The sequence below is a fragment of the Phasianus colchicus genome, chromosome 12 (genome assembly GCF_987193195.1).
Source record: "Phasianus colchicus chromosome 12, bPhaCol1.hap1.1, whole genome shotgun sequence".
Classification (NCBI taxonomy): domain Eukaryota; kingdom Metazoa; phylum Chordata; class Aves; order Galliformes; family Phasianidae; genus Phasianus; species Phasianus colchicus.
Genome location: NC_143447.1, coordinates 19,141,322 through 19,429,679, shown reverse-complemented (window position 1 = coordinate 19,429,679; position 288,358 = coordinate 19,141,322). Strand labels below are relative to the sequence as shown.

The 288,358-nt window shown below is 44.0% G+C and overlaps 5 protein-coding genes and 1 long non-coding RNA gene across 18 annotated transcripts in view; 2 read left to right on the top strand and 4 right to left on the bottom strand.

Annotated features, from left to right (window-relative positions):
- The window catches only part of MAP2K5 (mitogen-activated protein kinase kinase 5), a 111,254-nt gene extending 58,314 nt beyond the window's left edge, over positions 1-52,940 (bottom strand). For 2 of the 4 annotated variants that reach the window (XM_031587880.2, XM_090149179.1), the window contains exons 1-13: positions 52,657-52,940; positions 48,373-48,421; positions 43,740-43,807; positions 39,515-39,584; positions 36,383-36,423; positions 35,614-35,681; positions 33,165-33,213; positions 28,517-28,581; positions 15,642-15,681; positions 10,908-10,976; positions 10,736-10,817; positions 7,369-7,430; positions 1,934-1,982 (exon numbers count right to left, since the gene is read on the bottom strand). In XM_031587880.2, the coding sequence (XP_031443740.2) occupies positions 1,934-1,982; positions 7,369-7,430; positions 10,736-10,817; positions 10,908-10,976; positions 15,642-15,681; positions 28,517-28,581; positions 33,165-33,213; positions 35,614-35,681; positions 36,383-36,423; positions 39,515-39,584; positions 43,740-43,807; positions 48,373-48,421; positions 52,657-52,794 (850 nt within the window). In that variant the 5' untranslated portion in view covers positions 52,795-52,940. The remainder of the gene's footprint in view (positions 1-1,933; positions 1,983-7,368; positions 7,431-10,735; positions 10,818-10,907; positions 10,977-15,641; positions 15,682-28,516; positions 28,582-33,164; positions 33,214-35,613; positions 35,682-36,382; positions 36,424-39,514; positions 39,585-43,739; positions 43,808-48,372; positions 48,422-52,656) is intronic. The other 2 variants (XM_090149180.1, XM_031587879.2) reach the window with 2 other exon arrangements.
- An 8,398-nt stretch (positions 52,941-61,338) lies between these two features.
- C12H15orf61 (chromosome 12 C15orf61 homolog) lies at positions 61,339-64,387 on the bottom strand. The gene is made up of 2 exons (XM_031587878.2): positions 63,308-64,387; positions 61,339-62,018 (listed from the first exon to the last, which is right to left on the bottom strand). Exons 1-2 carry the CDS (start codon positions 63,636-63,638, stop codon positions 61,891-61,893), a joined length of 459 nt encoding a protein of 152 aa, XP_031443738.2. The 5' UTR covers positions 63,639-64,387; the 3' UTR covers positions 61,339-61,890.
- Positions 64,388-65,468: 1,081 nt separating this feature from the next.
- Positions 65,469-125,826, bottom strand: IQCH (IQ motif containing H). 6 transcript variants are annotated; one of them, XM_031587871.2, is made up of 21 exons: positions 125,700-125,826; positions 125,246-125,368; positions 124,822-124,919; positions 124,375-124,489; positions 119,867-119,989; positions 113,107-113,218; positions 112,277-112,363; positions 111,160-111,371; positions 109,371-109,889; positions 108,664-108,730; positions 104,526-104,609; positions 102,368-102,543; positions 98,498-98,770; positions 96,461-96,652; positions 85,761-85,881; positions 84,165-84,451; positions 74,609-74,776; positions 71,624-71,749; positions 70,157-70,218; positions 68,790-68,898; positions 65,470-67,530 (listed from the first exon to the last, which is right to left on the bottom strand). In XM_031587871.2, exons 1-21 carry the CDS (start codon positions 125,751-125,753, stop codon positions 67,429-67,431), a joined length of 3,210 nt encoding a protein of 1,069 aa, XP_031443731.2. In that variant the 5' UTR covers positions 125,754-125,826; the 3' UTR covers positions 65,470-67,428. The 6 variants fall into 6 exon arrangements, with proteins under 6 accessions (XP_090005302.1, XP_090005303.1, XP_090005304.1 ...); XM_031587872.2 differs by having other exon boundaries at positions 112,277-112,360; XM_031587870.2 differs by having other exon boundaries at positions 65,472-67,530; positions 112,277-112,402.
- AAGAB (alpha and gamma adaptin binding protein) lies at positions 114,037-145,059 on the top strand. 3 transcript variants are annotated; one of them, XM_031587877.2, is made up of 10 exons: positions 114,037-114,125; positions 132,173-132,363; positions 133,237-133,333; positions 133,848-133,937; positions 135,974-136,057; positions 139,886-139,968; positions 140,510-140,600; positions 141,377-141,481; positions 141,996-142,045; positions 142,571-145,059. In XM_031587877.2, exons 3-10 carry the CDS (start codon positions 133,300-133,302, stop codon positions 142,646-142,648), a joined length of 615 nt encoding a protein of 204 aa, XP_031443737.2. In that variant the 5' UTR covers positions 114,037-114,125; positions 132,173-132,363; positions 133,237-133,299; the 3' UTR covers positions 142,649-145,059. The 3 variants fall into 3 exon arrangements, with proteins under 3 accessions (XP_031443737.2, XP_031443735.2, XP_031443734.2); XM_031587875.2 differs by lacking the exon at positions 114,037-114,125 and adding an exon at positions 125,828-125,843; XM_031587874.2 differs by lacking the exon at positions 114,037-114,125 and adding an exon at positions 126,004-126,108.
- Positions 145,060-146,361: 1,302 nt separating this feature from the next.
- Positions 146,362-212,099, bottom strand: SMAD3 (SMAD family member 3). 3 transcript variants are annotated; one of them, XM_031587873.2, is made up of 9 exons: positions 211,374-212,099; positions 165,232-165,425; positions 164,246-164,380; positions 163,550-163,624; positions 161,705-161,755; positions 157,201-157,413; positions 155,819-155,956; positions 153,692-153,836; positions 146,362-150,700 (listed from the first exon to the last, which is right to left on the bottom strand). In XM_031587873.2, exons 1-9 carry the CDS (start codon positions 211,577-211,579, stop codon positions 150,577-150,579), a joined length of 1,281 nt encoding a protein of 426 aa, XP_031443733.1. In that variant the 5' UTR covers positions 211,580-212,099; the 3' UTR covers positions 146,362-150,576. The 3 variants fall into 3 exon arrangements, with proteins under 3 accessions (XP_031443733.1, XP_090005309.1, XP_090005308.1); XM_090149183.1 differs by lacking the exon at positions 211,374-212,099 and adding an exon at positions 209,124-211,366; XM_090149182.1 differs by lacking the exon at positions 211,374-212,099 and adding an exon at positions 172,491-174,268.
- A 47,310-nt stretch (positions 212,100-259,409) lies between these two features.
- LOC116225580 (uncharacterized) lies at positions 259,410-262,235 on the top strand. Its single transcript, XR_004166116.1, has 3 exons — positions 259,410-260,167; positions 260,710-260,826; positions 262,080-262,235. It is a non-coding gene; the product is annotated as an uncharacterized LOC116225580 (long non-coding RNA).
- The last annotated feature ends 26,123 nt before the right edge of the window (positions 262,236-288,358 follow it).

Genomic DNA, 288,358 nt, shown 5'->3' with positions numbered 1-288,358 from the left:
CCATCCTGGGATTCTGGACCTGTTACCCCACCTGAGCATCCTGCCCAGCCTGCCTGATACGTGACAGCAAGGAAGACTGAGTTCCATTTTTCCCTGTTTGCCTCTGATGCGTTAAAACCAGTAAAGAGCTGGAGCAGATTACCATGACAAACTGGTGTTTCCCTTGCGCTGCATTACATGCAGTGACTCTCTGGTAAGGCAGGAAAGCACACGTATGCATGTGTGCATTGAAACAGGCCCCTGGATAAACACTGTTGGACACTTCTGTGCATTCTGCATATTGTTCTCACCTCGGTGAACCCAGAAACAGACCAAGGCCAGAAAAATCTCAATTGTGATGGAAGAGCCATTTCTGCACTTTTCTTCAGACCACAGCGAGGATCATACGTAAGTTATTAAAAACTCAGAGCTGCTCTCTAGCAAGGCAATGAAAGCCACACACAGAAGGGAAAACTTGAGGAGCAAAAGTCAGGCTCAAGCTCTAAACTTACAACAGAAACATTACAGTGATAGTATTTCTGCTTGACCACAATGCTCCTCCAAATCATACTCCGCAGGTGGCCATAGCCATTAATGAAAAAGATTCAAGCAAAAGGAAAAAAAACCTAAACTCTAACCAGCTTTTCCTTTTCAGGTGCTGTAAAAGTGTGGCAAAGGACTGTGCTGCCCAGCCTGTGTGATACCCATCCACGGATGTTCCAGCTCCCTTTTCTGTTCTTCTCATTCTGACATTTGCTGTGGCATCTAGAATGGATGTCCCCTTGCCTGGAGTAGATGGAGCTGTTAAGCCAGTGTTTGGCAACAGGCAGGCTAATAGATCCAATGTTTAAACCAGCACCAGAAACTGCCTGCACCCAGCTGGCCACGGTCTCTGGGTTATTTCTGTTCTTTTAATCCAGGGACAGCCTAAGGTTAAATACAGGAGCAGCCAAAGCTTTGAGGTGGGGCAGAAACTCAATGCCTGGTGGTAATTAGGGTTTCCTATTAACTTCTTCTCAGGCACTGCAGAACTGGACACCCCCAGAGGAAACTGTCTTCCTCACCTATTTGGTTCCCAATCTGAACTGTTCTGCTTGTCTCCCTGCTTTACACTTCTCCTTCAATCACAACTGATGTCGGTTACTGCACGCTCCAACTGTGCACATGGGCTGAGAGAGCAGATGGGTTAAATTAAACAGTATTGTTAGTGACATTAGGAGCTGGAGCTGTTACTTTCAGACACTTTAGAAACATTATAAATGTAATGAGTTTCTCTTTTCCTTTTTTATTTGGGGACAAGAGTGGGGGGAAAAAGGGCTTCTTTGTTCTTTAAACAGCATTTTGCACTCTTTTTAGAGCACACATTTAAAAAAAAAACTCAATTTCAGCCCCATATATTATTTTTATAAATAAAATCAAGAGCAAGAAATAAATTTGGTTGTAAAAGGAATACAAGTTAGCTTCAGGAGCAGAACAGGCATCAAATGGCTGTTATGCCCAAGCAGGATTCTGTAATTATACACGACCACTGCAGGGGACAAACAGGTGACAATCTTAGAGGTGTGACACCCCATCAATACTGGTGGATGCCACGCAAGATTTCTGAAGCACAGAAGAAGAAAACTCAACACCCATCTTCTAGTTTCACAAGTCAAACATTTGGTGATCACTGGTGATTTTGAGAATTCCATTTGGCACCTGTCTGTAACCACAAGCATTTCAGTCTCCACAACATTCATTTCTCCCCTTAGGCTACTGAGAAGATGAAGGAAAATGAAGGAGAGCAGTGGTAAAAATATTCAATCAGTGAATCTGCAAGGCTAATGAATAAGATTCACTCTGTGTAGCCCCACTGCCATCAGATCAGATGTTAGTTTGGTCCGCTGCTTCTGTGGAAAGTGCTGTTAAAACAGGAGGGTGTTTCACCAAAAAACAGAAAATATCTGTTACTCACCTCTGTGCAAAATCTTTAGACTCCATAAATACGTAAGGCCTTTCACGACCTGAATTCAAGAAAAAGCAACAACACATATTAGAGACTTTTCCCCAACCTTCCACATTGTTTAATGCAAATGTTGAACATTTCTTCTTCAACTACACAAACCATCTTCTTTTTCTTACCATTCACTGGACCAAACACGAGCCTCACTGCACCCCACAGCCCCAGAGAACACAAGTGGGCCCCTGAAGGGAGAGGAGCAGCACAGTGCTCGGCTCTCCTCCCTTCCATCAGTGGAGCCGTTAGAATGAAACGTGAAAAGCTGTTTCTCCATTTCCACATCGGAGCATCAGGAGATGTGTTTTAATGGACATCTGTACTACGAAATGTTTCCCAAAACAACCACCCATGGCATTTCCATGGGCAGAACGTACCCATAGGCTGGGTACTGCAGGGTGCCCTCTCCGCAGGCTTTATTTCTGTCATGTCATAGAATTAGAAGATGTCACTAACTCCCGAACTTTAACACAATTTTGTTTCTCAGATTTCCGTTTTCCAGCAGCCCTGAGGATTCACCAGATCCAACCAACAATTCCTGCTTGCCTTTGCTTTTTACCCGCAGCACCTCTGCCCTGCCAACCAGCCCCTGCCACAGAGCAAACCCTTCCCACAAAGTTCCTATCCATGAAATGACATTCCATTCATTCTCCCAAGATGCTCCTCTTCATGCACCTCCACAGCAATAAAGCATTTCTGACACGTGTGAAGTCGCAGGAGTTCTTTCAGACCAAACAACCGCATTCTTTTTGCTGCCCAAGCAGGTTGAAATGAAATCATTTCTGTTAGAGTGATCAAGCAGAAGCGCAGCAGATATCATACAGTGTGAGAGCAGAGAGCACAGCAGTTTTCAGCCTTCCTATTGGATTAAAAACTTGTTTTAAAATTCATTCTGTAACCAAAAACTGAATCAATCCTGCAAGCCAAATAATGATCCTGGATCTCTGGCAAAAAGCTCTAGATGGCAATTCCTCAGCACTGTGCTCACGCCATTCGGCTATCTCGTGGCCTCAGATGGTAATTACCTGCAACAAAAGGCCTCAGTCCAATCCTGCATGCCCTGCGGTGTGGCCTTGCTCACTTTATCCTTTCAAAAAGCAGAACGGGGGAATTCTACTCACACAGCTTTTTGACATAAGGAGGAAAAAAGCACCGATGCAAAAAGGGTGTGCAACATTTCAGGTTTCCTCCAAAGGTGAAAGAGATTTTAAGTACATCAAGCTTCTCTGATTATTAAACATATGTTTAGACTATTTAACATCCCTGGAATAATCATAAAATTATTTAAAGTATGTATTCATAGAAAAAAGGGAAATATTCTGGAGGGGATGGGGAAATCAACAGCTGTGAGTTATTATACATCTCTGTAATGGAACATGCACTGAATAAGCAGTTATAAAGACACTACTAAACAAACTCACATTCAGACCCTCTCAATGCTGTGCAGAGGAATGAAAAGAGGGTTTTTTTCCTTCAAGTGAGGCTGCAAACACACACAGAAAAACCCCAAACGGGCCCTACTGCAAAGCACCGTTATTCACCCAACTTATGGCTGCCCATGCAAGGGAAGGGCTCTACATATCAAACATAATTCTAAAATGGTGCTGGAATCGAGTATCTTTTGATAGAACATCCAGCAGGAATTATTGGTATTCAGCAAAGTGGGTTTTACAACAATGAGTTGACAAAGCCTTGACACAAAAAGTACTTCCACCTGCTGTCAATCACTCACTCTCGTGACAGTTCAAGTGCACATCCTTTCAGGGAGAACTTCAATCAACATTAGCACTCAAAATACAGTGCACAATGTCACTGCTTCAGAAATTGAAGTGAAAATAAATGCATGAAGTGGCAAGCAAAGGTAGAAGAGATTTTACTGTTGGCACACCCAAATAAATACACGACACAAAAACAGGAGCCTGCACATTGCTTTGGGATTCCCAAGATATGCTTTTCCCATTTAAAAAACAAACAAACAAAAAAAGCCAACCAGCCCTCTGTGCAAATAAGGAGCACAAAAAGACAGATTTCCCCTGCATGCTGACACTGCCTCACTGAGACAGGCAGGATGGAGTCGGTGATGGAGTCAGACTGCTCTCCAGCATCCTGGGGAGCTGGGTCTGTTCTGCCCCTGTTGCTGTGCTATCCTGCCTCTGTAAACACAGAGCATCACCCCAAGCTCCAGCAATGCTTCCTCTATCCAGGCTCTCCTTGCATTATTTCCAGCATTCTGGCTGTCAGCTTCAGTACTCTCCCCCCAAAATAATAATTGAGAGAAGAGTATCACACTCGACAATAAATTCCTTCTGCTTCAGCCTGAAAGCTGACTGTCCACCACAATTAACATGATCACTTCTGCTGTGTGAATCAGATAACAAGAATGGGAAGCAGGCTGTGCTGTACCCACTGCATGTATGCTACATGGCACGTTCGTGTCCTCTAACAGACACCTGCGATGCACAGCACAAGTACTTACAGCAGCACTGCACAGAAATGAGGAGAAAGAAGGAACTGAACACTCCCTGGGCTATGGGAAGTTGGGGCTGTCACAGAAGGGATGTGTCCTGCTCAGCCCCAGCCTGTGCAGATCAGGAAGGACAGCAGAACAACCTTGGATAGGGCTCAGGATTCAGCTCAGGGGCACGGTGCTGGCTTTGCTGTGTTGAGCAGACATGGATCTCATCCTGGACCAGCTCGGTTCTGTGAGCAGGACAACTACTTTTAGGAGTGTCAGCCCAGTGCTTTTCATGGAGATTAAATTTATGTACCGAGAAAGGAAGCGGGAAAACTAACAAATCAGATAGGGGAATGCTGAGGCACTGCTACATGTCCTCTCACTGCTTTCCTTTGGAAATGGCTTAGCTTAGAAACTTCTACAAGTATAACAAAAAGGTACTCTAATTAACAGATGTGCAGGTCACACATATTATTAAGCAGCTCCAACAGACTAATGCACTGTGTGTGTCTCAGGAGAATGAAAGACAAATGACTCTGCGTACGTGGTGCAAAGAAAGGAAAAAGAAAATGCACAGACTGAAAGAAAAATAACGCAGAAGCTCCAGATTCTGTCCACAGAACCAAGCTCTAGCTTTTGTTTGACATTCTTGCCACCAGTATGTGAGCAGAAATCCTTTAGGCTCTGGGTAATCTTGACAACCTGTTCGGGGTGGGGATTGTGGTACACACACACTATGCTTGGCAAAAGGTGCCACAACCCAGGCGCCGGGCTGCTGGGCTCTGCTGAAATGTCAGGCACCAAGATGAAGGGCACTCATTTGTGACAACTTAACGGCGCCGTTCCCGCTGCTCCTGATAAATGATGGAGCAAACAACAGCTCTCAGTGCCTCCTTCCAACAAGTCTACTATGCCAATTGAGCAAGAATTCAGCACCAGAGCAGAGGGAGCTGCCAGTGCTGGTTCAGCCTCAGCGCACACCTTCTGTTACTGGGAAGCAGGAGGAAGGGGCGAGCTCCTCTTTGGAAGCACCTGCTCCTTTGTTCACCTCTTTGCTGACCCTCTGCACCACAGCAGCCACGGTATAGATTGCTAAAGCAGCAAATGAAATCGCTATGTAAAAAGCCAAGCATCAGCTCTCTGCCTGTGCTAGGGAGCCATGCTCACCAGCTACCTGGTTTGTAAAGAGATGACCCTGCAGCTGAACATGTAGGTACACACACACACACACACACACACACACACACACACACAGTGTATTTACTGAAGACATAAAAGATGGGGCTGAAGCACCACTGCTATGGAAAAGTGAAGAACAGGAAGAGGACATCTGCAGAGCACCAGGCTGGGTGGGCTGGAGATGGGAGGGAGACAAAAATAATTAAAGAAATGATAAAGTACGTTAGCGTGGATGTATTAATTACACAGTATGAAGTGAGATAAGGAAAAGGATTTGAATAAATGCTCGAAGGCCCATCCAGCATTATTACACCATAATACACATGCTGCTCGGCATCAGCAATACGATACCATGAGCAACTCACCATACATTGCTCCATGGGGAAGAAAAGATGAAACGTTTTTACTCTGAACTAAAGGTGAAAAGCATTCAAATTCCATAAGAAACTGCTAGGCAATATAATGAGCAGATTTGAAGCTACTTAGAGGAAGCAGCATCAGAGAAGGATGTTCATCACTCTGGGCAGGCCACACAAATTAAGAGAAAGTAGAGCTGTGAATTACAATGAACAGAGACTAAATAGCTGCCTGTGTTGGATTAAAGGATTTAAATTGTCAGCTTGATGTATAATGAATGTGAAAACCCAGCACTTAATTAAATGGCACACGATAGAATAACTTTGTTATGCTTTAAACTGCTTAAGTTATCAAAGTATTCCTTATATTTAGCAATTGTTTAGCAGCATCTCTCCCTTGTGAAATCCACTAAGACAGTGGTCAATTACAGACTGTTCAGCCTTGGTTAAAAAAAAAAAAAAACACTTTTTTTTTTTCCTTTCTCTTTTTTTTGTTTCATAATCTGCATTTTCAGTCACGGCTGGTGAATTTCTAGCAACACAAAATAACAGGATGCTACTGAGACACAACCGTGGCATACCAGGTGGTGCAAGGAGCCCACCATCAGCCCCTTGCTACCAAACAGGGGTTGATGGACCCAGGCACCTCCTTGCTCATCTGAAAACGGCAGCAGGCTGATCCCAGAGCAGCTCCCTGCTGCCTTATTGCCAAGACAGAAAGAAGACAGAAAATGCGTTCTACCATTGCGCCCTGGTATCAGGAACTGGTGCCATTTTTCAACCCCAAATCAGTTTCCAACCAAATCTCATTGCGTTACTTGGTGCAGAGTGAGGATGGACAGAATGGAAATGGCACACACAGTCTGCAGAAGTGGCCAACGAGGGATCGATGCGAGGCTGAGGACAGGGCTGCAGAATTGATTGAAGCCACACAGCATAGGAAGACACACAAAGGTAAATTAAAGGAGGATAAGAGGACTGCTCCATCCCAGATATCAAGAAGCACAGCCACACAGATCTCCAGTAAAACGTGTTTTTTTCTCATCCCATTTGATTTATCACATCCTCTTACATTCCCTGTGCCTTCGGCAACATGAGCTCTGGACACACAATGGGATGGAAATTTCCTTCACTCCTCTTTGGCCCAGTAAAACCTTTACAGCTGCAAATGGGCTCCATCTGTGTGTGCCTATGATCGGAACTCCAGAGGCAGCAGAGCCCTCTGCCCTCAGACATGGGTAGCAGGAGTGACAAAGAGGATGGATCCTCCCTTCACATGGGGGCAATGAGGATGAGGCTTAAGGAGATAACTCAGTGTTCCCAAGGTGAATGGTGCACTCACATCAGGCTGTGTTACACACCCAACCAAAACCAGGCAGAGAAATAAACAAAGAAATACTTACAGCTACTGCTATTCTTCCCAGTACGTGCTCTGGAATTTTTCTATAAACATCCAAAGAACCCCCTGCAGGGACAAACAAAATCTGCTTAGGTAACACAAAATGAAATACTGCCCTAGATTTGAAGTCACAAGGGCTTTCTATGCCTTGGTTATTAATAAAAACACCATCAGTGATATAACAATAATTGTGTCAGAAATAACTGACCTTACCAAACTTTGAATAATCACGTGAAACAGCGTTCGGTTCTCTTTTCATCCACGTTACTTACTTTTTGTACGTAGCATTAATGCTGACACCTTTTGGAAAACCTCCCAGCCAGAGAGGACACAATACTGAAACTGGAGAACTCAAAACCTCTGTGTAGGTTCTCAGGGACTGACAAAGCCATGGTAACAAGCCAAAGTGGATTTCAAAGCCAGAAGTATTCTGCCTGCCTCCAAAACCTGGTGCCAGCATAATGCAGTGCAAAGCTTAAACCCATACTTAAAGTCAGCTTCTTTGTGTGATGATCAGAGCAGCGAGTTGGGCTGAGCCTTCCAAACTGCATCTGCACTGATATCTAAAACAAGAGGAACTCCTGGGCAAGCAAATAAGTTTTGTCAGAAAGCTCCAGTATGGGACACAATTTCTTACTTGGCACAGAAACATCCATCAGCATCAGACAGTTATGGAGAAAGCAAGAAATCTAAGTCATGGTCCTAAAGACATCCCCCAAAACTAAGGACTGTTTCCCTCATCTTCCACATAAAGACCAAACTAGCATTAAAAATGTCTCTGGGATGAAACACAAATTCTTGGCTAAGGGAGCAAATCTAAAATTGAGAATTAAAAAAATCCAAGTAGAATAGGGAGGAAAAAAAAAAAAAAGGACAAAAGGACAAGCAAATTACAGGCAGAATGTATTACACTTCGCTTGCAAGAATGCATAGGCTTATTCCAGGCTAAAGGTTCTCAGAAGTGCTTAGCACTGATCCAACTGCTCTCACTGTACCCTATGGATTGCACTGATGTCACCAATGGGAAAAGAGTTGGGCCAGGACTCAGCAGTTAGGAAAGCTACACCTTGCACTTTGCTTATGGTTCCGTTTCTAGAAGTTAAATCCATTCATTCTTAAACACTGCAACATAAAGAAGTCACAAGGTCTTTATTCCAGCCTTTAGTCTTAACACTTTCTTATTCTAATGATCTTTTTTCCCTTTTTACAAGTAAATGTAGATAGTATAAACGGAATTAAGAGGCAGCAGCACCACACAGCTGCTGTTGATGATGAGAGCCAAACAGAAGGCCATGCTCAGCATTAACAGCAACCACCTGACCTTATGACTTATCCTTCTGTTCTGGATTAAAAGACCTGCTCTCATACACCAAGCTGCTAAATGCTGCTGTTACGGGTGTTGCTAAGGGTGGTGCAATATGACAAGTTTGCAAACAGTTGGGGAAATGTGCCACTTCTTTATGGAGAAAAAAATAACTGATAGTGAATAAACACCGTGGACCAAATTTCCAAACCCAAATCTTTGCACAGGTGCAGTCTGATAGCCTGCAAGTCCCACTGCTTCCATGGGGAGTTTAGCAGGTGCTCAGCACTTTAAAGGTAAAGAGGCAATGGCACAGGTAAAAGACAATGGTGCATTTCAGCACCTTCATTTACAAGAACATCAGCTCTATTGCAGACAGGAAGATCAGAAAGCCTCATTTCACATCTCCGCTGATCTTTACCATGCAGGTGGAAGGGGAATCCAGGTCAGTTCAGCCTCTTGTCTTCACCTGCATCCTCACCCATCCCAATCGAAGGCTTGGGAAAGGAAAATAATTGGCAAGGTCCCTTTATTTGCATTTTGTTCTTCCTTTAAATGATTGCTGCTGCTTTCTGCCAGAAGGGGTGCACAACATGAGGCAGATCAGAGGTCATCTCCAGTATAATTCCAAATAATTTCTGCGTGGTCAGTAAACACCGCCATCGTGCAACATCACAAGGGATGCATGCCCTAAAGGCTTAAATATTTCCAAACAAGAATTCGGAACTGCAAGCATTTATGTCCATCATATTTAAGAGTCTCTGAATTAGCAGCACACACGCTCCAGGCAGACACATGCTTTGGCACGAGCAGCTGCTTTCTTCCTGCGTGTGATACTGCGTGCAAATCTTGCAGTTGCAAGAACAGAAAAGAGAAATGGTGAATGGTCACAGAGAACACCCACAGATTTGATTTGTAGGCTTTGGTGGATAAATATAATACTTTTTCATCAAGCCTTGCAAATAGGGAAAATCTAAGAGAACAGAATGTTTGCAAAGGGGACACAAGACCCACTGGAACAGAGGTTGTAAGTGCAAAGAGGGAAATAACAGTAGTAAGAGATCATTTTAACAGGAAGGAAACAAAATGCAGCATAAAACCCTACAGGGCCTTATCTGAGTTCCCCATCAGAAAGACAGAAACTGCTCAACAGTGCTTAATGGCACACATTTGGCTTGGGAATTTTTTTTTTCCTGTCAGACAGCTCTTCCTCTGTAGTAAATCATGGGCGAGATCCTCACTTCTTCATATACTGCTTAACCAAACCTTTGTGCACAGCCTGGGTAGGGCAGCAAACGCCGGCTGAGGGGGAAGGCCTGGAATAACACACACAGGAACACACAGCTGGGAGCAAAGCAGTGCTGCTGCACCACACACCAGGGCTGTGTCTGCCACGAGACGCTCTCAGGATTGGTACACAGAGGGCAGCAATGATTGCAAGCTGCCGTCAGCTGCGTGCTTCTACCTTTGGTGCAAGAATGCAACGTTCCAAAGCACATCTCCACAAGGATGCAGGGGCAAACTGCAGGGAAGGGGATGGGAGAGATGAGAGCACGCTCAGAAACAAACTTGGTGCAGCGCTGCTAAACAGCTGCGTTGGAAAATAATTCCTTGCTTTGCAATTAAGAACCGATTTCCACTGAAAACACACAGGACATTGGGTTAATAGATTTCTTTAAAAGAAAATCTGTTTTGGCTATCAAAACACTAAAAGTGAGGAACAGCTGTTTCGTCAGTGAGGACAGATTGTATGGAAGACTCAAATATCAAACCACAAATTAAGCCAGCATTTATTTCTCTTCTATTTACATTTTCAATAAAAGTAAGTGAAATTGCATTGAGGAAAATGCAGCACAGCACAGAACATAACACAAACCCCACACTAACCCGTTTAAAACAAAACTACCTGCAAAGTTCTCGATATTTTACTTGATATTTCAAAGTCATAACACTGCATCTTGCTCCATATTGGGAAAGAACATCTATCTTTACATGGTTTTTCATGTTTATATGCTTAGCAATTAGAAGCACACTAAATATATTTTAAAAAACCAACAAAACAACTCACCATCCATGAACTCTGTACACAAAGAGATTCTGTTTTCTACAAAAAAAGCCCCATAAAATCCTATGATATATGACGAGTCGCACTGGAAAAAGAAAGGCAAAAAGAAGCTTGTAACGTTTTCTGTAGGACGATGATAAGCAAGAGTAATTAAAATGAGTAAAAAAATCTGTACCTTATAGAGAATCTCCAACTCTGACATGATCTGTTTCTGGAGCTCTAGAGTTATATCCAAGGGTATGACCTAAAACACAAACATCAGACACACATTTAGCTCTGCCATGGAAGCGAAGGACTCGACACAAAAACAGAAGATGTGTATTAATGTGAGCAAAGGAATGGGAGCAATTGGTGGAAGGACTGCTTTAACAGTCACGGGCAACAAAAGGAAATGAAAGGACAGAAGTATTTGCTTTGAGAAGTTGGTTGCAAATAAACCAAGCTATGCAACCAATCTGATTCATGAAAAGTGGGGAGATTTGTGGGTTATTCATCTGACCAAGAGACGACCCAGGATTTGAAGTCGAGCCCAACACGCAATGAAAACAGCAGCTATGGTGGGTCTGTGGTCTGTGAACAGAGCCTGCAACTGACCCCTCCTGCTACAAACACATTTAAAAGTAAATTCTGGAACGCTGTGACCTTGATGAAGGTGCTGATTTTAAGCAAGGGCCAAACAGGCACTGCAGTATCAAAGGCAGATCTGAATATCTCAACAGTGCCCTACAGGGGTGTCCAGAGCCACCTCCTGCAGCCACTCTTACAGTTCCAGCTTTGCATTCACCCCTCTTTCTAACATAAATTTTCATCATTGTATATTCATTCTTTTTTTTATGAAACGTTAAAAAAAATTAAATATACAGAATAAATGCAGATGGCAGCAGATGGCACAGATGCTTCCAGGTAAGCATCACTAAAGCATTCCTCAAAATGACTACAAACAGCCCAGCTAAGCAGATCAAAGCAGCCATTCACTGCCAGGGTCATCTGCTCCCCCCATCCATGCCCTCACTTCTCATTGCTTCCAGGCTGACAGCAGGACCTTCCCAAACATGCTCACTGCAGAGCAACGATAACCCATAAACCATAACTCTGTTATGACCTCATTTCTTGAATCCTTTCACCGGAATTTTTAAGAGAACAGTAAATATTAAAAATAAGACCACAAAACTTTCTTCCACCTTCTCCAGAAGCCATCAGAGAAGACCAGTCCACCCTTGGCAGTACTGAGGAGCTGACTTTTAAAACCAATCTATTCCATGATTACAGGAGACTTGCAGACTTACTTCTCGAGTGCTACTATATAAATCAAAAGGACTCTGAATGCATTCAGCCTGGCTCGGTCTCCTACCATAGGATATTTCACAGCTACATATATTAAGCTCAAGGAAAACAAATTCAGTCCACTTGCAGAATTAACAGAGCAGGCTGCACATACTGCTGACAAAACCAAATGCGTGGAGAGCATTTCCAAGCACATCTTACAGTATTCTGTCTAACAAAAAAAACCCAATATCCTTCTATCAGGAGTTTGCTTTAGGGTTATTTATACAAGCTGTCACTAAACTAAATTGTAAGTGTAATACAGGGCTGCCGAGGAATGTTTAGCACACTTGTCTAGATCAATAATCATTTGCCAACAATATTCGCTTACATTTTTCCGGCGTGAAAAACCTAAAATAATTTGCTGGTATACCACCAGTTTTACTGAATACTAACAGAATTTAATCTGTCAACTGTATAAAACCAAATTTTATCTCACTGAATTCCACTCAGTGAGAGCTTTCCCAGGCTCATTCACCACCCCACATGACGACCGGTTAGCGTCATCAGCCTCAAACACATCACTGGGATGCAGCAAACCAAGACCTGGCATGAAGGAAGGTCTCTGGCTGATTGCATTAATCATAATTACACCCAGAACCTGCGCTCTAATAGTGATGCTAATTCGGAGGAGTGGAGCTCCCAGCTTATGGTGATGATACCAGAGAGTAGAGCCCTCCAGAAGCCCAGTCTGGAGGTGAACATCCCTGCAGAGTACACTGGGGAGTCCACTGCCTCCCCTTCTCCATGCAATTACATGTAAGTGTTTTATTCCACCCAAACACACGTGGTTTGCATGACTCACAAAAGCAGAGACATCCACCTGATGGTCAGAGGAATCTTAACTTATTTGCAGCACTGAAATGGGGGCAGAAAGAGGAAAAAAGTCCATGTAGCACTGCTTTAATCTACACTTGCAATCTTCACTGCCATTCTCTTTCTGCATCATTTCCGAGCACGTCTAGAAAATGAGAAAAGACTCCTCAAACCCACAACTACCGAGATAGAAGCCATAAATACGGATTTGGTTGCAACTCCCACCATCATAGCACAGGTAAGCAAATGAGATGCAATGCTAAGCAAGTCTCTAAAACAGCACCTTCAGAAATAACCCTTCAGCAAAAAAAGTGGTTTTCTCTGGATTACTGAGAGCAGAGGAGTGAAGCTGAGCTCAGACAGAACCCCTCGCTGCAGGAGGAGCTGGGCTGGATGGGCCCTAAGATGAGGGAACCCAGCACAGCCCCCATTCCAAGTGAAAAGGGTTAACTCCTGCAGGAGGAATACCTGAACATGTTTCCTCTGCTCTCCACTACACCTTCAGGACAAATAAGGATGAGTTGTCAAGTTAAATACGAGCAGTCAAGTGACTGAATTATAATTTACTCTGTGCTCAATTTAAATTAGTGTGAGGCTATTAAAATATACAGTATAAATACGGCAATTCATCACAAGCTGTCATGGATGACTTCATCTATTTGCTGGAGTGGCATACGTTCCACTAAAGGGAACGAGAGCAAAATCACAGGTCAAATAAAGCTGCTATTCTGTTTTAATTCACTTATTTAATCTGTGGCGACATAATTGTCTTTTACAGTATGTACAACTCCAAGGAAACTTGGGAGTATTGTAGTCAGTATACAAATGATTAATCAAATGGTCCATTTAAATGCTAGCTTAAGAGCAGGAGAAGCTAAAAGCAGTTGAAGATCAGCAATCAGCCCATGCACACCACATTTCTCCTTTGGATTTTTCCTCCTCACTAAGAAAAGGTTATGTTTGAAAATCTATGAAGTCTTTTGCACATTGCCTACCTGTAAAGGATATACAAACTACATAATGACAAAGATAGTGTTGGTCTATGATATAGATATTAGCATGATTTTGATCTATAATATAGATTTTAGCATCACTTCGTTTGCCTGTCCAATATATTTGCAAGATTAACCAACAGCTGACAGCATTTTGATCAACAGGTCTCCAGGCTGATGGCATGTCCTATCAGGTCTGTGCTGATCCTGGCACAGCTCTCCTCTTGTTGTTGCTGGCTGTGCTGAGCCATGGATGCAGTCACTAAGTTTATTAATAGAGCAAACCAGCACGATCACTGCCATAGCAGGTTTCCTGACCTGCAGCCCGCGAGCATCTTATTTTAACTATGAGAATACACACACGCTGCTGCAGTATCATCTCAAAAACACAACTGACAGTGATAGAACCACCACAGGCAGTACCTGCACGCAGAATTCCACTTCCCAAATCTTCACAATGCTAATTAACCAGGAGGACCAACCCAACCCTTGGACTCGAAGGGAAACAAGAAGGTGAAATTGCGGGGGAAAGGCTTTTTTTTTTTTTGCCACAGGGAGGTGATTTCAATTAACCTTGCAAAGGTTGAACTCATTTCCCCTCCTGCCGGCACCATTTTGCTCCCGTTCCTCCACCTCCCTGCAGCTGCCTCCAGGGCAGCCCCAGCACAGCCCACAGTGGGCAGTGGGGGCACAGGGGGACAGCAGGGAAGCACAGCATCCAGGGGGAGAGCTTCCTCAGTTCTGCACTGGAATTTGCAATAAGAGTATCGCTGACAGTTGGATTTTCTGCACTTTTGTGCTTATTGCCATTGGGAGAACTGATAACAGATATCACTTGGAAAGACTTTTTCAAGTGATTTTTTACATTCCATGCAACCAGAAGTTATGTCAATTGCAATACCTGTATTTTCAACATGCAGAGAATGAGTTCAGACCTGGTGTAAGTGCTTGCTTTTACTGAACTCATGGCAAAGTTGAAAGCATTTCTTCCAGCACAGCAAAGGGCCTGATGTGATCCTCAAGAAAAAAGCAGCACCCAGGACTGACAGGACCTCCACAAGGGCTGACATCAATACTTTTTCTATAGCTTAATTGCATTAACAGTTCAACTCTAAGTCATGCAGAGGTTGGCAAACTGCAGTTGTTGTAGCATTACTGGTTTGCCACAGCTTTAACTGAACTTCAGAGAGCTCTGCTACTCACCTGACCAAACAATACCACCACAGCACACAGCTTTGCTGCTAAGAGCACAACAGGACAAATAGCTATAGGTAAATACACACATCCAGCTGTATAATAGGAACCGCAGGGGAGAGGAAGAACGTGACAATAAGTAAACCTGCTAAAGGCACAGAATCTCCCAGGAACACAGAGCACAATCCTTAAGAAAACAGACATTCTCTTCATTTAAAAACACCCCTGGGGACACCGTGGCATTAGCAGAGCTGCAGTGCTGACACTCAGTGACCTCTGCAGCCCCTTCTGTTACACCTGAGGTGAGCAGATCCCTCCTAGCTGTGCCCACACCTCATGCAGCCCTGGGCTGGGGGTACCCATGCAGTGCCAGGGCAGCTCTGCAGCCCCCTCAGGGTGAGAGTGGGACCACAGGAACTCTGTGCCCATCAGGATTGCTGTACTGCAACCTGCCTGCATAAACAATGGGGACTTGAATGCCACGAAGCAAACTGAGTGCTAAGGATCAGAGGGAAGGGATGGAAACCCAGGTCAAGAAAGAATGGAGTGAAAGAGAGAGAGAGAAAATTACGGTAATATCTTACCTTTACTGCCAGGATTTTTCCACTAGGGACGTGGTATGCCCTGCGTGAGGGAAAAAATTAAATAACTCAAGATGACATAAAATTCTTTTCATACATACGTGCAACATGTATACGCTAATTTCACAGAAAAACGACTAGGAGCCAATACTTTTCACTCTAAACCAATTCCCATAAAGCATTTCTCAAGACAGACAGTGATGAACACAATTGCTCTGCGGAACATACCTACAATGAAAGTGCTGAGTAGTTGTGTTTTGTTTGATATCTGCACGCTTTATATACAATCTGTACGTTGCAGACTCTGGCACAGCGTAACGGAAAGCTGGAATTGTGAATTTATTCACTTTCTCATTTTCTCTGAATGACCAACTGCAATATTGAGTTATTCAGACCCGTAACAACCAGCAGGGCTGGCTGCACACAGTGCTGAGGGCCTTTCCAGGGTTCAGACAGAGAGATGCACAGCTGCATCACCACACCGATGCGAAGTGTCCAACTCTTTACCAAAACCTAAAGACCTGCAGAGGATATGTGTGAAATGAACTTTCCATGTTCAGTTATTAGCAGTAGTGACTCACGTATTCCTAACCTAAGAGAAAGGTACAAGAAACAAAAAAAAAGTCTACTGAAAATCCAATGGAACTTTGCAGACAAGGAGAACTAATGAAGCTTCTCCCCATCACTGGCTTTCTTATCTCAGACCATTTGCACGGTGCCCTCAATCTGTGTCTTATCTGTGGCACTAACATGGAAAAATGACAAAATTTGAGCACTATGTCCCTCTAGCAATGATTACTGAGGAAAGAGCCTCACAGCCTTTTTCTACATACAAAGTCATACGTGGTACAGAGCACTGGGTCTCATTTATGACCCAGAGCGCTTCCAGAATTACCATTAATAGCTCAGAAACTTCTGAAAACTTCACCTGTGATTGGGAACTCCTGGATAAGCACTGATGGAACCGAGTGCCATCAGCTTGTAGGAACACACGTGGTTTATAAAGAGCATCAGAAATCAGCGTTACCAAATGTCAGCTTAAGCACAAACAGCAAAACCCCGGGCGGAGCTCTGAGAGCGGCGGCTGAGCGCATAATCGATGCATCACGGGGAGGAAACGAGCTCTGCTGCGACGACGGAGGAATCGACAGCAGCAAAACATGACGGACTTCAGATCAGCAGAAATGATAAGAAAATGAACAGGTTGAGATAGAGTGCTCAGCGTCTGTTGGCTTCATACGCGCTGCGCCGGGCAGTTTGGCAACTTAATTAGCTTGTCAAGAAAGCCGATCTTTTTTCCATAAGAGAGATCTCCTGTTTCCAAGTGAATTAAAAGGGAAGACTTGATTATTTAATTATGATGCACGCTAATTCATCCGTGGAAGTTTGGGTTAAATTTCCAGCAGAGGGCAGATACCTGGTTTGGTTTACAGAGCATTGACAGTACCAATTTAACATTTAATTATCACTGAGAATTGGATCACAAAGGAGATGCCATGCCCATGGGTACAGCGTGTCCGTTGGCTCTGCGAATGGCGTGCTACCTGGGAGGAAGGGAATTTGTTTACTCTGGGCTGATATGGCATCTCAATTGTCCTGACCTTCCCCAACACAATAACTGCAAAGTGATTAATGGAGTCTGAATGGGAGCTTTGGTTACACCAAAAGACAACCGTACACCTCTGTAGTGTTTTAATTAACAGCTAGCACTTCAAATTAGTCTGTAGTTGCTGCAGTAATTACCTGTTCCAATGAGTGTGTAGGGAAAACGCTTTTGTTAGATATTATGTAGAACCGTAAGTTGGAATTGATCATTTTGGTTATAGTTGGAACAGCTGAAACCTGAAGACTGAGCACTCATGTGGCTTCAGAAGGATAAAATATAAAATCCCTCAGAATAATGCACACAGCATGAAGAGAACCATACTTTTTTGTGCACACTGGGCCCATCAAAAGTCCTACAGATGTCTATTGTCTAATAAATTAACGTTCATACTCTATAAATAACATGAAGTCCCATCTCAAGGGTCAACTCTGCCTGATTTCAGTGTCACCTCCAGAGGTAAGTAAACAAGCTCGTCATTGTAGAGCCAGATCATTAGACAAAGCAAACCAGCACAATGCAGAGGTTTCCCAGCAGTGCTGCACATCTCAGTGAACACACTTGAAATCTTCAGGATGGAAGGCAAATGATGTCACCTAACAAGCAGCTACAACAACTCCACTCGCTAGGAATGAGCAGTGCCTAACAGCCAAGAGAAGTGGGAGATAGAGACGAGGGAAAACAGTTGCTAAATTGTTGCTGAATTACTTCAAGGCAAAAATGAAGAGCAGACATAAAATGCATTGAATGCTTTGCAAACTATTGGTTCCTCATGTTTGGAAGTATGTTTCAGTCGGTGTCCATTACAGAACTGGGACAAAAACTGCATGTGATTGAGGAAACCGAGTTAGTATTGCCAAGTGAGAGAAGGGATGGGCAACATGGTGGAAAGGAGGAAATGCAGCTGCATCCCTATATATGTTAGGAGGAGCTGGTGCAGCGACTAAGCTGTGAGATTGCTGTTTCACTAAGAGTGAATTTTTCAAAACTCAGCCCAATAATTTCAGGTTGGATATTAGGGAAAGTGTCTTCTTAAAAAAAGTGGTTGGGCACTGGCACAGGCTGCCCAGGGAGGGGGGGGTCACCATCCCTGGAGGTGATCCGGAATTGTGGGGATGTGGCACTGAGGGTCAGTGGACACAGTGGGGTGGGATGGGGTTGAACTTGAGGATCTTTTCCAACCTTCATGATTCTACGAGTCCAATTCCTTCAAAATTCCCTCCTGCTCCATTACAACAACATCTCCTAAGCAAGACTGGCACAGCTGTACCAAACATTTTACTAACCATGAATGTTAACTGCATCCCTCAGCATTCAAAGCCTTGTAAGGACTCATGCAAGCTGAGTCCTTTAGCACAACTTGGTCTCCACTACTCCAAAAAAATGAAGAGTTGCCCTCAGGGAGCTCAGCCGTAGGGGAAAAGTTGTGGGGAAAGGAGAGAGATGGTGTGAGCACCCACAAACTCCTCTTGAGCCAGCAAAACCCTTCAGAAAAAAGAAACTTGTGATGTTCTGCATGGTACAGCCCGTGCATCCCCCGTGCTCCATAAAACAAAAATCAATGCTGTGCAAAACTAGAGTAGGGCTTTGGGGGAACTGCCAGCTCCCCTGCATCTCTCCCCTCCTTGGAAGGAGGATTTCTGTAGGAAAGCAAATTAAAAAATGAAAGCGTCAGGAGCAGCTGCTGTTTTTAAAGAAGAAAGGGGGAAAAAAACAGGAGTAGCTGAATTTCATATTGCTTGCTTTGTTCTTCCTGAAATATATGGCAAAGAAAGCCAAAGGAGATCGTAAGATGCTTTGGCTCCATCTTCTTTATGAAATAAATCACAGCCTCTCCTCACGTTAACGCTGAAAGATTCACACACCAAATAGAGATAGCCTATAAAAGCGCTGCAGAAACTCACTACACTTCAAAAGTAAAACAAACCCACCAAACAGAACATGCACGGGCTTCTTTATGAATGGCAAACAAAAACCAGCACCCCACAAACCTCCTAAGACAAACAATGTGCCATTCTTCCCACAAGGAGTTTTACCTAAAAGCTGCATTCCTTGCTGTGACTGTGGCAGGATTTCTCTCAGGGCAAAGAACTGACTTCAGCTTTCAGCACTGCACGCACTCGAGACAAACAGCAATTTTCAATTTGCTTTCTCACTTTGAATTGCAAAGCATTCGCCCACATCTGTGTGACATCAGGACAGCCACCTCGGAAGCGCAGACTGATGACACAAAGATCCTTCAGCTCCTTCCATCAGCTTGTCCTAAAACATGCATTTTTTCCCAACTTCACTCATGCAGTGTTATCTAGAAACTCAGAACAAATACAGCCTCTCCCTAGAAGCAAAAATGGTACTAATTATTGCATCGTGATGCAAAACAGCACTGCAGAAGCCCTCAGCAGCCCACCACTCAGCCCTGCTCTCCCCATCTGCTCATGTGGCCACCAGGATATATTTTCCTATTTTTCTCCCCAGTAGCCACGGAAGCAATCTCTAATCAATAAGATACTCCTTACCAAGACCAAATGATTCAAGGGGAAGCCATGACCTGTCTGCTACGCCAATGAGTCAGTCCCTTCCCTTCCTAGAAATATAACTAACATCAGCAAATATGACAAAATGATGTACTGACAGCACTGCCATGTTAGTGATGTGAGGGCAGGAAGCTGGGAAGCAGCGCTCCCCTCCAGTCAAAGCACAAAGAAACTTATAGCTCATGCCACAACATAGAGCTGCTCTTGTCCTACTGCCCCACAAAAACCAGCAGTGTGCCCCTTACCATCCTGCTACACACTGCTTTCACGTGCACACTGCTTCCTGCAGAAGTGCTGGGTGCTGCACGCTGCCTGTGCTGATGTCTTGAGGATGGAGATGTCCTGCCTTTCTCATGCCTTGCTCTGTTGTCTTCGGGACAAAGCCTCAGGCATTCTCACCCAGAAATGACCACGCAGAGAGAAGCCCTTATTTGAGCTAAAAAGTTAACATAGAAAGTGATGGCTGTTGACAAGCAGCACCTTCAGATGTAGGGAGGCAGACCAATGCTCTCCTGCCCTGTGAGAAATAACCTAGAGCAAAATCCCTGTGTCAGAGTCACACGAGATGAATGCGCTTCTCTAAGTGTTATGTGCTGCAGAATGACATGCCAGCCACCAGCTGCAAACTATACGCAGCAAATCACCCACAGATTTGGTTTACTGTTAATTTTTCCTTTTTTCCCCTCCATTTTCCTAGCATTGTCACTGTCTGTAGTGCTCCTGGTCAGGCCCTGGCAGACTAATGATGGGATTGTCACGTACTCAATGGCCATCTAAAGAAACAGATTCAAATTGTTTCTAGGAAATAAACACTCTGACAGTTGTTGCCTTCTGCAATAGACAAACACATTAGCCTGACTCTCTGGCTGTTAAAACAGGAAATCCAAAGTGCACAACAGTTGTAAAAAGGAGCTTTTATGGGGACTGTGCTAGTACGAACAGCAATCTATGCCAACCTCCCCTATATCTAAAATCCCATTACAGATGCTTGAGCACTGATTGCAAAATGATTTGTTGTTAAACCAGAAAACAAATCAAAAATACTTGCATCTAAATTCTGAACTTTTAAAAAGAGCAAAATTGGCACTAACAGCTGCAGGAAGAAAATGCAGAAAGCAGCAATATGTCTCACTTAACCCATCTCTGTGGGAAAGAGAAGGCATTTGAATCCAAGCTGGAGAGCAGCAGAATGAATCCCTCACCTCTCACTCACAACCTCCTATTATCTCCATCTGTTACCACTTCTACCCACCTACCTTCTCCATTGCAACCACTCAGGCTCATCAGCACAGTGTGAACCCAGTGCAGTTTTTGGGAGGCATCTGAAGCAACAGAGAGGGCCAGAAAGTACATCACATCCTATGGTGATGGTAACTGAGGTGTCTGCCTTCCACCTACAGCTGGATGATCCGCATCACCAAATCATGTGTTCATGATGTACTCACAGCAAAACAACCGTTAAGGAAACACAAAGCAGATCAGCAATGACTACTGCTGGAGGACAGAACTGTGCTAAGAAGCAAAAGTTTTCCAGGTATGTCCAGAGAGCTGCAGATTTCCCATTCCTGGAGATGTTTGAGGTTAGGATGGATGGGGCCCTGGGCAACCCCACCTGGTGTCTGATGTAGCAGTTGGCAGCTGTGCCCACAGCAGGGGGTTGGAACTCAATGATCTTTGAGGTCCCTTCCAGCCCAAGCCCTTCTATGACTCTGATTCATTGTAACACCTGAAACAGCTTTTTCTTCTAATCACAGTTCACTTTCAGGTAGGAAGGTTGCATGGAAGTTTTAGTTAAGACAACAGACAACATTTCCAGGAAATTGCTGCAATTCCATTCTGCTCTTTAGGATCCAGAGCAATTGAGTGTGGAACAAAGTATCCAGAAAAAACACCATCACCACAATTCACAGCATCACAAAAAGACCCCAAGCAGGGGCTACAGCCCAGGACCAGGTTGCTATTTTTAACCAAGAAACAGCTGATGTTGCCTAAATGAAGGCTAGCTGCAATGAGAATTGCACTGCACTCACCCAGTGCCTCCTGCAGCACCGCTGAGAGCAAACTTTGGGGTTTCTCTTTGCCTTCTCTTGCAAGCTATGGACACACAATGCAAACAAACCGGCTTTAATTTAAGAATCATCCAGTTTCTAATTAAACAGCCATAGGCAGCTGGCTGGATACATTTTAATCAGTTTCAATAACCTATTGATTGCATACTGAAGCTTAAAAAATTAAAAGTAAAAAGATGATCAGGGAATTGTCCCATCTCAGAACAACAGTAGAACCCTCTGTAAATAACTCCTCTTTTAACCATCAGCTAAATGAACACTTCAATACCGCAGCACAAAGTCTTCTGCAAAATTACTTTAACTAACAAGCAGAAATTTATCAGCTTCAGCCAAAATCAATGCTGAAATCAATTTGAACACTGGTTGTGTCTAAAGGGGCTCATTGGCAATTTAGGGAAATTACACCATGTAAATGCCTGTGCTTTAATTGAACAGTTTCATCAACTAGGCTGTGATTGCTGTCCATTCATTTATTTACTTTCACTGCAGCTACCATTCTGCAAAGGAATGGTTTTTGTCAGACTTGAAGGAGGCACTTTATCTTCATTTTATGCACTTTCGTGCATAACAGATTTTATGAGGCAGGCAAGCGGTGGCTGGGGTCAGGAGGAACAAGTGCCCAGCAATCACTGGTCAGTCTTGTTTAAACTGCAGTGACAATACGCAGAAATGTCACAGAGTATTTCTAATTCAGCCCAGCTATGATCACCACAATGCTAAAAATAAAACAAAATAACCACAAGGAGAAGAAAATGAATGCAATCTGAAGAAGGAGCGAAATGAAAATGCCTCCGTAGCCGTAGCACAGGACTGCAGGGAGCTGCGAGGTGCAGACAGATGCGCAGCACAAATGAGGACGTTTTACCTTTTCATCCTTCCCCTTGCAGAGCAGCTCAGCAGCACTGTGCAGGGCAGTGCTGGTGGCACACAGCCAGAGCCCAATGCTTTGGACACAGTTGCAGAGCTGGGTTTGGTCACTGCTCTGCTACCTGGGAAAACGTCAGCTTGAGTCTCTGCTCACCTTGCTGGACAATGAGACAGGTCTCCTCTGCAAACAGCCCTCAAGAATCTGAGAATTAAAGTATCTTAAGATGGGGCAAAGGGCGAGAGGGAATGGCCTCAAGCTGTGCCAGGGGAGATTCAGGTTGGATATCAAGAAAAACAACTTCTCTGAAAGAGTGGTCAGGTGCTGCAATGCGCTGCCCAGGGAGGTGGTGGAGGTGTTCAAGGAACATTCAGATGTTGTACTGAAGGACATGGCTTAGTGGGAAACATTGGTGATGGGAGGACGGTTGGGCTGGATGATCCCAGAGGTCTTTTCCAACCTTGGTGATTCTATGATTGTATGATGCCATTACAGCACTGGGGATTCCAACAGAAAGCCAGAAGTTAATGGAAGCTGAGAAGAACAAAGGGGAGCTACAAGAAGACAAGGGCTCTGCTGAGGTTTGAGCACTGCAGTTAGCTTTTGGCAGGAGCTCCTTCACGGCAGCCTTGTGCACTGGAAGCCCTGGGACAAGCCAGCAAACCTCACAGTGCCAAAGCTCCTCAAGACAACAGTAAATCCCAGCCATCCCAGCACACAGAGCTGCTCCTCACTAACGGCTCTGCCGTGCTCACGCAGCACCGCTTGCAGGCTGTCGGGCAGAAGATCCACATCCCAGCTGTCTCGCCACTCGCAATCTTTAACGTGCTAATGGGGCACCCCGAGGTTGGCTGAGATAGAATGAAGACACAGGCATATGTTGGAATGCACAACTCAACCTAGCAGCAGTAGTGCTCAAGTAAATGGCTCGAACAAATTAAGTTCCCCATTTATCTGCACTTTCCCTGGCTATGCCACTCATTTAGGTGGCACAACAGCAGCAGCCGCTTCTCCTCCAATCACTCAGCTTAAAGTGAAGCGTCTGGTTTAAGAGCATTCTGCTAAGATGAGAACTCATTCTCTCCTCTCCTTCCCTCTCTTCCAGATTCTAGATAACCTCAAATTAATTACAGCATCATTGGGACTTTATGTTTATTACAGTACAAGAGCTTGCTGCTCTTTAAGACTCCTCTAACAGAATCCAGAATACTTACATACCATACTTACATACTATACACAAGACGTCCTTAAAAAGCAATCCCAGGTGCACAAACCTACACTATTGTCTAAGAATATCTTCTTTCTCATTCACTACAATTACAAAGCAAACACTAGAAAATGAGATAAGAAAAATATTCCTCTTGCTTATTTATAAACGAAGCAAAGAGTGATGCTTTGGATCTGCCATGTTAGAGACTTCCAACTGTAACTATCTGCTCATGATCTACTGCCTAACACTTAGATGCAAAACAGACAAAATCATGTATTTTTTCTTCTAAACAATCTGACGTTGCCCATGCATCACATCAGAAACCTTATCTCATTGAAGTAAAGGAACAGTCTTAAAAAAAAAAAAAAAAAAAGGAGTCTCTCAGAGCTCTGCAGCCAAGGATGGATCTGAAGGATGCTGCTGAGAAGTAAAGACTTCAAATGCCTTTTGGTATGCGAGTTAATTATTTTCTCTAAAGAAGCAATTTAATACCCCAAGTGCACTAGTATGGGTGTTCTGCTGTGAAGCAGCCCAGACCATACATTCTCCATCCTACCAATTTCTAGCAATTAGTTGATAAAGAATTGGAAGGTCTGCTGCAAAGCTGTCAGGTTGTGTGGGCACGGTGTAACCATCGCAGGGAACCACAGCACCAGACACAGCACAAACACTGGAAATCCCACTGCAAATAAACTCCAATCATGGGAGGCAGAAGAGAAAGGTTCTGGGGTGCTTCCTGCCTTTGCTGTGGCAGATTTCACCACTTTCTTGATAGGGTACGTGCTTCCACTGCACACCAGTGGAAGAATTCCTGCTTTTTGATTGTGTATTCAAAGACAATATATATTTGAATATATAGCCTTGGATCTGCTGCACGTTCACACATTCCTGAACATGCAAACAAACAAAAAGAATAATTAAACGACTTTGCCATATCTAACACTGCAGCTGTTGGATATTAGGAACAATTTACTCTCTGCAAGAGCGGTGCTGCACTGCACAGCAGCACAGGGAGCGGGGGGGTCACCATCCCTGGGGGTGTTTGGAACTGCAGGGATGTGGCACTGAGGAACGTGAACTGAAGCCATGGTGGGGTGGGGTTGGGGACCTCACAGGGCTTTTCCAACCTTCATGATTCCACGATTTTATAATCATTCTTCAATTACGAAAATACTGTATCAAAATCTAGGGGAAAAACAGGAGGTCAAAGAACTATAAAAATCCCTTCTCTTTTTAGAAAAGGAAAAACATTTAGATTCAGCAAGTTCTCACTAGAAATATTGCTATAAAGTATTGATTTTTTACCAGACTCAATTGACTGAAAAGTTGTTTGTATAGCAATATCGGCCAAGCCAATATACTGGAACAATTTTGCTACACACAGTAATCAAGTGTATTTCTAAAGTATAATTATACTGTCATAAAAATGAAGCTAAGACACCTCTTCTCCAAGCAATAAAACAGTTGCAGCTGTAAAGAACCCAAACAAATGAAGCAAATTTTCTAACTAAACATAGCGTCTTCCAAAGAGAACAAAAATACCTCTCTGCTCCCCACTTAAGCCAAGGTTGGCATGAAAAGTGATCAATACTTCAATCTCAATAAACTATTTCAATAGTAGTTAATTCATGTGGAAAGAGGGGCAGAAAATTTTTGCTCAGCGACCTGCGACACGCTATCTTGTTTGCTGAATGCTGATAATATATCATTGCCATAATGGATATGACTTAGTATAAAGAGCTGGGGAGAAAGAAAGGGGAGAAAGAAAAAGATGCTACATGCACACAGTCATTCTTTAGATCCCAATCAATACTACACACAGCCTCTTCTGAAACAAACCGACAGCAAGGAACGCTGGAAGAGGAAAACAGCCAAACGTTTGCAATTAATTTTATTTGACAAATGTTCATTGATTTAGTGGAATAAAATCTATGTGGGCTGCTCTCTATGACCAGTGCAATCCAGGTACCTGTAAGTATTCCATTTTGCAATTCCTTACTGGCTTGTGCAGCACGGCTGCTCCTCCAGCCAGGGGATTGGGCTCCCCACACCAAGGGGGGATTGCTATGGTGGGAGAAGGTCTACCTGCTTTTTCACAAAGCACAGGGAATGGCAGCTCCTTGCAGCAATGGCAACAGGCAGCTCTTCTGGGATGTAAGAGTCACCTGGTGCAACTCTTCAATCCAGCACAACAGGAAACAAATGTGGGAAGGCTTGAGAGGAACACAAAGCTTTGGAGCAGCACAGCTTGGGGAGGAAATAGGAGAATATAAATATTTCATAGTATTTGCATTGCAAAGAAAAGTCAGACTTCAGGAACGTGCAAATGACTCGCACAAAAATGGTGCCCATTCCCTGGAGCCGTGAAGAATGGTATCTACACTGGAGAGAACACTGCAAAGTCACTGCAATCACCAGTTTAAAATGTGAACGCAGTAAAAAGAGAAAGACTGAATCAATTCCCTGGTGGGGAAGAGGTCTCATGTTTTTACAGGTCTGATTTTTGACTTTCCCAAATTGCAACCAACACTCAAAAAACTTAAGGAAGTAAATCACGGCAGCAGCCCAAACAATCCTGCATTCCTTCCTGTGCTATTATCCTCTGCAACTCCAATGCTCTCGCCTCTGGTGCTTCCCCACTGCTGCAGACTGTTACTAGAAGAGTCAGTGAATGAGGAAACCATTTGTGTAAGAACACGAAACAAAGAGCTGGCAGGTAACTATCCTGCCCTTCTGAAATACAAAGCCTACAGGTGCACGTTTGGCTTTATACAGCATTTTAACCAAACTTCTCATATGAATTTTACAAAAGGTGGAGTACATACAGTGCACGTGACAGAGTTATAGAGGAAGAGGTATTTTTATGTCAATTTCTGCACCCAAAGGCACTGTGCTGCCTGGCAGGCTGTTACACACAGCAAGGAGGGAGCAGAGCTGCTCCGTGGGAGCAGGGCACACTACACTGACTGAGAGATGCCAAGTTCAGGAGATCTGAATGCAAAAAGAGCAGCAAAGCACACATTCACTTGCCTTACTTTACATTCCTTAGACTCTGGCCACCATCAGACGCAGGACAAAGGAGATTTTTGGTACAAGCTGGTAGGGCCATCCTTATGCTGTTCAGTGTTTCACATTGCTAACTCCTATTTCAGTTAAGTAGCTAAAGAAAGTCATGCCAAATTTAGCAACGATAATATAAGAGGGGTCCCCCCTTTGTGGGCTATTTCTTTTCCCTACATGGGAACACAGCCCCCCTGGACCACACTTCTCTCACTCCCATCCACAGCTGGAGCTGCAGCAGTGTATGGGAATGGGGAGGAACCTTCCCCAAGCCAGAAAACATCAAGGCATCACAGGCTGAGCTGTGCAGTTGATGCTCTCTCTCACAATCACAGAATCATATAGAATGTGCCAAGTTGGAAGGGACCCACACAGATCACCGAGTCCAACTCCGAATGTTACTATAAAGAAAAGAACCCTGTTTGTGCTAGTTGCTTGATCTAGGAATATCTTTCCCCAAGAGAAGGTGAATGAGCTTCATTCCATCTGCAAGGCTAACCTAATTTCTGAAGAGTCCATTCAAACACAACTGCTGTCCCTTTGAGGTTAACCAAGTCCACTCCTGCTAGAACTTCTGCAGGAAGAACTAGGCGGGTTGTTCATTACGCTGGCAGCCCATCACAAATTAAGCTAAATGCACCGTAGCTTTTAAAACATTTTTTAGAAAATGTTAATATCAAAGTTCGAATGTATAAGGTATAAACAAAATCCTAATGGGATGCTGGGTTACTGTATATGGTAAATAGCTCTCCGGAGGAAACCTTTATTACTCCCTCAGGGCTTTCATACAAAGTATGGATTTCTTAATTCCTAGCGGAATATTTTTCATACACCACTGCAGACTATTAAGTACCAGATATTACATTATGTAGTTTAAACTTTGCACTATGCATGAGAAAGACTTTCCTGTCGAGAAAACTATCTCTCTGCTATTATAATCTTTACAATATTAAAATTAATATTGGCTGCAGGGTATAAGCTTCACCACCAAAATTTGGGGGAGTTGATCATTTAATGTATTCATCAGCCTGCGTGTGAAGCTTCTCATAGGGGAAAGAAGTCACTGCAACAGCGAGAGGGGTATTTACTAATTTAGAACTGCCGGAAAGAGGCACAGCCATAGTGTTACCATGTCCCACTGGTGTCACTCAGCACCAGGCTGCACAGGGTGTGGTGAGCCAGCAAGAGTAATGGCACTGCAAACACCAAAGGCAATTCATTATGCTTCAGGACATTTCAAGTTCCACTTGTGAACCATTAACTTGTTACCCAGGGGGGATTCCAAGCTAAGCATTATAAAGATTATAAAAATGCACCAGCCCTCACGGCGCCCAAAAGCAGATACCTTGTAAATATGTAAAGAGAATTCTTAAGAAGTTTATATTAAGAATTTCTTTTATAGCCTTTTCTGCATAGCTGTAACGGCCCACCTACATCTCACTGCATATATGACTGGGGGGGGGGGGGGGGGAGGGAGAAAAAAAGAGAAGCACTTACATGTTATTTTCAAAAATGTGAAATGAAATTGAACACTCACTTGTAGACCGTGCCTCCATTGCCATGACCGAGGATGTCTCGATACCGTATGTCTTGTTCATTCATCTCCACAAGAAAGAAAGAAAAACAAAAGAGATGTCATGCTGTGGATGGAAATGTCAAGGAAAAGCAACTCTAGGCCATAAACAACAAGCAGTCTGGGTCATTTCAAGTTCAGCTGCAAGAACGAGAAGATCAATACAACATTTGCTGTCCAATTTATAAAAGACGATACCAAGGGACAAAGTGATGGAAAGTTTAATGACAATTTGTTTGCCTGGGTCATTTCATTAAAGTTTGATAAAAGGTGTCAAAATGGAATGATATAATATAGCTGAAGAGGGTCAGGTCACAGATAACTGATAGGAAAAGGGTCTCCAGAACAGCACATAACCAAAGCCAAAGTTGGAGGTGAATGGAAACAATCCAACAGAAAAACTGTCATCTTAAGCATGGCTAGAAAAGTTCCTGATTGATTCTGGAATCAGCTTAATTGATGCTAAGTGAAGGACAGTTCTGCCAGCAGGATTACTTCGCAGTGCTTAATTTTCATACACAACTAACTCACCTAACTAAAGCAAATATGAAGAAGCAAGAATAGTCTGTAAATGCTATCCAATAAAAAGCAGTTTTCCTTGAGATACAAAACAAACCACTTGCTTTGGTCTCCGCTCACTGGGATACCTTGCCAGATATGGCAGCACCCTCAATTCTTCAAGCAATAGCCAGGTATAAGCACCACACACTGGAAATGCTGGAATTTGTGACTTTTCTGCTATGAATTTTCACAAAAGTTTACCACCACCACCCTGATGGTTGAGCAACTCAAATGAAGAACTAAGTTCAATACACAAATGCAGCTATACTGATTCTCAGGCTAAGTCACCTAACAAAACAATCACTGGAGATGTTTTTTGTAATGCCCATGCCTACTAAAAAGAGACCTTCAAAGCAGAATAAGTTCTGTGCTATATGCATTTTCTAATCCAAAAGATCTCCTCTATAGCCTTTTCTCTGCAGATAACTGGGCAATTCCCATTTCTAAATGGTATTTCCCTTGCAATCTGTGACCAAATCATTAATTTGTGTAAGTCATGTATTTCTCAGGATACCAAGTTTAATGTTCACCACAAGTTGGCAAAGGCTTCCAACAGAAAACCCCATGATACAACTTCCATATGATGTGAGTGAGATAAGAGGAACTTTGCCCTGGCTTCAGCTGGAACAAATAAGTGGTGTCAATGAGCTGAAATGCCCCAGTCGGTACTCAGCACATCTTAGCAGTAGAAATGGAATATTTAGTTGATTTAAAATAGCCTTATTACCTTATACCTTGTAAGGACAGTCCTTATAGCCTGTCCTTATACCTTATAAGGACAGGAAAGCTGAACTCCAAAACTTGTGTTCTGTTCTTTCAGTACCTGAGTAGAGCCTGCTTGTTTCCCACAAGAAACACTTCCTGCAATGCATTTCGTCCAGTGAGGCAAAATCTCTGAGTTCTGAGAGAATGAGAAATACCTCCAAGTAAACCCTGCATTATTACCTATCTGTAGTTCAACCTGGGCCAGGTACCTTCAAATGGTATGAACGTGCCCACTGAAATGCCAAGGTTAAGGCACTTCATAAAGCAGTAATTCATGAATGGAGTTTAAAATAAGTGAAGAATACATACCAGGGTCCTATGCTTTAAAAGTAACTTCTCTCAGGCTGCCAAACCCATTAATTTAAAGCACGTTTGGTGTTTAAGGCTTTCTTTAATCCTCCACTCTTGGAGGTAGCAACAAACACGTTTCTCCGATATTCGCAACAAAGTTCTCACAAATAAAACTCTTAGGAGAAATCAAACGAATCCACCACACTAAGAGCACGCTTGGATCTTTGCTTCTTGGGGGAAAAAGAAGTTTTTTTTTTGTAGCTACGCAAGTTTTAAGCAATAAATTGAGCAGAACGAGAGACATAAAGTGCGTTCTCGTTTCTCCTCCTCCTTCTGAGTGGGAAGAAAGTGCATCTCCTTCTGGGGCTCTGCACAAAGAGCCGGGCAATGGGGAAGGTGCCGTGAGCCCCGCCAGCAAAAGGAGCAGAGAGAAACTGTGATTTACTGGCTCAAATAAAGGTGCCAAAAACGTGCTGTGATTTATTTATTTGACTGGGAAAACTGGATTCTCAATCACAAAATGATAACATAACAGCAATGAACTCGACGGCGTGGGCTGGAATATTAAAGCTGCAAAATCAAGTTTGATTGGATGCCAATATTAATGGAATTAATGGAAAAGCAAACCAGACTCCAATTACGGATCAGCAACAAAACGCCCCTCGTTTATGCCTGATGTTTTTGAAAGAAATCAGCATCTGTCTCTTGTAAATCATTAAAAGCAAAATGCTCAATTAATCCTTATTTTATTTGTAGAGGCCGACAGAGGCAAAGTCCTGTAGCCATACCTTTGCTTTAGGAATCGAAGCAATAATGGTTTCAGAAAGCAGTCACACTCTATGAGCAGACAATTGAAGAGATTTAGTAAATCCCACTTTATAGAGCAGAGACTAATCGGAAAACACGAGCCAGTCAAATGTTTCTTATGAACTGTTGACACTATATCAATGCTGAATCAATTGGTGGCATTTACTCTGAGTGACAGAAAAGAAATAAATATTTATATCACATCACCTATATCAATGAACCTGGGCAGAAAGCTATTTCTAACCTGTCAATATTTGATTATCTTGAAGAATCATGTCCCCTTCTTTTAATGATTAATATGAATTCCTTATTAAACCTAAATGGAAACTACGAGAGGGATATCATTATGAATGCCCGAAAGCAGAAGCTGACAAAAAATAATAAAAAATAACAGCCCAACCCATATTTAAGTAACGATAAGTGTGATGCAATCACCCAAAGGAGGAAAAGTTAAGATTATAACTAGAAACCTATTCCCACTTACAGATCTGTGACCAAATTATTCAGAACATAATGCATTCTCTCTTGACAGACTGTGTGCACCTCTGCAGAGCAGGCTAAATAAAAGATTAAAACTTACTCTGAATTTTCTTTGGGTTTAAGTAACTCCTTATGTAAGATTTTTGGTTCTTTTCTGTCTTTCTCAAATCCTACTGCACAGGAAAGAAATCTGTAGCAGTCTATTGCAGGGCACACAGTGTGCTCATCTCTGTTGCTCAGAATGAGTTAAATGCCAAATTCAGCTTATGGACACAATCACAAGAAAATAGCTTTTACTCATATTCAGTATTTCTACTTCAGAATAGTATTCCAAGACAGGAGGTACAATATTGGAGTAATCATCACATTCCATTTTAAAAGCTCAGAAGTATGCTGGCTTTTACATCACTTTAAGTTAGCCACAGAATTATGTTCTTTAGCTATAGTTTTGGAACATTAATAAGTCTACCCAGTAAAAAAATCTGTGAATATTAAACCACATGTGCAGACATAAGGAACGCTGACAGGCTTGAAAATGCACTCCCAAGCTGTACTCAAAGGATGCAGCACCAAACAGGCAAGGTTGCAATTCGGGGCTGTTAGACTCACATTTTAAAGGGGCACTCTCATCTATTAGACCATAATGTTACAGGTGATACTGAAGGACAAGCGTGAAGACCAGCCTTTATCTTCTTGACACGCTCAACTACAACTACTTGATTCATGAAATGCCAATGAGGCTTGGAGAGGTCATTGTGTGAAGGCACTGAATACGCATCTGAGATAATTAAGATTTCAGCCTTCGAAACATGGAGGGGAAGTGAACAGCAGTTAAGAAAATCAATAAGAGTCTTTTATTTGCAGTGACACAGATGTCTCAGTCAATAGAGCCTAATAGGCAAGCTTGATCGCAACGGACAGGTGCCTGCCTCCAAGGCTATCAAAGGGCTTTTGCTATGACAAACATTAAAATATATTTATGTTGCTACTGAAGAATCTGGGATTCTTCTAAGGTACTTTAATTTAATGGTGTATATTTAAAGTCACTGCACTATGTGAGCCTGTCCAGGTGCTCGGTTCAAAATGAGTAAGAAATGATGCTCCGTTTGCTCAAGACATTCCCCTGCCCATCAGCTTTTACATTAAACCTTTCACTTCTGGCTGCCAGCACCTGAATGCCTGGAGCACGATGAGAAAGTAACAAGGCAGCATTCTACAGCTTCGGTTTTGTTGTCGTTCTGAGGCTTGTGTGCTTGTTTGCTGCTTTTAAAGGAGCTGCAGGATAAAAGGACTGCAAATAGGGCAGAACAGCTTCCTTGCAAGAACCCATATTTAAGTATCTACTGCCCTAAAAATACGAAGGTCACTCCAGCAGTTGACTTAGTTATTCAAAATTGATTAACTTTCTTCCCTGAAATTGTGGCAGCAGTGCAACATGTGTGAGGTACTTCAATCTATTCAGAGCTAAATCTGATTAGCACATTTTGAGAAATGGGAAGCAAATTGCTATGCCAATCAAAGTAAACTAGGACACATAACTCATTCATATCAAGAAAGTTTTCATGGTCTCTCCAGCTCTGTATTAAAAGAATGCATTACAACCAAGTGAGCAGTAAGCATCCCTCCATCTATATGTGAGGTGCCAGTCACCATGGCATTAGCAGCAACAAGATGTGCTTGCAGCCAAGATCCAGCACACTGCACCTACCTGCCCGTTAGCAAGTATCTTCTTCAGCTCTGCAGAGGACTTTTTTAAGCTTAAAAAAAAAAAAAAAGCAGCAATTAATTTTAATGATTGTGTCATTTCACTCCACAAAATGAAGGAAAACCACACTGAAAAGAAGGCATCAGCTTCAGCCCACTGTTACACAATCTGAGCAGATTTAACTAGCAGTGCTGAGTGGTGCTGTTCATTTAGAAATGGAAAAGCATTAATAGTTGAGAGAATCAATATATTTTTCACCTTAATAAACAAGTGCTTTTAGATATGTGGCAATAGTGTCCTTTGAGATAGAACCCACTGTTTGTCAGCTCAAAAAAAAAAAAAAAGGAAAAAAGGAAGAACTGCTCACAAACCAGATGTTTCAAAAACAACAGCAAACACAGGGTTCACCCCTGGCCTCCAGGTGCCCTACCTTGTTTCAGAACCTCACTAATTTCTATAACATTTCAGCAGAAGGGATGATGCCAGTCCCTAAAGGAAGGGGGTCAGTCCCCACTGCTGTGTGCATCCAGTCCAGCTCTCATGGCTGCTGCAGACCCCTTTATTTTTCAGGGGAAGCTGCCCCAGCATCAGCTTTAAATTAGGCAAAATGATCTCTATTTATTTTCTAGTGAGAGACCTCTAACAAACCCCATGGAAACGTGCCACGCTGGTGGCTGTGAAAATTAGCCACAGCTTCAGATGACTTCTGCCCACCCCAAAACACCGCTTCTCTGCTTCTATCTGCATTCCTTGTGCATTCCACACACCAAGCTGCCTGCGAGCAGCACCTCTGCAAAATTTCTCTCAAAGAGGCATTCTGCTCTTATTACCCAAGTATATATAAAAAAAAGTACAAAATAATATATTCTTGAAAGGCACACACACATGTCTTGATCACAGATCATTATTAACAAGAACACTGAAAACACAGATTTCGTATTTGGTGGCTTTGTTCTTTAATAGGCCTCTTGTTCCCACGACTACTTTAAAGAAAAATTAAGTTTCCCAAGGAAACATAAGTTGATCTTGTCATCTTTCATGACTAACAATTTGTGAACATGAAACAAAGAGAGACTTTCAATTACTTCAAAAACAAAACTCATAGTGCAGAAGGTTTGAGAAAAGGAATGGCAATTAACCACCAAATAAGGTGACAAGAACCTTCTAGAAGCCTCGTTTTCAATGCACTTTAAGAACAAGCTCAAAGTACAGGAAGGGCTGAAAGCAAAAGCACAGCAGTGACAGAACGCAGCTTTATTTAGTGCAGCAGTACGACGGATTGGGACAAGGACTGCAGCTCAGAAAGATGCTCCTATAGACATTATTTGTTTCCTTGGGAAGCCACGGATGGCATCTAAGCCACCAACCAGCACCAGGGCTGGTCGGAGTGGTCCTTGACAAGGCCACGTGCCATGTCCCAGCCCCAGCATGGCCCCATCACTGCACCCCATCACTGCTGGGACCAGCACCTCCCAGCCCAGCAGTGGGACTGTGTCTGGGCTCCTTCCTCTTGGTCACTTATTTCCAAAATAGTCTCAGAGATAAAAGCTGTGCTGAAGCTCAGCTCAGTGCAACAGCACACGGCATATGCTTATTAGAATCAAAGAATAATTTAGGTTGGAAGGGACCTCTGGAGGTTTCTATTCCCGTGTTTCAAATATGCTCTTATGTGAAGAAGATAGAGGAAGAAGATTTTTCTTATTTCCTTTTAAGAATACATTTTGTGCGTGTGTGTGTGTGTTTTTTTTAATTATATGTGTGTGTATAAATATAAAATTATATATCATAAAAATCAATATTGAGTATAACACCTTCCTGTAACAATTCATGTAATAAAAGTGAGTTCATGCTCCAGTGTTTAAAGACAGACCCATGGAAAGGAGAAAGCATTTTCTTGCATTTTAAGACCTTAATATGGATTTTGAAACCAGGGCTCAAATAAATAAAGGAAAAAAAGAGAGAGAGACTTGAAAGCTTTGCTGAAGCTGCATGTCACAGGGCACCTGAGCTGTTTGGGTTCTCACAAAAGCTGACCCCACAATTACAAACATACCAAACAAGGTATCAAATTTGAAAACCAAACAATCCTAATGAGATAAGCAACGAAGACCTGAACATACAGACTTTGCTATGCATAGTGACAGCTGCATCAGTTAAAGTAGCTCACCCATAAACAGTATCTCAGCACTTCATATAAAGGACAAAGCCACCTGAAACACCCAGCACAGTATTTCTTTGGTGGAAAACCTTCCTAACAACCAGCAATGTGAGCCCAGCAAGGTCCATGAGTCACAGTTAATTCTGCCCCCTCCCCGCCGTGCTTCGGTGTGCCCAGCTGTCACACTGAGACACTTACTCAACACCAAGCCTATGGCTGGTGAGTGCTGTGCATAGGTTCCATTTTGTTTCGAGAACAGAAAACAAAACACATGCTCCCATTCTTGACTCTTACCTATTGCTTGGGAGAGAATCCGAGACTGCAGAACTGCTATTATTAGCAGACCCTGCTCGTGTATTTACCTGCAGGCAGGGAAAGAATCTTTATCAGTCGTTTGTGTTCAGAGGACACTATTCTAATTAACCTGTAATTTGCCATGAATTTCTCATTTCACTGCGAAGGTTAATTAGCTTGTTGCTAGGCATGCCGATGGTTGAGGTCGTGCCTGTATGTAGGTTAGCAGGCTATACAACCCACGGACTACAAAACACAATCCTTCTCTCTTACACACTTAGTTAGACAAAACAGAAAGAGATGGGAGCCCACCATTTATTCTTAAAATCTGAACGATCCATCAATATGTTGGCAGTGCTCTGCATTTCAGGAGCAGTCAGTGTGGACCTGAATGAACCAAACAACCCCAAAGATGGCCCTGCAGTGGGCCCCATATTCAGCTATATCACTGAGAACAAATGAGCGTGCTATTTTTGCTTCCAACCCTTTGAACTAGCAGCAGACATCAGTTAATAAACTGAATATTAAAATTTAAGAACCTTACAAACAGTGCTTTAAAAAAAAAAAAAAGCAGCAATTCCATCTTTATTAAAACTGTATATATAGACACCACAGCCAACACCCAGCAGATGAATCGCTCTCCCACACTCACACAAAAAATCTGCTTGTCAGAGCTCAAGAAAGTGCAGTTTTATTTGACATTTCAATAAGTGGAACACAGCATTACAAATCCATCTAACTTTACTGAAACAATTATTGAAATTCGTACCTTCAGGCCATGTATGTTCCGTTTCCCAGGAGGCTTGCAGGCTGAAACAGTAATTGACTAAATTGTAGAACACATCAGGGCCATTTACAAATTTGCTCAAAATGAATCTTTTAAAAAGAAATGAGGGTGACACCAAAATTAGCAGAGAGAAATGATTGAAAAGTGCCTCCCAAGACCCAGAGTGGGAATTACGAACCAGGATTTTTAACTTGCAGGAGTGAGCATTTATAAATGCTAAGAGCTTTCTGACACCATGTAATATAAATTCTAATTTCTGCTTAAAACACATCAAAATTCAGAGAACCGTTGGATTAAATTATCAAATTCTTTTTGTAATTCAAATTAAAATCAATATCTTATGTCATTATATTTCTATGCGCTGTATTTGTCTGACATTTAACAGAAATATTTGCAAGACGTGTTTTAAAGGAACCGAGCTGCCACGTGTCATAAATTAGCCGTGTTGTCAAACACAGCTTGTTCTAAATGTGGAAAAAACACATCAGGGCAACAGCAGCGAGCCTCAAGAAACCAAATAGTGGATACAAGCTGTACAAAATGCCACTTTTGGCTACAGATGTACAAATGTGGCACCTCACTGTGACATCTGGGCTCAGAGAGGAGCAGGCTGCTCGAGGAGAAGGCATTTCCTTGAGTCTCCGGAACGGCACGCTGCCTCGTTTCCCTTTTCAGTGGATGTGCTTTTGTCAAACGTTAAAGCCATGAAGGCTCCTAGCTACATGTTACAGACAGTTCCCATTTCCAAACTACAGTGCCCTACAAATGGCATGTTAAAGGGCCTGTCACTTTTGATTGATTGTCTGAGGAGGGATGGATTTGATTTTTCTCTTTCTCCGATGCAGATGCATTTCACTTCCATTTTTGACAGCAGGAAACAGAACTATTTATTAGTCAGAAGGACACAGATGATAGTTATTAAACACATCAGTTAGGGCCAAGCTGGGCCACGTGCCTTTCAATGACATTAGGAATTACCACGTGTGCCTTAGAGAAGGAAAACAGTATGCAACTGTGGGCAGAAAAAAACCTCAAACAACAATCAGGAAACAAGAAGCTATTCTAAAACACACAGAAGGATATTGTAATATTTTTCCCCCATGAGATGAAAATCAACATCTTGAACTAAATTTTAGGAAGCTGGTATTTTTCTGACTTACATTTGAATTATATATGTCATATATACTATTATATGAACACATACATACAGAGTCTATATCAATTCCATGGAACACAAAGTCAGAGTATGTATATATGTCTGTATGTTGTATGTACACACACATATATATATGTATGTATATAACATAGTCAACATTTGTGTGTGCATGCACATATATATATATATATATACAGATATATATATAAACTGTTTCATCAACAGTTATGTTTTTGAGAGGTTTAAATGCACATAACATGATGTTTACCTTTAAATATAATTTAAATATGCAAAATAAACTAAATAACAGTTTTCCTTCCTGAAAGACCTTAGAACTATTAACTGAGAAGAGCACAGCCCAGATAAGACGGAACAGCAGGTGGGCTGTGGCTGATGGCTGACTGTGGGGTTTTTGGAGCTCTTGGAGGTTTCCCCACAAGTCAGAGGAAGGCTGAAAGGGCAGAGAGGGCTTGGGAAGAAAGCTCTTAAAAAGGGAGAGCCTTCAGTTACAAGCAGAAAGGCTGCGTGTCAATGATGAGGCGTCAAGGTGAAGCAGCAACTCTGCTCTGAAGCAATTTAGAGGAGTAATGGCAAGCCATCTGCAGGGAGATGTGCGTGGTTGAGCCAATGGTGGCTAAGGGCCATCATCAGCACGCCAATGAATGCTGGATCTGCACAGTCAAAGATCATCACCTCTGGATGGAAAGCAAACAAAAAAGGAGCCAGCAGAAGGAACAGGAATCCATTGGGCTGCTTTTTCAGGAACAACCCAATTACCCCCAAAGGAGAACGTAAAAGGTTAAGCCTGATTTGTAACCTCAGAAAGGCCCCTTTTCACACACAGCCATGCCAGCTACTGAGCTTCTCCTGGCAAAATATTCTTAAGGAGGTACTCAATTGCTCTGCATTAAGGGGCACCCCTCAGCCAGACCCTGTGATCCTGAGCTGTACCCCTTCTGCATTCCCCTTGCATCCAGACCTCTTTTAGCTCGGAAGCCCAGCCTCCTTTGGAGACCTTATTAGCACGTGCTTGAGAAGAGTGTTGGTTAATTGCCCAATTCAAACTTCAGAGAGTTGTAAGTAATGGAAGTCTAGAATGTTTAATTGGGAAACTCATGGTATGATTATTTGTATAATATCAGTTAAGTGAGAGTAGTTTAATTTTTAATTATTTCAATTAATTTATTGCTGGGAGATTTACTTGGAGAATTTAAAGCTTATCTGTTTCATCAATTAAGAGCCAGATTCAAAGACTGGATACTGAGAGAATCTGAATGAATCCGTGGAATTATGTAATGGATTCATCTCTTTTTTTTAAACCATTACTTGAGTTCAGAGAGCGCGGCACGTTCCCAAAAACCTGGCCAGCTGCCTACGGATTTTTGTTCAGGACGGAGTGACCTATTTTTCAATGGCCTCAGCCTGCATAATTGATTGCACCTTTCTCTGTTCTGGAGAATTATTAAAGCACTTGTGATCGCGATGATACCGCACTAACTGCCCAAATCTCAAACGTCACACACGGAGCTTCTGTGATAGACAGGATCCCATTTAACAGTGACACGTCACATTCCCCAAGTCTGTTAGGATGATTAATCATGTTAAAATATATAGCAAAATCATAAAAAAAAAAATCCAATCTTTCTAAGCACCCAAAAATTAAATTATTCATCTGCTTTGGTTTGAATACAAGCAGAACTATCGTCAATGAGTTTCTTAAATGTACATAAATATGTACTATGCAAACTGAATCTTGTTAGTCTAATTTACTCCAGTAAATTAGCTATTTTATATGCAATAAATGTAGTTTTCACTACACTCCCCACAATAATGAATTCTTGTATCCAAATTAAGAGGTAAACATCATGTTATGTGCATTTAAACCTCTCGAAAACATAACTGTTGATGAAACAGTTTACTGATATAATCATTGTTGATTAGAATTTGTTAAGCATTACCTCTTGGATATATCTGGAGAGGCTCTATTAACTGTCCATTTACTTGCTGTTCCATTACAGTGGAGTAATACTGCAAAGAGATTAAAAAAAGAGATTACTCAGTAATGTACGAACAGTAGTAAGTGCACTTATGGATTGTTTAATTCACTGTACATTTTTTTACTGCCATTATAGATATCAGCCTCTGCAATGCTTCCTCACCACTTGTAGTGCTCACACAGTGAAGTGGAATGAAAGGAACACAACCAAAGGGTGGCAACAAGCAGCATAGGAATCTGCTCCTCATTCAACGATGTGAATCTCAGGCTCACCTGAAACCTGGGCACACTGCAGCAGACTGAGCAAATGCAACATTGACAGCAAACACAGCAGCTGCCATGCCTGGAGAAGTTGGGAAAACTAGTCAAACGAGGAAATAAATATAGTCCAAGGGAAAGAAAAAAGTGACATTAAGGAAACTCCAAGGGAGAAAAGAATCTGCAAAGATATCCAAGAATTTGCAGAGCTGAAGCATGGCCAGGGCAACTGGGGCCACATGCCACATAGGCAGAGAAGTCATGCAGTCCCTTGCTGTTTTCATTTAATGCACAGTAGGGTGTGGAAAAACCACAGCAGCCATCAGGAGACCTTGGACTACTGCACTTGTGTTCTACTGGGACCACTGGGAGCAATCTGCAGGGAAAGCACATTGCTAAAGAAAAGCTGAGCATGGACAAGATGAAAACATCAATATTTAGGAAAATAGAAAACACCTAATGTGGCATGAGGATGAACAGTGGCATTAAGCAATGAGATGAATATTTGGATTGAATAAAACCTTTATTAGCCAACCTTCCTCAAGGAGCAGTGAGCACCCACCAAACAGAACACAGAACCGTGTGACCAGTGACAAAGCAAAGTGGCCCCGGGGGCAGCAGACAGACCTTTCCCCAGGCACTGCCTGTAAATCACACATCTCTCACCACGATGTGTTAAATATCAAGAGCACATCACAAAGCACATTTCTTCAGCAATCCCCGTGCATCTTTGAAGCAAACATGCTGGCGGTGGTCCAGATCTCCATGGCATAAATCAGCACAGCTCCACTGACTTTCATGCTAATTCTCACCAGCTGAGTGTGGTCTAAGACTTCAGAATGTCACTGTTACCACTTCTGGTGATACTATTACTCAAATTGGCAAGACTGGATGTCAACAGGAAAAAAAATTCTAAGTCTGGATGAAAAAGGAGTATTTTGCTCACACCAATGATTTCCCACAGCGCAAGCATTCTTTACTTATACAACTTAAAAAATGCAAGAAGTTGACTAGCTGCTGAACGCTACAGAATGTTTCACTCTTTGATAATGGGATTAAAAAATGTGAACTACACTAAGTAGATTTTTAGATGGGCACCACGGTCAATTTGTGTGCAGAAGCTCATTCTGTTTCTTTACAATACAAAGACCGTGACCTGCTGCGACAGACCAACAGCTTCACAGAAATAAACATTTCAGTACTTCTCTTTTCTCTTTTTTTTTTTTTCTTTTTTATTAATTCATGCTAAGAAACAGGAAGAAATTTCCTCTTGTAAAAAAGAAATCGTTCCGAAGCAAATTGCTGAGGGCATGAGTATCCGTCCAGCCCCACCTCCTGTGTGTACATTTAGCACAACGCCTGCTGCTTAAAGCATTTCCCTCATTAAAGTCTCACCACAAGATTACTGAGGAGGGTATCTTGCTCATAGTAGTATGTAAACATATAAATCCACATCTTAAACAACCCCACGATGCATGCTTTCACTTTGTTTATACAGAGCAAAGCTATTCATTACAGAAGCCCATTGCTTTGAAATAATCGGTGGGGTTTTTCTGAGAGTCAGGACTACCTGCAGCCCTATTTTGTATTGTGGGTGGCCACGAATAACAAGCCAGACCCACTCCCATGCCCTCATTCCCATTTATAAAAAGACATCGCCTGAACCTAATAGTTATGTTACCTGAACCCAATAGTTAGGCCATAACTGCTCAAGAAAACACAAAGTTGGTTCTTTTTGCTGTTTGTTTTTTAACTACTACTTTCCTGGTGTCAACTCTGTGACCTCGAGACATATACATACAGTATAAACAGATATTACATACTCTCCAGAATAATAAATTAAAATGAACATACACAGAACTACATTTCTTACCAAAAAAAAAAAAAAAAGGGAGAGAGGAAAGCGTGGCCCTCTCCATTACTCAACCTGTGATGACAAGTAAATGAAATATCAATCATGTAAGCTGTCAACCTTTTGGGACAGCAATAACTGTTAACAAGTAGTCTGGAAAAATTGTCTGAAAATGACTTGTCCTCCACATATGAGCATTTGAGGTTTCCGTGGAAAATTAAGATGCCAGTGGCTATTTGGAACATTGTTCAGGTATTCTTTTTAATGGAAAATTTGCCAGTTATTGATCCAGAGCATGTACCCCTTGCTTTCAGAAAGCTGCAAGCAACTTTCCAATCAGAGGCTGTCAAAAAAATTACTGCCTTTTTATAGCGATACAAGACAACAGCTAAAGTGCAACCCCAGCACTGCTCAATGCCTGTCTTTAATTAACTGCAACGTGCAACAGAAAAATAGTTGTGTTCACCATTCCACAACATTTGCATGGGCACAGTGCAAAGTATTTCTGTGTACTCTGAAGTAATTCCAGAACTGTCCAAAAGCATTCCTGCTGTCAAATGCTAGAACCAAAAACCTGAAGATGAAGGGTTGGGCATGGCTCAGAACAGCTCTCCCAACAATAACGTCACGTCTGCAAGGAGCAGATCTGTAATCTCAGAGAATTATGCATTCATTCCTAATCTGAAAGAAAACCTCCCACTGCAAAGCAGCAATGAAGTGGCCAACTAGTTCAAAACGAACATTCCCAGAAAAGGAAAGCAGCTGAAATGGAACGGAGTCATTTAAAGACATCCTGTAATTTTCAGGGGAAAGCAGAGTTGAGCAATGATAACTACAGATGTACTGAAACTTCACCAGTAAGCTTGGAAGCACAGGAAAGAGGTGACCTTACAAAGGTGTGATTAACTGCAAGGCTGTGCCAAGACGGTGTGAGTTTTCCAGTTTAACGGCAAAGCAACAGACACTGTGAGGAGCAGTGATAAATGCAAAGAATTCCACTGGAGAAGCATTGCCAGTGATCTACTTGTATCAAACAATACCAAACCCTACAAACAAGCATAAAATCCCTTTCCTTTCTTTCCCAAAGCTGTTTTAGCGCTCTTCACTACCTGACCAGTAATGCAATGGTCCCACCTCTTCTGCAAAGAAAAATCACATGAAAGGTTCCAGAGCTCAACCCAGGGATGCTGCCCCTCTCCCACCCCAGGACAAAGTTGGGGCAATGCCCCAAATCCCTCTGATCAGAGCCCTCCAACAGAGCTGCAGTCACGCTCCAACCAAAGCAGCCACGGCTGGCACTGATGTGTTCGATGTTAGCGCCGTTCACGTAATCACAAGTGCACTTTGCAATGAACTGCCATTCCATTTGACTTAGAAAAGATCCATTTGTTATTTATTTGTTATTTTCTTGCAATCCATTTCATTTCAAAGAAAAGGTTAAATGATTTTTTTTTCACTTCCATCTGCAACTTGAAACATACATCTAAGCTATATTGAAATTACAGTTTCAATAAGTAACCAAATGCTTTATTTCTGTAGTCTGATTTTATATTTATAGGTATCTTGACAGATTTTACATATATCTATGTGCATAAAGACACAGACCTGCACATTTCTCATACTAAAAAACAGAAAATGTGTCTTTAAATCCTCTATGAATACTGAGCCTGCAGCTACAATGAAACTCTTCTGTTAGGAGGGGTGAAACAGTCTCCAGATGAAAGTAGATTTTGAAAAATTTTTAGAGCCCAGGGGTTCATTTTTAATGAGCCGTTACTTTAAGTACTGCATAAAAAATACAAGAAATTGATAGTCCATTTAGCCTGCACTATACCTAATGCAAAAGTCATTAAGATGCATTATTCTTAATGTTTATGATATGATCAGTAAGTGTACAAGTCTTTTTTTAAAAAGTCAAGCATGACCATATATCTCACGTGATAGAGTTTTTAAACACCTACGCTTAACATTACACTGTGAATGCTGCAGCTCACATTAATGATTTGATACGTGCAAAAACACATGAACAGAAGCTGACAAACATGGAAAGCATCAGCATTTATCATACTGTACCTACATAGGACAGCATGGCCTTCATTTCTTCATCACTTCTGACAGTAATCCGATCTCCGTCCTCATCTTCATCTAACAAAGAAATGCATTACATCATGAGCAATGGAATAAGGAGATCTACGCCTTTAAATCCAAGGTGGTTGGGTGTTTTTTGCCTGGACACTTTCAAGTCAATGAAAATAAGGCTATATAAGCCCACCTCACAGGTAACTCAGGGAATAATAACACATGGTGATTTCAAATATTAATTAACAAAGACAACAATTACATATAAAAGGGAAGCACAAATGAAACACTCAAAACTTCGCTTCCAAGAATTATTCTATCGCCAGAACCTCTCCAGAAGCTGAGAACCCCATACCAAAACCCTTCCAGTGGTTATTCCAACCCAGCAAACACAAAGCAAGGTTTTTTCATGTGTTTTGATCCTCCCAGACAGAGTCAACTTCGGGCAGAAGTTAATTTATTATTATTATGTTGAAACTTATAGTGATCTGTTTTACTTCCAGAGAAGCCCTCTGCTTTCACTGCTGTCCTCACCAACCTCAGCCCGCCTGGCTGATGCCAAGGTCCTCCCACCCACATTAGCTTCATGACATAGAGACATTGACTTAAACTGTAGCTTAGAAGTGGGCACAGATCTACACATTTATAGAGGGAAATGCAATTACAGGAGGACAGCAGCATGCCAACAAGCAAAAACAGCTGGTGTTTTTGTCCACGGGGCAACCACAGCTGTGTGCTGAGAGCCCTGGACACAGGGACAAGGCACTTCTGGCCTTGAGGCCCTGCTATAAGGACAGAATCAGAGCAAAGGTTGGAGAGTCTCCAACAGAGCAAAGTGTTTAGAAAGTGTAGTAAATATGAAGGTGTAGAAGACGAAGAGCCATCCCAAAGACATACGGCATGATCCAACAGGTGCAGATGCAAGAGGGGGATAAATCCCCCCACCAGCACCAGCTGGAACAGCAGGGTGCTCCCACACTGTGCTTGCTGCATCAACCAGCCCTGTCCTCTCCTCCAGCCCCAGAGAACTGCTCAGTTTGCACACGCTCAGCACCAGGAGAGCTGCACAAGGCACCGGCAGTGAGCACAGACCCCTCCCTTCCGAACCCATAACAAGACGTTCATTTCTTTTTATTGCTCCAGCTTTGGGGAGAAGGGAGGGCTTAATGATCTGTCTCCAAATTTTGCTGCAATCTAAATATCTGCCTTAGATACTTAAAAAAAAAAACAAACAACAAAGCCTGTTGGTGTACACCCCCATTTTACATTTATTTTTGGACCGTGAGCCTTTTTGGTCAGAAAGCATCTGTTGTAATGAACCTCAGACCTACTGAACACTGAAAGGTGAGGATACAGAGTGAATGCAATTATTCCTGTTTGGCAGGGGGTTGGACTCCATGATCACTTGAAGTCCCTTCCAATTGCTGCGATTCTGTGATATGGATTTGGGTCTGGAGCAGATAATGCTCCTGCTCACTCTGGGACACAAGCAGAGGCTGAAGTCTGTCTGCAGCTCTGCTACATGTGCTACCTGCAAACAGCCCTCACACCAGCACACGAAAGGTGATTCTGTTCCCCTGGATGAGCTCACTCCTGCATGAGAATCTGGGAACAGACCTAAATCAACTTCTAAAGATTTCCCTGAAAAAAAGAGTTTGTTCATTCTGGCTCTGAAAACCAAGCAGCTCATTCTGAGGATGCAGAGAAGAGCAAAAACATTGCAGAAGAGATAATACAAAAGACAAATAAGAGAGAGAAAAAAAAAGTAGCATAAAAACCCCTTAGAATTGCACTTTAAAAACGTACCAGGAAAGAGCTATGGGCCACTGGAACATGAAAGCTGGATGAAGAACTAGATGGCACAGCCGTGTCCTACAAGAGCCTTGTGGAAGTTTAACTGATGGATTGCCAGCTTGCTACAACTACTTGCTGAGGTTACCAGCCTGCAGCGAGTCATGACTGATGAAAAGATTAAGAAGAGTTAGCGAGTTGAAACGCAATGCTTCCTCGCCTGGAAACATCTTAGGCAGAGAGGAGGAGGAGCTGCAGAACTGCTCGCTGGCCAAAACCCAAGGCACAGCCGTGCTGCAGGAGCAGAACTGAAGGAGCTGCTGTACAGTGAGCGCAGCCAGAGCTGTGCATCAACAAAGAGGGATTGGAGTGAAAAACAGAAGAGGAAAACATATGTCAGAGACAGAGATAAAACCTCTAGACAGGCTTGGTTTGAGGGGACAAACTGAGCTGGGACCACTGAAATGAAAAAATAAAAGCTGGAGAACTCCTAGAGCCCGACTGCAAAGCATTTCTAAACATCACATATTATTCCTTTCAAATGATAAGAAATTAACTGCAGAGTTCCCCGAGTTACAAAAGTCCTGGTAACACTGCAAAGAGAATAAACTCAATTTAAAATGTGTTGATGAAAAAGCAGGAACTGTAACCTGGCATTACAAAAGCAAACTCTAAAGCAGTCAGGCAACGCATGAAAAGAGCAAAACCAGCTCAGAACATATTTCTCTTTTCTGTGCAGAATCCCTTGCTGTCCTACCATAGCAGGCACAGCCCCAAACTAACCAGACAGAATGCACGGGTTCACAAAGATTTCCAGGCTTCTCTACTTGCCTAGAGCACAACAATGCGATTTTCCAGCACATTAGGGAAGCAAAAGTAGAACCAAAAAATCCTACGTACTGGCTGGATTTTGCTAATGTCACTTAAAATGGAGGAAGAAATCCTAGCAAGATACCAAATAGCATGCAGCAGATGGTAAACAAATATTATGAAGCAATCTTCACAAAATCTGCAGCGTGTCACAAATACACAAAATGGCAGAGTTTGGATAAAAGGATCATAACAGGCCATATGTTGTTAGTGATTTTATTTGTAGCAATGTGTGATACGGTGGTGAAATCCACATAAAGGTCCAATAGCAGGAGAAGCACAGCCCCAGGTACGAGCCGCAATGGGCGATGCACTGTAGATAACAATAACCAAACAAACAGCTGAGGAGGCTACACGAGATGGCAATTATCCACATCTGAAGAAGCAATGAAGCAGGTGAGAACAAAGCTTGAGCTGGAAAAATCCAGGCATCCGATATGGATAAAGTAACCAGAAAAATCAGGCATCAATATACATAACATATTTTAGATGCCAGTTAAATGGCAGGGGAAATGGTTTTGTGCAGATGTAAATGACAGACTAGAGACATGAACTGAAAGCACAGAAGCAGATGTTGGAAGACATGATGAAATAAGTTATTTCCAGGAAAGTTCTACACATGGTACCATTAATATGGGCTACTGCCCTGATGGCACTGGCTGCTATTGTTGCATGAAGTTCAAAGAGAGCTAATGGGTGATGGGGGAGGGATGTTCAGAAAAATAATAAAATAACAAATCATATTAAGAAAAAAATTAAAAAGGCAAGGTCAGGAGACATTGACAGTTTCCATTCTTAGGTCTCTGGTATTTTAGAAGGGCAAAACACAAATGTGAAACGAAGAATGGAGAGCGCTAAGCAGTACTTGAAGGCTCATAGAACAATTTGCTTTGATTATCCACACTCAGAATTCACCTTAAGGCCCTGAAAAAGGGAGAACAAGAATGCCAGGCCCTATGCTGGCCTATCTGCCTCCAACATCAGCATTGCTACCTGACTCTCCTTGGCACCTCATTGCTCTTCAGACAGGACAATCCCCTGGGGGGTCCATTCAAAAATAAGAAGAGTGCTGAGAGCAGAGCTGAAATGGTGCTGGTTGAGTATGTCGGCGCTGGACTAAATCCACACTAACACAGTCACCAAAAGCAATCCCAGCTCAGCAAAAGCACGACACAACCCCATACACGAGGAGTAAGCGCTGGCAGGGACAACCCAACCTGCAGCTTGCCCCAAGCCCATACACAAGCTGTTCTTCTCAATCACACCCACAGGGCCTTCCACAAGTTATTACCTCTCCCAGGTCTGAGCAGGCAGCACATCCTGCAGCTCTCATACCTCCTTCAGGAGTTGAAGCTCAGTATCAGGGACACCATCAGCAGGCAATGGTGGCAATGGGTTGATGGTTGGACCTGATGATCTTACAGGTCTTCTCCAACCTTACTCATTCTATTCTATCCATCCACACCTCCTACTCTTGCACACAAGGGAGGTAACAGGGAGATGGCATATAAAGCCTGTGCCCAGCAGAAGGAAAAACGAAGCAATTCCCCATTACTAGCAGTAACTGGAGGTGCAAATACAGCCATGCTGCCATACTGGGTAATAAAACTCTATGTTGTACCATATTTCTGTAAAAACTACCACTCCTTTGATTTCTTCCACGAGAGGATAAAATTTGCAACTCATACCTACAGGTACTTTATACTTCTCATTTAATTCAAGCAATATAATTGCAGTGAGGAATAAGAGCAAGGGAAGGTCATGCTGGTAATTAAAGCTGTATTGTGGAAATATGCTCACTCAAGTTGTGATTAAATAATAAAATATTACTTAGTCAAGTATCATCATTAAACTTGCATTACTGCATAAATATTTAACTGTAACATATAATGAACATAAACATTATTTATTTAAAAAATGACAATCCTATAAATGCAACCAAGAAGCCCGTTTATACAAGTCATACTTACACTCAAACGCTGTTGTCGTTGCATCTGGCAGAACTTGACCGATGACATCCTAAAATGTAAAGAAGAATTAGCTACGTAGCAAAGGGGAAATGCTTGAGACAACTCAGAGTAAATCATTCTAATTGCTCCCCAGCTGCAGGCAGGAGACTTGAAGTCCTGCGCCTCATCGCCGCCCCAAAATCACCAACTTATCAGTGCACACCACAAATCAGTGCAAATCACTGCTCTCTCCTCCTTCCTCTCCACGTTACCTCCAGGAATACCTTTTTCTTCTTAAATAACTCAATCATAACCGCAAACAAACCAGTTGTCATCCGCTGCTGCAGTTCAACGGATCAATTTTTACCCGTGGGTTATGGAAAAATGTACATCTAACTCATGGATGTCATAAAAAGAGAGGTTTATGAATAGCTTTTAAAGCGAGAAAGCAGTTTTTCTGTCTCAGTCCTCCTGCACTGCCCTGAGTGCTGGAAGGAGAGCCCTCCACACACTCTGACCCTGCAGGGCGACCTCACTGCACACCTCACCTCCCCGAACCACAGCTCAGAAACATGGGGCAGCATCCACAGCCCTGCTTTGGACCAAACACAAACCTTTCCTCTACAGCTAAATCTGCACATGGATAACAGCTTCCCCCCCCACACTCCCCCCTTTCTTTTTTCCTTCCCCGAAGTCTTTACCCCCAGCACTCACTCAGAATTCAGTGAAAACATTCTGCTGGGATTTAAGTCATCCCAGCCTCCCAGTGCATGTGCCGTTGTCAGCTCGGCGCGGCTGCAATATGTCATGTCGGGGCATGGCAGAAATGCACAGCATGGTTTTCTCCTTCCTGCTGCCTGATTTCTCATGTCAGGCAGTCTCTCTGCTGACAGTGTCACAAAGTGATTAGAAATTAATGCACAGCAATATTTATTGCGGTACGTGCACTGTGAGCATCTCGGGGTGCTAAGCACTCCCCGTAACAAAGCCTTAGCAATCACTGTCCTGTCACTTCTGTTTTCTCCATATCCTTCATCTGAGTGCAGGAAATTAAACATTCTGTGCAATGTTAAAGAGACACAATTAATATAATGAGAAGCAACAAAGATTTCCACAGAGCTAACTGAAGCAAATAATATTTCTCAAAACTTTCTCCTGTCTCTCCAGTTCAGATGCTAAAATAAATGAACTGTCATTTAAACTATTAATTTGATGCAAAAAGACAAAAGCTGTGCAATACAGCTTACCTAATGATTCCAACCATAGAGACTGTAAATCCACCTGACCACAGCAAGACCCCAAATGCTTCCATATTAACCCAAATCTTTCTGGCTAAGTGGGTGGACAGCTCTGTAGATACTCGGTCAAAAGCCAGATGAGCTGTAGCCTTTGTCCTTAACAAGAAATTAGAGAAGACTGTGCTGTTAACTAATTACTTCTAAATCTATTTAGTTAAACACTGAAAATTCCTCGGCAAACACTCTTTAATTGCATTAGGCTTAAGCCACTTGTAAAACATCAGCGTGGGAGCACACGGAGACGTGCATTACATGGAGGTAAAATTGGGTATGAGAAAAGCAGCCCGTCTGGGGACGTTTGCAGACTGAGAGGTGTGTAAATACAGGACGGGGAGGGATGTGGGAAGGCCCCCGAGGTCTGCCAGGAGAGCTCTGCAACTCCCACAGCTGTGATGGCACTGCGACAGCAACGGTAAATTCTTTGATAATATCCTTTTTTTTTCATTCAGGACTTCTTTAAAACGAGTAACAACAGCGTACCACTCAAGAGCTGTTCACAGCCTTCTACCAACAGTCAAAAAGACCCCACCAACAAGCACACAGCTTTGCTCTGGGCAATTGTCAGCATTTCTGTGAAATCAGTGCACTGAAGAAAACCCATCCGAGCAGTGTGTGCAGTGAGCTCCCTCAGCTGCTGCTCAGGACCTCCACACCTCAGACCTCACAGTGACCCAGGCTTAAAGGATTACTCTAAATTTCTACAGACTGTGTGCAGTGGTTTTCTACGATCACAACAGAGATCACAGGGAATAAAATACTGTGGCTCATAAGCAATTACTTCAATAGGATCATATCTGATAGCTTCTGTTCCACCCTACAAAATGAAAAGCCTCCAACAATGAGGGAAATATCAGGGAAAGGGCAGCCAAAAGGAATTCCGTCAAATCCGCCCTCTAGCAGAACTGTGGAGCACTTATCTCGGGTGAGCAGAAAGTGCAAAAGCACAGCCTTCAAGAACAGCACAAACATTGAGACTATGGGCACTATTCTCTGATCAGTTAGAGCTCATCTCATCTCACTATGACACCATGAAGTTATCCTGAATTAACACCAAGCACTTAAATGCTCTGCTGACGGCTCGGGCAAATGAATCCAGACAGCCTGATGAGAAAAATAAGCTCACTGTAATTCATTTAGTAGTGTCTTTAAAATAAATCTGTTTACTGGTAACTCACAGGTCTGCAAAGCTGATACACACCGAACATATTTAAAGTGACATTACAGAACGGTTCTTAGCACCCACTTCAGGAAAGTAACCAAGCAAATGCCCAACCTGAATACAGCAGCAGTGGCACCGCTAGGCACAGTGCTGCTGCACCCAGGCCAGGGAGCAGCACCCACCTGCAGCTATTAGGCGTGCATACAGGCTGCACGCTTTACTATCAGACTCGGGAGATACAGAGAGCAGTGGGACCTGATCAGAGCATTGCTATTCCATAATTTACTTTAATAGGGATCATCTCAATTCTCCACACTGTCCTTAATTGACCCTCCATAAGCCCTCAGTGATTGCCTGTAAGGGGAAATCACAACAAAGGCAGGACAACAAAAGGTTTGTCCCACTTTGGCTCTCCTCACTGACATCTGATGGCAATGCATCATCATCACCTGCAGACACACTGGGACTCAACAGTGTTGCGTGTCCCCTACTTCCAGCAGGATGTCACCACTCCCCATGGTGCCCAGCTCTGACCACTCAGAATCACCAACACCAAAGAACCTGATGCATAAATCCGTCCCCTCCCCTTTCCTTGGGACATTTCAAACCAGAACAACTCAATAGCTGTAAAATGTGGAAGCTCAACCTGCTCAGAAGCAGAGAAACAGATCTGCAAGACATCCAATAGATCTTCTAGCTGGATGCAAGCAAACATCTAAGATGAGCACCAGAATCGTGTGTGCAGAGGGGAAGCATCAGAAGCCACCTGTTTGCATGACTTCAGCAACAGTGCAGAACGAGACCAGCAATGCATTCATCATGTGCACCTGCAGTTTTTGGCTTCAGAGAGTGGATACCTGTGTAACTGAGGCTTGCTGACCCCGGGAACTGCCGTCAGCAGGAGGAAGAATGCTCTGCATGACCCCTGGAACGGCAGAGTCCCTCAGCATTGATTTGTCATACACGTTCAGTGACAGATCCCCTATGTAAACTGCTTCTCCAAATACATTAGCAGTGAAAGAAGTCCTCTCTGACCAGGGATGCACCAAGCTGAAGAGCTGCTGACACACCGTCCCTGACCTGCCCATTTTCCACAACACCACTCTCAGAAAGCATCACCTCCACGTGGCCACAGACTGCTGCCAGCGTGGATGGCTCCAGGGGCAACTCCAGGTCTGTGCATCCATCGATTGCAGTGCTCAGTTGCATTTCAGGTGTTGAGGACTCTGCTGGGCTCCTTCAGGTCACTCAGTGTCCTCACCAGACACGGCAAACGCTAAGGGCTACAATGGCAACTACAGAGCCTCATGCGTAAGACACAGGTCAAGCACCAAGTCACAGTTATAATGCCTGAACACCTCTCTAGCTTCACAATTCCCAAAGAAATCACAGAATCACTGGGTTGGAAAGGACCTCCAAGATCACCAACCCCAACCCATCCCCACCACGCCCAGTAAGCACATCCCCAGTCAGGGGCTCTGGTTCCTGCTGCTCCAGCAGCAGCAGCGCTTGCTGTCATCCCACTGGATGAGAAGCTCCAGTGTTATGCCCACGTACCTCCAGCTGCTTTGGTACCAAAGTGACACAACTGAGACTAAAAAACAAAACAGTTTCACTGAGCCGTGCCCACCACACCTGCAGTAGGGGCAGAGCGGTCACGAGTTTCAGCAACTCCAGAGAACAGAAAGAGCCTGCAAAGAGCTCCAGGGCAGCTCAGGGTTGAGGATTCAGCCAGCCCAGAGAGCAGCGAGCAATGCCATCACCAAACCCGGCTCGATTTGGTGATTATTTCCCCGTTTCTGTGGGCGGGAGGCGGCTGGCAGCCCACCCTCAGCGGCACCCACTCACCAGCACGTCCCTGAAGAGAAGCTGGGGCGCCGAGTGCACGGTCCAGTCCACGGCCCCGCCGTCGGGGATTTTGATGCGGATCACCAGCACCTGGTGGCTCTCCATGGCGCGGGAGGGGCCGCAGAGCAGCCAGAGCATCCCCGCCCCGCCGGGCTCACATGCTGCGGGGCCGCGGGCCGGGGGCTGCCCTGCGGGGCCGGGGATGCACCGCCTCCGCCCCTCCACGCCCGCAGGAAGGACTCGCGGTCGCCCCGCTGCCCCGGAACCAAAACGGAGGAGCGGGGAGGAGGGAAACGAGAAAAAAAAAAAAGGGGAGGAAGGAGGGGAGGCGGCGCCATGTTGTGGGAGGTGCCATGTTGCAGGAGGCGGCGCCATGTTGAGGGGCGGCGCCATGTTGCAGGAGGCGGCGCCATGTTGAGGGGCGGCGTCTCCTCTCCGAGCGTTTTTGTCCCTACGTTATGCTGTTTTGAAGAGGAAAAGCGTTGCTGAAACGGCGCTTCAGATTAGCGGTTCTGCGTTAAATATATAAAAAAGTGTGGAATACGCCTGGTACAGCCAGGCAGTCAGAGTGACGGAGCCGCCCCATGTGGTGGATCTCCCATAAAACCTCCCAGTGCTGATTTTCCCTCATGGTTTCAGCGCAGTGCTGTCCCGGCAGCCTCAGACCCGCAGCCCCAAACCGCAGCACGCTTTTCCTGCTTGGTTCAGTGGGAGAAGAGCATTAACCTGTGCATTTTATCACCATCTTGCACGTTATCTCACCTGACAAACTGAAGTGTTTGGCTCACGTTACCAAATGAGAGGAGTAAAAAAAAATGTATCTTCTGTTTGATTTAACTCCTGAAACACCTTCAGGCTTCCTCACGTTAGAGGAAGCTTTACAAAAAGAAAACATAATCCTTCAGCAGACATTCGCACAGATGAATTCTCTCTCTGCTCAGTTACTCTGTAATTTAGTTCTGACACTGGAAATTAATAGAGCCCAGCTCCCAAACACCTGAGGAATCCGGGCTGCCCGTGCAGAATTCCTTCTGTTCAGAAGAGCCTTTTATTCACAGCCCCTCTATGCCTTTCAATCACATTCATTTCAATCAGATTCATTTCCTATAACATTTTAAAGAATAGGATACAGACTCAAAGAATTTCTATAGAACCACAATGTTTCGAAAATGTCTTCTTCATCTACAAGACTTCAGGGAAAGCCAACTTAATTTGCCGAATTTGCATAAATATCAAGTGGTGTTTCTAGGGCTGATCATAACCTTACATCCCCATACTGATTTGTTGATGCAGTTGTAACCAAACTTCACTCTTTTTGTATCTTATCAAGAGCATCAAGCATGTGTTTGAGGATACGGGATTGTTTTTGACACATCTGCCTTTAAAACCTTTCATCAGAAATTTTCATTCTAACTGCGCTGAAACAAATATTTAAACTTTGTCACTTTCCAGAATTTGTGGTATAAAAACAGAAATCTATGTGTTTTCTCAGTGCTGGGGGAATATTCTGTTAAGATACATTGAAAACTGATTCTTAAAATTCCCTGTTTGCCCAAAGAATTTCTTTAAAACTTTCTGGCACAAAAAGTTCAAGAATTCCAGAAAGCCACAGGAAAATGAAATAACAAAGCAGTCTGGCTTTCTCCACTGAATCCAGATGACATGCTGTCAGCGAGAAATATGCATGGATTTCCTATTTATAATTACGTATTGGAAGTTACTGTCTACCCACAATGACATAACACTCAAAATCTGCAAAGGAGCAATATATCAGGTCTTTAATTACAGGAGGATCACAAAGCCCAGGACTTCTATAAATTCCATGCTTATTTGTGCAGGGGAAGCATCCTCCATCAGTGCCACAGCCTCCCAGGCTGGCGGTGTGCTACAGGCACAGGAGCAATCATCTCAGAGCAGTCTGCTGCTGCTCTCTGCTGCTTTCCATTGCCGGTGGAAAGGACAGCAGAGACAGAGGAGATGGCCACATGAAGAAAATACATCCTTGTTTTCAGGGAAAAGCAAAATGCTGACACAGAAGAATACTAAAATTGCTAGCACTGCTGTGCTGCAGGATCTCAGAGAAGCATCAGTGAGCGGTATGGAAATAATGCTGTGCCCCACTGATTCCCTGCAATGTGGTTATCACGGTAACTTGCAAAGCCCTCAAGAAGTAGGGCGATAAGTTATTACTTGTTTCCCTAATTCCCACTGCAAAGGAAGTTATCTAACACACTCATTTTCCATCTTTTCCCTACCACAGACACAACATAATGAAGTTTCAAGTCCTACTACCAAAACTCCATAGAAAAAAGAGGAGGGAAAGAGCTGACTCTGCTGGCCCAACTCTTGCATTCTTGCTGTTCAAGGAGCTGTGTCTAGCAGGTTTTCTCTTCCTGTTTTCCTCACCATTGTTTTAGGGATGGATGAGCTTTATCTCTGGAGTGAATCAGGCCAATGCAGACATAACACACAGTGCTCAGAGCTCACCCGGTCCTCCCTACACTGCACTTCCTTGCCTACACACTGCATGCTGGTTTTGCACTGACCCTTACAATGCTCCCATTGCAGATCTTCAGTGAAGATGAAAGCAGGTGGATTATGCCACTTGCAATGTACTGTATGTATGAGGCTGCATGAGGAGCTGAAATACATTAGAACAAGGATTAGAATCCCCAAATAATTCCTGCTAGTCCTGTGCGTGACCACTGGGGAGAAAGAAACGAGGCTCAGGAAGGAAGCAGAGCACGAGGCAGAGCCAGGAAGTCCTGTGTGCTCATTAGAGCTCCCACAGAGCATCGGGGAAATTCTAACTTCGGCACTGCTAAGATTTCCTGCACCAGTTTCTACATAGCTATTAGGCATAAGACAGCACAAACCCTTCATTTCCTAAAGAGAATGGCACCTGGTCAGTGGTTTAGTAATTTGCTTTCTTCCTTTTTTTTTTCTTCTTAAATTCTTAAAAGATTAATACATAACTTTCTGTCGGTAAACATACCACAGTGAAATTCACTCTTTCCTTCCCACATCTTCAGATTGCCAGTGAGTGCAGCAAACGTAATTCCCTTAGGCTTATGAAAAAAGTAGGTCAAGTGTCCAGCCTTTCTAAACACGTCTTTCTTCTCTAAAAATGCATCTCCCGGGAGAGAATCACCCAAGTGTACCAGCTTGATAACTACAAGTATAAATGGAGATCCCTTAAAGCCTGGTCTCCAAAGTTGCACAAAAGCAGCTGCCTTCCTTCCAGGCCCCCTCAGTGCCCTTTACATTCATTTTGCAAGGGCTTAAACAGGCAGAAACCCACTGCACACTGCAGACACAAAGCAGTGTGGCTAAGAGGCAAATGGCTGCTTGTAAACCAAAAATCAGGATGTTAATTCATCTTATGTCCAACTCAGTGAGAGCAGAATCTGGCCTCAAACAGATCTTTTAAAACTCTCTCATCATAAATTCCTCGAGTTGAAAAAGAAACCCAAATCCATGAACTTGATACTTAGAGCACTTGCTCAAAATTATAAACATATTTTAAAATAAAGAACACAGACAGTTTATGCAGAATAAAACTAATATTGTTTAAGGGCTACATATGATGCACAATTACTGAAAAATTACAGTGCAAACCAGACCAGTTGGAGTGAGTCAAAGTGGCTGTGTATCATTAAGGATGTTGCCGTACCCACCAACCCAGCTTCAGGGTCTGCATAATTGTTTCTGTCAACCTATAAATTCTTGAGTAACAACAAAATTATTGTGATTTTTCTTGCTAAATAATTCATACATCACAAAGCATATCTATAACCAGGCCCATGAATCACCAAGCATAGAACAATCATACGTAATGGCATTCCTTCCTCTAAGAAATAGATCTGACTTTGTAATATATATTTCTAATTTTGCTTAAAATTTTCAAGTGTCCTTTAGAAGCTGTCTGCTTTGAAACTTGTATTTTAAAATGGAAAGTTTTCTTGATCAGACTTTTTGTCTGAAGGACTGTAAAATATGGTTCAGAGCAGTTATAATTCTATTAGGATTATAAAACCACTGACGAGTACAAGGCTTATAAACTGTGCTTCACACGACACCATTGCTATTAAAATCTAAGCCACACACAATCTACCTTACCAAGCAAGTAGCAACTATAACACATCCAAAGTAGCTAAAGTACAACACAAAGTACTGCATCATTTCAAAGCTCGGTGGCTTCAACTATTTTTTAAATGCTGAATTGATATATATGTGGGTTTCCTATCAAACTGCCTCGCTGAAGCTGCTAATGATGTGGATGGGTTCTGACTTGAACTCAGACAAAAATCACCACCTCTTACAGTGTGGCAGAATGCACCCACTATGTGGACTTCATTTCTTTCCAAAATGATATTGCAGTGCCTTTAGTAGAATATTATGATGTATTAGCATAAATAATTAAGGTTAAACTACAGTCATCTAAGAGTCATAAATATTTGGAGTAATAAATATGAGCTTTATTGCAGCTGCGTTTATTCACTTACTAATTCACAAAGGTCAATAATTTACAATGACTTTCCTAATCATTAATGCATATTTTGGTGTTCTGCTGCACACATGCTTTATTTAAAAGACTTAATTGCAAGTGCAGTAATATCATCTTATTCTTTTCTAGAAATAGAAAAAAATCTTTTAAATAAACTTGGAATATATTAGTGACAATTTTTATTTTAAATCCCCCTTTCTACATCTCCTAAGTGCCACTTTTGCTTTGGCACATTTAAGCTGAAAGAGTAACCCAGCAGTGCATACATGACACTCACTTCTGTAACTATGTATTTCCCAGAAAAAAAATCAAGGCAACTTACTTTTCTGTAGTGAACATGATTAAGGAGTTACAGAAAAAGCCAATTTAATTTGAATGGCCAAAGTAAATAATACATGAAGCAGAATCTCTTTGTTTCTGGCAAAGCTGGTTTAACTCAGAAGCCCAAAGAGCATTCAACCACTAAGAAATACCCAAGTTTCATTCAATAATATCAAGGAGATCTACAGTTATGGTTTGCAAAGAGATTTTGACGGTAACGATCTTTATATTGGTGTTACATTCTCAAAGGTTACTATTTAGTCCATTAAACTTTTTTTTTTTTTAAACTACAGGATGATTCCAATAAATCCTATTTCATCAATTTTAAATTCCCATAAACTGTAAGGACTGTGGCAAAATGCTGTAGCACTTCTCTTTTGAGTGTGGGAAGAATGAACTCTAGATTCCTGTTCTTCTGTTCCACAAAGCATTAGCAGTGGAAGAAACCTCAGTAGGTTTGAGAATACTTAAAAGTCAACAGTTCCAGGCTGAGGCGAGCAGCTTCTCAGAACCCACCAAATTCTGCAGGAAGAGCAAGGACATACATACAAAAACAAAGCCATAAACCCAAAGGATTCTGACCCGATGCTGCTATGCTCTCAGGATTACACCATTCAGCCACAAGGCAAGCTGTGGATGGATGCACGTTCTGCTCAGCTGGATGAGAGCTCCAGGTGGCTTCAGGTTCCTTGAAAGACTGGGAGAAGAACTGCAGGGAAAGACGGGCAATTCAGAGGAAGGGGACACACCACTTATTTTCGAAACAATGTCAGAGAATCGACAACAACTGGGAACATCACTCTTTGGTGCAGACGTATCTAAGTTTAGCATCAATTCAGAGTGGAAAACAGCTAGGAACTTCAAGCTGAAATTGTGTCCACTGGAAGGTTATCAAGCAAAGAAGGGATGCCATTATACATAACTAATGATATTTAAGCACAGTGAACTGCCTAAAACTAGGTTTGCATTAGTAGTCAGAAAACATTGTTAAAAAAACATGAAAACACATCTTATTCCACTTCGGAGAAGCGATATCAGAAAACAGTATTTCCTGGGGTACTATCATTAGTGCTACACAGTCTCTAGTGAAACATTTGTCAAACATACAAAAAGGTATAAAAGTGAAATATAGTAATTAAGACCTGGGCTTTATTGATTGTGTGGTTTAAGTAATTTTTCACTACAAACATAAGATTTAATAAGTATAAGTAGTTAAAGATCCTGAGTTGGCCGTAGTCATTAGCATGTAATTGAACTGGTAAAAAAGATCAGTTAAACCTATGTTGATTACCACCTTATCTTTGAAAGGCAATTAAGGACCTCAATCATTGCAACAAGATTTGATTGTGCAGCCTTTATTGGACATTGATCTTTCAGCAAAGCGCAGTTACATTTTCCATTAATTTACAGTAGCACAGTTTAACTTGGATACCTGAAACCATTGACCTAGGTAAGATGTAATGCTAAGCGCTCGTTTAGGTTAAGATGCCCCCAGTAGTCATTACAGTTTAAAAGGACTGCTACAAGAAGCAGCTACCTGATCCACTGGGCTTAGAGTAAGGTTTCATTTATCTGAAGTAGTAGTTAAGCGCGGTGAAACAAAGCTCCCTGCCTTTTTCTGTCATCTCTCACTCATTTAAACATCATCCTTGAATACAGCAGAGATAATTAAGGCAAGAGTTACAAGATAAACTACACTTTGTTTCAAATGGAAGTGGAGCAGATCAAATTCACATAAAGTCATAAGGGTCACTTTGTAATTCAATCATCGACACAAAAAAAATCGTCTGAAGTGTATGTTGCACACATAACATATGCATAATATAATACACTGGAAAAGAAGCCCGTTAAGTCAAACAAGAAGCAAACTAGCCTGGACAGGAGGAATTCACAAAGCCTGGTTTCCTACAAGTTGGTCTCTTGAAGCCTTGTGGTTATGAGACAACACCAATGGGTCTCAGAGTCAAGAGAGAGCAGTTAGGCGTAACATGCACAAATCAATCAGCCTCTGAACAAACTGCTCATCTTTAAAGCCCACTTCAAGGACACTCCTGGACTTCTCCACAAGAGGAGGCCCTGTTCCTCTCATCCAGGATTGTCCCTATAGGAGCCGACAGCTACGAGGAGCTCCTGGCAATGAGGGTCAGAAAGATGAAAGAGAAAGGGCTCAGCTGAGTGCTGAGCCATCACAGCACTGCTAACACGTGTGTCCTTGCTTGCCATTCCTGTGCTCCCCAGAGACTCGCGGAGATTTTAGACAAGATGGTACCAGGCCACTGACATTTCTGCCTTGCATTCAGGTCAGAGCTCAAGATAAGTAACAACAAAAGATACTAAGAAGCAGCCACTTATAGCAAAAAGAGACCATAAGGCAGACGGTGCCTTTTACCTTTGGTTGAAGCCAGGGAAGTAGATATATATTCGTATTTGACAGCGATTTTGTAATTTAGTGACTTCTGTTATCCCTTCTAGCATATTTGCCATTTCATGTACTGCAGCAAGTCACACACAGCCTCAGCGAAACGAATGAACGATGCTATATTTGCACTCTGCCCTCAGACATCTTCTAGTTCATCCTTTAGCACGATCAGCTTCATAAGAGCAAGAGGTCTATTGATTTTCATGTAATACAAGAAAATATTACATTTGCTTAATTGTTACACAGTGAGATCATTGAACAAGAAATCAAGTCTCTATTTAATGCTGCAAGCAGCACAGAATTGCAGTAATCAATAGGGTAGTTTGTCAAAGACGTTCTCTAAGGAGACTTGCCCATCACTGTATGGACAAGGAGTCACGTTGCCTGCAGTTATTGAAAAACAGGTAAGCAAAGTCAGCAGTACACATTATCAGAAATCAAACAAGCTGCAGTGAGTGGAGGTGCAACTCCAATAAAGAGCTGTATTTATAGTCTGGTAATTAAAAACCATTTTATCAACCTCGTGTTGAGACTAAACCTTTACAGCAGGATATTGACAAGATCCGCAGCAATGAATGAGCAGTATTTGACTCTAAACTTATGAGCTGCAGTTATTTAACTTTCTCCAATACAGTGAGAAGCAGTTCTAGAATAACACTAACAGTCATTTTTACTATTAATGAGGTTTCTTATCATACTGTTTCTTCATCACTGAGACCCATTAAACTCATGTCAAGAGTATTCACCAAGATAAAATACAACAGTGTGAGTGCTTTTCTGATTAAAGCATTACTTAGCGTTGCTTTTAGAAAACTGTACTGCTTCATTAAGTGGGGAACAGTTCCATTATCCGGAATTAAGTAAAAAAGTATTTAAATTACATTATATTGTAGCTATAGCTCGGCGATAATTTATTTAGGAATAGTGATTACCCTCCAAAAGCATCATGGACTCATTTTACATTTATCTTCCTATTATGAAAACTGGAATCATCGACTTCCATCACTGGACTCAGGATTTGGAATAGACAGCATTACCTGCTGGCATTAAAATTATGCACCAGTAATATAACTGTACAGGCACTTCTCTTAACTTTTAATCCATCAATTCCATGCTTTCCAGTCTCCAAATAATTCCCTGTAAGCTTTTTTTTTTTTTTTTGGTCCATGTTTCCAGCTGAATTTAAGTCTTCCCACCTTCATCTTTGCCTGTTTTCACCTACAGCTCGGGAGATCATTCGCCTTGGACAGTAATGAGGGTTGTATTCTTTTCATTCTTCTACATCAATTAAAAATACCAGCGATTTGTACAGATTTAGTCCCTAGCACTATCTTACATTACTTTAGCTTTATTACTTGCCTATAAACCAACCAAAAGACAAGAAATACAATGCATGTACCTGGAATTGAAATATTATAAAATAAAAACCAAAACCAACCATGAAGCATATATTAAATACTTTATTTAAATACCACTTAAAGAAATGTGATACATACAGCCTTTTTTTTTCCCCCAACTTCTCACAGGTATTTTTTCTAGAAAGCCTTCTGGTACTGCTAGCAGTCAGTGCCATGGATTCATCCAAACCCTCTCACAACTGTAACCACTAATACATCCAACTAGTTGAGATTTAAGCAGTTCAGTGCTTTCAGGGACAGCCTGAGAAGTCTCAAGAATTCACAGTTCACATTGGTAGATGTACCTTTTTAAATTATTAGAAGCTTCTTGAACAGTTCCAGTCACTGATTTACATACATTCTAACACCCTCAGAGATATTAGTTCTTGTCCCAAAGCTTTTTCAACTTTACTGTCCTCTCCAAAAACAAACCTATTGCCAAAAAATTCCAGGAAGCTTCCTGAAGACACAGTGTTACACCATATAAAAACACAGAGCTAGGTTCAGTTCTCTTTAGGCACCGGGAGCAGATACTTGGTAGCAGCTGTAACATGGAAACCCACCAACTGACATTACTTGAGGGCACCATTTCAGTACATTGCGCCTTCATCTTCTTTATTTAGAAAATAAATAGTAACTGGGCCATGACTGGTGTGAACAGTCTCTGTGACACTGACAAAGAACCAGGAGCCAATTCCATAGAGTAAGGTTGGGATGCCTATGAAAAGACAAAAACACGTTACATACAAAGACAGCAAGCCAGGAAAAGCAAGTCTGATGATTAACAGTAAAGAATTCAGATATTAAATAGAGGAAAAGCATTCCTGTAAAGCAGTGCTAATAATATTCTGCCCTTACTGAAACGCTTACAAGAGGCGTTGGTGCACACTATGCTCCTTGTGCCTGAAAGAAACAAGACTCAGAAAGCAGCTTAAGAAAAGCAGTACACAACAGAAGAAAATGGGATGGAAGCAGTGAAATGTGATGTCTACAAAGTCTGCTTTCTTCCGGTTTAAAGAAAAATCCAAATACACGCCCACAAAGACACCCACCCAGACACCAGCTGAGTCTCGCTAGGTGCGAGGGAAGCAGGAAGAACTGGCGCTGACTGAACAGATCAAGAGAAGTTGCTTGGGGGAAAAATGAACTCAGTGGTCACAACTACAAACAGCGCCATCGTTTTTAACACTGTTGAATGACCACCTGCTACAGACAGTATTTCACCTAATACAGGATAAAAAAAATGGAGATGGATTTGGGTCTCCAATTCAGTAAGACAGAGCACTGAATTCAATGTACTCTGAGTTACCTAAATGTTTCAACTAGATTCTCAATAGCGATGGGCTGACATTTCAGCATGGCACACGCACAGCAGCTGCAAGAGAGAAAGGTCTGATAAAATCAGATGAAAAGTTATTACAGGGAAAAAAAGATCTCAGTAGCTATTTTCTCACTACGTGTGGTAAGAAGGGGAGAAGATAAGGAGCAAGAAGTTACTGAGGGCATGCAAAGTGAAGAACTTCTCTTTAAATTAAATATAAAAACAAGGAATGGATGGAGATAGTTATTTAAAAGCTGGCAGTGTTGCATTCGTAGACAATACTCATATCCGTAGATTTCAAAACATACAGAAAACACTTTAAAATACACGTTTTGAAAGACGTGGCGGTACCGACTGCGCTGTTTATTGATAAGCACGGAGCAGCCCGCACGGCAAGCAGCAGCCATCAGCTCGGTCCTTCCTCACAAGCGAACCGCCGCGCTTCAACCGCAGCGCCCGCTCAGACGGCGGCGATTCGCGGCGGCTTTCCGGGATATTTCCGGCGGGACCCCAGAGCGACAAGCGCGGCCCCGCGGGGTGCAGCGCCCGCCCCGCAGCGCGCACAGCGCGTCGGGCAGCGCCGGGAGCCGCCACGGAGCGGGGCGGCAGCGCCGGGTCACCGCCGGAGGGCGCGACCCCGGGGGGGTGGGGGGGAAGGGCGGCGGGGCCGGGCGCCGCGCACTCACCGACGTTGAGCGCCTTCAGGGCGGTGAAGGCGGCGTTCTGCAGCGCCAGGTCCTGCGGGGCGGCGCGGGAGCAGTGGTACTTGACGAAGGGGAAGCAGCCGGTGCGCAGGACGTGGTAGTTGGCGCCGTCCACGCGCCAGTTGAAGTGCGAGAGGCCGAACTGGTCGTTGCGCACCGCGCTGTACTTAACGCAGTACGACGTCCAGTGGGGCAGGCCGCGCTGCCGCAGGTGCTGGCTCAGCACCTCCGAGGCGTCGGGGCGGGCCGACGGCACTCTCCCCCACAGCAGCAGCCCCACCACCGCCTCGTGCAGCCGCCTCAGCGCCTGCATCCCGCGGGCCGCCCCGCCCCCTCCAGAGGACGCGGCCGGCGCGCGTGCGCGAGACGGGCGCGCTTCCCGCGCATGTGCCGGCAGCGCGCGGCGATCCGACCTTTGGGCGGGAAAAGGCGCTGAGGGGCGGCGTCAGACACGCGGTGTCCCTTTGTACGAATACCTCAATAAAAGCCGCGGTTTGAACCGCCAGCCGTTCTGCTTGAGGAAAATTGTCCAGAAGAGCGACAGATTTTTTCTTTTAATAATTACAGGCAATACCTCACACTCAGCAGTCTTAAATCGTTGAGCTGTTCGTGAGTTACTACCAACAACGCGCCCTGTTTATTTACTGCAATGCACTACGTGTCTGTGGGACCAGTAATTATCAATCATCAAACTCACCTCCCATAATTAATAGAGCATAGAGCTTCCTTTGGGATCTATCCTTATTAGCAGGAGCAGAGGCTGAGGATGGGAGAGGTGGGAGCTGAGGTGAAGGGCAGAGCTGTGTTACAGTGAGAGGGACCTCAGGCTTCCCAGTGAGCAGGCACTGCCTGTCCAGCCAGCGTACTTCATCACAGTTACATGGAGTTATTTCAAGATACTTTGCTGTTAAAAATAAACAAAGGGAGAATTCTTCACCTCCAGCAGCAGAACGTCTTGCTGGTTGAGCGAACATGGCTGTATCCTCGCTGAGACGACGCGCCCTGCAGATGGGGTGAAGGACCACCTGCGTCTTCCAGTGCACAGCAAAACATTGCCTGCCTGACACTGCTCAAGAATCAGGACCAGAATGACCATTTCTTAAAGGTGAAGATGGAACTAGTACGGAGCATGCTGTCGAAAGACTGCTATTAACATTTAGATTCACAATTAAGGTCTCTGTGCGTGTTGGATTCTGCTGTAGTCAGGCAGTTCTGGTAGTGCCATTTTTACATCTTACATTTCCAGGGATTTGTTACTTTTTAGGTACAAATTCTCCTAAATTTACTTTTTAAAGACCAGATTTTTTAAAGGAAATGGGGCGTTAGGAAAGATCTCCCATCTGTTGTATTCCTCTGCTGTTGAGGTGCACTCTCCAGCTTCAGATGTTTGTGTAGTCAATGCAAAGAAGCAGAGCTTTTACAGCAAGGAGTATTCCCAAGCAAACTACAGATTAGCCCACAGCAGCTGAGCTATCATTAACGTCAAAGCCAACAGCAAAAGCTACAGGAACACACAGTGGCCATGACATGCACTGTTTCAATGTCTTAAGATCTGAGGAACGCCCTACAGGCCAGGAACAACAGCTCTGTGCATGGAGGTGACAGGACTTCACACAGACGTGGGACAGTCAGGTTGGTGCTTTGTGCATTTTGCATACTGGTGGGGAGAGAGCATAGGCTACAGTCTGTCAGTTCTTGCACAACCATGATTAACACAGATGTAATTTTAAAAAGCCGTTGAGATTCATGAAATGCTATCAACTGAATGCATGTCTTCATCTGCAGCCCTCGCCCATTGAAAGCATGATACCTTTATTTTAATTGTCTGTCTTCTGCAGCTGATGCCCAGCCCCAATGCCCCTCCTGTTCTTCCACAGGCATTCCTCCGCACCTTGCAGCTGGGGAACCAGCCTGGGCTTTTGCTGTCATTAGCTGCAGAATTCTTTGGCAATTGCTGATGAGCAGCTATGCCTGGGTCATCTTTTATCTCTTGATTCCCACATTTCCCACTTGCTGTGTTTCTTCCTAGTCTAGATCCTATTTTAAATATTGCTAAAATTCCTGCTATGGTTCAAGAATTCTGTCATTCCTTTAGGGCATGGGAATAAATATTTCCATAGTCAGGAGAACAATAGCTATATTTCTGACTTCTTTTTGGAGAATGATAATTTCAGTTTATAGCTGTTGTATTAAAAAAAATAACAAAACACTTTTGGCACCAGCAGCATGGGAGTTGAATGTGAGAGACTGTGAATCCATCCATCCATCAGCTCAACACTCAGAAGTGTTAATAGTAATTAAAAACTTTTTTCCTCGAAATACATTTCACACTTTACACATACTGAGAAATCTCTCTCACCACGGGAACTTTCAGATCACTTGTCCTCTGCAAAAACAGGTACAGTTGTCTTTTGTCAGAATAGAACAAAGACATAAGGAAGTGCAGATTTCATTTACTCCTAGGACACTGAAGTCTACTAAGTGCCAGTGAACTAATGAGCCTCTAAGACCTTATGTTGTTCTGGCTTGGATCAAAGCTTAATTTTCCTTAACCCTTAAGAAACTAGCTGACTCCTAGGCTGATACTGATGTGTTCTTCTATACCTCCTACCCCAGGTTTCTGCTTTTTTCTTTCTTTTTTTTTTTAATTGACCAAACTGGGACATTAATAGAGCTTGGAGATCAAGCTCTAGGTGAAAAATCCTTGAAGGGTAGCTTGGCACTAAAACAGAATGCAGTGAGAAGAAGGTAAGAAATGCATATTAGTCTGTAGCTTGTCGAAGAAGATCACAGAACAAAAACAGCTCATCTTGTTGGAAGAACAAATGAGAAATTATACTATGTTTTCTTAGCAAATTATTTCTCGGCAAGTGAGAGATCTCTGCTATACCTTTCACAGCCCAAAAGACCTATGTTGTTTTCATTACTAACCATGAAAACTTCTAGGAAGTATGTTCACTGGCTAAATTTCACATTACAAAAATCTGTGTAAAATTTATGTGGAAAAAAAACAAGACAACATTGAGATGATATCAAAAAAGGTACAAGAACAAACAAGAATTAAACAAAAATATGCTTAGATTTTTAGTTGAAACCCATCTGCAAGGAGTTACTTCTGTGACTAAGGAAGAAGAGAAAAACATTAACACAGAAGGCTGTGTGTGAAACTGATAGGTCAAAGACTCAGAGGCACTGGAAAAAGTAGATGCTGATCTCTCATTGCTTGCTCACATTAATAATTTGTCTTAAAACTGATTTTGCCTGAGGTTTTTGGGTAGTAAGTCCATTTTGCCATGCATAATACAATAATAAGCATCCAAGGGAGAAAGATGAGCTCTTCTACAGTATAATTTAGAATGTGTTTTCTTTTGGGATAAGGTTACGGATCTGATGGACAAAGGTACAAATGTAGCAGTTGTTCTCAATGTAAAACACACAATAATTCTGACGAACAAGTCAGCAGTATCTGAAATGCAGAATATATCTGATGAAGAGGTCTGCAAAAGTCACAGCATACTGGGAATTATAGTACAAACGTGATTCTCAGAATCTAATGTTGCACCAATGTTATTACTATTATTTTTCATAATTTGAAACTGAGCATAAAATAACTGCTGCAAAAGCTTGTAGATAATAAAATACAGGAATGATAGCAATAAAGACGTTCAGTTCTAAAGAGGAACCTGAGATGCTGGACTTCTGGATAAGAAAGCAATGAAGTGAATTATTTACATGTAGAAGAACCCAGGACTTACTCCTCTGTTGGAAGCCTTTATTTTAGTAGACAGTAGGTTCATGAGGTCTGGGTACACCACTTCTATGGGAACGTTAGCAAAGCAAATCTCACTTAGGATTTTTGATTCTAGGAACAGAAAGGTTTGTTCCACAGAAACATGTTAGGGATGTTTACTATGATACTCTGTTTTTGAATAGTTTATTTTGTGAAATAAGGGCTATTTCTGTAATTACTGTATTCAAAAATCATGGATACTTATTGTCCCAGGTTATATTCACATGCCAGTGCAGAAGGAAAACCAAACGTGTTCTTACAGATGAGAAAGCATTTCCAGAAGCATAAAGAACACTTAAACATCTTCTGTTAACTATTCTTTCAGAGCATCTGCTTTTGAAGGATGCTCTTCTTCCAATTTCAGTTTGTTTTCTGCTGTAACTCCTAGAATTGCTTCAATATCCTGAATTGCCATCTGTAACAGATTCAAAGAATATAAGTTATTTAATGGACATTATAATGAAATCTAGCAGCCAAAATGCACAGCTGGTTGCACTTGCTTCCAAAAGGTAAAAAGTGTTCCACAGGAGAGGATGCAGCAAGTAAATTTACTCTTACTTTGAGTCTGCTACAATAATACAAAGTAGTACAAAACTTTGAGAAATAAAAATATATTTCCTTGCACTTTGTATTTCTAATCAGCTAACAGGTGCCTTATTTCACAGATGTAAATCATTGTTAATTCACTGTGAAGATTTCCTTGTGATATTTTTCTTCAGTGGTTACTTTTGGCTCCCTCAGATTGAAAAAAAAGAAGTATATTTTGTTTTTCTGTAACAGGATGAAATTTAATTATATCTTCTCTAAAACTCTCATTTCACAGTCTGCTTATCAGAGGAAAATACTGTCAGAGGTAACACTAGAAACAGTCTGACAAATTATGTGATGTGACTTCAGTGTGAATCCACAACACGGTGCTCCCCTCCAGCTTTCTACAAAATGCTTACAGACAAAATCTCAGAAACTTTGTGAAGTTAAAGGTCATATAGTTTAGCAAAAGAACTGCCTCTGGAAATCTCTTTTTGGCAACCAGGTTGTCACAAAGGAGCTTCAGAGGCACTCCTGGGGGAACATTCCCAGCGTGACAAGCCTCAGCACTTTGTCCTGCCTCCACGGGCAGCTCCTGAGCGCATCCTCTGGCACACAGGGGTGGGCACTGTGGGCAGACTGAAAGAGCAGAGAAACACGGGGAACAAAACTGATGGCAAAAATTAATGGAACCAAAGTTGAAGGATGTGAAGTAACCAACTGAGTGCTCTGAGTCTGCCTGCTTAAATCAGAGTTAATAATCTAAGGAGCTATTAAAAATGAGAAGCTTGTTTCTAATTTAAAATTCCTACTTTGATGATGTTTCCTTAAGATAAAATAGACAATTGAGACAGAACTGTCTGAAGCAGCGCCAATAACTCCTTTGCTTCTTACAAGGGAAAATCAGGAGCACTGCATTGTAAATGACTTCAAGCTGGAGTATGTCTCTTCTCAAAGAAAAAGTTTCAAACTTAAATTTAACTAACAGGTTCCTTGGGAGACTTACTGTATTGACCTAGACACTGTAAAATACATACTGCGAGCAATAAGAAAGGAATGGTTTAGCACTTGTTTATGATACAGCATGAGGTATTTTCAGCCCTTGTGCAGAAATTAACCAGGATCGTTAGTTAATTAACACCTCACCTTAAAATTGGTCTCGCCTTGCATATTAGGTGCTGATATTTCTTGATGGATGATGAAGAGATTGCGAGCAAAGGTCATGAGGACCCCCTGGAGATCCTCTCCGATTGTTCTGTTAATGATATCCAAACAAATGAGTTTACCAATGATTCCCTTCACATGCTTAAAAACAATCGCCCTCTCATTTGTGCCTGTCTGGTGATGGAATTTAATGAGGATTTTCAATCTCACAAGGTGGCAATCTTCAGGGAGATATGAAAGATGAGGCTCCATTTTAACTTGTCAACAGAAAGGATTTGTGTAATAAATAATTTTTATTAATCAACGGCAGAAGTAAGCAGAAAGGTTTCAGTTATTCCAAGTAAAAGACAGTCATTGAGTTAGGAGCGAGACATCAGAACACTTTAAATACCTGGATTAGTTTTGAAGAACTGTTAAATCTGCCTGCAATTTGTGACAGACATCTAATAGGAATTTCAGCAGTGTCAGCATTTCTTAGATTGCTGTATCCTTCTTAGAAGTATAAACATTACCTTGTGAGGGTTTGGTTTCTCAGTGCTACAGACAGACTCTCGGTACACACTGTCAGGGAATAGGATATCGTTCTGAGGAACAGTGTCCCTCATTTGCTCACTGGAACTGACAATAGATCTCCAGTGTTGCAAAATGGATTATACAGATGCTTTAAGTATGTTGGTGATGTCCTATCACATTATATCCTTGAAAATTCCACATTAAGATAATGAAATTGCACTGGAAAGCTAGTGGAAGACTATCTAGGATCAGAAAATATGGCAAATATATGACGGCGTTCTTACTAATTTATTATTACAACTGGCAACCCAAGCTGGCGATCCCAGAGGTGGTGGTGTTTCTTACCAAGGGGAGCAACTTCTGAAGTATTATCCTAAAGGAGTCAGAAAGAGTGTAGGTAGGATGCAGTATCTCTAACATACAGGCTCTATTTTCCAAGGCACACAGCTAATAATTAAAGTGAAATCCCATTGGTGGGGACAACCTCAACAACCTCCAGCAGCTCGCAGACTCCTAAAAGAACAGTTTACCAGTGATCTCGTCTTCAGTTTCTCCACATTTATCTTGCATAACTCCCATACTTGCTATCTACCTGTCTCTGCACTCATTCTGTTTTAGCCTCAAGGAAAATTAATCCAATGAAAGACAGCTTTCAGCTGAGTTATTGAGCCAAATCAACTCCCAGAGGTGTGAAAGTACCGAAGTCTCTACACTTGTTTGTTTTCTGCACGACTTTTGTTAGAACCCATGCCAGCACACACTGTGGTGCCACTCTTTTCAGATCAGCTGTGTTCCCAGCTGCTTATCAGTCTGCACAACTGACAGTGTTTACTTACATCATTCCCAATCTGTATCGCTTCTGATCATCATACAATATGAAAACAGTTCCCTGTTTTTCCTGTGAAATAGAAAGACAAATCTGCTTTAATTATTTCTAACATAGTGATAATTATGACAAATACATTGGACAGTAAGTAAATCATCATATCTAAGAAAGAGTAGTTTGGAATTGTCTGCAATGGATTACTGCTCAGTTAAGTAGATTAATGCTCTAATTATTGTGGAGAATACAATGTATTAACTTCATCTAAAAAGAATACACACATCAAAGTCCATTCAGTAGGAAAATACTTCTGTTCTAGTGCAACAAGAGATGGTCATAAGAACCTTATATAACAACTGTGTAAAGAGACAATTTTTATTATCAAGAGACAAGTTAACCTCTAAAAGCTTTATCCTTGCTTTAATTTAGACAGTGAAAAAGTTTAGATTTTCCTGTTCTTAAATTTTGTTCTGATAAACACAGGGCATGAACTTTCATTAACCTCTGCTGTGTTCATCATGGGCCTGATGCTCACAAGTGCACTGGCAACAGTTATCACATGGCACTGTGAGAGTGCTCATGAACAGGTGCCATTCCTGGGGAGAATTTATACCAAGGAAACATAATAAACTCTGTGTTTCCCAATGAAACCCTGTGCCCTAGGATCTGAAATCTCTTGCCTGCTCTTCTGTCCCACCTAACACCTTCTATATTCCTTAAATTTTATTATTTTCCTTGTATAATTCTGTTCATAAGCCTTAAGCACTTCCCTTCCTAGCAAAGACTGCATTTTCATTTCTTCATGCCTCTCCTGTTCTCCCTTGTCACCTGACCTTTTTGCCTCTGAAGGTGTATTTTATAGTATGGGTACACATACATGTGAAATGGCCTTGTTAGGCCAAGTGCTGTTGTGAAAACTCTGTGCTAGTGTTGTCCTAAGCCCAAGCACAGCCCCTGGCTGACGGCTATAATCCTTTTTGCCCACATTCTGTCAAATAAACCAGCCAGGAGAGCGTCTCTCTGTAGTCTCCAGGAGAGCAGTGTCTCACTCCCTGGTGTGTAATTTAAACATGTGGTAACACACTTCATCCTTGGCTGCTTCCAGGCAGACTCCAAAGCAACAGACATCTCAGTACTGTGGTTTTTCAAGACTCATATCCCAGATGAAGTAAGCTACCAGGTGTCGGGTGTAATACTAGAGTAATTTTTGCAGGAACAGGTGAAGACTTTCACTCAACTTAAAGTTCATTAATTAGCATCGTGATAGCAATTTAAAATAAAATTAATGGTGATGTATTCTTATAGGTCCTCTTCAACATAACTCCAGTCTAAACACACAGCAAGGAGCTGGCTCCAGCAGAACTCAATATTATGCTCAACCATATACTTCAACTTTACCTTTTTCCACATGGTTTCACAATATGAGAAGTTAGATACAAAAATTATACAGAATGAATATCATGATTTGTAGTCTTCATACCTGGAGGTCAAATCCAATACCATGAGCTTTACACATCTGGAGGAGAACACTGTAGTAGATGACTGAAAGACTGGAGTGCCTCAGCTGACTGCTTGCTACTGCACAGCGGCTGCTTCCTGGAGAAGGCTGGAGAAAACAATAGAAGTTTCCCTGTTTTCATGCCATTTTATATCAGAAACTAAGATGTTTCTATCTAAATAAAGGGTTTTTTTTTCCCCTCAGTTTCACCAGTGTAAGCATGAACTAAGGCCACTGATTCCTTCTGGAGGAATTTGTAACAACGTCTATTGCAGATAGGCATTTCCATGCAGTGAAATTAAATCCTCACCTTACACTGTACACAAACCTGTATATCACAGAAGTAAACTACAGAATTAGAGAATTAGTGACATTTCAAGTGCTGACTTCATGACTAAGCATGTGATCTTTTTCCTGTAAGTGTTTGCCCAAGCTCAGTGACTCCATGGAGCTATTCAGCTGGTACCAGTGGGTGTGTGCTATGGGTGAAAGTCAGTACAGCATTTGAGTTCGAGCTCAATCAGTGCTTAAGCCTGGAGAACAGAAATGTTGCATTGCATAGAATTTGATAGAGATGTTCTCCTAAACTAGGGAAGGCTTTTCTGTAGTGTTCTTTTGAATACTGGACTCTGTTCGGAGTGAGGATGCTGCACATTGAAGCGTGTAATTTACAGTATTTTCTCCAAAATAATATTTGTTTTGACAGTGACTCATTTAAGTTGACATAGTTGAAATCCTTATATAATACATCTCTGCCTGAAAATTAATCATGTTTATAATATTCTGAGAATTAATAACACCCATTGCTCAAGTCATTAACTTAAAAAAGGAGCTTCCAAAATCTGTTCTCTGCAGTAGGGGACCACAAATAAATGAATGCTTGATAAAATAATCCAAGTAGCAGTTTAACAAGCGTAAACTTGAATGTGGCTGCAATAACACAGAACTATTGTTTAAGGGTTGGCATCAGGTTGATGAGGTGCTTATTTCAGCTACAAAGCATGCATACACATGCATAATGAACTGCAGTATGAATTATTAATGTGTTGCTTATTTAGCCTCATCTGTCTAGAAGATAATGTATCCTAACTATAATGAGTGATTGGTTTTGTACATAATTACAGTAGCAGCAGTATCTAGGAAATTTGTTCTTTCAAAGAAGGATTTCTAAAAATAATATCATGACACAAACTGAGTTGCTGCTCCATTTTATCAAAATCAAACCTACTAGGATTGAGAATATATAATAAATTAAAAGGGACAGAATCATTATTAACATCATAATTTCACACAAAGTGTTTTACTTAATCATTCATTACAGATCATGTGCTGTAAAAGCATTTGTCTCTTTGTTTGTTTGTTTTTCCCTAAAGATGCTTTTCAGAGAGAGCACTTTTTTATAGTTAACTCTTAAGGAGATAAAAACCTCAGAAGGAGGAAGAAAAATAAAGAATACGGTGACGATTTATGTTAATTCTGACAGAATTTTAATTAAAAAAAGTTGCTACTTGATTACTTTTCATTTCTAAAACTTGTACTACTGGGACCAATCATATCTAATTTACTTCTCTCCAACTAGAAGTGGTTACTTGACAAGAACCAATAGATCAAGAGCTCATTAACCTCTGAATTACAGATCCATGACATCTTTGGATGGTGCTACATTCCTCCTCTTTGTCAGAAAAAGAGGAGTTTTGACTCTTCAGTCAAAATATGTAAAAGCAGCATCTGTCTTTCTTACACATACCTGCATACACTTTTTAATCTCTGACTTTCCTAAAGGTCTTTCTGCCCTTTTAGAGGGACAGTCTCGATGTTGAGAAGTCTTATTAAGTAAGTCCTCCACCAATAAACATTTTAATCTAACAGGTCACCATAATAGAAGATAGTTGTGTTAGCCACGAAAGCACCCATGGTAGGTTGCTAAGGGTTCAAAGTAATATACAAATATCTTCTGTAAACTCACATCCCTGTACAGCACTGATGTGGACACAACTTAGACTACTCAGAGAGATTAAAGTGAGACTGACAGGAAGCAGCAAGTGCCACGTCACAGCATTCCAGTTCCTACCTTGGAAATGCCTGGCTACCACAACAAAACCTACAACCCCCAACACCTGGGCATTGTGTGCATCACAGCATGTAGCACTGAGTGTGGATGAGTCTCACCTGGCAATGAAGAGCAGTAAGATCAAGCAGGGGAGAATGCAGGACTCGAATGTCCTGCTTTGTCCTGTGAACTGCTTCCTTCTGCCCCTTAGGCTTTGTAACTGGTCCAGAGAGAGCAAGGAAAGGGGAATACAACTGCATGCTCCTGCTTAAGGAGCTCAGGATGCTAAGAGCTCTTCCTGTTCAGATGGCTGTGTCCGTAATTAATACTGAATAGCTAGGTGGCTCCAGTGCTGTGCAGAACTTAACCAAGGTTCTGAGAACCAACATTTGGGTTTAACATAAGTGTGAGCTCAGAGGGATTTACACATCTGGATCCTTCCATGGATGTAGCCCTGACTGTTGCACACTTAGCTTTGTGCATGAAAGTACAAAGCTGGGGTAGAACTTCAGTGCTGAATTCTGATTCCAAATCACAGTGCGTGAGCTGAAGGCTCGGATTTCCTCTTGACTGCTTTTTAGTCTCTCCTATAGAGCAGTGCTTTTAGCTCCTCCCTTTTTCTTGCAACTTAGAAACCACTTGTTTTTTTACAACTTGAAAGATATTTATTTAGAAGCTAGTTGCTATCACAATCAATGTTATTGAGTGCAAAGGATAAATAATCAACTACCCATAGGCATTCAGAACCTTTATTTTAATTTCTAATGCAACAGTATCCCATTTATTTTATTAGCATTCTAAAACCTAAAAGCAGCAGTTCTACTATTCAGCTCCTTCAGAGCAGTGATCTAGAGCAGATTTTTAACTTTTCAGTAACTTATATTAATAACTTTATTTGTGAACAAATCGCTGCTTACTGTTTTTGTCTCCTTGAGCTGAGTGCATTGGCTTTTCATTTGCCTCAAACCAAGAGGTACTGCAGAAAGGCCAGAGCAACAATCCAGGTTTCCATCTGACACATACAGTGTGAGCTGAGTCAAGGCCAGCTGGTCACTATAGCAAAGGTCAAGGTCTGTTGCCCATACCTGATCAAACACAAACAGGTGCATTTAAAAAGAACAAGAAAGGTGAGATTCAGCAATTGTCATCTATTCCTACATACATGTTGAAAATGTATACTTAAGGTTCCCTTGTGCTATTGCATTACTGGCCCCAGTAAAACAGTCAGAACTCCCAAGAAACTTCAAAAATAATTTCTTGGTGAGAATTGAAAGGTTAAGGGGAAGTCAGATACCTGTGCTACCAAGGTTTTAGCAAGGATTAGTAGAAGTAAATAGATCAACTCAACAGCTGTGAAACATGCATCACATTAAATAGGTAATTATCTAAATACTAAGTATCGCACCTGAATTTTTAACTGAAGAATAATTAAGGTTAAACGAAGTCAAACAAATAGGTATTTTTAGATAGAAAAAAGGAAGTTCTAAAAGGTAAAGTTTAACAGAGTAAAAGAAGTAGAGAAGAGTGGAATCTGTGTGCAGGAGTACCTCAAACACAGGCACATCCATCCTGCCTGATTACACATTATTGCACCCTGCAAAGAGGTTGTGGAGTCTCCTCCTTGGAGATCTTCCCAGGTGGCCTGGACATGGGCACCCTGCTGTGGGTGCAGGACTTGGAGCAGATGCACCCAGAAGTGCCCCTGGCCTCAAGCATGCTGTGGTTTGGCAGGCTGCACCAGCCTGTGAGATCCTGTACTAACAGAGGTCAATTCTCAGTGCAAGAACCTGCAATATCAGCAACACGGCATTGGTATGAGTCTCACTGGCCACGAAGAAGCCCCTTGCCAACTGGGTAGCATCTGCTCCCGCTTGGGTTTATCGGAGCCTGTGGTAGCACAGATAGGTAGGAGAGAAGCCCAACCCACCTACATGCAGGTCACATTCGCAGGCAATGGCAGAAATCTCACAGAACCCCCAAGAGGATTTCAAAGTGTTAGAGCCTATGGAAGCCTGCAAGATTAGTGGGGAGTAGGAGAATGGAGCACCACAAATTCTTTCTGTGACTCTCCTCTGCCCCAACAACCTGAGCATGGCTTTACTCATGAGTTTTTCCCTTTTAAAAAATGCTCGTGCCTACTATGCCAATGAGAAATGTTAATGCACACAAATATCTGCCCTACAGTGGACCCTTTTAAAACAAATCTAGCAGTGAATGACTTGAATAAGCCTCTGAATGTTAAATGGCATCATTATAAGGATATTAAGAGGTCAGGCAGTCAAGGCCTCTTGGTAAACTGAAGTTAATTTCTGAATCATATTCACATAGTAATGCCCTTTTTATAATGGTGAATAAATCACATCAGTAACAGTTGTTAATAACTAACTGCCAAGTATCTGGTGCTGTATTAAATATCCTATTTGTCAACTTAAATATTTCCTGCTGCACGGTATAAAATGCAAATCGGATGCTAATAGCTGGCTTTACTTAGTAAAAGGGGAATGTTCACCAATTACAGTGCTTAATTTTCTTCAATAATTTATTCTTTATCATCACTTCTGCAAGACAGGAAGGAACTTTCCTATCAATTTCTACTTTTCCAGTATGTGCTAACATTTTCAATGAGCTAACATTTTCAATAAGTAGTAATTATAAACTATGCATACAGTAAACATGTTACATTCATTTCCATAAATATTATCAACAGATCAGTAGTAGCAAACATGCTTTGAACCTTGTTTGAGTTGGGTTTTGGATTCTTGGTTAAAGTTCTGCCCCCAGAAGAGTTGGCTAGGCTATGTGAGGAGAGCAGGGCTTATTGCTCTCCAAGGGTTACTCATCAGCACAGAAAAATGAACTAGCCACTCTGAATCCAGACCTGATATCACACCTGTGCTTCCCAAGCTCAAAGTCAATGGCAGCACTATCTGGAACCTTTGCTTACGCACAAGCAGAAAGGCAGAAGGCAAATTAGACTGAAGGCGGACCATAAAGCAGCTGAGATAGAAAAGCACAGAAGCAAAGATGTAGTGCAACTGTAGCACATCTGCATGAGTGAGAACAAAGCTTGTGTTATGACAATGCATAGAGAATGGGCTGGGCATTTAACAGCAGATAAAGCAAACATAAGCAGTCATTGTCACAGAACAAATTCATTACGTCCTGGCAGATTCAGACAAACCACACAGAACATGGGATAGCTTGTATGTTCTGCAGAAGTTACTCAACAAATCTTATGTTGTCACTAACATGGACATCAAGTACCTGGACGTGGACATCTCAGCCTTATACCCTTGCCTGCAAAACTAATGGCTCTCATTAACAGAGTGGTCTGGCAGCCCTAATGTGAATGAAATAGGGGAAGATGCCCTTTCCTCCCCTCCCCACACCTGATTCTCTCCTTCAACACTGTACAGGAGGACAGCTACTAATAGCTACTTCAGCATCCAACCCAAGCCCTTCTATAGATATATGATCAGTCATAGCAGGTGCATTTTACAATGATATCACTGCATGTTTTGCTTTCTTAAAAACAAGGGTAGATCTCCAGAGCCCTGACCATGATGGGAAGGAAGACAAACATGGCTACAACCCACCTGTCCACCTCCTTTTATTCTGGGCCTGAGCCTGAGGCTGAACCACCCCTAATGCAAGTTAAAGCAGCCAAATGGTCATTAACGCATGCCAGCTGGGATCACCCCCAAGGATTCTTTTGTTGGCTCAGGAGTATTGCAGAACACAGTATTGTAGCCATGGCCCTTTCTGTCCTGGATATGTCCCAGATCATCTCTAATACAGAGAGAAAGAAAAGAGGATCAGATGGCATGAGATTCCAGCTTTTTCCTAGCAGGGGATTCCCTTTTGCCACAGAAATCCAGAAGTACCTTCAAACTCCCTTTGTACAAAAACACGAGACACAGGGCCTGGGCAACTTCATGTTCACAAGACTAGAACAAGATAATTTTTTTTCAATGTTATTAGTTCAGATGCAAGCCAGATCATTAGTTAGCTGATCAAATTCTTCAATGGAATGATTTCTAAGTCTCTCTCCAGTTCGTGAAGGTCATAAGTGCTCTTTGCAAAATTACAGCAGTTAAAAACAGGCAGTGTCTCTGGTGGTCTCAAGCAAGGATGGAAGAGCTGAGTCTGGCTGGTGGAGCTGTGTGAAGACAAGAGCTATACAGCTGCTTTACAGTGCTCTTATTCTGGAACTGGCAGTGGACATCTGTTTGCTGGCTCTATCAGTCTGGCATCTTTCACCAATAATAGATCAATATATGTTCCCAAATGGAAAGAGGTAGCTCATTATTATCATACTAAGCACATGTTGGCCATATTGAAGTTAGCAGGTGTCCCTTGAGTGTAATGACCTAAAATGAATTGTAATAAACAAAGAAAAAAAGCACCAGAATCCTCTATATCCGTGTCTAAAGGATTCTAATTAGGTAGACTCCATAGTTGATGACTTCTCATTTTCTATGAAGAAGTTACCAGCCTCATGCCAAAATCACATATAGCCACTGCTTCACAAGTGCTCTTTGGCATGCAGAACATTAACCAAAATCAGTACAGCCAGAGCTGCCATCAGCAGCAGATGTGGAGACGAACCGAGGAAAACCTCTCATGTAGGGATGGGGTAGAGAGATGCTGTGAAACAAGCAGGATGAGACATTGCTATCTGTAACAGACAACTGAAAAATCTGCTAATAGGGACGTGCAAAAAACAACAAAAACAATTCCTTAGAAACATCAGCATCTCCCTCTTTGTGGCATGTAGCTTTCAAAGCAGTCCAACAGCTCCACAGAGCTAGCGCAGGCAGAACAGACAGCAGAAGTGCTTTGGGCTGCTCTCTGAGCAGAGCAGGCAGAAAGTTCATTTAGGTTCCACTCTAATACCACCTACCGCATTTCAGCACCATTTTCTTCAAAGTCACACAAAGCAAGTGCCAGAAGTGTCTAGAACGCCTTGAAAATCTGAGCTGGAGGTTTGTTGCCTGTTGGATTATTGTTGTTTTATGTTATGAATCTATCTCTGTAGTTTAGAAAGTGATGTCTGTGAGGTCAGGCAGTTAATAACCAGCTGAGTTATCATCTCCTCCAGGAAATCAGAAGCCATTAGTAGAAGGCCCGTGTAAGGGTCAAGTGTAAGTAAAGCTAAAACAGTGATGCTGTCTTATAGCTTAACAAATATCTAATACTATCCTCCTTGTTTCAGGATATACACAATAAGGGCATCCTTATAAGGCTGCACGGCAAGTTAGCACAGCTTACACAGCATTAACTTGAGATCTGGGGACTTTTGGGACACCTATGTGTTCAGAAGTCAAACTGAAGCAGAGCTCGCTTGTGAAATCCAGAAGAGGTATTTGATTTTTCAAACAAATGAGAGTTCAGAGGTAACCAGATTTGTGTTTTTATACTGACTTATGATCATAAAGAAAAAGTAGAGGGCACGGGTTAAGATTTTAGATCTCAAAAGTGGCTTTAGATAAATCCATGTTAAAAAGAGCAGTTTAAAGCACATCCTGCACATCCTACAGGACTTACTGGCTGTTCTTCCAGGTCCGGAGCTGCTCCGTTATGCAGACAAGTCACAGTGATAGTGTAATTCTTTACAACCACCATAAAAATGCTTTGGCTTTAAAACATGAACTTGAGAAAGAAAGGAAACATAAATTCTTAAACAGTTGCTAAATTATAGCTTTTCTTTATCCAGTATAATTGTTTTTATCTGCATCGAGTATCGATGTCTGCGTTATGGTAAAGAGCACACCTGCTATTTTTAAAGAAGTGGTTGAATGACACTGTAAAAATGTCAATTAGTAAAATATTAACTCTACTGGGGTATTGAAAATAGAGCTCCTTTAGTGACTGTCATAACACAGCACGATTGCTCAGACAGCAGCGGTGGCGGGCAGGAGCCGGGGCGGCCGCCATCTGGTGGCTGCTGCCGGCATGCAGTGGTGCTGCCGGAGAACTTCAGCTCTTGGGCCCGAGCACCAAACTGTGCCTAAACGCTGCCCTGCTCAAGACTGGAAGGCGGTTAAGGAGAAAACCGCAGCTCTTGTTTGAAAATAACACCGCTGAATTCTGTGAAGAAAAACAAACAAACAAACTACGGGAGTAATTTTAGGATGCGTGTGTGAATATACAGAAGAATGCATCCCTCAAAGCATTAATTAAACGCTAGCGCCAGAGCTGACTGATGAGCCACAGAGAGCACATCTCATCTCTAACAGAATCCCATGAGATCTTCTTCCGCACAGTTTGCTGGAGTTACTTCCACTTCGTAGAGTCCTTTCAAGACTTCTGTGGGCATTTGGGACAGTGCTATCCCTTTGCTCCTTAATAAGCAACCTAACTCGGGGCTCTTTTGCTATTGCTGCAAAAGGTACGGAGCTGTCTAATCCATCAGACCACTACAAAAGGTGACTCAAAACCAAGCTTCTCCAAATTATCTGACCACACATCTATGGATGTAAGTTTGTGCATTCCAGCAGCCCTGCTCAATGAAACAAACTTATTCAGGTGCAGCTCTGTGACAAGCTGGGAGCAGAAAAGCTTCTAGTCAATACTACACAGGACTTTACTTCAAAGGGTCAAGGCCGTGCTCCTGAAGATCAGTCAGAATGCAGGGGGAGGTAGAAGTGACTTGATCCACATCACACACTTCATGTTTCTCCTCAGACCCTGGAAATGCCACAGATCCACGTCCCTTCCCGTGGGGAACACAGCGATATAACAACGTGTAGAAGGAAACAACACATCAAGGGAATGTGCTAGCTAACAGTCGCAATGTTTTAAAATGTTATAAGCAATGCCTTGTTGCTCATATCAAATTTATGCTACATGGCATTTAGATTTTTAAAGACTTCCAGAGTGAAGAGCCTGAAATTGAAATACATGCCAATCTGTCTTCTGCTCCAGAGTCCCCTTTGTGGGAGCATGCAGGGTGAGCATGTGTGAGGCCAGGTACTGCAGCATGCAGCTCCTCAGTCTGCAAAGGCAGAAAGATGATCTCACTTATTTGGCCCTTCACGTTCCTTAAAGAGTTGTATTTATGTGGCATGTAACTTTACAAAGGATTCAGGGATTTTTGAGTATTTAAATACTCAGACTATACCGGTAACAGATGTTCAATGATATATTTAAATTTTAGCTTTACTGAAAATATCATGTATCAGTTGATATTTTCCATAAAATATAACTTTGAAAGAACGCCTGAGTATACTACACTTCCAGGAAATGTATCTGAGCCTTTCAGCTACTGCATTAAAATGGGCACTTCTGGAATTAGTGAGCAAATGTTCTGGGAGTCTAATAGGATTTCTTGTTTGCCAAAAAAAAATAGTGCTTTCAGGAGCACAATCTTTTGTGTAATCTCTCTCTCACAAGACAGATGGCATCATTAATTGCCTCTGTAACTAGTTAAATTTAAAAACCTGTGCTTAAATAATGTTAAAGTTGTGGTACATGCTGACAAACAGGAAATATTAAGGTAGAATCAATCAGAAACAAGGGAAGAAAGCCAAGGCAGAACAGAAAGGAATAGTAGAAGACCACAATAAACATTGATTGATTTAAAACGTCCTTGTTCATGCCAGGAAATGCCACAACTTTAGTGATTTAGGAAGCATTTCTGCATTTTGGTGAACTCCTAACTTGAGCAAAGCAATTGGCAAAACTCCCACTGACTTCAGTGGGTGAGGATGTCACCTCTTGATCTCTATAAAGCAACTTTACAAGGAAGTTATTTGATATGGCTCACCCACAGTTCTAATTACAATGCCTATGCAAATACATTTTGGCATTCAAACTTTACTGCAATCTGTATTTAAGATTTCTCTGTTTCTCTGGCTTACCACAGTCACCCTATAGCAGAATCATTTACCAAAAGCCCCATTTTAAGCCTCCTCCGTGCTTAAAATGGAATACAATTATCACAGCACTGCCAAAGAGCCAGCTTTTGCCAGTGGATACCATATGCTAACTCTTGGGTTTTAAATACAAGCCCTGTGTTTAAAGCCTTTTCTCGTACCATACAAGCCGTGATTTTCAGGCATCCAGGAGAAACAGACACCCAGATAGATTTGAGTGCATACAGACACACCATCTTCTGAAAGTCCAGCCATGCAGCATTGCTTATCCCATGAAGAAGAGACATGTTTCCTTTTACAGTTAAACAGTTTCTCTAACAGTAAAGGCCGTAACTGAAGATTGTAGAAGACAACAAACTTGCTCAGATAAGTAGGTGAGTGCACAAACAGTATCAGAAGACCTAAAAACCAAGGAGATGCTTTGGGAATAAAATAAGTAATTGAGACTTGATGCAGAGATCTTAAATTCACATCCACGTGCAAATACCCATTTTGAATTTATAAGCACCACTATCCATCACTAACAGGAAACATTTTACTTTAAAATATCTCGCTTTCTTTAGTCTTCAAGCACAAGACCACTACCCAAATAGTGAAAGCTCAGCCTCCTCACCCAAATCTTCCTTTACTTTTAGTCTGGAATTATGCTTTACATTTGTACATCTGTCTTAACATTCAACCCTTTTGGCCAGTACCAACCAAATTTGCAAGAAAGTAATAATTTCAGATATATTAATCTCCCATGAGATTCCTAAAATAGGTAGCTGGATAGGGGAAAAAAACCTTTCTGGTGAGCTTGCAATGGGAAAGGCTGTGGGGTGACTTCTGCTGGAGAACATACGGGAACTTAATGTAAGGTATGAATCTATGGGAAACCTGGCTTCACTGTTCTTAAGTTCATTCTGCTAAAAAATAAAACCATTTGAAGTATTCAAAAATGCCCTTTATTTGCTTTTCCCATCATCTGACTTGTGAAAGAACTTGATAGATCACATTATGACAAGGAAATTTGGCCTCATAAATCAAACAAATGCCAGGTTACTGTAACATAGAAACGTGCAAGATGAATATTTGGTACAAACTGTGATCAAAACTGATCATCAGCATTCATGCCAGAGGTTACATTACAGTCAGACTAGATGATCTTAGTGGTGTTTTCCAATCATAATAATTCTACAGTTATTTCTTTAAATCCATTCTCTTACATATTTGTTCCTTGGCATTGAAAGCAGAGTGTGCTGGGACAGTGGCCACCACTCCTCTGCTTCCCTGCCATGCACTGCAGGCAGCAGCAGATTCTGGAGTCAATACCCTTCTCCTGTCTTGATTTATTACATTATTTTTTATCTTGTCAAAAGTTCTGATTCAGCTGACTGTGGTTTTACTGACGGGCTTGTAAATACCGGCAGGAAGTATTAGGGTCACTTGAATGGTTCTGATTCTGCCATTTAAAAGACCCCATTACTCATCCACACAGAACACTCCTGGGCAGGATTCCATGGCAGCATTAATTTAATCCCTTCCATTTTGCTTAGTTATGTCTGTTGTAAGTCACATAGTTCACCACTCCAAAACTACACTGCTTTCCTAGTAGCATTTACCTTTCTAGGAAATTTGAGGTGCTAACCTTGAAATATCATAATTTAAAATGCTATATTGTATAGTCCAGACCCCTCAAAACCCATCTCTTCCCACATCAGTGCAATATGTGTCCATGGTGTGAAGCTTTCAGTTTGGGAGAAACCATGCTGTCAGACACTACTAGAAAACTGAATTTCCTGTTGTGTCACACAGTACCTGGATTTGCTGATCTTCTACAAAAACATTCTGAAATACTCTAAAGCAAACAAATTACTGACTGCACGCACATTTGCGCTGCAACAGAAAGTGGTGTGTGGCCTCAGGCTGGAATGACATCTCACACTGCTGTGCTGAGGACTCCTATACTATGCATACAAAGGCTTCACAGCTTCACAAGGGTGAAGATAAAACCTTTCAGAGCCTGTGCAGCACGGGTAGAAGCCCTGCCACCACCATCCTATTTGCCAGAAAGAACCGTCAATATAATTTCTTCTTTAGATTCATCCTCAAATTGTATCTGTATTCTTACAGAGACACAGTCTTATTCAAAATCAATTCAAAAACAATCCCTACAATTATTCTTTTGCAGAGCAAAATACAAGAGATTTGGAACATTTTGAAACTAAAATACTCTGTGTGTTCTTAGCCATGAATCATCAGCTTAGTGCAGGATGACGTTATTTTTGGAGAAAGCGCTCACTGGAAGGAAAAAGTATAAATATTATTTTCTTCTCATCCAGCTTTGCAAGAAGCCCTTCAGGCTTTGTCGGGTTGTTTCTTGTCGAGCAAAACATTTAAAAGGTTCCTCAGGTCCAACGGGCAGAGCAGGTCTAAATTTTTATGTTACTGTTAAAATAACCACCGGCTCTACTTACCTCCACGTGCCTCACTGCTCAGAAATAAAGCGTTCAGAAGGGCAAAGTTTTTTCTGGATAACAGTTTGGAGTCAAGTAGGAAAGCAGGCATTTCCCCATCTCAGAGGGACATTATGACGCATTGCATCCAATCCACTCACCTGCTGTTCCATTGTTTGTGGATGAATGAAGGTCACAAAATCCACTGAGAAGTAACCAAGCACTCCTTTCGATTTACAGGCTTCTCCAATTTTTAAGCAGAGTGAATTAAGAACTGCTGGATCAACAGAACTTTGTGGAATGGTAGTGCCAGATGATCGCAGAGGTCCGTCAGCATGGAGCTGGTCTCCTGACGACACGACTTTTATCTCGCCCGTTGGCTCTATCAGCATATCCACTGTAAGGTTTGTGACATTTTCTGAGAGCGGGAAGGCTTCTATCACACCACCTAGCAAGAAATGAATTAGCAGTTAAGCTAGTAATCAAATTCACATGTGATGCTCTTCAGAGTGCACAGAATGAAACCATCCAGCTCCTATTGTGCTCAGACATTGCAGAGAAGACTGCTATGGAGATACAGCAAGTAAATAAATGCAGTAGGAGCAGCATAGTAGGACCCATGAATCTCTTAGAAGAGGAAGATCTCCTGTACATTCTCCATGAACGGTTCAACCAGTGGCTTTTGATCTGCAGATCCTTTGCAAGCAGTTCCAAAATTGAACTATATCACATATTTGACAGGAAGAATATGCTCTTGGGCAATATGAATGACCTTTGGGCTGTCTGACAGCACAGCCAGAAGAGCAGTGAAATGACATTATTGGGACCTTTGGTGAGCGGTATCTCCTGCTAGGGAGTAATCTTGGAGATTGCCATTCATACAGTGGTCTGAGATGCATCGTCTGCCTTTCAGTATTTATCCACATAGAACATAGAAAAGCTGACAACTTCTAGCATGGCTGTCTGTAGGAAAATCACAAGCGTTTTGGCTTGGTGTTCTGGATTTGCCATTACTGAATGCAGGGCCTCAAACTTAGGATGAACTCATATGTAACAAAAACTGCTTTTATGTTAATTGACACCGTTTTCCCCCCAAATATGTTCAAAGCTTTTCCTCACTTTTGTCTCTTCCACAAAGGGATGTACAAAACTGTATTCACAGTATACAGAACAGTGGCATATCAGAGCAGAATTATCATGGAAAGTTATCACCCTAAACACAAACACTGCACTTCTTCAGTCTAAAATTTGGCATAAAAATACAGGGGCAAAACCACGTTAACAGAGGATACTAACATATCTCCTACATGCTGATTTGCAGAGTCCAAGTGATAGTTTTGTTTGCACTGCCTGTAATGGACAAACCTGGGATCCCTTCTGAGTTCCTCATCAGTTGGATACTGCAAAGGTGCCATGACAGAGTTAACACAGGAAGCGCTGATGAGGTCTCAGCACCACACAAATGAGACTTTCAGCTCTCAGACTGGAACTAACCCAGGATTAAGAAGCTGATTCTTATTGAGTCAGAATTGTGTGAGAAAGGTAAGCCAGGATTAAAACAGGTTAACTTCTTCAATGAGATGTACGACTGATAGAATAGTCGCCTACAATTCATTCGCAAATGAACGTTTGAAGCGTAATGGAGAAATAAAAGGAGATAAATATTTAAATGGGCCCAAGATTAACAAGAATATGGCATACAATATGGTATAATTACTCCTTATAACACTTAACAGCGGCTTTGCAGTCTTATTTACCTTGACTAAGAAATGTTTGGAGGAATTTTTCCCATGTAGGGAATCGTTTCTCATTGACTGGCTGTACGTGCTGTGCTAAAAGGCCCGGCAGCTCCTGGGAGATCTTCACCAAAGCTGGCTCCTGCAGAAACAAATTAAATAGAACCACAAGCAATTTTACTACAGAAATGAAAACTGCTTGTGGGGTGATTAAAAACCAGGCCTCCAACAGGCAAAAAAAAAAAAAAAAAAAAAAAAAAATGTGGTTACTGTTTACCCACAGTCAGGAATCCTTTTTTTAATTTTTCTGCTTACTACTCTTCCCTCCTATTGCAAATTGTTCTTCTCTGAAAGACAGTTCCACCCCCCGCCTTCAGCATAGCATCTATTTCATTATAATTTATATCAATAATTTGATCTGGCAACTGAAAATGCTAAGCACTTCGTAACTGCTTAGTGATCAATACCAGCAGTCAATAACTTCTACACTGTTTATATTTCGAAACTGAGCATACTGAAATAGTCACATACACCAGACATACTGTTACTGGCTCTATTTATGTTTAAGCTGTTATATAAGTGCAAACACCCTCTAGTTACAACAAATAAATAAATGAGGGAATAATCAAACACAAGTTTTTAAAATGTTTCATTTTCCAGCTTGTAACAAATTCAGAAGTGTATTTGTGCCTTTATCTACGGTAGAATTTGATCAATCATGTTCTAGATGATAAACTAGCTTTTTCCTTGTATCAAGTTCTTCACTGTGTTACCACACAAACAAACCAACCCCATTAAATACAGAAACTAACTGCATTGCTTTTACTGCTCAAAACCATCCCAGAAGTACACAAGCATATAAAGTGCAAGGACCCTGACTCTATTGCTTCGGGCTCCTTTCCTTGCTGCCTCATAAGCATTCTCCTGCTTCCCTTGGGTCTCTTTGCTTCTATTTTACATCCTCTCTCTCTGGCATCCTGTGCTTCAGAAGATGACCAACTCTTCCTCTGATCTTGGCACCGTCCTAAGCCACAATCATGCTATCAGGAGCTCTGGAGGAACATGATAAAACCTTATGGCTAACACTTAGGAACTGCAAAAAAGGAAACGTTCTCTTTTTACATATCAGTGAATTTAAAGAGATCGGCTTTGTCATGAAACACATGATGTAATGCAACCAAAAATACAAATTGATAATAATCTTGCTGCAATTTATCTAACAGAATGAGGAGGATGTGCCAATAATGAAGGTACAGATTCCACATATAGCAGACTTAGATACATCTTGGTCCTGGGCACAGCCTGCCTGTGAGACTTTGGAAGGTGACTTTCTCATGGGCTGTCCAGCCATAAAAGGGGGGTGGGGCTCCTATGTCCTCAATGAGGAACTGATGGTGATCATTGTGGTCTCCTATCATACACTACAGACAAAGAAAGTGATTGACTTTAAATACCTTGGAGAGAAATGTTAATAAATAGCTTAAGTCAGTATACCAATATACTAAGCATATACAGGTTTATAACAAAGACAAAGGACCACATAACGAGCAAGAACCAAGTTCAAAATTTACCCCGATTCAGGTCTCACACCTATAGTTTCCTTACAAAAACAAATCCGTAACAAGAAATTAAGGGGTCTGATACCTCAACTGACTGAAGCAACAGAAAAGTGAACAAGTATCAGTTGGCCTTGTCTTGTTTTGTATTCATGTTGAAATATTGCTAAGGCAAGAAGTCGCAAGATCAGGTGGTTTGTTGCACAATGAAAATAAAAACAGCTTTGAAGAGAGGATCTGAGCCATGATGAATGACATGGAGCTGCTGACCTACACATCAGTTTGCACCTGTCAGTGCATTCAGCAATACCTCTGTCACACTGAGCCTCATCCCTAAGCCCTAATGCCTTTGGGTATTGTGCAATGAACTTTACTGGTTCATAAATGGAGGCTGCTGGCAAGACAGAGACCATTTACTTCACCTGTACATACAGGAACATCATATGCCACTACTGTCTGTCCACATGATGGACCTCAGAAAAAACTCCTGTAGTCCTTCCTCACCAGCCTCAGTGCTTCTTGCGTCAGTGAGGTCAATTAGCACCGAAGGGGTCACCAGCTGAGGATGAGCTCAGAGCCTGGCAGGGCCATGTGGGTGCCCATGGCCCCAGCTCAGCAGCACCCTGCAGCTGCAAGCTCCATTTGGACAAGCTGACTGCAAAATGTGCACGCATCCAAACCAGCCACCTTACTGTTTTTTTTTTGTTTTGTTTTTTTTTTTAAACAGAAATAACTAAACCAAGGAAATCTGAGAAATGTTCTGGCAAGATCAAACCCATTGTAGCAGTGCTTTTAACAAGGCATGCCTGGATAATCAAGGTATTCACAGAAGGGAGGCAGGCAGCCGCTTCATAAGGATCAGCACCTGGAGTTCCAGCTGAAGGTTTTTTTTTTTGCAATGGTAAGCTCTAAAAAGGCAATAATCCTGATTATAGGGAGTTTTAGTAGGCAAACGCCAGCCCAGATCCAACATTCCCTCACGAAGGCAAACCTTTTAAAAGGATCAGCGCTCTGTAGGCTAATTTCATTTAAATGGGACGATATCTCCAGCAGAGCTTACTGATGTTTTATTTCTTGATGTGGCCCCAAACAATTCAGAATCATAGGCTGAATGTAAACAGGGAGCGTTTGTTTGAATCTTTCAGCTGATGTTTCTTAGCACCAGCAAAATACAAGCAGCCCAATACTGTTTGCGTTGTTTGGAAACCTTTAAATCTGTCCATATGTTTTGCACCTTTTTATAATGATGAGTAAGCATGAAAAATTGACACCTTTTTCCCTCTAAACACAAAATAATTTCTCACCCTTCTGCATGCTGAATTTTAAAAGGCTTTTTTAGAGTAGCAGTTGCAAGAAAAAAATAGGACCAAATGTGGCATATGTTGAAGGCACTGATTGGAAATCTTCTTGAGAAAGATCAGTCAACAAAGAAAAGCCTGTTGAGAAGATAAGTAAATAAACAGAAAGAAGAAATAAAGTTAGACCTAGGAAGAAAGACCTAGGGACATAAAGAGGCTGCCGAGCAGAATGCATGAGAAAAACCTGGGGCTTTTTAGCTAAAAATCAGATGGAAAGGAAATTATTTAGACCTTGCAAGCAAATAGAGTGAAGAAAGTGACTCCAAATAAGTAAAGCTGACTGGGCCAAAGAAGAACAAAATAACATCCTCAGCAATACAAAGTACCCGTTCTTTGTTGAAGTCAATGAAGCTATGGCAATTTATGCCACTCCAACGGCGCTATGACAATTCACACCATTTATACAGCATATCCTTTATATTGTGATCAGTGGGGCTATGATAACTTATTCCAGCTGCCTTGATGTGAACTGCTGCAGCCCAGCTTATCCTTATGATCTCAGCAACACCAGCAAACATGGCAAAATTAAAAGGTCTGGTAGCTGCTTTTGAACTGCAGTCCAAATACATGTAATTATTTTCTGTTTTGCAAACTGAACCAAAATGACATTTCCTCTAATTCGTACAGGTACCTGCTGACCAGAACCACAATCTGCCCTGCTGAACAAAACTATTTGAAATGCTTATCACAACTGAAACGTTTTCAGATGTGACATACCGACTACCCCGCCTACTTAAAAGTTTGCAACCTGATTTAATGCCCGAGCGTTTAATTCTAAACTGCAAATTTTAAAATTAAAAAGTGCCATTTTTGCCTTCCATGAGCTGGAAAAGTACGTTCTGATAGAAGGTAACATCATGTAAAACAGCCATCATTACCAAGTAACACAAATGTTTTTCGTATGTAAAATTGCTTTGTAAAATATTTGCTCCATCTGCTGAAAGTAGCAAAGACAATTTTCCCTGATAGCTAATGGCCCATTTCAGCTGTATGGCAAGCGATTCGCCGTGGCTGCGACTTGCATTAAGTAGAATGGCGAAAACAGCGCACAGAATTCTCCACTTATGCAGTATTATCTACTCACTGCTTCCTGAGAGCCCGTCCCTCATTACCACGGCCTTCGCTTTGGATCAGCACACAGGACTAGGGTTGCTTTGACTCAAGAGGCTTTTTGTCAAACCGAGGCACATATGCTACGCTTCAATCTAAAAGCACAAAACAGCCACTTTCCTTGACGACGAGAACAAGAAGGTTAGTTCTCTTTCAACTTTCCAGCACTTAAACTGCTGTTCCTTTTTTCACACCACATGGGGCCATGGTTTTCTCTTCTGGCTCATGCTGTCACTCTGCACGCTGAGGATTTCAATATATAAAGATCAAGCACTTCTTTTAATTCTAAATTCAGTTACACACGCGCGCACACAAAGCAACAAACGCTGGCCGAGTCCAAAACACCCCTCCCAATTGCTTCGGGTTCATTGTATACTCTGCTACTTACCATACCTCTATTGAAAAGCACATGTTTACATTGTGCCCCGAACTACTTCAACATCTGCTAACAGACCAATAAAAGATAAATAAACCAGGATTGTTTAGAAGGAGAGATCCTTTCTATTTCCTCTGAACGCTCCCGAACTGGCAGCAGCAATATGCTGTCGAGATCCCCTTTTGTAGATGTCATCTCAGAGAACAATGTATGCAGGGAAATCAAAGACAAAACCACCGCAGCAAGAAGGATCCTGAAAGCTCCGTCAAACAATTCTGTGGCTTTACACACAGCACGTTAATTGGAGATGAAGACAATTTCATTAAATAATCTTTCTTCCTACTCCAAAAAATACCCTATGTGCACTGTATTTTATGCGTAAAGGTATCTTTGGCAAGAAAGTGGCCTCCATTTTTCAAGGCTCCCCACCTGTACCTTCAGAGTGAGGAAAACGTGACACAATTTTCCTACCTTCCTAAAAGCCATTAAAAATAATGGTTACGTCAATGTCTCATGTTTATGTCAGACACAGTATTTGTAAAATCGGGAGCCTGGGTTGATTCCCCTCATCCCACGTAACGAGATAACCAATCCTTGGGTGCATCTTTTCCAAATTTTAATCAATCTCTGAAAATACACCATCAATTCAGATACCCTCAAATTAATAAAATTTTCCTAATTAGTTTCTTTTTGCATGTTTCAAACTCCAAAAATTTTGCTCACTTTGTTTTTTTTTTGCCCTCATTTCTGGCTCTTTTCTCCAAAGAAAGGATTCCAATGAATTCCAAACAATGCCATTTCAGAAAGAAAAAACGGCACCGTACGGATAATCCACAGTCACTCGCCAGGAATGTTATCTAAATTGCTGAGCTGTAACGCAGGAATTGTCAGACAAAACCTGCACTGCATTTTGCAAACAACACACACTTAAACTTTCTTAGAGCTGCCTATGTGCTCCTTTTTGGATTTTAGCAAAATAAACATTTTTAAAATAATCCAAGCAGGCATTTTATTGCGTGAGAGAACATTAACGGATTTCAGACTTCTTTAGTGCTCTTGCTTTATCCTCTCCCTTCTACACTGTTATTGCTAAAAACTGGCAGTTAAATTCAATTGATTCAAAATATTCGGGATCCATATGGCCTCAAACCCTGGAGCTGAAGTTCTGATATTGCCTCACTGCTGTTTTCCAGCATTTGCCTCTACTCTAGTCCCCAGATGGTGGAAGTAACATTTAAACCTCCTTTCCTCTGCCTTGTACAATAGACCTTGGCACCATTTCAACTGTTTACTCCGGTAATTAACAGCACTGATACCACAACAATTACAACTCCTACAATCTTAACACAATAATGCTATGAATTAGTGAGAGCTAATGGCTGGAAGGTATAGTGGTTCCAGACTGCGAGATCTGTGCATTTTTAGAATAAAATAAAAGGTACAAACAGCACGCTTGCGGTAGACAATGATTACCTAGTAATTAGTTTACACAAAGCTTCCTATTTAATGGCAAAACGCTGTAATTAACGCGTGACAGAAAATCAAAGGGTACTTTGTAAGCATATGAAAAATTAACACTGCAGGCCTATAGCTTTATGTACTGATTAGAAGCATATTAAATCAATAGGACATACACACCAACAGCTTGCATATCTGATTATTCCCACTCGCAGGAATGGATGTCGTGGGTTCCATTTAAGCAAGGACTACAATTGTCAGGTCTTGGTTTGCTTAGGATTTAGGAATCACCCAAAACATCGCTTCGGCAGCTACACAGAGATACTAATACACTGAGTAAGAAGAGCACTGCAGATAGCTTAAATATTCACTATCTGCAAACGATTCAGGATACATTGCTGACAGAGCACTATCCATAGCAGGAAACAACCTGCAACTGTTAAGTTTCACCAACAATGAAGTTCTCCTTGAAGTCTTAGGGAATCTTTCTCTTTTTCTACTAAATATCATATTAGACAGAAGAAATTTTAAACGCTCGTCAGAAATCTGCAAATGCATCTTCTGTGTTTCTGCCACAGATCCTGGCCCTCTTCAGGCTGGAAAGATCTGCACACCTACAACTGTGTGCAAACAAGGGCAGCATGGCAGAGCCTTGCTTCAGAGCCCCTCTTCTCCACATGGTTCAAAACCAGTCAGAAATCAGTGTGCTGATGGTGCCATGTTTCTGTGTCTCTTTGACAGTACTATGGGTGGTTTTATTTTGAGCTGCCTATAAGCACACTCTTTACTCTGAATTCTTCCTTCAGTAAAGAAAGAAAATACGGTACATAAGCTTCAGGTTTCTTACAATGAATGCAGCTCATTCAACCAGCTAAAAGCTTCTTCATCCTGATTTCCAGGCAACTGCAAAGTTTATCTAATTACTTGTTACAGGGCATTTGAATGTTGACCAAAACCACTTAAATTTGAAGAAAAGCCCATAATTTCATAGCATGTTAGCTTGGCCTTTGAAACTGTAATTTTTCAGAAGCAATCCACCAGCATCTGAATAGCGCTTCATGCAACTCAGATCAAAAGTTGGATTTTCTAAATTTACTGCCTTTTGAAAAGATTTTGATTTTCTATTATGCATTTTAGTGAATTAACCAAGATACAGTCTATAGGGAAAAGAAACTGTGACAAAATAGGGTGACACAAATGGAGACAACGAGATTCAAACACTCGAACATTTAAAACAGGAGGCTGCCCAAGCACATTAAATAGCTTTTCCTCTTCTACAACAGATACTTAATGGAGACTTTTGAAATGGCTGCGTAGCTACGGCCAATTACAATGGCTCATTCAAGAGATATTTGTTGCCTGGTTTTGTGTTCTATTTTTGTACTTCAGCTCTTCTCCACTTATCCCCACACATCTCTCCTTTTTTTTCAGTCTGATTTTACTTACCTTAGGGTTGCTGCTAGGTAAACTCACAGCACGTTGCTGATGGTGGTTAAATAGGAGATTCAGAGTAATAAAAGTTAATTCTGAAATTAATTTGACTATTGATCTAATCTTGTTGGAAGAACAGAAGAGGTGGTGTTAACAGGAAGGCAATGTCATCCTGCATCCAAAAGGCAAGCGGACTGCAAGTGACTGAGGTTGAGTTAGGAGGCACTGCAGACTTCGACAGCCTGCTGTCTATTCCAAAACAAGACAAACACCTCTAATAACACACGTTGTAAATTATGAGTTAGGCTGTGTGAGGTCAGCTTAGCCTCGAACCTTACCTCTGCCAGCGGCCACAGGTGGGTGCCCAGGTAACAGCATAAAAGCAAAACAGCATATTCATTACCCATATACTCTCCTACCCCCACCATCCAACAACTCACAGTTCAGAACCCCTCTAAGCCAGGTACAGTCAGCAATTTTAATAACCAGTAGTTTTCTCTTTCAATAATTTATACAGTCTCTCAGCAAGGATCCATATAAACATAGGTGAGATTTTCCCCAAATCCTGAAAAAATGTTAACTTTAAAGAAAATGTTCCTGGCTTTGTAGCATGCTTCGGAATACTATCTTCTAGTGAGCATTAGGGTTATCTTCCTGTAGATATTTCAAATGCCCTCATCCAATTGTCCTAAATACCTTCTCTACTGCATTTTCATTATGCTACTAGTAGCAGAACCACTATTTCTGCTATGAATGGACTAACTGAAGCTTGAATTGGTACAGAAAATAGGTTGGAAAATCATGACATAATGGCATAAGAGCATCTACAGCACAGATATCATGTATGCATTTATTAAATGGTTACAAAACTGAATTTATTTGCCTTCTCCAATAATTGTTCACATTGCAAGATACACTCAAACAGATGAGGTTTCTCAGTACTTTCTGACCTTTTTTGGTTGTAACTGGGGTCAGATTCTGATTTTCACACTGACAAATACCTTTTGAAATGGCCCCCAACTGCCAAATGAGCATACATGGTGACAGCAGTTCTCTTGATATTGAATACAGTTCAAATCTGGGCCTCAGGATGACATTTTTGATCAGCTGGCAGACTTATGCCAGCCTTCAGAAAGATGAAGGCCTTACAGAGATGTTCAGCATAGTTTGTGAGTTCTATTCCTTATGCAGCTGCAAAATAATTAATCGCTCGGATAACTCAGCTGTTGCAATACGTTAACAAGGTAAAATACATCAATAATCTTGCCCTGCATTTTTGCTTGCCCAGTGCTGTATTTGAAATGAGGAACCTAAAATCAGTCTCATTTTCAGATGGAATCGATTTTTACACAATTCAAACTCAAAAACTACATTATTTTTTAATACCTTGCCTACGACATACCAATGAGGAAAATTTGGGTATCGTGTCTTAAACTGCTATGCAAATGATGCTATTTGTAAGTATTAACATAATTTAGTGCTTACAGTCATATCCTCATTTCTAATAATTCTACCAGAACGGAGAGTCTTTTCACTGTACTCTTAGCCTGCAGGATAGTCTTTCATCAAAAAGCTGAATTTTTTAATAACCTGCCAGCATATGTTTTGTATGTGGCAGCCTATGCCGATGACACAATGTCTTCATTATCCAAAGAAGCAAGAATACATACTGTAATAGGACGTTAAAGGATGCCTGTGCTCATAAACTAACGCTTTGATGTTTAAACGTGTATCATTACAATGGTATTCCTTAACAAAGGATGATTTTAATCCTCTGCTCTCAATGGCAATACTCAATGGAGACTGCAATTCATTATATATGAGAAAGGTTTCCCATGTTAGAAAAGAGGGCTAATCTCAGAAGGCAGAAACACTTGAACGTACAAGACACTGAAAATTGCAGCAAGTTTCACTCTGCCAAAACTCACTTGAAAACTGGTCTGGACGTATGGAAGCTGACACTAGAAAATTAAATCAAATGCATCATTCCATATATAGTTTCCAACATATGACAAATTATTATGTTTAAGGGCTTCTGAAGGATTGGCTCCCGGCCGCATCAAATCCTAACATAAACAGAGTATGAAAGAGAAAGCAGAGAAGGCTGGCTATCACTACGTCCCTTTATTCAGAGTCACTTAGCCACGGAAGAATTAGGAACGCTAATATAACTCTAGGTAATAACGCTTGCAAAGGGAATTTATATCTGCAAAGAACCAGGCTTTGTGAAACTGCATTTCATCGTGTCTTCTCCCTCCAGTTGTGACGGTGGGAGCAGGATGAGGCCATGATCTGGTAGCTTCATGTTCCAGATTGCTCAGTGCCATACTGTTCTTCCACCAGGGCAGCTCTCCAGGGCTCTGCTTTGTATTGCCTGCCTTGTGCAGAGTGAGGGATCCTCAGCACTTAGGAGAAATGAGCGCTTCAGTTTTACATGATAAGCTCTGTTTTGTTATGTGGAATTATTCGGTCGCTGTCAAATGCAACAGAACTGTAAGCAGCCCAATTTGAAATTTTAATATACAATATAATTCAATCAAAAATTTCAAAACAGTTTTGATTGAATTAAAAAAAAAAAGATCAAGAGAGCTGTAATGAGTAGTTTATGTAAATTAAACAATTCTTTCTGTACACATTCCTTCTGGCTTTAAAACCATTACGTGAGGAATGAATCTGGCACTGCATACAGAAATATTAAATGCTTACTGAAATTAACACGTTTAAATACCAATGAATATTTAAAGTACAAATAGTTCTCCGAATACCAGAACTAATGAACTCTAATTTCAGATCAGTTTTTCTGTGGTTGAGATGCACCATCTTACAACCTCTCTCCAGCATGTGGGTTCTTACCCATCTCGTAGTTCATGAGCTCATGCCATACTGCTTCCCTGTGAAGTATTTATACACTCCCTCTCCTTACCTGAACGCCTGCTGTAATGAAACATGCAGGAGCCTAATGTGCTCTGATACCTTGAGTGTTCTGTTTTATACAGATGAAAATTGCTAACGGGTTTAAAAGTTATCAGTGAGGAAAGATGTACAGAAGTAATAATTCGTAGCAAAACAGAATAAAAGTTACCACTTTGTAGTTTCAAAGTGACTAGTGCTGTTCACCATATTCATTCAATGCTTTTGTTCCAATAATTCCAATCTACCTATGTAGCTGTAAGGCTTCACCACCTATAGAAACTAAATGCTTTGTACTGAACTCATTTCCACAGTTGGATTTCAGACATTTGCTTATATTTGGGGCTGTATCTTTGCTTTAATTTAAATTACTGGTGCCTACTAGTTTGTACAATCTACTCCGAACTCTGCAACATCAGCTCTTGCAAGCATCATGTCTTAGACTAAAGAGTTATGGTGAGGAACAACCCCAGCAGGCTATTAAGAAGCCGGGACACCAATCAAGATTCCTTTCTTACTTACGTGTGCCCACTTCTTACTCCATGTCTCAGGGCTGTGCTTCTGACGTTCCTTTAGAACCCAGTGGTAGCACTCCAAATGCAAGATAATATCACAGAAGGCAGTGCCGTTCCCTCCAGATTCGTCATTCATTTTAAACAGCCAGCGCTGCACTTCCATGTTGTCCACAATCAGCTGGCTGAGAGCACTGACCAGCTGTGGAGCACACAACGACACGAAGAGCTTTTGTACTGTGACAATATCACACTGGTCTTGCTTTAGACTCCCCGTTCCCAAACATTTGGAGATGTATTTCCTAGCTATGGTTTCTGTTTCTTAGAGCTACTCGGATTGCTGTTATTTCAGATACTTAGCAAAAGCTGAATTCTTCTTTGATTAAGAATTTATGGTCTTCGTGCTGTATTGAGCCCACTTGGGCAGAGTACCTGCCAGCAACAGAGCACCTCCTGTAGTTCATGGAGAGAGTATTCTGCAGAGAGATCTGCCTGTCGAGGCTGTTTTGTCACATCAGAACCTCAAGAAATGTCTCTGGCAGGGAATAGCATGGAGCGGGCTGCACTGTTTGCAGAATCAGAGAAACAGTTGTGCCAGATTCCAACACCAGCCGAACATCTGTGAAATTTTCCTGCTGGAGAGTTCATTATATGGCTATAAATATATGAAGCAGCTACAAGGCAGGCTTTATTAAAATGCTAATTATTTATTTGTATATATACACAGATTTAAATGGCTTTAAAATGCCTTCTGCCCAGCTGGTGTAGGATGCAAGTAGCTCCTTTGAAATGGCAGATGCCTTTGAACCCGGTAAGAGTATTACCAGATCTTTTTGATTGGCTAGAAGGTATTTTTCATAGCAATTTTGGGGCCTTCTGTTGTGTGTTTGGGTTTTGAGGTTTTTTTTGTATGTTAGTTTTCAGTGAGCTCAAATACAATTACATGTGTGTTTCAGGTGTCATTATTTGTGGCTTTTGAGAATCCCGTAAATGTGTTTTTCTTGATGACTCCCCTACAGTAATGAAAAGGATCAATAATACTGTAAGGACTGTAGCAATCATAAAGAATTATGTGCTATCTTTAAGTGAAAATTGAATTGTGTTTTAGCATAGTGTCACCTCGCTTTGATTATTTAACCTAAAATATCAATATTTCATACAAGCAAACAGCTGCAGAACTTCCATAACACTGTGCTATGAATCAAAAGTATTAGATTCATGTAAGTTAGTTATTTAACAATAAATCAAACAGTCGTTTTACAGATCATTGATCATATATTTATTTCATCTACTATAAAAGCTGTGATGTATTCGAGTAGCTTAGGCAGTTTTCAGTGTTAAAGGTGATTAATAAAAAGCAAAGGAATGTGAAAAACCTCTCGAAGCAGTAAGAATATCTACTGATTATTTCCCTGGGTTCTATCAACACAACAAAAACGTTTTAAATAGAATCATTACCAATCATACTTAAATACATAATTACTAATTATGAATGTTCAGTGTCAACTGAACACACTACAGAAAACTCTCGTGCTTCGTAATTTCAGTTTGCATTTTGTTCTCTTTCTTGTTATGCTGGCAGGACAGTTGAACCTATCAACGTTAGCTGCAGATATGCTCAGTAAAACCCAAATTGAATGGGCTGACTTCTTAAGTGGAAGAAATTTTCCCTTCATCAAATACTTAGTTTTCCAGAAGCCTCCGTTCTATTTTCAGTCACTGGTAAAACTCCTATTAATTTCATTAGGGCCAAACTTATTCCATGGAGCATCAACACAAGCTGTTTGAAACAACTGAACCAAAAGGCCTTATGTATTCTCAAGAAAGAATGTGAAGATATCAGAACAATTGTACTGCTTCCTGACTAGGACGTGAATTGCATTTACTTGGTTAGATACGGCCAAAAAGAGCCCAATCTCATACGCGATTTAATCAAACCTACTTAGGCTCTAATCAATACAGTCATGGCAATTGTACAAAGCTTGCCTCCTATCAAGTGAAAATAGGCACCTGCACAGTGACACAACCCAGAGCACGTCCTGCTTACCTGTTCGTGGCTGTAGATGTCAGATTCTCCAGGAGGGGTTGGCACACAAGCACTGGCAAAAATTCGTTTACTTCCAGACTTGGTACTATAGAGATGAGCCACTTCTGGCACCGAGCCCAGTATAGGCACATTTAACATGTCAGCCACTGCTAGATCATCTTTGTGGGGAACCCCTCCGACAATGTAGGCATCTCTACTCTGGATAAGGATTTTTATTCTTTGGATTGTCTTGGGACTGTACTTCAGCTGAGTGGCTAGGCACATGTGATGCTTCTGTATAAAGATAACATTATTCTTGTTAAAAGGTGTTCTTTTCAATTCCATGGACCTAATTTATAATGTTACACACAATAAATACATTATTAATAGCAGGCTGGGTTATGACCTATCCTGTAGCTTAGCAGTTTAAATTGATAAAAGCTGTTGGGGTGAGGCTCCATAATCGTGCACATCTTTAGTGTGTTGGAAATGGGCTCACTGGGAATAGAACTAATTACTACACATCTGTATTTATTTGATCCATGCGGAATTATCCTTCTGTCAGTCGGCAGAGAGGCTGGTGGCCTTTGGATAATAGTGATTCATCTCAGCAACACTGCTGGCATCGTTTAACTCTAAAGCGCCTAAAAATCAATACAAAAATGAAGAAAAACCCCTATAGCAGAGAACGTATTTCACCATACAGTTCTGCCGTATTTTAAGCAATTCTCTGAGAATAAAACATTTTGATTTACTAAAGCTTTCACTGATCACATTAAATTACTGGGGATATACGTTCCCATTATACAGTAGTTCTGATAGCTACTGTCAATGCAACCGCAGCACACTCAAAGTGAGAGAAGTATTTTTTGTTGTTTAAAGGCAGAAGAGCTTCAACTTTCGGGGAGGAATTTAAAAAAAAAGAAAAAAGAAAAACTTTTTTACACTGACATTTTACCTAAATGAGGCCCTTGTCAGGAAAGCGTTCCTTGTCAGAACAGCCTTGCAAGGGATTGCCAGGCCTGAGAAACCCAGCTTATGTTCCTTCAAAGAGCCAGCTGTTCTTTTACATGGACTTAGGAAGAAATACTGCTTCCACTACTTGGCTGGGGCTGATGGTGGGAAAGGAGACAGGGGAGCCCTTGGAAACGCACAAGAGGAAAGCTCTTTTGACAATTGCCCAGCACTTTCTTGTACCAAACACACAGCTCCAAGAAATGCCCAAGTCTGTCTGTAAAGGCGCCAGACCTACTGCAAGGAGAGCTGGGATATATCTCCAGAAATGAGAGACTTTCCAAAACTCCAGTAAGAAAAGGGGAGTCACAAGCCTAAGGGCAAGGAGAGAGACCATTAATGCTCTGATTCAGTTTCTTTTCTCTCAAGCACCGCTACAAAAGCATGGAGATGGCCCTTTCTGTCGGTCTGGTGGCAGTTCTGCCGCACAGAGAACAGGATCGATATCCATCCTCGGTCACTTGCTCCCTGGGGCACAAGCAGTGATGTAGGGACGAGATTTGCTTTGTGTCTCTCAATAATGGATTTTACAGTTAATTAAGGAGTGCAGGAAGCAGGCTGTAAAACCTAGTTCATTTCTGTTTTGAGAGCAGTATGGCTGCCATGATACATGGCAGTGTGAGCAAAAGCAGGTAAAAGCAGGAGAGCTGACTAATGCCCAGAATTCCAGCACAATGCTGCATGGAACAATGGTTAGTGGGTTAAGCAAAACATAGCTCTTGGTTCTCAAGCCAAGAGGTTTGTTTTAAACTTCTCAAGCTCCGAGAAGCTGAACTTGGCATCAGCTTCACCAAGATGGCAAAACCACCACTCCCCCCTTTTGAATTTGCTGCTAGCTGAGAAGCAGCAGAGCGTATCACGCTGCTCCTGGCTGCACAGAGTCCCACGAGATCAGTCTAATGGCTAGCATCTGCCCAAGGATGCAGGTGTAGGGACAGCCCTTTCTCCCAGTCTCCTTCCTGGAGACACCAAGGTCACTGAGACCAGTGGGTGACTAGCAGCAGTTACACGTACGGATTCTTCCACACATCAGAAATACATTTCTAGGACACATTAGGCAAGGGATGGAAGAAACATACGCTTGGTGAAAATAAGGTAGTTTGAGGGTTTTGCATATAAAGAGGTGTACTACGCTGAACAGCCATAGGTGTAGCTCAACCTGCAACTGCCTGTTGTTATTGATGGCACTAATTTACTTCTCAGCATTCAGTAACTGGGTGAGGAGCACAATCTGTATCTGTGAAAGAACCACGCAGCCCTTGAAACTATAGCTAGCTCGCTATATCAAAGCATGTAAACATTTCCCAGCAAATCATAGCTGCATAATAACAGAGTTGTTTGCTCTTCATCTGGAAAATAAGTTTGTTTGGGATATTTCAGCAGAAATTTGGAAGAGCAATAGCTATACAGAAGAGATGCATGCTTGAAAATGATCTGCTTTTACATTGGAACTGCTTCAACCTAATCACCGTGACCAAAATTGGTCATTAAACCCATTTTTCATTCCTGTCAGCACATCCGTGTTGAGCAGCACATTGTTTGTCCATAATATGATGTGCTTTAGATGATATTTTTAGCATGTTTCACACTGAAGGTTTTTTTTAAAGTTTCCGCATTTTGTAACTAGTACTGGAAAAATAGCCTGGTGTCCAGAGGGGAAAAAAAAAGAAAGGTACAATAGTCAAAGTGCAATTGAAAGGGAACAAAATATACCACTGGTATTTATCAAGGATTTACCTTCCAAACAATATTACTTTTTGAAGGTGAAGGGTCAAATTCTGGCCCTGCACATTACAGACTGCAGATTACAGCAGCATTCAGATGACAGGTGAGTACAAAGGAAAGCCCAGCTCCGTAGAACACAAAGAGCAGCTTGATGCTTTCCTCCAGCTTCAGAGAAAACAAAACACATTCGTATCTACAGAACATCCTTTAACTGCTGCAAAACCAGCCAGCAGCACTGACTCAGCGCTCCCCTGCTACGCCGTGGAAGTAACAAGCACTTTTTTCCAGGGTGGTTTCAAACTACTTCAACAGAAGTTGGTTCAGACATACACGTGTTATGCTACTACAGAACTACACTGTAGCTTATTTATGTTCTGATTAATCTCAATCTAAATATGGTACAACCAATATTTGTTCAACAAAATAACTAGAAAAGGGTTATTAATATGTATATGTATATTGAAATCTGAAACAGGACTTAGAGCTTAGATATGAGAGATATACATGTATCAGAATTTTATAGATATCAGATGTTAGCAAGGATGCTGTATAATTAATATTTACAATATAAAATTCCTTTCCACTGTAGTGGAGGATCACTGCACTGCAGTGCCATCAGAAATGCTGTATGTAGCACACAGTAGCTAGGTCTGTTCTTGCTTTTTGTTTTTTTTTGCCATGGCCCAGCACATGAATTTAAAAATGGCTTGCCAGATTTGAAAGTAATATCTGCATTATCTAAACAATTCTAAATCCTGTTCTTTCCAAAGTTCTAAACTGGACTTAATTGCAAGAAACGTTACTAGCACATGAATGATTGGATGCTGGGCTACCCAGGAATAAAGTTTGAGTAATAAGAATGGTTTATTGCTCTGATCTGCTTACAGATATAAATCTATCAAGTTCACAGTCCCAAGCATACGGTACGAATGGACAGTGGTCTGCAAATAGCAGATATAGGACGATCTCAACTAAGTCTATAAACTAAACCGGGATATTTATTTCCAGTGCTCTAACTAGTAGTCTAATCAGTAAAGCCCTTAAACTTGCAATAATATTTCACTGATGTGTACCAGAGCGTTACAAGTTATAAAATTTCCAATTTAATTTTACTGCATCCCTCAAGCTGTAGTAATTAGAAGACAAACTCACAGGGAAGCTGTTTATAGCTTCAGGGGTGAGAATTTTGAACCTGTCCTGCAGGTCACTCATGTCCTCAGGGTTCCCAGATCTAACAGCTGCCTGCAGACCCAGGAGTTTATTGTAATACTGCAGTAACTCCTCACTCAGACGAAGGGGGCAGATGTAGATGACGTCCACGTTGGCATCTAAAACAAAGGGGCACAGTGCTCATTACTGGGAGAAAGGTAGACTCTATTCAGAACTGCAATCTGACGATTCCTGATCATTTGCTAACAAACAGCCTCGCTAAAAAAGCGCTGAAAATAAACCCGAGATTTTTAATTCCCCAATCTTTGCGGTTTAACTGCTTTTTCTGCGCTTCAGCATTTCTCTGAAGACAGGTCAGCAACCCAAAGAAATAGCTAGTTTCCAGAATTCAATCTGCAGAACATATTGGGGGCAGAATTTTGAAAGAGTGGCAGGGGGATTTATCTGCACAGCTCACATTAACATCAGTGGGAATTGTGCACCGCTTTAAAAATATATCCCATTAACTTCAGTAAATTATAAAACTGAGCTATTAAGTTTAGAAAGCTGATGAAATCACAATTTCATACGCACGGCCTGTTCCTTTTCTTGTCCTGTCCACACAAAAGCTCACGGTGGGATACCATTAATAACTATTGCTGAGCGTGTGAGTGTGTTGATTAGCTAGTTAAATACCACAGTGCAAAAATCTGCTTTTCTGCATGTAAAACAACCTGATCTGTAAGACACCGACTGCACAGATACTCAGGGGTGAGAAAGAGAAAGTCGCGAACATATGCCATTGTGGAGGAAAATTTTAACTACTATGCTCTTCTAAAATATTAATAGATGACTTAATGGATTAATTGCCTTGTAAAATTAATAGAATATACTGCCAAAAAGCACTCCTAGATTTTGATCCAACTCCTGCATAAATCAGTAGGAACTCTTCCATTGTCTTTGCTGGGCACAGAAACAAGAGCCCTGAAAGTGCCAGGGACAACTGCCACCACGTGGCATCAAACCAGGAGCAATGCAAGGGTTGGAGTAAGCAAACTCTGAACCTTAGGTTGTAAAGGAATACGGTACCCCACTTATTCACTTTGAATTTGGTGAATGACATGCTGCAACACATTTTACTACTCTTTGTGCTGCCCTATAAAGAGATATCCAAGCCTGCTTTGGATGCAGTAGAGCTCCAGAGACAGGTTAGCTAACAGAGGTCACACCAAGCAGAGATCCTCTGGTATTGTAAAGAAAAAACAACAATACCGTGTCAATGCCCTTTTGCTAGACACAGGTAAAGCACTGAGATAGTTAATAATTAGCTAGTTTACATCTCACTCGTGGTCTGTCTTACATTTTACAATGGAAGCAATTTTCCTGTTTGCAGATTTTTAGTTAAGACAGCCCGTATAGCATGTTTACGTTGTACCTCTAACTTACTAACTATCATTTTAGAGGGAAAAAAAAAAATCTATGTTAAAAAATTGAAAAAAATAAAGCTGTACTGTGGAAAAACAATATTAGTGTCTAGATAATATATAAAAGCAATTACATTATTATTTTTGGCAACTGTAAATTTCTGGATCTAATATATTTTTGTTACAAACTTATTAAATGGCATTTATAAAATAATAATGATACTGAAATATATATGAATCAAGTAAAGTATGTCATTCCAGGGAGCCAATGGAGTTGGTCACTGACAAATAATATTCTACATTTGCTTTGCTTAAGAGAGGACTGTCGTTCTAGGGAAAAACTTTTAATGTATGTCCCCTGCCTCATTTGCTAATTAAAAATAAATTGGTTTAAATAAGATCTTGCTCTTTTTTAGCACATCTTTCTCTCCATATGAGCCTGAATGAACTCTAGCAGGATTAGCTACCTAATTTTGTAGAACACTGAGCACTTTTGATTGTTTGTGGTGCTTAGTGTGCCTTGTAGGATGAGGTTGCTTTACCTTGTCACAGTCAGAAAAATCACTATGGTATTCTTACGAATAACTTGGACAGGAGCAAACAGCACAGTTGCTTCTGAGCTTGCATGTTCTCTGTATTTAGTATTAATACAAAAGGAAATTCCTCACCCAACATTCTTTTGCTCACAAGTACGGGCAGATAATCACAGCACACACAGCCAGCAGCTCCTAACGTACCCAGGATGTCGCACAGCCTTCCCAGCTGCAAGTTCTGTTGAAGAGCAAGATCAGGAATATGTTCACGGATGCTCTGGGAATATCCTGGAAAACAAGCACAAAGTCACCCCCACTGGAACATACCAAAAAAAATACACATACACAAAAAAACCCTGACATCCATTTAGGAGAAACCAGCTACTTTAGATTTATATTTTAAAATCTGTAAGTATTTCAAATCTTAAACATGGTATTGCATAAATTACATCACGGTTGGACTGGATGATCTTGGAGGTCTTTTCCAACCTTGGTGATTCCATGATTCCACAATGTAACACCGTGTTTTTACGTGACGAGATTTGAAGTGAATAGCTAAATGCTGCAGACCTATACAGCTTTATCATTTAAACGTGCAGCCACATCTGAGTATTTTGCTCAAGTCTTCTGTGCTGTTGGATTGTTTTTTAAATGCTGAAAACAAAAAAAAATGACACCATCATTAAGCAAGAATCCTGCTAGAGCCGTGCGCTTTGTACTTCACACAGATAAAAGGCAACAAAAACACTTCATTAAGGAGGTGTCTCACTGCTACCTGATCACTTTGTTGCAGAGGAAGAATGAGTGGCAGCCCGTCTGAGCTAGGATTACCTATCTGGAGGTCAGACTTCCAACTGATTGCATATTTGCATTCAAAAGGAGTGCTGCAAATGACATGGCCACTGTGACTATAATCTCTAATCCTGTAATTTAAAAATTAAGTTGATTCTAAATGAATCAGTGTGAACATGCAAACACACAGCCATGCAATACGAGTTGCCGGTTGGAATAGCTGTGATTAAATCAATAAGGACATTCAGCTCAATGCTCAGTGTTTGCCTGATCCTTTAACAAGACCCTTACAGCACTGCTACATATCTGCTCACCATCAGTCATAAAAAGCTTCGCTGGACAAAAATTTGCCAAATATTTCATTGCTTTCACTCTGGAAGGTGGTAATGCTGTTTTTTACTGCAAGGACAATTAATATAAGGAATGAACATTCTAGAGTGAGCTGGCAATGCTGCTTTGCACAAAGCATCAGAGCACCTTGGCACCCCACCAGGGGAGGGTCAGCCTCGCAAAGCACGAACCACGAATTTTCATTTCTCAGTTTGTGTCACCAAAAGGACAAGGAGGGCCTTCCTCCCCTGCACGAGTTTTACGATAGTGTATGGGCGATGATTTCAGTGGCTGCTCCCAATTTACACAGGGCTAAGTTGTAGGGAGAGTTATAGAAGTACTAAAAGAACGGGTGTGGGAATTAATGGCAAGGGGCCTGCTTTCACCTCCCCTCCCAACCCCAGCCATGACCCCACGCCCATAACTGCCATTTTCTTGATAAATCTCACTCGTCTCTGAGTGCCTTTCTTAGCAAAGGATCCACAACACTTTTCAAACTCCACCTTTGAAAAGAGAAGGAGCAGCATGGAGGAGGGGACAATGTGAAGCAGCACAGGGTGATGGCTGAAGGGGAAGGAGGAAAAGGAGAGACCCAGGGCTCAGCCCCACGTGCTTCCAAGAGCAGGTGCAATAAATCGCATTTAACTTTCCTCCCCACGCTCAGGGCACCTGCTGCTCAGCTGAAACTGCTTTAAAAAGCACAATTCCTGGATCACCAAGCTCTGCTGCACGTACTGCAGGCTGTATAAGGTGCTGCTATTTGGGTAGGAAAACCCATCAATCGTTTAAAAATAGTTAAAAGAGGAAAAAGTATTTGAATCCCAAATATTGCAGAGGTGTATTCATCCATTAGAGTGTGGGAGTAAAGCTGATTAGAAGCCTGCAGCTCATTTTTCATCACGCTAGCTGACAAGAGCGCTAACCAATCTTTACACAAGGAAATTGATATTCTGTTTTCAGCTGTACTCAAGTCAGAAGTTTTTGTTTTGGCGAAATAAATGGAAACATTTGTTCCTCACAGCAGTATAATTTAAGCCCTTTGCTGTCCCTGTTCCTGGATTATTTCCAGAAGTGGAAGTCTGACACTGTTCTTAAAATGCAAACTGCTGAGAAATTCAGTAAGGACTCTATCTGTGTCTATTGGAATTCCACTTGCATGAGAAAAAAGATCAGATTCTAACTTGCCCCAAACGCCAAAATTGGGGAGGCGTGTGTAGAGCTTGGGGCTCTTTTTGGTCTACCAGGTTGAAGACAGAAACCATCAACAGCATTTGGTCAAACAGTGCCTCTTGGTGTCTGTCTGTAACTCAGACACCATTTTGTGATTATTCAGATTCAGCATTAGAAGCTAAAAACAACAACAGAGAAAGCCCTGCTGAACTGCCACTCTGTCCTAAACTGAAACAAACGTTACTTGTTTCAATTCCCAGCAGCCTACCAGGCAGCCTTCTGAGTGGGAATGCAAAGAGAAGAATGGCTGCTGAGGGTGTTTGGCACTTCTGCTTCCAAGCAAACATGACAAGATATGGCTGAGCAAAAACATCACTGGAAAAGAGTAGAAAACAAATGACAATGCTGATAGCTGGGCTCAAAATTTTACAGATTTTGAAGAAACGACAAATGTCTCAATTAATTTAGCATAAAGAAGCATGAATCACTTTTTCAAACAATACCTTCAAATCCCTCCATTGGGCAGCCTGATTTTTCCACGCTTTCCTTAAAGAGGTTTCCTAATTTTCTAAGAAAACATCTGCACTCGAGTTACCTTTGCTGCTGAGTTTCTCCTTAAGGGGAAAGTTCCACTTGTGCCCTACTGCAGCAACTCCCACATTGACAGCAGGCTGCAGCACGGAGCACATGATGGAGTCATGGCTGTGCTAAATGGAGTGAGCTTTACCCACATCCCTAGAATTTACTTAAGAGGTTGAAATAATTCCAAAGCTTTCTTAATTCCACTAGCTGATGCAGTTTGGTGTAACGTGGACGCTCTGATTCACGTTTCAGCTGAACCTGTTTTGATTATACTGAGATTCTTTTAATATAACTTTGACAGCATCTGCTGTGCAGCAACTCTGCTACTTCTGAATTCAGGTTCCTAAATTAAGAATTGCTTTTTCCTGTATTAATGCACTCCTTCACGTTTTTACCCAGTTCAGAGCACTGGAATATACAAATTAATTTTAAATGGTCCTGCTCTGAGATAGGACCCGGACATTTCCTGGCATACTCACGTGAGACTTTAAGATGAAGGTGTAATTAAAGACAATTGTTCATCAAATGTATATTTACGTTAAACGCAGTCAGCAGAATCACTGAATTAAAGGCTACCTGGGCTCCAAAAAACAAGAGCTTAACACTTATTTACAGTCTGCATTAATTCCAGCCGTAACCAATTCACTTTACGAAATCCTGAATCTCTCAGGTCAATTAATTTGCAATGTAAATACAAACTATAAATCAAATTACAAGCATTTTGACACGATTCCGTGTTTTAAGAGATTATCGGTGCATTGTAGAAATTCCCAAGAAATCGTATTCTTTAATTTCTAAACACCTACACTTTGCCATTGCTTAGCAGAAAACAGCTTTTAAGCTCCCCAATTCATAAATGTAATTAAATAATTACATTAGTGCTAATTAACATGAAACTGCAGATTATTTAAGCGCAAAAAACACTATTCAACTTCTTAATTATTCTTGTTCACACAGCATTTCCTTTTGCTCAGGCGCCCTAGGTGCAAATAAAGCATCCCATCTGCTTGTAATTAGAACTAAATAATTTCAGAGAATGTAGCTTATCATTTTGACTGCACATTTGATTAAAAACAGTGTACAAGCAATATCCTGGCTTATTGCTGCAACAGCAACAACACGCACAGGCCCGTGTTTTCCTATCATTAAAGGAGACTGGAAACATTATCTGTTATTTCAGGGGGAAAAATACAACTTTTTAGTTCATTTCATACAGATGAAAGCAAATTACAGCAAATCACCTCTCCGCTGAATAGAGGCCCCCACATAATGACTTTATTTGCTTAATCCCCAAATTAAACGCCGTTTCGAGCGAAGGCCCTGTGTTATTACTCTCATCATGTCGAGAACATTTTCCTGCCGAGACCAATTTGAATAAAACAAGGGGCCTTCCTTGAACTCAATCAAGGAGTCATAATGTGGTGGGTAATAGAGGTTGCTGATAGATTTGCAGGCAAAAGTGTTATACCTAATGATGGGATATGGATAATAGTCCTCCTGGAGGTCCTGATGCGATTCCAGTTGGCTGCCAGATGCTAAAAATCAAGAAGAGCATTGATCAGTGACAGGAAGCTGTAGTGGATTCATCTAGTCAAACTTCAGCTGTTTTTCCACTGTACAGTTAAGCCAGGCATAAATTATATTAATTGATTTAATTACATACTTAAAACATCTTCCCCAATTAATTTAATTAGGTGGCTACATGAAGCTACTGGCAGGGGAAGATTAGAGGCTGCTCACTTAATTAACAGAATATGAATGAAAAAAAAAAAAAAAAAGAAAGCAAACATAAATGAAATTGTGAGCACTAATTAAGAGGCTGTCTGCAAACTTAAATACTTTCTGACAAAGTGGTGACAGGAATGTAGACGAGAGAGGGATTTTTTTTCAGCAAATTAAGTGCCACAAGGTATATATAGGGAGCTAAGGTAATGCAGTTAAAACATTGATTTTCTGACAGAACCACTGAAGTCAAAGCGAAGGGACATTTCCAATAGAAACACTGCAACAGATTTTACAGCCACAAAGGCTGAATCGCTGATGAAGGATGAAATATGATGCTCGGACAAGTGTATGGTTAAAGGGGAAAAAAAATGGAAACAGCTTATTGCGATCACTGAAGCAAGAGATGTTTAGAAAAGAAGAGCTGCCGTAACAGCTGGTAGCACCGCACACCTTGGCCCTGATGTAAAAATTCTCCAGGTGTCTCTGACGTGATTCCTTCAGGCTCTTTTTCACACGTGCCATGTGATTGTGCAGGAGCCAAGAAATGGCAATCACACCTGATGCCCACTGCTGCCGCCTGAACCGGACGTAGGCTCTCCTGGCCTGGTAACGTCTCCACGCTGCCTGGATCTTTATAGCCGCCATTTCAGTACCCCCTTGGCCTTTGTATCTTTGGCCAGGTCGATTTAAAATCTTTTCCACAGTCGATCGATTCTTTATCACTGCCAGTATGTCACTTTTGGTGGGATTCTCGTTAAGCACAAAGTCCGATGCCGCTTCCACCAACTTCTGACAGCTTATTGTAGCCAATGGTACGGCGTAGTCCTTGAGCAGCTTCTCCGTGCGTTCCAAAAAATAGACAATGCTCCCCCAGGACAAACAATGACGTTGTTTGAATGCCAGAAAGCCTGGAGCAGTCTGGTCTATAGTGCCGTGGTAAACAGCAATGTTGCAGTCAGGAGATGGATCCTGTAAGGAGAGACGTGGGAGGCATTTGTGGGAGCTGCAGAAAGACAAAAGCCGCAGATTGAGAGTAACTGCCATCGACTGCAAACGTGTGGTCACCTCACACGACTGCATTACCACTTATCACTTGACTGTGGGAACGTATGCATCTGAAATAACGCTCCTTACATTGATTTATACATCACAGCCACAAAGTTTATCCCGTATCTACCATAAAAACCACCGTCACACCAAGACCTCAAGTGTCATGAAAGGGTATCAGCATTTTTATTGAAATACATTAATTGCAAATGGGAACCACGCTTCATTTATCAAATATAAAAATGAAGCTCTGCAGCACTTTACTGGACTACATCGGATGGTAATTGTAGTAGCAATTCTCAACAGTAAATCAGATTACCTCCTCTTATCTCAGGAGAATGGGTAACATTCCAGCCTATGAATTCAGCCAGGGTAAAACTTGAGACAGAGATGTTCTTGCATCTTAACAGAACTGTATTTTATAGCATCTTCAGCCAGAAACTCATTAGTTGAGATTTTCAATCTAGTGCACTATTTTCAAAGTATTTTTAGAGATTATTTTTTTATTTACATTAATAATATTAAGTTGCATTTCTCACGTTTGCTTGCAAATGAAGATCTCCTTAATAGAACAAATGTCAAAAATGCCAGACAGTGCTATGGAACACAATCATTAGGCTTAAAAAGAGAAAATGAAAAAAAAGAAAGAAAAACATTTCTTTTGCATGGGAATCAAGAACAGCCAGCGAACATTAAGAAGTCAAGGTCAAACTCCCCTATAGTTTGCTGTAAATATAAAGAGTAACACTACATTTGCTTAACTGCAGTGAGGTAGATTTAGACGAGACATTAAAAAACTCTTTTATAACAGTAAAGATAGTTAGTTAAGCACTGGAACAGATGGCCTAGGGAGACTGTGGAGCTGCTATCACCGGAAGTTTTCAGAACAGGTTAGGAGAACATCTGTCTGCAGTGTTACAAGCATAGGTAACTCTGCCTGGAGGTCCAGGTAACCTCATAAGATCTTTTCTAGACTGATCTTCTAAATTTCAATAAATGCACAAATTCGAGAAAGTAAAAACTGACAACAGAAGAAGCATTTCCTACTCACTTCAGTATTTGTTATTTACTGGGTCTGGTTCAAACCCTCCTGTACTAATTGAGCAACTCACAGTCACTTCCTAAACCATCTCCGCTGAAGACAATGTCACAACCACGGATAAAGAATTCATTTACCTCACTGTCTAAATACCTGTGTCTGTGCAGCCTGCAGCTCACACTGAAGCTGCTGAGCCGGGTATGAGTGCACTGGCTTTGATTTTCTGGTCGAATCCAGGGAGCAGCTGGGTAGCAATGATGCAGTATTACCTTTGCCAGAGGAGTATGAGCCGCCAGTTGCTTCCATTGAGCTTGGAAAGGTGGAAGTGTCTGTACTCACAGGTTCCACCTTACTACTAATCTCTCCTGTACCAAATACATAAATAATCATGGGTTTCATTGCTAAATAAGTGCAACAATAGCATCAAATTGGTTTTCCACCATTAGGTACTGGCATGCTCTACTTTGCTCCCACATCCAAGTGGGTTGCAATATTCAGGACATACCACCAAAACCCACTTAGGAATGTCACTGGCTAGCCTTAAGCTTAACCATGCTAAAACAAATTTTTGTCATTACAAAAATTGAGATCATATTAAGGAAAACATATCACAGTTTGAATTTATAAAGGCTCCTAATGTGCCTGTATGCAGTATACCCAGGAGCGTAACATCAAAATACTAGCACTTACACTCCATGTTACTCCATGTGGAATTTTAGTTTTTCAACTAGTTGTTTTCACTAGGAAAACTTCCATCTTTATAGGGATGGCTTCTAAGCCCACTCTTCATTTTGCTCATGCTCATTTTCTTATCACTGATGGGTTTGTCATATGCAACAAGTAGCAACAACAGTTCAGAGGACATAGGTCAGAATTCCATCACTCAGAGCACGGTATGAGAAGCCATTCTGACAAAATAGAGACTTGGTCAGATGCCGTAAGGCATGTTTACAGTGATTTACAGTATTGTTGGCTTTAACTCTGATGGTCAGATCTTGGATTCAGGTTCTTAGAATTTGAAACATGAATGTAAGAAAACCTACAAGGATTTTCAGAAATGAGCAGGGGCCAAATCTTCACAGGGCTTAAGAAATTTGATTCCCATTCAATTGAAAGACACAGGATGCTCGTGTGCATCTTTATGCAAATGGTATTTTTAAGAATTTGACTGAGAGCTCATTAGACAGCTGCTTCCTTCAGAGACAAAACAAGGGCCTGAACGCAAAGTTGGAGATGCAACTGCTGGTTGTCATCAATCATCTGTACTCACCTATAGCTGACTTCTTGTGCTGCCTGTGGAATTCATGGAGAGGAGCTGCTTTCGATACAACAGGTGTCTGAAGAGTAACCTTTGCTGCTGGAGGGATAAGCCTTCGTTCAGTTAGGCTCAGAATATCTACAAGAATATGACATCACTGAGCTATTCGTACATGTTCCAGTTATGAAAGAAAAAATTAGAAACCATAAAGAATTAAACAATGGCACAGCCAAGTTCGTTGAATTCCAAAAGTACAAAAGCAGTAGGTAATTTTTTAATAAGGACATTCAAGGAACATAAGCTTTGTCTATGAAAGTTGACAAAGACATGAAACACATTATAGTGATGATTCTGAGAGTTATGTGCTTGTACAATGGCAATTTAATACACAGAATGGATGAGAATTAACTTTTATAAGCCACAATGTAATTATGACTGTGGACTGATTACTAAAATATCCAAGTGCAAGTCTACTGAAAATTAAATGATTAATAACCAGACATTAATCATAACTGTTTATCTTGATCATTTAATTTTGTTACAGAAGAATCCTCCATCATGTGCAGTTCTTTCTATCAGCAAGTCAACTGACTTACAACGTAAGCATCAGCCTTCCTGATTCTCAACATAATGTGTGCTACATGCTAAGTTTAACTACCACACAGAGCGAGTTGTCTGAAGTTAATCTCTACCCTTTGCAATGCTTTTGAAAAAATTCTTACAAGATTAGAGGCGCCAGAAAATTTGATTGCCAGATAGCTGCTGCAAACAGCAAACCACGTGGCTTATGTGGCATCCAGCTGGTGCCTGGCAGCAGTGCCAGGTGGGCTTCTGTGACTCACCTTTCTTCATATCTTCTTCTAACAGGGGTAAGGGAGAGTCCACACGATGAGAGGCAGGCAAAACCCCAAGCTGGCTGGTGGTTTGACCCTTCACTCCCTTCTGACTACGTGTCTGGGAAGACACAGAATCTTTTTTCAGCCAAGTCCTGGATTTGCAAAGACATTTTTCTACTCAACATAATAATAAATATAATTTCTGCTATGAATAAGATCTAATAATGTAACAGTGCAAGCACTGCTTTTACTTCTTATGCTACAGTAATGTTTTCTGTCGTTACCTTAGCAATTTAAAATAAAGTTAATTAAATCCAGTTGCCGTCGTGTGATTTCTGCTATGCTAACATCAGCGTACTAGTTCAAAAAGGGGTCACAAGAAGCTCTCTCAGCTTTAATGCATACATTGTGTTTCCTGGTAGAACAGTCTTTGCAATACAAAATGCATACACCAATATGACACCAGAAAGGAAAGGAAGTACTTTAAAATATGGAAAGAAATTTGTACTGGGATGAATACTAATGGAATTCAAATAGGTGAAACTCTTGAGAAAGCAGGGAACAAGAAGTATCTCTGAGTTCTGAAGTTTCAAGGTTCTTTAACTACAGCAGGGAATGACACAGCCTGAGAATGTGATGCGGAAACATGTGCCATGCTGCCTGTGCTAATGTGGGAATTAAAGCTCCCTTACTTCCCCAAACAACCTGTGCTTGCCAGCAAAAATGGAACCTGCTGGTTCTAAGTGCCAGGAAACCAAGCAGTGACACACATCACTTTGGGGCAGTGATACCACGTGTCTTACTGTTGCAGTCATTAGCACGCATATCGAGCATTGCACAGGGAAAAGAGCATATTGCCACTTTAGTACTACAAATACAAAAACTCTACATTGTCATCTCACACTTTCTTTTTTTCTTGTTCTCCAACATTTTTAGTATCCTCACTTTCTGCCTGGATTGCAAGTTGTTCCCAGCTCCTAAAGAGAAGGAGAGCCAGAGCTTCAGCACACGTAACTTCCAGACAGGTAAGTAACATCACTGAGAACTCTCACTTAAAGACAGTGAATTATTACCAGCAGAAAATGATATTGCTTGCTCTTGTCAGACTGACACTAGAAAATGGAGACAAAGATAAATGTATGGAGACGTGAAGGGTTCACCTGAAATAAATTCAAGAGCTGGCTGCTCCTAAATAGCACTGTGATGTTTGCAGTGTGGGTAGACCCCAAATATCCTGGAACAAAGGGTCCCACCCCCAGGACCCTAAGCTGCAGGCACCTCACTTGGCTTCTGTGTATCAGAACCTGAGCACAGAAGAGCTGCAATGCACTCACGGTGCTATGAGACAACCAGAATCTCAGACGTCTTCCCGTGTGAATAATATCTTCTAGAGAAATGTGTTATGAAGGTTATGATTCAGCAAGTATCTTTTTCTCAAGTCAGCACAAAGCCTGCCCGTTCATCATGGATACTTTTAAAGTACAGTTTTATAGGGCTGGAAGGGAGCACTTCATCTGTACTGCAGAGTAAAGCTTACACTGTAAAATATGCTTGGAGTGTGCTGAAAAACTATGTTTTCATTTCAAGCACTTCTGAGTGTAATTAACCTGGGACATGAGAAAAACAATTCTATTACCCTTTCTAAAGTGTTTTTCTCCTGTGGATAAACCTCTCCCTCTCGATTTTTTCTTTTTGCTTTATTTTAAATGGGGTACTTGTTGTAACACCATAGGGATTTTCTGATTAGTTCTCTATTTGTTTTCTTTCTTTCTTTTTCTTTTCTTTTCTTTTTTTCTTTTTTAACCTAGACAGCAATATTTAACCAGAACAACTGTTTTTGAAAATATATGCATGTCTTTCCCCCAGAAAAGAATATAGTCTATTATTAAATACAAAACTATAGTTTATCAACCAGGAAGATTAGATAAATGAGATTTTCTAAAGTAAGTATTAGAGAACCCCTCAACTTGATAGCAATGGTGGAAAAGGTATGTAACAACAATCAATCATTTCATGATTGTCTGCTCCAAATTGCCATCTGCCTTAGTATTTTTGATTAAGATCCTACTGAGATTTGATGTACACAATTAATAATCCCCACAATGAGAAGGATGAAATAGTAAAATCAAATCAATGGCAGTAAGGCCAGTTTTCAATATGCTCAGAAAACTGGCAGGTAAAAGCTTGGAGAAGGCACATTTATTCCAGTGCAAAAGGGAAGAGGTTTCAGGCTACCCTAAGCACCAAACAGATCAGGTAGATAAGGCTCAGAAGATTTCACATTGGTGGATCCTGATAAAATACACTCCAGGATACTTAAAGAACTCTCTAAAGTAATCTCAGAACTGCTGGTTAATCTCTTGTAGAATGGCAGCTCTGCTAGAAGACCGGAAAAGCACACAGTGCCCAGCTTTAGAAATGGATGTGGGTATGTTGAGGGACTCTGACCCTGTTGTTTTAACCACAATTCTTGGGAAGAAAAATCTTAAACAACTGAATGAGCTAATTACAAATATCTGAAAATAAGCACCTCATTCTGATGGTCAAGCCAAATAATCTTAGTAATACACAATAAATAAATAAACTACTTAATTCTGGTTTCGAATGACCTGCTTTTGGTCCCCTGAGACTAAGAACCAGCACATGGAATTCAGTGCAGAAATAGCCAGTGGTAATAAAGGACTTCATTGTAAGTAAAGGATGCGTTCTCACCAGTGTTAGCAGAGCCATTCTAATGCCAGACAAGTCAAATCTGTAACAGCTCTGTAGAAAATCTAAAATATGAACCATCCTTAAAGCTTGCTGTCTTATTCAAGAAAATTTCTGAGTGGGAAAATCACACAGAAAATCCAGGTTTGTCTTTCTCATTCCAGTTTATGCAGTCCTGTGTTCTTTCTGCCTAATCATTAATACGGTTTCCACGAGATGCAACACTGTGATACCAATAAGTATTTCTCTCACATTTTGTTTATCTAGATAGAATAAACTCCAATTTAAATGGAAGGCCCAACATATAACCTTCAATATGCAGTAAGTGGGCGTCCTCAGCAACAGGTTTTACATATTATTCTTACCTACTTTAAGCTCTTAAACTAATTAGAGATGTCTCTGAATCATTAATTTTCCACTTTATTGGAAAAATCAAGCTTTGCTCCTTTGATGGCCTCCTGCTAGCTCTCCCAGCAATACACCTCCATCAAAATCCTGCCTTAGCAGGTGCAAGAGAGAATAGATGGAGAACTTTGGTGAATCTCACATCTGTTTTTTGAAAAAGGGAACAGAAGCAGCACAGAAGGAAGTAAGAAAGATAATTGCTGGCTTGAACTACAATACATTTTACTTACGGGCAAAGGGCCAGTTTACATCAGGCAGAATATGCAGGACCATCTTATTGGAATTCAGGGGTGGCCCTCCATTCTTGTCCGGAGACAGCTGTAAACCAGCAGCCCATAGCATCACAATCAGGCACTGAGTTTAGTTGAGGAATGCTGATATGTACAGAAGCAGCTTCAGCAGCTTCAGCTGCACCCCTACCTAGCAAAATGACAGTCAATCTCCAATTCCAGATGACAAGAACTGGAGAAAACCTTAAAACAAATGGTGACCTTTCAAAAGATTAATTTGTTTACCAACAAAACATTCTACGTTTGTCATCTGAGATGGAGGTGACCTTCACATTCCCATTTCTAGGTTGAAAGGATTCTGACTTTACTCATCTGTTAAGTTAACTCCATCTCACCACTTATTTCCTTTTTAATTTTAGTGACAAGATGATTTTATTAATCCACTGTGCTGCTTATTATGATTACATACCATAAGACAAATGCAACAAGCTTATTTTGAATTACTGTCATGTAGCATCGATTTGTTTAGGTCTCATTCTGCTACCAATGACAAACCGTGCTCTGACTGTAATTATCACCAGATACACAAGTTTAAAACAATCCGATTTTGAGGACCAAAGACCTGTTCTTGTCCTACAACTTCCAATAATCTGAAAGGAAAAGAAATGCCATGCTCTGCCTTAATTTATAGCTCTGGAAATGAGCAGACCCTCAGTGAGAAGCCTTAGTGATTAGCACAGTGCAAAGAACTGAGGATATAACTAGTGATTGCACTCAAATAAGTTAGCTAAAAAAACAACAACCAACAAAACAGAATCACTGCCATCACCATTACAGCCACACTATGTAAGATGCAACTCATAAAGGCTAGAAATCATCACCATATTAAATTCTAACTCATGAATAAATTAAGAGGTTCCTAAGTTTACAGCATAATATATATTTATATGAAAACAGGGACCAAGAAGTGCCAGTATAATTCTATAAAAGAACAGCAGTCCTATGGAAATGAAACATATAGTTGTGAATCTTTTCTACATTGCAGCAGTTAGCCAGAATTATTTTTGCTGCAGTTCAGATTACTGTTTGTTTTGCTGGGTCCTCACGGGAAGAGTACGTACTTAATTATTGTCTGCTTGTCTTTTCTCATTTGTTATCCATATATAGTCTACAAAATAAAGCGATGCCCAGTCTGACCGTGGTGTTTCCAACAGAATTACATTGCTCATTTGAAGATGACTACAGAAGATGAAGCATTAGTGCTCATCTATCCAAAAAAGTACAGAAGGGCAACAGTAACGGCACAATTAATCTCTTGTAGCTTCTGTCATAATACATCAGCATACAACAAAAGACAAAGAAATTTTTCATGAAAAAAATGAGATCTTAGAAGTTTGAAAATGAAAATAAGTTTTCAAGCTACTCAAACGGCAAGATAGTAAAAAAACCTGGGTGCTTCATGTGGACCTATTCGGTCACAGCAAAGCTGCGTGCCTGCCATTGCACTGCGTGTAAAAATGCTCAGGTCTCCTTGAAAACTCAGATGCTGAGAACTCTTGGAAAAAGAGGTGAATGCAGTTAATGAAGTGATTAGTTTCTCACTCACGTCGCTGGGAGAGTCCTTCTGCCACTGATTTTTTGGGGGGAGATAATCACTGAATTTATGTGCATACGTAGAGCAGGTACACGGGTACACTCACGTGTCTGCACGTGTGTGTGATCCCGTGTGCGTGTGTACAAATATTGCCCTCTAATGGCTGATTAGCAAAAATAAGGTAGGCAGTACCTAACTTCATTCTTCTTGCTGTTTTTTTGCTTCCCAAAACTAAAGGCCATGTAGTTTTAGACCTGCAACTACACACAGATTTATTTCAGTTACCATTGGTGATCTCCAGCTATTGCTGCACTGAGTGCTTGTACACCTCACACTTAACCAAAATGCCTTTCTTCACAATCTAGGTAGTAGACTTTGTGAATCTAATTGCAAAATTGTACCCCCCAGTGAAGGCAGAACATTTCAAAACAAACATTGTGTCATGCAACACAAAAACATTTAAAAGCACCAACTTCAGGAAAGCTGTAGAATTCATGACAGACAGGAAATACCTTGGTTTTTTCATCCAATCTCCCTATCACAAACAGCAACTGTAAATATGTATCAGAGAGTTTGACTAATCTGTACTGTTCGTAATTTCAGTCAACATGAAGAAGTTTTCTTGGATATGTGTCAGTGAGAGCAGTAAAACACATGGCACTCAGCAGCAGTATAACATTCCTCTCTGTGAGGGTTTTAGAGTGATTCTAAAAAGCTATTAGCCATGATGCTTTCCTCTAATTAACTGTCTATCACAGGGTTAGACAAATCACCCTTTAGTCTGGGCAATGGCTTTCAAAAATCATTTTTATAAGTGGCAGCTTACAACTGTGCCATTCACAGATTGTTTCTGGTACCTAAAACCAAACACTCTAGAATCTTATGGCATTGGACTTGCTGCATAATGCTTCCATTATAAAAGTAAATTCTAGGAGAGCACTCTTGTACAAGATTGTTGGGCATGTTCTTTCACGTGGACCACAGTGCTGCACTAAATTTGAGAACATAACTGATTTCTTATGGTATTTAAGAGGAGCAGCGGTTGCAGAACAGAAATTTGGAGGAATCAAAACGTAATGTAGCACAACTTAAACAATGTAAGAGCAGAGAGAAGGGTGATGATGTGCTCACCGGTCAGGGGACTCTTAGGGCCCTTGAGAGGTGTTCTGTACCAAGGGAAACAGCTTTACTGAGCTGAATGAAATGCCGTGCTTCAGAATCCCTCATAGCTCATCTGTGAGCATGCTACATTTATGAATTTGCTCAAGGATCCTGATTCAGTGTAATCTCTATTTTCCTGCTGTAGTGACACTGATTTCTGATGCTGTAGCCCTAGAGCAGAATTCCTTCTTTATTAAAGTTAATTGAAACTAGCATCAAAGCAAAGTACAGGTGTTTTAGGCTCATTCACAACAATCCTACTGGCATTTGAAAACAGGATGTACCCATATCTTGTAAAGAAACAGCCATGGAATAAACAAGCAAAAGTCCACCCTTCCTTGATCTCTGGGTCACAGCCTGAAATCCACAAGCTCTCGTTTGTTTCTCTTCCTAATCTTACCATGATTACTCATCACACACGTTCCCACACACATTTATACTTCTGCTGGACTAAGGTTTTGCTACCCATAACTGTTGTGCTGCATGTTTGTTTTCCCCAGTGTTGTCACTCAGAGTGCTTTGTTACGTATGAATGTCAACAAAGAGAAAACTATGAGGTACTTTCTCTTACAACGTTATGTAGTTTTTTAGTTAGATCTGATCTGTATTAACTTCACTGGTGAACAGCCAACGTGTGCAAGTCCACAGGACAAGAAAAGTTACTTACAGGAGCAGGCTTTTTCTTAGTTATACGTGGCAGCCTGGTCTCATAGCTCTGTTGTTTCAAAACAGCTTTCTTATTGATGTTTTCTGGGTCAAGCATAACCTTCATATCCATTTCTAGCTGCTTCTGAAACACATAATGGAAACACGGAATGTGCATTGTCTTAAAACAATAGGGCATAAGTATTCACAAACAGGGATTGACTAACGTTACAAAATGATACAAGTGTGCAAAACAATGACTAAAAAAAAGCTGTTATCTTACTACCCCCACAGAGCTGGGTGGAAAAGTGCGTGTTGATTTGACAAACAACCTAGGAAGGCATCAAAGCACTATTTGCACATATCCCAAATTTGTTCTATTAATTTCATTGCAGTGTTCAGAAAGTCCCAGATTTGCACATCTTTGAGTAATGTTTTAAGTGCAAAAGACAATCCTGTTTACTGACTTGGTTCACAGGGGTCAGTTCTCGATTCCATTTACCTGTGCTATAACAAATGATTTAATACTTACAAGTTAGGAAACTCGAACAAAGCAAATAACATTTTTAGAAAAAAATCCCAACTTGCTATTATGAATATTAATACAAATGAACCTGTTAGAGAGGAAGAGCTAGAGTCACGTTTTATATTATGCTGACATGGATATTTCTTTCCCTGAATGATGTCTCAGGTAAATCTCAGATTACCTTTCTCATTGATTTTGCATCCCAGCCTTACAAATAACCTGGTGAACTACTCAAGGGTGTGCAAAGTGTGCATCGAACCAGAGATACACAGAGACGTACCCAACACGCAGTCCTGACCTGAAGCACATATCCTATAAAAGCCAGAGGTGCTGTCATATACTTTTCTACTCTAAAAGTGTCTTGAGGTGAAAACAATGCAGTTCATGATAACACGTGCTTTCATTTACATCTGTACTAATTGCAGTCATACCTCCCAACGCTTTTATTGCTTATTGAGCAGTGTCTGCACCCAGCAGGGTTTATTTACTGACCAGTGCCAACAAGGGAAGAGTCCTGAGGTGGCAGGGAGGAACAGGGCACCAGGCATGTCAGCACAGCCACAGTTATTGAGAGCAGCTGGAGCCCTGCCACTGCTGTGCTTGTTTCCCAGGGCATGGATATGGGAATGCAAAAAGCCCTCTTACTGTGTGAAATCCAACTAACGATATTTATAGGTGAGAAGTCTCTGCTGATACTTCTGTTGTGTAATCATAATAAAGGAATTTATGAAAATTGTATTTTCTGACAAACAAAACATGCCATAAGAAGTGCAAGAATTGTTGGAGGTATGTTTGAACTACGAAGGAATTGCATTACTTTGAGTAAACACTAAAACCTGGAGAATTTATTTATCTGCACAATATATTCCTTTATTTTGATGGTAATTACAAGCAGATGTATCAATGAGACACTCCTTCAGATCTGGATTTGTAAGAACAGAAGTTATTATCCAAGCCAATTACTCTTCTACTCACATGGCTGCACAGAGACAGAAAGTTCAATTTGCACCTCATCAGTGATTTTGTGGTATTTATTTTATTACTATAACACTACTGTATGGAAAGGAAACTGCTTGTGCTATTAAACAAGGGTTGGGAAAATCTGAGTATCTCCTCAATTAAAACAGGAGATGATTCACAATGCAAAGTCCCCAGTCAGACAGCGCAGCGATCAGCACTGGAGTGGCAGATTCCACTCAGCGTAACAAGAATGGAGACGCTTAATTTAAAAAACAAAACTCAAAACAACAATAACACACCAATAAAGGTCACTCATAGGCTGGTGTGTATGGCAACGGGCAATTCTACAGCTGCAGGATGGTATCATGGGCCCTTCTGTCTACCTTCCCCAATGTCTTACATTTAAGCTACCTTGAGCCATCTTCATGTTTTATGAAACAGATGAGAACAGCAGTGCAAACCACGTTATTATGCTGATACAGTGCTCTGGGAGAATGAGAATTATTGTGCTTCGTGATTAGCACGGCGTACACAGGAATATACAAAACAAGCTGGTGTGATCAGTACAGTTAAAGATTTGCACCCTGTTATACTTCAACACAGAAAACATTTCGGAGCTGAGGGCATTTAGTTGTGTGGCAAGCCACCAGGTCAAACTCAGTTCTGTTGTGCAGTTACAAGTGGTGCATGGTTTCAGATAGAGTCTAACTTCCTTATGAATGAATTACATTACATTCATCTTTGAAACAATATGTAATACACGTATTAACAGTAACTAAACCACTTTTCAAGTCTATTGGTGGCACTTCCATATTCTAGAGCCTTCTAGAAACAGTGTTTATTTACATCTTCAATTCTATTAGAGATGAGAGAATATTCACTTGGAGTCTTTATAATTACTGCAGAAGAAAGACACCTTTTATGGTTCTCAGGCATCAACATCATCAGAAGAAACCCAATTACAATACATAACGAGCAACAAAACCAGGAGGGACAGTGCTTCACAGCTCCCCTGTGAGCCAGGTTCACCCGGCCTCATCCTGCTGCTGCTCTGACTCAGAAATACCATCCTTGTGACTGAACTATAATTTTAAGCCCATCCTGACACCTGTGGGCAAGCTATTTCACTCACGACAAGTATTCTGTGTCCAAATTGCATCTGTGCTCATGTGACTCCAACATTATTTTATCCTAACTGCCACAAACACAACCTGAGCTCCATTTCTACTCTCACATGACCTACTACAGCTTGCAAAGCACAAAAATATCACTGTGTGAATTATTCACTTCTCTCAGAACCTGTGAGAGTCAAGAAGTTGATTTCTTCAAGCCTACATAACCAGAAATACTGCCTGCAAATGGAGAACTATTTGTTCACAGAGCTTTTATTCTGAGTCGAAAAAACACAAAAGTACACTTAAATAAAACCCAAAAATGTTCATAGTTGCTAGTGAGGCAGAGACAGGAAGTGAGGAACTGCAGGTGGTAATTTCCCAGCTGGATTTCACAACTATTTAATAATGTAAGCTTTTTATGTTGGCATGGCAGACATGTGGAACAGCTGGCAGAACAGCACCATTTGCCCCTTTCCTCATCATGGGAAATGAGGGGTAGCTCGTGTGACACTGGGTGTGCATCTCTGAGCAGATGCACTGGATATAGAAATGAAAAGAGAAAGTCAGGGCAGCATACAGCACGAGCTCCCCTGTAATTTAAGCTCACTGGTGCACACGAAGTTATAAAACCATTGACAATGGGGAGTGTTCAGAGTAGCTGGACTCTGTTGATTTGTTTCAGACATAAGTGTGTTCATACAGGACAGGGTTGGGATATTGGCAAACTGCATTCTGCTCTCAAAACACCACCAAGCACCATTCTTCTCCATTCAAAACTGAGAAAGCCAGGAGTACGTCAGTCAACAAACATCAAAGTTCATGTTCTTTGTCAATTACAAATGAAAATAATTTCAAAACAGTAACAGAAATGTCTTATACAAAGATATAAAATGTATATAAAAAGATTTCCTACTTTCTCAATACGATCTCACAGAATTTCATTTCTATAGTTCTACTGACTAAAGACACTTGAGCAAATTAAATAAAACCCAGAGCTCTAACTGCACTTTTTCATCACTTCAAGAGTAAGTAATATTAAAATATTACTTCATGGTGAGACTTCCTTTATAAAGAAAGGAGTGCCAGGCTGCTCTTTCTGGCCATACAATTCCATGTCACTCCTGGTAACAGTACAACAGAATGCCTCTCCTTAAAGCTCCCACTTACCAAACTTCCCTTGAATTTAAATTGTAATAACCCAAAGTTGTGACAGTGGGTATTTTTTACTCAATTAATTTCATGCATTTGTTCTTAAAATGCATTTGAGGAAACTACCAGAAAACTCACCCGACAAACTCAGACCTTGAAATAAAAATAAAAAGTACTTCAGATGCAAACATTTTCAGAAGGCTTTAAATTAATTACAAGGATTACAGTTTTGGAAGACAGTGAAACGTTGGACTTCAAGGAGAAAACCTGGACTTAACACAGAGGTGACTGCCCCATATAAGAAAGAAAGCTGTTCCCACAGCTCTGCAGATCTCTTACACAAAGCCAAACCAGAGAACCAGTTTTAGTCTCACATAACACAAACTCATGCTATTCCAGGACACAATTCCTTTTATTTCAAAGGCACTGCCTGCAGAATTGCAGCTCTGCATATGGTATTTGCTGGACCAGGACCTTACAACAGAATAAACATCTGGTTTCAGGATTCTTTATCAGCATACACAGGAAATGGATGCACCGCAATGACACTTAAGTCCTTCCTAACCTTGATTTTATCCAGAAGCAGGGTGAAGGCTCTTGCCCCTCAGCTCCCTCATTCTATGACAGCCTGTAACAATTCAGTCACCAGATGCTGTGTTATCAAACCCTGAACTCACGTGGAGCCAGAAAAAAAGGCCATGGGATCAACTGGTACCTACGAGATGCCAGTCCACCCATTTAGTGCAGTCTCTGGGAAACAAGTGATGTGTGATTTCAGACCTGTGAGCCTGGAGAAAGGCGCAGTGCTGCTCTGCTGCATGCCTGGGCAGTCATGGGCTCAACGGGCACCGGTGGTAAAACCAGCTGGTTCTCAGAAGCACCACATTGAAGGCCCCTGAGTTAGACAGAAAAAACAGCGAGGTTTGTAAAACCTACCTTGATATCACCTACTAAATGCACGCTGCTCCCATCTGGCTGCATCTAAAAGACTGCATTCTTGTTTAAACTTATGTTAAGCAAAAAATCACAAGTGCTAACTGTAGGTTGCTGCAGCTACTTAAGACAGCATTAACTTTTGTATTGATTTAACTTACACAAAATGTAACTCAAACAGTAAATGACCCAAAGTAACCTAACTTGGGCCAACGTTCCCATTTGCTTCACAAGATTCTTATGCTGCAGTTTTTCTGTTTGTCTCTACCATGTAGCAGATGATGTTTCACTTACCATTCAGGGGGCTGTTTGGAATGTACTTCTTCATTGTCAGTAGCAGAAATAGTTAACACTTGTCTGCTTACAGCACTTAAATAGTTTTCGGCGTGTTTCTGCCAGAAGGGAAAAAGATTTAAACAATTATAAAAGTATGCAGGATGCATTAACTTAACAAACTAGATCCTCCCTTGACCAAAGAGTTGATAGGCTTTGTGCTTCTGTTGGACTCAATTAGATTTTGGCCAAAGCTAAGAAATGCAAAAGCAATCAATTCTGAGCACTCCAACAAAGGGAAGGCACGGCACTGAACCACAGCGTGTGATCAATCCTATCACTCACTGGCCAGCGAGGAACTGCAGGACAGCCCACACACGGCTGCGTGCTCTGATCGCTGATCTCGAAGGCGGGCTGTCCTCTGGGTCTGCCCTCTATTACTTACTCTCAGCCCAAACTCAGTCCTTTCAATTGCAGTTTCCAGGTCGCTGATATCCTCAGCTTCCACATTCCCTTTCAAGCTGATATTTTTCACCTTGTCTTTAAGCTTGTGCAGATCTTCTCGAACCTAAGAAGCAAAGTCACGACAGAGGTCATTCCCACCCCCAAACCCAGCAGCGTCCAACCCAAAGCAGCGCCTCCTAAACGCAGCAAAGAAATACACCCTTAACTCTGTGCTTTGCCAAGTGAGAGAGAAAGACAACCCCAATACATTTAAAGCCGTTGATCAGGAAGAGAAGAGAAAAATAATAATAATAATAAAATCATTGAAACAACTAATCAACGTCAGTATCCATCAGGACGGCGATGGGTCGGCACCCATCCGCAGCAACACGGCACGGCACGGCACGGCAGAACATGGAATGGAATGGAATGGCACGGCACGGCACGGCACCCACCCGCAGCAGCAGCACGGCTCCCGCCCGCTCTCCGCGCCCCGCAGTGCCGGCCATGCCCGCCGCCCGCTCCCATGGCAACGCGACGCGCGGTCCGGGCCGCACCACCCGCCTCACCGCGGGGGGAGGGCAGGGAGAAGCGGGCAGGTCGGTCTGTCTGTCTGTCGGTCGGTCCGTCGGTCCCGAGCGCGGCCCCGCTCTCCTTCCCCCGGCGGCGACCCGCTCGCCGCGCCCCCCGCCCGCCCCGCAGCGGCTCTCGGCCGCCGTTCCCGCCGCGTCCCCGCCCGCCCCGCGCGATGGTAGCGGCGGGCGGAAGGGGCGCGGCGGGCGGCGGACGCCATGGCGGCGGCGGGGCCGTACGCGCTGCTGAGCAGCTGCGACGGCGGCTTCGCGGCGGAGGAGCTCGTCAGGCGTAAGTGGGAGGCGGGGGGACGCGGGAGGGAGCGGCCGCGGGTCTGTGTCCGCTCCGTGCCCTCGCGGGGCTTCCCCCGTAAGGTGTAAGCGGGTGGCGGGAGGCGGGGATGGGCTGACGTTGCGCTTTGTGCGCCGGTAGCATCGCCGCTACCGGCAGGAGGGAAAACGGAGCGAGGAAGGGCCTCGGCGCCTCGCTGCGGCCCTTTGTGCTTCGTACGGAGCTCCGCCCTGCGCTCCTGGGGCGCGGCTTCCTTCTTTACGGCTTGAGAAAGTAAAATCTGATAGAGAAAACTTGCAAGTTCAGCTGGCGCTAAAATGGGAGAGATTCCAGGAAGAAGCTGCTTGGATCTCGGCGGTTTTGCTGTTACGGCTCTTTAGGGAGCTGTGATGAATCGCTTGATGGCGCGGTCAGAGCTGTAGCTCAGCTGCTTGAATGTGAAATGCCGTCCAGAGACCCCGAGCCGTGGGCACAGGTGAACCTCGTGAGGTTCATCAGATCCGAACACGAGGTTTTGCACCCGGGTTGTAGCAACCCCCAGACTCCATGTAAGTGGGGGTGGCAGCTGGGTGTGAGCCAGCAGGGTGCCCTCACGGCCCCGAAAGCCAACGGGGCTGTGTCACAGACAGCATGGCCAGCAGGTCGGGGAGGTGATCCCGTCCCCCTGCGCTGTGAGGTCTCACTTGGAGCTCCGCATCCAGGTGTGGAGTCTTCGGTACAGGTGAGATGTGGACCTGAAGGGCCACAAAATGATCTGAGGGATTGAGCACCTCCTTATGAGGGCAGGCTGAGAGCTGGGGCTGTGCAGCACGGAGAAGGGAAGGCAGCAGCCTCTCAATAAGCTGATCTAGCTGTACGTGTCCCTGCTCTTTGGACTAGTTGGACTAAGTGACCTTCAGGGGTCCCTTCCCACTCAAACGACTTGTCCACTCCATCTCATTAAGCCACGCTTGCAAACAAGAGTGGCAGCGTGTCTGCAGTCAGAGATTACTCTGTCGAAGTAGCTAGGCTGATATTATTTAAGAATTCCATACTTTTTGTAAAACTTCATTCTCGATTGCTTGTTTGTAAGGAAGGTGTAAGCAAAGTGAAAAGAACTGTTCACAGTTCCTATAGGCTTCCTTTATTTCTTGTGGTGAAATTAAGTAGGTGAAAAAGGAAGGTAAGCCAAAAGCTTGATGGAAATGCCGTCTGGTCTGAGAAAGTCTAAAAGCTTAACTTCCATCAAGTTTTATCTTTTTTCTAAGTAGTATTCATTCAACTCTTTGAAAGGATAGAGAACTGCAGGATGAGGGGAAATGGTTTAAAGTTGAAGGAGGGGAGATTTAGGTTGGATGTCAGGGGGAAATTCTTTACAGAGAGAGTGGTGAGGTGCTGGAACAGCTGCCCAGAGAGGCTGTGGATGCCCCGTCCCTGGAAGTGTTCAAGGCCAGGTTGGATGGGGCCCTGGGCAGCCTGGTCTAGCATTAAATGAGGAGGTTGGTGGCCCTGCATGTGGCAGGGGGCTGGAGATTCATGGTCCTTGAGGTCCCTTCCAACCCTGGCCATTCTGTGATTCTGTGATTTAGGAATGCCTGAGCTTGCACCATTTTCTGGTTTTGAAACAGTCTCGTGGATCCTCTTTGCAGCCTCTTGTTGAGTTGCTTTAAAAGAGATGTTCTTAATGTTTCTGAAATAAAGCATAGTGAGAAGAAACGAGGTGAAGAATCCAAAATGCCTGCTTTGCGTAGCAGGTGTTTCAGAGCCAGGGACATAAGCAAACAGCAGAACTTGTAAGGACGTGTAGATGAGGATCAGGTGGCAGTGGCTGGCTACGGTTGATTGAAAGCTGTTGGTGAGTTGGGACAAAATGCTGCTGCAGTTCTTAGCAGGTGTGCTGTTACAGTGTGCAGCCAGAAACAGCAGCTTAAAGGCATTGCTTGGTAGTGGCTTAGCTTGGTGCTGAGGACAGGAGCCTTATGTTAACACCTCTGAACCAATGTGATGTTTGATACGCAATAATTATGTTGAAATACGCTCTTAAATGCTAGATTGCATGGTAAGATCCATGTAATGGCTGTGGGTTTGGAATCTATAGTACAAAACAAAGAATTTACCTCTTATCACTGCTTTCACCGCTGTGTTCCTGGATTTCCCTGGTAGGCACTTGCTGTGGGCAGACCTGTTCTATATACACAGAGCAGCTGCTTGGAGGCTTCTCTGCTAGGAGTCAGCAAAACCTGCAGTCTGCTGCTGCTTCCCAGTCTAATTGCAAGGCTCTTTACAGTGTGTGTATTTGAGTTCTCTTCAGTTTGGAGGAGCATTTCGTATGTTGTGTTCCACCAGGTGGCTCTCAAGGCCCAGAATGGGAGTGATGTGCACCTACCAGCTGGCAGGATGGGGAGCACTTGGCCATAGCAGAAAACTGAATTGTGCTCCTGCGTGCATTTAATCCAAAGCAAGCTAAGAAGAGCAATCAGTACTTAAATCTCTGGCAAAGGATGAAAAGAGAAATTGCTGTGATTCTGGAAAAAACAAAACTAAGCCAGGGGCTTTAAACACACAATACTAGAAGTACTTAATGTCAGTTGGTTATTAGAGCATGGGGAACACTGCAGCAAGATGTGAGATGATCTGTGTCTGGTTCTTTGTCTCAACTTCTCAGGAAGGTTGTTTCTTATCTCTCATGGTCCTTTTGAAAAAGGAGTTGATAAGTTGGATTTTGCAGTTCTGCATTGTCCTATTCCTTGTAAATTAAGCCACTGCTCAGAAGACAAAGTCTGTATGCAAGCCCATGAAATGAGAAGTGTGAGTCCAGAGCCTGGAGTGACTCACCCTGCCCAGGGAAGCACCTGCTGCTCCAAAGAGCTTTAAACACAAGCATGGGGCACAGCTGTGCTCTGCCTTAATTAATATCAGCAGTTACTGATGGTGGGTTCCAATAAGTAATTTTGGTAAAATGTCCAGCATTAGCTGTTCAAGATCCTCTACAAAATGCTGAGCTTTAGATCATGGCTTTAATGATGCTAAGCCACTTTCTCTGTAGTGCAAACTTTTCCATGCATGTTTTTAGTGCCTCAGTACTGATGCATTTGGAGTCTGCCTGCATTCCTGTTGTCTGAGGAAGCTGTTTGTTCTCCATGGAGCAGTGAGGTGATGGGGAAGCCCCGTGGGCCTGCCTGCACTGCTGCTTATGACTGAGGTGCTTTTCCAGGCCCTTTGGATGACAAAACACTGATGCATGCAATGGCTGGAAAGCCTGAAATGAAAAAGGAGTAACTCAGCAGAGATAAGTTTGACAAGCCACCTCCCTTTGCCATATTTGTTTTCTGGAAGTTTATTCTGTATCCAAATAAAACATAATGGAGCTTGTTTTGATGAATGTTCTCTAAAATTAGATAGGAAACTATTCTGGCTGGATTTACTTTTTTCCATTGAAACACAAGCTGCGTTGGGAACAAACTCCTGGAATCCCAACGTGGCAAATAGAATCTTAGGATTCATTCTAATGTGAATTGTGTCCCTGTGAACTCAGCCTGGGCTGCAAGGTGTAGGATTTGCAATCTCCAAAGCCCCCACAGTAACAGCTCTGCCTGCAGGAGGAGAGGAGAAGCCCCCCCACAACACCCAGCCTGCAATTACCTTCCTGCCACAAGCCAGCAGGCAGCGCTGCAGTAATTGGTTCAGCCCCACAGAACTGGGGGATGTCCTTGCAGGGATGGAGTCCTTGCAGGGAGCTCCTGCACCCTTGGAGCTCAGCATGCACCATCCATTTTTACTGGAAGAGAGTTGTCCCAGGGGTTGGCAAAATCCCTTTGGGTGCAGGACAGCAACCAGAGGCACAGTGGGGGGGAAGAAGACTGCTTCCAGTACAGGAGCAGCAGCACACGATGGGAAGTGGGACATGTCCTAATTCTTCAAGCAGTGCTTTGAGGCCTAAGCTTGTCTACAAGCCCTTTTACAAGAAAAAAAATCACTTACAAAATTGGCATAGAAGCTCTTTCACACCAGTTTTTGATCTATTTTGGATAGCATTCTCCTTTTGTACTCTTAGTTTTGAACACACCCTTTGCCAAAGTTTTACTGCTGATTTTCCAAGTGTCAGCAACTCCCATGGCAGCAAACCATCAGAAACATGGTTGTGCCTGAGGTATCAACCAGGAGGGACTGGTACAGCTAGGATCCTCTCTTCTCAAAATAAGCAAATCAGAGTAAGCAAGTCTTTTTTTTGCTAACCCACTGCTCTTCAGCTGGCAAATTTGTCAGTTTCAGCTGAGTTGAGGAGGAGCTGCCTCCATTGGCCTTAATACCCATCAACAATGAACTCACAGAATGGCCAGGGTTGGAAGGGACATCAAGGATCATGAATCTCCAACCCCCTGCCACATGCAGGGCCACCAACCTCCCCATTTAATACCAGACCAGGCTGCCCAGGGCCCCAAAAACAGAGGCCTAGCAGCAGTTGGCACATAGCAGATACAATCCTGTTTATCACAGATACCAAACTAAGTTACACAGAGCATGGCACTTAATTAGCTCATGTTTCACAGCAGAAACTTGACAAAGTGCTTCTATTGTACTAGAGCATGCACATTGAATCCACATTGGATCTGTGCACTCTGTAAGGCACCATGCCATCGCATGCCACTGAGCTGCTGTGCACCACTTGAGAGTGAATAACGTTGCAGAACAGCAAAATTCTTTCAAAATCACTGATTTTCGTTAGCTGTTTTGAAAGTCTCTTCTGTTTTTATCAGTGAATGTAGGTCTGCAAGCTTGTGCTCTAGAAATACAAAGTTCAGAGTCAGGATCTGTTTGGTGTTAACTCGGCAGTGTTGTCCCTGGCCCCAAGGTGCTGTGGCTGTCTTGTCCAAGAATAGAATGCTGATTGCAGATACTTACTCCAAAAATCTGTCATCCAAATGAAAAAAAAGCTGAACTTTCTTATACTAGAAAGAAGTTAATGTGTAAACTTGGGTTTTTCTGTAAGAAACCTGGACAGATTTCCTCCAAGGCTTGTCATACCAAGATCCCATTTCCCCTCAGATTCCCCACTTCACGCTCCTCCCTGCCACAAATCCACCTGGTGTACAGCTCTCCTTTGTGCTGCCCTGTGTGCCAGAGCTCAGGCACTGCTTAGCCTGCCCAGGCTTGGCAGTTAGCTGCCAAAATAATAATAAAAAAAAACCAATACTGAATCTGTGGCAATCCCAGCAGTGAGCTTCCCTGCCTTTAGCTGCTGAGATACAGATCATTTCAGTTCAGACTGTTTGGGGAGCAGCATGCACTGGCTTCTTCAGGAATTCTCAGTACCTTTAAAGTGCAACCATTAAAAGCTTTGAAAACATTTGTTTTGTTCTTTAAACCTCTGCTCCCCAGCTGACTCAAGTGATTATATGATTTACTTATAAGATATCCATGGCTGTTTATCTGGAACAAGATGTTCTGCCCTTTCCAGCAAGGTACAGATGGGTTGCTCCGCTGCTACCTATAATTCAGCTCCACCAGGTGGCCGTCACACTATGAGAGTGTTCTGCAAAGGTTGCTGCCAGCACACGAGGGGCAGGCAGTGCAGAGATTGCATTACCCAAGCACTGCCCTGGATTTTAATTGTTGAACTCCTACCTGGAATTTAATGGGCATTACAACCGAATTCCAGTAACTTGCTTTATTTTCTCATTAGTTACCTTGAGATTCTGGTCACAGTCAAACAGTTTTTTACATCTGAATGAACATGCAAGGTTTGCTGGAATGAAGTGTAGTTATTTTCTCCATCCATCCTGCTTATGGGTAATAAGTTTGGGGCTAGCACATAAAAAGATGTTCCAGGGAAAAAAAAACAACAGAACTCACCTTACGTTCTTCTGTACCATATTTTTTTTCTGAAAGCTAGAATTCATCTAAGACTCATAAATAATACAATAAAGTAAGAAATTGAGTTTAATTTTTTTTATAAAAACAACTTTTTATTTTGTTGCAACAGGTGAAGATGGCTCTGCATTGGCATTGTACCAAGCTTTTCCAGTTGAATTATTATCTCAGTGCTGGTTGATATCATTTATCTCATTCAATTTCTTTTATGCAGGCATCACAGGAAGAGAGGACCTCAGTGTGGGTGCTACTACAGCTGGAGGAGTGAGCTTTTACCCCTGGACAATAGATAATAAGTATTACTCTGCAGATATCCACCTCTGTGTGGTGCCAAACACAGCTCTGGTTACAGGAGCCATCGCTGAATCTGTGCAGGCATTTGTGGTTTACTTCGACAGCTCCATAGTAAGATTGGATGTTCCTTTATCTGTATGATATAATTGCCTTGTGATAACTACAGTTAGTATTCTCTCAATCTTGTGACCTCCATTCCTTTTAGGCTGTTCTATTAATGGTCAGTAGATCAAAGGCCAGTTATTCCCACTAACAGTGGCAGCAGGAACGTTTCCTTCCCTTCTGCTGTTTTACTCCAGCTGGAAACAAGGCTTTTCAGGATGTAAATAGGCCACTAAGTTAGGCCAATCCTCCTCCAGCCTATGACCTCCAGCTTTACTCTGAACCAGTGATAGTTCAGAAAGGCTGCTTGAAAATAGCCAAAAACAAGGAAGCCAATTCTAAGTCTCAGTGCTGTCATGTTACCTGACATTGTTTCCAAAAAGCTGGTGGTGGTGAAAACAGTGCTTTAGCAAAAGCCTGAAAGATTGAGACAAAAACCAATCTAAATAAGGAATGGTTTTAACTACAGATGGGAGAGGATGCATGCCACACATTCTGCAAAGATACCTAAGGTAGCTCAGCACTAACTCACATTGAACCAGAGCAGAATGTGGTTCATTGGCTGCCATAACATCAGCTTGAGTGCGGAAGCTGGAATAGCTGAACATTAACCCTGAGAGCTGCTAACAATGAAATAGTAGTGATTAACATGAAGCAAAAGTCTTTCCTAATGTAAATTAAGGTTGTGTAATGAACATTAAACATGAAGGGGTGGTCCAAGGAAGTAGGTTTAACTCATCTTTAAAGTAAATCAAGAGTCAGAAGGTTGCTTTTTATAACCAGTTTCCTTATTTTAAGGGAGTACAGTTAATGATTAAAAACAAAATGTAAGAAATGAAGTATTTGAGGATGTATTCCAAAGAACTTATTTTTCCCCTGTAGAAATCTGGGCTCGATAGTGTCTCTGAATGGCTTCCCCTGACAGAAGACTGGCTACCAGAAGTCATGATCCTGGTCTGTAACAGGGTATCTGAACACGGTATGTTACTTTGAGGACCAAAACTGACTTCAGATCAGTAAGCTTGCAGCACCATCATTTCTTAAAATATCTCAGTGAGAGTGGACTTCATATTTGATTGAGAAGAGCTAGGTTGTGCTCACAACTAAAAAGTCTTAAGCTAGAAATTAAAACTGAATCAGAATTTTACAAGCTTGCTTAAAATGAACTTTGCACATCTCATTCCCTGTATACCAGCGTGCAGTGCAATGTAATTTAACAAAGCAGTTTAGCACTTCCATGGAAGTACCTACTGCAAAGCCATTCAATTGCATCTTTTTTTTTTTTTAAAATTAGAGTTCAATTTGAGGCTTTTGGAATCCAACTGGAAGTGGTTGGAGGACCCAAACATCTGCTACACATTTCCTCCTCCCCATTCTCCACGCAATCCAGAACAAGCAAACAACTTGAGGGAATAAAATTTAGCTGGAAGTTCAACTGCTGATATTAATCTCAGACATGTATGCTTAGGAGACATTTTGTTTCCCAATTTCAGGTGTTAACAGACAGAAAGCTCAAGAATGGTGCATCAAGCACGGCTTTGAACTGGTGGAACTGAGCCCTGAGGAGCTACCAGATGAAGATGGTAGGATTGCTACTTGTTTTAATTTCTATGATAAAAACACACCAAAATATCTTCAAAATGATTGCAAGGGGCATTGTGTTGTTTCTGTGCTACATGGTAACAGCATGGAATGCTCCCAGCTGGTGAGGCTCACTCTCAGCTGTGTAAGGTCAGGAGGAAAAGGTGGTTATTTCCTCTAAGACATTCCACTGGTCTCCTCCCATATACAGCTGCTGTTTATGTGGCACCTACATAAATGTATCAGATCCCTTCTCAGACACTAATCCTAGGACTGTATGATACATAAAAAGCATTTGTGCTCCATTTTAAAATCAGTCTCAAAACAAGAACCACATAGATGCCCAAGGGCAGGGAAATTCTTTGTCGTTTTGAATAACACTTAAACTACTGCACATACCAAGAATAGACATTATTCGGTGACATGATGGGCTGAGAAGGGTTTGGGTACTGAAACACATTTTAGAATTGCATTCACTGTTACACAGGAAGTAAGCCAGTTTCAAAATCACTTGCCTGGCCACGTAATTACAACTTGAAAAAACCCATAAAACAGAGTCAGAAGTGTGATGTTCTGCTCTTGAAAAGTGACTGTGCACTTCCTGACAGCCTTATCAGTATCGGCCTTATCTCATCTCAGTGATACACAAGTGTTTACACCTCACCTACAGCTCTGTAGTGGTAAGATAACCGATTCCATTTCCATACAGGAGTGGAATAATCCACTCACATTTTCTCCATTTCAAGTTCAACAAGAACACAGCTATTTTCAGTCTAACATGTTTTGAAAGGAAACATTAATAACATTAAGTTATTTTCCTGCTGAATAATTGTTGTGAAGAACAAGCTATTTACCACTGGAGTAATAAATAATGGGAATAACAACTCAGGAAGTTGATCTTTGAATTGCTAAGATACATTCTCTATCCTGGACTTTTAACATGGTACTTGGTTCACTGTGACTCATGCATCAGAGGAAATACATTGTACTGACTAACATATTTACCCTGTAAACATGCTGTATGAATTACAGAAGATAAAACAGATGCAGTAAATATTCTGAGCCAATATCTGTGTAGGAATTAAGGCATTAATGGCAGCTCACCACAAATGAACACGAGCTCCTGCTATGACTACACTATCATTTGTGTACCGAGGACAGGAACTCTTAGCTGAGACTCTCAGTAATGACCAATATAAAACTAAACAGCACTATCATAGAGGACAGGATTTGATCTAAGGGGTTAGACAGCTTAAAATTAATATCTAGAGGCAGTTTCAGTTCCTACACCTGTCCCTGAGTCACAAGTTTGATTTTTAAGCAATCACATTTTCCTCTCCAAAGGGCTTTTCTTCCTAATTGCTTTGTGAGACTTGCACAAACATGGGAAGCTGACTAAGCTGAGGAAATGGGAAAGCTGACTTTATGTAAAACAGTGTCAGATCTATTCACTGAGTAAGCTGAAGTCCAGATAATGCCTTTCCCCAGTCACCATAAATTTGCAGGATTACTGGAGCACTTTTAATTAGGTGTTATGAAGATAGCTTTAGTACAATCACTTTTTTTTTTTTTATGAAGCAGTGCTCCTTTTCCAGTTGTTATCTGAAGTTCTTTACTTTCTGAAGAAGGAAAAGTCATCCTAGCATCTGTTTATGTTATATAGCATTCTGAAAGATCTTGGGGGTAAAAGAGTTCTTTTGGCAGTAGCTTCAAGTCATTATTTTTTAAATTCCTTGTGTTATTTATCAGTATAGGTTCAATGCTAAATACTTAAAGCTCTACTTAGAATCTAGATCTTTCTACAAAGAGATGAGCACTCACACTTTATAAGAAGTCTACACCAAGAGGTGTGGCATCAGTCTAAATTTGTTTGGCCTTTCATGAAGCAAAGACAAGAAATACATCCTTCCTAATAAGTCATTTACTTCCATTCCTTTCAGATAGGACAGACATTCAGTCACACTTCACCTTATGCTCAAGCATGTGATGGTTTTCGGTCTTACTCTTAGGAATCAAATGTCTTCCTATTTTTATTTAGATGACTTCCCAGAGTCCACAGGAGTGAAACGAATTGTACAGGCCTTGAATGCCAACGTTTGGTCAAATGTGGTCATGAAGAATGGTACGTAATACACATCCTCCCTGCATGAATTCTGAAGGATGCGAACCCTAGAGGGCTCAATATTTTTAGCAGAACTTTAAATGAAGCAGCTACAATGGCACCACATCAGTACACAGGGAGCTAGAGTGCTCTTCCCACGTTTACATGAACAGGAGGCTGCTCAGTTACCACTTTTATTGTCCCTTTGTACACAGAGAATCTTAGAGGCAATTGTTAAGATGTAATCCCATTTCAGTATTTGTTTCCTCTAGATTTGCTCTCAGATGTCTGTTGAAGGATTTAACTATATGAAGTGCACTGCAGGAAGGTCTGTCTTCCCTACAGAAAACCCTACTGCAATAAACTGCAGAACTTTTTGAAAAATAGCACAAAAGCCAGACAGCCTGACTTCCTGCATTATAAGGCAGGGCCACAGTTTTGGAAAAATCACTTAAGGATTAGATGTATTAGGAAAGGAAATGCTGTGGCTAGCCCAGATTTAATATAAGCATAGATACTTCTATTTTCTTGAAAGCTTTCTATTACCTCTCTAATTACACAATCTGTTGCAGGAAATGTAGGAAGATGAAACTCCTTTGCAGTGCTTGGCCTTATACTTTTTCTTTCAAACTCATCTCACTACCACCCTTCTGAGGTCTGCCTGCTCCCTTGGGTACAGTTTTCCACTGCTGTGGTTTCTTCCTTCCTATATCTTTCAACAGTGTGATGATTTTGAGTGCTGAGAGGTTTTCATTAGTTCCTATAACTGCAAGATGTTTAGTGGGATTCAGGGCAAGTAAGAGCTACTAAACTTGGGCCTTCTCAGTATTTCTCATACTATATCAAAATGAGGCTAAGATAAGTTCCAGTTTAATATAACTGTTGTAGAGAGGTATTTATTTGAGATGGCACAAAGTTAGTCTAGCTAGTACAAGAATGGTTTTCTTCATATTTGACAGATGTCACATTATAGAAGAACAGAATTTAGTCACACGTTGAGGGAAATTCCTGCACATCAGTGGTGCATTCTGTAAAGGTCAAACTCTGAAAATCCTGAGTTTTTATCTCCACTGTATAGAAAACACACAGTGCTGATACATGGCACTACAAACCCCTCAGGAAGTGAGCTAAATTTGGAAGCTGTTGCAACCAATGTGTGATTTCAAAGGGAAATGATTGAGCTCATTTTTGCTTAAAATAAAACTTTTTACAACCTGTAATATATCTTTTGTTTTCAGCTTCCTCCTGATTCTGGAAGCTGGCCACTATGTAAATAAGAGCTTAGCTTTTCTGCTGAGTTACCTCTAACTGCTCTCTATTTAGAATTGTGCTTCACACTAAGTCTTTTCATACAAAACCTAAGATATTTGTAGTAGCAAAGGTTTGTTAACGTTGTTGAGTGTCACCATCCAGAAAGCCAACCTTACAGCACTACCTTCCTTGAGCTGCTTATATGAGACTTTAAATTAATAGACTGAAGAGAAGTGACTTCTTTAAACAATAAGCATTAAAGCCATATCATTTTAAAGTAGGCTACCCTAAGCCTGCACACAGTTTTTGTAAAGTTGTGAAGCTGTGTGTGGCTGCACACCTGTTAAGAAAGGTCTTGACCTTCTCAGGTTTTCTCTACCCATTAAGTATGTTCTTGCTTATACTGATTCATAAGGTATTAAATACAATTAACTGTAAACACTTTTGCATCACGTAATAAATAGTACATACTTGGTGGGTACAAAAAGCAGTACAGTCTCTACTAAAAGAAAAACCACCAGTCTTACCTGAAAGGCTCTGAAGACAGTTTGCTTTTTGGTAGGTATGCAGTCATCAGTTCTCCTGTTCTTGGAGCTCTCCTCAACCTAAGAAGGTCACTTTCTTGTGCAGAACAACATAAATATCTCTTCAATTCACAGCTCTCCCACTCCTAAAACCCAAAAGCCAGCGTTCTGTCCTTAGTTGTCCCTACAAGAGGAACTCTGGTTGACTGCAATGAAAGGAACAGAAACAACTTACTGTCTTCTGAGAGGGGTTGCTTGGCTGCTTTCCTGCTTAAATATGTGCTGCAGTGATCCCAAGTGAAGCTAGTTACCCAGGGAGGAGCCAGTTATTAGCCTGGCTTCCTTTACAAAGAATTAACCTGGTGTAGTGGGACCATGTGAACTTAATTGTTTAAACAATTCTGGAGTTTCAACCTTTTAATTCTGTTTTTTGTATCAAAGTCATGGCAGCTTCAGACAGACTAAGGAAGAATGTTAGATAAGGACAGTAAAAAACATTTTGCTGCAAAAGAAGCAATGTGGATTTCCAAGCCCTGCTCAAAGCACAGCTTAATGGGGCTTTGCCATATTGATGACACCTGTGAACCCCCATAGCCTGCATCAGAATGGAGCCATCCACTGTTACAATAATTTGAGTGAGATCATTTTTGGATTTGATTCTGTAAGAACGCTCTGTAAGATGTCACCCACTTCCTGAATTGCACCCAGAAGTTGAAATAACTTCTACATCCATTAAAAAAAGTTTATAGGAAGGTTTCTTTCAAGGGCGTGACTGGAACCAAGAGCTGTGCCTGCCACCTCCCTAACCACGGATCCAGAAACCAACAGCTGCTCTTTGCAGATCCTTTGTAGATGCTGGTATTTTTCAATTAGACAACGTTTTGTAGTTACACAGGCTGAGGTTACCTGTGGCAGTGGTGGGGATGGACTGCAGTCACTTATCTGTATGGGATGAACTCAAATCGTAGGTATGAATGGGGTACACGATTAGGTCACCAAATCCACCCCTCTGCCAGTGTGGGAATGTTCTCTCCCAAGCACATTCTGGGCTGCAGAGGTTGATCTGACTGCAGATGACTCAGAAATTGGCTGAAGATCGATCCTTACTTTTTCCTATAAGACAACTCTTTGCTCAGCTTGCTGAAACTTTGGGAAGCTGCTTTGTTTAGGGTTGCAGATCCCAACCTTTTATCACTCAATTGCCTGTTAATAGAGCTGGCAGACTGACGGGCTTTCATATTTCTTGCAACTGAACATTTTAAGGCGATTCATTCGGCTAGACTGATTCACTTCTCCCCAAACCTCTGGCAAGTGATCTGTAAGGGCAGTAAAACTGTACAGCACGGCGCCAATTGAAACAAATACCTGCAGGGGGGGGAGAGGGGCAGGGGGAGAGGAGGACTGGCACAGGGCACGTGTTAGCCAAAGTGCACAGCGTAGATTATTGAGCAGGAAATGAGGTCTCAGTAATTCTCCAACTGAGACGTGTTTACACATATTCTCGACAGCTGATGGCTTCAGTTACACATTCGGCTCTTTAAGATTTTGTATAAATGGCGAGAAAATTTGGCCCGTGTCTGAAAATTACATCATCTCAACATTTGAATCTAGAGCTTAGTCATTACTATAATATTAATTCAGAACACATTAAAAAAAAAAAAAGTAACATGAATCTTTCTTCTGGCACAGGTCGTTGTTTCCTGGCTGTTTGCAGTGCAATAACTTGACACTGTTTCTTTTTTAGTTGACTAAAATGCTGATATTTTCAGAACAATCTCCCGAGCCCCAACAAAATTGCAGATATTTGCTGTTCGAGGCAAAGCCAGAAGAAAACACGGCTTAGCAAAGCCCACTAACAGCACTTATTGCATGTATACCTATTGCACCTCCACCCATTGCACCTCCACCTATTGCACGTCCATTTCTGTTCAAAGGTAACATTCTAAAAATAGAGTTTAATTTAGAAGTGCTGTGCTGGGTTGGTGTGTCTTCCCCAAGAAATTGCCTGTGTCGGTTGCAGCTGTTTGCTGTAGCGTTCCATCTTCTGTCACACTAAAACCTGTTTTGTTTCCAGACAGGACCCAGGGCTTTGGCCTTCTCAGTACGTTAGCAGGTGCCAACTGTAGCATTGGATCAGAAGAGAACCAAGATACAGAAGTAAACAGTAATTCCTATTTCTTGTTCTTTGCTCACACTTGGTGTAGTGGTGGTGGAGGGGGTCTTTCATCCTTTTCTCCTCTCTCAAAGACTACTGCACAAGCTGTCAGAATGGGTTTTCAGGGAAGTCTCTGATGGCTGAAAACTCATTCAGTGTTGTTCTTGAAAGCCATCCTGAGAGCTGTCCCAGGAGCTGCCACCTCACAGGTGGGGGCTCCCTGTCCTTCAGGATGTTTCCCCATGTTAATGGGATGTCTGGTGGTGTGGTTTCTTGTTCAAATCCAAGAACAGTGTCTTGTGCAAAACAAAAAAATATTACTTGTGAGTCTTATTAAAAAAGTAAATAAACCTACCCTAGCAAAGAGCTGTGCATGGCATTGCAGAAGTGCCTTTTCATCATACCCGTGGTGCGGGTTTTGCAGTAACAGTTTATGATAAAGAGTAAGATTTTAATGTTAAAAAAAGGAAGCACTTGATCTGCTGCTGATGCTTTGCAGGGTGCATCACTGGATACTGTTAATATCTTTTTGTTTCCTGACAGTCCAATCCAGCAGCAGCAGACAGAGAACCCCATTTAGACAACAGGGAGGATGCGGCTAGCACAAACGACCCACAGATCGACAGTGGTGTAGGTAAGCTAGTTCTCTGCTTGGCAGACATGCTGGAGCAGGCACCTCAGGCTGGAACAGGCCCAGAAAGCCACTGGATTTCTCTCAGTGAAAAAGCAGAGCCAAGAGAGGCCAATTGTGTAGCATCAGGGGTTCTCTGTGAGTAAATGGACCCAACTTGAGAAAGGACAGGGCCCCTGCAGGTAAGATCTGCCAGCAGTGCTGCCACTTGGAAAGGTTCAGGTCTGCTTTTCTGAAGTTTCCTCGCCAGTGTATTGTTTATATTCTAAAACATATTTATAAGAACAAATCTTTAAGCTTTCTGGGTGAGAGAAAAATCATTACAATGTGACTTCCCACAGCCTCATTCAGCAGGGTGAGTGCTGGGAGCTGTGGGTGTTCTAAACTTGAGGGCTTTAGATAATTGCAGCATGCCAGGAGGTGGGACTTCATATCACAGGTTGTGTGGGGAGGTCGTCCAAAGGTTGGATGCTGTTAGTTGGGATCTAAACAGTGTCATTACTATTTAATTGAGTCCAGGGCTGTTCCTAAACAGATGATTTTATAATAAGCAAGAAGTCCTAAGGGAACTAAAAATGAACTGAAATGAACGCAAAAGACATGATTGCAATGTAACGTAACAAAATTCATTACCACTGTAATGGTACCATAGGTTGTCTATCTGAACCATCAGTAAATTAAATGGGAGGGCAATACGTTCAGAAAGCACTTTTTTTAACCAGAAGATTGCTGACAACAGAATAACTTACCTAAGCCAAATCTATATGCATCTGTTTTAGATCCTGTGTTAGATACAGATATTCAAGAGCTGGCCAGCCTGACCACGAGAGACGGCGACCTGGAGAACTTTGAAAGGCTGTTTTCAAAGTTGAAAGAAATGAAAGGTACTGTGCTGGAGAGAGAGGTACTGAGCTGTATCACCCATTCGTGTTGCTCAAAGACCTGGAACCCAACGTGGCTGTAGGGAAAGTTGTACAAATTCTTATTCTTCTGCCTGAGGTTCTCACAGGTAGCTGATCTTTTCACTAACTGGCCTTCATCTTTATAATGCTCTTAAAAGAAGTAGATGCAGCTCAGCTGATTGCTATCATGTTGTTTTAGTCCACCACGGATTAACATTATAGTTTTCTATATACAATATCAGACTTTTTTTTTTTTAAGCTCTACAACAGTGTGGCAATCTTGCAGCTTTAAAGGCACAAACGTTTGAAATGAAGTTCACTGTGCTCAGAAGCACTGGCTTTCTGTGGGAATTACAATAGCACTTACTAAATAAGCTTCCTTTTTATAATCCTAAGCAAGTTTCTTGCTAGTCCCCTGAAAACAGCTGCAGGAGGTTATCTGTCTCCCTTCGTGCTCCTAAGTCTTGTTCAACCTAAGTCATGTTCTCTTCCACAGAAAAAGCTGCAACGTTGCCCCATGAACAAAGAAAACTGCATGCAGAAAAGGTGAGGTTTTGAAATTAGCATCAAAATTATTAAAAGTATGTTTTTCCTTTCTGAGCAGCAGTTCCCTCTCTTGTGGTACTGTTCACATCTTAAGGGCAGTGAGAACAAACTGCGCAGTCCTGAGAAGACTGACTCAGATCTCCCAAGAACTGAATAGGAAGCCCAGAATCCAGAACTCCAGAGGAGGCTTTGCCTTCCACAGTTTCTGAAATGAAGACCCTGTGATCACTGAGGCGTAAGCCAGCTCTCACTAAAGTCAGTGGAAAAGCTTTGATCTCAAGGAAGATTTAATTATGATTTAATTAGCCCAAGTTTTCTGTCACTTATGCCTCCAACAAATTCTAAAAGTGTCTGAATTATTGCACCATGGTGTGCCTGAAATTTATGAACGTCAGAGAGGATTATCATGGAGGCCAGGAACATTGCCAGGCTTAGCTGCAACTCTTTGTCTTTATTCACATGGTGAATGCTTTGGTCATAGGAGGGGAATCATTCTTACTTTCGCATTCTTTTTTCTCCTGTTAGGTGGCCAAAGCGTTCTGGATGGCAATTGGAGGAGACAGAGATGAAATTGAAGGTCTTTCCTCAGACGAAGAAAACTGAGGTCTTCTGTAGCTGTAAGCAACAGAGTGATCCTAAGAGTGATCTTTTCCTGCAGTGAGTGTTAATTGCAGAAAGCCCCATTTAGCTTTAGTTGCTCTCTTTGGTTAAAGGATTCACCATATCGTTGTAATGAGTAACACATCCACAACACCTTATGGTTAGAGTGGTTTTGTCTGACTGTTTGTTCTCCCTCAGAGAGTTTTGGATGACAACGTATGCATTTAGAGGAAATAATAGGTTAGTTTACATTTTTCAAATTAACATTTTTATAGGTTTCCTCTTTTGAGTTTAAACAAACAATTTTACTACCAGTTATCTTTCTACATATGGCTGTTGGTTGTTAAACAACTACTTAATTCTAAACTCAACATTTAGATCTAGGTCTGTTTGATGTTTTTGTGTAGCTTTATAGCTGACTTACAAAACAAACCAGATTTCTATGAGGCATGAAGAGAAACTTGGTGTGCTGTACCCTATTTGAGATGCTGTGCCAGGGCTGCAGGGTTAATCCTGCTGAGTGCCAGAGCTATTAAAAATGGCCCATAGGCTTTGATTTCTGTTTGTGTTTGTAAGCATGTGGTCCTTCCCTAAGAGCTCCGGAGCTGTGCCATATTCCCCAGATTTCCATGAGAAAGGAGATTTGGGATTAAATGCAAGACAGACTTCTGCTGCTGTTCCAGGCATGAATTTCCCCACTCAAACCTTCTGCAGTGCATTGCCTCCAACAAGGAGAACACACAGACCTTCATGTGGTGAATTCTGTCCTAAACATTGCATTTCAAACCTCCCCCAGTCACCCGGTGCATTTATTACAGACTTCTGCTCCTGTATGTTAATTAGAACATACCAGAGTACAAGTCTCAAATGGCTGCTTTGTGGTACCAAGGGTTAGAAAAATTCCTTCATCCTCAGCATTAGGATATTGTCGTCTTCTGCACAGTCACAGGGTTTCTGGAGAACGTAGGCACACACAGCACTGGAGCAGCAAGGCATAGTTTGGGGAGGAGAGATGAGAAAAGGTAAATTCCATCCCTTCTGTTGTGCCACAGCCACCTGTCAGCTCCCTGCTGCAGAACCACTCCTGTGGCTATATGAAGGGGAACATGTTCTCCAGGGGTGTTTCCCTACCACTCTGAAAACAGGCAGTGTTAAACAGCCTTACTTTGAAGTTAACTTTTCTAGTGTCTGCTCTTCCAGATCAGTAAATGTAGTGAGTCTTAGGCAGTGGCTTTCCGTAAAATATCTGACAGCTTTAAATTCCAAAGGCACTTTCACAGTGGTTCTTGACATTCACTGCCTGTTCTTTTAAGATTAAGCAGAGCTAAAACAATAGGCTTCTTTGAATACTGTAAATCGTTCCTTGGTAAAAACTGAGGCGTTTTCCATTCTAAGAAACAGAACTGATGCCTTGTGAGTGGTTTGAATAGCATTTCTCACATAAAGACTGAGCAGGAGCTCCACCACAGCAAAATACATTTTAAAGAAGCAGCATTCCTATTGCAGGGACAGCATACAGGCACTGAAGGCACCCAGCAGGGCTGCTCCTTCTGCCCTGAGCAGCACACAGCAGCAGCCAGGCCTTGCTGTGACTCTGCCCTCTCCTCCCATTCGCTCCTGTTTTCTTTTCTCTCAACACAGAGAGCTGCAGTGAGGAAGTGAAGGTTGTTTCTTCCAAGTAGGGAACGGTTTTCTGTTCACTTCTTGGTAGGTAGGGTTGCTTGGTTTTTTTCCCTATTTGTTGTGCAATAGAGATGCATGGCAAAAGTGCGGAGTAAATTAACTGAAGGCAATGAAGAACATAATGCACTTGAATACTTTAGAAAAGCAATTTTTATACCTGTGTTATACATGCGATAGTTTATTTAAACTGAATAGAATGATAAAAGTTTAGATTCTTTTCCTGTTCGTGGGGTAGGAGCAGATAAACTGCCTTATCCCAGCAGTCAGGTACCAGACTGGGTGCACCCAGCCTGCCACACGTACACCTGATAGACAGCAATGAGAGAAAGTGTGTGAAAGCACAGAGCTCGTGTGGACAGCACAAGCAGGATTTAAGCAGAGGAGTGGTGGGGAGGTGTCTGTATTGCTGCTAAGAGTGGAGAAAATTTGTGCACGTTTTCATCTTACTGACATACTACAATGTAAATGTGTCTTGTTAGCAGGTACATTCCATGCTTCAGGAAAGCATTACTCATCAAGGTAGGAAGTGTGACTGAGATACTGGAAAACAGTTTTAATGATCCTTAAAGATTATTTATATTGCATTTTTCAATCCAAGTTTACTTCGCTGGTGGCTTAGGTGTTTTTTATTTCCTAGACAGCCTTCTTTCTTTTTGGCTGCATCATTTCTTTACACAATAGCTGTTACTAAAATGAATAAAAGGGGCATTGGTGGAATTGCAAACCTGAAAGTTGTGGTCTTAGTCCCTCTTTGCGTTCTGCAGCATTGTTTAGCAACAGAAGAATTCCTACCTTGGCTTTACATCCTTGTGTCTGTGTAGGATGCTCCCAGTCACAGCAGTGAGGCCCTGCTGGATGAGCCGGGCTGCTCACCTCCATGCAGTGTTGATACTTGGTTGGTTTCTTTTTTGCTGAGATTTTGAGGTTTCATTTATTATCAAACTTTTATTTTGCTTCAGCTTCCCAATATCAGTGCAAATGAGAAGTCTTTGATTCTGAAATCTGTGATATATTCAGGTGACAGCAGAACTCACAGCTCAGCACTGCTTTACTACCTCGCATTTTGGCAACCCTCAAATAAAACCTGGACAAAACCCTTTTATTACCACATTGTTGGAAAACAGAGTGGAAAAAGTATTCTCGTAAACCCTCTGTTAGGAAAAACAACAAAAAAAAATCTGAATTTCAGTGAAACCCGAGGAGGAACGTTAGGAGTTCACAGACTTAGATCATAGCGTGCCTTGGCTCCATTAGTGATGCTATTTGGAGAATGCCCTCTCTGAAGCCAGCTGAATGCCAGCACATACAGAGCCTTTGTTTCCAGCACAGCACGTGGCATTACTACCTGCCTTCTGCTGAAATTACTGCTTCAGTACTGTGCACTGCACAGGCACTGCTGGGTGCGGCCGTGGTAATAAGAGCAGCAGCCACATCCATGACAGCCCACAGCTGAGCAGGGGGATGTGAAGGACTCTGCCACAGGTACAGCTCAGCTGCTGTTTCAGTTCTGATTATAGCAATTGCTAAAGGTGCTGTCCTTGAGTGGCAAGGAGAGAACACAGATCTCTAAAGGCAAGGGGCAAGAGCCCAAAATACATCTTGGGAGATGAAGGTAGGAAGGCTTTTCATGTAGGAGCACAGTGGAGCCATGCAGCAGCCTATCCAGGGAGGAAAGTGGTGGAATCTGTCCTTGAAATCTTTTTCAGGATTTGTCTGGACAAAATCCCAGCTGACTTCACCTCGTGCTGCAGCAGGCCTGGGCCAAACAAGAGGCTGACAGCCTCCAGCACAGCTCCAGGTTGGCACCCTGAGCAAAGAGTGGACATGTAGCTACGTCTGACTGCTCCAGCAATTCAGCGATTGATCCTTTCAGCCACATTGTTCTGCTTCTACTCACCTTCAAAACCCATCAGTGTTGTGTATTTGCAGGCTGTGCTGGTGCTGCAGTACCTGTGGTTGGAAAACTCCAAATGCCTTCAGTTTGTGTCCCTAAAATTCATTTTACAATATCAGGGTTTGCTCACGAGCCTCGGTTTTCAAATCAAAGTTTATTAAAATGTCAAAAATAGAACTTACAGTTTCACATATGAAATAAGAGGGCATACATAGTACAGGCCTGTAGTAACAAAATAGGCGAATAATGCTCAACAAGCTAAAGCACGTAGGTGACACCACCGCTCGTTAACGTACAATCTCAGGTTAAGAAAACCTAACACTACTGCATACATGCTCATACGTATCTAACAGAGGGGAACAGTTCCATCAAGAGTGAGGGAAGTAGGCTGCCTCCATGGAGAGAAGACCAGATGCACCTCAGCAGCAGTGGTGCAGACTCCTCGGATCCACATATGGGAGGAAACGTAAGGATGAACCAAAGCATTTACAGAACGGTATGCTGTTTTCTTTCTGAAGCATCATAAATCTGAAAAGACTGAAGAACACAACTGAAGGGCCCACTTGGGAACCTGACTCGTTGCTAAAAATTAAAACAACAGCTCAGGTACAGACTCCTGCTGGAGATGTCCTTGTTTTGATTTCCTTGCCAGCGCTTGTTGCTCAGCTCTGAGATGCATCTCTTGTTCTCACGTCAGTAACTGCCTCAGCAGCAGTCACCAGAAAGGGTCACGGGAAAGATTCAATGCTCTGAATCCTGAATTGCCCTTTCTGTTAAAAGTTATGCATTTGATTCATCTGAATATTCAAGAAAGACAACATAAATACAAGCATGTACATAATAAAAAACATATACTGAATTTCTTAACCACATCGCTCCATCAGCTACGATATAGCAACTAATTATTTCTCCTCCTAGCTTCCCAGCTTATTTGTGATATCCCACCCCTCCTACCTATCCGGAGCCCTGGAGGACTAGGAGGGTTCACAGATGCTTTGTGACAGGACTGAAGTCCCTCACTGTGCTGTTCTTCTCACTCCCTGTGCTTTTTCTCCTTAGCAGGCAGCACAAGTTGTGGATGCTAACACCTGCTCCTCAAGCTGGAGTCCTGAGTATTCTTCAACCTGTAAAGTCGTGCACAGTTCAAAGTGTGCCCATCCTGTAGGGGAGGGGAAACAGAGTTGTTTCCCACTGTCTTAAAGGCCACCTCCAGCCCTTCTGTACTGGTGCTTTCAGGAAATTGGACGAATCAGATTTCTCCATCTTTGTGCATATGTGTGCTGATTCTGGCTACTGCACCGAACGGATAGCACTGGATTACTTCTAAGACAAGCTTAACACAAACTACACACTGCACCTCAGTTCAATACATTAATAACTGAAAAAAAAACCCTCCACAGTCACATAAAACCACAGGGCCATCAGTGTCATCTGCAAGCAGTCAGGTCCTTGTGTACATCTACACTGATCAAAAAGAGTCAGAGCTCCTGCTAGTGACTCTGCTAGTAAGGAGAACGCATGAAATGCTGGTGAAACAAGCCAAGACTACCATCAGCAAGGAGTGCCATCTCACTAGGGCAGGCTGCTGGCATACACCCATGCTACATATCAAAGCTACTTTCAGAAAGGTTTAGAAAAGAATGGAAAAGCAACACCAAGCCACGAGTACATGGGGGCACCAACGCTGCCGTGCAGCCCCTTCCCTCCCATGCTGGGATCCAGAGCTCATCTCAGAGTTTGCTTTCGCCCATGCAACTCACTGCTGCTGTGTGAGACAGAGGGATCACAGCCCTTCCTCGCCTGCAGCGTGGCACAGGGCTTCCCAGTTGGCTTTATAAGGTCACATTGGAAGCCATAGGGCTTTTATGCATTAGTGAGGAAGCGAACAGAGGGGAGGAGAGGACGCTACTCCTTTAGAGAAGATAATCTCTCTGTTTTATCTAATTGCATCACTAGGCCAGCTTCGTGCTTTCCATTGGAAGCCATTTACTTAAGGGATGATGAGGTGGGATTAACCGAAGTTTTTATGCATCATCCAAATCCTGTTTCTAAAGAGGCATCTATTAACAGCAGTCAGCAACTCGCTGGCCTTCATCAAACACACAGAGGGAATCCAGGTCCAATTCTTAGTTTGGCTGAGGCGATTCCATGCAACTCTGTACAAAAGCAGGGTTTATTCCAGCTTGTGCCCCAGGTCAGGCTGGGTCCTGCACACACCAGGGGAATGAGCTGCCCGACACCTGAACTTAAGGTGCCGTTTTGGTAGCTGGTGCACAAGACACAACAGAGCCCAGCTTTTTCATTATTATGTAGATAAAGAAAACGGGTAAAAGGCAAACGTGACTTAAAGGGACTTCAGTAGGAAACCTGGGACAATTCTACAGAGCAGATTCTCTCCTCTCTCACTAAAACAGGAAGTCAAATATTTCCACAGAAGTCTGAATAAATTACTGCTTGCAACTGTTAAAAGCTGTACCTGAAAGCACCTGCTTCACCAGCCCACGATGACAGACATCCCTAGCTAAGCAGCTCAAAAACACTACTTTATACAGATGCTCTTATTGCACAAGTCCATGCAATCAGAGATATAACTAAAATCAGACGCACAGCAAAAATGAAAAGTAAAAAAAAGTCCTGGAGAACTTCCAGCGCTATGATACAAACGGTGCTGCACAGGGAAAGCTCACCTGGAATCCTGCCATCTGTACACCACAGCTCATCCTCTGGGTTCAGAAACAAAACTCTCCTCCGGAGCATCCCTTTGTCTGCCTGGTGAAGCTGACCTCTGCTCTGCGTCCACCTCGGGTGCTGCTGATGCCTCAGGTCCAAGCCAAGCGGTGGGGCTGAGGGACAGAGTGGACGAGCACATCCAAAGAGCCTCCCTGCAGCCAGGCGGGCACAAGGCTGATCCTGGAAGTGTTTGAAAGGTATCACAGGGCACAGAACCTGGGGCTGCTCATGTTCGTGTCTGGGAGCACAAAGCTCTGCAGGGCTGAAGCCTTCACACAAACCACTCAGTGTCCATCGCAGCCTGTCCTTCCCAGAGCCACACGTTGTGTAGACGGGGAAAAAATAAAATTCCGTAAGAAATTCTGATTATCATTTTCTCCCCTCCCTCTTCTAATATTTTGGCACAAACGTGTAGGGTATTCGACACAGATGTGAAGAAGCAAATAACTGGATAGCACTGACAAAGTTATGAGACTTATCTGGCAAACTGGGACCATAAAAACAAGTGCTAGGGGTTTTTTTTCCAGTTGTGAAAGTTGTTTGCCACGACAGTTGCTGCAGGGAAAAAATACAGTCCGGAGCATGTATATTTAAAATGAACATTTTACAACACGTTAATACGCTCTCTCCATTCCTCCAGGTGAGAACACATCTCAAAGCATTTTCATCAGATGAAATAAGTTTTTAACCATGTTTTGTTGGTGCATCTGAGATGTCCTTGTTCCCACACAGTCAAATGTGACTGTGGGATAACCTACAGAATTGGGTTTTCTGCAAATGGCAGCAGGAGCCATCGCCACAGCAGACGTGGGCACTGAGTTCACTAAGCCCTACGACTTAAGAAGTGGCAGATACCAATCAACACAATGAGAAAATAGAATACAAACTTTCTTTAGTTAATGCACAGTAATGAAGGCTTAACTTATCCAGCAAGAGCTCCTCACATTCCCAATGTCTGTTCGTGAGCAGCTCTAGTCACAAGTTGCTGCAGCAGTGTCAGAAAGAGCTGTGACTGCGGCCTCTGCTTCATATAAATCCAGACTGAGACAAGCAGGGCACAGTGGCAGCTCGGGCACAAAGCAAGGCGCTGCCTCTCGGTGAGCTGTGCAGCATGGAAGTCTGTTCCTTTCAGGAGCAATACTGGGCGATCAGTCTTTGCATGTGCTTTACGTTCTTTCTTTTCCACCTACTGCTGCAATCCCAAGAAGAACGGGCATGCATCAGGTGGATGGAGACAGCAATGCACGAGCAAGAGTCATCCCAAAGACCCATGGTGTGGTCAGAGATGCTGGGGCTGCATGGGGCGGATGGGACGAGCCACGGCTGGAGGCACAGCACTGAACAAAGTCATCTTTTATCATGATAAACTTCAGCTTCATTCTGACTGCAAGGGCCCACAGCCTTGTAACCAAAGTGCTAACAGTTTCAGTGGAAGTGGCTTCAACGGGTCTTTAAGTTTAAAAAAAGAAAAAATTAAACAAAACCAAGAAAAGCCACTATTTTAACAGATTTGTTTCTCCTTATCACTTCAGTAACTGGGAATCTCTTCTCTATGTGTTTTGCTAAGGGTTCAGCCAATTCCATTCTCCAGTCTTTGCTCCCCCGCCCCCCAGGAGGTGCTTCCTTAGGAGACGCTGGAACAGCGGATGCTCGGGGAGCCCATCTGTGTGAGGACCTTGTCCAGCCACTGCAGAGGGCCGTTGAGGTGCAGCTCAATCCAGCAGGGAGTACTGGTCACCGTCTGCCGCCTGCGAGGAAAAGGAGTTGGGGAGAGAGGGAAAAAACAGAGCATTTAAATGGGACTTGCAAAACTTTACAAATCTGAGAAGGTTTTACAGCTACCAAAGCATTCTTTCCTGCTTAGACAACAGGCTTGCACATGGGGCCAAAGGAATGTCTCTCTCCTCTTTAACACGCTTCTGGCCGATGCTGCCAACTTCCTGAAAGCCCCCATCTTTTCCCTTTACATCCCCTGTTATCCCAGAGGGAAACTCACAACATCATCTATTTGCTACTGAGACTTCTGGAAGAAGGTGCTTATCTAAGCAGTGCTCTCCAATTTTATTCTGCAGACCTTGTCTCTCCTAATTAGTTAGCAACCAAAGTATGTTAGATTCCTGTGCATGAGGCCAGGAGGTTCTCTTCACCCCATCTTTGGGTTCTGGCCGGATGTAGAGGTGACAGAAGTGATCCCCACTCTCCCTGTACACAGAGGGCAGAGAAACAGAAGTATGGCTTTAACTGATGTGTTTTAAAAACCTCAGGAGCTGCTGGCAGTGGGTGAAGAACAGCAGGGGTCAGACTGCCTGCAGGGTCACTGCTCCCTGTGTTTCACTTCCCACTGCCCCCCAGCATCCCCCATCAGCTGCCCTGTAATTCCCCAGGGCCAGAGCCCACGGAGTGCCTCCAGACAGCAGAGCAGGGTGGCAAGGGGAGGACAGGGAGGGATGTGGGACCAAGGCACAGGGCAGGGGCTCTGCCCAGGGACAGCAGGATTCTCGTTCCAGGCAGAGAGGCAGGGACAGCTGCTGTGGAGGAGGAGGATTACGACGAGAGAGAGAAATAGCCTGGAAACAGCCTTGGTTTACACCCTCGTTTCCCACAGAAGCTGTCCTTGGAATCTGCTTGTGAGAGAGACCAAAATCTGTGGGGCCCGGGCAGAAATCGCTGCCGCAATGGGGACTGTGCCCCCCGGGGCTGCCCAGCACTCCCAGCACCATCCCAGTCCCTTTGCAGCAGGACGGGGCACAGGGCTCTGCGTTCGGCTCCGCAAGGCTTTGGCAGAGGGCTGGAGCGCGTCCCAGCGATGCGCTGCGTCCCTTGTCCTTGAGCTGAAAAAGGAAGCGGCTCCCAGAGGCACCGCACCCATTCCCGAGCAGCGCTGGCAGGGATGCAGTGTCCCAGAGTGGCTGTGTGGGCAGGGCTCGGAGCTGATGGGAGCGTGGGCAGTACAGTGCATCTTGGTGAGGGCTGGCACTGCGGGCATCCTGCGGGCTGCTCGGGCAGGGGGATGCAGTAAAGCAGACACACCTCTAAGGCCCCATAAAATCCAGTCTCCCTGAACACAGAGCATTCCCATTTGCTGCCTACAACTAGGTCAACACTGAGCAGTTCAACTACTGTCCAGCAACAATGTGCAGAAACCCAGTGCCCGAGGGGCTGCCGCACTCCTGCCCTCCTGGCACACCTCACTGCCTTCCCACCTGCACGGCTGCATGCTGACTGCAGCCTGCCTAAAGGCGAACTCTCACAGCTGCTCCGAGCTCTTGCTGGACAGAGAACTTCTGTCCTGCACGTGCAATTGGCTTCTCCCTGCTCCCTCCCCAAGCCCCTGGCAGAGCACAGCACCAACACCCCATAGTCAGAGTGCTCCAACAGCAACACAGCCGAACCACAATCACTGGAGCAGTGCTCTGGATGCAGCTCCCACAGCTACCTCGTCCTATACCCATCAGTTCAACTGGTCAGTGTGCTCTGACAAAGGCAAAGAGATGGAGCATTTTGCAGCAAGGAAATGAAGGAGCAGGAGAGCAGCTTCAGCATGAGCGTAGGGTTTCACTGCCTACAACACTCTAATGAGATAGCTGACTTTCCGTAAGTCACGCTCATCTGGATTTCATTAAGAGCTGTGGCTGAGAGCCAGGGCTGAAATGCTCTGGCCCGGGTGCAGGACAATTTCAAAACAAAATGGACTCCAAACATCTGGAGAAATGAAGAAAGTGGGAGCGTACCGTGCAGGACCCAGGCTGCAGCTGAGCCGTGGCACCTCCCCGCCGGCAGGCAGCTGCACGCAGGGCGCGTCGGCACAGCCGTGCTGCTCCGGGAGGCAGAGGCTGCCCTGCACTTCCAGATGAGGCTGACTGAAAGGGTGCACAGTCAAGCAAGCATTTCAAAATCGTATTTGGCTGAAGTCTGTGCCAGCTTTTTCTCTCATAAAATAACATTCATTTTCTGACAGATTTCACCTCCCCTACTTATACTAACACCACTTTTACTCCCTTTGCTTCTCCTAGGGATGTTTGTTTGTCAATGCAGTGGGCAACGGCAACACAAATTACAGAGATCTGTGTCCTCACACCCTGTGCTGTCAGAACAACCACATCATCCATCCCGAACTCCACTGCATCTCATTTTTCACTTCTAATAGTGACCCTGCTTCTCCCATCGCCTCCACTCACCCCGAAGTAACTGCCCTATGACAAGCACTAGGAACGGGATGAGGGGACGTAACAGTAATTTTGTAGCAACTCTTAGCAGTTTTCCAAATGTGAATTTTCATGCCGAGTTGTTTTTACTTGAATCTCATCAGTCCCTGATAAAAGAAAAAACCAAACCTAACCCATATCTGTGAGGAAGCACTCGCACTGATCCTGTCCTGATAACAGCATCATACTACAAATATCAAAAACCTATCAAATACACACCCAAGTTTAAGAAAAAATAGGTACTATTTCCTACTCAGCCATGTAGATGTGTCTGCTGTGCTTCAGGTAAGGCTCCTGGTCTGCACAGCACTGTGACCAAACACACCCGGGTTTCCAATATATCCCATGATGCAGGTTTCACACAAATAGCATGGGAAAAATAAGATATGAGGTCAGCACATTCTTAGTAAATACAAGACATGCATTACCAAAGAGATACAGCATTAAGCCTCCCAGTCACAAGGCTGAATAAGGAAGCTGTGCAGAACGCTGCCAGGCCACACATGAGCACACCACATGTTTCACAAGGCTGACCTGTATTCTGCTCCCCAGCCCTTGACGAAGCTCATCCGAATCGTGCACATCCTGGTCAGCTGGTACACAGCTTCAAAGCCCTGGTTTACAGACTGAGCCAAGAGAGCTGCAAATTCCTGGTTGTTAAAAATCTTCAAGTTGCATCCTGTGCATAAAGAACACGACAAAAACAAGGTGTTAGCTCAGCCATACTAAGGAATCTCTTTCTTTATGAGAATGGAAGGAAACTCAGCTGCTCTCCCATGTCCCCAGACCATGTGACACCACACACAGACTGCTCAATGACAGCACTTCAGGAAGCCTGTTAGGGTTGTCACATTTCCACAGCCCATGGACTGAAAACCACGTTATGGGACAGAAGATCATTCACACAGCAAGCTGCCACCTGCATGACCAGACCTGGGATCCTCACGTGGAACCTCATTTATGCTATTTCTACGATTTCCATTGTGTTGTAATTTAAAAGCCTGCCTGTGACCATAACACTTACTGATAGCAATTGCTACAGAGCCTGAAACAAAGGAATGCATGGGTTAAAAATAGAGACTCATTGGTGTTGGATTTATGTGGTGCCTGTCAGCAGAAGTAATGAAGTTCTGAAGTGAAACAGCTCTGGGCAGCCAGAACCCAGTTACCAGGGTTAAGGAGGCAGGTAGCAGAGCTGTAACCCTCTCTTAAATTTATATCTGATGTGCCAAAGAATTTTCCTTTAAAAGTGAAGTGTTCCCCTCAGTGTCTACTCACAGCTGAAAGAACTGTTCAACTGTTCTGGGTCAGAAAGGTGAAAAACAATCACGTTATCCATGGTTAAAATAAATATATTAATACCTAACTTTTATGCTTGCTTTCTCCCAGATAACCAGAAAAACAAGTTAAACCCTGAAACTTGGCATGGCACTGGTGCTCATTTGGGATTACAAATGGGCCAAGTCTGAAAAACAACCAGTTGGACTGTGATGAATTGTATTTTTCTAAAATCCCTTCTGAGCCTACTCTCTTGGGCTGGACCCACACTGCCATCTGTTCTGGGCCGAAACGCACACAGCAAAGCATAACCACATTCAATGGCTCAGCAGCTGCAAAAAAAAACTGCCCATTTTTGTGGCCATAAGAGAGCCCAGCCCAGGAACCACGGGTCTTGTGGAGTATGAAGGGAGGCAGTGCCGGGCACACTGCAGCCTAAGAGGGGAAAATAAGAAGGGAGAGAGCACAGGAAAAGAGCTACGGCAAGGAAAGGAAACAGTCTGATCAGACTGCAAGCTGCTCAGACCTCAGGAGTGATGTGAACAGGTCTCCCTGTGATCGTGCCTGGGAGGAAGTGGTACAACCCGGCCTCGTCAACAGCGGAATGAAGAAACCGCTTCAAAACCAACAAAAATTTGAAGATGAATCTGAGAAGGCAGCCAGACTGTGGCAATAGCAGGGAGAGCCGGCGTCCAAGAAATGTGCCTGAGATGGATCTACAGCGGAAATGTGGGCTGTTTATGTTTTCAGATGTTGACTCCAGCCCGGGTGGACTCCTGTGATGTGGCTGGAGAATTAAGTCATGTTTGTAGCACTGGCAGCTGCTCCCTAAGCATCTGAGAAAGGAAACCCATTTAGATGGGCCAGGACTTGCAGTGTATGGATCTCTCTTCTAAAAAAAGAGGATCTTTATTCAAGTATTTCTAAATGAAAAAGTTACTATTTAAACTTATACATACTTTCAAATTAAAAAAGTAGATTTTGTAAGCCTGGCTAAATACTCTTCTGAAAAGCATGTACTCACCCTAGCTCATGCATGTATCTAACAAAAATATCTATTTTTCCCACACACACGCAATAATGGCTCCTCTAACATTTCAGCATACCTTAGAAGTGACATTTCTCTAGAATAAAGCTCACAGAAAAAAAGGCTGTACTACAGAGCAGAAACCAGTAACAGTTGAAATCTATTATGGGCTAATCTAAATTGAGAAAAAAATCCTAAATTATCTTCTTTTATGTAAAATTATAAGCAAGACTATTAGATAATTACAGCATCGACTGATAAAACACTGTACTGAATACATGGCAGATTCTGTTGAGAATGTGCAGCACTCTGTGTGTGTTTCTACTCTTTGTGTTTCTACTCGTGTGCATCCTTACCTGGTGGGATCTTGCAGACTGTTGCTGGGTGCCAGCCGTAGCGCTGGTTGCAGTTGGGAGACTGGACAAAAATGGCACTGTCACTAAGGCACTCAGCAAACACCTCGCCACCAATGTAGTACAGCCTCACTCCTCTTCCTGGGAAAAACAGAGCACAGTTTGGGGTTAGTTCAGAACGTCCATCTGCAACACCTGGAAGGTGAGTGGGAAGAGGCACAGCCAACCTGCGCACCTGACGGAGCTCAGAAAGCAGCTGAACCATGAATGATGGGAATGAAAACCAGCTCAGCCCTGTGCTCCAGCCCCATTGGGCTGCACAGCTCACCACCTCCCAGCCTGCCTACTCCAAACAGCAACGGCCCTGATACCTTCTCTACGAATGTACTATTGGTTAACACATGGTTTTCAACCTTTTCCGAATCACCGCAGCTGCATTCAACTACTTGTTTATTTACTTCATTACTGATTTGGAATTAAATTATCCAGTGTTTCCAAATAGCTGCCTTTTCCTTAAGACTGTATTCGTATACAAGGACAAGCACACCCTTTCTATAAGAGTTTACACACATCATTGAAATCTCAGTTAATAAACTCAGGGATTCGTATTTGCTGTGGTCTTACACTGCTACTTGAAAATCCTGCTTTCATTCTTCCATGCTGCACAAGGAGCCTGAATTTAAGGACTGATTTCTGAATCTTGGCTCGTGTTTGCTGTGTGAGTGCTGTGAGTGCTGTTTTCTTTTTATTTATTTTTCAGTGCTACAAATCAGTTTACAAGTAAGGAAAGATCCTCCTGTAAGAACCTCTACTGCCCAGAAAAAGACAGATAGGGGAACAGAGTCAGGACAAAGAGTAGGTTCATTTCTGATGGTATCAGAAGAAAACACGGCAAAGCGTAAACAATTTTGCCTCTTATTAAAAGTGCACAGATCTGGGATATTCTATTCAGCATCAGCTAAACTGAAAACAAAGTCTTACCTTGTAGTATCAAACAAGAAAAGAGAAAACTGAGATGAAAACCAGGTTTCCATTTATAAGAGAACAGTCGGAAAATAAAATTGTGCAGGATGGAAAAGGAATACACAAGATGACCCCTAACATCCACCCAAATGAAGTTCTGAAGACTGTGTGCAAAAATTTAAACTCCATCTCTGTTAAATGCAGTACTGTAGTGTTTCTCAGTGCCTTTTTAATTGTATTTTTATCAAAGAATACAATTAGTGTTCCTTTATGGAGGATTAACCCAAATCACCATGGATACTGCAATCCCACAGTGTCATAAAACGGACAGAGCTGGGTGCCAGTAGGTAACTCAGATCTGCAGGCGGATCCCCGCCTTCTGCCTTGAAAAACACCAAGGAAAATAAGGAGACAGAAGTTACCGATGTGCCGTCTTGTGAGCTCCACTGCTGCATTTCTGTTCACATTAGAGAGCAGACCAAGGCAGAAGCGTTCAGAATTCGACGGGTCAGTGAAACCATCCACGGTCATGGAGGGCTGCGAGGCGTGGAACGTCTCCCCCACGCGCTGGTTGAGTTCATAGTAGGATATGGAGCACCAGAACGCCGGCTCGCAGTAGGTAACGGGCTGCAGATCTGCACACAAATAAAAAGCAAAATGAGTCACAGGCCCTTGGAGAAGGGAGGATGAGGAAAGCGCCTGTTCTGAAATATTGTTCTGCTTCATTCCTTGGGCTCGCTGGAACCACCAAACTTTAATTACTTGACAGATTTTAATGGAGTGCAGCTAGAAGGTTACGTCACCCCTGAAGCTTTTGGCACGTGGAACAATCAAAATAGTCCAAGATGTAAGTCATGGAGTAAGTGGGGCATCACTTCACTATCTTGGAGAAAATCCTAAAAGTGAAGTTAGCTTTTCTATGAAGCATGGGACCACTTCTAGGTAGGTAGTACCCTAAAAACAGAAAAGAAAAGGAGAGGAAAAGAAGAAAGAAAAACTTAGAAAGGCCAGACACAAACCTGCCTTCAGTGCCACTGCTCTCCAGAGTCCTATTGTGCACTTACAGCAAAGCAGCCAGCAAGCCCCACTTCTCTTCTGACTGCTAGGATCTCTGCAGCTCTTTGCAATACAGACAAACTGTATATAACTGCCTTCAAAATAATAAAAAAATTATCTCTTCCAGTCCAACCGATTTCACATTTTGAAAAGAAAAACCATTATCCCCAGCAGTTGATAACGTTTCTTTTACTGGAGTTACAGACTGAGGCAGATTTGGGAAGACAAGTGAAAGGTGGGGCATTCAGATGGCTTGGGGTGATTTAACTGCTCCCACTGAAACCAAGGAGAGTTACGCTTGAAATTTCAGCAGAGGAAGGCCCAAGCCAAATATCCTTGGAAATGCTGCACTAGATGGTGTTCAGTCCCACTGTAAGTCATGGATCTACTGAGCAGGAACTGTGGAAAGCAGCACAAGCTAATTGATAAGTGCTGTATTTCCCAAATTCAATGCAAGAAACAAAAGCAAGAGAAGACTTCTTTCCATCTGGCAGAGTTTGCATGGAGCAAAACCCCAGCCGTTCTCGCAGCTTCCCCATCTGGTGCTCTGGAAGGGCTGTGGTGAGTCTGGGGCTGAAGAGATGGGCTCCATCCCAGCCTGCTCTCACCCAGGAGTGGCTGTGGAGGTTTGAGAGCCATTTCTCATCTGCTACTGCTTTTCTCTGTAAACCTCAGTAAGAGGCTGCAGCAGCCTGGCCTCAGCCATAAGATGTGATGGATTCCTCACTGAAGGACATACAGAAATTTTATTTCCAGCTTATTTGCAGCTTGAGAGACACAAACCAACAAACCGTCTTAAAGAAAAGCTTGTCTCTGAACAAATGCAACTGAGGTTTACTGGTGCTGCTTTCTCCTGTGATTTGTAGTCTTATGTTCTGGCATAAGCTGCTACAGAATTGTGTTAGAACTGTTCTGAGTACTCAATTCCTAGCTTTACTCTTTGGGAAAAAAGTAACAGAATGCAGTTCTGCTAAAACCAAAGAATCTCAAGGGGACACACGGTGGTCAAAATCACGATGCATTACAACCAAGTAAATCCTACTTGAATCATTTCCATACATTTCCAAACCTGACTTCCTACGGCTTTGTTTTCCCAGGTGTCTGCTGAGCACTGCCATGCTGCTCGTACCCATACTGCATTATCTCCATAAGAGCACAGTACTACCTGTCCAGACAATCATAGAATCATAGATGCAGAACTAAAAGCTTGCTAGGTGCTCTGCACACTCTACAACATGCTCTAAGGGTAGTTCTAATCCCAGCTGAGGTCAGTGTGTTTGCTAAACGCTGTTCATCAGAAGTCACTGATTTATGTTATCTAACTGCACTAATTGCAGTTACTCCTAACTCCCTCAGAAGCAACAAGATAAATAAGCGTGCTCACTTCCTTTCCCTCTGCGCTGTCTTTTCACTGCTTGGAGAAATAGTGTTTCAACACAGAGTCACAGAGGCTTATGTTACTGATGGATTTGCCCACAAGGCATGTGCTTATTTCACTTACTGCTTTTGCGTCAAGTCTTTTGCAGAGCAAGCACTGACAATGGATTTCCTGTGCACCAAGGGACTGCCTTGCTCCCAAATAAAATGCGTGCAACCTCAGGCCTGGCCCTCAGCCAGCATAAACTCCCTGACTTCATTCTGAGTGTCCACACAGTGCTGGCAGCTCTGCTTTCACTGGGGCTTTCTGTGTTCTTTCCATTTCCAATTTCAGCAATACAGAAGAGATCACCACAACTTCCAGTTACATCTTCGTTTGACAACTGAAAGTCCAAATCAAAACCAGAATGCTTGCAAAGCCAATGCACAAGCAGAAAGGAGACAAAAAAATCCCCAAATGTTACCATGCAACACCTTGTTTTGTCTGTGGATGAAAAGATGAACTGAAAGTCCTTCGGTTCCATCAGTTACAGCTTGATATCAAAATACACACAATTGCAGCTCAGACTAACCTTGCTCCTATTGTTCTAGCCAGCTTGCCTCATGCTAGTTTATGGTCTTTGTAATTCTCTGGAATATGGCCATGGGACAAAGTCCAAAGTTCAGCTGACACAAAGTAAACTGTCTTAAAAGCTTCAGGCAGTTCTGTTCAAATAAACCGTCACTTTTAATACTGGGACATTATTTCCTTAGCAGTAAAACTTCAAAAATACACATTATATTCTTCAAATTTTACATTTCATTTTCTTAGCAAACACAGAGAGAAATCCCCCTTAAACTTTTGCAGGTGAAAGTGCAGCCCTGAACACTGCAGTGTCCTGCTCATCCACACAACTACACAGCACAGCAAATGCAACACCACTGCAGGCCACCAACCAGCTTCTGTCTGACTGGGGGGAGAATCTGCAAAGCTGAGGGAAAGCTCAGCTCTCCCAGCCCCTCTCTGGCCTGCGGGGCTGAAGGAGCAAAGGGCTGCTGCTGTGAGCAGCTCCTTATCTCAGACATGCCACCTACGGGGCACAGATGATGACAGATTCTTCATTCGCCAGTTGCTGGGAGTTGCTCAGTATGTTCCATTTTATTTATTGTTTTGCAGCTTTCTCGCCACAAAAATTGATTGTAAAACTATAAAAAGAGACAAAAGGTTCCTAAATTTGTGGGACCTTTTGCCTAAGAGCAGTGAGTATTTGGTTTGCAAAACTCAAAGATATCTTTTAATGCTGCTAAGTTCAATGCCCTTCTCATGTCTGCTCCCTAGACTACAAAGAAATTCCTCGTGGTTAACCAGCCTCACCTGCTCCTATTTAGTTCTTTGTCACCAGACTGCACATTAGGAGTCCTGCAGGCCCATCAGCTGAGCAGCATGTGTTAGGAGCACTGTCCTGGTTAGAAAGGATATGTGCTGGGGCCTCTTTCCTAGAAACCACTTTTCTCCTTATGTAAGGCAGATGCCACAGTCAGCTTGCCAGGTTGGTTTTGTTACATGTAATTGGCCTTTTATTTTTAGGTTGACAAAAAATGCTAGAAATTCACATCAGCTCTTCAGCAGCACACTTGAGCATAACAGATTCAGATAGGGAGAAAAAGAAAAAGAAAGAAAGAGTTAGCTGTGTATTCTTCTCTGAGGTTTTAACAGTTAAAATGAGTAAAAGTTTAGTGGCATTGTGGCAATATATTCCATGCTTTCAAATAAATAAATAAATAGAGAAGAGAGAAAAGAAATCCCCTTCAACAGCCCCAAGACATCCACAAGTCAGCCAATGACTGACAAATTTTGGAGCAGAGTCAAAGTACCCTCTGCCAGGATTAAAAGCATATGTAAACTTTATGGCTACGGTTATTCAAGAGTAATCTCAAGTGGCCTGTGTCTGCTGGCTTAATGAACATGCGGAGAAGTGATCCTGCAGCTAGCCAGAGCTATGAGTGTGTTTTATGAGAGACTGTTGAGAGCAATTTCAAATACAGTGAGAGCTCAGACTGATGAAGATCAGACCTTCCGTGCCTGTAGGTATGAAAATGAAGAGCAGAAACTCTGGGAAATAACAGAGGTTCAGAGAGAGCCACAGGACACCTTTAACAGGATCTCAAAGGCAAAGGTCCTGTTCAACAGCTTCCTAGTCCTCCACAAGACAAGCAGAAAGGAAAGATCCCCAGGCTCCTAGAAGCATAAGGCCCACAAAATGCCTGATTCTCAATGATGTCTGTGATATCTGTTCCTCTCCATATGCTGGTGTTCTTGCCCTCTCTCCATTTATTTGAGCTCTCCAACCACACACCAACCTGCCTCCTCCATTTGCTCAGCTATTAGCAGAAAGAAGCACCAACAGTGCTCAAAACCTAATCAGATGCACACAACCTCAAGAAACATCATCATCATTAAAAGGTCATGATCTTGGCTGTAATTACACACGGTTCTCAAGATCACATGCTTACCCAGATTATTGTGTGCCGGAGACATAGGATTTGGTGATAAGTTTGGAGAACCTGAAAATCAAAACATTGTAATTATTAGTATGGCATCTGCACAAAGAAAAACACTTGCACAAAATCTTCTGTGCTGCCCAGGCTTGTTGAGAGGGAAATCCCACTTCTTAGCAAAGTCTCATTTTGTGACGTTAGCACCTTTTCTGATGTTGATTACCACTTAAATGAGCTTCCAAATGCTATTGCTTACTACATCAACTTGCTACAGCTGCAATACTGTTCAAAATCTTCACAGAGTTTAATTCACTTAAACTCTACCCATAAATTTTCAAAACTGCACATGCAGTTGCCTGCTTTACTTTCACACGCAGCTATCAAAACTCCAGGCACCATCATGACAGCTCCACTCAAGCCCAGTTAGTTGGGTATTTACTGTACATCGCTGCTCACTCTTAACAGTGGAAAAGATACCACTTTGTAGATCAGTGAATCTTTCTGGTGTTGGGACAATGGAGTACTGCATCAACCTACGCAGCTCTGACCAAATCACTGTGGCAATTTTACCCCGTCATTCCAACTTTGCCCACAGATTTTGTGCACGTATTTCAGATATCTGCACTTTGATGTCCAGAGCAAGTTCCAGTTTCTGGATGCCACATGGATGCAAGCAGGTGGTGCAGCCCATCCATTCTTCCCTCTCACACTGAGTTCAGCTGGTTTCTTCAAAATTTGTTTTTCTATAACGAATGAACTCCGTGACATCTGAAAGAAGGGATCTAGCATTCGAACACGAACTGAGAGTATTTATAGCATCTTCCAGGCCAATCTACTTTCCCAAAAAACCATACATACATTCCGAATGTCAACCGCATTACCAATGATTATATGCACTGAAATGCATTGTGTCAACAGGCTTATGTTTGATGTAGACAAACAAACCCACACTCCTTTCTGCCATCTGTACAACTGTGGTGCAAGACTGCAAATCAATCATCTCTCTTTTGGAATCCCACGTATGCTCTGTGGCTGAAGACATACCGAGAAGCCAGGATAATTGCATGCAGTATTTGCATTGAGAAAGTTCTGCATGTCCCTTTCTATGCAAGTGCCGTGCATTTGCACATCCTTCTTGTAAGGGATCAGAAAGGCATCAGCCTTTCTAACCAAAGACACATTTTTGCTTCTCAGGCAAAAGTTTTAGGAATTAAGAGTCTGAACCCTGAACAGTTCTTATTTGCAAGCAGTGACACAGCTCAGTCCAACAGGATGCCTTACACAATTACCTGCAAAAAGATGGTGTTTAATTTTAACATGCTGATAAAGGTTACCATGCATACTAAGGCTGCTCAGTCTAAATCTGCTCTAATGCTACTTGTTTTCTTGGCAATGAGTCAGAACCTCACCTTCACTGGGATACATCCATTAAATAATAAGCCCATTTAAAAATAAATCTGCTAGTGGTCATTTCAAATACAGGTAACTGGACATTTCAGTATGAACAGCAGACAGATAAGCAATCAGAAAAATGCCTCTTTAGAAGGTGCCAACTACTTGCACCATATTCCTGTGCATACAGATGCATGAACACAGCAAGCTATTAGTAGGCATGTCTCTGCTTTTTCAGGCTCCTGCTTAGCAATATCTAACGATGGATGTTAGGGAGAACAGGAACATGCTGTACCTTTCAGCAGCTCTAAAACACTCTGTCCTGTGCTTTACGTGAGATGTCAGGCTACATTTGCACTCCTACAGGGATAAAATAGCTCTCACTGCCATCTGATTTTCAGAGCTCCAATAAAAAGCTTTAGAAGTTTAGATATGACCTAGAAAGCCGTAAATGGCAAAAAAAATTACCTGCATCCATGCTGGGGTTCATCTGGTGGTCACTAGTTTCTCCATCCTCACTCAAATAGCCTGGAGGAGGTGTCTCTAGAATTATAAAATGATCAAAGTCACTGCAACTGGATGAAAAGTCTGGAACATTTACTTTGCTATTCACAACAAGCTTTTTTTTGTTTAATTATTTTTCTTCCTCAGACAGTTAAAAGTAAGAGCAGAGCATACTTGTGAATAACAGAGGAGGGAAACAACAAAATCAGGATTTTCAGTTCCATAAAACCTTAAGCCACATAGACAGTTTTCTGTCCAGAGATTGCTCCCTTCCTGGTGTGCAGCTGCAAGGTTTGCCCATACAAATAAGGAGTAAATTGCTTGTAGAAAAGATGCATAAATAGAAAAGCTCAATTCCATCAGAAATTTACACTTTTATTCAAATTAAAATGGCTGAACATCAGTCAAATCTAAGGCAACATTCAGCTTTAGATACCACAATAAACTGAGTATGCACTACTGAAGGGAAAAGGTGAGTTTGAAGAAACTTAAACAGCACTGCTGTTGTCCTACATTTACAGCTATCGTCTGCTTTTGTACGCTTCCCATTCCTTTGCTTCATAGCAATGACAGAAATAAAGACTTGCCACTCATTCAGCACACGCACACTGTGCAGTGTGACCCTTCTCCTTCTGCTCACTAGATGGAGAGAGACCATACCTGGGATGTAGTTGCTCTGCGGCTCAATGCCTGCTGGGAAGTTAGTGTTCTCTGGGATAGAGTGACTGTAATCGTCCAGCGGGGGGAACTCAGCTGGGATCTCCGTGTGCCGAGGCACCAGCACTGGGGGTAACACTGCACAAATGGAAAAGAGAGAGAACAGTTTTAGCAGCTTTAAAATAAAATGACTGAGACCCTGGAAAATGAAGAGTAACCAGTTTGGAGTACCACCCTTACACACACACAACACTAAAGTCGCTAATTAAGGGACACAATTTGATACTTGCTTCTTAAATAACAGCAGCAGTTAAAGATGCTATTCTTAACGCATCTCAGCTGGGGATGGGATGTGTGCTTAGCTGAACACACCTAGGCTGTCTGCCTCTTCTAAGGCAAAGAAACAAGCCTTCTCATTTTAAAAAAAAAAAGTTACATCACATGATTCGAAAATGAAGAAAGTGCACCTAAAATGAAATGGCAAGGTAGGATTAGCATAAACATTCAGCCTGGCTCTGCAGGTTTGTACCAACATGCAGCAGAACTATCTACAGTTTCAGATGAAAGTCTCTCTCAGAGGCAGGAGGAATGCTCAGAACAGGAAGCTCAGATGTGTTGAAAGCTATTCCTAAATCTACTTCAGCTTCACAGTAACACTTTATCCTTAATACCAACAAGACCAGAGTGAGGCATGCCTGGAACACTGCTACAGTCTTCACTTGTATCTACTGCGCGTGTGAGTTGGTTCTGGGCACACAGGGACACATTAGGAAGCTGGTAACAAGGCAGCCTGCTCAACTTGTTTTTCATCGATTTTAAATGATATTTTCCCCCTGAGTGCAGATTCATAAATTATTCTGCTCCACACAGTAACAGACTATCATCAATAATACATACGCTTTGGTTTTAAAACCCTACGCCTGCTGCTTTATTCAATTTTGAAATGCACTTATACATCCCTCAGAAGGGACACACGGGGTCAGCAGTACCTGGGGTCTCCACTCGTTGGTAATGGTAGGGATTCACGCAGACTTCATCCTTCTTCATGTTGAAGGCGTACTCACACATCTCCATGGCCCGCAGCTCATGGTGGCTATGCAGGTCCGGCCACCGCCACAGCCGGCAGTAGATGACATGGGGCAGCCCCTTGCGGTGGGACACCTGCAGCCGGCCATCCAGCGACCTGCAGGACGACGGAGAGGGGAGAGTTACGTGGGCTGGCACTGAAACACGTCACTGACCTCATCCCACCAAGGAAGCCAATGTGAATGCTGCAGGCTCAGCGCACGGCTGGTCACAAGGCTCTGCATCGTGGCACAATCCCCAGAGCCACCCACACCCACTGGGACACCGCTGCAGGATCCTAGCTGCCACGTGAAGCACATCCCTGAAAAATGCAAACATGTCTGTTCCATGTAACAGTCTTGCTTCAGGTTCATTAATTTTCTGAAAAGAGCTTAATTTGGAGGCATGAAGAAAGCTACCCCAGGTTAGAACACATTAATTTAAAGATACTCCTGAAGTGTTTTTGTGTGTCCTAACACAGAGACCATCTGCACAGCTCTCACCAACTTATGCTGTGCATAATTAAGTCTTACAATATGTGCTAACAGAGCCAGACTTTTAACATACACAGAGACATGAATTTCCATCTCCACTCCCTGAAGTCCAGCCCTCTGCTTCTCTTGCTTTTCTTTATGACTGATATGAAACACTCGTGGGCTTTGGTAAAACACAATATGTCTTTTTTATTTTTGGTCAAGGAAAAAGAAAATTCAAATTTCATTTGAAATTATTTCCCTTGGTTCTTTGTGTTGGCAGCCAATCCAGAAAAACCAACCCAACCCAAACCACACAAACAATTATTCAAGCAGTGGTTGTGCTGGTCTTGGCTGCCCTGGGAGACTCTTCCCAAAAACAGAGCTTGGTAACACGCACACCTCTTGGAAACACTGCTGCAACAGCAAGGAAGGAGAAACAGCACAGATCCCAGCTGCACCTGATGTGGGGAGCAGGGAAACACGCTGCAAAGCTGTGCATGGGAAGTATACAGAACAACTATGCCATCACTGAGGGAATTGCTGGTACAGAGCACAAAACACTAAAATCTGCAATTACATCACAGCTCCAAGATATGCACAACATGCACAGCTCTTATTTACTGCACACACACACTTCTTCGTATCGTCTCTGTGTGACACACGGGTCTTCTGCACGTGCAAAACCAGAGCTCTGCTGGGTCCCACCCTTCAGATGGTTCTGAGCCCACCATCAGCTCCATTTCCCATGTGTGCTCTCATGCCAAGCTCCTTCTGAGCTCAGCAAAGAAGAAAGCAGGCTTTCCAGGTGCACAACTCGTAAGGAACTGGTGGGGAAGGTGGGAAAACTGATCTCATGGGTGACACCACGTCACTGTGTGTGCAGCCCCGCAGCCACCAGCAGTTACCTAAGCCAAAACCAGCCTGAAAGCACAGCACAGCTCCCAAGTGTTGCTATCACAGCTTTCCATAAGGAAAAAGAGATGGACTTTATGATCTTATCTAAAAAGACCTTTAAAATGACAGAGCCATATGCTTTGTTTTCAATCACAATAACCTCCCCGTCTCCCCTCTCCCCTGAATAAGGAGATACAGTAAAAGAAATGACATTCCCCCAAAGCCCCGGAGGCCAATTACATTTTTCTGATTGTGAAATCCCTCCTCAGGCTCTCTGCTGAGGGATGTGGGACAAAACAGTGCTGCCTGCATTCACTGGAAAGAACGCAGCCGAGTGTCAGGGTGGTTTATTTCCTCCTGCTGTCCTGCCTCAGCCCTCCAGGTGCATTTTCTCCAAAGTGCCCTGGGGCTGAGATGGGACAGGTTAACACTGCGCTCAGCATTCGATTGCTTCAGCATTTCTCAAGCCCAGAGCTCTCAGAGACGACCCACGCACACGTCTGCCTCTCCCATCTTCATGCAGAACAACCAGATAACAAATGACTCTGTAGTGCACACAACCTTCAGCTCTCCTCGGCCGTGGTCTGATGCACAACCTGGCCCTGAGGGCTGAGCGGAGTGTTTCCCAACACCACCTGAGAGCTCTGCACATCCAGGCTTCATTAAGACTTACAGAATTTAAGAGCCAAAGTTTCCACGAGGCTAGGGATATATTCCTTCCTCCGACCTTTCTTTTAACCAGCCTGTGTTGAGCAGATCCCTACGTACAGCTGACTTTATTATGCCATGCTACCTAACAGGATTTCTTCTCAAAATACCAAAGCTTCTCTGCTCAACAATTCATTGCTGGCTGGATCTCTAAAAGCAGCCCCACTTCTTTTGGGACATTGTCTCTTCCTTCACAGTCAGCTGCAGCTGAACACATCAGCTGTGCCCATGCTGCACTATGGGATTAAATAGCTAAGGCTGTGAAGAGCTCTTATTTTCAGTGTCAGACCTGAGTGGGTGATCCAGCCTCTCACCACGTTCCCAACCAGCACATTTCCTGAGCCTGCAGGATAGAGGGAGAAAATAGTGCAATCCACAGCCTGCAATCATCACTGCCCGCCAGTGTGAGAGCATGCAGGCTATGAGACCCTGCAAGGAAATGCAGAAACAAGGCCAGAACATAGCCAGGCTGTCGAGCTGATCCCAGTTCACAGTGATTTATAACAGAACTAAATTCAGAAACAATTCACACAAAGCCCTGTTGTGAGCAGGCATCCCTCCAGCACCAGGGGTGTCAGCAATGAAGGCTGTGTCTGTGCACCCACAGCCACGCTCAGGTGTGCTTGGTGAGAAGTTGGCCTAACGTGGAGGGCTGTAGCATGGCGTGTTCAAACACAAGCAAGGAGCAGGCAGAGGGGAGGTTACCCCACCATAACAAGCAACAGTGATAAATACCAAGTGAGGAAAGTGCCCACACTCCAGGAGTGCGACCAGGGAATTTCGTTGCTTGCACAACGGCCTGAGGCACGGCCAGAACAGCACTGCAGTACCATGAGAAGCCAACAGAAACCCCTTGGGCCGAACACTTTAGGACTGATCCATCCCTATATGCTGCTACAAGCCACTTGCTAGGGAAGCCAAGCACCCCAAACTGCTGCTCCAAAGCACCCAGATTACTGCAGCTCAGAGAACAACGGCCAGCAGCAGCTCCTGATAGCAAAACCAGAGGAGGGAAGGAAAAGAATGACAAAAACACCAAAGCTTTTTCTTTTTTTTTTTAAACAGTCCACAGTAACTGTTTGAAAAAGAGTGAGGAATAAATAGGAAAGCATTACACTGCAGAACAGGAATTTGATTTCTAGGCCTGATTATGTTGTTTTCTTTTTTTTTAAACTGTGATTGAATTTGTGAGATCCTGAATCAGGAAAGAAAAACAATCACTACCACCACCACCACCACCACCACTTACTTTCTTCGCTGGACATTTGGCAGCTATCTTTCCTTCAGACGGGTAATGAACCTCTTCCCTGAACTCATTCTCCTTTAAAAGTGAAGTGGAAGGCAGTTGTACAAATCAAGCAAAGTGATACGAGCCATAAGATACTGGAGGGATTTCTGTCAAGATTGGAAATTTCCAAATGCACTTCAACAGAGATCCAGTCCCCTGTCTCCCCTTCCCTTGCCATTCACATACACTGTGTATGCAAAAGCCATCAGTTTTATATCACCATCATTAATCTTCCAAGAGAGCAAAACACCTCTGTGCTCACAACATCACCAGCATGTGCAAAACGGCGTTAAGGAAAGAGAAAAACAACCAGGAATAAAAAGTTTCAGTTACGCATTTCCATGGGGTTCTTATTAAAAACCACAAGCAGAAGCTGGTTTTTAAAGCCATGACAAATAAGTCAGCAGTACGCTCTAAAAGGCACCAGGAATTATGGCCACAGGCTGTGAGTTTCTCTCAAGCACAAAACATGATAAGTAGTTCCTTACTGGTCTTGCATCTGGTCTACACCAGGAAAGCAAGCGTTTATTCTTGTAGCAGAATCTGGCTTTTGTGCATACAGCACTGAAATATCCACAGGGCTTCGCTGAAAACTTGGATAAAATCTCAGCTTTCCCTGAATACTGGCCAAATGAAAAACACTGAATAAAAAAATGACCCATGCAGCACATTCGTAATTCAAAAGCTGATCCCTTGCCATCTCTTTCCCCTCAATTTGCTCAGCATCACTGACTTTTCCAATTTCTGGAGCAGTTTTAACAATACTGTCATTCACGCTCTAGAAATAGAAGTTAACTGTGTCCAACTGAGACTTGCAGTGCACCTTATCACACCACCATAGAAGAAACTAGTCATTAATACTTAGCACTTACATTCGTAGAAATTGAGAAGAATTAGCAAACACCCAGCTAGCCTCAACACTTCTCTACGGAAAGGATTTCTCTCTGGTCTCTCTCACCTGGAGTGCTTACTCTTCCCTCCCTTGGACTTGGAAGGAAACACATCTCCTCTACGCCTGTAGATCCATCTCTAGTGAGACGGATGCTCCTGACCCTCGCAGCAGTGGAGCAAAAGGCACAAAGGATGAACCCTCAGTGGTTCAGAGCTGGAAGACCATGCCAAAGCTTTAGGTGAGCACTGCAGGTGTACTTACAGGCAGGCACAGGACCACAGGCAGTGAGCAGCACAGCTCCATGCATCCGCTGCCCATCAGGTCTTGAGCAGAGACCGCCACAGCCTACAGCATCAGGTGGAGGATTTACAGGTAGGCAGTAAATCCCAATTCTTCTGACACTGCATAATTCTTCTACTCTACTTTCATCTGTTCTGGGCTTGCAAAGCAGCTGACAGTACAGAAATGACCAGTACTCCCATGTGTGCTTCCTACCTCCTATTTACAGCTCTCTGTCTGTCCCAGGGCTTTGCAGATTTCCCCTTCCCCCCACCTGAAAGCTGAAGAAATGCAGCACAGAGAGTTGATGTCAGGATCAGATTATGACAGCATGAGTCATTTATTAAGATTCCAGTAATGCTAAGCTCTTTAGCAGGTGCCTTGAGACCATATTTTGCAGAGTCTAATTTCAGATTCAGACATAAGTACGTTTTATTGGTTTACCATAAACTGTCTGCCCATTGTTGCTCCTTCAGAGCCTGCTGCTGGTTCTGCACTGCTCAGCTCTCCCCTCTGAGCTCGGCCACTTCTGCTCTCCGATGGCATGAAGACCAAAGCTCTGTTTCATTTACATTTCTTCAAAGATGCATCTTGTTTTGTCATGCAATATCACGATCCAACTATTTTTCCCTTTGTGCTTCTTAGTAACCTCTCATTTACACCTCTTCTGCTTACTGCACTTATTGGATGCTGGCTATCAAAACCAGCTCTTTTTCTTCTACTTAAGCCATTCTGTAATTACATGCCCCTGCATCTTCCACCTCCTCCTTGTTGTGACCACCAGCAGCTCAGAAGATGGCTCACTCACTGACCCAAGGCTTTGCCACTCACTGCGAGAGGCAAACGGGACAAGCTTTACTTTGCCAAGAATGTAATAATTCACCAATAATAACTACTGCCAACAGAGATTGGTAGAGAGTAAGAGCTGTAAGCAGCATCTGCAGCCACCAGTGTTTCTGAGAGTTTCACATCCAAGCTCCTTACCACCGTATCCTCCTGTGGAACAAATGTGACTTTTGCATAACAATTTTTATAAGCCCTCTAAATTTAAATCTTTTTTTTTTTTTCCTTTTCTTAGCATCCCTGGTTCTTTTATTTATTTCAGCAAAGCTTGCCCAAATCTGTGTCAGACTCATCAAAATTTATTTGTGCTTGAGCCTGGAGTGGCCTGGGGGTGGAAGAAGCATGGACATGGGAAGCTCAGCCTCTCCAAAGGAGCGTGCCTTTTTGGAAACTCATTCATCACACAAGCTTGTCACTGCTTCCCAGAATCCTGTGTCTGACTCCAATCCTGAAATCCAAAAAGCAACACGCTCCTGCCCAGCCCAAGCAGCAGCTTCCTTTCTGTGAGGAGATTCCAGGCATTCTCATGGCACTGTGTTTTTCTATGTTCAGAGGAGTTTCGTAACGTGAAAATGGATGGAAATGCCAAAGAGATCCAGATTATCCTCCATAAGAGAGGGCACATTAAAAACGTAACTCAAGAAAGACTGAATAACTGGCTGGCAGGGTTCTGCCATCAATCTAGAAATCAAAAAAGCTGCTGTAAAACTCAGTTACTGCGTTAACTTTCATGGCAACTCTACTGATTTACATTTAATATTTAGCTTCAAAATACATCTTCCTGATGCTCTAAGGAAAAAAAAAATCTTCATAGCTTCACTGAAGCCAGGAAAGCTTTGCAAATTAGCATCAGCTGTGGATCCAGCCCAACTCAAACCAGAGGAAAAGAACCACGGGACGGATGTGCTTCTTGATAGCCGAAAGCAAAAAGAAAGGAAGGCACTGCACAGAGCTCCGATAGAAGCCTCACACTGAGAACTGCTGCCCCACATATATTGGCTGCTAACAAAAGCAAGAATGATTATCGTCAGGAGTGCTGAGAAGTGACAGTTTTAAGAGCCTGGACTCTCCCTCACAACATATGCAATTGCCAGTGTCATCCACAGGAACTCCACATAAATACCAGGAGTCGGAACTGACTTCTCAGATAAATGTTTGTGCATTCTATCAAGTTGGGTCAAAGCCAACATTTCTTATGGAAACATTTTTGGTGGTCTTGGGCAAGGAACATGTTTACTTTATAGCAGATATAGCTAAAAATGTTGCGTGACAGCCTCCAATTATCTTGTTTGGGATAGTTTGAGGCTACTTGAGGTTCGTTGCTGTTATTTTCTTTATTATATAGTGAAAATGTTGCTGCTTTTCCTGTAATTTAAAAAGCTGCTATTTCAAGATGTGACATCTGTGTTGGTACCTCCCCCACATGGATAACAGGATCCAGGGCGAAGTTATCCAGAGTGCCCATCTCTCATTTTCAAAAGCATCTCAGGTGCCTTTCACACAGACAGATAGCCCTTAGAGCCTCCCATTAATCCTCCTGGCTCTCCGCTATATTGCTTTCTGAGCTGCTTTAACAACTTGGCTCTGTAATTATTTGCACAACCAGTACTAATTAACAGCACACCACAAATAAGGGCCCTGGTCCCACAAACACTCATGCTTCCGCCCCAGCCCCTCCGTGGGGCCATCCTTTGGGATCTGCTGCAAAGCAGAGCTCCACACAGGCTCTGCTGAGGACCTGGTCTTCATTAAACCCGAGCAACTTGAAAAGAAATGCAGATTTTAAAAGACAATGAAAACAACCTTCAGTCTGGGTTACTCCGTCTGCAGCCCGCGCCGTGCTCCCCAGCGATTAGCCACCTCTCTTCTCCAATCTTTCCCAGCCTCCGACCCGCGCTGGCATCCTGCGAGCTGCTAATGAATCAGTTGCAGATGAATCACTTCCCATGTGCAGACGGCGTGTTTCATCACAGAGCAGATTCTCACAGACTTTCCTCTTTGCTCACACAAACCCAGTGACAAAGAGCTGCCTCCGCTATACCCAAACAAGCCTTGAAGTTTCCACGAGATGCTGAGGGAAGGTGTGTGCCGTGTGAGAGGTGAAAAGGGTAGTGGAAGAGGCTGTGTTAATTTTACAACTCTGACTTCCTTAATTATGAGTCACGGCAACGCAGGAGAAATCCAGCTTAAAAAGCAGACTTAAGGAGTGTGATGTCTTAGGGGAAGGCTGCAGATTTAAGATGAGACGCCTCATTAAAAGCCCACAAAAGTTAGCATTTTACAGTCTCTTATGTCTGTAATTACTACTGAAATCAGAGGCTTGTGACTCCGCAAGAGTCCAAATATATGTGGGGGGAACAGCTTTGTGAACTTCTCCCTCTCATAACTGGGTTTTACAGCACAGCTGAGGAGGGCAGGGACAAGAGAAGGAGGTGCTACAGGCTCTGGGGCTGTTAGTTTTATTTGGTGGGATGTTTCGGTACAATAAGAGAAGAGGGTTATTTGTGCCAGAGAGACGGAAAACGCTTCAGCCGAAATGTTTATTTTTTCCCACCAAAAGCACTTACCAGCAAAAAGAGGAAGCTGTGGATGTGGCCTACCTGAGAGCTTCCTTTCTTCTAGTAAATCTGCACATCAGTAACAGCGTTTGCTCAGGCTGCCACTCGCAGCTCAACAACACAGCACTTGTGCCATGCAGCAAGAGAACATCACTACCCCGGCCACCTGAGGCCCACATAACCATCCTGCCCATGGAAACCCAATTCTGTGTCCTCACATTACAGGTTATTATTGTATATGTTTATTAAAAATAATCCTCAAACTTTGTACTTCTTCAGTGCTGCAAGGCACCAGAATTCCTTTGCTCTCCCAACCTGACGTGCACACAGTGCTGCTCCCTCCAGCCAGGACGCACCATTTTCCCATCTGCTTCACTCTCTCTATCTGAAGCAAAGCAGTGCAAGCACAGATGTTTTCCCTCCACTCCTCATCCTGCCTGAAGCAGCACCAGCCCTGCATGGCGATACGGCTGGGAACAGGGATGTATAATTTCAGTGCTTAGCTCTGACTAATGCAGGATGTGTGGGAGCGCAGCAGAGGGGCATGAATAACAGCTCGGCAGAGCACGTCTGTATCGTGCTACGTCAGTCTTATCATCCAAACAGGATCTCCAGCATGTGCGTGCACAGTACCTTTCCTGTAAAGGTTTAGTTGTTACTATTCCTTGCGTGGAAATCCAGCTGGTATGACACAAAAAGGAGCAGGAAAAAGCAAGCAGCCAGAACAGCCGCATTCAACATAAACAAATACCTTATTTTTATGTAAATGTCAGTAGTAATAAAAACTTGAGGCAAGTGATTAAAGAACAGTCCAGGAAAAAAAAACAACAACCAACACAAAAACAAGTCCTCATTCAACCACCACAGCAGACAGAGTGGTTCCTAAATGAGATGTTTTCCAAAAGTTTTCCATGAGGTGTCCATCATGAACTGCTGAAAATACCAACTGCATCAAAACTCACCTTTAGGTAACAGAGAGACATTTCAAGCAGCTTTCCTGTTGTCATCCACCTCCCCTCTCTCTCCAAAATAGAAAGAATATTTAATATTCACGCCCTGGGAACCTTAACTGGATACACACTTAAGTGTGAAGCTTAGAACAGAAACAGCCCTAGAGCTTGCCAAGGAGAGGGAACAAGGAGGGAAGTAGACTCGCAGGTAAATATTAGTTTGTACTTGAAAAAGCCAGAGTACATTCTGAAGCTGCTTTTGATTTTCATGCCAACTCTGTCAGACGCAGGCAGGGCTTGGCCATGCAGGGAATGAGTGCCTGGGGCACAGCAGCTGGCTCACACGGATGGTGACATTATCAGCCAAACTATGGAAACCCTTCAGAAGCAGCCACCCAAGCATTGGCTGGGCTGCTGCACGCACTTTCTACGCTTGCAGAGGGAGCAAAGGAAAGCTCTTGTCCCCTCCCACTCCGGACACCATCCCCCTGAGCTCTCTTCCCTGCCTCAACTTACCTAACACCAACTTCTGTGAGTGCTGAGCAATAATGCCAGACAAAGTCTGGAAGCTCCTTAAACTACTGGAGAAATCACTCCTGGCCTCTGCTGTGACCCAACAGGAGAATCCACAAAAGACATCATTTTCAGTTCCTAAAGTGTTTTCAAAATTACGTGAGATGAGATCCATCTCTGTAGAGCCAAGAGGAGAGTAACACTCACACACTGCTCAGCAGCTCACACCAACACACAGTGCTTCCATGGTCAGTGCAAAGTCCATCCTATGCTCCAAATCAAAGCTTGAGGGAAGCTGGAAAAGTAAGCCATAGTAATTGCTCAGGGGGAAATGCACACAGGAGACCCAGCAACACTGCCCCACCTCTCTGACACAACACAACGAGGCACGTAGAACAGCGGGCAATTTTGGATGGTCTTCTTTTTATGTCTCCTCTGCAGTAGCCTGGTGCACTTGTTGGGTCCCTGGGTCAGAGGTGACTCACAGAGGACCTTCCGCCAGTGAATCATACACACATTTTTAAGCACCCTGCAGGTTTTGTTGGGTAGGAGATGTCTCACGACCTACACCATCCCTAAATACTTCCAGGGCTGCCCAAGGCGGGGGTGTGTGAGGGCATGCAAATCAGCAGTGATCCTCTGCAGCCACCCGAATGGTGCAAAGAGGGACACTGACACAGATCTAACAGCACAGCTCACTGCTATAGCAAGAAGTGACTATGGACATAAGCTACACAAAGATAGGGAAACAATGGAATAAGTCACAAATATTTGATTTCACAAGTTAAGACGGTTTTCTTTCCCTGCCCTTGTGACTAAGCCTTTGGTCCACACACCCACTCCATCCTCAAAAAACAGCTCCGTGAAACAAATGTGATTGCTCTAAAATACACACAGACAATGACTGGGCACACCTCCTCCTCACGGCACTCCGTCTATTTACCAAGAGTCTGCACTGACTGTCTGCCTGGGATGCACCAGGATCCAGCTCCCCCTCCCACCAAAATGTTAAACACTGGCAAGCCCAGCTCCTCTCCATTTGCCTTATCCCATTCCCAAACCTCCATCTCTGCAAACAGCATCGCTCATTCAGACGACCTTTCCGGGATCATTCCTAGGTCATAAAATCATAGAATGGCTGTGCTGGAAGGGCCCTCAGAGCACACCCAGCCCCATCCCCTGCCGTGGGCTGGCTGCCTCCCACCAGATCAGACTGCCCAGGGTCCCATCCAGCCCAGCCCTGCACACCTCCAGGCATGGGCAGCTGCCTGGGCAGCCCATACCAGCACCCCACCACCCTCTGCGTCAAGAATTTCCACCTAACATCTAATCTAAATCTCTAAAATAAATAAATACGTGAAGATCTACCTTTTCTTTTTCCTCTTTGTGATCCATACAACCTGCCTTGTGGTGAATGCTATCTAGTCTCTTTTTCCTCCCTGGCACAACAGTTTTGTATCTTGTTCCTTCAACCCATACAACCCCCCCCCTCCCAAAAAAAAAAAGATTGCTCTGAACCTTCAATCACACTCTTCTCAACCTGTTTGCTATCTCATACAAGGTATTCAGTTTGAACAGCCTACAGCCCTGTCCTCAAGGCACTGCAGCACTTCTTATCTCCCACAGCTGAGTGCTCACTGCAGCTCCCTCCCCAGAGCCAAGCTGTGTGCCCATATTGGGTCCCCACCACACGCTTTCCCTTTGCTCCTCCTTCCTTCCTTCCCTCCCCACCTCACCCCTTCTCTCTGCCTCATCCAGCTTCCAGTTCCAGCCCTGATGGGATGAAAGGATGACCTGTACTGACTCATTTCTTAGGGAAAAATAGTCAAATTGAGTGTGCCACACATTATCAACATGATGCAAGCAGAGAAAAAGGCTTATAGGGAGGGGATGGTGCAAAATATTAAAGTAATTAATACAGTCAACAGTTACAGTTTTCTCTGGATAGTCCCATGAGTACTGCCTCACATCTTTTAGACTGCCAACTATTCAGTGCAGGGATAGTCTGTATTTTTTCCCCCTTCTAAAGTAATAAATGCATTCTTGGCAGCTAAATTATTAATAAGGAACAAATGGTAATTGATTTATAGATGAGCCTGAAAAAGAGGATTTGTCTTCCTTTATTCCAAGCCATTGTGCCCACATGGCTTCATCCTGGTCCTGTCCTGCCAAAATCACAGCCTCCAACACAGCATATCCAGCCCCAAATTATCTGTGTTTGCATGACCTCTTCACCTCTGCCATATCTGACCACTGACCAGATACTGCAAAAGAGAAACAAAGCAGTTATTGTTCTTTCTGTCTCTTTTTCTTCTCAGCCAGCAAGAAACAGCTTAACTGGATTAGGTCTTAAGGTTCTCTTTTTATTCATTCTGTGCTTGTTAAAAAAAAAAAATACTCAAGGAAAAGATGAGTTTCACATTCAGACTTTGAATATGCTGAGCTTGGGGAATTAGCTCTGTGCTGGTGGAAAGTTCCACAGCTCTGGCCCAGCTCTTCACACCAGAAGCATCTGTCCTCCCCCTGAGCACAGCTTTCTCACATTCCAGCTGCAGGGCCTGCAGCAACAGCTCTGCCTGTGCTCTGCTGAAGGAGCTGAGGATGCTGCAGGGCTTTCCCCGCTCCCCCTGGGCTGACCTGTAGGGCAGGCTCGTGGGGCAGCACCTACTTCACAACCTGTGTGCTCACTGTAATTAACAGCACTGCACACATCCTATCGCGTTCACAGTGCAACGCTGGCACGCAGAAATCAGCGGTCAGCTCGCCACAAACTCAGCCTCTCTAAGGCAGGACCCAGAGCTTTGCTGAAAGCAACGCAATGCTCATTTCTAGCAGCACTGTGGAGACAGCACACAGAACGCAGCAGTGCTGCTCCAGTGCTGGCTCAACCCAAACAATGGCAACTCACACACGAGGCAAACCCAGACCTTCAAAGGCATCTAGGCAAATGCACTGTCACTGAATATTCTGTCACAGAAGCAAGAGCCTAAAAATATAACAGGAGCAGATAATGCTCTGCGACAGGCCAGCGCACATCCTGTTGTTACCCTGTAAACACCATGATGTGAATTGGCACCGCTGTACAAGCAATAAGGCAGGAGTGCCATCACCTGCAGCCTCTGACCCAGAGCAGACTGAAAAGAAAATGCAGCACAAGGGGCACAGTCTTGTCCTGGGCCACTCAGCCTCCCCAGCTTTGGGTGAATCAGACCCACATCCTCAAAGACTTCAGATACCTCTTAGACTTCTTACTTAATCTTGCTGATCTTCTTGCTTTTCTATGTAACACAAGCAACAGGTCCCCTCCCGTGGGAGCACATAAGGACACTAGAAACAGCTTCCATACCGCAAGAACGGACATCAGGCTTCACACATAACTGCACCGAATGCCTGGAACAGCCACTAAACCAAAAAGCCATAAACAATCCTGGGGTGTAACAACACGTGTCATTCAGACAGGCTGCCCAGAGCCACGTAAAGGAAAGCAGGTTCCCCAAGCCTGAAGGGCTGGTGGTTACCTCTCGGGAAGGGAATGAACAAAGTCACTCATTTGCACATGGAACAAATCCAGTAAATTCCATTCCAGACCTCTAGATCACTGACTTTGGAAGACACTAATTGTTTTATGGCAGTGCCCACTAATCCCCAATGCATTATCAAGGCTAACAGACAGCTGGAAAAAAAAAAAAAAGAGAAAGTCCCTGACCCCCAAGAGAGCGTGATTTCCATTTACAACAGGTAAATGGAACGGACAAACAGGACAGAGCAGCTGCTGTGTGCCTCAAGTGTGAGAAGAAATTAAAAGCATCTCCACCACATCGCTCTTCCAGCAATTAATCAGATTTTACTTTCAAAACATGTGTGCTCAGGTCCAGGTGGAGAAATCTGGAAAGCATTTAGGTTCTCACTTTTACATTTGGGGGAAGAAGAGACATGCACAGCACTAAAAATATACATTTTTCTCAAAACCAGAGAGCAGTATCAGGAAGAAGAGGCTGCGGGGAAATGTGTGCATCAGCCAATCAAAGAGCACCAGTCCTTTTTGCTTTCCTCCACAGATGACCCTTGATAAATTATCATGTCTCTCTGAGGGATTTTTAAAATCTGGTTTTTATTATTACTCCTATTCTTAAGGAAGATAAGGTTGTCTCTGGTTTCAAAACTCCAACGAGGGCTGCATACTCCCACACAGAAGAATTTTGCGGCTGCAGAAGCTCTGGCTTGCTCGGGCAGCTACTGCTGAGGGATGCAATCAAGCAGCAGCACAGCCAGCTCCAAGAGGCACTAAACCCCCACAGCTTCCTTGGATACATGCTGCAGATCACTGAAAGTCCTAACTCACAAATAACAAAATGACTGCACTTGCTGGCTGTAAAAAACCTCCACGAGGAGCAGGAGAGCTGTGGGCAGGGCAGCACCTGAAACTCAGCAGCACTGCAAGCACAGTTTATGCACGAGTGCCTACATTATTCTGAGGCATTTATTTCTCAAACAATACTGGGCATACCATGCACAAAGGCGGCATTGGCTTTTCCTGAGCTGAATCCCTCAGATGTCAAAAAACATTAAAACAAAAGAAAAGGAACAGGCCAGAGGAGGGTCAGGGCATCCCAGCAGCAGGAATCCTTGCAAGGCCACGGCTGCGGCCGGTGTGTACCTGACTCATAGGCTGAGGTGCATCCGGTGGCTGCATCAGGTGTTGGACTGGTGAAAGCATTCCCTCCTAATGACCTCTTAGTTGTTTTCTGACAGCCACGACACATTCTCCAGGGGTCTGTGAAGCCAGAGCTCTGAAGACATCGTGCCATTCGTCACGAGTAGGCATGGAGCAGGGCAGCCACCTGCTTCCCATCTGCACTGCTGCCATTCTCACCTGCTGATGCCTTTGGAAAGCTTCAAGTATGGCTCTTGGCAAACAGCTCCACCTCACCCAGGCTGCTGCTCCAACACTCCAGCAGGGTCATTTGCCAGACCTCGTGCTTCACCTCCATTAATTTAAATCTGGGCTAAAATCTAAGCATATACTTAAGAAGGCTTTGCAGAAAAGCGATGGATTGAGGAAGCATTTGTATGATTTGCTTAGTTAGGATGCAAGAGACTTGGAAATCTTGAAACACTGCTGTTATCTTAGATAATGAAGTATTGTTCCTTTTTTTTTTAAAAAAAAAAAAAAGCCTGAAATATTTTGTTTTGTGAGCACTCACTACTCCAACTCCAGCAGGCAGTACTAACACACCCATGTACTAACACAACGTGTACTTATTTACAAATAGTACTCACCCCCTTTGTATGCTCCTACCTGAATAAAAGCCAACATATTTAGCATTTTGCTTCCTGCTGCAAAGATCTGACAATTGGAGGCCTTGTCTGCGAGAAAAGGACAAACACTGTGGAATATCATGTCACTTCCTTCTCACTGCTGCAAACCAAGGACAAGCAACCAGCGGGTAAAGGCACTCTCCTTTTACCTAAGCACAATAAAGCCAGCCTTTACTCAAAGTGACTATTCTTTAAAGCTTTATATTTATCACAATTCCTTTAGGAAAAAAAAATAGTTTGAATGCATTTAATTTTACTCTGTGACTGATAATAGCTAAGTGTATTGCATCACCTTCACTAGAACAGTAATTCCTTTTAAGCTGCTTTTTCATAGCTGCCTCAGACATGCCTTAGATAATTTTATTGGCCAACTGAGGACTAATGCAAGACATATTCTATGAATAAATGCATTTCCAGAGCCTCAGACTCAGAAGGTGATTTTGCACATGGCCAATGAGAAGTGCCTGCTTTGAAGTGTTCCTGGAATCAGTTACAGTTGCTTAAACCACTGATCAAATTCTACCAAAAAAGGCTTAGAGAAATGTTACTTCAGACTCAGTTTATCTTTCCTATAAAGCAAACATTAAAAACAGAACTTTCCCGTATGAAATAAGCACTTTCACAGTTTCTGAGTATTTAACAGAGGTGCTTAAAGTCAACGTTTCGTTTTCTTTTTTGGAACGGATGAAAAAAATTCAAGCCCAACTTCACTGAATGGAAAAAGGCAACACCAAACGCCCTTCTGTTAAATATAAATGCTGAAGCTACCCCAGCCTAAGGGACAGACCGCTTCTGTTGCTCAGTGATACAGGTTAACATCACTCCAACCTGCTGTGATCTCTAGAGCATTTCTTAGCCAGCAGCCTCCTGGTTCTTCCTTCATCCAGAATGCTCATTGTGTCTGGGACAAACCCAAAAATGTTGAGCCAGCGAGAGCTCGCTCAGCTTCATGCTGCCCAGCCCATGTGCAGCCAGCACACACACAGGAGATGCTCAGCCCCATGCTGGACTTCTGCACAGCTCAGTCAACATTGATGCAAAGCAAGCCCAGGAAGGCAGAGCCTGGTGTTTCCCAAGGAAGGACACATCCCCACACCAATCCCCAAGCACAAGGTAAGAGGAAATGCAGTGGTAAGAGAAAATGCTCTGTGGGACTTGCTGGGTAATCAGGCCACTTATTCTTAAGCTTCAATAGGATTAATTTGATTGCACACTCCTTTAAAGAATTCTGGCCCAAGTTTTCCAAACCTACCTGAATTCATGCTTGAGCTTGACTAAAAATCAAGTGAAATCTCTGCCCAAAATTCAGCACAGCAGGCTGAAGGAAATGCACAAGGTCACTGCTGTCCTACCATCCTAAAAACGGCCTGCCTGGTATTTTGGGGAAGGAAAAGCAGAACAGAGACCGCTACATAGAAGTGCTTATTACATTTCTTCTGTAAGATTATTTTGTTCTAATTTGTCGCAACACTAAACCACTCTGGCTTGCATTTTACACAGAATGTTTACAACGTGTGGGCAAATTCAGCAATGTATATTTTTTAAACTTGATTGCTTTCCCACACACACAGTGTGAGTTACTCTGTACCTACAGTTCTTTTCACAGTAAAAATGCCAGGACTTTCCATATTCATTACTGCCCAAGAACAGCACCCCTGCTGGTCTTAATGCATGCAAAGCATCACATTAAGCTTCCAGCCTGCTGCAAATCCTACCTGAAAGAGGACAAGCACCTGGAAAAAAAAAAAGCAATGGAAGCAAATAAAGAAAACATCCTGAAGCTCACAGACAGGGCTTATCTGAACGGCCTCGCTTGAGGTCAGTGGACATTTCAAAGAAAGCACACCGTGGTGCTGCCAGCTTGCCCTTGATGGAACATTTTGTTTTACAAGGCTGCTTTACAACAAGGCTGTTTTCTTCTTGTCAGGATCACAGGAATCCTCACGATGCCCTTCCTGAAAAGTGTCAGCAGTGCACAAATGGGCTTCAAGGAGGAGGGGAGATTTAAGGCATCTCCTTAGTGAACGCCCTGGGCCCTTTCCAGTCCTGTGTGAGGGTGGTGTTACTTGCCTGCAATGGCATCACTCCTTGGGCACACGCCTTTGCCTCTCTCATTTTGCAGTGGTTTTCTTAACATTATGCTTTTATAGGAGAGTTTTGCAGCAAGTTTGAGGGAAATGACATCACCAGTCTTCACTTCAATCAGCTTAATACTGAGTGCTGCCTTCAAAGAAGCTTTTAAAAATACATTTTCAGCGGTTATTTAGCATTTAAAAAAAATGCCAGTGCATGCAACCCTATAAAGTCACACAAAGAGCTTCCAATTCAAACATCTGAACGCTGATCCGCATTCATTCTCTGTGCTGCTAATTGACCACAAGCTGATTTCCTTCAGCAGTGTGTTGATCTTAGCACTATGCTTGTCCAGAATTTACCTTCCAGAACACAGCCATCATTAGGCTTCAGAAAACAAATAGCTGTGTTTGTTACTGAACTGAAAAAAGCTCCACTGAATCACTGCTTTGCCTTCTATCACGGACACGAAAGTGACACTCTGACCAGCTAGAAGGTCATCTTTCTCTAAGAAGCTGGTAACAACCATTTGCAGCTCTCGGTAGATTAACTAGGCCAAGAGGGCAAAGCTAAACCCCAAATACTTGGTTGGTAGCCACAGATTCCTATCTCTAGCATGCTCTGGTTTCTCAGTACAGAGCAGTACCAGAAGAGACCGACTGAGACAAAGCAGTGTGTGGGCAGCCAGGAGGGGCTGCGCTCCCAAAGAAGCAGCCTTCCTTCACATGGGGTGTTACTGTTTAAGACAAATGAGGAAAACACTTTTTATTCTCCTCGCTTTTTCTACCAGCAGTTGTTGCCCACGTTTTGTTTCTATTTATGCAGTCAAGTCCTTTCACTCTTAGCCATGCTCTAACTACAGCTACAACCAACACATGGCCTTATGTCACATGCCGGCAGGCAAGCAAGCACAAGACTCTATTTCAAACTGGTACTAATCTCACACAGGATTTGGTGACTTTCCTTTTCCCCCAGGAAGGCATTTCTGCTGACATGGCACACTGGCACATTTCAGCTCTGCACGTGGCACTGCATCTCCCTGTTCACAGCTCTGTTTCGCTCCAGCCAGGTTCTGCATGGCTTTAGCTCCTAATGAAAGCTTTCATGATGTGAAACCTCAGCTCCTCTATCTTGTGTTTTTAGCAAGCTGGGCCTGAAATCTTGATTGGTACAATAACGTGAATTAAAAAGCATGATTCTTGTAATCACATTTCCATTAAAAGTCCTCTTGTTGATGCAGTCCTATCAGGAAGAGCTATCTTTTCTTACCATTATAAATTAATTAACATTTATAACTGATATAAAATTCCAACGGCAGATTGCTTAGCTTTCTCGGAGAATGTTGCTAAGGCCCACTGCAGTAAAACTGAGCTCTTCTTGTGCAATGCCTGATATTCAGCCTTGGTTACATTGCTTGGTTACATGGCTGGATTGCTGTGCTGCCCAGAAGCAGGAGTTACAGAGGACACAAGACACAGCCCTGCAGCGAACATCCTTGCTTCCAATAATCTCCTTTCACTGCCTTCTGCTGTTACGGTGTGCTCCTATCCAAATTTTCCTTTCAGAAAATTTAATGGCAAGTCAGGATACGTATCGATATGAGAGCCTCTGTGCTGTGAGGGGACCCTCCCATGACACAGAGATGCACAAAATAATTGACTGCAATTAACTGAATGAAATCACTGAGAGACCAAATGTTTCACCAATAAAATTTTAAATGATTCCAAAATATAACTCATGGATCACACTTATTTGCTTTAAAATCACATTACCCAAGGGACATGTTTATTTACTGCTCTTTTCCTTCTACTAATCTGCTCACGACTTCTGGCAAGCCAACTTTTGATTGCATTTTCCCTGAAAACTGGCATTAACTTCTTTTAAAAAACACCTCAGTCATTTAGAGACTTCATCATTCTTGTGCAACCCATGAGGTATACAATGCTTTTCTAAACCATAACATCCCTCCTGACACACACTGATCTATGACAACTCCGTATGGCATCATGTGTTGTGCACCAAACAACCCTAGAACAGCTACTTCAGGAACCAGTTTAAGTTCTTGGCTTCCTCACAGAATCACAGAATTGCCAGGGTTGGAAGGGACCTCAAGGATCATGAATCTCCAACCCCCCTGCCACATGCAGGGCCACCACCATTCCACCTAATGCTAGACCAGACTGCCCAGGGCCCCATCCAATCTGGCTTTGAACACCTCCAGGTACGGGGCATCCACAACCTCCCTGGGCAGCTGTTCCAGTACCTCACCACTCTCTCCGTAAAGAATTTCCCCCTGACATCCAACCTATATCTCCCTTCCCTCAGCTTAAAACCATTTCCCCTTGTCCTGCTGTCCTTCCTCGAAGGACCATGCAGTCTATCCCCTTGCTGTGCCCAGCTGAGGCATTTCATTATTCCCCAGGAGGAGGCAGGAACAGAGAATAGGAACAGAGGGACAACTTTCAAGAGTTGAGCTTTACCCCATTCACAGAGCATACTTCAAGAACAACCACTGTCAATTAAGAAACTAGGCTTGCCCACATCTACATCTTCTCTAACCCTAAAAAAGCAAAAGTATGAGAAGAGAAACAATGGAGACAATCATACTGCCTGCAGAGCTCAAAAGCCCCCCAGGAATGGGTATCCAAGCACAGCAGTGCCACTGGTATCTTGATTCCCCTTCCTGACTGTGGTCACACAGCAGGCAGGGGTTACATGAAGCCACACTTCTGCTCACCTACTAATGTGTCTTCTGTCTTCCCTGCAGTGCTGGGGCCAAACCTGCGGATTGTCTTAATTTATTAATAAAAAGATGCTGCAATGCAAGCTTTGTGCTGCACTCTACCTCCAAATGTAAGCATTGCTCACGACGTTAAAATTCTGTAGATGTTGACAAGCGCTACGATTTCCCTTTGTACATCATTACACAACTAAGTGTCTATCATAACATGAAAAAGAAAACTGCATTCCATATGCAATTAAACAACTATATGGTCCCCGTTACCGTGGCATCCAAGTGCCTGCTAACACTTCACATACCTGACGCAGTGCCCCCAAATAATTACTTGCTACAATTCCAAGCAAGGAAACAGAAGCAAAGGGAGACCAACTGATTGAAGTTATGAAGGAAACAGGAACACAAGTCTACCAGCGACCGAAGTCTAACCCTTAACACCATCTGCAAATCATGCATATGCCACAAGGAAAATGAGATTTCTCAGAGCTGACAGCGGTGAGGCAGGACATCCCTCGTGCTAACTTTTAACAGCAGAGAGCAACATTTACTATTTATATTTGCCATTCTAAAACAAGCATTTTCAATGGCTTCCCTACTTGTGGCAGTCCTCATACCTAACCATTTCAGAAAGTGCATGCTTAGAGGGAGGAATGTGACCACGCCATGCTGCTCATTGCCATGCTGCCTCCTCCACATCCCCACAGGGTCAGGAGCATGCAGTCCCAATAAGCAACTCCCCCTCCTCCTCAGAGACTTGGGACTTAATCCAGAGCTCAACCAGGGTTTGTGAACGCAGATGGGTTTTGGAATGGGTCAGTCATGTCTGCGAACATGTTTGCTTAGTATAACTTAATAAAAGAAAAACGTCTTCTCACAGTCCAGGGCTTCCTCTTCATTCCCATGCTGCTTCAGAGTGAGTCCCATGGATTGCCCTTCAGCAGTTGGCCTCTCTGGGTCCCTCATAGGTCACGGTAAGAATGAAATACCAAACCCCCACTGCAAATTGCAATGTTCTTCTGCCATCTGCACTCTGCAGTTTGGTATAATCAAATACATTCGGAATGAGTAAGGAGTGAGTGTATGCAGCGGCAGTCTTTTATTAAGTGGCGGTTATTAAAAAAAATAAAAATAAGATTTGGAGTGTCTGTTGTGGGAATTCCATTTGCTCAGTCTGTGCAGGAGGCCTCTGGAGTTACTCAGAGAAGAGTTTCACTGGAGCTTCTCCAAAAAAGTAAATACAAAACTGAGCGCACGTACCCAGGCTGCAGCCTTCACGCCTCACCGAAAAACCTCCCCCTCGCACTGAGAAACTGCAGCACATCTCCCCCAAGGAATCCCTACAACACACGTGAAGCGCACGCACACTGAAACCACAGGGTCTGACAACCCACCCTGAACGGCACTCCCGAAACTGAGGAGTTCACAGCTCTGCAAAGCATCACTGAAGCAGACAGGACAGGGAAAACCCACTGCTTGCAGCCTTTTCACCCCCAGGCAGTGCCTTGCACAGAGGCTGTTTGCACCGCAATGTGTCACAATCTTCGAATGCAGCACAGCGTAGTGAGGCTCTGCACCTTTTCTCACCATGGTTTTGGGGATCTTCTGGGGACTCCCCTCCTCCAGCTTGGGTTACTCCATTGCCCAAATATGACATCAAGGGTCTGCGGGAGCAGCTACATGCTGCTATACCACATTACTCACCTGCAGATTTCATCCCAGGCCACAAACACTTCTACATCTTCTGGGCTGCTCTGGTTTGGGGGTTTTTTGATCAGTCAAACACATGTGGCCATACACACAACTTGCTAGCTCTTCCCTAAACACGTGTTTGGCTGTGATGCTGTTACTTCTAAGAGCATTACAGTGAGACCACCTCCCTGATGAAACCAGAATTCCCACTGAGAGAGGAGATACAAAAGTAGAGGGTATCCTACCAGACATTTACATCAGACCAATAGCAATCGGCAGAGCCCAGTGCAAGCTGACAGCAAGCCAACATCCACAGGTCTGTGTGGGTCCAGTACAACACAGCCTCAAAGCAAAGATAAAAAGAAAAAGCATACAGTAATAATGCTGAAAGAAACAGGAACAAAGACATGGGGATGCCTTGCTGAGCACCTGGCAAATGGCAGTGAGAAACAGAACAGGGTTGGTTAGCAGGCACTTTGGATGAGGGACCAAGAATGGACAGGGGCATCCAGGGAATATGGAAAGGTGGTAGCAGGGGAATTGCACAGAGCTCCAGAGGTGGACGGAGTGGAGATGATTACCACAGGGATTAAGGGAATGGGACACGAGGCTTTGGGTGCTGATGGCAGATGAGGGGCACACAGACCCCACAGCACAGAGCTGCTGGCATAGACACGCCACCCTACTCAGGGCCAAAAATGAATCAGGCCAAGAACCAAGAGCGACCCCCTACCATGAGTTCAGACAGTTTCATTCGTATTAGAAGGCCCTAAAACTGAAGTTCTGGCCTAAAGTTAACCTCTCCTCTGCAATAAGTTTGTAGCAGCACGCTGAGGAGAAGGGAGCTGGCCTGCATCTGCTGTAAGTTGCCAAGGCACAAGCAAACACTCAGACCTCTGATTAAAAACCTCTCCTGATGCCAAAAGTGAAACAGTTGCAACACCTGTGAAAAAGGCAGCACTAATTAACTCAAGAATTTCCCAGCTTGTTAAGCGTTAATTTCTTGACAACATTTCAAGCGCTGGGCCAAAAAATACCAACATCTGTAACAAAACTCCCAGTGAGCAAGAAGCAATTACAAGTTCCCCACACACAAATGCCTACTCAAGCCAAGATATCAGAAGCAGAACCAGAGAAAAAAGAAAGAGTCAGGGAGATACGCAGTTAGCTACCAGCAGAAAAGTTTAATATTTGTTAACAAGAAGCAGATATCAAGCGAAATGATTTACAAGTTAAAAGGCCAAAAGTTGAGAGGAAGAGATATTAATCCTAAGAGAAAGGCATTCTGCTCATATACCATCTCCGGGGGAAACATTAGCAAAGCGAAACACTAGTATGTTTAAAGAGATTTCTTCTTTCTGATAAATATCATAAATCCACACATTCAATAGCTTGGGTGTATTAAGTTGCAACTTTAAATCCTGTCTTTTTCATGTCGTACAAACTGCACAGAGAACAACTTCGGGTTTAAATAGGGTGCCACTGACCTTCTTCTTCCTGCCCTGTAAAAGGCTCTCTAAAAAATGGATAATATTACAGAGAAACCGTGTTGCAATTCCTAGGCACAGCAGGGTCAGCTGAAGTTCAGTCTTCCCTTTGAACTTCTTTGCCTTTGTGGGCTATAGTCAGATCTTTAGTGTTATTTTAACATGGCTTTTAAAGTTTAATTTCCTTTTTGTGGCTTTGTATGATTAACATTATTGACGTTAGAAGTGATATGCAGCCCCCTTTTCATCTGTCAGAAAGCATGGAAATATTTGTGGATTCCCCCCCCTTCTTCCCCCCGATTAATTAAAAACTTGCCTTCCGTTGCTGCAGCAAAACCAGCAGGAGGAATCCCACTTCCTCCGCTCCAAGCAGAATTTCTGCCCTTCACCTTCCCAGGAAGGGCTGTACAGATTGGCAGAGCAAGAAATCAACACTCAGCTCCATCAAGTGACTGGAATTGATTCTTCTGGGGTCTGAGGCTTAGCGCTGGATGCACAGTAACTTAAAATCCTCTTCTTCAGGTTACTTGATAGAAGCTTTGCACAAGACTCAGTATTACCCCAGCAGCACAGCAGCGACAAACGAGAATACCAAAGATTTGTAATATTCTGCTTTAAATCAACATAATCTCTACAAACCTAAACCACTTCATAGCCTTCTGAAAGCTGCTACAATAACAGAGTTTGTTTGCCTTTTTCCCTAAAGGCAAGGGCCTTTGGAGTCCACATCCCAGCATCTGCTGCCTGCTGTCACTTTGGGGCTGTGACACCAAGCTGATGCAGGCACCTGAGCTGGCACACCTGGGCCTCTGGCTGTGAGCAAAGCCAGAAGGGAGGAATGGAAAAAGGGATGCCCAAGGTCAATCCCCAGGAAGCACCACCGAGGCCCTGCACTGAGATTAACCCCAGCCAGATGCTGAGCTCTGAGCTTTGCTTCTTCAAATAAGCAATAACTGCAAATGATCAATAGGACAATAAAGCGTTGGAAAAACAAACTAGCTCTCACGTGTTCTTTCACATCTAGTCTTATCCTCACTCTGCACTAAAACAACCTGAAAAGACTGTCAGCAAAGTGTGACTACAAGAGGGGCAACAGCACTGACGGAGGTCAAAGATAAATAAGGGTTCTTGGCCAGAGGTACTTGTATAAATCCAGCAATGCAACTTCAGGAGTCCAGTTTACCAGAATCTTTGATTCTAAAATAAAACAAACCTCAAAAATCACGTAAACCCAGCTAAGATCATATAGGTTTGGCTATAGCAGGCAGTGCTTGCCATAAGAAAGCAAAAATGACTCATCTAATGCAGTGCTGAAAAAAAGGCATTGAACAGAAACAAGCCAGCAAGGACAGTTTGCTGACAGTTTTTCTGTGATGACAGGCTTCTAAAAGATATGCCAGTTGCAATAAATTTTTCCAATTTAGCTATCTGGCATTAAGTTGAGGGAGCCAAAAGCTTAAAGATGTCACATAACATAAATGCAACCCTGTCTAATTTTGCAGGTTCTGAAGCAGTGACATCCTGGGCTTGTTTTTTTTTTTTTTTTTTCCTCCACCTCTCCCTTTTTTGATATGCCAAATCCATGACCAGCACAAGGGACTTCTTTGCCCCGCTGTGACTAACATTTATCATTTGTATATAAAGTAGTCATTACTCAACCGAATGCGAATTCAGCAAGTGCTCTTAAAAATCACCCACCCCCCAGCAAGAACCACAAACCAAACAGCCGCCCACACCCCGGCTGGAGCATGCCTCTGCATTCCTGAGCGCTGAATAACAGGAGGCTCTTTGAGCCCGTGCTGCTTTCCTCCTGCTCCTCCGAGCCTTTCCCGTGGTGCTCAATGCTCACTCACTGCTGGAATGACAGCACTGGGATCACCTGTTTTCAGCAAAACTCCTTGCTAAGCGTTGCTTCAAACCGAGATGCTCCTGGTACAGTCTTCTCTATTCTTACTTAAATCAAATCCAGAAAACTGAATTAAAAAGAAAAAAAAAGTATGAACAAGCAAGTCCCTCAGCTGAGCTGTCTCAGCATCACTGATGGTGCGAGCTCAGAGGTGACAGTCACCTGCACACATCCCTCTGACTCAGGTACGAAAGCCAGATGCACAACCAAGCTGGCCAAGCAGGCAGAGGACTCCCCATAACTCTCTCCCTTACTGAGCAGCAAAAAGGGATGCAATCACAGGGCGCTGCAAGCCCCAGGCAGGCTGGCTTCAGTCCCCAGCCAGAAGGAAGGCCAGCACGCCACACCAGGCTCAGGATGAGCCCTCTGGAGCACGCAGGAGCTCTGGCTACCTCACACCACAGATCCCTCTTCTCACGGCCTTGCTGAGGCCTCCCTGCACTGCTGGATATATGCAGCCCCAGGGAACGTGGGCAGCTGCTCAGGGCTAAAAGTGGAGAGGGATCCTGAGAAAGGAACAGCATCTCTGGCTGCACAGCGTGGAAGTCTCGCAGCCTTCAGCAGCTGCAGAAGCAATTTGGGATGGTGGAATCAGGAAAGCAAAGCTCCCCCTCCCCAGGACAGAAATATTTGCAAACCAAGATATCAGGCCACAAATAAATTCTCAACAACATACAAATTGCTCATGTTTAAAAGTACTTCTTTACCAAGCACAAAGCTCAGGGTCAGCTCTCAGCTTGCATTTGCCGTGTTCACTCAGCAGCAGGTGAGCACCTGGCCACAACCCACACTGGGGATGGCAGCAGGAGCCTCGCAGCAATGTCACATATACTCTGCAGTGCTCACCCTCCTCACACCCCAGGGCTGAAGCAGGAAGGTCTGTCAGAGAAGTTCTGCACCACCCAACCAATTCCCAGGTTGGTCCCTGGTCTTGCAGCAGCTGGCTTTGAAGGAAGCTCTGTTGAACTTAAATCCCTTATTTTCCTTTTGACCAGCGTTAATGTAACATTTCCATGCTAGGGAAGAGTCATGCAGTAAAGCATCGTCATGCAAACATTGCTGTACCGCAAGCTGCATGCCTGTATATTTATTAAGCTGGGGAAAGTGTCCAGAGCTCTGGGTTTGCTGCTTCACTCACTGCCTTCATGTTATGCCTTACCTGGATCAGATATTTCTAAGCCTTGGATGCAAAACTGCTAACAAATGAAATGCTAAAAGCAGACTTAGAACTGGAATCACTGAGTAATTTTTTTCATGCAGAAGACAAGTCAGTCATCTCATGCTGAGCGCTGTATCAAGGCACAGAGGCTTTGCCTTCTTTTGCTAAGAGCTTTGCCAAGATCTTTATGGGAAGGACTCCTATGAGACACCACACATCAGCTCTGATCCAAGGCAGGACCCAAGCAGCTGCTCCTCTGACAAACCCTGCATCACATTTAGCACTGTGCTGGCCAGGGATGCTGGATGTTCCTCTTCAAAACCTGTCACCACCGCTCCCAAGGCAGTGAGGAATCACTGAGAGATACAAAGATTCCCCCAGGCTCTTCTGATGGGGGCATCCTACCCATCCTCCTTCCTCTCCTCACCTCCTGTGAGTGTGCTGAATAGCAACAGCTCAGGAAATGGGGGAAAGATATAAAAAAAAAATTATAATAAACTTTGCTCCTCTGAAGCCTCTGAATTTATACCTGTGAAGAATCAGATTCCAGGCGTTGAAATAAAAATTGAGAAAATAAACAAACAAAAACAAACAAAAAAGAACCCACACCAAAATACTACAGTAGTGTAATTGGAAAGAAGAACTCTTGATGGGTTAATTTAATGAAATGATTCCAAGTAAATTCTATTCCATCCTTATTGAGTGAGTAACTAGCATTTATCCCCACATAATGGTATCAACACAATCAATAGCTCTCCAAGTAATGTCAGCTGCTAGCTAATTTACACTTCCATAGTTGCCATCTGCCATTCAACCCATTGTAACACAAGCCATGAGCCCAGGGTCTTAAACTAACGTGGTCAAAACAAAACTACCGAGAGACAGAAATTTTACCCATATTCCCAATGGGCAAAGCAATACATTTAATCCAATTATGGTTTCATCACTCTTAGTTTTTCAAGTTTCATTCACACAGCCAGGAAATTGTGTTACAGTATCTGTTTATTTAAATTCAGCCATCAGTCCTGCATTTCAGAGAGAAATGAAAGACACTCATTGAGATCTTAGGTAAATTAATTAAAACCTGAGACTTCCAAATAGAAAAAGCAAAATGATTCTCATCTGTGTGCTTCCTGTTTCTCAAGCTACCATTTTGTCTAGCCTTTATCAAAAGAAAAACAAATACTTATTATTTCCCTTTAGAGTTGCTGCTGGTGAAGTACAGGACCACGAAAAACTCAGACAGAAACACACTGAACTAACACAACACTTACAGCCAGGTCCAGCACCCAATAGATGTGCATTGACAGAATTTGCTCACTGGGAACTGCTTCACAAAACCACAGTTCCTACAGCAACGGGTGAAAATTCCACATTTGATCAGAGAAGAAGTGATCAAAGATGGAACGAAACACATGACAAATGTTCAGCTCTGAGTCACTACAAACACAATCAGCATGATAATGCTCAACTCTGTGGCCACGATTATACCCAGGATGGAAACAATGGGACATATGGGCAAAAGCAATATTCTTCCTTCTTTAAAACTGTCTATTGTTCAAGAACAAAGCAAACCACATCCAAATACATCTGGCATCAGCGTCTAATATTTTGCAAGCTGATCTTGCTTTCAAAAACCAAAAGGACCTGAACATCTGGGTAGCCCACAAATTTTGCTGCAGAACACGATGAGCCCAGAGAATCACTCGAGGAAGACAACATGCCTGGTGCTGCACACCTAAGCTGCTGGGCAGGCTGGATCCCCAGCATCCTCCTTTTCCTCCATGCTACCAAATTTCTCCAAGGGTGACCGAGACGGTGGCTGGAAATGGCCTGTTCCTACCACAAAGGCAATTCATCCAGTTTGCATCTCATCCCCTGCTTAGATCTGAAGAGTGGCTGGGAAAGAGGGCAGCTGGGAGCTGGCTGAATGCTGCCTTGGAATGCGATGGCAGGCTGCTTTGAAACCACAGCTCTCCCCTGCGGGGAGCAGGCTGCTGGCAGGAGGGGGCTCATGTGCTGTACAGAGCATTAATAGCAAGCAGTGTGCTCCCACAAAGCACTGGTGCTACCACAAGCTACTGCATGCATACAACCAGGAAACCCCGAGCTCCAGAAAATGCCTGAGCTCTTCCTCACTGTGTTATGTCACACCCTGGGTGAGCTCTTACCTTGGGCTGAGGGACCCTGAGCAGTGATGAGACGACCCTACAATTTTCCCAGAAAAATTGTCTACCTAGGAACAGGCCCTCACAGCCCTTCCATCATTAAGAGACAGCACAGGGCCCAGCCAGCAGAAGCTGGGCACCAACTTGTATGTGCTATGTTGAACAGAAATAAAAGGCATGCCAGCAATCCCCTTTCTTCTTGCCTGCATTTGAACGTTCGGTTCCCAGGCTGAAACTCTTGTCCAAGTATTGATTCCAGCTGAAGAAATGAAGTGGAAATTAATCACGTTGCCATTTTAAGCAGCTTTCCTACAGCTTTCCAGGTTTCCCCAGGCATCTCTTTTCCATGTGAAAAAAAAAAAGGGCTGAGGCAAAGCTTGAAGAATTCCTAATTTCTTCATGCTTTCCAGACCTGCTGAAGCCTGGTCAAAGCTACAGGAGGCCCCAAAAGCCCATACGCATCCATGGCACATGCATAGAAACAACTGCAAACATGCACGCAGCAAGCCTCACACTTTCAGGAGGAATCTCAGTCCCTACCTCTTTGCAGAGCCCATTCACACACAGTTAAGAACATCTAGGCAGCCCACATCTAATGGACCTAACACCCTGCCAACACTGCAAACTTGCTGAGCGTGTGCAGTGCTCCAGATGTGGGATTTCTCAGGCAGAGACACATGCAAACAGAAATATGACAGCTTTAAGCTTTCCCTGAAGAGCTTGCATCACAACAATTAAAAATGCAGCTCTGCTTTGGAGGCTGCCCACACAATAAAAAGTACAAGCTTCTAATATTAATCACCTTCTGACAAATTCCATTGAAATTTCTAATAATCCTATCTACTTTAGTTCCCCCAAAGTGTCAAAGTTCACTCTGACCTGGCTTAAAACTAAGACCAGCACGAAGAAAAAACTCCACAAAATGAAAAACATCTTTCTTCTGCACTTCTAACAGTAAAAGCCCTTTTCCCGTTAGCAAATGGATGCCATTGGAAAAGAACCCTCTAGGTTTATGGAAGGTAAAGAAGTAAAGGGCACAGCAAGCTTCTTCTGGACCTCAGACAGCTCAAGTGGTGCTGAGTTACTCATCCTTTTGCCCACAGCTGAACAGTCCAGCAGCCTCAGCAGGTCTCCCGTATTTGCAATAACATCACCCACCAGCCAAGTGCATCTTTCTGACTGTTCCCTGGAATTTCAGTTTTCCAGGCTTAGGGAGCACCAGTCCCAGCTCAATGCGTCTCCTGCAACTCGATGCTCCATTGGTCCTCAGCAGCTTTGGGCTCCCTAAGTTACCCGAAACCATCTGCCATTGCAGCCCCAGCCCAGGCAAGTATTTAAACATCTTTCAGTCCTGTTGCCCAGAGCCCTACAAAGGCACTGCACAGCCCCTGCAGAGCAGTCTCGTGCCAGAGAGAGGCAGATGTCTTCTGCTTCAAATCACATGGCGTGAAGGAAAATGCCTTGCATCTCCTCTGAGCGCGTGCTCCTGGCTGAGCCCTCAAACTAGTTTGCTTTGCTAAGCACTTGTAAAGCATATTTCAAATAATTATAATCTTGAGGTCCTCTGTAACACTACCACAATGTATATTTATTAAGTTAAAAGCACGCGTGCTGCTACCAAACAGTCATTCAACATCCATTACAGCTCGTCCAGGCAAGCCTTATATGCTGCGTAATCATATTTTTCTCCTCAGGGCAGAAATGCTAAGCATAGCTTGGAACAACAAGATACTGTTTTGCCCTGGGCTTACCCATAAAAGAAATACTTGAAGCATTGTATCTGCCTTTCCCAGAGCCCTCCCGATACTGTAAAACGGCACAAGCAATCTAATTAAAAACTAACACAAACTGAAAAGAACACAGAAGATCTTTTTTCAACAGCTCATATTACTTTATAAGGAAAAATCAATAAAACAGGTAAGAAAATAAATAGTGGAATCTCTTTAAATGAAGACAGGATGCCCTTCTAGAAGACGCAGACACACAAGTTACCGATTTCAATGCAGAGGTCACCTCAATGCCCACAAATGTGACTTAAAAGCGCACGACTTCCAGGATATCACAGCGAGTGATCTTGTTGCTGTGAAGACACAGTGCAGCTCTGAGCAGCACAGCGCCCTGCACAAGCAAGCAGCAGCCTCGGGCTGAGATGGCCAGAAATAAGATTATGCCTTTTAAAAAGCAATCTCAATCAGAGGACATGGAGCTGCATGCTCACTCGGTCCCAGAATGCTCTCTTTTGTTTCATATTCACTTGCCAGGGGAGGTCATGTTTCTAGAAACAAGTACCTAAACTCACTATGAGATGTACCTTTTTCTTTAAAAACTCAAAGAATACCACTGAACACATATTTAGTGGGCAGACTGCTGCAGCCACTGCAAGCTAAAAATCACTTCGCAGGCAATCTTCTCCAAAAACGTTTTAATTCTTAAGCAGCAGCAACCTGGCTGTTAAGCAGATCTGCTATGAAAGGTCAAAAGTCAAATTAAAGAAATATTACTGCAGGCAAAGCAGCTCCCTTAGAAACACACACGTCTGACAACACCTCAAGCAATACCACTGCCACGTGCAAGCAGCTGCAGATTTTAGGAAGGGAACTCTGAACTGTTCCACTGACTTTACGAGGCTCAGCCAGGCAAGACTCCTTGGAACACGTCTGCCTTATGCACATGAGAATTAGGTGGGTCTGCTGCTATTCATCCCAGTGCTCACAGGGCAGAAGGGCTTCCTGCTGCTCCACACACACACAGGGCTGCCTGCAGGACGCTCACTGGAGGCCTGAGATCACGGAAAGCTGGATTTGATGAAATCAATTCCTAAAGGAGGGGATGGTGGGAAAAGAAAACAAGCAAATAACAACAACAGCATGCACAGGCCCCAAGACAATTTTATGCTTCAAGAGAAACCTTTCCCTTCACACCCTTCCCCCATATTAAAAATAAAGACAAAAATAAACCACGAAGGGAAGGAAGGAAAAACCTCACCAAATTTGATGTTTGTTTTAGGCCTATTGCAACAACTGCTTTACTTAACTTTCATCTGCCTTTGCGGTGTTTCCTAGCCTCAACTGTAAAAAGCAGAGTATTCTATACACAAACAGCAAAGGGTTTTATACAGCAGGCAGTGTCCTTTGCTGGGAGCAGAAATTAGAGACAGGTGTTGATTGCAAAATGGACAGTAATTGCTGTGCACAGGGAAGCCACAATACCAGAATCCCCAAAGCCACGTTACAGAGAGAGCTGCAAGGCTCTTCCCCCAGGCAGTCACTGGGCCAGCCCATGAGAAAGTCAGTTCTGGTGATGGCTATGGTTCACACACGCTGTAATAAAGACTTCCAGATTTCGTGTCTCACAGCACACTGTTACTCATTATTCACTGAGAGATGACTGAAAGAGAAGGGTAACAGACAAAAGAACAAAAAACTGCGCAGCTCCCATCACAGAAACCTCAGAGTGGGTTTGCATAGCGTCCCTTAGGGGTGCAAGTCAAGGCTGTTCTCCCCCTCTGCCTTTCCAACTGAATAAATGAACAAGTAGAACAGCTTGTGATATTTGCATGACTGGGGACAGATCATCTGAACCGTCTGAGCAGATGAAGTCTAGATAGATTGCAAGTTGTAAAATGCAGTGAGAAAGTCCACTGAAGACCCCTCGCCTTCCTCATTATTGCACTGGAAGTTTCTGCAAGCAGTACGAAATGAATCGGTAACAACAAGCAAACCCTCTAACTTCCACAGTAGGCTCTTTCTTCTTATTTCCAGCTTAGAGATAATCCCGCTTTTATTAGGTGCTGATCTATTGCTTTAAGCACTGCTAGTGCAATGCAGAGGATGAGACCAAATGCCAGAGAAAGAGAGGGTTTAGCTGGAATAATCTCATGAACGGCTTCAAAAAGGCAAACATGGGAAGCACATTAGAGATGCATTTGAACACCATCAACTGATGCTAAGAATTCAGTTAAAATTACAGGAGATTCTTTTTAAGTTAAAGAAGAAAATATAGTAAGATGTATTTCCATTCAGCACACTCAGACTCCATTTCTGTCACTGAGAGAGACATCTTCTGGAATACGTTCACCTCTGACAAAATGCAGTGGTGACCTAGCTCAGTTTCAGTGAGAAAACTCCCATGAAGTTATAATGCTTCACACATCTGCATTATCCGACATACCCAGCGGCCAATTATTGCACACGGCAAGATTAGGCAATTACAAGGTAATGTTGCCTTTTGTATAATTAACTTATCTGTGTGCTAACAAACGCTCAAATTGCAGACAGCCAGACTTGGTTGAGGAATGGAGGAATATTGCGAGTGCTGCTCATTTAGCAGTTGCACAAGGGTCAGACAGACGGCTGCTCACGTTCCGCACGGAGAACGCCAAACCCCTGCAGTCTGGCAACACCCAGCCAGCTCCATACCCACACTTCTTGCAGGAACACCTTGTTCCAGCACACAAACACTTGCAGCTCTCATGAAAAGTGCTGCGCTAAGGATGGCACATGTTCTTCGTTAGGGGACATGACCTCTAACAGGTTGCTTACCTTGCACAATGAGGAATCACTGGTTGTTTTCTTTGAAGGGGACATCAAAAGGAGCAAGTGAGCCTGAATCTCCAGTGCTAGGCACTTCACAGGGACCTTGCAAGGACAGTTACCAAATGGCCAACTGGAAAGGCTTTGCATGGGATGAGATGCCTGGTCATCGAGGAATCACCATATACCCATTTGCTGGCAAAGCCACCAGACTTGCATTGAATAGTCCCCGGTATTGAAAGCAACAAGAAACTACCAGTCACTAGCAGAGGATGCTGAGAAAACAAAACCTTCAGTCGCATTCTTCAAAGTCAAGTGGTTCCCTCAGTGAGTAATATTCCTCCAGTGATTTGGAGGTAACAGGAACTATGCTTGGAGAAGTGGAAATCATAAGCAAAATCATGTCACTGTTGTCGTTATAGGTAGAGATGTGACAGTAAAAAAAGCATGTGGAAACAAGGTAACTTGGGATTGTCATTTTTGTTGAAATGAACTTGGCTCATCAGACTAGCCTAATGAGACACAGAAACACAGCCCATTATGTCTCCTCCGTCCAAATCTGCTCTACCACTTACTGGCACAGTAACAAAATATTTAGGGTTAAAGTGTAAGATAAAAATATATTGTCTAAGCGTGGGGGTTACTGCTATCACAACTTTTGCCAACATAATGCAACTCGCTCTGACCAGCTGGCCTGGATGTGCCTGCCAGCCAGCAACACGCATTCCTCGAGACTTTCTTCAGCCTGCAGAAAACTCTGCTAAAACTTTTTTCTCCCCAAAGAAAACGTACGTTTTCACCCCTGAAATGGTTGCACAATACATACAGTGTCGTTGGTCACCTCTTCCTCAGTCCCCAGGAACTACTGCAATAGATACAAATGTATGCAAACTGTAAAGCTTTCTCTTGCTTACCCCTCTTCAGCCTGCTGTGCCAAGAGGCAACCCCAGAAAACAAAACTCAGTCCCTGTGACAGTAAAGCAAACTACATCTATCAGTTCTTACCAACTATTCCAAGAAACACCTTTGAGCGACAGCTTCGCTTGCTTTAAAAGAAACAAAATCCTGCAAGTCAGCAATAGATTCAGGTCAACATGAGGTGCAATTTCTAACTGACTGAAATAAGTTACCAAATCACTGTTAGAAATGTTATGGCCTATATTTTGAAATAATCCTGGTCATCTAAAAATAATTCTTCAGTGATTTAAATTGTAGCAATACACTGCATGTGCACTTACACTGGAGCAGCCTTCAGACAGTTTTCAACAACAAACAACAACCAAACGAACCTTAGAGAAGTATTCTTCGTAGCTGCACTCAGCACATGGATGTAAACCACAAGTAAGGATGAAATACAACACGATGTGTAAAACTAAGATGCAATTCTTCCCCAGCTATTCTCATAGTGATGTAAACTCAGAGCTGCTCTGCACGTGCAGAAGTGACAGCCCACAAATCAGAGAGAGGAAAACATGACTTACTGAGCTCACAACAAGCATCAAATGCTATCAAACACCTATGCCTGGCCTGTCTTAAGCTTTGTCACATTAAGTAAAACCTTTTGCTCTCATAAGCACAGAACACCCCTCTGTTCCTCTCTACCCCCTCCAAGCAGCCACCCTTCCCTGTGGTTTAGGCTAACACGTACCTCAACCTCTAAACAAACAAAGAAAAGCAAGGCAAGCCCTAAGAAAATGCAAGGCACAAAGGCACAGATCACAAAGGCATACATTAGCAGAGTCCATTAATAAATCATGCAACAGCTTTAGCAGGGCCACACAGCATCACAGGCCCCACACCAGAGGAATTCTGCACCCATGAGCACTCACTGCTCCATCCCCACAGAATTCCCTCTCCCTGCTCTCACACTCTTGAAGGAACTCCAACCTCTGATCAGCATTAGAGCTGGCTGCAAAAGCCTTATCCCACAATTTCATTTACATAAACACATGTATATGAGCCAATCAAGGGTTACTCAGTTTCTGTTCAGACCTTAATAGTGTATTAATATATATATTTTTTAATTTAGTCACAACATTTTCTTTTTTTCTTCCTTCACAAAAAGGTTAACTAAACAGCTAAACACCACTTGCTACCTGAAGTTATTCCACTGGACACAAAGAATTGTTCTAAAACTTTCCCTGCAGTCCTAAACACCCAACTTTTCCTCTCTTCTGCCAAAGTGCACAAAGACTGTCAGGATGCATGTAAATCAATGGCTCTGAGTGCAAGCAGATCCTTCATCTGCTATCAGATAAATTGGAAACATACGATCTCTGAACATTAACACTCAAAACCCAAATTAATAACAGTTATTAGCTCTACCTCCCACCTTTCTTCTTTCTTTTTCTTCTGGAATAGCCAGCCTGCCATTATAGCAGAAACTCTCAAATGCCACCCTAAAAATAGAAAGCATGAAAAGAGGGAAAAAAAAAAAATAATAGAGGGGGGGAAAGAGCAGGAGCTGAGAGAATAAGCAGAGTGAGAAGCTCTGTAACATAAAACTGTCTCCAGCTTCAAAGTCATCAGCCAATCATAATCCAATAAATGCCTGTTGTTTTTTTTTATTCTAAGATCAGAGCACTCAAATGTCTATTTTTACTTCTGTTTAGAAGCAGCTACCTCAACAGGGCTTTCAAACCAGTGGAGCCTGGCATGCAAAGCAGTGACTTACAAAACTCAATTTCAAGCCATAATTTCCATGGCCTATGCTCACTTGTATGTGTTCATTTGTGTCTGCTATAGCAATATTTTACAGCATAGTCTCTGCCAGCAAGGAATGGAGAACTAATGGGGAGGAACACTGGGCACGAGGAGAAAGTGCCTGTAATGAATGGCATAAGCCTGTGCTGCTCCTTCAGTGCACTTGACTGCCTAGCAAAATGGTTCCATCTCAGAAGCTGTAATTCCTGAGCTTCATACCAAAAACGGACAGTCCTGTCTTATTTGGGTCAAACCACCAGCAAGTTTCCACACTTCTTCAGTTCCTCTTCACACTTGCGTCTGTGAGAGCTGCTGAAACGTGCTGCTATCCCAAAAGGCTCCCCCAAATTACACATACACAACACTGTTCTACGAATATAATTCCGAATGCTACATCATGACTGTGTTATGATTTATTAACACTACTCAGGAAGAACAGCTTTTAAACTATTCCTGTTTCCATCCAGAACATGGGGAGATGTTCTCTCAAGAGCAATGTCATTTCAACCCTGCATACGGAGCACTGCAGCCTGCACCCAAGCTGTTGCTTTGCCTCTGCCTCCACGCACCTTAGTGCCAGTCAGCCCAGTCCTCAGGCCATCATTATCCCAATCTGCAAAAGAGAACTGAAATCTTTCTGCTGCAAAGGACTTTGTGGCCTAAGTAATAAAGCAGAGGTCACCAACACCCTCTAGCAAGCACAGGCCCTTCAACAGGCTGTGAAAAGACCATGAGGGAAAAGATGGTTAAAAGGGCTTGATAAGTAGTAAAGATTTTTTTTTAATCTTTAAACGGGAGCTGCTGATAGTCTTTGAGCTTGATGGCTGCCTTTTACACAAAGTAGCTGTTCTAAACACATAAGGACTAACCTGGAGGTTGTTCTGCTCTTCAGAAATCTAAGTAAGCATTACTTCTTGATTCTTAACTTTAGTGAAGGGAGGCATTAAACGCACTGCTTCCCACAGCAAGAATTCAAATCCAACTTGCTTCAATACCCTTGAAAAGAGCATTTATTTCAAACTTGTAAATGATTTAAAAGAAAAAGAGAAAGCTTAATTAATAATGTTGTTTCCAGCCAGATGGCCAGCTATTAGCTTTCAGTCATCTCTTTCAGAACAACTCACCAGAAGTCTTCAGATGCAAAGGAGTTTTAAAGCAAATAGGTGCTCACAATTGCCCGGCACTCAGAGGCTGCCAAACTGCTCAGTGAAAGAGCACAGTTATAGGTACACAAGTGATCCGTTTTTCCAACACGTGCTGCTGCTGCGAGTCGTGGCTTTAAAGGTCTACCAACAACAGCACGATCTCTGCATGAACACATTTCTTTCATTTAGCATTCTGTGTTTGGATGGCATTATGCTCACATATGGTTATATAATATTACTTAAATGAAAACATGAGGCTGTGTGTATAGTGTTTCCCCTGGACTCGTGCTAACACTTTCAGCCTAAGCTCAGAAGCAGACCACTGTGGTATGATGTGCATCGACCAGTCAAAATATTCCATGTGCACAGGAGGTACGGCGCAGTGATGAATAGATAAATATTATGCAAACCCAGTAAAAGCTGACCGCTAAACATCTCCGGAATTCTAATATTCCCACTGACGTAGCACCTACATATTTTCAAAGAAAGCTTCCAAAAAAAACTAGAACTGCCTTCTTAGTGTGAAAAGAGATGCAGAACAGCAACAGAAAGCCTTTTACAGTAGCAAGGTACAGAGTTTTGCAACCCTGTCTAACTGTCAAAACGCTAAGAGCTTTTCCAACTGTTATTACATTCTCTGACATCCTCGTGAGGCAAGCACTGCATTTTCTAGGTAGAGAAGAGTGAGGTACAAGTAGGTTAAGTATTTTGCTTAATGGTACACAGTGGTGTGGAACAAAACGTGATGTTTTCAGTCTTCCCTAACCACAGTGTACGCTCATTAGGCAGTAATGCACAACAGAAAGCCTATCTTAACTCAGTTACAACTGGAAAAAAAACAAAGATGCAACTGCAGCCCTCTATGTGAACTTTCAGCCTTGTGTTCTACCAAACAAATACCACGAGATTTGGGAAGAAGCTTCAGAGATCAGCTGCCTACCTACACACAACTTATTTACAGCATCTAATTCACAGCAATGCTCCCAACAGCTCGCAGACTGCCAGCAGACTTCTACTGGCAAAAGACAGCAGTTAGAATCACATGGCTTTGATGATCAGTGATTATACACTATTTTTTTTTTTTTAATTTACATTTGGTTATTTTGTAAAGCTTGCTTCCAATGCAGTAGTTTCAAATGAGCTTATTTCCACTTTCCATTGCTTTAACTCATCTCTGCAAAGACTGTGCTGGGCACTGGAAAAGGGAAAAAAAGTGACAACACAAGGCAGTTCTGAAAAGAAAGCAGCACTTAAACAGGCAAAAAAAGCAAGCGTGAAGATAGATTCAACTTCATAAAGCTTATGGTCAATAAGTGAGTTAAATTTAGGCCCACAAAGGAGGTATGGAGGAAGATTAGCCAAACTGTATGCACATTTCAGCATGTCAAACCTGTGAAACTCACAATATAATCAATCCGGGCTCCTCAGAGCAGAGCCTTGCATTCAGGTTCCAGGTGAACAGCAGCAGTGATCCCAGGCCTTCCTTCCAACAAGCTGGCCACAGGGGAAGAGAGAAAGGATGGATGTTATCAGCAGACCTTGTGCTCTTCGAAGTTCAAGGCCTGGAATTGTGGTTGGGCTTTATCTAGGGCATGCACAAGGAAACCCCTACTCTTTTTCCTGTCTGTAAGGCTTGTAGCAGGGGAGGTGTGAGGGTGCTGCAAGAGAAACACACTGCAATGGCTTCACCATGGGTACATGAGCTGCCTGAAAACGGAAAAATGGAGAGAAAAAAAACACAATAAAACAAAAAGACAAAGCACTGTGAGCACAGCCAAATCCTTCTTTATTCAGGAGGCAGTGCCAACGCCAGCTCTCATCCAGGGCCATCTCAGCCACAAAATGGAGGCCCTCTGCCAAGACACAATAGTGCCCAGTGGAAAATCGTTACTGAAACACGTGCAAGAACTCCTTCAAAAATGAAATGCTCTGCAGAGAAGTTTCATTTCCACCAAACTTTCAGCTAAATCCTTCCTGATGGATCTCCAGCCCAGGGCTGAAACGCACCAGCTTTGAGCAGCCATCTCACACTGCACCACACACGGTGCCTCGGGCCCAGGCAGGCATCCAGCCCAGCAGAGAAGAACACACAGTGGCTCCAAGAACCATGAATGTAAGGGGAAAACCTTACAACACTCAGCCTATGAACACCTCTGTCCTCCATTTTCAGTCCACTGCTTTCTTGTGCTGGCCTGATTCTGCTTTCACTTGCATGTAAAATCAAGCAAATTTACTGAAATCCACATAATTACACAAATGCAAATAGAGTGGGAAAAGACTTAGGCTCCAGCTGCTTGTCAGCACTGCTTTTGTAATAGAGTGCTTTGTAAACACCAGTATAGTTTTTCAGATACCTTGACACATGTGCTACAGATTGGCCATGCATCTGACTCAAGGGGAACAACAGTTTGTTCACCAAATAGTAAGAAAAGGACATTCCTGTACAATTCCACATGTGTAGAAACCAGAGACTTTGTATCTCTATGAAAACAAAACCCAACATATCTGGTCTTTCTGTGTACAACAAAATTAAAGATGCTTGTAGTTGGCTCTTCTGTCGTCCCACACAACCACCAGTTATGGGGGGAAAGGAAAATCTGGAAAAAGTGTTCTCTAACCACTAAGTAGATACAGTAATAATAAAAGTTGCACAGTCAACACAGACACAAAGATGCAATCGCATGCAGATGCCCAATATTTTTGTGAACATTAACAGCTTTACATCTGGGAAGTGAATCAGACTAAGCAAATTTCTCCTTTCACTCTAAAGAAACTAGAACAGGAAGGACAAAGTTTTTCCTCTTTTATCGTCAGAAAAGAATATCAGTATCAACATCCATCATTCATCTATTGCTGGTTGCAGCCTCACCACAAAGGAGGAAATTTCTGTTCTGACTTCCTTTTCTAAAGAGGTTGTGTTATGGTTAACAAACATCACCAAAACTAAGAAAATCTTCAACCTTTTCTATGACACAACTTGTAAGCAAAAGTTTACTGAAGTTTCCAGATTAGATAACAACAAATTATGCAGTGAGCTAAGCATGATCCACCTAATAATACCCTGAAACTGAAATTCTCCTTCCTGGGAATCTCAAATCTTGGAAGAAGTGAGGGCTCTGGGCAGCCAGCCTGACCCCCTCTTGGCACCTTGTACCCTGCAGCCTTCTCCCCAGGATTTGCAGGCTCACCTTTGGTAAGCTGACACAGCACGTTCCTTTGGATACCCCATGAAGATTCTCCTGGCCACGGGGTCAGGCACACACACAGCCTGGTCACACGACTCCCTGAAACGTGCCACTTTCTGCTGTCATAGCTCAGTGCTGAACAGTAAGTGGGCTGTAGAGGTACCTCTAGGGACAAATACAAGTTATCAAGATCACCTATTCACTTCTCCTAGATTACACAAGTTTTACTGGATTTTAATTATTAAATACGCTTTCTCATGAGGCTCACAAACGTGTTTTATTATTTCTTCCTCTCTCCTTGTAATTCAAAAATTCTGAATAACCTAAAGTCTGCCCATACTACACGCAATCATGTAGGATACTGAAACCTACCTTGCCTCTAAATGAGCAAATCTGGATAACCCACATCAGCACACCTACAACAGTTAATGTTTATGCTACATTTTAGTTGTCAGTGAAGACTTTTTCTTCCGGGGCTCACACAACTCCTCTGTCATTCTCTAAATTTCTGTCTCTAAAATCAGGATATTGTTATTTCTTTCCTGGCTCAGCTCTTCTGAAGATAGGGGCTACTTCCTTATATCACCATTATTACTGAAATCATATCTAAGCTGTCCATTCATGTGTGCTTCTGAACAATCAGACCTTTAATACTGGAAGAGAGATCTGCTCCTCATTCTGCAGCAGCAGCAGCAACCCAACCTCACGCTTGCCTCAGTCCCACCTTCTGACAGGGATGGCAAGGAGATGGAGGAGAAAATGAGGGTCAGGCCTGAAGGGCTACAAAATGGCTTTAAATCAGTATAAACTGCATCTTATTGTCTCTTCAGTGGCAAGCTCAAGAGCCCAGTTATTAACAACTTCCTTGTGTCCGTGTTTGGACTCAAGTCCCATGTAACAAAACATAATTAACAAACATTTACTAAGCACAGTGGAGCTGGCCAACTAGAACCAGGGCATCTGGACAAGAACCTCTGCCCTGTCCCTATTCCCCCCATCCCTGCTACCAACCTGCACTATCAGCTTTGGACTGGAAGAAGCCTTTTGCACAGCACATCAAGGCAAGCAAGGACAAAAGTTAATTAGTACTGGTCATAAGCCTTACTGGAAGAGAGCACTGCAGCCCATCCCTGAAAATTTAATTGCGCTGCATAGAGGAAAAGCTAGAAAAAAACAATCATAATCACAACAATAATAAAAAAACAGAAAGGATAGAAACGGATAATTTGAGAATAAAATCTGATTTCAATTTAATTCAAGCACCGTTTGGCCCTATTTATTTCATAAAGTGCTTCATGCAGGATAATGGCATTGCTGTGCATCTAACAGTGTTAGAAGCTCCTAATAAATTAACAAGTGAAAATTAATGGCTGCTCAGTCCATTAAATCTTGTTAATTTTACTTCTGTTGCAAATTATTAAACTAATATTTATTAGAAGAACTCATTTTAATTGGATCCCTGATGCGATAATCCCATACAGTGTGCATTTCTTGATTTCATCAATTTTTTGCATTTATTTCTCATTATATTTAAATGACTGCAATGTTCAGGGTCTTTTCCTAATACTATAAAAGTTAAGCAACCATCTTAAACATTTTATTTCACAAAGATTCAACACTTACTACACAATATAATGAGAATCTTATGAGTCCTTCCAGAAGCTATTTTAAATATTTCAGTCCCACGAGAAAAGGAAAAAGAAAAAAAGGCAGAGAGATGAACGTGTGAAAACACCTCAACAAATGGTAGAATACATTTTTTTTCTCCCCACTGGCCCATCTGTATCTTACACAAACACTGCCCTGTGGTCGAGAGGAGTTTCAGCACCACTCTGCACCTTTGGTGAGTGGAGGAGGAGGAGGGTACCAAAGGATAAGTGTGACTGCAGGTAGAAATTACACTTGACTGAAGGCTGGGTCCGTGCACTTGCTATATTTTCACTATTAGAGCTGATCTGCAAAGTCACACTAACAGCACAAAAGCCAGCCATGAACAAACCGAGAGACCTGCAGCTACCACCACCACAGCCAAATGAACTCACATGGCAGCAGCGTGGCAGCGACAGCACAAAGGTCAGGGCAGGGCCACAACAACCTGCCCATAAAGCTAGCTCAGTATAGAGGTCAGCAGAGTGGTGTGCCAGTAAAATTACCTGCAGCTGGGAGCCAGCAAACATCGAGGCAGCTAGACTGCACGCATACAGGACTGAGCTGCAACCAATGCCCTGCTGCAAGCCAAGCTCACCTTGAGAGCAGGCAGCCTGAAAGCAGTCTGTGCAATAGTAAAGCAATGTATGCACGTCCCACGTACACTGACAGGCTATACTGAAAATGAGACATCTTAAATTTGACAAAGAAAATACAAATGTGTGCACAAACACACAAAACTGACCGGTCCTTCCCTTGGTGCTGAATCTAGACAGATGCCAGCCTCAAAAAAAGAGTTCACAGTCCTGAGAAGTGCCTCTGCCACTTCCTCTATCTGCAGTTTTCCTATTTTCCTGGTATTAAGGCAGTCCTCAGACCACGGTCAACTCCTGTAAACACTGTGCAGTCAGCATTCAACACAACAATTACGTTCACACTGAAGATCTTTCTAAAATCACTTCTTTATTCTTCCTGGTTTTCCCCACTGAAATCAAATCATTTAAGGAACATTCTGTTCAGTTTTTTTTTTTGTTTTTTTGTTTTTTTTTTTAAACCAAAAGTGCCATATTTCCATTTCATTTGGTACACTTTATCCTTACCAGATGAGTTCCACAAGAAATAACACCCACCTCACTTCAAAAACTGCTTTCTAAATTAAAAAAACACCACTTAAAAGAGGGTATTTCTTACATACAAGAATCCTGGCTCCTATAAAACCACTGGTGATACAGAAAAAATAAATACAGTAATAGGCTTAACAGAAATATATATATATGAAAATACATCACAGAATGTCAAGAGTTTATGTCTTAATGTACAGCACCACTACTGCTCTTGTAAGAAAGCATTCGCTACCTCCTGCCACATATACAAGACTACATATAAAAGACTACATATACCATACAGCTCTCAGAGATTAGTAATTGCTCACCACGTGTTCCTGACTTTCACAGTTCAGCCCCCTATTCAGGCTGTTAAACACTCACAGTTCAGGCTAATGCACTATTTCTGTGAAAAAATGTGCATGGTTTGCCAAGAGCAAGGCATGGCCTCTCTTCAGGTCAGAAATTGTACCACAAACCCACTGCTCTTCACCCAGGCATGAAGTCCACAGGGATGCACTCACGTTCTGCAGGTAGTATCAGCTGTCGGCTTTGCTGCCAGCAAACTCCCAGTTCACCACATCTGGTCTCAGAAGCAGAGAGAGCTATCAAAACTTCAAAACATCTGATAGCAGCTGGAACAAATCTAAGCTTGCTCACAGAGCAAAGCAGAGAGGCCGTAAACTCGAACACCTGGCTGCGCTGGGGTACGTGCTAACAGAACTCCATCCTCAGCCTTGTCCAAAAAGCAGTAAAAATGCCCATCCTGAGAGCTGGGCTTTCAAGATCAACGCAACTACTACAAAGGGTATATTTTAATGGTCAAAAGAATGTGCGTTTTTATCACAGCATGCAGTACTATGAAGAGTTATTTTGCTGCCATGCAGACACAGCTTGCTACACCTCACTAGGTCAGCTCCCAGCACCAAAGCTCAGCACACACAGGTTTACAGACAGCTCCCTTGTGGAGCAGGATGGACTGTGGAGCAGCAGTGCTCCAACACTCAGCCCTCTAACAAACCCTTCTGCCAGGCAATGGCAACATGAAGCAAGCCCATGGTCTGAGGTTTTTCAGGTGGAAATTGCTTCCTGCTGCAGCAGGAAAAAAAAGTGAAAGGGAAAGAATCCTGCCAGCACCTCTGCTAAGATCCGTGAGGGTCTCTCCAGCCTTTTGCTGTATGTCACAGGTCCTTCCAACAGGAACCTGGGGTGGGAGGTGTGTCTGTCAATTCATCTATAAACTATCCATCATATAAACTATCAGGAGATCGCATATTGTGAAACATGCCTATTTCCAGTTCCAAGTTGATTTGTTCCTGACAACAGGAACAAATGCGGTCTCCTAATTCCACAGCCCTGCAACAAAAATTAATGTATTCCTTTTTCTTGTTCTTTCTTAAAATGTGCATTCAGTCCCACCTTGTCGCTACAGGAATTTGAAGCTGCCAGCTCGCCTGCTGCGTAGCCCTTAGTCCCACGAGCAATGTTCCTGCAAAGCTTGAGCACTTTTACATCTGAAACTTGCTCTGTCTCATGGATACAATAGCTAATTTTGGACTTACCCTACTCCTGCTGGGCCAGAGTCATCGCTGGCATGGCTCCGCTGTAATTCAGCCTACTGATGCATTACAGACAATGCACAACATGATCTAATCCTTAATGATGTTTTTTCCCCTTTCGCCTCCCTTCAACATACTTGTTTACCTAAATAGTAAAACAAGATACGTAGTATTATTTTAAAAGAAAATACTAAAACCATACCAGAATTGTCCTGCAAATGCTAATTTGGAGTGACAGGGTGACCAGACCTGCAGATACATTAGGACAACCAGCACAGTCCCGAGGAGAGGACACAGCCCAAAGTCACAGGCCTTGCTCCAGCTTTGCCACCCCTCCCAAACTGCTTGGTGACACTCCCCAGTCTCTGATACCTAAGTATCAACTTCCCACTGCTGCTTCCGAGGGCCCAGAGCAAAGCAACTTAACAACCACCGCTTGCATCTCTGTAATGCCGGTATTAAACAATAACAAATATACACAGGAAGTGTTATGTTAAAAATCTAGCACCAAGACCAAAGGAGCTCGTGTCAGAATATGCTGACACTCCCCCAGCACCAAGGTTTAAGACATACAGGATCTGGGTTCTGTGTTACAAGTGAATATGAAATGTTATAATTTCTGTTCGGATTTCTTTTAGCTGAGCACAGTCCATGAGAAGCAATCGCTTCTGCACAGCAGGTTCTTCCAGGACAATCCCTGGAGGTGATAATATTTATGACTTGTGACATCTGCTTGCATTGTTGCTTATTTTACAGCTTTACAATTATTTTTCTCAACTAAAGCATCCCACTCCACCCATCTCTTTGCTTCCTTTGAATCACAAAATAATACCAAACTCTCCCTCCCTTATGCTAGAACACCTTGTTGCAAGTAAAAGAATCGTCTGCAGACTTCATGCTCTGCTCATCAGCAATGAGGCACAATACCACAGTCACATCAGCAGGGCTGCTCAAATCATTTTCTTCTTCCGAAGAGGTATTTAAGGGAAGTGGTTTAGATAGGGCATTATCTGTGAGGGATGCACATTGCTTACCAAGAATTTTGAAATAAAGGTTTTACTACATTTTTTATCAGGGTCAGCTCTACAACTCAGCTAGAAGAGGAAGCCAGAATAACTCTAACTAATAAAGGTGAGGATCCAGTTCTATTCAGCGTAAAATTTCAGCCACGGTCATTCAGCACCAAAATATCAGAAGACTTCTTTTTTATTGTTGTTGTTGAAAAAACAAAACGACAACAGAAAAAAAAACCACCACCCTACAGTTGCTGGAAGAAAAATTTCAGAGTTCCAAATGCCCACATTTCTAAGCTACTCTCTTCACTTTTTCATGCAACAGATGCTGCTTTGTATTAGCTACTGCATATTAAATCATTCTGACAACCAAGAAAGCATACATTTGTTTGCGCGAGAGAAGAGCATGAATACACACACACACAGCTATCTTCTCACGCAGAAGCACACGATTATGCAGCATTCAAATATTTGGAATGAACTTTGGCCTGTGTTTCAAACAACAACCAAAAAATACTCCTCAAACAACGACCAAGAACAGCCCCAGCAGTCATCTGGCCCCGCTCACTGAAATCAACAAACCCTCAGCAATAAAGCACCGCCTGCGGCCAGCTAGCTGAAAGTTACGTGCAGGATTTTGCTTTGATGGGATACTTACAGACACATCCTACATGATTTATAATGGTCTCGCAGAGCTCAGAACGAAGGCTAAAAATAAAATCTACGTTAACACAAAATTTAGTATGTATATGTATTGGTTATATTCACCCTTTGGCATTCCAAATAACCCCCTTCAGCGATGCCATTTGCGTTCCCAATCTAAAAAGCCATTGGAAAACACACACACAGCAGGGCTCTCAATCACCTCTTCGAGCAATGTCTGTCTAGCTAACATGGAAACAAGCAAGCAACCCAAACAAACCATTTTCCCGATAGTTTATCAAAAATAAACAGATCTTCCCCTAACAACGCCGGAGGACACGCTGAAACTTCTGACCACGGGTACCCCGATAGGCAGAGCTGTTACCCACAGCGCTCCCAACTTTTTTTTTTTAATTATTTTACTTTAAATCTCAGTTGCAGACCTTTTCCCTGCCCTCGTCCCTCACACTTTCCCCTCTCCCGTCATCACACAGCGCTCCCACCCGCCGCCCCTTTCTCCTCCCTGTAACCGCACGGAGGGGCGCAGCGCAGCGCAGCGCCGCCCGCGGGGCGCCCCGTCCTGCCGGCCCGGCGCTACCTGGGGATGGTGATGCACTTGGTGTTGATGTTCTGCGTGGTGATCGCCTTCTCCAGCTCGTCCAGCTGCCCCGTCTTCTTCAGCTTCTTCACCAGGCTCTTCACCGCCTTCTCGCACCATTTCTCCTCCTGCCCGTTCTGCTCCCCTTTCTTCCAGCCCAGGAGCCGCTTGACGATGGGAGGGGTGAAGGGCAGGATGGAGGACATGCTGGCTCTGCCGGCAGCGCCCCGCCGCCCCCTGCTCCGCTCCGCTCCGCGCAGGCCCCGCGGGCAGCACAAAGCCCGGCCCCAGCGGCCTCGCCCGGCCCCGCGCCGCTCTCCGCCGCCTCAGCGCCTCGGGCCCGCGGCACCAAACTTTGCCCGGACTTCGCCGCCTCTCCCCGGCGGCGGCGGCGGCGGCAGCTCCCTCCTCCTCCCCCTCCTGCCCCGCTCTGTGTGCGCGGAGAGGCGCCCACTCCAGCTCATTCCCAGTCTGTCTCTCATGCAAATTGCCTGCTGGCCGCCCCGGCCCGGCTTCCACCCCCTCCTTCCCTCCCAAACACGCTCGCTCACGCCGCCGGGGGAGGGCGGGGAGGCGGCCGGCCCGCCGGGAACTCCGCTCCCCCCTCCCCGCTCGGGGCCGGGGCCCCTCGGCTCTCCTCTCTCAGCCCCGCTACGGCGCCGCGGAACGGCGCCCCCTGAGCAGCGCGCGGCCTCAAAGCCTCAAAGCCCCTCCGAGCGCCTCTCGGCGCGGGGACCCTCAGCCGTGGCTGCGCGGATGCGGCTCCCGCGGCGGCTGTTTTCTGTGGAAAAATAAAGAGAAATAACACAAACAACTGCCACGCATCTTTCCGCCCAGCGTTCCGAACAGCTGAGCACCGCTCATTCAGACTCGGACAATCGGCAGTTTCAACCCCTTCGATTTACTTTTCCCTCATCCTCCCACTCTGCAGACCGGGGACCCGAATAATTTTTGCCCAGTATCATCTCCAGAGTGTCGTTTGAGCCTGTTTACCACCAGACCTGGTCAGAAATTCTCAGACGGAACATTTTTGTCAGAGAACTGCTGTGTGCTCAGGTCTAGGTGCTTTGCAGAGAGGCTCCGGTTTTGACTAACTCGGCACGGCATTCAGGTGAACGTCCAGCTCCTCCCTTTCCACTGCTGGGCAGCAAGGGCTGTCTCGCTGCCCGGCCTCCGGCATTGCCCCTCATGCCGAAAGGGAGCCCATCCGAATACAAACAGTAGCTCCTCAGTGCTCTGATCCTGTGATAAATCGTCCCAGAAAGGTGCTGAGCAGCACACGGCAGCCTGGGGCCACCTGCAGAGCCACCAGGTGCCTCTGCCGTGGCCAATTCGCCTTTCTGCGCTCCAGCTGCGTGCAACAGCCGTCCAGGAACAGGGGGTGAAAGTTTCAGGGGCCTGGCTCCCAAATTCTGAGGTTTTGAGCTGAGAAATGCTTCCCAGCTTCCTCTGTCCTCCCAGACGGGATGATGGGGAGCGGAATTTGGGAAGCCTCCGGGGCTGCTCGGCAGCTCCCAGACACCTCAGCTCTTGCCAACCCACGTTCTCCAATTCCAGGTTCCAGTGCAACCCAGTGGGGAGACTCCTCGAAAGCCGGCATCCAAAACTCCCCGTGCCTGCAGATTCAAAGCAGCCAGCTATATGGAATGCCTTGTGGCAAGTCAGGAACCTATGGGTTCAGACAGCGTCTGAGGCTCAAAGGCAACTGGCCCGACTTTCACAGGGGTTTAAAAACAGACAGTGTGCTTTGTTCCAAACTGACAGTACCAAATTTTGAAATATCAATATTTGGTACAAATTTAATACTCCTTCTCCATCACTATTTTTCCCCCAGTGCTCTCATATTATTCCCAACACACATTCCCTGAGTGTCTTGAATTTTGGAGGCTCACCACTAAAATCTTGGAGCATTGCCGTGACCCAGTTTTTGGCTGCTTCAGTTGAGATGCCTGAAGTACAGAGATGTGGAGCCCCCATGGAGGATCCCAACATCACTTGGGGAAATAGTTCCTCAGCACCTCTAAAACAACGCAACAAAATGTTGACACCACTAACTCTAAAAGCAGGATGCCCAGGTTACTTTCTGACTGTGGCTGGTTTCATTGCTTTGCTGTGCATTTACATTTTTCTGGAAGGACCTAGTTCCCAATAGATGGAGATTAGTTAACAAACTGAGCTTTCATTAATATACGTATTTAAAAAAAATAAAAGTTTTGTCACAAACTTAGAGAATAACCTGAACATGTGAACCAAGTAAAACACAGATGGGGGTATTAAAAAAAGCATTGGAAGTATAAATACTTACTGTGATTTTAGGTGTGGTGAAGCTTAAAGTCATCATTTTCTATTTTCCTACTTCTAGCTCAGCACGTTTTGCAACTGAAAGAAGTCCAGAAGACAGCTGAGCCCGAAGGAGCTGTCGTGTCAATACCATGTCAGGGTAACCTCAGCTCACACTTCTGCTGGGGACCACATCCATTTCTTTCTAGCTGCTTCAGCCAGAAAATCTTTTTGCACATCCAGAAAGCTTGCAGGAACACTCAATTCTCATCTCCACACTCAGACTTCTTGCTGTGACCTCAGTTAAACAGAGCTTCCAGAATTTTCCGTACATATTCATGGGCTAATCTTCATTACAGTCATATTGCAAGTGATCAACAGGGTAAATTTGAATAAGGGGAAGGAGAGGAAGAGCCAAGTGGTTGCTTACACTCGTGCAGTGATTTAGTAGCAAAAGAGTGAATAGAATTACTTACACGCTAAACCAAACTGGGTCTCCTTTGTCTCCATTGTAAACCAGGTGTAGGCAGCTAAATAACTGATGTAAACCCTGGGCTACAGCAGCACTGTGAACACTGGTAAAAAAGAAAAATAAGCAGTTGGTTTCAAGTCGTTGAATTATGTTTTGATATTAGGGAAGTCACATTGAATGGAACAACCTGTGTACTTGCTGAGGTTACCTGTCAGAATAAACCATTCTTTGAAAACAGGGCTTTCTGAACCCCTAGACAGTAATCCTTTCTTTCAGAGAGTTTTGGACACTTTCAGAGTGGAAAAATTAACAGACAGGAAAAGACAGGACCGTCCCAATTTTGCATGGTCTGGATGTGTTCTCTGGTTTACAAAATGTCTGACGTCTTGGAAGCCACCTCTGGGCAGGATACGTTTGCGTTAGTCTTTTTTTTTTTCCCCTTTGCTTTTTAAAAATTACTATCTTTATATGTTTTTGGTGTAGCACAGGTTCTGGGGCTTTACTTGTTGCACTTAACACTAACTGAGAAATAGGGATATTTATAGCCTGTAATAATGTGTGAAAACCCAGCCCAGCGTTCTGTGGTTCATACACTTGAAGAAAAGGAACATGCCCTTAATGACTTTCTTACATTTCTTAACCCTTTACTAATACACAATCATCTTAACTATTACTAAAATAATACTCTCCACATGCCATGCTTGTTAACAGGATTAGTCAGTGAATAGGAACAGGATTTAAATCTGACTTCAACTAAGAGGAAAATGGAGCTTTGAGCAGGAACGCTGTAAAATTAGCAGGAGAAACAAGGTGTCCTTTGAAGCTCGTGCATATTTACCCTTATTAGAAATACTTTTTAACAGTGTCTGAGACTGAAGAGCACAGATGCTATTCCACCTTCCCTTTACAAGCCTTGAACAGCAAGAAGGGGATGAGGGATCTGGAGCAGACAACACCGGTCCCCTCAGTGCTCACCACCACCCCAGCACCTCCTGTGCAGGGACGAGCTGGGACAGGCAGGCTGGAGGTAGCATGGCCACGGCACACCGTTCTCTGGCTATGAGCAGAGCTCGATGCCTGCTGAAACAGCTCCCAGGCTGCCTAAACTTGTAATCGTGGCTAGCTTGTGAATCAGGGAGTGGTTGAGAACCAACTTCCAGTGTACTGCCCCCATCTCTTTCACTCACTCAAACATGAAGTTTAATTCCCTAAGTGGACACTATCAGTTTGTGGAAGGGCATGTTACACTCACCAGCTGAAGGGCAGGGGTCCAACCCATGAAGTTCACGGCAGACAGATTTTATGGAGCAGCTACAAGGGCCATGACTTCAGCTCAATTCGTTCCACAGTATATAGGTAGCAGCCATACTGAAGGGTAGGACAGCCAGCTGAGAAAGTGAGGATATAGTTATGAATTAGGTTATATTCATATGTTGCACTTAAGTGCTACGACACTTAACTTTCAATCTATGTCACATATAGTGTGTTTAAACAAGAGAAAACGTGAGGGCTTGCCTTGGTTAAGGTAATACAAACATATGTAGATCAGCATTTATATGCAAACAAACCTATCTTAATCTCTCAGAACAAACCTACAGGAAAGTAACTTTTGGGGTGAGTCACAAAAATAAGCAAGGTCATTCAAAGTCAGTGTCTTCAGAGTTAGCTTCAGCTCTGTGAAATACAGACCAGACAAATCCTTTCAAGGTACAGCAATTATCCTTCTCTACATACACACATCCAATAAAAAGTTGATTTGTTGAACATTTAAAATAATGCATTATTCACTTGCATGTTCCAAGAGGCTCAGTACAAGTCAGCAACCACCTCTGAGCAAAGGTCTAGTTGAGCCAGAATCCTGTTTCTGTGACCTCTGATCTAAGGAAAATGACATGGCAACAGCATGTCCATGGTGATCTTTCTTCTAACAGATTATCCCAGTTTTTGGCAACAGAGCCACAGGTAGATCAGTCCTCCAAGATCTCTCAAAACCTAATAGCCTCTGTTAGGTCCCCACCTCACAGCGGACAGTGAGCGGAGCCTGAAGATGAACTGAAACCATCCAGTAAAAATCTACTGCCTGTAAGATGTCTCTGTTATTTTCTTTATCAACTGGAAAATACCTTTGCAACGTGGACACGGTCCTGGACAACCTGCTCTGCGTGTCCCTGTTTGTGTAGGGACACGGACCCAGAGATCCCTTCCAGCCTTAGCCATTCTGTGACATTTGGTGACTGTAACAGAGGTTACAGAGAAGAGAAAGGACAGGAGAACATTCTGGGAAATGAGGAGCTGGGACCAACATCCCTGTGCAGCAAGGGAGGACTTGAGGCAAAGCTGTGTAGGTTTATCGCAAGGCTTGGTGGCTCCCCCAGGGAGGCCTCTGCCAGCACACAGCTGCACGGGAAGCTGCCGAGAGCTCTGCTCCAGTAAAGCGGGACGTTCTGGTGATCGGGGACCTTACAAGACTCCTCAGAAACACACGGCTAGCAGAATTTTTAAAGCAGACAGGGTCCAAGTCCTCACAGTGTTTAAAAACCCAAGTCACACTGAAATCAATCTGCGGGAACGTACAAGAGAACGGGTGCCCATGTGAGTAAAAATGCTGTGCTAAGGAGCATAGGCGGGGAGCACAGAAAGGCCCAGTGAGATGTTTCAATTCTGATTTTCCCTGGTCATTGAAGGCTTGGCTTTGAAATCTTAAAATGCCTCCTAGAGTAACCCTCACAAGCTGGAGTCAATGATCCTTGTAGGTCCCTTCCAGCTGCGGATATTCTTGATTCTGTCATTCTCAGCATGGTTTACACATGCCCAGTAAGGGACAGGAGATGTCAGTTAATAATATGGATCATAGTTCTTTGGTTTGTGTTTTCTTTCTCCAGAGACAGATGCTGGGACACTGCAGCGTCTTCTCCTGAGTGGGAGAGGTCCAGGCAAGGAGACAGCAGCTTCCTGAGGCCAAGCTCTTGTCCAAACCACAATCACTTGGATAAAGCCTGATCTAATCTTTACAAATGTGCTAACAGCCTCAAATTAATATGCTTTCAATTAACCAGGCGATAAAACTGTCTGCTAGAATAGACATCCACTCGGCTGTGCAGATATCCTGACAGCACTGAGTGGGGTATTTTCAACACCTGCTGTGCGAGGAGCCAGCACCTGCAAATGCTCAGAACCAGTGAGACTTTGCACACAGCTAGCAAGGCCTCTGTTAGAGGGAAGTAGATCCTTGTGAGTCGTTTCCCTTTCTGGTTGCTGGAGTGATGGGGTTACATAGAAAACAGTGTAAAAAGCACCAGTAAAAAAGCTGCAACCAGAATAAAAGAAAGGTATGGCCCAGGTCCCATAGCGCCAAGCACAGAGACTGGCTACAGGTAACGAGAAACTCCAGCTCCCAGCCGCAAGCATTTTATTTGGGATTCTTTTCCTATGTCCATATACGACTGTCTGTCCCTCCTGAATTCCTTACTGTGTCTACACCCTTTTCTTTGCCAAGGCACATCTGTTAAAGTCTTCATTTTGGCTTTTGAAGTGGGCATTTTGTATCCAGCTCAACTTTAAAAAGATTCTAAGCGGAGGCTAATAACAAGTAAATATAAATATATTATTTTTATGAATAGGCCCCTGTTTTTCACATGTTCCACTTGTAATTGCCCTTTGTCCACAACTGCTGGCATGTCAAATCCTCCATGGGCAGAGCACACTGCTTATACACTTTTCCTTGCTGTGCACAAAGGAAACTATAAAGGAATATTTTAATTTAAAAAGTACATCCATATATAAATATCAGTCATACTGCTGGGGGGGGAGGGAGGGAGCACTATTGTGCAGCAGGCTTGGGGAGCTGAGATCACCCAAGCCAATGTGCTGGAGCTGACCACCTACACTGCAGGAAGACCCCCACCTGGTTCAGACAGCGTAGCTCACACACCATCTGCCTGCTGCAGCGTTTGTGCTGAACCCAGGCAAAGCTGGAGGCCGCTGGTGGCATATATATCCACACATACATCCATTCACACACACATTAGAGAACAAATGCCTTGGATGTCAGCCCTGCCTCACCAAAGTCAAGTGGGAGTTTACTTATTTCAATTACCACAGGGTTTAGCCAGTGGTTTGTATGTGATGGCTCCTCTACATTTAACCAGCAGTTAAGGCTGCTTGCTTTTTCAATTTTGAGGTTTACTTAATTAAGAAGTGCCATTACCCTCTTTTTTGTTTTAATTCTTTTGACCCAAAATGCATTTGAGGCCCCACAGGGAACTATCATTCCCAACCGAATCAAGGATCCTCTTTGAGGCAGCAGCAGAAAGGAGTGGCATAGAGTTATTTGTTCATGAATAACATGTTAATATTTATACGTAGCTTACTTAGATAAGAAAAACAGCTTGCAGATTTATGGAGAAACTTTGTATGGCTATGCTTTGGGGAATAACTTCTTGAGCTCCACGTAGAAACCCAAGCGTTGATTTTGCCTCCTGACAGTTTAATGCGTAACCAGAGAAAGTGTGTTATTCAGGATCAAATAAATAATACATCTCAGACCACTTTATCTGCCTGCTCTTCTCTTCTGCTGGGGATTTCCCTAGCATTTGGAGGGAGAACCGTCACATTAATGTGGGGCTCCTCAAGCACAGCTGAACTGGAGACAGACCACAAGCTGTGCACACATATCAACAAAAGCCTTTGGGTTTAGTTTTCTTTGGTCTCATGGGTGCTCACTGTTGCAAGAAAATGCAGCTTAGCCTTTTTCATAACATTTTCACAAAGCCCAACTCCTACTTTGACAGTACAAATAGCACAGAAGAGGAAGGGAATCATGTTCCTGGTCTGTATGAGAAGGGGTGTTTACTCCTTGTTTATTTGTTCTAGGGGAAATGAGGCACTATGTGTGAGGGCCCTTTGCTGGTGAGTCTGTAACACTCTCAGGGCTCTGCTAAAGCATTGCCAAGTCTGTCAGGAGAGAGGAAAGCAATCCGGGCAAATTGACCTAAATTAAAACTAAACCAAATCAAATTCAGTTTAAGCACACAGCGTAATACTTCACATGGATGCTAAAGACAGAATTACTAACTCAAATATTCTAAACTCCCAAGTCAAGACCCTGACATATCGTGAAATGGGCTTAAAATTACAGCAATTAAATTAGAAGTGCTATTTCTTTTTTTCTGCTTTCTACGCATCTCAAAGCATTTGTGCTTCTTACCTTTTCTCAGCCCACACGAGAGATGAAATGAAATGAGGGCTGAGGATCTGATGCAATTACATGTTTTCAGGAGCTAAGGGCAATGAGAAATGTCACATCTGTGAGGCAGGAGCACTGAAAAGGAAGCCAGAGCCATGGAGCAAGTGTGATTAATTAGAAATTTACCTGAGATACTGAACAACTTAAGGAAACCTCGAATGCTGCTTCATCGTATCACTTTGAGGTCCTTCCTATGCTGTTTATTCTTTTCTCTTTAGAATGAGCTAACCAACAAAATTTGGATCAAGGTTTCAAATCAGAGCTCCAAGCTGCCCATATAAGGCTGCTTGTTGGTTTTGATACAAATGTTGGGGATACATGTGTATGTATTTAGAGGAAAATGCTGCATCACTGAGTATAAGGCTTTTTGTATTGAATCAAAGAGCAATTTTTTTTCAATATTGACAGTCTTCCACCCCCATGGAGTTGGGAGTATCATTGAAAATCACATGCTTCAGCACTCAGAGAGTTCCTGTGAAGATAATGGAGGTTAATGAAAGTTAATACAGCCTTGACAGAGATTTTAAAAGGCATGTGATTTTTATGACCTGACTACTATTTGTTGCCTTTAGAAATCTCTTTCATAGTTTAACTTCAAACAACTTGTCATGAAAATCCCATCCTCTCCTTACCTAGAAGCATTTATGTCTCTTGCAGATAAACTTGTGTCCATTACAAATGTGTCTATTTAAAGTCAGCAAAACGAGTGCTGTGGGTACTGGAGGGGGGAATAAAAAGTAACTAAGTTTAATCTCAGTTACCTAACATTTATTTGATTTAGTCACATGGAACTGGATCTATGCAGCTGATATGGAGCAGCGGTTAAGCTAAACCCTGAATATATATTCCCATGTGATCACCCTCATTATTTCTGCTATCAGGGATGATCTGACAAGTAGTTTTTATTTATAATCAACCATACTTTTTCTTCCCACCTATCCCAAAGGAACCAGAGTTGTTTGCAGCTCCCTATTTAAAGAAAGTAAAGTGTAACTTATGCCTACAGTTCAAAGAAGAAGCTGAAAAAGAGAACTATTTATTTACTTTTGGAGGCCTGATCCAAAAACCCAGTCTGGGCAAGAAATCAAGGGTTGATTTCTGAAAAGCCCTGGGTTCTTCATAGCTCCTATCTGAAGTCCATCTTTTTCTACGTTTCTCATATACTTTCACATAAGACAATGCATATACCTTTCTGTACCATCTGTAATATTGCATAATTTAATTTTATTTTTTGTGGTCTAAGTCTGGATTGCTGTAATCAAACTGCTGAAAGCAAGAGTATTTTTATAGCAAGAAAGTATAGCAAATATCAGTAAGAATATCTTCAGGTGGCAACATTACTTGGAGAAGTGGAGGTCCGTTTGAAATCACCCAGCTCATTTTTGTTGACAAAGCTGAGAGTTTGGCCTTTACTTTGCATTTGCTTAGTGCTCAGTAAGCTGAGTGACTGCGCTAATAGCAATTTGTTTTGATATTCTGGGACCTTTATTTTGTGAAATAGTGGCTTCATTTTATAAAATACGTCTGAGGCAAGAACGGAAACCAGGCAAGTTGCAAAATAATTCTCTGATCAGCCACTCAAAGCCCCATGAGATCTGTTATTCTGACAGCAAATTTCCCCACGAAGCACGCAAAGTCAATTCCCACTTTTGCACTGTCATGTCAAAACTTGCATCCATCACGCTCCCACCGCCTGCTTCAGGCCTTTGCTGGTGTTGGTGCTACCTGAGGTGTGTGAAACAACATTCTTTCTCCTGCTGTTCGAACACAGAGAGGCCTCGAGGAGGGGGAGAAGTTTGGAGTCAGCCACCCAGATGCTGCTGTGGCAATGTGGGAGACTGAGCCTTTTGTCTTTGCTGTCACTGAAGCTAGAGAACAATTTATCTGTACTTGGGCAACATTATGTGTCCTTCCATTGTGTGTGAGCAGTTTTCTTTCTTAAAATGTTACACTTCATGGAGCAGTTAGTCCTGAAAGCTGCAATGTTTGTGGTTTTTTTTCTTCACTATAATTAAATTCTGGAAGAGACCAACTCAACACTTTGTCAGTGGAGAGAATTAGACTTCCTGTTGCTACTTGTATGGCTTGACAGATTATGTACAGTGCTTTGCACAAATACAGTAAGACCTAAATACCTTACCACCTATTCATCTCTATCAGATACAACTCCCTTCTCTGCCTAAATGATTAATATATGTTGCCTGAGTCATTAATGCACTAGAACTGACAGGCTCTGGGCAGTTTAGAGATAAGCTTAGGGAGCAGAAAGTTGACAGCAAGCTGTCTCATTGCCATCCACCCAGTCTACCCAACTGAAAAAAAAAAAAAAAAGACAATTGTTCAAATTACAATGGAGCGAGGACAAAAGCATAAAGCTAATTGAAAGAGACGTGAAAAAAATGCATTATGAATAGACTAGTAAACTTGAATTCTGAAAGGGAAGAAGGGCAGGGCAGAGATGCTACGTGACGTTGGAGGAGAAGAGAAGGGGGGGGGATGAGGGAAGGAAGGGCCCAGGGCTGGCAGGGAGGCATGGGGAGGGCTAAGCAGCACCCAGAGTATGACAGTAACCTGGGGAAGGAATGGAGAAGGATGGTGTTGCAGAGGAGATGAATGAGATCAATGGAGTGAGGCAGGCAAAGGTCCTCAGGGAGCAAAACAGAACAGTATATGTAGAGGACATGGAAAAGAGGTGCTACGTGAAGAGGCCTTGGGGTTTTTTCCAGGAGTACCATATGTAATGGATCTTCTCTGGACTGGGGGAAAGAAGAAAATTGTTTGAGATGGATGTACAGGGGAGCTGGAAACTAAGAGTTCAACAACACAGACCACTCTCGTGATCCTTGTACATAGACAGAAAGGTTGATGGCAGGGCTGCGAGGAAGGGGGCATGGAAAGGTAAAGGTGAGGCTGGATATCTTTGTCTTTAAGAGACTTTACAGCCAGTGCTATGTTAATTTAGTGCAGTGCCAAAGACAATATAAATTGCAGAGCAAATCAGATCTTTAGTGTTCGAGGATGTAGAGGAACAGCAGATTGTATATTTAACAGGAAGTCAAAGAGATCAAAGAGTTTTCAAAATGGTTTTGTTTTTAAATGATGCCCTGGCTTTATTTTGTTAAGATTGAGCTGGGGGCCTCTCTGAAGAGGATAAAAGGAGAACAGAAATGTGTAACAAAAACATTTCCCCTCTCCTTAATAGTCACGGAACTTGACATCCCTGTCAAGCAGTAGCACCATTATTTGTACCCTTGCAAGCAAGGAAGGTATTTTATCCTTGGAAGGAAAGAGAGATGTTATCTTCTAGAAAAGAGGTAAAATTCTGCAGAAGCTCAGTGCTGTTAATAGATTGTTATGACAGTGTGCAATTTCATTTCCAGTGAACAATGCATATCAAAGGCTTGAATGCTACAGCAGTTAACACAGATAAAATAGAAAACAAGCACTGCAGAACTTACACTCTCTGGTAACGTATACTGCCAAACATTCTTTTCATGCCAAGAGTTAAGTTCCATTTTTTACTTTTAGCTGTTTTCTGCTCGATGTGAAGGGCTGGTTTTGTACGAATGGAAGTGGCAAAGTGTAGCCTGTCGTGAATTAAGATAGAATAATGGCATTCAACCCTGGAAAAAGACTTCTCAGAAAGATCTAATATGAAAAGGAGCTTCACACAAGGCTTTTGGAGCAGGCTTTGGATACACATTTTGCAAATAAATTGTGTGCTTCAATCTGGTTTTGTTCGTCAAAACACTGAAATATGTATTTTGTAAATATACAAATATTTATGAAATATTTGTATTTTATTTTTTCCTGAGTTAGTAAGGATTCAAGTGAATACTTCACAAGCATTTGTTTTGCCGGACTTTGAGCTTAATGGGCAGTCAATGCTGTGCTTCAGTTTTACTCTCTTAGTACGTAGGCAGCATTATGAAGTTAAAGTCTTAACTTCCAGCTAAAACAGGATATCAAAAAATTACAAATGAGCGGATACAAGAGGAAGAAGGGGTTCTCCACAGGAGGCACATATGCCCTCTGTGCATCAGAATGAGGAACAAACAAGAGGCTGTTTCCCATTTCTGCAGCCATGGCTGATATTAGCATCGGAGTTGCAGATAAGGCGGTGCCAGTAGGGCCATAAGAAATCCTATAAACATAAATAAATATGGACATGAGTTTCCATAAATACTTGCTTCACACTGAGGCTTGGCATCGAAAACTGTCAGTCCTTCAGAAGTTCTGAAGACATTTCCCTCCGTGTTAGTCCTGAGATTCATGCAGAAATCTACCATTTATAACGTTTCCTTTGGGTTGTTCCAGCATCGAAACAACTTCATATTTCTGAACTGTGACACTATCCTGCCATTAGAGCAGGGGAAAGCTCCACTTCTTAGTTAAACGTATAGTGCACAGAGCACGACATATTAATCATTTATGTATGAATGATGGCTGTCAGGTATCGTAAATACATGAAAATTTACACTTTCCTTCTGCTGCACCCAACATGTGAAGACCTCAGAGTGGTTTTCAAGCCCTGTGGGCTCTCTGTGCACCACATTTACCATCTCAGACCCAGCTTTTCTCTCTTCTCTCACCATCAGTAAGACCTGTAATTCCACCACTACTCCCAGTGTGTCCTTCTTTACTGCTCACTTTCCATTTAACATAACCACTTCAAGGATGCAGGAGGCAGCTACACCTTGGCGTCTCTCCCTGCTGGCAGGGCTCTTTGTCTCCACACCAAATAACACACCTGAGGTCAGCAATCGTAGCGGGATGGGGAATCACACAGTGAAGCTTCACAGCCGTACAGCATGCAGCCCTGCGAGGGGAGGGAGCCTGTGAAACCCCATCTTCCCTTCTCTCGCCGCAGCTGTGGTTGAGTGGATGAGTTTTTGTTCCCTTTTTGGTTCAGGCTCCTGCTTCAGCTTCACTCTCGAGATAAGGCCTCGCTCCAGTGCTCTGCTCTCACCCCACAGAGCTGTGAATCAGGCGGCCGAACCCGCAGGCAGCTGCCTGCTGGGCTTGTGGTCTCCGCTGGCACAACGCGAGGAGCCTTCCTTTCACTAACCCTAACACAAGGCTCCCACTGTTCTCTCTTTGACTGAGCTGCCTTCTGTCCGTCCTTTGGTTTTCAAACACTATTGGTTTGGGGATTCCTCTTGCCTCTAGCAGCAGCCACAGCTAACCTAGGGATCTCCCTCTATCCTCCTTCACTGCCAACTCCATGGATATTTCAGGTTCAGACGCAGACAGCATGCCCAGACGAGAGGGCAGAGCGTGGGGCAGGGAGCCAGCAGGAGAATTTCTCTGCTGCAGGAAAGAGACAGCTCCATCTGATGAGTCAGGGCCCCGCACCTGTGGAGATGGCTGTGCAGAGCACCCATCCCAGCCAAAAAGGGCTTTTGTTTGAGACGAGTGCTCAGTGCTCAGCAAATGTCTTATCTGCCCCGAGATTTGGGAAGTGCAGCTCATTCAGAGCATGCTAAACACAGTAGTGGGAAACAAGGCAATGGTGGAAATCCCGCAGAAGCAGAGATGCTGAAAAGACAAAGCCGCCCTCAGAAAGTTTAACCTTTTTCGTTGTTTTTCTCTGAATAAAGGAAATTTATTTGTTCTCAACAGAGAGAGGAAGAAATTACATTGCCCATAGTAATGCTGCCCCGAAGGAGGAACTAAGCTGGTTTGCTGTGGTGTAACAGAGAGCAGAAAGCTGCTGAGGTGCGGAGGACACGTGCTGCTCACGCTGGGTCTTCTAAAGCTGCATCCACCACAGTAGCCCAGAGAAACACCCAACCACTAATCCAGGCTGACGAGGGTGCAGCCTGACCTCCTGAAGATGTGCAGCACTCAGTGAATTAGTGAGTACTAATTCAATTGGTGTTGAGTTGCTATTAAGGAACAAACCAGTAGATCAGGCCCCTAGGACACCTAGCTCTCTCTATAGGACAACTTGGAGAGGTTCCGAAGCAGCAATCCTTGCTGCCTTGTTGCTTCTGTTCCCTCTTTCTCCCTGCTCTCCCCAGCATGCAGCTAGCTGGGTGGGATTTTCCAGATGCCCATGCAGATGCTTGGCAGCCGTGCTGATGCCTGGGGCTCCCTGAAAGCCAGGGAGATGCTGCACGTCCCACCCTGCACGTCCCACCCTGCACATAATGCACCAACACATGTTGGATTTTCCAGACCTCCTGCAGGGTCTTCAGCAGGGAGGCCTGCGGCTCTTCCAGCCCAGCATCCAAGCCTACAAGACACAGTTTGCAGGGACTGTATGGCTGTGGAGCAGGCAGGCTGAACGAGCCAGGTTGGCACTGCTGTCAGACCTGAGTGAAAAGTCACAAAGGGTGGACGAAGGCTGTGATCAGGCTTGGGGTTTACGCAGGGCAGAAGGAGATGGCAATCAGGTACACTCAGTCGATTATCACTTCTGAAACAGCACCTCGCTCTATCAGTTCCTCCCTTTGTTATCAGAGCAAAACTCACACTTTCCTAGCTGAAAGTTCAGTCGAAACACAAATGTCACTGAAAACCCAGAGAGAGCTTTGCTTTTCGAGTTTCGCTCTCCTGAGCCCGGGGAAGATTATGCAACAGGAACCCTGGGTGAATCATCATCTGGCACTGCAGTAAATTAGGAAATGTTTGCTGCTATGTTGTATGGGCTTCTACCATCTATTTTTTTGTTTGTTTGTTTTCCAGTGGATCTTGGAGTCTTCAAATTTCATAAGGCTGTTGCCCTCGTCTGAGCTAGGAAAAGGTTAGCAGTAGCTGCTGTAACATGGCTCTAGTGAGGAGCTGCTGTAAGGAAGCGATGCTAAAGCAATGACGAATGTCCTTGCTCAGCATTTTTAGGTTGTTTTAGAGTGCTATTTGTTTGGGTTTTTTTTAGATTTCCTGTGAATATTTCTTGCAATTCTTCTCATTGCTTGCTTTGTTTCTCTCCTCTAGCTCTTAACATAGAAACCTATCAGGTAACACAGCACCGAGGGGGTCAAAGAGATGTTCCTCAAATACATGAGAACTCTCAGTCTTCCCTTTCCAAATTTAAGAATCAAAATAATTTTCAGGATGAAACCGAAAGGTTAAGAGAAATAGCAGTATTGTGAGATTCAGAGTAAAACCATGAGAACTGTAAGGGCTACAGGGACACCTATCAGGCACTTGGTTAACACGTGTGATGCCATAAAAACCCTCTCTATAAAGATTGTGAGCCTCGGTTGCAATTTCATTTCTGGTTATTCCTTGTACCATTATATATTTTGGTAGGGAGAAGGTGGGAATTCCTGCAAGCAGCTGAATCTGGATCAGAAATGACATGAATGAGCCCCCTTGTTGATAAACTGAGTGAAGGCATTGCTGAGCCACACGATCTGTTATGCTGCATATACGCTTAAACTCCAGGCAAATAAAAAGGGGCTCAAGCTTGTTAGCTTGCTCTGTTTGGCACTTCATGTTCATTTCTTCCAAACAAGAAAATGTGAACTTATTTTGCTGTGGAAATCAAATAAGGCATCAAAGCCCAATTTTCTAAGGAGAATCTATCAGTCTGTTGAAGCAGACGTTTTTATGACTAGCTGTGTTAACAAATCCAAACTAAGTATCCAATCTGTCAAGGAGAAAAATAAGTTTAGAATGAAAGTAAGTATTGCTCGTTAAATTTTAATGACAAGGCATTTAAAAGAAGAGAACCATCCATTACAACGTTGGTGGAATGGTGCGTTGTCAGATTCTCCGGAGAGGGTTTTTGTCATGAGGTTTAAATATATTATACTAAGGAATGGCTGTTGCTCTCTTCTCTAAACAGAGGACTTTTTAAAGGAAAAGTTTATGAGCAATATATATCCTCTTGTGGAAGTTTCCTTAAGAGTACAGCAATTAAAAACAACGGCTGGACACCAGTGCTCCTTGTCCCAAGAGATGTGAGTGGGGAAAGGTGTGTGCTAATGCCGATTTCACAACAGCGTGGTGCTCACCATTACTTCTATACCCAGAAGAAAGGAAAGGAAGGAGCTAGAGAAGCTCCATATGGGACAGAGCTCCATGCTGGGGGATGCCCAAGCCAATGGGTGCAGCCCTATCTTCAGGCATCTCTGTTGGGCAGCACAAAAGTTTGCAAACTCTTTGATCCAAAGATTACCATCTCTGCAATCTTTAATGTTTTAACACCTTTAATGTCATTGTCTCGTCTCACTTTCTTTGGTTGCAAAACACTATGAGGTCACTGCACTCTTCTTGTGTAAAACACAGCTATTATCGTGGATGCAGTAGCTCTGCCTTAATGAAAAGGGCCACTGAAATATTTGCCACGCTCTCCTCACTTGGGGTGAAGATTTTCACAAAGGCCTTGCCATTGCCTGGCTGGCCTTCAGGTTTTGCTTGCTATTTTGATTTGAATTAAATCAACTGCAACCTTTAGTCTACTTCTGAAGGGAGGTTATTTTGCCACTTTTACAAGAACACTGTTAGCCTTTCCACTGTTTCCTTGAGTAACATCCTCCTTCAGAATAGAAATTCTGAATTTTGGCAAGAGAAGGGGAATTAACCCCTAAAGAACTATTTGGAAAAACCACTCAGGTTTGCCCAAGGGACAAAACTACAAAGAAGTGCAGCTTGGAAGTGCTCAGCTGGATGCTGTTTGCTCATGTTCTTCACGGAGGGCCTGATCCTGCAGAACAAGAGATGTGTGCAGAAGGAGACTGGGGAGAGAGATCAGAAATGGCAAGGAGTAGGAGTTGTGGGAGGAACCAGAGGAGACAGAGACCTAATGACCTGTTTGTGCATCCCACTGTAACCCCACTAACCCATTTATTACAAATTATATAACTGGTTTTCCTCTCAGTTTCCATCAGCATGCAGGCAGGACCCTTTTTAGGGGTGAATTAGGGCTGTGAGGTGATGGAGATATGGCCTAATGGGCTCCAAGGCTCAGACACATCATCTCCAGAACCAGAACTATAACAGTTTTGAACTTGATTTCTTTCTGCCTCAAATGTCACCTATAAACCAAGAATAATACCACCTCCACATCTCACAAGGGAGCAGTGAAAAAATACATTTGCTAATGCTTGTCATCAGTGCCCTAGGAGAGATTGTAAGGAATTGAATAATTCTGTCTTCGTAGCAGGATTTGAATAGCATGCAGTAAATAAGGCATGGGCCACACATTGCACAACAAGGAAGAACAAGAGGTTGAATAATGGTTCACTAAGCAAGTTTGTACATGGAAAGAGACAGGACTCCTACTAGGAAAATTATGTGCAGTCACAGGATAGCAGATAGCATCATAACATGAGGGCACATATATATTCACATATACGCATTGAGCATCCTTTCTTAGTGGCACTACCTACTTTGCAAGCACTTGACTTCGTTATCACTTGAGCACTTGGTTTGGACAAAGTAAGTTTTCCTATGAAAAAAAAACCAACAACAACAAAACAAGAAGTCCAAGAGAATGCAGACACTTGGTGCACAACAAAAAGGGTTAGGGGTCACTTTAGGGTGGAAAAGATTTCTTGCTTTTCAGTCTCTGCCCACTAGTGGTTCCAACCCACACCTCTCTGAACAATTGTCTAGTGAGTTTCCTGCTGTCAGAGCTACCACAGACCCAGCAGAATCTGTTGTTTGTCTGCATTTGTGTCCCCATTGCTGGGACATACATAGACTCATAGCCCCAAAGAGCTTCGGGAACACAGCAGCCTGCTGAAAACCATTCCCTGAACCCCTCCATCATGGCCCCATGGCTGTGGCTTGGGCTTTGCAGCATGGTGCTGTGTTTTGTCTCCCACACCATGGTCTATGTGCTGAGGACAGCAGCTGGTGTGTTGGCTTGTGTGGCATAAGATGAGTAACAGCCGTGCACAGATGGTGAGGATATAGATCTGCACTCAACACAAACAAGTATGGCTTTGGCCATGGTTTCTCCATCAGCAACGCAGCCATACCATTTGGAGTTCACTAACAGCCCATTTGCTTTCTTGTACTTGCTCTGGTCCACCACCTCCATCGACAACAACCTCAACTGTGCTCTTGGCAAATGGCAGATCCCCCACTCACTGCAGCAGTTTGAGAGTGCTGGCTTTATTTTCAACTGGGTTATATAGGCCTTTTATTTTATTTTTTTTCTTCCCCTGTGAGGCTCAGCAAAATAATCATAGCATCATTTAGGGTGGAAAAAACTTTCAAGATAACGAAGCACAAAGATCAAACTGACTTACTGAGTCCTATCACTAAACCGTGTCCCTCAGTGCCACACTGAGGCTAAAAAAAGTATTGGGATATACAATCTTATGCATCAGACCACAACTAGGCTGCTTACGGGCATGCAAGGAGCGTCCTGCTCCATCCCACTGTGAGATTTGGGTCCTTGCCTTTGGAGCTTGGAGTGATAGCACTGTTAGAGCACTGCTCACTGCAGTGAGTTTGTAGCTCCTGTCATTTTGAATAGATTTCAGAGTTACCCGCCAGACCTGGACTTCTAGTCAGCTAAACAAAATGGAGGAATGAAAAATGCTGTAAATTCAAAGTACCTTGTCATGTCTGGCATCGCAAGGGCTGTCTTTGGTTACTGGAAAATGTTTTTCTGCCCTCCTTTTCCTGAATGCGTGTGCAACATTTCCCATCCACTTAGATATGATATTGTTCATTGTGGAAATAAATAATTTGCAAAACAAGTGACCTTAATCTGAGAAGACGCATCAGCCTTGGGTCTATCTCAAGTTCCCCTCCTGTGGCTGCTGCAGTAATCTCCAGCTTACAAAGCTGAAGGCTGCAGGACCCAGGGAGATGCGTGGTCCTTGTGCCTGGCCTCCGTGTGGCTGCAGAGCCGACTTCTCCCTCCTGCATCAGTCTTCAGCAGGACTTTGTCAAGGCTGATGAAACTAAAATTGGACTCAGCAGCCCCACGAGGAGGAGCAGATCATATATCCTCTCCTCTGTTCAACTGAGGGTATCTGGAAACCAGAATCCTTGTCTATTTGGGTGCTGTGGGGATAGCTGAGTGGAAGGGGAGTGTGATAAATGTCTTGGTTTGTGCTGCGACGCTTCCACTGACTCCACCAGGTTTTGGATGAGGTAGGAGTGAGGATAGTGGGAGTCAGCCTTATTAGCCCCAAAAACATCATTATGCTTCCAGTGACTGCCAGTAAATGATAATTTCCTGTCCTCTGCAATTCTGTGTGTGTCTCCTCCGCTGGCGAATCCCATGGGGAAGGGAGTGTCTCCTATTCCATGTTTGCTTAGCGCCTCGTACAATGCAGCTGCCTTCCAGTTGGGGCCACTTGATGCGACCGCAATACAAATAATAAGGACTCTAATAATAAAATGCAGACTTCAATGGGATGTGGGTCAAACTGCTCAGAAGTGTTGGCCTTTCTTGCTGACTTGCTTCCTCCCACTTCCTCGCTTCCTCCTCCGGTAGAAGAATCCTTCTACATCATCAATTCCCAAAGGTGGCTGTCCTCGCTGTTGTTTGGCTCTGCAGGAAGCACCATTGCTTAAGACACTTGGCCTGCAGCAGATTTTTTCCACTGACGTGTTGCAGAAGTTCTCTTCCACACCCTTCACTTCCCAGGAACAGCTGCTGCTCCGATCCTCCCCAGCTTCTCCCCCAGTGCTTTGGGGATGCCGTGGCCGCCAGCTTACCTTTGGGACTGGGACTGCTTTCAATTTTGCTTTTCACAGAGCACTTCATTGACAAAAAGGCTCGTGGCTAAAATACTTCTTTGTTTTGATTGGAATTTTCCAAGTTTTCAGACAAAAACGCACATGAGGGTTTTCGTTTTTCTGTCACTTAAACTACTCCTCTATTGGAAAACCAGAATCTGAGGGAAAATATTGTGAACTAAATATCCGTGAAGTCTTAGTGGAAGACGCAACAATCAAAGAAATCTATGACAATTTTGAACTGAACAACCATTTTTTTTCCAGCAAATATATATAACATTTTCCAACCAGCTTTACCAGTGACCTGTAATTAAAGAGGAGTCCAAGCCACAGAGTTCCGAACCAGACTTTCCCAGAATTTATGGGTGTCCCTGTCTGGGTTTGATTCAGCCCAGTATGAAGCAGGCCAAGTACTGAGCTGAGATCCAGCTCCCGACTGAAGAGAAGGAAAGGAGGGGAAGGGAAGAGAAGAAGTTAAGGAAGGGAAGAGAAGAAGGAAAGAAAGGGAAGAGAAGGAAGAAAATAAGGGAGGGAAAAAGAAGGAAGAAAGGAAGGGAAGGGAAGGGAATGGAGGAAGGAAGGGAAGGGAAGGGAAAGTAAGGGAAGGGAAGGGAAGGGAAGGGAAGGGAAGGGAAGGGAAGGGAAGGGAAGGGAAGGGAAGGGAAGGGAAGGGAAGGGAAGGGAAGGGAAGGGAAGGGAAGGGAAGGGAAGGGAAGGGAAGGGAAGGGAAGGGAAGGGAAGGGAAGGGAAGGGAAGAAGTACAGAGAGAAAACAAAAAGAAGGGACCTGCACATATTTTATTTGAGAAATAGCATTAGTTGCTTTCAAGCCACAATCTGTCAGAAGCCCAAAAAGTTCTCCTCCAAATGGGAACAGAAGAGCTAGTTAGTACTGCTGGGCTGTGTGCAGGGGTCTGGAGAGAGGTCCCAGGTCTCCTTGCATTCAGGGCAGTGAGGGAACACTTGTGACACCCTCAAGGTACGTATTTGCTCGATGGTAAGGGACAGGTTTTCAAGTCAGCTCCATATCGTGGGTGGTGACCTTAGAAAATCTGGCCCCAATAGCTGGTGCCAAGTTCCTGAAACACTGAGCAGTGGCCCCCGGGCGATTTTGAAAACACAGTCACACCTGTCCTCACTTCACATTGCTATCGACTTCAGAAAATCTTAGATTGGCACGATGTCAGCATTGTTTTTAATTCCCTCTGCCAGGTGTTGTTTGTGGAAACACGCTGTTCTTGCCACAGCGCATTATGTCTTAGAACAACTTAATCTCATGTTTTGGACCCAAACCAATGTGCCATTCCTACAGGCTAATAAAAATCACTTATTCTGTTTTACTGTCACAGATATGCTGGGGTGGTTTGAAAGGGATTCCAAGCCTGATGAAGGCAGGCAGGCTACCTGTCTTGCTCCTTATTGAGGCTGGCTGGGGCAGGCTGCCAGCAAGAGCTGCTTCTTAATTGCATCAACACTTATCTTGTTCTGACACCACATGCAAACATTAATGTTTTTCTGCAAATATGACTTTGGAGATTTACTCTGTAGGCTTTCAAAAGATGTAGGTGATTTTCAGTGCAAAAAAAAGAGGTGGATGGACAGGCAAAGTCTTAGGGACACACTAGAGCAGAGACTGGTGTTACTCATTAAGCTAGTGATAGCAATGATCCTGTAGCACCAGACATTATCAAGCATGTGTGGCAAAGGCCAGAAGCCAAAGCAATATACAATTTAAATCTTAGTTATACAAATACATCTCTAATTTGGTCCTCAATCTGCCACTCAATCCACTGAAGCTCCAGCTGCGTTTTGCATAGGGACAGATCAATGATCTAGGATTGATAGTTATGGTTAAAGAATCCAGTGCATTCAGCAGCGTGAAATGAAACTGGATATTGGAAAGTATTCAGGTAGGATGTGCTAAGTCATGAAAGAAGAGGGAATAAGCAGAATGATGAGCACCCCGAGCTGGGCCACCAAGCAGGCATGATCCACACCAGCTAACCATCAACTTCAGTAAACTCTTTCCTTTCTTAAACCCCCTTCAGTAAAGAGCAGAATCAGATTGTATGCCTTTAAGAACGAGGAGGACAAGCTGGGAACCAGGGCTGGGTATGATGCATCTCTGTCAGTGTTACTATGATTTATAATTTAGGTTTCTCTGGCGAAGACATGAGGTGACCACGAAAGTGGACCCTGAAATATCTCTGTCTCTTGTTCAAGGCGTGACATTTAGGATTGCTCCCACTGAAGGAGTCCTTGAATGGAAAACAGCAGCTGGAAGAGTCAGCGTGGGCCATAGGCTGGCTGCCTGCTGTGCTCATCCCCAATCCCATGGGAAATCCTATGGAATTTAATGGGCTGAAGCAATACCTTCCTGAACAATCAAATTGAGTCATGACTCTAAAAAAAACACCCTACAGAGTACGACAGTGATCTTTCTAAAGCTTTCCTTCAAAACTCAGCAGCGGGTTAGTCCTTCTGCATTGTGTTAAACGGATCATTCGAGTGATTCATAAACCAAGACCAGGTCTGCCCTGGAAACCTCACCTCGCACAGCTTTGCTGCTTTGGAGTATGGATTTTCCCCACATGGATGAGCCAGCAAAACCCTTCACGCACTCCTGCAACCAGCTCAAAAAAGCTTTTGCTGCCCTAACTTCACGATACTCATAGATGGAAACCATTTATTTCACCACTACAAGCTCTTCGTATTACTAGGTGGTTTCCTGGTCCTGCATGCTGCAAGCTCAGGTTGAGACCAGATTAAAACAGCAGAAATGGGAAAACAAAACCATCTTCAGTGTAGTCATTTCCCTTCTTCTGTGCTTTGAGACGCACTGGCACATCTGAGTTTTTTTCTTCCTTCTGTTTAAATGGACAAACCTCTCATACCCCACATGCATGCTACACTTGTGGAAATCACAGCTTCCTAATTTTTTCTTAAAATCAAGAGCAAAGCTTCAGGGTCAGAGCAGAACAGAGATGAGCAAGCAGTAGTTGCCCAAACAGCACAGAAAGCAAAGAGATTCAGAAAAGGAATAAGCACATACACAGCATGTATTTGGCATCTGAGTTGCACCTAGGCTGCAAAATGAGTAGAAGTGCTTGAGTGAATCTGGAATGTGCTTGAAGTTATGCTCAGCTTCAAAGCCTCCACTGTTTGGGGCATGAGGACAGTGCAGAACAGCTCACAGTCATGTTGGCCCATTCCTGTACGACACACCACTGTTGGATCTGAGGGAGCAGTTGATCTGCCCATCCTCCTCCTGCATTCCCAGCATCGCACAGACACAGGCTACAGGGCTTACTGGAATCAGCTCACCCAAAAGTTTTTCATTAACATTTTCCCGTGAAAAAAATATACACACCAAGCCACACGAGCATGTGGTTTCAATCCATTAAAACACTGATTCATAAAGCATTTAGCAAACATTCTCCCCTGCATCTGCAAACAATAGCTACTCCCAGACTTTCACTGGTCCATGATTGCTGCTGCTAGAAGTGTTGGCCTCTCCAGAATGAAAAGGTGAAGCTGCTGTTGGAGCAAAAGTCACCATTCCGAGCAGCTTTCATCTCAGAAAGAGTGGTAGTGCACCGGCACAGGCTGTGCAGGGAGGTGGGCACCATCCCTGGAGGTGTTTCAGCACCATGGGGATGTGGCACTGAGGGACACGGCCAGAAGGCACGGTGGGGCAGGTTGGCGATCTCAGAAGTCTGTCGCAACCTGAATGCTCCTGTGGTTCTATGATTGTATGCTTCTATCCCTGAGCAGCTCTGCCTTCCATCCTTGGCACCCCGTGCTGCCCTACACTTGTCCTTGGTGGCTGCGGTGACTCACCGGCAGTGGCTCGCTACCAGGTGAAATACCATCTCCCAATGAACGGCTCACAACAGCTGTTAAAATAACCTCAGACAAACAGAGCTCTGAAAAACACCACTGTCTGGCCCAGGGCTGGCTCCCTGCAAAATGGGGACTTGGGTCACGCTGCTGGTGGCACAAGGACTGGGGCATCCCTGAGCCTGGTGGCATGGGAGCATCCAGCAACAGCCATGCAGATTCCCACAGTAAAACAGATTTCTCTCACTACTCCAAGGAGGTGGAATTACTCACAGGTGGCTCTATTCAAAAATACATATGGGCTGAGGTAGAGAACATATGGTCTGATAGCATATTAATAACAGAGAGCTGAGGTTCCCTGTTACTCACATGGCAGCAAAGCAGATTGAGGGAAAGGCACTGCTCTGAGGAAATGCCTGATGTGGCAGCGTGCACGAATCACCCTAAGCAGGTCACCCTGTTCCTACAGCCTGTCCAATGGCACTGCCCATTGATGGCTGCGTGGATACAGGGCTTCTCCCGTGCTTAGGTGCTGAGTAACGCAGCCACAGAGCTTTTCCCTGGTTCTCCAGTGTTAGAGCACATTTTTGTGGGATGTGTGTGATGAATCTCATTTTATATCCAGAAAAGGACTATTAGTCCTTGTTTTCTGTCCCTAACACCTATGCTTTCTGGCATGGGGATCTGCTGGGCTCAGCCCCACGCCCCCACTCAGCTACATCCCTATGAGGTTTGCTGACCAGTGTGGGCTGCAGCCATGGCAGACAGCTCTGCCTTCCTCACTGCTTTCTGATGGGGATTTGGTATTGAACCCTGCCCCGCTGAGCCCACCAGTTGGGTCAACCCCAGCAGACAGGGCAGGATTTCTGCCCTTTCAGCACAGAGATGCTTCATACAATGCAAGCCCAGGGGTACACTGAGACCAGCAGCATTGCCTGAGTTTTGCTGTTTAAATTGCAAAAAGCACAAACCAGAGACCCTCTAATCAAACTGAACCAGAAAGGAGAGGGCCCACGGCCTGGAACCTGGGACATAAATGGAGGGAGACCCTATTGCACCCTTCTCTTTCTCTCCCAAGGTCTGAGCACGGCACTGCTGCAGCATAAGACCACCAGTGCCCACTGTGGTACAGCATCCCTATGTGGTAACTGGGTTGCCTAAAATGAAAGTCAGACCGAGCTGAGAGACCTCTGTATTATTGGGATGAACCCCAGACAGACCTCAGCTCCCACTTTCTTCCATTCCTTTAGCTCTGTGCTAATAAGACCAGTGTGAGGAACACCCACGTGTGCTCCAGCCCAGCTCCCTGCACCAGGGCTCCAATACCTTTCAAAGAACAGCTCCATTCATTAAAGCCCCAGACCCCTTAATTCCTGTTTCTCCTTCACCAGGAACCTTGCTTTTAGGTTGCAAGGAATGGGCTGGAGGAAAGTGATGGCTGGAGAAGAGCTGAGCTGACAGGTCTGTGACCACATGAACCCAAAGCGGGCAGCCTGCAGCTGCACCGCCCAGCATCCAGGGGTTCAGATCGTGCTGATAGGAATACACACAAAAAAATGTGAAAGAGCAGCTGAGCCCGCAGCAGCCGGGCCGGGGCCGTGCTCGGTATGCGGGCTCTCTCTGGTGGTTGCAGGCGGCAGAGCACAGCATTCACTGCACAGAGCAGAGCGTGCAGCAAACAGCTCACATTACACAGCACCGGGTGCTCAGCCCATAGCACACGTTGCACAGCACACGTTGCTCGGCACAAAGGATGCAGCGCACCACGCGTGGAGCGGAGCACGAAGTGCTCAGCACGGAACACACGGCGCACAGCACAGGGTGTATACAGCACACACTGCACAGAACGCAATGCACGCTGCATAACATCAAATATAGAGCACGTGGTGCATGGTGCACAGCACAAACTATACAGCACACAGCCCTTTGGGGCATGCCCCGGACCCCAACACCATGATATAACATCTCCAGCCTGCTGCACGCACTTCAGTGCCCTTTGCTATGTTCCCCTTTGCAGAAGTCCTGTAAGATTCCAGGCAGCTTCTCCTGCTCCCTGGTTTTCCAGAGGCCCCCACCTCTCCCAGCTCTGGGCAATGTCACTGCTTTTCCAGCACACACAACTGATGTCCCTCAGTGCTGTGGCAACCCCAGCCCAGCAAGAAAAGAGGCTACAGCCCCAGCAAGGCTGAATGACAGGGAAAGGTGTCCATATGCTTCAATGTCGTATTCTCTCCTACTGCATCACATACGCTCGTGCTTTTTGCACCTAATAGCTTTTTCTATCTGAATTGTCCCCTTAAGGGCTTCCATATCGCGTATTTCCTGACTGTTAGAGCTTCTGTTTCTCCATCCTCTGCCCCAGTGCCCAACATTGAGGGGTTTGGGCACCGGGAGCAACTCCATTCCCAGGGACACGGAGTCCTCAGGCCATCTCTGCAGCACCCATTCAAAGCAGAGCTTTACACTTCCCTTGCAAGACAAGACCAGAAGCAACACCAAGGCAATCAGCTGCTCCTTTTGTCACACTCCAGGCCTGTAATCATGCCAACATGAGAGAAGAGGACTCTTTCTGAGGGGGCTTCAGTGCACTGAGCAAACGGGACGAAAGGGGCTGCAGAAAAACGAACAGGAATAGCAACACCTCTTGAGGCTTTGCATCTTGGTCTTTGCACCAGCCCCCCGTGTGCATGGGGCTGCAGCAAGGAGCAGGTGCTGTGTGAGCATTAGGGAACGCTCCCTCGGAGGCTGGGAGCTGCCAAGGCGTGTGCTGATGGGACAGATGTTGTTTCGTTGCTGTCAGCACAGCATCCTGGATGTTTGAAGGGAACATCTGTTTGTTAAGGAAAAGCAACTGTTACTGTTACTTCTCCTTGCCTTGGTTTGGCTGAAGGGCAGAGAAAAAGCTTGAGGTACTCAGGCACCTGCAAGCCCCCTTTTTGGGAACTAGTCTGAGGTGTACAGTCACCTGCCACCCCCTTGGCCAAGCCTCAGTTCCATCCAATATCTGCACACATTTACTTGATCTGGTCTTCAAAATCTCTGTCGGTGGAGGCTGGCTGGAACTGATGCACTATTTGCAGGGTTACTGCTGGAGCCACACAATAGAAATGGGTTTTCCATGGACTTCTGGATGCTATAACTTTCATCCAAGTCAAGTTAAGGGCAGATCTTACAGAAATTGTCCCCAGAGTGTAATTTCTTGCAATAAAGTGGATGATGCCATCCAACAGCAGTTAGCTGGAGCGGGGGTCGTTCTCTTCTCCCAGGTAGCAGCGATAGGATGAGAGGTGATGGCCTCAAGTTGTGCCAGGGGAGGGTCAGGTTTGTTATCAGGAACAGTTTATTCTCAAGAAGGGCTGTAATGCACTGGCACAGCTGCCCAGGGAGTGCTGGGGTCACCATCCCTGAGGGTGTTCCAGAACTGCAGGGATGTGGCACTAAGGGACACAGACATGGTGGGATGGATTGAGGATCTCAGAGTCTTCTCCAACCTGAATGGTTCGATGAATTCCAGCCCAACTGAGAGGATGAATCAGTCTCCCAAAGTTTTACAATACTCTGATGAAAAGCAGAGCTTGCAATAAGCTGACAGTGCATCTTTCAGAAGAGGAGCAGGTTGTGGTAATGTGCTGGTGCGGCGACAGCCTCTGAATCCATACTGCACATGATGGAGTGGGCAATGAGTATCTACTGCAGGCGTGAGAGCACTTATTAGCAGTGCTGCTTTATTAAGTGCTTAACCCGGGGCAGGGCTCATTTGGCTGCAGACATCTGCCAATACCTGAGCCAAGCAGACACACGCAGCTGATCCATGCGTCCCTCCCAGAGACCCCCAGACCCCAGCTTCAGGGCTGCAGAATCACATGGGCTTGGGCAGCACCAGATCAATTCTGAATTATCATCTTATCATCTATTAGCACACTAAATGACTGCCCTGCCCCAGTGCATCTGTATGCCTTACAACGCTGCCCAGCTGCCCCCACACTTTGTTTTCCCTTATCGATTTTCCTCCATAAGCTTTTCCCCTTTGATTGATTCCAGGAGAAAGGTGCAAATGAGGAGTCAAGCATCTTTATGATTTGAGAGCTTATCAAAAGCGCTCACTGCTCTTAACAACCCTTCTCACACCACTGAGTAGGCTCTTAAAGGCTGATAGCTGGGCCAGGAGATGAAGGTTGGCCATCCAGAATAATGAGATACCACTCGTGTTCCATCCTGCTATCAATGGGATCTGAAGGAGGTGATGTCATCTACCTGGACTTCTAGGAAGTCTTTGACATAGTCCCACACCACATCCTTATCTCTAAATTAGAGAGAGAAGGGTTTGAATGGTGGACTGTTAGGTAGATATGCAATTGGTTGGAAGGTCACAGCCAAGAGGTTGCTGTCAATGGCTGACTCAGTGGTCTGCAATAGCTGGGAGTTTGGAACTGGATGATTTTTCACGTCCCTCCCATCCCAAGCCATTCTATGAAGGTGCCTTTTTCGAAGATTTTCTGCCCCTTAGTAACCTTTTTTCTAGCAGTTCCCAGCTCAGGTGGGTGCACAGCATCCAACCCACAGCAGCTCCGCTTGGTGTAAGGCTGGGAGCATTGCTGCTCGGCACTGCTGAAAGGAGAGGGAAAACCTCCACAGCTGTGGATCAGTGCGTGTTGATCCAGTAGCACCTGCACAGAGCACTATTGCTGAGTGCCGTGGTGGGTTTCCAGCTATACTTTGCCAAGAAAATCACATTTTTAAAGGATTTAGTAACAATCGTAGCTAATAATGCACACTTAAATAGAGATGGATGCATAATGCTACTGGAATTTTGACGGAGGCAGAAATCTATCTATGAAATCTCAAAATCAAGACACAAGTATGCAAAGCAGTCGTAAGAGCAGCTTTACAATGGGCCAAGTCATGTTACACACACAGCTTTCAGCACCAAGAGCCCTTCTGCTGCAGCACCGACCCCATTTTCATACCCACAGTGGGGAGAAAGTCGGGAAAAATCCCTCTGGACCTCAAACCCCCCTCCACCAACTGCAAACGAAAAGCTCCCAACCCCCAGACTGCTCCAGATTCAGCTTTAATTGGCGTTATGGCTTCCAAACCCATGCTGATGGTAGGCCACTGGGCACTGTTGGCTTTAGGAAGGAATCCCCAAGGATTCCCCCTTTAAAATAAACCAGACACCGTGACCCACTGTTTCCTCCTCAGCTTCCCAAAATGGGGATCACCAACCTGACATCCCCTCCCACCACATCCCCTTGGGAACTGCAGGAAGGTGGTACCCAGACTGCTGGGATTTTCCTTGGCTTATTAATGTTAAATACACGGATGCTCTTCGCAGTTCCAGCTGGAGTTGGAGACTTTCGGAAGGAATCTGCTGAAAATGAGTTTTATGTACTGACTGGCTGAATGGATAATTAAACAAATAACAAAAGTGAAATGCAATTTTGTTTTACCTCCTGGGAACATTAGTGTTAGTTTATTCTTTTTATCAAAAGACTTAAGGAAAAAAAAAAACAAAAACAACACCCTATGCAATTTAACAATATTGCTTTTGTAAACAATCTGAAAATCCAATAACTGTAAAACTTATGACATGTTATTAAAATGTCTTATTTTTTCTTCTCCCTACAAGTGAAAAAGCAATTCCAATCTCAGATGCTATAATTTAATTATACACGTTAGGTTCTAAAGATACCATAATTCTTAGCACTGAATACGTTCAATTTAATGTCCTTCTGGCACACGTAAAAGCTCAGATGTTGCTGAGCACACGGGTCTGGTCCCACAAAAACCCTTGGCTTGGGAAAGGGGAGGAAAGGTGATGGCCTGACTCATGGGGACTTAGTTGGAAGTAGGCTGGCAAGGGAAAATGGGACATGCCCATTGCCAAGCAGCAACAAGGGATGTACCTGGGCAGTTGCACCACCATGCCTACACTCCCTGCTCCAAAGTGTAGCATTTGGGTGGGGGGCTTCATGGGAACGTGGCCACCTGGCTGCCCCCTCCAGAGTCTTCAGCCCACCTACTGATTAGAACAACATCTAAATGCTCACAAATAAATAAAGTCAAGCTATAGCAAGCTAATAATAAGATACCTTTGGGTGTTCATCATGCTGGATTTCCAGGCAGTTAAATAGCTTAATGCACTTCCCTTTGCCTTGCATATCAATCTCTTGAGCTGACTGAAGATATCTGCCATCCTCCTGCTGCACAGTGCTGTGAGATGCCTCCGTAGCAGTGCCTCTCCCCCCAGGTAGGGGCTGGGATTCGCTGACAGCCGCCGCGCGCGGGTGACGGATGGTGAGGGGTTGTCAGCAGGCGATGATTATCTCTTCGGGTTGTCTGCAAAACAATTAATGGCAATGAAAAGGATTTATTTAATTAATCACCTCCTGCAAACAAATGATTCAGAATGAGATAAATCACGGTGTTGTTTCTAAAAATGGGTTCTGCTGGAAGGCTGCCGGGCATCGATGTGCTGTTGCTGATGGGTGGAAGAGGCAGCATGTAGGCTTCCTCCAAACTTTGGAAACCTCCAAAACCTGAGGCTACCCGACCTTTTGGGGCCATGCCATGGAAGCTTTCAGGTGAAACCATAATCCAATTTTGAAATCTTTCCATCTGACAACACGCTCATATTCCACAACTTCCATTGAACATCTTGGGTTGAGTCCAAGGAATTGAAACCCCAAGGAAAGCAGAACTCCCAAGCCCCACTGGAACAGCAAAGCTTAACCACAGACCTTCTACTCTTCGATAGCTGCTGTGGGGTGCAAACCAGGCAGAATTTGACCTCGGGAGGAAGCAATGGGAAACAGAAAGAGAAAACAGGTAGATGCTACAAATAATAACGAGCAGAAGTTCCCCAACACCTATAAATTACCCCAACCAGAAGAACACAGAAGATGTGTCACAAACAGAGTGCATTTTAAGAATGCTGAAAGTTTCTAAAATTAATTTTCTTCATTTTACTTTATTAAAATTGCTTTCATTTATCTCCCGCGTTAAATATTTTATTTTTCCATATTAATGGCTGCAATTTCTACTGCAGCTTGTTTCTGTCATTAACACTGTACAAACTTAATATCATTAGTAGTTTTTTCCCTTAATTATGTGAGCGGAGAAGAAAAACATCAAAGTTTCCGTGAAATTGGAATAGTATATCTAAATTGCCTCATGTTTATTTTAACATTAACAGTAAATGAAGCTAATGGGCTTTTATATTATTAAAAGCAGCCATTTGTGTCCTGCCTGCTGTAAAATATAGCAAAGCTTTAAAAGATGTTAAATAATTAGTTATTTAATAGGGATGTGCAAAATAGATCAAACAAAAGGCAAACTTCTGGGAGCAGAAGCTTTGGGTCAAACTGGGTCCCCTTTGTGATGTCCAAGAGTTGGGTTTTATCCCACAACAACTCGTTACCTGATTGCTTTAATTTACAGCTGCCCACAGGACTCCGTGTACACAGGAGTGGGCATCCCTTGCATGAGATCCTCTCCTGCTCTGAGCTCTCTTCCCTGCAAGACCCTTGCCAGGTTGCTCCATGGGTTTGCCCATGCCCAATGGATGCCAAGGATAAAAATCCCATAGAACAAAAGCAGCACCCTCATGCTTTGCAGAGAATCCTGTGAATTACCAACTATCTCACCTTGTCACCTTTGCACTCTGATACCCACGCTCCCAATTCCTTGAACCCTGCTCAAACCCAGCCCAAGGTTTTGAAGCTGAGTCACACAGCACTGCTGGGACAAGAGGCTGAGCTGCCCCATCTGGGATTTAGCTGAGGGTCTCAGCTGCAATAGGTTTCTGTGGGGGTATGGTTGCCCAGGGAAGTGGTGGAAGCACCGTCCCTGGAAGCATTCAAGAAGCATGCAGGTGTGGCACTGAGGGACGTGGGCAGTGGGCAGCAAGGTGGGGTTGGGCTTGGTGAACTCAGAGAGCTTTTCCAACCTGAATGGTTCTATACAGTGAACAAAAAGCTTTGGTGGTGACAAAGGCAGCAGGGACCTGGAGAACAAAGCAGGGCACAACAGCAGCCTTGTGCTTATTTATGCCAAAATTCACAGCAATGCAATCACGTTCTCCCTTCCTAGGGAAATACTCAGCATTAAGACAGCAATGAGAGCTGAGTGGTGAGATATGGAACACTCTCCTCCATTATGTATCCAAACTTGCTGGAAAGCTGCTGCCTTTTGGCCACATTGCAGCACTTCCCTTCAGGTAGCACTGCAGAGATGCATGCATTGAGATGGGCTCAATGAGCTTAATGGAAGCATCTGCAATGAGAGCATCACTCTGTTGTGACCCATCAGTGCTATCAAAACCATACATGGAGTTAATACTAATAACAAACAGCTGTGGAGTAAGGAGGATCAATACCAAATGGCAGACTTGCAGCAGGCTTTAGGAGAAAGCTGGGAGAAGAAAGGGGGGGACATGGGGAGGGATGCTCATGAGCGTGGTACTGGGGTGAAAGCAAGCACTGAGATGGGGACAAAGGGAACAGCAGCAGGACATGGACAGCGTGCAACAAACAGGAGCTGGTGGTTTCTTGCTGCTCATCCCACAGCAGATTTCAGGGTTTTTTTTTAGCAGTGTGCTCCCCCAGCACCAGCCTCCAGCGTAAACGTACGCCTTGGCCAGCAAAGAGATGCTATTTCCTGTGCCTCGCAGAAATGGAAACACGTCAGGAGAAAGATCATTCTGCCTTGCTGCAGCATGGGCTGCACATGTAGGGCTGGAAGAAATAAACAAACTGGCCCTGCACTGCAAGCCACAGGAATTCATCATCAGAGGCACAGTGAGGAGGGGAGGAATCGTGGTGTGGTTGTCACTGCTGTCCAGGAGGACTGGTTCCCACCATGGGAGCGTGCACATCCCCCTTAGGGCTTAGGGCTACTCCAAAAAGTAGAGCCCAGAAGCCAAGAGGAATGTGCTGAGGACCTCACTGTAAATATAGGTGACGAATGACAGCAAGTAGTTTTGCTTCAGCCTTTGTGTTAGCCAATGGAAGTGGAAGTATGGGGAGCAAGGAAGAAAATTGCTTAGGGAGGTGTGGGTTTCCCTAACACATCCAGACTACAGATCTGGAGATGGACCCAGGCTCAGACCTTGCAAGCCAGAGAATTACCTGACCCCAGCCCCAGCTCTGCACCCTGCTGGGACCACAGAGGAGTAGAAATGTCCTGATACCAGGTCACACTCGCTAAGGTCCATCTGTCAACCCCACAGACCTCCAGAAGAACACATGCTATGGACAACTAGGGGGACCACTCCCAGCCCTGTGTGCGATGTGGGGAAGTTTCAGTGTTTCTGGACACATTCGCACCCTTCAGGCTCATGGGATGCCCCTCTCCATCCCATTGGAGCCCATTCACTGCCTCCATCGGACATAAGGAACGCACAGCGCCACTGCAGTCCCAACGAGGGGGAATAATTACAGGAAAGTGGCAGCTTTCCTTCTGCTTAACTTGCTTTGGAAGGAACAGTTGGGGGTACTACAGAAACTAATGTAAGGTAATGTAATCATTTACAGAAGATTTGTGGTAAATGAACGCTTGGCTGCTGTCCAGGCGCGCAGCCAGGGCTCATTACAGAGGAGGGGATGGCAGGGAGAGCTTTCAATGGCCACTGTTTGTCTTTCGTTTCAGCTCATGTCTGACCCTCCTGACCTCACCAAAGCCTTCTATTTCCACTGGCCGGCTCTCGGCAGTGCTAAATGCTATTTCCACCTTGGTAAACCCAGGGCCCCTCGCACAGCAACACCGTGGCTTCTCTAAACTCCAATACTTCAGTGAAGAACAGATTTTTTTTTTTTTTTTTTTTTTTTTTTGGATTTTTTTTTTTTTTTCCACATGAAAAAAAGCAGTGCTGGGCCCTGGGATAGGGTAACTTAGCAACTCCACCGCAGGGATTAGGAAAATTGACTCCAGACCAAACTAAAACAGCAGAGTTTCCTGTTTTGAGCCACTCTGTACTATATTAAAATTATTTATGAAAAGGGGAGTGAGGAAGGGAGGATGGGGACTCAGAGCTGCTGTCGGGGGGGAGAAGCACGGATATTTCTGTATCATGCTACCAAGCATGAAGCTGGGGCTCAGCATCCCTATACAGAACCTCCATACGCAGAGAGGACACCCAAAAACTGCCAGCTTTCCCATTGGATTTATTATCTCAAAGGAGATACGCCTCAGAAGTGCGGGAAGAAAACTGGAAAGGCACAGAAAAAGTACCTTGTCAGAGCCTGGTTCTGCTGCCATTCATCTTCTAGTCCTTAAGACATATTAAAATAGATTTAAAAAGATGCTTCAAGTTTTTGCTCTTTAAGGAACACATTAGTGCTACATAGGCTTTTGTTTTAATTAAAATAGGTATTGAAATCCTCCATGAAGCTTCAATGGAATTGTTACAGACTGCAGTTTGCTTGTGTGCAGAGCAGCCCAAATATACTATGGCAGTTATTTTGCAACAAGGCAGGAGTCTTATTAATTTAGCTCAATCAAATCAAAGCCACTTTAATTTACAAAGCAATAAAATCTGCAAGCATCACTTTAGATCAAAGAACTAAAAACAGCCTAAACACAAGCGGAATGTTTATTTTGTACAATGGTCCATAACTGCATTTATGTGATTTAAAAGCTTTTTGAAGCATGTGATGATATTACATGCATATAGAATTGTGTCCTTGTTGTGGATCATTACTCCCCACAGAGACCAAAAAGCATTTGCTATTCAACTCCTACCTAAAATATTTCTCCTTATATATATATTTCCCCCCTTGCTTTAAATGGGATCTGTATGGTAATTTTTTTTTCCAGGGTTGTGATGCAAAATCATTTACTAAAAGGGATGGTAATGACATAGAGCAAAGAAAGCTCTGCCGGTTTTTCATCCCAGGGTGAAAGCGAAGTTTGCAGTGCCCCAGTGCTGGCAGGAATGCTCTATTCTGTGGGTGCCTGCAAGGAGAAATGCAGCACCCAAAAGAGGGCAATCCCCTGCCACTGGATGAGCCCACACACGGCGGAAGCAAAAACCTCAATTTCTTTCTTTAACAGGGAGCAGAGCAGAGCAGCCCTATCCTGCTCAATGACTTTGGGATGCTGCAAGCTTCCCAAATGGAAAATATATCTGATTTAGACAGAAGCTCACCACCAGAAAGTCCAGACAGAGCCCTATACTTCCAGGTTTTAGCTCTGTAAATAATTTGGTCCACCAATGCTTGCTCTACTGTACTTTGGAAAGAATGGAAACTATCTGCACGTTAACAAAGGAATTCAATGGGTTGGAAAGAGGCTGCACTTTGAGCACCGGCTTTGCACCGTGTCTGAGAAATTGCACCAAGCACTGAAAAACAGGAGGCTGGTTCACACCTAACCTAACAAAAGGAATCTCTGTAGAACTGCATCCATCACCCCAGCAAAGGGCCGGATCCTTGTGCCTGCTATGGGAGCGCAGCATCGGAACTGCGTTATGTGTTTTTGTAGACCTGGGATTCTCTCTGCTGCTGTATTTTTTTTTTTTGGATGGTGTCAAAGACTTGGGGCTAAAAACCAAGAATCAAAACCAAACCGATGTTTTCACTTCTTCCCTTTCATTGGCTTCTCACTCTGGCCAAGAGGTGGTGGAAAAAAAAATAAAATCAAATAAAATAAATAACCCTGACAGTGAAATACAGAACCAGCTCTTGGACAAAAACTTAACAGCAAGACAAATCAATTGTAGTCAGGCAGTGGAAAACTCACAAAACTGCCACAGCTTTCTAGGAAAAGAAAACCTCAGGCTCAGCTCAGCCAGGCTGCCCTGTGCCACGGCTGGCGCTGCGTTGCGCACTGCAACTCATTCCATCGCCAGCACGGAGTTGTAATAAAGGCAACGTGCAACTGGAGCTGCATTTTAGCACTGAGACAACGTTGGATGTCCCTATGCCTTGCTGCTGTGCACCCCAACCCCTGCTGGCCACACACCTCTGCAGGACCCGGCTGCCACCTCCCAGCCGTCCCAAAGCATCACGAGCAGTAGGGAAAGCAATGAAACCAAAGGGATTTTTTTAAAAACTTTAGAGTCCCTGTAAATAATACGGAGCATGAGTTACGCCATGAGGGCGATGCTAATTGCTGGCTTCTTCACTTTTTATTGCCGCCGGCACGCTGGGAGCTGTTTTATTGCCCATTTGGCTGTGTAACAGCACTGCTGGGCTACTCTGCCCTCCCTAAATCTGCTGCTGGGGCTCAGCTCCCCAGAGGCTCCTGCAGGTTGTGTGCACCTGGGGTGCATCCCCCACTACTGCCAAGGGCGAGCTGAGCCCTGCTAGGGCCACCACAGCCTATTTCCATACTGCTACCTATAAGCACACTTGCTTGGCTTGAGATGATTTGAGTTAGAAGCAGACACTTAAAAGTCACCTTGCCCAACTCCCCTGCGGCAAACAGGGACAACCACAGCTAGTTCTCTGAGCATTTTTATCCCCGTTATTCTGATGGATCAAAATCAAAGCTGTTTCTCCCTACTGTGCACACTGCCATTACAACACCCTACAGGATTTTGTCCTGCAGGAACTGAGGCAGCGCTCGAGGACCTGTTCAAAGCTGCCCGTGCTCCCGAGCCAGCATCTGTTCAAATCCAAACCTTTCATTCACTGCCCCAACCTGGCTCAGGAGCGAACAAAGCCATCAGCACATCCTTATTCCATTCATCCCAGTACCAACAGCATCCTCACTGCCTGCACACATCTGGTGCATCCATTCCCCTCTACCACGTGCCCGTGTTCACTCAAGTAGCAGCTCTTCTTACTGCAATGGCCAGGATGCAAATGGCACACTGCACAGAAGTACCCGCTCGTTTGCAGCACCCACTCCTCTTCCTGGTCTGCTACCTATTAATAAAAAGCAGAGAATGTTTTTCCTCCCCACTTGTCCTTGAATCAGGCACTTCCCTCGTTGCCGTTTCAGATGCCTTCATAAAGAAGAGGAAACTTCAATGGCAGCAGATGGCAGATAAGTAGGAATGGTAAATAGTTTTAATTACTGCATAATGTAAGTGAGACAATAAAGGGGAGAGAGCGGGAACAAGCTGCTGCCATGGCAGCCCTGGAACTGTTGCGGGACCCAATTTGTCTGGAAGGCAGCATGTGTTGCTCTTAGTCTTAGGAGGGCTTTAAAAGAGAACGCCGAAAAATATTAATTGCATGGCTCATCTGCCCATCCATCTTCACAACCGAGTAACACGCTTCCTTAATTTCAGGGGAATCGTTTTCAAATGGGAATCATGCAAATGAGTATTTTAGCTATTCATTTGTTTTACTGCAAGCGCTTTGTGAGCAAATGGCCTACAGCTTGCAATGAATTAAAAGACACGGGCACTGGAGACCGATTTTTAATACAAAGTCTTGACACAGAGACGACCCCGACCGACAACACAGAAAATGTTGGCATAGCAACTTTGGGCATTTTCATGCAAATTGGCTCCTATATAGATGATACGAATGCAATGTTTTCCTTCAACTAATCATCATAAAATTAGTTTCACTATATTTAAATGCTTCTACTTAATGCATTATATCCATATGCATGAAATTGCCTCAGCTAATGCAGTACATAAAATGCCAAAGATACAATGAATAGCCAAATTGCAAACAGTTATGTTATCTCCCATAAAAACTCCTTTTTTTGTTATTGAACGCAGGGGCCCCAAAGGCATCTATCACAAATTGCTATTAACGCACATCCGCGCGTGTACCCACACACAAAACACCTATATTTAAGTAACGATGAAGTTGTTACACAACCTAAACTCAAGCCAAGCTCTTTGCTCGTTGCCACCTCCATTGGATGGAAGTCCAGATGCGCTCCTGCATGCGCTACGTGGCTCCGTATGGGAGCTAGACCTGATGTCACGTTGTTGCACGCACAGATTGCTAAGCTACAAGGAAATACCATTTTGCATGAGTCTGCCCACGTACCAGGGACCTCATCCCACTGCTTCTTGTAACGCTCTGGTCTGCTGAGAGGAAGGAAAGATTGCTGCCCCTCTGAATTTCCTTGCTTTGGATGGCTTTGTGCCAAACCCAGCTCCTGTTGGTTTTCTGTTTGAAGATTTAATGGTATTGGAAATACTGGAAAATAATGGACTGTAAAATACAAACAGTCCTTGTGAACTTTCTCTTCCACTGGGGGCAAGATACCTCCCGTGCCTCTGCCTGCACACCAAGTTCCCTGAGTGTGCCCTGATTGTCGAACAACTCAGATTGCATTAAAAGCCTCAACCAGCAAATCGCCAAAGTCAACGAAATGGAGTTTTTGGACTTTGAACTCACTCCAATGTCCAGATGCAGTGCTTGTGTATAAGACCTCTCCTGGGCTTGGATGTAAATAACACACTATGGAAGCACGTGGAAGTTGGTGCTGGGTTGCACAAAGCACGACGTGCACTGAGGCCAGTGGCCCAAGAAATTCACATTTGCTTTCCAAGAGCTTTTTGGGGGTCTCCAAACAAGACATGCTTCCCTTTTGGAGGGCTCAATATGCCAGCCCAGCTTCTCAGTGACAGCCAGGACAGGCTGAAAACATATTTTGTCTGTCCAATACACAGGGGACAATAAATCATTAACAAAACATCACACCCTGCTAAATACCATCTGGGGAGTCATATATTTGGAAGCGTTCAGCCATTCATCTCCTCTAGCAAAGGGTTGAAGTGAGATGAATGCTGAAGTTGGACATGGTGGTGCCTGCATCTCTGACTTCCCCGTATGCACGTATGGTCATGGAAGGAAAGAGGGACCGTGAAAGGAAAAAGGGCTCCCTTCACACTTCATTTTTTTATAACACAGTTGGTCAAAAGGGCAATTCTGGGTCCCAAGCAATCAGGAAATGTAACCCACAAGCAGCTAGATGGCTGCTTTTTAACAAACCTCAACTGGTTAACTGACTCATCAGGTCGTAACTCCCAACCCCAGAACTTCCTCGCTGTGCATCTCCAGGGTGGCTAGGTATCACATGCAGATAAAGCACCTTCCCCATCACTCAAGGACTAATTGCAAGATAATTTGATCAAAACATGCCTCTCCTTCCCCCAAGTTAGCTGTATTTCATATTGCTCTAGTAGGAGTAATTTGCCAAGATGAAGCATCGCAACGTCGCCGGAACGGTACAGGTGCAATGAAAGAGAAAACTTCATGCAGCAGCAGGCAGTGCCACCAGAGCTCGGTGAAATATCTGTAATGAGCCATTAATCCAGCAAATGCTGCACTTTGCAGCAAACGTTCAAATTATCCACAAAGAGGCAGTTTTTAAAACTTGTAGGTTAATCATAATTGCTTAATGAATGCTTAATGCAAATGTATTTTAGCCTATTGAGCAGACTGTTTGCTTCGAATATTTGCTGCATAACACACGATTAACCCCAGGGAATTCATTACACCATCATATCTTCAAGGCCAAAAGCATAGGGTAGGATGGCAGCACAGAGAACGAGAGCATTGAGCGCACTTTTTGAGACCAGATAGGCACAGAACCAGGATAATCCTGCAGGTTTTGGCCAGATGGTTGGGGATGGATTGGGAAAAAACATTTCTGGGTACCAAACCACTGTGGTTGCCATCTCTCACATGACAGCACTGAGGAACATGGTTAGAGGGCATGGCAGCGTGACTTGATGGTTGGACTTGATAATCTTCTTAGTGGGCTTTTCCAATCTTAATGATTCTATCATCCTACAACCCACCATCATAGGACTGGGATGAAACTTGAAAACCAGGAATAGAAATGATTTTGAGACAAAGAAAAATCTGCTCAAGAGAAATTCTTTCCGAGGTCCTACAGCCATGGCTATAAACACATCAATCACTTTGTACATACACCCTGATGTAAAACTAACCCAGTTCCCAGAAAAGTAATTGGGGAAATAAGGTACAGGCACCATGAAAGCAGACTCACACTCTCTGCAAATAGCACGTCCACATGTGCCATTCATTATCCACCCAGAAGAGCTCCCAGCCAGAGACTTGCACTCCTTTTCCAGGACTAACTATGGTATTTCACCAGTATTTGGGTTTAAAACTTCAAAGTATCAGCTGCAGAGTGTTATGTCAGCGCGAATTACCTGCTGATGAGCCCAGATTTGCTGGGAGCTCCTCATTCCCACTTTGGGAACCTTGGTGTTTTGGAGGATTTACCCCTTTTCTCCTACATTTTGCACTGCATAGTGCTGTGAGTGAGGGGAAGTTATTTGTTGCCCAGGAACATCCCCACTGACAGCAGTGTCACAGGGGAAATAATCCCAACGTTTGCAGCTCTGCTTTCTACCAGGGCCAACAATTTTTCAAGCTGTTAATTCGCTTCATCTTATGCTTGGCAAGTGCGTGCCTCCCAGATATTGGCAATCATAATTTTTATTACTACTTATTGTAACAGTGAAGTCAGATTTGTCTCCATTTTACCCCAGAGAGTCACGCAGAAGCAAATTAACGTGGTAAGCAAAGCAAGATAGGCTCTATGGAGGTGTCACCTCCTGCACACTGAGCACGGGCAGAACTGGGGACATAGGTGGGAGCCAAGTTCCCATCCAGCATCTAGGGAAGGCAAAGGGATGGCTGCTCAGAGCTGACACAGCACAAATTCCCTTCTCTCTTGCTCACATGGGATCGTGTGTATTTAAAAATAACAAAATTTAGAGCCAAGTTTTGAACATGGGGTATTTCTTTGATTTGATAGAAAACACACTTTGGTCTGGTGACACGCACTGAGGCTTGGCAGGCACAATCCAGTGACACCAAATCTCAGCACAGGTTTGCCTCCATCATGCTCCCCATCAACAATCATGGGTTTGCCCAGCAAACCCTGCCCTGGACATTTCTTAGTGCAGAGAGAAGGAGGCAGCTGTGCTCCCAAAGAGTTGCTATATGCGTTGAAGGAGGTTTCACAGCATTATTTTGTAGCATTTGGGAACATGCCGTTTTCCAGACCCTACTGCACTGCATTGAATGGCAGTGGCCTTGTAACCAGGTAACGTATGGAACACCTTTCTTCTAAGTAGGGAAGAAATGAGTCTTTTAGCAGAATTAGACCAAACAGGGTCACTTTGTGTATTCTCGTATAGACCAGTGCTTTCCCCGAGCTTTTCCAGAGTTTGGCATTGTCACTGTGGAGGAGAATGAGAATCAGAGCCTTTGTGTTGGCCAGGCTCCACCATGAAAGGTGATGTAGAAAAGGACATCTGTGAGAAAATGAAAAACAGGAGTGATTGGGAAGGGTTGGCACTGCCCTGCATGGCACAGCACCACATTGCGTCAGTGATGCTGAGAACTGCCCCAGGGTCACTATAAAACCTGAGGATGGGAGCAATTTCCACCCCTTAACAGTTGGAAATGGGCTGTTTGGCTGTGCTGCCTTGGGAATATAGGGACAACCACTCTTCTCCTGATCCTCTGGCCTGTCTGCATGCTGGTTCTCCCTGTCTACGTGGAAGCAATGAGATGGACCTCAGAGAATGAGCAAAGGGCAGCACGAGGGGCTGCTTCCCACCCACCCTCCCCATAGCGGGGCACCCAATTGCTGCTGGCTACTTCCCAGCTTCAAGACAGGATGGGATGCTTTCCTCCTTGCCAACCTCATTTTTGTTTAGCAGAAATAGGGACAAATAACCCAAGTTCCTCCCTCTGTGCTTGAGGTGGTCCAGCTCAGGTGAGTGCAGAGGGGCAGCTCCCAGAGCGGTCTCTGTCCATTAGTTAAGGCATAATTTGATATCTATTAGCTCATTAATTTTTTTCTTCCATTTCCTCTCTCCCCTCCCCTAGATGGGGAGCGCTAATGCTTATCTTCAGCTAAATAACTCAGGTCATAAAAGGTAATACCATGGGTAGCAGAATGTAAACAAACGCATTCTACCTCAATAAACATGCTAATTTCCAGCTATAATATTCACAAGTAAAATATCCATCACACAGACCCTATTTGGCGAAGGCAGCAGCCCTCATCAGTCAATGAAGTAGGCTCCTGCCAGTTCACCGCGGGAGGCAAATAGTACAACTTAACTCACTTGATGATGCCCTTGGGGGGAAAACATGAGCCTCATAAATGAGTCTGGAAATGTGATAAAAGGATAATCTTGCATAAATGAGTCCATATCATCATTACCTGCACAAACAGAGGAGTGCGGAGATTGTTTGAATGATGCGGCCGCATTTAATATAAATTACGGCGCGGGGTAACCATGCATGGGCAGCACTCGTGGTCCCACTTGTGCTGGAGGGTGCTGAGGTGGTGGAGCTCAGATGCTCCCCTGGTGCCCCTTCATCCCCAGGGATTGAATTCATGGGACCAGAAGCAAATCCGTGCTTCCCCTGCACCGCTCCTGATGTTGTGTTTGTGTTGTGCTCGGACCAGAGCAAAACCAGCTGTCTCCCAAAATGACAGGAACCCAAGAGCACCTTGCTAAGTGGCCATATACCCTTAGAACATAGAACAATACCAAGTGGCCTAAGCAAATACCACAATACGGAGCAGCCTGACACCTCCCTGAGCCCATCGAGGACATCCCAAGGTTGGAACGCTGTTTCTGGGATGCCAGCGAGAAAAACAACGGCACTTCCATTGACCAAACCCACACATTTGCTTGGGATAGGTTTTGCTCTTGCATAGGCCATCAGTACTTCCCCACAGGTTGAGCACGTGCACAGCCACAGGCAGCACAAAAGCTCCTGCTGTGCCTGTGCTCTGTAGGCAGCTCCAAGCAGCTCTCTACTGCCTATACCACACCATGCATGGGGCTGTTTGCAGCTGCAGGATGCAGTTCTCTGGGGTTTGGCTTCTGCAGGATGTATTCTTGTACTGCTCTGCCTCAGTTTACAAAAGAAAGCCAAGATAAAGGCCAAAACCTTGAGCAGGATCAAACCAATTCCGCTCTGCTTTGGGTAAATGAGTGGCAGAACCTGTTCACACTGGTTTGCAGTGACCCACTGCCCCAGATCCTCTCTCAGATGCAAGGCAGCATTCACCTCCTTTGGTTCAGCCTCCTTGTAGCTTCAACACATCTCTCCAAAGAAAATACATCACACCCAGTCTCTGTATCAACAACCATACGGCTGGTTCAAAGAACATTTGAAATACTTGTTGAAAAGGCACAATTAAAAACACAATTCTTAATTATCTGGACTATATATTGATCTTTCTGTTCCATCTGCTGCTAAGTGCTACGCAGTGTAAATGAAAACCGCTGCCCCCATCAGACCTGTCAGAATGCATCAGCCTGGGAAGCACAGGCAGCTGATAGCGCTGGGATGGAGGAGGGAGGTTGGGTTTGCATGCCAAGGAACCTGCTGCAGGCAGAGACACCAAGTGCTATGTCAGGTTGAGGATTCTGACCTTCCCATCCAAGAAACCCACACCTCCAAAATCCCTGTGCTATAGAAGGACAGCTCAGGGGGAGCTGCTTTCAGTGCCAGGTGAAGGTGCTCGTGCACTGCAGGTGAGCACACAGAAACCCACAGCAGCAGAGGCAGCAGTTGCCAAAGGGTTAATTTTTTTGTTAAGTGGTTATTTGTGCTCTTGAAATACCAAAAAAAAAAAAAAAAAAGTCAATAAAACAGAGGAGCAGAGAGGTTAGTTGCAAGGCTTGGCTGCGAAACGCACTGCCTGTGCCAAGGAGTGACACATCGAAGCTGGGGTGCAATTTTGCTCCACATGTTTAAAATACTTTTCTCCATTTTGTAAATCTAGACTGCCCTTTCCTACCTAGAAGCGTTATTTTTTAACACAACTGCACAGCAACAAGAGGATGCTCACTGGGGTCACTTCTAACTGGAGAAAAGGAGGCTTTCCATACCAGTGCTATGAGCAGCAGGGATGCCCTGTCCCATCTCACTTTACTTCAAAGAATTCACAACCCAGCTCTTCCCCTTCCATTGAATGCTGGCAGTTTGCTCCCACTTCTTGAATCCTTTCCTTCTGCAACTTTTAATACACCCATTTTTCACTGCCTACCCCTCCTGATGGCCCTAGATGCTGCTTTACCCAACCAGGGTGCAGCACCCTTTTACAGACCTGCACCTCTGTGTTGTCAGTATGATGGGATGTGGATCAGCAGACACAGGCCTTGCCTGGACCACGCTGTCTGGATCGGGATCCCAACCTGCGCTGTGCCGCCTGGGCCCATCTCTAATTTTATTATTTCCGCTGAAATAAATGATGGACTTAATTGGAATTTCTGATTTGATCTATCTGCTCCCCACGCTGTATAAATATCCCTCAGCATTTATTTTTCCCCTTGCTCGTAGCTCATTATATTTTCCTCCCTTGGGATTCCTTTCTCTTTCAATAGCAATTTCACCCCATCTGTTGGGGAAAGTCCTGGAGGAAATGAAGTTATTTGGGGGCTCTGCTTCCTTCCCTGCTCTGAGGGCACGAGCTCCCCACGAGCACAATGGGACACGGCAGATCCTTGGGGACACTCCCATCCTTGCTCCTCCACATGCCAAAAAATACGCGCAGACGCTATTAATTACCATGTAAATGACTCTGCGCAAAGCCTCAGCCCATCCTTGCCACTCTGGGAAGCTGGCACTCCACAGCTGCATCTCTGAGCTCAATTCCATGCTTTATGTGCTGATCTGAAGGGAGAGGGTTAGCTGGAGCTCTCAGATCCCAACGTGCTCACCTGCTGTGCCTTTGCTGCAGGGACCTCGGGCCGCCCAAATGGTGCTCAGCTCTGCACCCCCGCTATCAAATCCCATTGAATGGGTTCTGTAACTGAATTCTCTGTGTTTTAGGAAGTGGGCATAACAAAGCAGGGTGTGGCAGGGGTACAGGCATATACATACGGATAGATATAGATATTAGATCTTGCTTAAGAAACACATACAGGCTTCAGGATCCACCACCCTTGGCTTTAACTTTTGGAAAGTGTCACCCACATGGCAAGGACCAGGACTGATGCTCTCCATCCCTTCCAAACTGTCTGGATACCTTATGGATCCCTGTGCCCAACCACCCCAATGAGTTCTGGCACTGAGATCTCATAACTGACTTCTCCTGTGCCACCCAGTGCCCCAAACCCTTTGTTTAGGTTGGAACCAATTTGTGCTATCACAATGCTAATTGCCCCAGGCCAACCACCAGCAGCACCCAGAGCCAGCGAGCAGCAGATTTTGGCTGAACACACGTGTAACAGCTCCGGCTGGCCAGCAGAATTGCCTTGAACAAAACTATCCATTACAACCTATCGTGCATGTTTTACAGAGGCAAAATTCCAGCTAACGTAGCAAGAACGGGTCAGGAGACTTTCTCCTTTAGCAAATGCATTAAAATAACAGAGACAAAGCAATTCCAGCAGACCCCTACTTCTCAGCCTTTAATCTCAGCGCACAGCTATCGTGGGGTCCTTACTGGGTGTCTGGTGTTACTGTCATTTTTCTTAATGAAAAATTAGCGAGCATAAGGAATAACTTGTCAAGCTATAGGGGAGCATTTCATGCATGACATATTTTTGCAGACGCTGTAACAGCAAGAGAAGCCAAAACAAATAGCAAGAAGTATTTTCATTGCCTAAAGTTGAATATGATTAGGATAAAGTGCAGCCACATTTCTAGGGGAAATTTATGTGCTGGCAATAATCAGACAATTTCAGCTCTCGGATCACCGCCCCTTTTCCCAATGAAAATCAAATTAATTAGTGCGTTTTCCCCCTAAGAACAATTTTTATGCAAAGCTGAGCCCCAACCCCTTTGCTTGCAGACAAGGTGAGCTCCCTGACAGCAACACTGGACATATCCCCCCTATTCTGGCTGCCCTTCTCCTTTTCCAATGGCTTTTCTTGGAGCCAGACCACATGGTGGTGAACATCAACCCAAAAAGTCTCAGCACAGGACAGCATCAGGAGGGTTCTGCAGGCTGGAGAAGTGAGCAGAAGCAGGAGGGAGTGCAGATGGACAAGGGGAGCCCAGGGCTCATGCCTTGGTGCAGCCATCTGCCTACAGCAATGCTTCCCCAAGGAGAAGGTCTCCGCAGGAGCAAGACATGTGGCCATGATCACTGCTCACACCTCTGCCTTCATGACACTGGTTTGATGCCCGTGCTCTGAAGAGCCCACACGTAAACCACTCCCTAGGTTATTCAAGCTAGGGATCAATTATTGCTATTTGGTGACATGCTGCAGCATCACCAGATTGTTTTTACCATCCTATTACTTCCCTTCTCTGAGCACCAGAGAAAAAGCACAGTGCTCATTGCATTTGCCTGGGCAGCACTTGGGTGGGCCAATTCACAGATGCTTTTTCTCTCTTTTTCTTACTATTATTTCTTCCTAGAATTAAGGCTGGGAAAGACCTCTGAGATCCCCAAGCCCACCATGTCCAATGGCCACGTCCCTCAGTGCCATATCTCCACAGTTGTGGAACACCTCCATAGATGGAGAACCCACCACTGCCTGGGCAGCTGTGTTGGTGCATCACTGCCCTTATGGAGATGAAAGTTTTCCGAATATTCAGCATGAACTCTCTTCCTGCAGTACAAAAGCCAGTTTGTGGACAACCACAGCACAATGCAGCTACTTGAACACGATGCCTGATGCTGCTCGTTGCAAGGGGTGGATGCCTGCACAGTTGTCTCCATCAGTGGTTGCCCCAGCTCCTCTATCCCCCTTTTGAAGGCTGTCACCCCTTCTTGGTGACTTCAACAGCCCCAGTGGTCACTGAGCCACTTTCTGAGCCCAGGATTTCTGCTGGGGCTGAAGGCAGGAGAGCAAAGGCTCGAGATAAAACATCCCAGCAGAAAGATTGATGGTAATTGTGTAAGCTAGCCCTTAGCTCACCCATGATTATAATTACGTTAAATTGCTATTTAATGGTTTTCACATCATCTTAGACAGTAAGTTATTTTTGTAATCTTTATTTAAAATAAACTTTTTTTTTTTTTTGACTCACGGCTGAAACCCTTCTCCCTTTCCTTCCACACTGAGTGTGTTTGGAGATCAGTTTGTTCTCATTACCCAGGACTCCCGTACCACATAGCTATTGCCACAAGATTAGAAAATGAGTAGCTCCCCCAGAAGGGCTTCTTAGTGCACAGTCAGTCTGGTTGGTGTAAAAGGAAGCATAGCTTCCTCCTCATTTGTCCATACAAGCACTAAGGTTTGAAAAGATGACCGAGATCACAGAATCCAACCATTAACCTATCACCACCATGCTTTAGTTTAAAAACAAAACCAATCACAGAGCATTTACGGGTCAAGGAGTTTCACCCACAATTATTAACAAATAAAACCCTTAGATTTAAGTAATAATTAGCTTAAAACAGAAATTGCAAAAGGTCATTTGAGCATCTTTTTCCTGCAGTTCCATAGTAAAGCATCTCCGCAATCAGCATGTGGTACTTGATGAAGGCTGAGCACCTCAAACAACAGTTAAAAACAAGACCCAGGTGTCTGCTTCCTAAATCCTAACGGTGAAACAGTGAATTCAGTGAGCCCTGGGATAGATCATCCCAGTTTCACCCCCAGAACCCCCATGTGCAGAGGGCAGCACCCACGTCCCCCTATGGAGCATGGCAGAGGGCTGCAGGAGGAGGGCACAGGAAGGGTGCCAGGTGGCTGTGGTGGGGTTGGTCAGGAGGAAGTCACCTACTGAAGCACAGTGACCCATCCTGCATTGTCACACGGGGATGGCTGCAGCACTGCACTGGGATAGAAGTGACCTCACGGCGACACGCGGCTGGAGCAGCCAGGCAGCTTCTGCAATTAGCGGCCCCATTCCCAGCCCCAGACAAAGCCGGAGCTCCACGCGCCAGGCAGGCACAATGCAGCAAACCCGGTCACACTCATCACCCTCACTTTGAGGCTGTATCAACAAGGCTGCCGGCCTAATGAGCCGAGCTTCAGCAGAAAATGACCTCATGGGGACGGGACCCCACCGTGAATCCGCTCTTTGTTGCTGCAGGGGCTCAACACACGGCCACAACACACAGCCACGCGGGGTGGAAGCTGCTGGGGTAATCTGCTCAAACAGCTTATCCACCCAGATGGGGAAAAAAAAGCCTTTCCCACTTGCATGGAAACATGTAGGACACACCAACTCTCCCTTTTCAAGCTAATAATTCTTTTTTTTTTTTAATAATAGTTTTATAATAATTATCAGGACCCCTTCCTAACCCAATCACCTAGCATTTCTTTGTGCCCGTTCACCGAGGTCAGGGAAGCAACCCTGAGATACCAAGAGAACACTGAAAAATTATTAGACAGGGAGGAAGAAGGTCCCTACGTGTCTCAAAAAAACTGCTTTCATGTTGGCTATTAGGAACAATTTCCTCTCTGAAAGAGCAGTCATGCAGTGGCACAGGCTACCCAGGGTGGTGGTGTGGTCAGCATCCCAGGAGGTGATCAATGGTGATCATGGAGATGTGGTACTGAGGAACATGGTCAGTGGGCCTAGTGGGATGGCTCGAGGATCTCAGAGGTCTTTTCCAACATTCTGGCCCATAGTATCCCCAATATCACATTGGAACACGCTGTTGGATCCAATGTCCCAACCCCTTTGTGAGCAAACAATACAACGGTGCAGTAAGAGAGGGGAGCAGGGGGCACTGTGGCTCTGCACCAGCCCTGAGCACCAACGGGCATCAGACCCTCCGTGCAATGCTTGGAAATACCACAGCACTCAGCTCTGAGGCACAAGGAGAGCAGGGCCCCTTGGGAACTTGCAGTTCAACAAAAGTTCACCAAAACAGCTAAGTCCCCACGCAATATGCGCTTTGAGTAATTAACATCTGACATAATTGTGCTGGGTTGGAGTGCCCGACCAGCAAACAAAGCCCATGGTTTGCTTGTGCTTTGTATCCACATGGTGCTGGAACATTGTGTGCTGCTGCACCGTGCATCTGGCAGCTGCAAAGCCATCACCGTTCAGACACCTCTTGCAGCCTCCTACCTTTGCACTGTTAAAACCATTTGAATAATGCAAGAGAAGGTTTTAGTCAATGCTTTTGTGTTCAGGTCCAATAAAAACATTGTGGTGGAGCATTTTCCAGAAAATGCAGTCTTCAGTGCAACAAGAAACCTTATCTGCAATCTAGAATGCAGAGGGGAAAAAAAACCCATTGTGACATTGACTTCCCCTTCCATGTGGGATTATTCCCTATGGGCCATTCTACAGGGCTGGTGACAGCAAGCTATGGCACTTGTACTGACTACCTTCCCTTGAGATAAACTACACACCAGCTCTAGCAGATGGGAGTGAAGCAGCATAGAGCATCCTTGGGACCTTCCCATGCTGCATCCCCAGTTGCACTACTCCAGAGGCATGAAAAAACAAGGGAGATCAGGGTGAGAAAAATCAAAGAAAACATTGCAGCTAACACTTGTTGCAGCAAGCTGTGACAAAGCACAGGAAACCTGGGCTGTGTTTTTGAGCAGAAGCCATTTCCCATGCTTTACCACATCCCTAGGAGTGCCTGGCATGAAGGCAGATCCCAGAGGTGGTCTGCATCCATTCCTGCATCAGGAGTTTCATGCACACAGAGCATGATTGCTCCATTTCCTCCAACAAACATTATTCAGCCCAGTGTCAGTACACTAGTTGCTGTGTTTTTCCCTTGCAGTTCCTGCATTCATAATCATCATCAAATAGAAATCCAGGGACAACGTAGGTGCATTTTCCCATGATGGGTGGCTCTCCCTGCCCACCACAGTCAACCCAGCATAGGGTTTCCTTCTGCTGGCCCCTCCTCTGCCCCAGTGTCTACTCTTCACTGCTAGAAACCCCACAAGCTCTGTCTCTTCTCCAGTAGACTTGCTTTAAATCAGGTTAAAAAGCCACTAGAGAGGACTGTACGGACACATGGTCACCAATTGCCCATTTCCTTAAGATAAAGGGTATAAAGGAAAACCCCAATATTTATCTTCCACCTCCCCGTGATCTGCATTGGACCACGTGAGGATGCTGAGAGACATCACTGCTGCCTGTGGGCACAAGCAGGGCTGAGGTGAGAGCATTTGGGGTGAGCACAGCACACTACACAGCACTGGAGATGCTGTAAAGCATTGGCTGGGGGAGGGCTGCTTCCCAAAAGATAAAGAAATAGTAACATGGATCCACTCACATTATCACTAATTACAGGGCTGAGTACAGGGCTCACATCAGCTTCTTCAGCTGGGACTGTGATTACAGCACAAACGTTTGGCTGGAAACATTTCTTTCCAATAACTTTAATTAACTTTAATACTGTGTTACTCTTCCTTTTTTAACATCAGTACCAAGGAGGGGGCTTTCCAACATGCTGGTGGTGATGCCAGTTCACAAAACATCGTGAGAAAGCCAGCCAAATGCCCAAAGGTACCTCTGCCATTTTGGCAACAGAACTTTTCACTGCATGAAATCAAACAGTGAAAAAAGGACACCAGGTCTGGTGCTTAGAATAAACAGAGTATTCCATTAAAAGCTTGAATATTTGTGTAATGAAGCCCCTTCTGTGTTAAGCTGCTTTGTGAGCATGGTGGTGATGCATTGATGGTTGGACTTGATGACCTTAGGTCTTTTCTGACTTTAGCTACTCTATGTTCCTGTGATTCTGTTCTGCTGGATCAGAACCAGCAGAATTCTGAGGCTTTGCCACCTCCTGCTTGGGTGTGAAAGCATTGTGGCTTCAGTTGTAAAGACCCTGAAAGCCCACCCAGCCCCACTCCCTGCCACAGGCTGGTTGCCTCCCACCAGATCAGGGTGCCCAGGGCCCCATCCTGCCAGACCTTGGGCACTCCAGGGAGGGGGCACCCACAGCTTCTTCTTCCAGCATTTCTCCCAAAAAGAAGAATTTTGGTGGTATGCAATGGCAGAGAAACCTGTGTGGGCACCAGGGCTGGAGCCCACCCAATACAGTTCAGGTAGGCAAGCCAAGTAAGAAAACAGCAAAGAAATTAAATCTGAAGCTTTAAAGCCAAAACCGTAAAATAATTTAATATATAGCAACTTAAAAATGATTCAAAGTTCACTGGTTCTCCATCATTGCTTTCCTCACAGAAGTCCCACAGAGCGTGGCAGAAAATGACAGCAAGCAGAGGAACACTGCACTGAGAATTTAATCAAAAATTAATACATTCAGGCAACAGAAAGCCCCATCAGACCCTAATGATGGGGTCCTGGGCTCAACAAAACCCAACCCAGACTCTCCAATAGTACCAGCAACTCAGCACTAGCTTCCATAGCCATTCCCATTGACCTGGGAGCCATCTTCTTTTGCAGGATGCAGCTGTATCATAGCACACATCACCAACATTGGGTACACCAACAGGACCTGAGGTCAGGTGTAAAACCAACACTGCAGTCCGACATGGGATAACCCACCTTTCATCCAGCCCTCTAAGAAAGGAAGACTGGCTTACACCCAGCAACCCGAGATTAAATGTCATTTAATAGTTTGCCTTGTTTTCCTTACTGACAGATATCTGTATTGGTGCCAGGGCATTTTCCATTTCTATTTCAGGGTCACCACGTAACAACCCACTGTTTGATTTTTTTGGGAAACCTGGCAGTTTCGGTGTGAAGGACAGAAGAAATGTTTGCTTGCCGGAGTCTGGTGGGTGACAGTGTGGGCTTTAAGCAGGATAAAAATAGGAACTGGTTACTTTCCAAAGGGAAAAATAAACTGCTAAGTTTCCACTGACTTGGGGTTGCAAAAATGCATCTTGGATTCTGGAGCACTTGGTAAAATATTGTGGTTTCAGCTTGGTAAATAGCAGAGAGCATTAGTTTAGAACTAGCAGTGTAAATACACAGCTTAATGGGATGGGTTGTTCCAGGTTCTTTTTTTCTTTGGTTGCAGGCTCATCAACCTGCTTTAGTTCCAGTATGAGTTGCCTCTCAGTTTTCAGGGCTGGCTGTGCACCTCAGCTGCTCACCTGGCATCCAAAAATGAGCTCAATTGCACCATAGCAAAATAAATTATAGAACTGAGTTGGAAGGGACCATTAAAGGCCATCTGGTCCCACTCTGCTGCAATGAACAGGGACACCCACAGCTCCATCAGGTGCTCAGAGCCCATCCAGCCTGACCTTGGGTGTCTGCAGGAGGTATCCCTTAAAGCACCAATGCAAGCAGAGAGAAAATCCCATCCTGGTCCAACATTGAGTGCATGAACCTGCTGCTCTGCTGGCTCCAGCCCTGCTTTGCCACTAGATGGCACAGGCCATTGAGAAATGCTTTATTTTATCGCCTTAACCCCAACAGAACCTGGAGGAAAAAGGATTTCAAAGCCACACGGAGTCCTGGAAAATTCATTTGGAAGCAGATGCCTGTGCACAGCACACATCCAAGTATCCATCGGAGCAGAGGATGGGGATTCCTCACTGTTCACACCAAGCCAAGCAGTGTTTGCTCACCAAAACAGCATCAAGGTGGCTTAACAGTGCAACACGCACTCAGCTTACAGAAATCAGAGGGCTGAAAGATGGTTAAAAATCACTGCACATCAGCTGCCTGCTCACTGCCCAGCAGCATGCTCTCAGAGACCTCAGCCATCGCAGACAGCCTCCACCCACTGCAGGGTTTGAGGGATATGGGGCTGATGCTACATCAGCACACAAAAGATGCACAGCAGTGCTGATGGTGTGGGGCTGAAGCTTGTAAAAATAACAATGGAGAGAGCAGTTTTCTTTTTCTTATTTTCCACACTGAGCAAAGAAGGATTTGCTGCTACAATGCTGAGCTTGGCAAGTGGAAAAGGAGAAAACTAAAGCTACAAATGCTTCTGGGGGAACAGAGTCTGATTTCTTAATGAACACAAATGCATGCAAAAAGCAAGCCCCAGCAGCAGGAAGGTTTGCCAATCCCTGTGCCAGGCACAGGAGAGCATCCCTGGTCAGCTCTGAGAGCTGCAGGCAATGGGTCCAGGGTCAAGCCTGTGCTTCAGGCTCCTCTGCTCCTTCCACCTCAAGGTTTTCACTTCCTCTCCCCCAGCTGCACTTCAGCTTTTGAGCAAAGCCTTCTGGACAGAAGGAGCTCCCCAGGCCTGGCAGATAGTTATATCTATCTGTATAGTAGCCCAATTGCACTGGCTTAAGCAAAGCATCTCTCCCAGCACGCCCTGCCTCTCAGAAGAACTAGGAGCATCACAGGGTCCTTAGAGTCAGATAAGATCACTGAGATCATCTAGTCCAACCATCCTTTGGATCCTGCCATGGATTCAGCCTTGCATTTAAGAGCTACTTTATGCATATGTATCCATGAATTATTTATGCATAACATTTCAGTGAGCACAAGAATTGGCTCGTTTGAGCTTAGTAAACAAATATTGAGTAATGTGAATTCCTAACAAATCTGCTATTCAGCTCAATTTAAAAATCAGTAAAGCAAGTCATAGTGACACAGCCAACAAAACAACACTGCCCATCAGTGCTGGACTAGAAGTCACTCATCAGGAAATTAATGTAACAAAATCATGCAATAATTCTGGTATGTGCTACAAATCCTCATCCTTTACAAATGGTTTTGGCAATATAGTTTCTTAGAGCAAAGATGTGCAGAAACAAGTCAGGCTCCTGCTCCTACCTGGAGGTGGCAAAGCATCACCCCAACCTCTGCACTGCACACACCATGGGATGGATGGGCAGACAGAGAAACCAGAAACCACCTCTCTAGATGTCCACGCAAATCTGAGGACACCAGCTGCAGGACTGCAGGCACCCAAAGAAAGAGGTGCTCAGATGTCCTGGAAGCCGTAACCAGGAATCCCCAGTGCAAAGCCTCCTTCTTACAAAATAGTTTGGATCAAACATTTCAGGTTACAGATGCATTTGGGGTTGGTTTTGCTTCTTAATAACCCTGCTGCCAATAACATCTACTGCTCCACGAGCCATGTTAGTGGCATTAGTTACAAAAAGAAAATATATGTTCATACATATATACACACACACACACACACACAAAGTGAGCCAGCAGTACAAACCAAAATCTGCCTGGAAAAGCTTTAAAAAAAAAGAACAAAAGTGTTTCACAGGCTGAACCAATTCCACTGGGTCTGCCTTTGGAAAGCTTGCAGCAGGCCCCTGAATGCGCCCAGCATCACCACCACCAGGGCACAATGGGGTGCCATTCTGCAGAAGCCAGAATGAACATGAGATATGGACAAGAGGAGTAGTCACACTATAGGAGTGTGTGATAGACATTCAGACAATGGCAAATTACTTTTATCATGGGCAAAATGGGCTTGAATTGTGAATCCATCTAGCAAACATCTCCATGTGGTACAAGATAAACTCATCCTCTTGCCACAGCAGACAGAGCTCAGCCAACAGCTTCATTTTTGAATTATAAATCATTTTTGTTCAGTTTGAGATCGCTCAGAGGCTGGAGCCCAGTTAACAAATGGGTGTCACTTAAATGAACTACAGCTGTAGAACTAAACGTGCCAGGGAAATCCATGGGTGTATAAGTCTGCACAGGTTTCACAACTCAACACAATGAGAAAACGATGAAGAGCCCAGAATATAGAATGAATACAACTGGAAAAGGCCACTAAGACCATCAAGTCCAACCACCAACCCAACACCACCATGAGCAGCTTATACTGCAGACCTCAGCTCCAATCCAAGCAAAGCCAGGGCAATTCCAGCCAGGGCTGCCCCAATACAAAGAAAACATCCTGATCCTTCAGTACAGAAGAGCCATAAAATGGTCTTTTATCACATTCTTCCACCTAAATCAATGTATCTGGAATAGTTTTAGAGGGCACACACCAACATCTCCAAAGAGGATGAACCAGCAAGAAGGGTTTCATGCGAGGCTCACAAGGAGCTGGGCAGGACATCCTGTGCAACAGCATTTCCCACAGTCAATATTGAGAAATCTTCTTCCAAATGCCCTAAAACCACACAGTTTGCTTTTTCTATAGGGATTCTCAGGGGTAACTGTGGGGCCACAAGGGTCTGCCCTCCCAGCCAGACTTCTGCATCTCCCTAAAGGCTGCTGGGTGCCTTCTGGACAACTCTTCTACAATCCCCTCAACCGCTCATTTTCCAAATCCAGTCCACATAAGGTTGGGTGGAAAAGCTTGAACTGCTCTTTCCTGCAGCCTCCTCCAATGCAACACAGCACCCACGGCTCATAACAACCAGAAGTCCAACTGTGCAAAGACACAGGCAGTGCTGGCACATGGCAGCTCCTTTACCGTCACTCCCAGAATGGGAGAGCCAAGAAATTCCCTCCAACCCCAAACAGAGGTGAACCCACCAGGAGCAGCCCCAGCACCTCACCCACAGCTGAGCTCTAATTGTTTAGAGGCTTAATAAGTTGTAACTTAAAGCTAGTTTACGGGTGTACGCAGCAAAAAAGTCCTGTCGTAAAGAACTTATTACACTTCCTTTGGAAACGATGACAGTCCTCCAGTGAATGTTTTTATTGTTATTCATCATCTTTCGAGAGGGTTAGACAGCTCTGAAATACAGCTTTAATATGAGAGCCAAATGAGAAAGTGCAGATTTAAGGGGAACCTCAGCAGCTCAGGTTTCACTCGGTGCCTGCGGCGCTTACAGCATGTGGTTCTGATCTGCAGCTCGACTTTGTTGTACCCAAACTTCAACTGCATTAAATCCTCTTTGCAGCCACCTCAGAGGGATGGGAAGTGCACCCAACAGCATCACCCTGCACGGTGCCTGGGATCCCTTGGACACAGGAGCTCTTGCTTCTCCAAAAGAGCAGTGCTGCACTGCACAGCTGCCCATGGAGCACTGGGATCCCCGAGGATGTTCCAAAACCATGGGGGTGTGGCATTGAGGAACACGGGCAGCAGGTTATAATTGGGCTTGGTGATCTCAAAAGCCTTTTCCAACCTTAGTTCTATGATCACTTACTGCCCTAAGCCATGGATAGGCAGGAGCACAGTTCCTGTGTTTTGCTTCAATCACAGATCTAATTCCATCACAGAGCTTTACAGCCCCTAGGAACAAACACACAGACACCTACCTGATTGAGGAGCCAGCTTGCTTGCAAGGAGCCCCACAGCAACAGGGTAGCAGGTGCTGCTGTTCTCACTTTGTCCAACAGCAAACTTTGCATCACGCTGCTTGCAGGTGCTGAACCTTTCTCCACCCTGCTTGGGTTTAAACAGCCCTATGAGGGCTGAAATCTGTGCATCAACATAGAGATAATCCCAGCTCCCCTCTCTGCCAAGAGGAGTGAGCAGCCAAGGGTTAATGAAAGTAACTCTCCTCCTCTAAAGAGTGTAGTCACACAAAGCCACTTAGCACAACAGGGCAGGTTGGCAGCATCCCCACTGAGCCCTCAGCTCATCCCTCCATGCTGCAGAACTGCACTGCCTAGCAGCCTGCTCCCTCCCACATCAACCAGAACTAGATGGAGCACTGTTAAATGCAGAGTTGCAAGAAGGGATTTATTTTTCTTGCCAGAAACTGAGTTACAGCCAGATCCCATCCCCAAAGCTGCCTTCCCCCAGTGGCATCACACAGTCCCAGAAGGGTCTCGGTGACAAGCCAGAGCTCCATGGAACCAGAATCCCCCAAATCCCAAAGCAGCCCCGTTGTGGGGATGGAGCCATAGGAGCTCTATGCCATGCACCTCAATGAGCGTGCCAGCTGCCCTGTGGATGCTCTCACTTCTCATGCAATTCCATGTCTTTATTTGCACTGTTTTGTGAAGGAGGCAGAGGGGACTGAAGCACAGGGAAAGCAGAAAGCTCACAGAGCTGGCATATTTGCAGTGAGCAGCACTGTACAACCCTACTGCATGTACACTCCTCAATTAAAAGCTGGCTGTAATATTAGCTGGGGCTGTTGGGAAATGTCTGGAAGCAATGGGCAGCACAGCACAAGGTGTGCATGGGCAGGAGGGAAATCGACCTTTGTTTCCAGGACCTCACCTACACCACTTCCCTGCATGCATATATAATGCATATGTATGCCCTGCAAAGCATTTCCCCTTAACTTGGTGCAAAATCATTGCCGCAGTATTTTCTTTCCCTCCTTAAACAAACAGGGCATCACACACATTTGATTATGGAGACGATCAAACACAGGCTTTGGGGTACTTCCACGTGAGATCAGCAACAGAACAGCTTAAAACCTCACACACATCAGCCATAATAAAAAAAAAAAAAACTATGAAGACAGAACAATGATCCTGCACATGGCACAAACCCAGGCCTTGTCCCCAGCAGACACAGCCCCCAGGAGGAAGGGTTGAGGCCCCCCCACCTGCCCATGCTACTTGCAGAAGCCCCAGTGCCATTCAGGTCAGGCATGGAGGAGAGCACGCTCTGCTCACAGGAGCTGCTGCTATTTGTCTCCCAGGGTTGACTCAGACAAAGGAATAAGACTGAAGAGAGGATTACAGCCAAACCACTCTCTAAACAGCATTTAGAGAAAGATAAGAGCTCAGAAAATAAAAAGGAACCAGAGACACACATTTTCAAACTGCTGCCATATCACAGGTGCAAGACCTACCTTTTCCCATGTGCATCGAAATCCAAACCAACAGTTCTGTGTCATTTTTCCAGACATATCCTAGCTTGGGATATATCCCACCGTCTGGATATTTCGGTTTCATGCAGCAGCTCGGCATCTTCTCCTTTGCTTATCGACACACAGAGGAGCCTGCACCCAAGGGAAGGGCAGCAGCAGGAACACTTCAAGCCACCATCCCCACACACACAGCCTGAGCAGAGACGCTCACCCCAGCCCACCCCACTGCCTGCATCTGCACACTCCCCATTGGGGAACACCTCTGGGTGCAGCTGTGATGCAGGGCAGTACCTGCTGACAGCAGCTGGCTGCGCTCCAGCCTGCAGCACTGGAATGGAGGGAGGACAGACAATGGCAGGAAGTTGTTGATGGCCAACTCGGTACTCGCTAACGACATTCGCTTCCTCTATTTCCCACCTTTCACTACCCACAGCCTCTGTCATGCACAGATATTTTCTGTGTAATTAAAGGACCACAGCACAGCCCTCATGGGATCATTCTGAGCAGCTCCTGGGGTTGAACTGGGACCCTTCCATGGCTGGAGCTGCCCTCCCTGCTAACTAGGAGTCACATCTCTACCCTCTAGTTCAATGTCACTTAGAGATATCAAGAATAGGTTCACAGAGGGCTGGTGATATGTTCAGGGCTCCTCTTGTGAACAGCAGTGTGGCAAAGGCAACGGTGAAAAGAATACAAGAGCCCAAAAAGCAGCATTTCTAGGTATAGTTTTCTTTTGTTTTCATCTCATACACTGCAAGATATGGCATTATCTGTGAGTGGTGAGGTGCTGGAACAGCTGACCAGAGGGGTTGTGGATGCCCCATCCATCCCTGGAGGTGTTCAAGGCCAGGTTGGATGGGGCTCTGGGCAGCCTGGGCTGGTATTAAATGGGGAGGTTGGTGGCCCTGCATGTGGCAGGGGGTTGGAGATTCATCATCCTTGAGGTCCCTTCCAACCCAGGCCATTCTATGATTCTTTAATAGCCTTACGTTGTCCAAGTACTACACAAAACCTGCTTCTAACACTAAGAAACAAGGATGCAAATTGCAATTAAGCTGGAAGTGATTCATCCCACCCAAGGCTGCCGCTTCATCAGGCACTAACAGCTGATGAACATCTGCATGAAGAGCAGCAACTGGTTGGCTGGCTTTTTTCCCTGAAATTTTCCCATACAAGAGAGATCTCCAAAACCTAATGATTCCAATATACCTTCGGGTTATTTTATTACAATCAAAGTGTGAGAGGGTGGAAGCAGGGATGTGCAAATGTGGGCAGAGGAGGACTTTCAACAGCTCCCTGGCATGTGGACCCACCCTTATTTAAGGCAAACTGTTGCTCTCCAGGTGCATCCTGCAGTCACAGAGCAGACTTGACAAGCTTCCCTTTCTCAGGGAAGCTCTCCTGCATCACTCTCAATCCTCCAGCAATACTGGGTAACAATATGAGGTTGAGAACACCACTAAGGAACCACAGAAGTGATAAAGCCACCCTTGGCTGCATGTTTCCCTATTTTGTTTGAAAATTCACAGCCACTACCTACAGTGAAGTAGACGACACCATTTTTCTATCAGGATGCCATCACTACTGAAAAGCTCTGAATAAGAAATTAAAACTGGAACTGCTGCTCTCCTTCTTCACCTACTGTATCATGCCCTTGGACTGCATCTCTTGCAGGATCCAGAGCTTCAAAACCCAGGTTGGAAGGAAAACAATTACGATGGGCTTAATTCATCTCAAGTCTTCTGAGGTCTTTCCAGCTGCTGGAAGACTTGGAACCAGCTTTTGCATATTTTGGATGACCTATTTATCCCACAGTTGGCAGGGCTGGGGAAACGTTTTCCTCACCAGGCAGGTCTGGGTCATGGGGAGTTGGTAGGAAGGAAGGAAGGAGGTGGAAACTTAGCATAAATAACAGCCCTCGCCCCTTCCAGCACCGCCTCATTGATCGTGCCCGTTCCTTGGCTGGGAGGAGGTGGGACATTGGGGTTTGGTTTTGAAAAAAGTAAATCCCTTTTTGAACTGAATTACATAGTCAGAGCCTCAGATCTCTTGCCAGAGGCATGTTCTCGCTGTCAGTTACAGACTTTAAAAATAAATATGCCCCATGGCTGCCAGTAATGGGTCTTCTCTAATTAACCAAGCATTCTGACTGCCTTTGCTCAGTAATGTTGGCCCCTGGTAGCTAATCTATAGGAACTGCTCTCAGTTCCATTGGGCTCAGCTGAACTCTGCTTTGCCCATCCCAAATTCAGCCCCTCCATGAGCATTGCCCTGATTCTACCAGAGAGGGGCTGGGGGGTGAGGAGCTGCCATTAATGTGTTGATTGGGTGGCAATAAGGATACCACCTGAGGTCTGAATTCAGGCATAGAGAGAACCACAGCTCTCACAAGTCTCAGATGTACACAGCCCTACATGCTGGGTGCCTTCAGCATCTCGGGGTCTCTTCCATACTCACATATGTTGTAAGATACCACATGCTCTGTTACTCTTGTAAGGACCCCGAAGATTAATTACTAGGAGCAATTAAGCTTTCCAGACTTCTCCATGTGAGGTGTTTACCAGCCTGGATGGATTTGCTATGGAGCACAGTGGGGAGATGTGGTCACACTGGATCACACCCAACCCACACACCTCTCAACCTCATCCCCAGAGCCATCTCAAAGGACTGCAAGGCAAAAAAAAAAAACCAAATTACCAGCAAATGGAGTTCTCCCTGACCTTTGGACATCAGGGGGAAATTCTTTACGGAGAGAGTGGTGAGGTACTGGAACAGCTGCCCAGGGAGGTTGTGGATGCCCCGTCCCTGGAGGTGTTCAAGGCCAGGTTGGATGGGGCCATGGGCAGTCTGGTCTAGCATTAGGTGGGACGGTTGGTGGCCCTGTGTGTGGCAGGGGGGTTGGAGATTCATGATCCTTGAGGTCCCTTCCAACCCTGGCAATTCTGTGATTCTGTGGTTCTGTGATTCTTCCCTTGAGCCCTGCCTACCATTCCCAAACCTGTCCTGTCCAAGGCTGCAGCAGAAGCCATGGGCACTGCCCTACCCATAGCATCCCTCCACCTATCAGGTTAGCACTGACCAGAGAACAGTAGCAAAGATAAAACTAGTCCCTTCATTGCAGGACAGTGCTGGCTTTCTGCTGCTCTGCATCTTTATTTCAGAGTGATATACAGACACTCAAACTCATCCACTTCACCCATCCTGCTGTCCACACCTGATTTGCTTGTAGACAGAAACAGGGCATCATCCTTCAACATTACTGAAATTGGAGGAGGCATTGGGTTATGCCTCCAACTTCAGCCCTTTCTCAGTTCTTCTCTACTGGAGCCTGGAGATCCAGACTTTCTTTGCTGCTTGATATGTTTTGGCCCCCAGAATTGGTACTGAGGGTTAAAGGAGCTTGTGGAGAGCAGAACCCTGCAGTGCTACTGCTCCTTCCTCTCCAGCACTACCCTGGCCCCATTCCTGCTGGTTTCATATTCTTATTTAACGTGTCTTTTTCTCACTTGAAGCCTTCAAGGCCATGATTTTGGAAAAGGACACTGAATTTCCCTACATGATGGGAAGCTCATCTTCCTCCACCAGTGAGCTCTCCCCCAAGTGCCAAAAGGAGGGTGAATGCATCTTAGGATCTGGAGTACCACAAGACAGCAAAAACTGACAGCAAGAACCACAGACAAGTGAGCACCTCACACCCTAAATAAAGCAAAATGATAACCCCAGAGACAAGAGTGGCCTTATTCCAGCAGTCAGCCTGCCCCCACTCCTTGCCCATACCCCCTAGAGAACACCTTTTGGGGCCTCATACTTGTAGGTGATGATATTTTATATCTCAAAATGAAAAGAGAAAAAACACACCCCGAGGAATGCAGTTTCACTGGCAGTTTCCTGAAACCCGAGCAGAAAGTTTATGAAAACCCTGGGTCATGTTTGGAGTTAGGAAACAGAATGAGCAATCGCTCTCCTTTCCCTCTTACTGTTTGCTGAGCAGCACCACCAATCCCACAGTGTTCCCACTGCCTATTTTCCTCCAGAAGTATCATGGTTCCAAGCCCTGCTCCGCTGGCTTGGACATAAATTGGAAAGAAGGGTCTGAACAAGATCCTTCTTGTAGTTCACACACCCTCATATGAAAAACAAAGGATTAAGAAAGCAATTCGATCCCCACTTCCTACGGCTGAGCTGTCTGGAGCTGCTGTTATACGAGGTCAAAGGAAAAGCAGAAAAAACCCCAAGCTGACTGTCAAAATAGAAAATGAAATGGTGTTTTCCCTAAAAACTAGGAGGTTATGTTGGAAGTTAGCTCCAGAGCCAGCTTGGGCTGTTCTGCTCTGCTTTGTTCTCCTATTACCCTTGGAGGGCACACTGCAAAGCCGCTTTGGGCACACCCATGCCACCAGAAAGAGAAGCAAAGGGAAGGGGCTGCTGCTGAGATTTGGACAATTGCATACTGGGTGTGTGCAGGAGCAAAGCAAGGCTTGGACTCAGAGGCAGCCCACCCCAAACTGCCACAGGGGGCTTAATCCATTCTGCTACGTCCTCTTGGGAAGGTAGCTGAGCTCACGCATCAGACATCCCCCAGCCCTGCCCACTTCTGCTCCCACATCACCACCACACATGCTGCAACAACCTCAGGATGCCACTTTGGGCAGATGTGCATCATCCATGGGGCACCGTGCACACTGCTGAGCATTTCCCCTACAATAGCCCAGCAGCACACAGTATGCTATTTTCACAGCTATAGATGCCATGAAAGATACGGGCTCCAGCAGAACAGCTTCCTACTGCATCTCCCACTGCTGGCAGTGCTGTGCTGCCAAGCATAGAAAAGCACAGAGACCAAATGGTGTTTTCCTCCATTACCTCTCCCACTTGTGCCCAGCAGCAGCTAGGAGAAAGCAGCTTGGAAGTCAGGGCAGGACATTGCACAGAGGCTGAAATTAGTTTGTGAATGCAACTTTATCCCAGTATTTCCCAGTTTTAAGAGCTGGACTTCGCATCCTTCACATTCCTATTAATGTAATTTTTTTGAAAGAGGATTTAAAGTGAAGACATTGGAGGTGGTACAGGAACCAGGCCAGAGGCAGTGCCTGAGCACTGGGACTGGTGGACCTGCAATATTTCACTTTGGGAAGGAATGTCACACTTCTCCTCCAGGCCAGGAGCACTTCATCCTGGAGAAGAATCCGGCCAAGGAGAAAACAGAGCAACTCAGGAAAACTAATCCACTGTTTCTCATTGCTGGTATATCTTCAAGAGCAGCTCATCAGCTCAGTCCAGACCCAGCATGGTCTGAGAAGTGGAACCTGAAATCCATCTCCCCACTAAGTCCTGTGAGGCTCCTGCACCAAACCTCAGCCAGCCTATCCCAGCACAGCAGGAGGGTCCAGGTATCTTTGCTTTTTATCCCATTCCTCCACATATTCATGACCACTCTACATAGAGCTAACAATCTTTAAGGACTCCTATGTTCACTTGGTACACAGCCCATCCTTGTGGTTCCAAAAAAAAGAGTCTGGAAAAAAATATCAAAACACACCCTGGGAAGACTGCACTTGGAGAGCGCTGTGCCACAGCTGTCTCATCCAAAAAACTTAATGATGCTTGTAAGAAAAAGGTATTTTCACCTCCTTTCCCCACAGGCAGACCCATCAGCCCAGCTGCAGAACCTGCTCCTTGGCACATGGCCCACCAGTCCAGGCTCACTATTGCTTTCTTCATTCTTCAAGTTAACCCAAGTACTTCCCACTTTGCCACCTGGCCATGAGAAGAGCCCAGTGCCATGCTTAGATTTCAGAAGACATCAGAAGTTTCCTCCCAGATAAGCCAGCCAGAGCTCAGGGCAGATCTCTCAAATGGCAGAGGAGTGGAGATGTGAAGGCAGAACTTCACCAAGCAGATGGTTACAAGGCAGCCATCTTCCAAGTGAAGCCAAAGTCCCACCACAGCTCCAGCAGCTGCCCATGCAAACAGCCACAGCATCTCTCAGGAGAGCTGGGAAGCTCTAAGAAAGCATTGTGCCCTACCACCCAATGTATAGCTACATTTTGGGATGTGGGACCCAACATGACATGAAAGAAGTGAATTCAACCAGGCACAGCAGCCTTGGCTTGCTGCTTTTAGATAGAGCACAGCTGTCTCCAGGAAACAGAGACAAAGAAAATATCAGCATCTTCAGAAGTGTTCCTGACATTACAATGCATTTCGCTTTTAATTCATTTTTCATCTCAGATTATCAGCTGTCAGAAGTTTTGTCGTCTGAACACGTCCAACCAGCTTTCACTGCATACCTCTACTGAAACCAGCTCTAAATGCCAATGGTAATTATGCACTGAGGGCAGAGGAGATCATTAAAATAAATTACCTGGATTCTGAAGCCTATATACTGCCCTCCTCCACAATTAAAGTAATTTCATATTTCAGCTCACTTTGTCGCCTTGTCGATCTCTCCCCAAGAAGTAAATTAAACCCAGGAATGTATATTAGAAGTCTGTGAAGTTGTGTCTACTAAGTGGGGCTGCAGCACTGGCAGGAGGAGCACACAGGTCACACTCCCTGGGCTGCAGGCCTCCTGGTGCAGCTTGCACAAGTGCTGCTGTACAGTTAGAGCGAGATGAGAATGTCTCTGTATCACACACAACCATATTGATGACCTACCCATGCTGCTGCACTGAATTCATGGCCCATGCAAGCATCATGGGAACCTCCATGCACACAGCATGGCTTTCTGCCCATGCCCAGCCCTTCATCCTGGCCAGGACTGAGAGGTATATAATCATTAAAGTCAGAAAAGACCAGTCAGATCACCAAGCCTAACCCCAACCCACTCCCTCTATGCCCACTGACCATGTCCTTCAGAGCCACACCCCCATATCTCCAAACTACATCCACAGACAGTGACCCCACCACTCCCTGGGCAGCCTTTGCCACGGTAGCACCGCTCATTCTGAGAAGTTGCTCCTAACATGTAACCTGTTCCTTCCTGGCACAACCTGAGCCATCAGCTCTCGCCCTGTCACTGTTACTGGGGAGCAGAGGCTGACCCCCACCTCAGTCTCCTTCCGGGCAGTTGTAGAGAGCAGTGAGGTCTCCCCTGGAGGACCCAGGGACCCTCAAATATGTTGGATGCACACTAGAGCCAATGACAGCTGCATGCACTGGTTATTTGAAGCTCAAAAGAGGATTTGAATGGGGCAATGGATTTTCTGGAGCACTGGGTAGAGTCACATTCCCACTAAAGATATTTGCTTTGTGACCCTGAAGGTGACAAGAGGAGAAGAATCAAACCAGCCCCATCCCATCAGCACACTCGTACAGAGGCATCCAAAGCTTGGATGGAGATCTGGGCCACCAGTCTTCGTCTGACTGCCCAGTGGAAACCTAGAGTAAACATTTGGCATCCAGTCGACCAGCTCATTCATCCCACAACAACACACTGCTTATTGTCCGCTGGACAAGCACTGCTGTGTTTCCTTACCCTGACCTTTCCCTCAGGCCCCGTTCCCCCCAGCAATATCTCATTGCCCTTTATTTGCCACGTTGGTGAGATGCACTGTCATCACATGGCCAAACATCCGACCCCACAGCCCCGTGTGGGCAGTGAGGTGCTGAGACCCTGGGAAAGGAGTGCCCACGGGTCTGAGCATGATCAGCATCCCCGGGCTGGCAACGCATCCACAGCATTTATTGTTCCAGGGCACAAGGGCTCTTTAGGGAGAAAAGTCTCATGAGTGCCTTCGCAGAGATTAGACTCTTTCCCTTCATTGCTGTTATGCTCCGAGATAAAAACTGGCGACAGCAGCTGAGGGAGCGTCTGTCACTGCCTGTGTGTGCTCCTCTGTTTAAGCTGTCCCCAGCAGGGAAAGTGACCCAGGGTTGACAAAAAGGGACATTCTCCACATTGCCGTCTGCCTCCCACCACTATCCCTGACTGAGTAGTCAGGCTGGAGCCACTGGATGCTCCCAGGGCTCAGCCTTCAGCAAGCCCACCCCATTTTGGAAAGCCCCCCCCCCAGCAGTGCAGGAGGAGGGATATTAGGAGCAATTTCTTCTCTGTAAGAGTGTTTGGGCACAGGCAAAGGCTGCACAGGGCAGTGCCAGGGTCACTGTCTCTGCATGTCTTCCAGAACTGTGGGGATGTGGCACAGAAGGTTCAGTGGAAATGGGTTGGTGTTGGACTTGGATTTCAGAGGTCTCTTCCATAATGATTCTATGATGCTATGGGGACACCTGCAGCACCCCCAGGCCTAGAGAGAACTCCCATTACCCAACAACCCAACCCCACCACTCCCCACGCTCCATCTCCAGGTATTTACCATGACCAACTACCCCAGCATGCTTACTGGAGGCACCAAGGGGAAGCACTGTTGGATGAGATGTACAAGAAAGCTGTGATTTGGTTATTTCATTTTGCCAAGAGTTGGACTTGATGACTCTCATGGCCCCATGCCATCTTGGTATATTCTATAATTCTAGGAAGGTGATGGAGCTTAGCAGCCCCAATTCTGTACATCCAAACATTTCTCTTAACTTTGCCACTAGCGTGGTGATGATTTGGGATACATCACCTCACCTGCTTCTGTTGAGTACCACGAGCACATCCTTACCTCATTCATCCAGATCTACTGCAAATTCCCTATTTTTTTGGCTATGACATTGCCTTTTTGCATGCACTACTGAGGAAAGCAAACCACCTCAGAGAGGCTTGCTCCACAGCACAAGATCAGTCCCAAAGCTCCATTGTGACACAGGACACAACATGAGATGCAGAGGAGCACCCAAGGAGAGCAGGGATCTGCAGGAGCCACTGTACAGACAGCCCTGGGCTGCCAGCACCACGCAAGCCGCATCTTGCTGCCACCCACCTCACCTCTAATTTTCTCTTTTCATGGTTTTAAGATTACAAGCAATTACAGTCTAGCCATGCTCACAAACTCACAGGTCTCAGAGGATGAATACACCAAAGACAGTGATGTTACACATAGCACCCGCCAGCTCAAAGCCACAGCACTTCCAGGCAGAGTTCCTGCTTGCCCAGCATCACACCAATGTGGGTTTGGACATCAGGATGAGAAGAACAGCAGAGAAGTGCTATTCCTGCCCCACTTAAGTCACAGCTCTGCCTGCTGATACAGTCTCAGTACAGTAATTACCACTGGCTTTGAAGCCAAACATGTGCAGAGCGCTCTCCCCACACCTCTTTCACCCAAAGGACATCGCCCTCACCCCATACCTGCACTGAACCCTTTGTAGTGCTGCCAGGGCAGCTCTCTGCTGCTCCCAACACTGCTTCTGGAAGAGACAGGAGCTTTATGCAGAAGAGAATGCTAAATTAAAAGACAACACTCTCCTCTGCATAAAGATCCCTAATACAAAAGGTGTCCTGAATTGCAGCTCGCATCATCATGAAAAAGCCTTCTATTAATAATAATTTTGACCCACTTGATGAGGGGACATTAAAGGATTAAGCTCCTGAATGGCTGTGTATTGCACACCTCTCCATGCCCATCCTGTCTCCAAGCTGCCTCCCCAAGAGCACCCCTTGTCCAGCCCCTCCATCCCACCCAGAGCCAAAGGCAGCACGAAGCCCCTTGCTGGACATGAAGGCTTCCTGCTCAACTGCTACAAAACCAAAATAAACTTTCCTAATGTGAGCAATTAATGTTTTGGGAACAACACTGCCCTATCCAAAGCCACCTTCCCTCACTAAGCCCGAAACTTCCTAAGTCAGCTCTAACACATGTCAACTGAGAAAAGCCCCTGGTGTCTGCCATTATTTCAGCCTTAATCACAGAACACTATTAAGTAACACCGCTGCTCCCCTAAAAATCCTGTTGAGTTCTTTATTAGGAAAAGGTTTTGCAGATGGAGCCAAGCAGCCAAACCAAAATATCTTTCTCCCTGTAATTTCAATGAAACATTTTCTCCCTCCCCATAGCTTTGAAATCTGAAGTTGGAGTGGCTGTCACAAATGACAACATGGGACTAATTTTAAGGTCACCAACACACTCAGCTCTCTTTCCACTTTGACACTGCTACCCAAGCTGGACCCACCTCCACCAGCAGCAGAGCAGTTGGAGACCAAACACCACTCCAGCACTGCTTAGAAGTGGAGACAGTTTCCCAGTAGCTTGTTTCCTCAGGACACGCAGCAGTACCTGACAACCCATCTTCTAGAGCATTGCGTTCTTTAGCATTTGTAATCACATCCCTCACTGCTACAGGAACTCCGTGCTTGCTGCAATGATCACTGCACACCTCGGTGACCCAGAGCTGACACTCGGGGCTGATCAAGCCAACATTTCACGATGAAGCTTCGAACTGTCAGGAGACAAGTGCTAATGGATGGATCTCCCTCCCTGCTCCTTGCTGTGTGGGACAGTTTACCCTGATGGGCTTCCTCTGTTTCCATACAAGGAGGTGCTTTTCACTGCCAACAGCTAATTCCTAAGTAAATTCTTTTCAAATGTTAATTACAGTAGAACACGGTTGAATTTTACTGACCCCATCAAATCTGACAGGCAACTTCTCATCTTACCCAGAGCCACTTAAAAGAAAAGTAGAGTACATCTTCAGGCTAAAATATTTGTTAGTCTAAAAGCCTGCAAGCTTCAACCATAACCTTGCAATTTCCCTTGTATGTATTTATGCTGATAACAGGTTCGGGACAGTAATTACTGGGCTTGTAAATACAAGCAAATATCAGGTCTCAGGGCCAAAGGCCAAAACCAAAGCATGTCTGGTGCTCAGGAAGGCTGGTAACTCATTGTAGCTCAATGACACGCAGACAAAAGAGGTTTGACTCCTAGATCAAGGCAAAGTGCGAGACAAGAAGGTGCTTGAAGATCAGGCAGTAAAATTTCAGGAGTGTGATCCTGGAGTTGATCCCTCCCACTTGGCCTCATCTCAGAGCAGCAGAACTACAGGTTCCCATATATCACAATGGGTTACCTACATCCTGCACTGGTAGAGAATGGATCCAGTGGTGCTTCTGACAAGAAAACCCATCAAACAGCCCCAGGAGCAGCCCAGAATCAAAGTACTTCATATTTACAACATCTGGCAGCTGCATGAACTTCCATTTGGGGGGGGACAAAACAGGGGCTTTTGTGTTTGGGGCACTGAAGGGAAGCCCACAGCCATGCTCTCATGGCAAGGAAACCTGGACCCCCGGTGCATTTTTCATGTCTGATAGGGACAAACACAGGAGCTGTTTTTCTGGTACACACTGTGCATCAGTCTGGATTTAAGCAGTGCTGAAGCATTACATAAGCAGCTCCCAAGGGAGGCAGCATGCTCTCAGTGCTGGTTGTATCCGAGCTGCTGGTGAGCATAAGCAAGATCCCAAGAACTGCAGGGATTGGCACCCAAAAACAGCCTACATTTTCCCCAGCAGCCCCAGTCAGGTTACTCCAGGCTGACTCTGGCCCAAGAACAAACATTTCAGAGAGGTTCAGAGCCATCAGTAAGGAGATGTCCCAAACCATTGCACGGAGCTTCTTGACCCAAACAAAGAACAATTCCCCAGCACTGTGCCAAACTCCAACCACGTTCACATGCTGACAGGTCAATTTTACACCAGATTGAAAACCAGCAGCACCATCACCACCCATATACCGGGCTGTGGGGCTGGACAGTCCCCTCACCCCAAACCCAGCTGCAGCCAGAGCCAGGACACGGGGACATCTCCCAGCACCCACACACCAACTCAGTGCTGCACTGGGTGAGAAACCACTGCTCTTCTATGTTCTGTGCCAGACACAGCACAAGCCCCAGCCTGCAGCAAGCTCACAGGAGAGCAGGAATGCAGGGAAAGCACTCATGGTTACTCAGAGCTTGTGGTCAAGGGGTGCTTTCAGCAGGGAGACTTTGCCATCCTGTTCTGTAGTACTGATGCATCTGCTGAACAAACCCAGCCATACCAACAGTATCTGAATGGCAGCTTTGGCCCCAAGTTTTTGGTAAGATTTTCATCGCTTCTGCAGAGCCTCTGCTTTCTCACAGCAAAGATACAGGATGGAACTGACACCAAGCACTTTGCTTTTGGGTACCACTCTGTGAGCATCTGTGCTGTTGGGGTACCCCAGCAGGCTGCAGCAAGAAGCCCATGTCTCATTGGAGTGCACATCAGGGATCCCATCCAGGACAAGGAAACACAAGCAAAACATTTCCAAACTTTCTCACCTCCAGTCTACCATTGCTGTGAACAATCTTCAGTTTTTTAGTGCTTATAGGCTAAAATGGAGCACAGCAACTCTCCCTCTGGGCTGCCAGCTGATATTAACTCACATTTCCCATGGGAAATTCAATCTGCTAAGCCATCACGTCAGTCCCACATTGGGTTTGCACACCATTCGGATGGGATTCTCACCTCTACACCCACCCAGCAGCAGTTGTGCCAACACAAAGCAGAGCACTGTGCTGACCAAACACTCTCAGTTGGGGCTCGTTATAAGTAATGCATTTATCTTGCATGAGTTCATGAAAAAAAATCTTACAAGGGAATCCATAAAAGATGTTTCCTTCCTAGCTCAGAGACATGCTAGGCTCTAAAAGCACCCATAGGGGCGCAGAGTTGTGAACTGCTATCAGATATTGGGGTTACCATCTGAGTCACAGAAGCTGGGATGTTCAGAGCCATTTGTGCCTGCAGAGCAGTCGTGCCATTCAGCTCATGGCTCAGACTGCAAAATTGCAATGAAGGGCCCAAAAGGTCAGAACCACAGCTCAGCACAGGCCAGGTAAGCAATCTCTTAAGCTCTGCTTTGAAAGCCCTGGTGAAATGAGAATGCTCTCCAGTCTCCAAGCCATCTGTATTTGCCTCGTGTGCTAAGCCACCACATCCTGTTTGCAAAGAGGAAGAGCGGAGGATTCCCAGCAATACTACTACTCAGGAGCAAGATCAGAGTGCTGCTCCCCATGTCTGAGCCTTAAAAGCCCCGCGTAATGCTTTAAATAATTGAAGTAGTACCACATTGCATGGAGCAATGGCTGGGAAAAACAGGCCCAACCCGTCCCGTAGCATTTTTCTGCTGGGCACGCCTCTGGAAAATCCCCACACAGTCCCCAGCACAAAGCAAGCTGCTCTCCATCCCCATCCCGCATCCTTGCTGTGGGTGAGGAGAAGAATTACTGCCCAATGGACCACTGAAGATACAGAGGCCAATGCAGTCCACTCCAGAGCACACCCAGCCACCCTTACGGCTCCCCACCCTCCCCATGCATTGAGGAAGGGTTTGAGGATGATCCCACCACAGTGTATTTTGCTCTGTGATTCTCATAGCCATTTCTGTACATTGCATTAGAGCAAAGGGCCTTTGCTATATGCTTACCACGTGAATCACATCAGCAGAGAGCTGGAATGTCCTCTGCATGGATCTCTCTCTAAAAGAGAAAAGTCATCTCAATGGATTCTCAAGACTAAATTGAGGAGGAGACTTTTTTGGGGGAAAAAGACAATATCAGTGAATGGAGACTTCAGAAACTGTGACACCATTTGGTCCTGGACATGGGGTGGAGCTGTGTTGGTTCATATGGAGCATGGCTGGTAACCAGCCTGATAGACAGCCCAGCACAGGAGATGCCCAAGATGGATATCGCATGCGCCAGATACTCAATGCACTGCACATCTCAGGGCTAATCCAAGGCAATGCTCTCATATCAGGCATATATTTATACCTGCAAATCCAGGAGATCAAACCAGCCAACCTGAATGCAGCCATTGTTTTCGGGGATAAATGGACACGGGCAAGGGCAGAAGGAGACTCAGGGTGGTAGTGCTGGCTGACACCAACATGATCACATGGCATCTGCTGCGCTCACACCGAGGAAGATCTGCAATATTTACTGGTCCCTAGGGGCATGGGGAAAGCTAGTTAACTGACCTTGTGAAATCTGCTAATTAATGTTTGTAAAGATCCGGAGATGAGAGTGCCTGTGTCATTATTTTCTAGCACACCCAGTTGCTTATCAGAGATCTGCAGCCCAGGCAGACGCCAGGCTGCATCCTGCTCTTTTCAGCAGGATTTAGCAGCAGCCAGGCAGGGTGGCAGTGCAGGACATGACTCACTGAGCCCTAAGAGGACAAGTTGGGTTTTCAGCCTAGACAGAGAAGATGAAACCAACATTAAAATGCAAGAGACACTCTCTATGAAGAAGGCTGGGACTGCATAGCATCCTAAATACCATCTAAAACCACCAAACCCTTGCACAGTCCTTTTATTCCCAGCCAAGACCAACTCGGCATGGATCAAAAGCAATTCCATGGAGGTGACCACAGTGGCACCCATCACTCCTGGTAGAGGCAGAGACCCAAGCAACTCAACACCAAAGCATTCAACTGACCAAAGCATCCATGCATGTCCCATCCCTGGAGGTGCCCAAGGCCTGGTTGGATGGGCTCTGGGCAGCTTGATCTGATGGGTGAAAATCCAGCAGCAGAAGGTTGGAACTCCACTTCCATCTTTGAGGTCCCTTCCAACCCAACCATTCAATGAGTGGGCAGGGCACAAAGCTCAGCCTTGCCTGGCACTTTCTGAACCACTCACCAAGCCCTTCACTGCCACAGGGTAAAGTCACACATGCTATTGGTGCCCTCTGAGCCATGGTGAGGGCTGTGCACCTTAGGAAGTGATGCACAGCAAGCAGGATGCACACAGCATGCACCACACACAGGCAGCTCTGGGAACAGGGGTTTCTTAATAGCCAATTTCATTTCTTTGCACATGGCTCCCAGTATCCCTCCCTCTGTTTTTGGAAAGGTAGCAGCATCACATTTTCCAGCAGGAAAAGCTTTCTGCATAACAAACGTTTCATTTCAGCAGCATGCTAAATAAGTGCAAGGGGTCACAGGAGCTTTGAGATGACATCAGCCTCTTTACTATTAATCCCATGTTGAATATTATCCAGGAGAGAGTAATTTTTAATGGGGCCCTGGTTCATCTTGTTTAAACTTGCACATACCTGAGCTACTTTTAGTCCTAAACCCACGGAAAAGAAAATAACACAACTTGGCTTTGGTGCAGGCAAGAGAAGTGCTAATTCCACCTTCTTTTATCTCTGCATTTACTCAGTAGTAGAGAGTCAATACAAGAAAATGGAGATTGCTACATTAAGGCACACCTAATAATACTATACTATTCTTAATGCCAATTAACTCTGGGGCCTTTCAACATTGCAATCACTCTGAGCGCACTTGAGATAATCGAGCTGATAGGGAAGAGAAAAAATGGAAAGCATGGGGTGATCAGCAGTGGTTGATGAGGCTGAGCTTCGGGGGAGGAAGGAAAACAGTGATCCCAGACAAAGGTCCTGCTGTGAATGGGGAATGTGGGTCTCTTGGTGCTTTATCAATAGCTCAGAAGTTGGACATTCCCATGCCATTAAATATTACATTTTCTATTTGCAAGCAGTAAGGGCTGAGCAGGGAAAAAGAAATTTAGAAACTCCGTTTCTGCATTAAGTTTTTGGCTTATCTGAGCTTTAAACACAGGTGTAAGGGAATGGAGCAGCTGGGTTAGGCTTGCCCAGAGAGCCAGGGTGAGGGGCAGCCCATGCATCTGCATGGCTCAGGGCTTTGCAGCTCCCAGGTGAACAGGAATTGCCAGAGGAAATGCAGCCAGTGATGTGAGCAAAGGACCCAAAGAAAGCTATTGAGGGAGGGTTTCTCTTGCTGGGATGCGAGTTCAAGAGGTTTATATCTAACTTACTGGTAGCACACAGACAACTCTTACAGTGCCCCCAAGAAAAACCTACAGAAAATGCAGCATTAAACTAAGACATAAAGGATGCTGTGTGAACACCTCTGCCAGCAAAGCCTCCAATGAGACCGAGTGCCCCAACCCTCTCAATGCAGAGATGCCAACATGCAATAGACAGTTGGACACCCAGAAGTCACTGCCACTTGAGTGGAGCATGGAGCTGTATCCATCACCCATCCCCATAGAGCTTGGGAGGCCCAAAGCCAGCAGAAACCTATGGTCAAACAGGAAACCCACAGCTGATGGGCAAGCAGCAGGAGCTCAAGAGCAAGCTTTGAGCTTTCATCCTCTGAATTAAGTCATCAGGTTGGTTATTTCTGGGATGGAAGGTATGATCTTCCTTTCTAAATATACATATGGAAGGATGCCAAGGGTATGGGGAATGTGGGCCTCCAAAACTAACAGGCAACTCTGCTTTCAGGAGAGAAGAAGCCCTCCAAAACCTCCAAGCTCTTTGAAAGGTCTTTTTTTCAATGGCATGGATGGGAGCCTTGGTAGGCTCTGCAGACCAGGAGAGCCTGCACTTCTGATGCAAACTGAAAACCAACAGAGCTTCCAAACGTGTGCAAGCAGAGCAGCCCTGCAGATCAAACAAGCCACAGCACTCTGCACCAGGCTCCCATCCTGTGAGCAGGATGGTGCCCAGGGGCAAAGCAAGCACAGTGCTGGCGATACTCCGCATTTGGAGTGCTCAGGCATCCTGCTGGATTCATCTGGCCTGTTTTAAACCTGTTTAAAGGAAGACCACAATATTTTACATTGTCACCAGCCTCCCCAGGGCTCAGAACCTGTTGGGCAGGTGCTTCAGGCAGCAACAAAAGCCTACAATACTTGGATGGAGGCTGGAGTGATGCACTGGGAGCAGCTACAGGCACCCACAGCACATCGCCCGTGACCTGGGCATCACAGAAAGACCCACATAGCACAGCCCCAACCATTTCCCATCAGTCCCAAAGATGGGCAGCAGAGCATTCCAGACCTCATCAAGGAGCTGGTCCTTCACATTCAGTTCAAGGTGGGCCAGGGGAATGGGAAGCTGCTTACAGAGCACTTTGAGAAATGGTTCACATGGTAAGTGAGATTTCAACTCTAAAAAGCCATTGATACATCATCTTTCACCCTAAAATTGATACACAACTTGTAAATATTGAATAGTCCAAAATTTGTCATTGGGGATCAAAAAGCATTTAGAAGAAGGGAGAAAATAATCCTAAATTGGCACTTACAGGGAAGATTTTTTTCAAAATACAAATGCGACTGGACAAACTTGTGCTAAGTGCTCTATTTCTCACCTGCACTGCTCTTTCTGTGGCACAGAGCAGGGAAACCAGACTTCAGGCAGTTCTGGAGCCATTGGATGGTTTGAGCACAGTATATGGGGTGAACATGGTGCGTGCACCCAGAGCAGCCACCAAACCCTAGTTCTGTGATTTGGGCCAGTTCTGAGTGCAATGACATCCCAGCAGACAGCTCCATGGCTCCCACTGCACTGGTGGGAGGGGGTTTAGGTAGAGCACAGCTCACCCAGCAGAGGGTGAGACCAAGGCTCTTCCCTACAGCCTCCCCCCCACCAACCAGCAGCAGCTTTATGTAGCACCAGGACCCAAACCAGATCCCTCTGCTGCTAAACTGAAAGAGTAAAAACCCTCCACAGCTGGTTTCCAGTCAACTTTTGCCTTTCCTATCAGGCTGGATCTAATTAAGAGAGGAACAGCATCACCAGAAAGGCTAAAATTAAACTGCCTCTTCACTTAGCAGAGCAGGGCTGGCAGAAAGGCAGGACCTCATGAGTGCCTTCAGCTCAGTTCCCCAGAAAAGGAGCTCCCCAGCCCCTAGCTGCTGATTGAAATCAGACTTCCAGCAACAAAATGACTTTATGAAACATACATGAGCAGGGATGGGCTGACCGGCATCATCCTAAAATCAGAGCTGCTCCTTATCCAAGGGCTGCAGGGAGGACCAGGTCACTGCTGTGCTGGTGCTCCAGCAGCCTGGGCTTCTGTTGGGTTTGCAGAAGGGCCAACCCCCACCCATATTAACCCCTTCTGCCTCACCTGGGGCATGCTCTCCTGCTAAAATTATCAAGATTTTACCCCAAAAGACCCTAACCATTACAAGATGAAGAGGTTTAATTACAGGCTATTCAGAGCAACACCAAACACAGCTCAGCTGAGTCCATCTCCAAGCGTGCATATGCTCATAAAGATCAAAAGGTTGGAGATGCTGCTCAGATCAGGAAACCAGGTATTCTGATGCAAATGGATCCAGCTCCATCACCCAGAGCAAGGCTCAGCCAGAAATACAGCTTCCACAGAGCAGGAGCCCTGGCAGCAGCCTGTCTTTCCTGCTTCTAATGAGATCTGAACTGCTCTGAAAGAGATTCTCTGAGGATGCTACAGAAGACCTAGCTTTGGATTTCACTCTTCCCAACAGCAAGGCATCTGGTGCTACTGGATGAGAGGGGAGGACAGCCACATCACTGACCCCTCCCAAGGATGAGAGTCACCTCCAGGTGACTCTCCCACCTTCACTGGTTACCCCATCTCTGAAGGCACCCAAGGCCAGGCTGGATGTGGCCCTGGGCAGCCTCAACTAGTGGTTGGCAATCACACCCATGGCAGAGGCTTGAAAGAAAATGGTGTTTAAGGCCCCCTCCAACATAAGTCATTCTATGTTTCTGTGATCGGGATAAAAAGGACACCAACAGAACCGCGTGGGGATCAGAAGTCAAAGCGCCATCCTCATTTGATACTCCCTCACAAAGAAGCCTGAAGTGGGATTAGGGACCTCAGCCCCCAGGTTCCCAGTTACCTAGCTGGGATGTGGCTGACTCCAGGTTTCCCACTGCAAATAAACAGTCACAAAGAAACTTCTGCTCAAAGCTCAAGAATAAGCGACTTCAATGAGGAACACAATCATTTTCCACTAAATAAATATCCCAAATAACTGCAAGAGTTATTAAAAAAACAGACCCAAAAAGCAGTAAGAAGAGGCCTGTGCTCTGCTAGAGGGGTGTTAAATTATCCCAATTACATGCACTGCAATATTACATACTTAGCTCTGTAGCAAGCACTAAAATCTTGGCATCACTTTTAGCCAAAGGCAGTTGCTTATCAAATGCAGAATGCAGTGCCAAAGAAAAATGATAACTATTTCCTAATGCATTAGAGGACTCCTGCACTGGATGCAGAGCTTTATTACTAGACAAACACATTGGGATTGTGTGGCTTTCAAAGTGGTCTGAGCCACTTCTGCCATAGGAAGGATGTAACAAGAGTTGGGCACCTCCAACCCACAGCCAAACCCTGAGCACAGCTCTCCCACATGAGCACCATTCCCATCCATAAGACAGGGAATCACACCCAACACCCCACCTGAGCAACACTACATCCTTGCTGGATGCACATTTTGCATTCATCCTCCTTGGGGAGCCAGCACTGCTGCAGTATGGAGACTGCTCTAAGAGTTCATGTTTAGGAGATTGCTCTAAATTACACAGGCATGCTCATGTTTAGGTTCCCAGCCTCTTCCAGTCTGCTTTAGAAATCCTGCCACAACACTGCAGCCTCCCCAACGCTCCAGCAGCTCCACAGCCAAACCCTGCTGGAACCTGGATGAGAAGAGCCTGCACAACTGGGAAAAATAACAGGGGGGAGGCAGAAAGCGAGCTGAACTTTCTTTAACCTCAGAAACAGTGCAAAGGGATTTCTTATTTTCCTCCCTCTGGTTTGTCCATCCCTAATTAGTATCTCAGAAAGCCATGCTGGTATTTCACAACCCCTCTCGCACAGCCAGGACTGCTTGGTGTTGCAGAAATCTACGGTTCCTCGCAACGCTCCTCCCAGGCCAGACCACAGGGTGCTCCAGGGGCTGCACTGCTCGACATGAAAGCTCTGTTTGGTCCACAGAATCCTAAAAAGACAACTGCAGGAGTCAGAGTGCCCTGGCCTGGAGCCAGCACTGGGGTGTGCTGGGTCACACTGGCCATAGAGCTGCAAAGACTCCATCCCAGGGTTGGTCCACAAAAGAGATAGAGCACAACACCCACAGCCTGGGGCACACGGGGACAATTCTCTCCACTTTTGTCCATTTAAGCCCAAGGGTGAGGATGCCACCACTATGGGAGGTGGCATCCAGCCAAGGGATGGCCCATTCTGAGGCAGAAGGTCAGGATGGTGGGAAGGATGCTGCCCAACTCCCTCCTCAGCTGCTTCAGGTTTTGAGGTTTATTTACTGGAAAGGGGAATGTACCAGGATTAGTTACTCATAATTTAAACCCCAAACACAAGCT

What these genes read in the sequence shown, in the direction of transcription:
- C12H15orf61 (XM_031587878.2), bottom strand. Translation starts at nt 63,638, where the DNA reads ATGCAGGCGCTGAGGCGGCTGCACGAGGCGGTGGTGGGGCTGCTGCTG. An exon ending in CCTGAAGGCGCTCAACGTCG is followed by an intron (nt 62,019 to 63,307) that starts GTGAGTGCGCGG and finishes GTCTTTTCATAG; the next exon opens with GCATCCCAACCTTACTCTAT.
- IQCH (XM_031587870.2), bottom strand. Translation starts at nt 125,753, where the DNA reads ATGGCCGGCACTGCGGGGCGCGGAGAGCGGGCGGGAGCCGTGCTGCTG. An exon ending in GCACAAGAAGTCAGCTATAG is followed by an intron (nt 111,372 to 112,276) that starts GTGAGTACAGAT and finishes TATTTGGTACAG; the next exon opens with GAGAGATTAGTAGTAAGGTG. An exon ending in AGCTCAAGGAGACAAAAACA is followed by an intron (nt 71,750 to 74,608) that starts GTAAGCAGCGAT and finishes TGTTTTCTCCAG; the next exon opens with CCTTCTCCAGGAAGCAGCCG.
- AAGAB (XM_031587874.2), top strand. Translation starts at nt 126,036, where the DNA reads ATGGCGGCGGCGGGGCCGTACGCGCTGCTGAGCAGCTGCGACGGCGGC. An exon ending in AAGAGAACCAAGATACAGAA is followed by an intron (nt 139,969 to 140,509) that starts GTAAACAGTAAT and finishes GTTTCCTGACAG; the next exon opens with TCCAATCCAGCAGCAGCAGA. An exon ending in GAAAACTGCATGCAGAAAAG is followed by an intron (nt 142,046 to 142,570) that starts GTGAGGTTTTGA and finishes TTCTCCTGTTAG; the next exon opens with GTGGCCAAAGCGTTCTGGAT.
- SMAD3 (XM_031587873.2), bottom strand. Translation starts at nt 211,579, where the DNA reads ATGTCCTCCATCCTGCCCTTCACCCCTCCCATCGTCAAGCGGCTCCTG. An exon ending in CCAACGAGTGGAGACCCCAG is followed by an intron (nt 164,381 to 165,231) that starts GTACTGCTGACC and finishes CCATTTGTGCAG; the next exon opens with TGTTACCCCCAGTGCTGGTG. An exon ending in GGCTGGGGAGCAGAATACAG is followed by an intron (nt 150,701 to 153,691) that starts GTCAGCCTTGTG and finishes TTTTCCTCGCAG; the next exon opens with GCGGCAGACGGTGACCAGTA.